The 270,842-nt window shown below is 40.9% G+C and overlaps 48 protein-coding genes and 1 long non-coding RNA gene across 83 annotated transcripts in view; 28 read left to right on the top strand and 21 right to left on the bottom strand.

The window, feature by feature from the left end:
* Positions 1 to 2,255, top strand: part of LOC128253938 (integrator complex subunit 8) — a 3,612-nt gene extending 1,357 nt beyond the window's left edge. Inside the window, exons 3-6 of the mRNA XM_052982655.1 lie at positions 1 to 427; positions 492 to 1,356; positions 1,415 to 1,877; positions 1,942 to 2,255. The exon at positions 1 to 427 is cut by the window's left edge and continues 617 nt beyond it. Of these exons, the coding sequence (XP_052838615.1) occupies positions 1 to 427; positions 492 to 1,356; positions 1,415 to 1,877; positions 1,942 to 2,061 (1,875 nt within the window). The 3' untranslated portion in view covers positions 2,062 to 2,255. The remainder of the gene's footprint in view (positions 428 to 491; positions 1,357 to 1,414; positions 1,878 to 1,941) is intronic.
* Positions 2,164 to 3,713, bottom strand: LOC128253939 (flap endonuclease 1). The gene is made up of 2 exons (XM_052982656.1): positions 3,524 to 3,713; positions 2,164 to 3,345 (listed from the first exon to the last, which is right to left on the bottom strand). The coding sequence occupies exons 1-2, from the start codon at positions 3,603 to 3,605 to the stop codon at positions 2,264 to 2,266; spliced, it is 1,164 nt and encodes a 387-aa protein (XP_052838616.1). The 5' UTR covers positions 3,606 to 3,713; the 3' UTR covers positions 2,164 to 2,263.
* A 546-nt stretch (positions 3,714 to 4,259) lies between these two features.
* LOC128254324 (protein DEK) lies at positions 4,260 to 9,368 on the top strand. 3 transcript variants are annotated; one of them, XM_052983348.1, is made up of 11 exons: positions 4,260 to 4,375; positions 4,869 to 5,112; positions 5,811 to 6,286; positions 6,348 to 6,768; positions 6,835 to 6,935; positions 7,001 to 7,177; positions 7,246 to 7,434; positions 7,494 to 7,578; positions 7,635 to 7,756; positions 7,814 to 7,966; positions 8,244 to 9,368. In XM_052983348.1, exons 1-11 carry the CDS (start codon positions 4,373 to 4,375, stop codon positions 8,256 to 8,258), a joined length of 1,986 nt encoding a protein of 661 aa, XP_052839308.1. In that variant the 5' UTR covers positions 4,260 to 4,372; the 3' UTR covers positions 8,259 to 9,368. The 3 variants fall into 3 exon arrangements, with proteins under 3 accessions (XP_052839308.1, XP_052839306.1, XP_052839307.1); XM_052983346.1 differs by lacking the exon at positions 4,260 to 4,375 and adding an exon at positions 4,655 to 4,785; XM_052983347.1 differs by lacking the exon at positions 4,260 to 4,375 and adding an exon at positions 4,656 to 4,785 and having other exon boundaries at positions 7,638 to 7,756.
* A 2,575-nt stretch (positions 9,369 to 11,943) lies between these two features.
* LOC128254323 (far upstream element-binding protein 3) lies at positions 11,944 to 18,028 on the bottom strand. Its single transcript, XM_052983345.1, is given in 9 exon segments — positions 11,944 to 13,218; positions 13,632 to 14,111; positions 14,170 to 14,334; positions 14,336 to 14,432; positions 15,036 to 15,559; positions 15,623 to 15,781; positions 16,396 to 17,526; positions 17,599 to 17,687; positions 17,884 to 18,028. Coding segments are annotated over 7 exon segments (2,517 nt in total). The 5' UTR covers positions 17,677 to 17,687; positions 17,884 to 18,028; the 3' UTR covers positions 11,944 to 13,218; positions 13,632 to 13,748.
* Positions 18,029 to 18,492: 464 nt separating this feature from the next.
* On the top strand, positions 18,493 to 19,439 carry LOC128254325 (probable elongation factor 1-beta). Its single transcript, XM_052983349.1, has 2 exons — positions 18,493 to 18,668; positions 18,790 to 19,439. Exons 1-2 carry the CDS (start codon positions 18,589 to 18,591, stop codon positions 19,382 to 19,384), a joined length of 675 nt encoding a protein of 224 aa, XP_052839309.1. The 5' UTR covers positions 18,493 to 18,588; the 3' UTR covers positions 19,385 to 19,439.
* A 365-nt stretch (positions 19,440 to 19,804) lies between these two features.
* On the top strand, positions 19,805 to 22,319 carry LOC128254326 (lysozyme). Its single transcript, XM_052983350.1, has 3 exons — positions 19,805 to 20,013; positions 21,719 to 21,889; positions 21,957 to 22,319. Exons 1-3 carry the CDS (start codon positions 19,932 to 19,934, stop codon positions 22,187 to 22,189), a joined length of 486 nt encoding a protein of 161 aa, XP_052839310.1. The 5' UTR covers positions 19,805 to 19,931; the 3' UTR covers positions 22,190 to 22,319.
* A 769-nt stretch (positions 22,320 to 23,088) lies between these two features.
* On the top strand, positions 23,089 to 23,916 carry LOC128254327 (lysozyme). Its single transcript, XM_052983351.1, has 2 exons — positions 23,089 to 23,245; positions 23,305 to 23,916. Exons 1-2 carry the CDS (start codon positions 23,176 to 23,178, stop codon positions 23,718 to 23,720), a joined length of 486 nt encoding a protein of 161 aa, XP_052839311.1. The 5' UTR covers positions 23,089 to 23,175; the 3' UTR covers positions 23,721 to 23,916.
* A 292-nt stretch (positions 23,917 to 24,208) lies between these two features.
* LOC128254153 (lysozyme) lies at positions 24,209 to 24,954 on the top strand. The gene is made up of 2 exons (XM_052983010.1): positions 24,209 to 24,529; positions 24,590 to 24,954. The coding sequence occupies exons 1-2, from the start codon at positions 24,286 to 24,288 to the stop codon at positions 24,823 to 24,825; spliced, it is 480 nt and encodes a 159-aa protein (XP_052838970.1). The 5' UTR covers positions 24,209 to 24,285; the 3' UTR covers positions 24,826 to 24,954.
* Positions 24,928 to 26,737, top strand: LOC128254015 (lysozyme 3; the record flags this gene model as incomplete). Its single annotated transcript, XM_052982779.1, has 3 exons — positions 24,928 to 25,087; positions 25,939 to 26,115; positions 26,173 to 26,737. Coding segments are annotated over 3 exons (597 nt in total), but the record flags the coding sequence as incomplete, so codon positions are not given.
* A 560-nt stretch (positions 26,738 to 27,297) lies between these two features.
* Positions 27,298 to 53,235, bottom strand: LOC128254081 (uncharacterized). Of its 5 annotated transcripts, none has more exons than XM_052982890.1 (7): positions 52,378 to 53,235; positions 51,499 to 52,216; positions 31,259 to 31,724; positions 30,152 to 30,773; positions 29,085 to 29,527; positions 28,273 to 28,364; positions 27,298 to 27,925 (listed from the first exon to the last, which is right to left on the bottom strand). In XM_052982890.1, exons 2-7 carry the CDS (start codon positions 51,646 to 51,648, stop codon positions 27,800 to 27,802), a joined length of 1,899 nt encoding a protein of 632 aa, XP_052838850.1. In that variant the 5' UTR covers positions 51,649 to 52,216; positions 52,378 to 53,235; the 3' UTR covers positions 27,298 to 27,799. The 5 variants fall into 5 exon arrangements, with proteins under 5 accessions (XP_052838850.1, XP_052838851.1, XP_052838852.1 ...); XM_052982891.1 differs by having other exon boundaries at positions 51,499 to 52,035; XM_052982892.1 differs by having other exon boundaries at positions 51,499 to 52,035; positions 52,609 to 53,235.
* On the top strand, positions 34,931 to 40,288 carry LOC128254082 (pancreatic lipase-related protein 2). Its single transcript, XM_052982895.1, has 6 exons — positions 34,931 to 35,271; positions 38,308 to 38,407; positions 38,517 to 38,671; positions 38,738 to 39,208; positions 39,601 to 39,757; positions 39,815 to 40,288. Exons 1-6 carry the CDS (start codon positions 35,220 to 35,222, stop codon positions 40,047 to 40,049), a joined length of 1,170 nt encoding a protein of 389 aa, XP_052838855.1. The 5' UTR covers positions 34,931 to 35,219; the 3' UTR covers positions 40,050 to 40,288.
* Positions 53,236 to 56,851: 3,616 nt separating the features above from the next.
* On the top strand, positions 56,852 to 60,377 carry LOC128254144 (protein kinase C, eye isozyme). Its single transcript, XM_052982975.1, has 11 exons — positions 56,852 to 57,231; positions 57,397 to 57,428; positions 57,538 to 57,732; positions 57,795 to 57,923; positions 57,979 to 58,135; positions 58,278 to 58,506; positions 58,568 to 58,965; positions 59,163 to 59,364; positions 59,627 to 59,815; positions 59,877 to 60,017; positions 60,080 to 60,377. Exons 1-11 carry the CDS (start codon positions 56,948 to 56,950, stop codon positions 60,230 to 60,232), a joined length of 2,109 nt encoding a protein of 702 aa, XP_052838935.1. The 5' UTR covers positions 56,852 to 56,947; the 3' UTR covers positions 60,233 to 60,377.
* Positions 60,378 to 85,410: 25,033 nt separating this feature from the next.
* Positions 85,411 to 113,998, top strand: LOC128253713 (protein kinase C, brain isozyme). Of its 12 annotated transcripts, none has more exons than XM_052982325.1 (15): positions 85,411 to 85,563; positions 91,985 to 92,437; positions 94,012 to 94,038; positions 97,726 to 97,757; positions 97,828 to 97,907; positions 99,167 to 99,281; positions 109,996 to 110,124; positions 110,773 to 110,929; positions 111,193 to 111,541; positions 112,188 to 112,361; positions 112,418 to 112,509; positions 112,575 to 112,776; positions 113,107 to 113,295; positions 113,353 to 113,493; positions 113,561 to 113,998. In XM_052982325.1, exons 2-15 carry the CDS (start codon positions 92,235 to 92,237, stop codon positions 113,711 to 113,713), a joined length of 2,043 nt encoding a protein of 680 aa, XP_052838285.1. In that variant the 5' UTR covers positions 85,411 to 85,563; positions 91,985 to 92,234; the 3' UTR covers positions 113,714 to 113,998. The 12 variants fall into 12 exon arrangements, with proteins under 12 accessions (XP_052838285.1, XP_052838289.1, XP_052838284.1 ...); XM_052982329.1 differs by lacking the exon at positions 85,411 to 85,563 and adding an exon at positions 85,607 to 85,624; XM_052982324.1 differs by lacking the exon at positions 85,411 to 85,563 and adding an exon at positions 88,317 to 88,952.
* LOC128253718 (uncharacterized) lies at positions 105,512 to 107,707 on the top strand. The gene is made up of 4 exons (XR_008267481.1): positions 105,512 to 105,635; positions 105,694 to 106,594; positions 106,652 to 107,388; positions 107,454 to 107,707. It is a non-coding gene; the product is annotated as an uncharacterized LOC128253718 (long non-coding RNA).
* On the top strand, positions 108,371 to 108,843 carry LOC128253717 (uncharacterized). Its single transcript, XM_052982338.1, has 2 exons — positions 108,371 to 108,608; positions 108,667 to 108,843. The coding sequence occupies exons 1-2, from the start codon at positions 108,464 to 108,466 to the stop codon at positions 108,759 to 108,761; spliced, it is 240 nt and encodes a 79-aa protein (XP_052838298.1). The 5' UTR covers positions 108,371 to 108,463; the 3' UTR covers positions 108,762 to 108,843.
* A 3,233-nt stretch (positions 113,999 to 117,231) lies between the features above and the next one.
* Positions 117,232 to 119,138, top strand: LOC128253715 (uncharacterized). Its single transcript, XM_052982336.1, has 3 exons — positions 117,232 to 117,872; positions 117,936 to 118,113; positions 118,500 to 119,138. The coding sequence occupies exons 1-3, from the start codon at positions 117,238 to 117,240 to the stop codon at positions 119,136 to 119,138; spliced, it is 1,452 nt and encodes a 483-aa protein (XP_052838296.1). The 5' UTR covers positions 117,232 to 117,237.
* Positions 119,086 to 119,507, bottom strand: LOC128253716 (uncharacterized). Its single transcript, XM_052982337.1, has one exon. It carries the CDS (start codon positions 119,487 to 119,489, stop codon positions 119,181 to 119,183), a length of 309 nt encoding a protein of 102 aa, XP_052838297.1. The 5' UTR covers positions 119,490 to 119,507; the 3' UTR covers positions 119,086 to 119,180.
* A 148-nt stretch (positions 119,508 to 119,655) lies between these two features.
* Positions 119,656 to 120,282, bottom strand: LOC128253857 (V-type proton ATPase 16 kDa proteolipid subunit c). The gene has a single exon (XM_052982549.1). The coding sequence runs from the start codon at positions 120,155 to 120,157 to the stop codon at positions 119,681 to 119,683; it is 477 nt and encodes a 158-aa protein (XP_052838509.1). The 5' UTR covers positions 120,158 to 120,282; the 3' UTR covers positions 119,656 to 119,680.
* A 12-nt stretch (positions 120,283 to 120,294) lies between these two features.
* LOC128253856 (uncharacterized) lies at positions 120,295 to 127,247 on the bottom strand. Its single transcript, XM_052982548.1, has 8 exons — positions 126,664 to 127,247; positions 126,277 to 126,607; positions 125,129 to 126,218; positions 124,604 to 125,075; positions 122,696 to 123,722; positions 122,504 to 122,637; positions 122,115 to 122,443; positions 120,295 to 122,053 (listed from the first exon to the last, which is right to left on the bottom strand). The coding sequence occupies exons 1-8, from the start codon at positions 127,162 to 127,164 to the stop codon at positions 120,667 to 120,669; spliced, it is 5,271 nt and encodes a 1,756-aa protein (XP_052838508.1). The 5' UTR covers positions 127,165 to 127,247; the 3' UTR covers positions 120,295 to 120,666.
* LOC128253858 (ubiquitin-fold modifier 1) lies at positions 123,997 to 124,582 on the top strand. The gene is made up of 2 exons (XM_052982550.1): positions 123,997 to 124,057; positions 124,156 to 124,582. Exon 2 carries the CDS (start codon positions 124,242 to 124,244, stop codon positions 124,503 to 124,505), a length of 264 nt encoding a protein of 87 aa, XP_052838510.1. The 5' UTR covers positions 123,997 to 124,057; positions 124,156 to 124,241; the 3' UTR covers positions 124,506 to 124,582.
* Positions 127,248 to 127,503: 256 nt separating the features above from the next.
* LOC128254115 (GPI mannosyltransferase 2) lies at positions 127,504 to 129,360 on the top strand. The gene is made up of 2 exons (XM_052982943.1): positions 127,504 to 127,691; positions 127,759 to 129,360. The coding sequence occupies exon 2, from the start codon at positions 127,769 to 127,771 to the stop codon at positions 129,125 to 129,127; it is 1,359 nt and encodes a 452-aa protein (XP_052838903.1). The 5' UTR covers positions 127,504 to 127,691; positions 127,759 to 127,768; the 3' UTR covers positions 129,128 to 129,360.
* A 377-nt stretch (positions 129,361 to 129,737) lies between these two features.
* LOC128253998 (protein C1orf43 homolog) lies at positions 129,738 to 131,099 on the top strand. Its single transcript, XM_052982757.1, has 2 exons — positions 129,738 to 130,473; positions 130,535 to 131,099. Exons 1-2 carry the CDS (start codon positions 129,848 to 129,850, stop codon positions 130,941 to 130,943), a joined length of 1,035 nt encoding a protein of 344 aa, XP_052838717.1. The 5' UTR covers positions 129,738 to 129,847; the 3' UTR covers positions 130,944 to 131,099.
* Positions 131,100 to 131,239: 140 nt separating this feature from the next.
* LOC128253997 (glyceraldehyde-3-phosphate dehydrogenase) lies at positions 131,240 to 132,635 on the bottom strand. Its single transcript, XM_052982756.1, has one exon. It carries the CDS (start codon positions 132,537 to 132,539, stop codon positions 131,454 to 131,456), a length of 1,086 nt encoding a protein of 361 aa, XP_052838716.1. The 5' UTR covers positions 132,540 to 132,635; the 3' UTR covers positions 131,240 to 131,453.
* A 15,855-nt stretch (positions 132,636 to 148,490) lies between these two features.
* On the top strand, positions 148,491 to 173,955 carry LOC128254401 (calbindin-32). Of its 2 annotated transcripts, XM_052983481.1 has the most exons (12): positions 148,491 to 148,686; positions 160,429 to 160,646; positions 160,948 to 161,033; positions 161,091 to 161,180; positions 162,200 to 162,286; positions 162,369 to 162,509; positions 163,040 to 163,095; positions 163,163 to 163,208; positions 168,864 to 168,875; positions 171,734 to 171,790; positions 171,870 to 171,941; positions 172,370 to 173,955. In XM_052983481.1, exons 2-12 carry the CDS (start codon positions 160,496 to 160,498, stop codon positions 172,511 to 172,513), a joined length of 942 nt encoding a protein of 313 aa, XP_052839441.1. In that variant the 5' UTR covers positions 148,491 to 148,686; positions 160,429 to 160,495; the 3' UTR covers positions 172,514 to 173,955. The 2 variants fall into 2 exon arrangements, with proteins under 2 accessions (XP_052839441.1, XP_052839442.1); XM_052983482.1 differs by lacking the exon at positions 168,864 to 168,875.
* Positions 173,881 to 175,561, bottom strand: LOC128254402 (uncharacterized). Of its 3 annotated transcripts, none has more exons than XM_052983484.1 (3): positions 175,428 to 175,561; positions 174,337 to 174,786; positions 173,881 to 174,168 (listed from the first exon to the last, which is right to left on the bottom strand). In XM_052983484.1, exons 1-3 carry the CDS (start codon positions 175,496 to 175,498, stop codon positions 173,967 to 173,969), a joined length of 723 nt encoding a protein of 240 aa, XP_052839444.1. In that variant the 5' UTR covers positions 175,499 to 175,561; the 3' UTR covers positions 173,881 to 173,966. The 3 variants fall into 3 exon arrangements, with proteins under 3 accessions (XP_052839444.1, XP_052839445.1, XP_052839443.1); XM_052983485.1 differs by having other exon boundaries at positions 174,337 to 174,763; positions 175,428 to 175,555; XM_052983483.1 differs by having other exon boundaries at positions 174,337 to 174,816; positions 175,428 to 175,551.
* Positions 175,562 to 175,567: 6 nt separating this feature from the next.
* LOC128254397 (CAAX prenyl protease 1 homolog) lies at positions 175,568 to 177,234 on the bottom strand. 2 transcript variants are annotated; one of them, XM_052983476.1, is made up of 3 exons: positions 177,102 to 177,234; positions 176,895 to 177,010; positions 175,568 to 176,833 (listed from the first exon to the last, which is right to left on the bottom strand). In XM_052983476.1, the coding sequence occupies exons 2-3, from the start codon at positions 177,003 to 177,005 to the stop codon at positions 175,568 to 175,570; spliced, it is 1,377 nt and encodes a 458-aa protein (XP_052839436.1). In that variant the 5' UTR covers positions 177,006 to 177,010; positions 177,102 to 177,234. The 2 variants fall into 2 exon arrangements, with proteins under 2 accessions (XP_052839436.1, XP_052839435.1); XM_052983475.1 differs by lacking the exon at positions 177,102 to 177,234 and having other exon boundaries at positions 176,895 to 177,036.
* On the bottom strand, positions 177,130 to 178,571 carry LOC128254399 (CAAX prenyl protease 1 homolog). Its single transcript, XM_052983479.1, has 2 exons — positions 178,432 to 178,571; positions 177,130 to 178,371 (listed from the first exon to the last, which is right to left on the bottom strand). Exons 1-2 carry the CDS (start codon positions 178,531 to 178,533, stop codon positions 177,130 to 177,132), a joined length of 1,344 nt encoding a protein of 447 aa, XP_052839439.1. The 5' UTR covers positions 178,534 to 178,571.
* A 118-nt stretch (positions 178,572 to 178,689) lies between these two features.
* Positions 178,690 to 180,339, bottom strand: LOC128254398 (CAAX prenyl protease 1 homolog). Its single transcript, XM_052983477.1, has 2 exons — positions 180,202 to 180,339; positions 178,690 to 180,046 (listed from the first exon to the last, which is right to left on the bottom strand). The coding sequence occupies exons 1-2, from the start codon at positions 180,292 to 180,294 to the stop codon at positions 178,784 to 178,786; spliced, it is 1,356 nt and encodes a 451-aa protein (XP_052839437.1). The 5' UTR covers positions 180,295 to 180,339; the 3' UTR covers positions 178,690 to 178,783.
* An 87-nt stretch (positions 180,340 to 180,426) lies between these two features.
* Positions 180,427 to 182,075, top strand: LOC128254396 (probable asparagine--tRNA ligase, mitochondrial). Its single transcript, XM_052983474.1, has 3 exons — positions 180,427 to 180,583; positions 180,645 to 180,852; positions 180,917 to 182,075. Exons 1-3 carry the CDS (start codon positions 180,494 to 180,496, stop codon positions 181,999 to 182,001), a joined length of 1,383 nt encoding a protein of 460 aa, XP_052839434.1. The 5' UTR covers positions 180,427 to 180,493; the 3' UTR covers positions 182,002 to 182,075.
* Positions 182,076 to 182,084: 9 nt separating this feature from the next.
* Positions 182,085 to 183,712, bottom strand: LOC128254400 (nuclear inhibitor of protein phosphatase 1). The gene is given in 6 exon segments (XM_052983480.1): positions 182,085 to 182,314; positions 182,385 to 182,835; positions 182,837 to 182,977; positions 183,031 to 183,245; positions 183,304 to 183,518; positions 183,580 to 183,712. Coding segments are annotated over 6 exon segments (1,173 nt in total). The 5' UTR covers positions 183,609 to 183,712; the 3' UTR covers positions 182,085 to 182,192.
* Positions 183,713 to 184,163: 451 nt separating this feature from the next.
* Positions 184,164 to 186,325, top strand: LOC128253658 (inositol polyphosphate 5-phosphatase K). Of its 2 annotated transcripts, XM_052982251.1 has the most exons (3): positions 184,164 to 185,220; positions 185,626 to 185,895; positions 185,970 to 186,325. In XM_052982251.1, the coding sequence occupies exons 1-3, from the start codon at positions 184,477 to 184,479 to the stop codon at positions 185,997 to 185,999; spliced, it is 1,044 nt and encodes a 347-aa protein (XP_052838211.1). In that variant the 5' UTR covers positions 184,164 to 184,476; the 3' UTR covers positions 186,000 to 186,325. The 2 variants fall into 2 exon arrangements, with proteins under 2 accessions (XP_052838211.1, XP_052838210.1); XM_052982250.1 differs by having other exon boundaries at positions 185,626 to 186,325.
* A 74-nt stretch (positions 186,326 to 186,399) lies between these two features.
* On the bottom strand, positions 186,400 to 194,870 carry LOC128253657 (EH domain-binding protein 1). Its single transcript, XM_052982249.1, is given in 15 exon segments — positions 186,400 to 187,281; positions 187,340 to 187,528; positions 187,600 to 187,696; positions 188,430 to 188,712; positions 188,714 to 188,776; positions 188,778 to 189,137; positions 189,206 to 189,493; positions 190,378 to 190,766; positions 190,824 to 191,026; positions 191,167 to 192,031; positions 192,561 to 192,757; positions 192,816 to 192,997; positions 193,051 to 193,258; positions 194,183 to 194,441; positions 194,693 to 194,870. Coding segments are annotated over 14 exon segments (3,510 nt in total). The 5' UTR covers positions 194,287 to 194,441; positions 194,693 to 194,870; the 3' UTR covers positions 186,400 to 187,199.
* Positions 194,871 to 195,776: 906 nt separating this feature from the next.
* On the bottom strand, positions 195,777 to 199,546 carry LOC128254464 (polyadenylate-binding protein-interacting protein 1). Of its 5 annotated transcripts, none has more exons than XM_052983596.1 (4): positions 199,401 to 199,546; positions 199,189 to 199,300; positions 197,977 to 198,920; positions 195,777 to 197,421 (listed from the first exon to the last, which is right to left on the bottom strand). In XM_052983596.1, the coding sequence occupies exons 3-4, from the start codon at positions 198,889 to 198,891 to the stop codon at positions 196,579 to 196,581; spliced, it is 1,758 nt and encodes a 585-aa protein (XP_052839556.1). In that variant the 5' UTR covers positions 198,892 to 198,920; positions 199,189 to 199,300; positions 199,401 to 199,546; the 3' UTR covers positions 195,777 to 196,578. The 5 variants fall into 5 exon arrangements, with proteins under 5 accessions (XP_052839556.1, XP_052839557.1, XP_052839559.1 ...); XM_052983597.1 differs by having other exon boundaries at positions 199,189 to 199,274; positions 199,401 to 199,545; XM_052983599.1 differs by lacking the exons at positions 199,189 to 199,300; positions 199,401 to 199,546 and adding an exon at positions 198,988 to 199,166 and having other exon boundaries at positions 197,977 to 198,195; positions 198,331 to 198,920.
* Positions 199,547 to 199,897: 351 nt separating this feature from the next.
* On the top strand, positions 199,898 to 201,091 carry LOC128254463 (protein telomere ends associated-like). The gene is made up of 3 exons (XM_052983594.1): positions 199,898 to 200,060; positions 200,112 to 200,399; positions 200,480 to 201,091. Exons 1-3 carry the CDS (start codon positions 199,924 to 199,926, stop codon positions 200,757 to 200,759), a joined length of 705 nt encoding a protein of 234 aa, XP_052839554.1. The 5' UTR covers positions 199,898 to 199,923; the 3' UTR covers positions 200,760 to 201,091.
* Positions 200,893 to 207,735, top strand: LOC128254462 (uncharacterized). 2 transcript variants are annotated; one of them, XM_052983593.1, is made up of 11 exons: positions 200,893 to 201,331; positions 202,420 to 202,839; positions 202,947 to 203,584; positions 203,644 to 203,764; positions 203,828 to 204,024; positions 204,117 to 204,361; positions 204,420 to 204,609; positions 204,668 to 206,327; positions 206,387 to 206,506; positions 206,570 to 206,716; positions 206,781 to 207,735. In XM_052983593.1, exons 2-11 carry the CDS (start codon positions 202,438 to 202,440, stop codon positions 207,489 to 207,491), a joined length of 4,431 nt encoding a protein of 1,476 aa, XP_052839553.1. In that variant the 5' UTR covers positions 200,893 to 201,331; positions 202,420 to 202,437; the 3' UTR covers positions 207,492 to 207,735. The 2 variants fall into 2 exon arrangements, with proteins under 2 accessions (XP_052839553.1, XP_052839552.1); XM_052983592.1 differs by lacking the exon at positions 200,893 to 201,331 and adding an exon at positions 202,125 to 202,143.
* A 659-nt stretch (positions 207,736 to 208,394) lies between these two features.
* On the top strand, positions 208,395 to 226,068 carry LOC128254332 (uncharacterized). Of its 6 annotated transcripts, none has more exons than XM_052983368.1 (24): positions 208,395 to 208,544; positions 209,775 to 210,069; positions 212,099 to 212,894; positions 213,303 to 213,395; positions 213,453 to 213,510; positions 215,597 to 215,736; positions 215,800 to 215,973; positions 216,278 to 217,354; positions 217,784 to 217,868; positions 218,187 to 219,000; positions 219,056 to 219,239; positions 219,308 to 219,419; positions 219,487 to 219,636; positions 219,694 to 219,744; positions 219,809 to 220,118; positions 220,177 to 220,311; positions 221,767 to 222,209; positions 222,270 to 222,861; positions 222,929 to 223,106; positions 223,176 to 223,369; positions 223,430 to 225,023; positions 225,082 to 225,288; positions 225,353 to 225,463; positions 225,527 to 226,068. In XM_052983368.1, exons 2-24 carry the CDS (start codon positions 210,044 to 210,046, stop codon positions 225,707 to 225,709), a joined length of 7,707 nt encoding a protein of 2,568 aa, XP_052839328.1. In that variant the 5' UTR covers positions 208,395 to 208,544; positions 209,775 to 210,043; the 3' UTR covers positions 225,710 to 226,068. The 6 variants fall into 6 exon arrangements, with proteins under 6 accessions (XP_052839328.1, XP_052839324.1, XP_052839326.1 ...); XM_052983364.1 differs by having other exon boundaries at positions 220,171 to 220,311; XM_052983366.1 differs by having other exon boundaries at positions 220,171 to 220,311; positions 222,929 to 223,110; positions 223,180 to 223,369.
* On the bottom strand, positions 213,428 to 214,328 carry LOC128254335 (uncharacterized). The gene has a single exon (XM_052983373.1). It carries the CDS (start codon positions 214,326 to 214,328, stop codon positions 213,603 to 213,605), a length of 726 nt encoding a protein of 241 aa, XP_052839333.1. The 3' UTR covers positions 213,428 to 213,602.
* On the bottom strand, positions 214,398 to 214,856 carry LOC128254336 (uncharacterized). The gene has a single exon (XM_052983374.1). The coding sequence runs from the start codon at positions 214,854 to 214,856 to the stop codon at positions 214,398 to 214,400; it is 459 nt and encodes a 152-aa protein (XP_052839334.1).
* LOC128254337 (uncharacterized) lies at positions 215,045 to 215,571 on the bottom strand. Its single transcript, XM_052983375.1, has one exon. It carries the CDS (start codon positions 215,490 to 215,492, stop codon positions 215,058 to 215,060), a length of 435 nt encoding a protein of 144 aa, XP_052839335.1. The 5' UTR covers positions 215,493 to 215,571; the 3' UTR covers positions 215,045 to 215,057.
* A 97-nt stretch (positions 226,069 to 226,165) lies between the features above and the next one.
* Positions 226,166 to 228,512, top strand: LOC128254334 (SET domain-containing protein SmydA-8). The gene is made up of 4 exons (XM_052983372.1): positions 226,166 to 226,289; positions 226,345 to 226,415; positions 226,482 to 227,748; positions 228,363 to 228,512. Exons 2-4 carry the CDS (start codon positions 226,363 to 226,365, stop codon positions 228,510 to 228,512), a joined length of 1,470 nt encoding a protein of 489 aa, XP_052839332.1. The 5' UTR covers positions 226,166 to 226,289; positions 226,345 to 226,362.
* A 242-nt stretch (positions 228,513 to 228,754) lies between these two features.
* LOC128254333 (SET domain-containing protein SmydA-8) lies at positions 228,755 to 230,967 on the top strand. The gene is given in 6 exon segments (XM_052983371.1): positions 228,755 to 228,869; positions 228,929 to 229,057; positions 229,608 to 229,764; positions 229,766 to 230,302; positions 230,304 to 230,732; positions 230,791 to 230,967. Coding segments are annotated over 6 exon segments (1,521 nt in total). The 5' UTR covers positions 228,755 to 228,762; the 3' UTR covers positions 230,953 to 230,967.
* A 492-nt stretch (positions 230,968 to 231,459) lies between these two features.
* LOC128253664 (uncharacterized protein KIAA0930 homolog) lies at positions 231,460 to 237,081 on the top strand. Of its 3 annotated transcripts, none has more exons than XM_052982258.1 (7): positions 231,460 to 232,053; positions 233,140 to 233,306; positions 233,373 to 233,795; positions 233,861 to 234,311; positions 234,995 to 236,362; positions 236,474 to 236,623; positions 236,685 to 237,081. In XM_052982258.1, exons 1-7 carry the CDS (start codon positions 231,936 to 231,938, stop codon positions 236,723 to 236,725), a joined length of 2,718 nt encoding a protein of 905 aa, XP_052838218.1. In that variant the 5' UTR covers positions 231,460 to 231,935; the 3' UTR covers positions 236,726 to 237,081. The 3 variants fall into 3 exon arrangements, with proteins under 3 accessions (XP_052838218.1, XP_052838217.1, XP_052838219.1); XM_052982257.1 differs by having other exon boundaries at positions 234,995 to 236,405; XM_052982259.1 differs by lacking the exon at positions 234,995 to 236,362 and having other exon boundaries at positions 231,463 to 232,053.
* A 92-nt stretch (positions 237,082 to 237,173) lies between these two features.
* Positions 237,174 to 244,136, top strand: LOC128253668 (spondin-1). The gene is made up of 5 exons (XM_052982262.1): positions 237,174 to 237,516; positions 240,660 to 241,054; positions 241,429 to 241,890; positions 242,389 to 242,614; positions 243,123 to 244,136. The coding sequence occupies exons 1-5, from the start codon at positions 237,330 to 237,332 to the stop codon at positions 243,998 to 244,000; spliced, it is 2,148 nt and encodes a 715-aa protein (XP_052838222.1). The 5' UTR covers positions 237,174 to 237,329; the 3' UTR covers positions 244,001 to 244,136.
* On the bottom strand, positions 237,695 to 239,087 carry LOC128253685 (protein teflon-like). Its single transcript, XM_052982290.1, has 2 exons — positions 238,801 to 239,087; positions 237,695 to 238,734 (listed from the first exon to the last, which is right to left on the bottom strand). The coding sequence occupies exons 1-2, from the start codon at positions 238,852 to 238,854 to the stop codon at positions 238,222 to 238,224; spliced, it is 567 nt and encodes a 188-aa protein (XP_052838250.1). The 5' UTR covers positions 238,855 to 239,087; the 3' UTR covers positions 237,695 to 238,221.
* LOC128253678 (protein teflon) lies at positions 238,856 to 240,636 on the bottom strand. Its single transcript, XM_052982280.1, is given in 3 exon segments — positions 238,856 to 240,070; positions 240,138 to 240,356; positions 240,359 to 240,636. Coding segments are annotated over 3 exon segments (1,188 nt in total). The 5' UTR covers positions 240,462 to 240,636; the 3' UTR covers positions 238,856 to 239,204.
* Positions 244,137 to 245,078: 942 nt separating the features above from the next.
* Positions 245,079 to 252,433, top strand: LOC128253665 (putative helicase MOV-10). Its single transcript, XM_052982260.1, has 5 exons — positions 245,079 to 245,169; positions 248,712 to 248,748; positions 248,806 to 248,948; positions 249,002 to 249,873; positions 250,737 to 252,433. The coding sequence occupies exons 1-5, from the start codon at positions 245,141 to 245,143 to the stop codon at positions 252,260 to 252,262; spliced, it is 2,607 nt and encodes an 868-aa protein (XP_052838220.1). The 5' UTR covers positions 245,079 to 245,140; the 3' UTR covers positions 252,263 to 252,433.
* LOC128253666 (general transcription factor 3C polypeptide 3) lies at positions 245,376 to 248,405 on the bottom strand. The gene is made up of 2 exons (XM_052982261.1): positions 246,619 to 248,405; positions 245,376 to 246,367 (listed from the first exon to the last, which is right to left on the bottom strand). The coding sequence occupies exons 1-2, from the start codon at positions 248,365 to 248,367 to the stop codon at positions 245,510 to 245,512; spliced, it is 2,607 nt and encodes an 868-aa protein (XP_052838221.1). The 5' UTR covers positions 248,368 to 248,405; the 3' UTR covers positions 245,376 to 245,509.
* LOC128254014 (putative helicase MOV-10) lies at positions 252,296 to 255,831 on the top strand (the record flags this gene model as incomplete). The annotated part of the gene is given in 3 exon segments (XM_052982778.1): positions 252,296 to 252,616; positions 252,618 to 253,191; positions 254,054 to 255,831. Coding segments are annotated over 3 exon segments (2,421 nt in total), but the record flags the coding sequence as incomplete, so codon positions are not given.
* Positions 255,832 to 255,974: 143 nt separating this feature from the next.
* LOC128253696 (uncharacterized) lies at positions 255,975 to 268,314 on the bottom strand. The gene is given in 10 exon segments (XM_052982303.1): positions 255,975 to 257,193; positions 257,627 to 259,813; positions 259,946 to 260,070; positions 260,073 to 260,722; positions 261,488 to 261,879; positions 262,073 to 262,201; positions 262,325 to 262,710; positions 263,369 to 263,775; positions 267,688 to 267,946; positions 267,949 to 268,314. Coding segments are annotated over 10 exon segments (5,271 nt in total). The 5' UTR covers positions 268,117 to 268,314; the 3' UTR covers positions 255,975 to 256,625.
* Positions 268,315 to 270,842: the final 2,528 nt, after the last annotated feature.

The raw sequence follows: 270,842 nt of genomic DNA, 5'->3' as shown, positions 1-270,842 counted from the left end.
CAATTGGAGCTGGACATCGAGGGCTCCCTGTCCACGGGTTTGCTCAAGGAAACCGTGCAGCTGCAGCTGCAGGTGGCCGCCCTGAATGTCGTGCGCAACATCTTCGAGTGGGGCAGCATATTCGGCAGCGTGGAGTACTTCGAGAAGTACAGGGAACTGGACTGCCTGTCGCCGCTGGTCGAAGCTCTGCAGGAGGTACTGCCCCACTGCAGTCCCAATGAGCAGCCGGCGCTCAAGCACTTCCTTATCGACTGCCTGCTGCATCAGGGTGGCGGGCAGTCGCGACCATTGCTGCAGACGGTGCGCGGCATTGGCCTCTTCTCGGCCGATGAACTCCAGGATCTCGACGAGCAAATGCTGCAGGCGGCGCCGCCAGTGCCCACCAACTCGCTGGCCTCGCTCTCCGACTGGATGTGCCACTCCAAAAGTAAGGAACTCTAAGTACAAACTATTGATATTTTCATAATTAAATTATGATTATCAACTTCTAGTGAACCGTGTGGATGTGGGTGCTTTGGAGCGACAACTGATTAGCTGCACCAATGCCAACACAGTGCGGATTCTGCTGGTAAAGCTGTGTGGCACTGCGCCCGGCAAACCCCTGTGGGCCATAAATCCTAGCTGGGATGTGCCGCAGCCCCTGAAAACTCTGATTATGGCTATGCCCGTGAGCTTCCTGCAGGACTTCAGCTATGTGTTGCTGGGCAAGGCGCGAGAGTTGGCCACCAGGGGCAACTACATAGATGCCGTTTCCATGCTGAGTGTGCTGAAGTCGGAAACGCAGCGCCAGGAGATGGCGGCCAATGTGCAGCTGATGTGCAAGCTGCTCACCTGGGAAATCCTGCACATCCAGATAACCCAATGCCTGGAAGAGTGGCACCAGAAGCCGCTGGATCTGCAGGCCCTGGGAGGAAGATGCAAACAGTGTTTGGGAGCGCTGCAGGCGGGTGATTCGATGGTCCCACGGCCGGACATCCTGGAGAGCTGCGCCATCATGCTGCTCAACCTCACGGAATTTCCACCGCTCCTCTACCTGGACAAGCGGGCGGGTCCGCTGGAACTGCCCCTCGCATTTGCCGCCACTTTCATCGAGATGGAGAAGATGAAGGGTACCAAGAAGGTGTGTCGCGATGCTTGGGAGCTGATGCTGAGCATGTTCCTCAACGTTCCAAAGCGGGGCACCGCGGGAGTGGGCGGGATTAGCTCGCTGCAGGCCTTTCTGCAGCGAATACGCCACCAAAGCGTCTTCGGACTGGCAATCTCCATGATTGGCAAGATCCACAATATCCTCAAGGACGACCCCAACCATGATTTAAGCTGCGAGTATATGCAGCTGTGGCCCACCAGCATTAACAAGTGAGTAGACTGAATCACGTCTTACAAGAGCCAATCACTATTTAAACCAACTTTGCAGCCCCATTAGCTACAGTTTGAGAAGCGTGTGCGAGATCCTGCAATGGCTAATATCCGAGGCCTTGTCCTACTATCCGCAGACCATTTCCTGGCTAAAGATGAAGGGAGATCTGGACCTGGCCATCGGCAACAACGAGTCCGCCATGCGCTGCTATGTAAATGCTTTGGTCACTGGCACCGACTACTGCACCATGCCGCTGCAGCGGAATGTGGCCGATGACTATGTCATCCGCAAGATGATTCGGTGTGCCGCCAATCTGGGATGCCACATGCAGGCCACTGTGCTGTGCCAGTTTCTCGAGGAGATCGACTACGGCATAGTGTTCAAAAATCTCAGCGAGAAGTCATCCAACTTCACGGATGCTATGGATGCGTATTACAGCTGTATTTGGGACACCACATTGCTGGAGTTCATTGTTAATCTGCATGCGAAACGAGGCGAACATAGTCGGAAACTTGAAGCGGTATACATAATTTAACAACTAATTTGTTATTCCTTGTTAATACATGTGTTATTCCTTAAATTAGATCTCTATGATGGGCACTTTGGAACTGAATGCGAACAACAACGAGGAGATCAAACGAGAGTGCGCCATGGTGCGAAAATCACGATTCTTACGCGCCCTCGCCAAGCAGTATTTGCTGTAGTCGCAGCAGCCCCACCCACAATTCAACCTCTTATTCGAAATCCAATATCGATAATCCATAATCCATAATCCAACTTCCCAACCACAAGCAGACCAACTAGAATTAAGCTCAAAGATGTAGTTTTTATTGTATGCATAGGCTTTAAATACGTTTAAGTTAAAATTAAAGAATTGTACGTTTTTCCAGACGACAAACGGTGTGGCTACTTGGGACGCCTGCCACGCCCACCACCTCCGCCGCTGGTCTTGGCCTTCTTGTTGTTGGCACTCTTCTTGGCCTCCTCGGCCTTCCGTTTGGCCGCATTCGTGGCATTCGGAGTGCTGGGCAGGGTCTTAAAGAAGCTATCGAGTCGCACCTGGGTCTGGGCCTGCTTGGATTTCACCAGTTTCTTGGCCCCGTTGCGAACGCGCTCCTCGCTGAACTGTCGATCGCCGCAGAGGAACTTGACCAGCCCCTCCTCGTCCGGCTCCACCCACTTGAGGTCGATGGCCTCGGCATTGGCCACCTCCGGCTCGATGAAGAGTTCCCGCGCCACCTTGTAGTTCCAGTTCTCGGGCACCGTGTACTTGCTGGTGTCCAGGTTGTCCAAAATGGTCTCTATGTCCCTGTAGTTGTTGATCAACTCGATGGCCCGCTTGGGCCCAATGCCCTTGATGCTCTCGCAGTAATCGCAGCCGAGTAGGATGCACAGGTCAATGAATTCGCGACTGTTGATGGACAGACCCTCGAGTAGCTTCTCGTAGCTGAACTCCTTGACGGGCATCTTTCGCGCCTCGCTGTAGGTGAGATATCGCAGTAGTTTGGTGGATCCAAAGGTGAGGGCATCCATATCCTCCGTGGCAGTCGCATAGACCTTGCCTGCCTTGACGAGAGCCGCACACTGGGCCTCCGCCTCGCAGGGTGCATCCACATAGGGCACACCCATCAGCGTGAGCAGCTCCTTGGCCTCCTTCGCGTGCTCCTTGGTCACCCGCACCAGACGACGGTTGAACTTCTCGATCCCCGCATCATCGCCAGCATCGGTGGCCGCCTTCAGGGCCTTCTCCGCCTCCTCCCGCCGCTCGGCGCGCTTGGCCAGCTCCCCAGACTTTAGATCCGGCGGTTTGCCATCGAACACATACACCGGCTTGATCCCATTGTCCAGCAATCGAATGGTGCGGTAGAACATGCCCATCAAATGGGATGTGGGGTCCCCGTTCACGGTGGCCAGCTGGGCGCCCTCGGAGCGCACGGCAATGAGGAACTGGTACAGGCACATACTGGCATCAATGGCCACCTTGCGACCTTTAAGAATCAGAAATAGAAATCAAATAATGTTCTATAAATAACGATATGTGCTGAACCAATAACAACACTAACAAAAATCCATCCCATAAGTGGGCATCGTCCTAACTCCAGCTTTTCTTAATATTATTATTAAGTTCCCACTTAAAACCATACATAAGAATATAGGAGCACTCACCAAAAAAGTTCTTCATTTCACTTTCGCGAATTGCTTGTGGCGCCAAATCCGCAATGAGCTTGGATAAGCCCAGAATTCCCATGACGATTACGTGTTTAATGATCAGTTTAAATTTATTATAAAGTTAAAGTCAATGCCGGGCAAATTGTTTTGTTTGCAAAAACACGCCTCGCGCGCTTTTTTTTGGCAATTAGTGTGACCGTAGTGATAACAAATAAAATACTTTAGCAATAATATCGGTATATCGACTATGAGGATTTGTTTTCGATTCCAGAGCTGCCAGGTTGACATTTTATAATGTTTCTTTTCGTGGCTACATTTTCATATAAAATTTTAACTGTCGTGTTTCAGAATCAACCAAATTGCAACATTTTAGAAAATTCAAAGAAAAATTTAAGAACTACATGAAAAACCATCCATTTTTTCGGTTCAATTTATGTGCAGATGAGCCTTACTTGTATAATTTGATAAATTTATTTGATTTAATATTTTTAGAATAACAACTAAATTTATACCAAAATGGAGATTAATACCAAATTACAGTAATTATTTAAATTTATTCGTTTATGAACACTACTGTTTACATCTGTTATGATTCAAAGTTTCAACAGCTTAGATGTTGACTTACAATCAATAAATTAAATTTTAAAGTGCTGAATTTATTTTGGGCGATTAGAAAACAACCCAGTTAAAAAGCCCGCCAAAATCGTACAACCGAAGAAGCACCCTGTTTAAAGCCTGGTATTTTTTAGTACCTGCCGCTTGCGATACTATCGATTGTGACACCTCTTCTAGTGACCAGATTGAATGTGTGTCGGCTGACGGAAAAACAGAAAAACCATTAGAAATATGGTATGTAAATAGGTGAAAAATCTGGGAAAAGGCGTTGGAATGTCTGTGCCGGCGAATCATATTGAAAACGGCGGGTTAACAAGCGTGTTTTGTGTGTAAATAGAGCGCAATAAATTCTCGGCCAACGAGCGGAGCCAAAAGTGCCCGACTATCGGTTCTCTCCCGCGTTCGTTTGTGTGTATAAACATGGCGTCGTTGTGGCTTGTGATAGCAGAATCAACGAGTGCGAGCGAGACGGCTAATGTGTGCGTTTGCCTCATAGATTTGCAATGTTGTTTTTTCTATCACCAACTCTCTTGCTTTCTCTCTCTCTCGCTCTTTCGCTGGTTCGTGGAGAAGACACGCATACACAAACTAGCCAAAGAAACGCACACAATCGAATTGCGATTAAAAACGCACCAAAATCCATGGTAGTGGCCGCCAAAAAATTAGCAAGTGTAATTCAATTGTGACTTTGTATCTTTCCATGATATCGACATTGCCGCAACGAAAGGATGCTAACAAAGCGACAGAAACGGCAGCCAAAGAAAACGCCGCCGATAAGGTAAGCGAGGTGGAAAATGCAACTGCCGCAGCGGGGGAGGTAGCGAAAGTCGAAGGGGGCCCCAAAGATGCAGCCGAACCCCCAGCCGCCGCCGCTGAAGTCGACGCCACTGCGGCCGCCACTGATGACGACGCTGATAAAAAAACCAAAGGAGACGCAGCAGCGGTTGTTTCAAATACCGAATCGGATGCAGGTAAATAAAAGCAGAAAACCTGGCCATGTGTGCGTGTGAAGAACGAGAGAGAAAAACAAAAATCATGAAATGAATTTGCGCGCGTTTCAAAAACGCGGTCTCTTTTCTCTCTCTCTTTCTCTCTGACCCCCACTTTCTTGTTGGGATTCAGCTACTTGTTGGGAGAGCTCCGATGTGGCGTTGCGGTCTAAAGCGTCGTTCTCCGTTGTTTATTATGTTATGCTATGTTGGCATGCGGTTCGATTCCCTCTCCGGTCGAGAGAAAGAAAATTTGTTTACAAAAAATATTATTTCTCGAAAACTATCAACAATTTTCTCTTTTCCTTGGCTATTGTTCATGCTAAATCCTTTAAATGGGTTCTGCGTAGTAAATGCCGAGGTACAGCAAAACTTCAATATTCATAGTTCCTTGCGCTCCCAAAACAAATTAGCATTGGACTTCCCAAGGTTGAAGATATTTTAATATTAACCTTTTTTTTTATTAGTCACATGTTATTTAACTTTTTTGTTAGTATTTTACTAATTTTCTATTTTTTGTACCTTAAATTTTTGTAAGTCTGTATGGGTATTTTTTTGTTTAATAAAATTACTAACTACCTTAAACTGTATTGATATTTAATTATTTTTACCTCCAAAAATTACAGTTAATGAAAAAAGCAATATATAAGTTTACTTTGAATTTTCATTTATGAACACAGCTGCAGCGGACAAAAAGGAGAAATCCCCCTCGCCGGCGGTGAAGAAATCCAATAGTAAGGATGCTAAAAAGGAAGAGGATTCCGAGAAGGAAGACGAGAACACGGAGGATGGCGATGAGCCGGAGGAGGACTATGAGAAGGCCAGTGATGCAGAGGGAGAGAAGAAGAAATCAAAGTCAGAAGCAGAGGACAAGAAAAAGGATGTCACAGACGAGGCCAAGCCAAAGTCCGGAGCGGAAAAGGCGAAGAAACCGGAGCCCAAGGCCAAGAATGGCAAGGTGGCCAAGGAAGAGGACGATGAGGAGGAGGATGATGATGAGGATGCCGGAGATGCTGACGGAGACGAGAACGATGGCTTGGACAAGAACAACGAGGTGGCCGAGGATGATGAGAATGTCGTGGCTCTGGCTGAGATTGATCGCATCAACGAGAACATCAACAAGACCCGAGTGGATGGCCTTCAGACCTTGCATGCAGTAAGTTCACTGAAACCTTATCCTTTACAAATATTTGACTAACTTTCCTTGTACTTTTCAGCTCTGCTTTGGTGCCCAAGGCAAGAACAATGTCGTGAAGAAGAACTTGCGCTCCTTTGCCGGCTTTGAGTTTGCAAAGGATTCAGCGGAGTACAACAAAAAACTGGAGGCCATCAAAAAGGTGGACAATAAGGGGCTGCGCAGTATCTGCGAGATCCTTACCCTTGATCGCAAGGGCAGCAAGAACGAGACTGTTTTGCGTGTGCTGAAATTCCTAATGGAACCCGACGAATCGCTCTGCTTGGAGCAAGGTGACGAGGAGGAGGAAGACCCCGAGGAAGAGGATCTGGATGAGGATGAGGAGGATCCGCCCAGCGAGGAGGACAAGAAGCGCAAGAGCGGCAAGTCGAGCGGTGCCGCTGGTGGTAGAGGCTCAGCTCGCAATTCCACCGGACGTCCCAGACGATCCACGGCAGGAAAAAGTAGGTTTATCTAAATGGTTAAGAGTACTTAGCAATATATAACCATACATGGGGCTCTACTTGCAGAAATGTCCGCATATGTAGATTTCTCCAGCTCTGAGGAGAGCGAGCAGAAAGTGGCAGTGCCCAAAAGGAAACGCAACGATGACTCGGAATCGGGCTCAGATGTAAGTATGCTTTATTGAGAAGCTAAGAACCAAGGATTGCCTGACATCTACTTTCTTTGTTTTAGTACAATCCCTCTGGCAATTCCGATTCTGATGCCGGCCGTGGTGGTGGCGGCGGTGGTGCAGCTGGTGCAGCAGGTCGCAAAGTCCCAAGTCGCGGTCGTCCGGCGCGCAAAAGTCGCCGAAGAAACTCCGATTCCGAGGAAGAAGAGGAATCTGAAGTGTCCGAAGCCGATAGTGATGTAGGTTTCACTGTTAAACAATTATTAATGACCCATGTAATCTGTATTTCAAATATCTTAACCTACAGGTCCCAAAACGCAAACGTGGTTCCGTGGGCAAACGTGGTCGACCGGCAGCTCCTCCGTCAGCTGGACGAAGGGGCAGAGGGCGGGGAGCAGCTTCACGAAAGCGCAAAGATTCCGACAGCGAAGAGGATGATGCATCCGAGGATGAAGAGGAGGAGGAGGTCTCGGAGTTTGGCAGCGATCAAAGCGAGGTAAGCTAGTGAAACATAATAAATCATAAGGTTGTTATAACCTATTTATCCGGCTTTAGGAGGAACGTCCCAAAAAGAGTAAGAAACTCACTACGCCTGCGAAAAATAGCAAAGCTAACAACAAGTCAAAGCCAGCTGGAAAAGGTACGATCAAAAACAATGTTCAAAATCCATTGAAACTTCATTAATTAAATCCTTAGCAGATAGTCGATCGAAAAAATCAAAGAAAGAATCGTCCGAAGAAGAGGATGATGTCGATGACAAAGATGAGTCCGACGAGGACGAGCCACTAACCAAAAAGGGCAAACTGGCATTCCCAACGGTTTGTAGCCAGCACTAAATATCTAGATTATAAATGCCTAATCAATTGAATTTACAGGATGAACAAATACGCGGCTATGTCAAAGAGATCTTGGATAAAGCCAATCTCGAGGAGATTACCATGAAAACAGTGTGCAAGCAGGTGTATGCGAAATATCCAGACTATGATCTAACAGACAAGAAAGATTTCATCAAGGCCACAGTCAAAGCGGTAAGTCTATATCTCTATCTACATTTGAGTGCTGCTAAACAATCGATGGCAATATCAATAATTTCGATAATGTTAATAGATACTTTCGATTGTGTTCTAAGTCTTTTGTTTGTGTTGATTTTTAATAGAATGATTTTTTTTCTGATCCAGTGTTTCCTTATTTTTTAACTACGGTTATTACTTATGCCCAAAAATATTCAATGTTAACACATTTGATAGTTTTGCAGCTCTAATATTTATTGTACTTAATTACAACCTCAATTTTCCTCTTTTTCAGTTAATTGCGACATAAAACTAAATAGCGAAGATTGCACTTTGAAGACGGGGGAGGGTCCAGGTCCTGTAGACAAACAAAATAAAACAAACCGCGACATCAAAGTCTGCAAGTTGTTTGCCAAGACAGAACAACGTTTGGCATAGTTTGCGAAAAGTAACTCTTAGCAGTTGTCCTATAAGTATATGATTTGTACTCCTTTCCTAAAAGCTATCTGCAGTTTACCTTAATTCTAACGTCAGCGGCAGTAGTCTATCCATTCTTATATATATTCATTTGTATATATAACTTTTTATTTGTCCAACCGTACGCACGCATACACATTATTTTCTATTTTCTTGAAAGTATGTGCTCTCGACAGCCTTGCAGAAAGTGTGTAAATTAAGAAAAAAAACAGAGAAACTTGTAAAAATCCGATAAAAGAAATAAACTGTAGTGCATTTTGATTTGACGTTCAACAAGAAATTATGTATTTAAAGTTAAGGCACAAGAAATAATAAACAAAAAAAGCAAAATTAAAAATTTACAAAGGCTTGGAATATATATCTAAAATTCAAACACTGTCAGCAGTACAAAAACACACGAGAATGGAAGAACAATTTAAATTTAATCGATTGCAAGCGTTTTTGGCAATAACAAAATAAAAGTGTCTTTTGGGCGAGTTATTTTAAGGCACTCTAAAGCGGAGCTAGTGGTGACCAGCACATGTTCCCGATATATAATTTATTACCCTATCTGATAATCCCATCCCCTCACTCCTGATCAACTAAGTGCTCGACTTATGGTTGATTGAGGATAGGAAGGTTTCTCAGCTAATTAACGCAACTAGAGACAAGCTCACAACAAAATGTGAGTAAAAATAAACAAACACAAGAATGAAAAACGGAATGAGAAAAAATAAAGTTAAATATTAGATATTTACAAGGTAAAAATAGATGTATGTTAATTTTAAACGAGAGAAAGGAATAGAAAAGAAAACGGTATGAACAAAACAAATTTAATTGCCAGCAAAATCAGTTTGAATATTATCACAGCCGCATCTCAATGTAAGTTTTCTTGTAGTAAACTCGTAAATAAATATCAAAACAAAACAAAAAACTCGATGTACGTTGAATTAAAAACTAAAAATGTATTTTGTGTTCTTTCTCGGGATGGATTAAAACACCTGTGCTGTAAAATTTAATACTGGGATTATTTAAAATCCTTAATTTCGGCCTCCCACATTAATAACAATATTTTTTTTTATAAATTTATAAGATTTAAATTTATTTGCGCGCATGCTGGGCATCTCAGTGTTGCAAAGGGCGCGATCAGTGATCTATTCCTAGGCTATTACTATGTGATATTTCGTGCAGCCCTTAATTCTAGGCGGTAAGCAATTTGAATTTACCCATTATTCCTGGACAAGCAAACAAACGTGAAACATTAATTTTAATATGGATAGAGCTAAAATACTAGGTGGACTCAGAATAATAATAAACAAACGGCGCGTTGGAATTTTTTTTAATAACGAGCTGGACATGAACATGGAAGTTTATCGAAAATTTGGGTCTTTTCCTAATAATTGGTAAAGGAGGTGCAGACATTTCCCCATTGTAGTTTCTTAAAAAAGTCTGGTTTTCAATTTGCATTTATTTTGTACTTTATTTATATATCTTCCTACCTCTTCGCGCTCCATTGTAAAAATTTAAATACAAATTTTTTTGAACAATGGCGTCCCGAATATAGACCTGACCGGAACACAGTGGAGCAATATCAAAACGAGAAATGCTGTGCGTTGCGAAGACTACTGCGGTGAAAAAATCCTAGTAAAACCTTAAGTGTGTCTACTTTTCTTGGTCGCGCTGGGCTTTGGGTCCAACTCGTGTTTGTAGAAAGAAAGACTGTTTTTGTTAAATAGGGAAATTTATTTTGAAAATTTAAATATTTAATAATGATGACACATAAAACCAGTTTTCTTATAATGCACTTAATTGAATTCAAGCGATTTAATATAAGTTGAAAATTAAACTAGATTCTTTCATGGTATTGACCGGGTTGATATAGGAATCTATCACGCAGACATAAGGCTGAAACACACAGATAGTCAGTTATGATTCAGTTAAAGTTCATTGGTAAAAATAAATAAAGCATCATGGTTAATATATATATAAAAAAAATTGAAAGAAAAAACAACGACAATTTCGAGACAAAAATACATATATTAATGAGAATGTGGATAATACAGGGGGAAGAATGAACTTTTCTCTCAATTGGTCCTGCAAATAGATCAAAGCACGTAATTTAAATCAAATAATGAAAATGTATGCAGAAATATAAATTTTCAAAAATATCATTTGATTGCAAAAATAAACGGCTTGACATTGGACCCAAAAGAAATGCTCAACGGAATGGGTTTTTGAATGTATAGTACTACTAATAATATATGGTTTGGTCATACTTACCTTGATTCATAAGACCACGAACACCTTGAAACCCTTGCTGTAATGAAAAGAAGAAAAGCGACTTCCCGCAACCAATTAAAATTGAGCTATGCTGCTTCAAACTGCCAAAGTGTAAAAAATGAGTTGGGCTTTGGATAGCTTGCTATACTAGACCTGAGTAACTCTTAATATACCAAATATAAATATAGAACAGGCTTGGGAGCCAATGTAAAACCGCTTATATAGCAAGCAAATGATACCTTCAAACGATATTTTATAAATATACAGCACAGAATTAATCAGTAGAGCACTGTTCGGGAAATTAAATATCGTTGCAGTCGCTAGGAAAATATTTAGAAATATATATATGTATATGTCAATTTCACAGAATAGTATATAGAATATTCAGGATAATCAAATAAGAGTATAATATATGTGCAGTTTGATATAAAAGCATACCGACTGTGGCAATCAATTGATTGGGAAAAGTTACAAGCCCGTCCCGTTCCCCAAGATCTGTTCCACGACCAAGGCCCAGAACCTCTGAAAATACGCTCAATAAACGATTTTCAAATATGGCAATAAACAATCAGCTGGCAATATATATCAAGTAGGATCGATACAGTCGAGGTCCCGACAGTGAGATACCCGCTACTTCTTTGTGTCGTGTTATATTTGTTATACAGGATTTAATTTTGGCTATATCATGTTTTAAAAATTGCACCAAAATAAAAGTCAGACCGAACAGGATTTAAAAACTGATCGAAAATATAGATATATGTAACTGTGGTTTAAATGTGGTATTCAAAAAGCAAATCTTTCCCCACAACCGAATCCTGAACACCCACTGAATAAAAGTAACAGGTATAAATGTAATCAATAGAAACGCAATAGGACATATAGCATCGTAGTGCTATATGCTGGCAGTATGTATATGGATATATAGTATACGGTATATTAAATGTTTATTCAATGCTTGTCGACTGCAGGACGGATCAGGATCTGGATCGGAGTCCCGATCTGATCCTGCCTAGCCGAACAACGGTTACAATATGGTTCATCTGCTGACGCAACAATCAGATATTTTAGGGAGACGTAAAACTTAGTTTAGATTATATGTCAAAGTTATGTTATAAATTATGGTAGACCTACATTCATTTGGGTATGTTTTCATTGTTTGATTTGCAATATGTATAATTGAATAGATAGTAATAACAACACACGATCTTACCAAGTTTGACACTTTTATAATATGTGGTTTGTATTTCTTCAAGTTTTATTTTGTTTGTGTGAAAAAGTTTTGGGGTTTGATTTCTGTTATGAACTGGTCTGAAGAGCGGCCTCTGAAAGTACATACTTTATGTTTGCATTTGGTAATAAGGATATTAACACAGGCATGATTATCCTGCTCATAAATAAGTTCTTTAAAGGTAAATATTAAGAATATATTTTTACCAAGTTTATGATTGAAAATATACAAATATAGAATAGTTTTTAAATCAATTCAGTTTTAGCTTACTGCTACGAAAATGATATCATGGGTTCTCCACAACTGAAAGGTGAAAATATTGTTATGCAAAATGTCAGATCAATTAACAAGACACCTTTAAACCAGGCCCTCAATTTTCAAAACTGTTATATACGGTTCGATTAAATATTTTAAATCTTACCAGATCAGCAGAGACAGATGATCATTTGCACACGTCTGTCATCTCTTGTTCAAATGATATTTATTATAACTATGCTAAGCTAAGTATGTGAAAATGGGTTCATGTGTAAAAAACTTCGTTATCTTGTAAATGTTATATATACGTATTGGAACTAACTAGAGCTGCAAAACTTCCGATTGGTACTAACGATAAATATAATTTTTATTCTTAGCTTACTATCAATTTTACTATCGATAGTATCGAGTAAATGTTATGAATTTATCGATAGTTTTGCAGTACTACTATTAACGATATAGCATTTCAGTTATTGCATTTCAGAATTTTCACGAAGGTTGCATTGCAAGAGTAAAACACCCGCTGAATTGACGGTGAAAGAAATTATATATGCGTGAGATATATATGCAGATGTCAAAAAAAGAACAAAACACCCAAAACGGATTCAATTGGCTTATCTTAGTGTGTCTATGCAAGTGGTGATCATGAACAGCAAGAGCATTATCTTTCGTTCGATTGCGTTTATGAATAGATATATAGATAGACTTAGGTTCTCGGGGAAATCGCTTACGAACTATTGGGGAAGTTATAGGCATTATCCAAATAATAGACAGTGTTAATCATATTAATTTACATTTATGCAAAAGTGTGACGCCACAAGCTAAACGTTCAATGTTTCACTCTCCGATTGATTGGCTGATAGATCGATCCGGTTCCTCCTCTCACCACAGACCTCCGCCTCCATTCTGCCGTGTGTTGTCTGTTTGGTGATGTTTCCGCTTCTGCTTTTGCTGCTGTTATTGCAATTAAAAATCATTTGATTTTGTTCTGTTCTGATTTGCTAGTTTTGTGGGGGATAAAAGACATAGGACATAGTAGAACAATAGATCACTGCAAAGAGTTTTACGCATGGTAAACAAGATTTGGTTAGGATATCACACGTCATGTAAAACATGGGTCAGATTATTTTCCAAATGAGCCTACGAAATTCAATTTTGGACGGCACAAATAAATATGAAATTACAATACAAATCACAACAGATGATTATCATTGACTATAAAACCCTCTTAGAAAAAACAATAAAATCCAAAATAAAAATTTCTATATGCTTAGATGGAAATTTCTGACCCTAAAATATTATTACATAAGAAAGGGTATATAAGTAGAGTATTTATACATAAAAATAGGCAAGCATTTGGTAGGCATATGGGTAAAGCAAATATACGTAAAGCATAATTCAAAGGCAATTCAATTCAAGTAACACACTCCATTATCAACTACTGTTTATAAGTCAATAACTCACCCCATGCAAGGCACCTGCACCGACCTCCGACCGCAACATCTTCCACTTTGGCGTCCGCTTCCACTCCCACATACATCTCCTCCCCACTCCCGCCATTCCCGATCCCTCCGAGCGTCCTCAGTGTTTGTCGTTCTTGTGCGATTTCTGCTGTTGCTGGCCCGGCGCACCGGGATAACCGCCGTAGCCAGCGCCGGGATAACCGCCTGGATAGCCAGCAGGCGGTCCACCGCCCTGTCCTCCGCCTCCGGGCTGAGGTGCTCCCTGCGGCTGGCCACCAGCTGCAGCCGCCGCCGCATAATACTGGGAGTACTGGGCGTACTGGCTGGGCGTCATGCTCTGTCCATATCCTCCGGCCGCCGCCGCAGCAGCCGCGGCAGCTGCTGCCGCCGCAGCGGGATTCGGCTGCTGGCCGGGATTGGGTCCACCCTGGCTGGGATTGGGCGCATTGTTCTGGCCACTCGGTGCTCCATTCTGTGGCTGCTAAGGGCAATGGAATTAATAAGTAAGCTTAAAGCGAAGGGTATATCTATAAACAAACCTTGTTCTTTAACGTTTTTTCGATGGCCTCGGCTTCTTCGATCTTGCCCACACTGCGGTAGTACTCCGCCCACTGGGCACTGTAGTCGGCTCCACCGGCACCGCCGCCGCCTCCTTGCTGCTGTTGCGACTGCTGCTGCTGCCTGCTGCTGTTGAGGCTGCTGCTGCGGTTGTTGCGGCTGCACAGGACCTGAGGAGCCGCCCGCCTGCTTGGCCTTCATTTGCTGCTCGATCATTTCAGCCTCGCGATGGCATCCCATTTGTCTGAAGGGGATAGAAAAAGGTTAATACAACCATCTAATAGTGACAATACTAAACAATATATAACGATGGCTGTGCTGTATGCAGTGTTGTCAATTTAGCATATCCAGGCTAAATCTTATAAATTGAATAATGAAAAAGCTTTTAAAATAAGCACATTCAATGGAAAACAACGATAGTGTTGAGAATTCAGCCATGCCTCAGCTCTTGTGTTTGATATAAGACGCACTTGTATCTATTTCGCTCAAAAAGAACATAAATATGTGCTTGTTTTGTTAGTTTGGATTTCATTCTACGATTTTCATCTTTTCAGTTCGCATTTAAAGATTTTAACATTTATAAACAAAACTTAATTTGCTGAAAGCCATCAGCAATATTTGTATTTAAGGGCTTTCCAAAAGTATGTTTTGCTTTTTAATGTTCATTTTAGATTTATATTGTATATTGTATATTGTATTTGTTACTGCCATTTGGTTTAAGCTGTTTTTTTTTTAAATTTTTTTTATAATTTGTAGCCTATTGTTATTCAGAACCGAACTCAACGCCTGGTAACACCAGCTGTGTTTTTCATTTAACCTAAGTTTTTCTGCACTTGCTATCACTTACTTGTAGTACTCTATCCACTGTGTAGAGTAGTCCTGTCCACCAGCTGCTCCTCCCGCTGCAGCGGCTCCTCCTTGATTGGCTGCCATGGCCATTTGCTGCTGCTGTTGCTGCTGCTGTCCGGACGGATCCCATCCCTGCTGGCCATAGGGTCCGCCCCACTGCTGCTGTTGCTGCTGGTAGGCTCCGCCCGAGTTGGGATCACCGCCCTGCATTTGATTGGGCCCACCGTAGCCGCCCTGCTGCTGGTTGTGGTGCGAGTTGTTCTGACCACCGCCAGAATTTCCGCCACCACCTCCTCCGCCGCCGCCTCCTCCACCACCGATGGGCTTGCGGGAAATGACATTCAGCTCCATGTTTATCTTCTCGGAGATCATTTGGCGGGCTGCCTCCACCTGGTCGGTGGTACCCTTGGACTTGAAGAGCTTCTCATTGGGCGGATTGCTGGCATTGCGATCCATTTCGGTGTGGGCTCCGGATTGCTGGTTGATCAGCTTGATGGTCTCGCCACCTCGACCAATTACAATCTGCCGGGAAAGGGTTTGAATTTAGAGAGCTTTGAACTGTAGAGGCCTCGTCTGTGAACCTACTCCACACTTGGAAGCGGGTACTAAGAATGTGATCTCCTCCCGTCCGCCTTGGGCGTGATTAACGCCGTATCCATAGCCGTAGTTGGAGTTTCCGGAGTCACCTCCTCCTTGGCCACCGCCGCCTCCTCCATTTCCATTACGATTCATGCCGTTGCGTTGCTATAAGACAACAAGGTTAAGGTAACGAACTAATTAGAATCTTAAAAGGTTTGTAAATTTGACTGAATGTAAAGCGGTGATTGTAAGAAAGTCAACGCTAAAGTTTGTGAACTAAATTTGTTTAATATTTTATGTATGCTATTTTCGATTATTTCAATTTGATACTATTAAACCCTTTTAAACGTCGAGTTTAATTGTATTGATTTAATCATATGATTGCATCGATTTATTTATATGATTGCAATAATTTGTTTATATGATTGAATTGATTTCTTTATGTAAATGCATTGATTTCTTTATACAATTGCATTGATTTCTTAATTTGATTGCATTGCTTTCCTTTTCGGGTTTGATTAAGTCACCGCATTGATTTTGTAATTGTAGAATATTAATCCAGCATATTCAAGGGTTATTTAACAAATCTGAATATAGGGCAATGATGGTGAGAAGTGATAGTCTGAGTTTATGAAGCTAAAGTGTTTTGTCTACGAACTATGTTATTATTTTTAAACCGAAGTCTACACAACGCAAAGGTCTCCGCATTGATATTTAAATTACACACAAACAAACGCATTTGAGAAATATTTGGCAAACCACGAACTCCCAAAACTTACCATAACATTCTCAATCAGTCCATCGATGGTGCGCTTGGCATCCTCGACTTGCTGCCGAGTGCCCTGGATGACGCACCTCCGGTCGCCCATCTCGTCGTTTTTTCCCTGGATGAACTGCAGCTTGCAGCCGCACTCGGTTTGGATCTTCCGGATCATGTCACCGCCCTTGCCAATGACCACGCCCACCGCGATCTTGGGCACAAAGACCTCGACGCTCTCGCCACCGTTGCCGTTGTTAAAGTTATTGAATCCCATACCAGGACCACCGCCGCCACCTCCTCCGCCGCCGCCTCCGCCACCCCCGCCTCGACCGCCCTGCTGCTGAGCCTGGGCATCCTTCTGGGCAATCAGGTCGAGCACCATCTGCTTGGCGTGCTCTATCTTCTGCGCCTCGCCGGAAATGCGCAGCGGCTTGATCAGCTCCTGGTTGGGCCCGTCCTGGATGATGATCATCTTGGCGCCGGTCTTCTCTTGCAGCTGTTTAATGGTGTCGCCGCCCTTGCCAATGACCAGGCCCACTTTGGCGCCCGGGATCATGATCTCCTGGTAGGGAGGATAGCCGCTGGGTCCTGGTGGCGGCATATTGATGGTTAGGAGAACCTCCACCTGTCCGCCGCCGGCCCGATTGGCCATGTTCTGGATCATCTCGCGACCCTTGGTTACGGTATCTCGCTGGCCACGCAGCATGATGACGCGATCCTGATCCTGCATGACCTGCACCTTGACACCGGACTCCGCCTGGATGTGGGTGATGGTGTCATTGCTGGCGCGGCCCATGAAAGCACCGGCCACGGAGTCGGGTAGTCGGATCTGCTCCTCGCAGCTGGTTCCTGCGGAGGCGGCCAGTCGAGCTGCCACTGCCGCCGCTTGGGCAATGGCCTGGGTAATGCTGGCTCCACTCTGGCCGCCGCCTCCTCCTCCGCCGCCTCCTCCACTGCCGCTGCTCATGTTGGAGCTGTTGTTGCCGTACTCGGGACTTCCGAAGGAGCGCTTGCAGTCGGGACCGCTGTCGCCGTCGTCGTTGTGCCGCTTGAAGCTGGGTGCTCCTCCTCCGCCGCCCCCAACCGCTGGAGGTGATGGACCCACGGGAGCGCCGCCGCCCTGCTGGCTCGGTTGGATCTTGGCCGCAATCTGCATGGATTGCACGGATAAATAATGAACATCGATATACACACCGCTTCCTCTTCCGCTTCCGGAACTCACCTGCTTGGCACGCTGGATTGCCTGCGCGAGGGCCTGCGATTGACTAATGCTCGCCTGCTGCGTCTGGAACTCGCTCATCTCGGATTGTCCTACAAGATATATAATACGGATCCTTTGCCGGATTACACTTTTTTTTTCGTTCTAATGAGCCCCGCACGAGTTGAAAATTCAATAGCCGAAAAGGGGAGAGTATTTCACACAAAAGCCGCTGTGTGCGTTTTCACGTTTTTTTCCGGCTTTCTCAAGGCTATTTTAAATTGTTATTGAAACGCCTGCGTTGCTTACTTGTTTGGCTGCCGTCTTTCGCACTTATTTAACACGTTTTCTGCACTTTCCTTTCGGCTTTGCGGTGAAAATTATGCGTCTGCAAAAAAATTGTGTAGCATTATACGGATTTGGTGGCGTTTTTTTCGCCCCCTGGATTTTCAAGGCATTCCGTGAACGGTAACACTGCGCACTGTGAGGGATTTACCCGGGATGATGTAAAATACTATCGGTGTTTTTCAAAATATTTTTACAATAAAATTTCTAATTTAACTACATTAATACCTATATTTCTCTTAAGCCGGGAAAATTTAAGTGGTAATAATAGCGCTTTTGGTTTTTTACTAGTATGTGCTTGAATACTGTTGACATGGGGTGGTAAAATATCTTATATTGCGTTATTTGCACTACTATAGAAGTTCTCATCCGCAAAGAAACATTAAAAAATTCTTATGTAAATTCATTTTTGATCGGAATAGGAAGTTGAAATAATATAAGCAACGAATATTCGAATATCTATTTGGTGCAATTTTTGTTTTAAATTAAAAAAAATTGCATTAACGGGGAATGCCTCCAATGTACCAATCGATGGTTCCAAAAACATCGATTACTCGATTGTGTGATCGATGTTTTTCCACCAATAGTTCTTCTTTCGTCGGCAACGTTGTGCAGAGCACGGCTACAGATTAGTTAAACGCGAATTTCCCCCACAAAAACGCATTTAAAATGGCTTTCGGTGATGTGAAGACCCCGCAGGGACTGAAGGAGTTGAACAACTTCCTGGCCGACAACAGCTACATCAGCGGGTGAGATTCTGCACGCGGCGGGAAAGTGAGGTTATGTCCACCCACACCACGTCTGCAAATGAGAAGATTTCACCTATGTATTTGCATAGACTAATTGCAATTACCTTTCAAACCCTTTTAGATACACTCCCAGCAAAGCCGATCTGTCCGTGTTCGAGGCTCTGGGCAAGGCCCCCGGCGCCGACAATGTGAATGTGGCCCGTTGGTACCGTCACATCGCCTCCTTCGAGGCCGCGGAGCGCGCCGCCTGGACTGGAGCTCCTCTGCCCCAGTTGGCCGGTGGAAAGCCCACCGTGGCCGCTGCTCCTGCCAAGCCAGCCGCCGCCGACGATGACGATGATGTGGATCTATTTGGATCCGATGACGAGGAGGACGCCGAGGCCGAGCGCATCAAGCAGGAGCGCGTCGCCGCCTACGCCGCCAAGAAGTCCAAGAAGCCCGCCCTCATTGCCAAGTCATCGGTGCTCCTGGACGTCAAGCCCTGGGACGACGAGACGGACATGAAGGAGATGGAAAAACATGTCCGCACCATCGAGATGGACGGTCTGCTGTGGGGCGCCTCCAAGCTCGTGCCCGTCGGCTATGGCATCAACAAGCTGCAGATCATGTGCGTCATCGAAGACGACAAGGTCTCCATCGATCTGCTGCAGGAGAAGATCGAGGAGTTCGAGGACTTCGTGCAGTCCGTCGACATTGCTGCCTTCAACAAGATCTAAGCACTGAGATTCATATATTTTCAATAAACTTGAGCAAAGCAAAGTAACATAGAAATGGAGGTACCTTTTTTTGCTTCTATAATATTAGATCATTTAAAAATGATCAAAGTCACCCAACCCTATCATTTGGTCATCGTAATAAGGTAAATTTTCAGCCAATACATTTTAGTACAGAACAATTTCTTGTTAAACTCTAGCTTTTATTGGTCTAGCTACACAATTTGTTGCAAAGTGTTATTAAAGCAGCACTCAGTACATTAACTGCTGACACCTTAAAGTATGCTTTTAAAATCAAACCAAAGAATATTATTGTATTTATCTCTTTGGTTAATAATACCACTCTCTCGAGTTCTCAGCTTAAGTCTTCTGTTTGGGAGCTTTCGGGTGAGCTTTTGTCAACAAAAAAGCGACGCTCGTAGCATTCCCAGCTCAGTTGATCGCACAGCTCGATAGATTTCGGTTTTATACACCTCTAGAGAATACTGTTTAGCGGTTCATTAAATTGCAGTTTAAAACAAATCTTTTTCGGACAAAAGTACTGCTTAAAATGGCTGCCAACAAATTGTGCTGCACATTGGCCATTGGCGCTTTATTGTGCCTGGGATTCGCTGCTCTCATTCAAGCCCAGGGTGAGTCAAATAAATCAAATATAATAAATAAATATATAGGCGAGAGCATTTCCGTTCTTGTTATTGTTCTCGAGACGAATTTGTTACGCATTTGCTGAGATTTGCTTTTAACTCGAAACACAAATAGCTGATCGTCTGCATTCATTAACATTAATTATCAATTATATAGATATTTGTTTCTTTTGTTCTGCGCCAAGGCATGTTTCGTTCTTAAACGTATTTCCCAGAAAAATTTATCCATCGTGTTTGTCAGCATTTGCATACAACAAGTATCTGCAAGTTGACAAACGTCCATTATTGCTCCGGGGTTTTGGATCGGTTTCAGATTCGATAATCGCACAACTATCATTTGAAACACGGGCCGTTGGATGCTTTGGTTTTTTAATAATTCAACATTGCCATTGAAATTACTTCCGATTTGTAAACACGCATTACATTAAGCGGAAGTTAATTGGTTGTATATTCATAAAATTATGTATTAATCATGGGCATTAATTAATACGATTTCTGTTTAATAAACTAATTGTTTAAATGGCTAATTAACACAAAGCGTTTGAAAAAAGGATGTAGTTTAAAAAAAATTCCCCGATTCCGGAATTAAATTTGTTAGTGCAATTTAGTACTCTATTGTTTAGCCTGATGAAAATCCCACCTTCGTGACAATTTGTTATGACGACGTCGGATTGTAAGCATTATCTCTGCCTGCGTGTGTGCAAGGAAAACCCATTAAGAAATGTTTATATATAAAGTAGAATCTGCTATAAGCATTTTAAAATTTAAATGAAACAATTTTAAATAACACAAATTTATTTTCGTTTGTTATTTTGGCAGCGTGATAAACCATTTTTAATCTTGACCCAATTTTGTAGTCTTTCAAGATTGTTTTGCATAGGTCAGTGAACTCAGAAACCTCCAGATTTGCGCGTGTGGGTGAGGCAGAAGGCTAGAAGACATGCTGTGCTTGATTGTCAGCCAATCTTCTCCACTTTGCAAATTGCCAATACCAATACTCGTTAAAAATACAAAATTTAATTACAAGAACAAGGTCTTGATAACGCCGATTTATTGACTCATCCCCGCCTACGGGCTGCCGGATTTGTTCTACGGAGATGCTTCAATGTTGCCATTGAAAGTTGCAAAACTAGTTCGGTAAAAAATGAGATGTGGACGTGAGGCTGTCAGATTCAACGGCGTGTATTATATTTTCAGGTTCATGGGCGTGCAGCCAGTGGAATTTTTTTTTGTTCCTTGGATTTTTATAATATTAATAAAATTTTGGAAATTTAATGAGCCAGCTTACACGGAGAAATGAAATTTATAGTTATTGATTTGTTGAATACTTATAATACTTAGAATACTTATATTGACTATATACAGATTAAAGTATTAAACTGAGGTTTATACTTGAAAATTATTAAAAATAATACTTTATTTTAATTTCAAAAATATTTTGGTGGTCTCACCACTTGATATTTAGCAATAACTTCTTAATTTTTCTCTGCGTGCTGCTGAAATTCCTAAGATATTAACTTGTTATAATTCTCAAAAATCCAAACATTACCGAAATCTCTGAATAAAGCGATGACATGATCTGGGCAAAAATGTGTGACACAATTCAAGTTTTGCTCTGGCAATATTTACGCTTGCTAATCAGCAAAGCTGAACTGAACTGATTCGATTGGAATGATCTTTTACCCCCAAACAGATAAGCCGGTGACTGATGTGTGCCTGGGCTGCATCTGCGAGGCCATCAGTGGATGCAATCAGACCCGTTACTGCGGCGGCGGAGTCTGTGGCCTGTTTCGCATTACCTGGGCCTACTGGTCCGACGGCGGCAAGCTGACCTTGGGCAACGAGAGTCCCCAGGCGGAGGACGGTAAAATCCCTTCCTTTTTTTTCATAAATTTTTCATATATCTCATGAACATTTTATTTACCGCACAGCATATGCCAACTGCGTGAACGATCCGTACTGTGCGGCCAACACGATCCAGAATTACATGACCAAGTTCGGACAGGATTGCAATGGTGATAATGCCATCGATTGCTATGATTTTGCGGCTATCCACAAGTTGGGAGGATACGGGTGCAAGGGCGAGCTGAGCTATCAGTACCAGACGCAGCTGACCAACTGCCTTAATTCGTTCCAGAAAATCGACGTTCGCACCAGCAAGTAATCCCATTATCTTGCTAAACTTATGTTCTAATTAAATTTTAATAATGTAATAATTAATAATTTATGGCAATGCATTTGAATTCGAAGAAGATTGATAATAAATGACAATACGACAAGAGAATAAATATAAATCATAGCTTTCAATTAAGTTTTTAGTTTTTTACTGACATCTCACATAGTTATAAATAACGTTTTATAACCATTAAATTGGTTGATCAACGTTAGATAAAATATACTTGTTTAAAAAAAAAGTACTGACATCTAAAATATAGATAGTTTGCAAAACTATGTTTAAAGGCAGGACTTGAAGGGTATAAGCATAATTACTGCACGAAATGGACTAAATTTTAGGAAAAATTACGTTAAGAAAAGGACATTTTACCTATTTTAACACAGGTTAATTTTTCCTAAAATGTAATTTTGGTTTTTGAGTGTGTCGATTTATTGTTTTGTAAAGTTTGCACAGTGTATAAAAATTCAATCAGCCTCTTTAACACGCTATAACATATTTTTACTCTTAAACGTTGCATAATTTTTAGCTGGAACTCTTAAGAATTGTGAGTCTGTAATAAATAACCAATTGTTTCTAAATATTTTGCTTGCTAATTATACGTTTATATTTGTTGTAAAATTTTTTTAAAGTTATTTTAGGTAAAGAAAAAATATGTTGCACGCTAAATGTATTACATTTTTTGTTGGAATGTAACGGCTATATGATCTGAGGGCTTTAATATTAACAGTTTATACTAAATTATAGGGATTTATAAAAACTGATAAAATGAAAGTTTTTCAGTTTGCGGCTTCTGTTTTAAAACATTAAGTGAGAAATAAGGGGTAGCAGCCGCTTTCGGATGCGCCCTAGAAACCGGTATTGCCCGCTAGTTTGACGGATTTACCGGGCAAGTTACCAGTTCATTGGATTCGCCAGCACCATTCGCAGGTTTATATGCAGAGGTGTTGGGTGCAATTGTTTTAACAAGCGGAAAAATGAGAGTTTTACTGGGATATTTTCTTTATATACTGCTGACGCGGTGGCCTTCTTTGGTGCAAGGTCAAGGTGAGTTTTCCAAAAATATTTTTAAAATAAGTATATATATAAACAAATTGTATTCACAGGTCATGTGCTGGACAAACCCGTGACAGAGCTTTGCCTCACCTGTATTTGTGAGGCCATCAGCGGTTGCAATGCGACGGCGATTTGCACCAGTCCGGAAAAGGGCACCTGCGGCATTTTCCGCATCACCTGGGCCTACTGGGTGGATGCTGGAAAACTGACCGTCAATGGTGAGCATCCCGACTCGGATAAGGCCTTCGTCAACTGTGCCAATGATCCGCACTGTGCCGCTGATTTGGTGCAGAATTACATGAAGAAGTTTAGTCAGGACTGCAATGATGATGGCGAGATGGATTGCCACGATTACGCCCGAATTCATAAAATGGGGGCTTATGGCTGCCAAGTGGACCCACCTTACAATTTTCAAAATGCTTTTGATGAGTGCATCGAAAAATACGAGCTTGAGGGATTTGAGTGACACAATTTGTTCGTTATTTTGAGTGAAAAAACTAATTTCATGTATTATTTTAAGAACTGCATTCTTTTTATTAAACCTTTGAAACGAAAACAAACTTTTCGACAACGAATTTTTGTCTTTTTTTTCGAATATTAAATTAATAACTTTGTTCTTTTTTATAAGCCTTTAAAATAAAACAAATCCTTTCAAAAATAGACTTGAGATATATGTAAGTGTAACAAATTGTTCGGTTTTGTAAGTATAAATTCATAATTTGCAATATAATTTTTAAAATATTAGTATTTTTCATAAACTTTTGAAGCAAACTACATCTTTTCGAAATAAATTTCGCACATGCTAATAAACTAGGCATTTTTATGGCAAATAAATAACGACCGGGAATCACCCCTAATTGAAAACTAGACTATTGCCTATTTCCTATTACTGCCATTAGTCACTTTTGATAGAGCTAATTCTCAGCGCAGTGTTTAATAAAAGTCAGTAGTCGCTGCTGAAAACGTTTCAGTGGCTGATCAATCGCAGAACTCATCGAATCGGAAGTGAATACAGATCTCGCAGCTGAACAATGCATTGTAGACATATTTTATTGTTGTTTCTGGGCCTAATAATTGGCGGGAAATGGGTGGCAGCTGAGAAAGCGAAACCCATTACAGAAACATGTCTGGTTTGCATGTGTGAGGCCTTGAGTGGGTGCAATGCCACCGCTGTGTGTGTGAATGGGGCATGTGGCATCTTTAGGATCACTTGGGATCAGTGGGTGGATTCGGGAAGATTGACAATTGCAGGCGATTCGCCCTTGACGGATAGCTGTAAGAACTGAGCGGCTAACCATTAGATAATTTAACCCCTACCTATTTATTATCCTGCAGCTTTTACCAACTGCGCCAACGATCCTTATTGTGCAGCGGACACTTTGCAGAGCTATATGGTCAAGTACGGACAAGATTGTAACAATGATGAGAAGGAGGACTGCTACGATTATGGAGCCATTCACTATATGGGTCCTTTCAATTGCAAAGCGGATATGCCCTTTACCTACGCGAATATTTTCAATCGCTGTTTGAGAAGCGCTATTCGGGATGGAAAGCCTCAGAAGTCAAACTAAACCCCTTACCTAGTAGTTGGTAACTAACTTATGAGGAAGAGTCAACGTAATTTATGTGCGAAAATTGCATTGCTAATATAGGCTTTCATTTTGATTAATAAACAAGTGGCTTTCAGCCAACTAAGATCAGTTTTGTGGTCAACACGGCGGCAACAGGTCGGGTTTTCTATTCTCGATCGGAATCAAAGCTCAGATATGCTTCGATTAATCGTCGGCTTGACTTGCTTGTGTCTACTGGTGCACAGTGGGTCCAACCAAGTGGGTATGTGCTTTTCATCTCCAAAAGCTAGATAAAAGCAAAAATTTTAATTTAGAAACCACTGTGCTATGTGAGGCTTAAAACGTAGTAGAGAGTGCTCTATAATTATGGTAATCCATTTGCGTTCGCAGTATACTTGTAGTGAACTAAAGCCAGTTTGTCGGAATGGCTTTATACTATAAAGCCGGCAGTTACATCCGCCAATTTTCACTTTTCCCGTACACTAGCTGAGTTAAGAAAGCGCAGTTGAAATACAAAATATAATATATATAATTTCATTACTTATTTATTTTTTTATTTATCCAAGAAAAAAGCCAATAACAAGGCTAATTCATCAGTATTTAGTACCAAAAGATAATTACTTACTATAGAATACGGATTTTTTATTGCCACTAGCATAAATTTATAAAATCTTGAAAACATTATTCGATTTCGTAAAATATTTGGTTCTGTGCTTTTAGTGAAAAACAAAGCCAAGACCAAAATAAGTTTAACAAACTTATAAAATTTAAGTAAAAAAAAAATATTAACTTTTTTTGAAAAGTTTGTTTTCTTTTGTGTAAATTAAAAATAAAAAACCAAGGCTAAAATATTACATTAATTATTTAAAGTACTTCAGAAGACAAGTTTTTTCTTGCCACTAGCCTAAAATTCCAAAAAAAAACTTTATTTTTCGGAGAAACAAACCCTTGAAGGAAGATTATGAAGATTATTAGATATATTGCATTAACCAAAAATTTTAAACCTCAGAATACAGATTTATATTTTTTGATGAATCTAAAAAACTTCAGAAAATTTAGAACTAACCAACTAATTCACCTATTATGTTAAATTTTTTGTTGCTGTGCATTAAGTGGAAAACAAACCGGTCACGGAAGATTGCCTGGACTGTCTGTGCGAAACAATGAGTGGCTGCAATGCATCCGCAATTTGTGTGAATGGGGCCTGCGGAATATTCCGGATTACCTGGGGCTACTGGGTGGAGGCGGGAAAACTTACTCTGCCAACCGATTCAGAACTTTCCGATGATGGTTTGTTTGTTTTTTTTTTGTCCAATTGTATATCCCAGTCATAAATCCATCATTCAGCCTTCACCAACTGCGTGAATCAGCCCCACTGCGCAGCCAACACGGTCCAGAACTATATGTTTAAGCACGGTCAGGATTGCAATGGAGATGATCACATCGATTGCCTGGACTTCGGAGCCCTCCACAAGTTGGGCAATCTACAATGTCGCGGAGAGCTGCCCAATATCTTCGGAAAGGTATTCAACCAATGCCTGAAAGCCAAGAAACGTTTGGCAGAAGGGAAAATTATCCAAGCAAAAGAAAAGTCGGCTTCAACATAATTGATTTTTTATTTAATTTCTTTGCCGCTTTTTTTTGGCGGAAATATAATTTTTTGTTTTTAAAACAATCTTGGAAACACATATACACACACATACATCAAAACATTGCTTATGTTTGCCGCTTGAACAGTTTCCAATATAGGCATGGAATCTATAGATTTAAATATATATATATATATATATAATATATATTAGAGGGGTATATGAAAACTACTTTAATATGCTCTCGTCTTTTTATAATTTGTTAGTCAACATGTTAACATACTGGTAGTACATATTCAATAATATATCCGGATTTCGACTTACGTTTGCTAAAGCTTGGCTCTAACATTGGCTTGCCTTTTTGAGTGGTCATGGTTCTATATCTCGAGATGAGGTTCTCTCTATTAGAGTGTATCTTGTTTAGTTGTCTAGTATTTGGAAACATGAAAGTAAAAAGGTCTAGTACGGATATTTCTATCAGAATCTGTTCAAATTGAAATCGTTTCAACAACCTTTAAATTGATAATGAGACAGATGTGCTGAGACTGAGGCTGAGGCAATGTCAAACGAAAAGCAGACATATCGTCTTACTCTTATCATATCTCTAGACTCTGAAGAGTTATGAAAGTGGTCAGTTAGACAAAAGAAATAAAAGATTCAGATTAATACATAAATATGAAATCAAAGCTAAGAAAAAGTGGATACAAATGTTGCTGCCAAAGGTTTATCATTTATACAAAGGTTTGGCATGAATTTATTTTGCTGTTTCGGAAAGCCTTAAAAGCTATAACTTGTAAATAACATTTCAGTTCTCGTCAATAGAATATTTGGTTTTAAAATGCTGTCTTTTGATTTTATTATTAATATTATTAATAATAATGAAATGTCCAAATATAAACTTTCTTACCAGAAATTTAAGAAAACAATATAAACAGTAAAATGAATTAAAAAATAATATGCTGGCTTTCCATAACCATCTATTCTTAAATCTTTTTTAAAATGGTAAAATCAAAAATATTATTTTTTTTTAAATGAAGAAAATCATATAGAGACTTTTTACTAAATGTTTGTATTTAAAGAGTTACATGTTGCTTGGATATTCCTTTTTTAATAATTGGTTTTGTGCTTTTCCTTTTTGGTTATTAACTTATAGAAACGATTAATGGCTAACTGACAAAATATTATTCTAAAAATACAATCAAGCTCGTTTCATGTGTGGATGTTGAGGTGTGAGAGATGGCGATCTAATTCGATCCGATCCGATCCGATCTGATATAGTAGGGGTTCGGGTACTTGGTTATGGTCTTACGGCTAGAATTGCAACTGGAAATATGCGTTTTTTCTGGCTAATTGGGTAGTGAAGTGGGGGACTTTCACATTCACTTTCACTTCTTGCTGTTTCCATCGTTGGCCAACAGCAGCTCCTTGGCCTCCTTCTTCCCCCGTTTCTTTTCCTCCTTGGCATGCAGCTTGGCCAGACGCTCCTCCTCCTTGGCCAGTCGCTTCTCCTCCTGCCAAAAGGAGAAATGCAAAATGAATAACTTTGTTTGCATGCAGCGGAAATCATAAACAAGAAAATCGGAATCACAAGCGTTTTATGAGCCTCGTAAGTTTGGAAATTTATGCTTTACGGTCACAAAAGGAGAGCACCCCGCCCCCCACTTCCCTAAGCCCTTTCGCCCGCGATTAATGAAAAACTTTTCCAAAACAGTTGGCAGAAAGAAAAAAGGGGAACGAGGCCAATTACCAACAATACTAATATGCACAGCCTGGTTGAGGGGCTCGGCGGGGAAAACAATGCATCTCCCAAACAAAGAGGAGCGTGGGGTCCACCAAAGTTCGCTACCATTTCACCTACCTTCCTGGCTTCCTTCTCGGCTTTCAGCTTGATCTTTTCCTCCTTCTTCTTGCGCTCAACGGACTCGTTCTTCTTATTGTCAGCTTTCTCTCCTGGAAGAAAATATAGCTTCTATTATAACCAAAATATGCAGAATACATAAAGTTAGAACTTCCTTAATTGTAGGGGTGCGTGCCACAACGTCTGGTGCTATAAAATCTGCAGACTCCATTGAAGTTTCAAAAGTGCAATAACGCCAATAACGCAATTACAAAATTAAAAACATAACTTTATGGTTGATTGGATAAAATATACATATGTTTTATCAGGAAAACATTGATAAAAAAATCTAAGAGTGCTTTCTATTTAAAAAAAAATGTATATCTATTTGAATTACTTTAGTTCCTTTACTTTTATACCCTTGTATTTTAATTTTTTTAATTTTAATACCCTTGTATTATAGTTTCAGTCGAACAGTTTGCAACGCAGTGAAGTCTAGTCACTAGTTTTTTTTACAAAAGTTGTCTTTCTATTTCAGGAACCAGTAGGAACAATTGGAAAAATAAATTAAATTGAATAATTCAATATTTTTCGAGGTATAAAAATACTCATTTCTGAACTTTCAAAATAGGACATTGCATAAAATAAAAATATAGGAGTTTTGGAGAACATTTATTTAATGAGCCTAAGCTTTAAACATGTTTCCTTCTTAAACTATGTGGTACATTAAATTATGAATATACAGAAAAGAAGAAATTAGTTCAATGAAGTTTAATTTCTATATAGCAAATTGTATTATGATTCCCAATATGTAAATCCAAATGAAAACTCACTCTGATTGCTGGCGGCGGAGAAAAGCGGAAAACTGCGACTGGAAGAGCTTGACGTGGGCTTGGGATTGCCATTACCGGCTGGGCCGTGTCCAGATCCACTTCCTGTTGATCCCGAACTGCCGGCAGCAGCACATCCTGCAGAGGCCCTCGAGCAGCCTGCTCCTTGTGGAGTCAACTTGGAGGCAGTGCCAGTAGTTTTCCCCTGCGGAACAGAAGCTGGCAACTTCTTATCCTTGGGCATCACGTAAGCGTTTTTGGGCAGCGAATTCTTCGAGGTCAGCGGGCAGATCTTTGCCCCGCCCGCCTTCAAGGGGGGCGGGGCCAGTGCGGAGCAGCTCAGCTGGATGTTCATGGGACTGGGCCGACGTGACGGCGGTGGCGATCCGGACTCCCTGAGCAGCGGAGCCAGCTCGTGGGCACTGGACTTTGTATAAGTGGAGTAACTGCAAGGTATAGAGTTTCTTAATCTCTGGAAAATTCTTTAGACATGCACTGCATTCAGCTCAAACAACTCATGCCTAAAATTTCTGGTCAGGCAAATATTACAGTCTTATTTTCAATCAATTTTATTAGCTTCTTTTAAATAATTAAAACATGTATTGCACACAGTGAACTTCGTTTTTTGATAGTACTTAAAAGCCGGAAAGATTGCCAATGATAACGAAACAAATTTCTCTTAAGAATACCATTAACATATGAAATTTACCAATGATTAAACAGGCTTATACATTTTTCAGAAAATCTGTCCATCAAGGACACTACTAGTCGAAGACCCTTCAATGATATGAAATATTTCAAAAACTTTTTAATTTATTTTAAATAATAATAAGGATTAGTATCCGGAATACTATTGCCTAGATTGATTTTTTAACAATTTATTTCACAGCTACCATCAAAGAAATGGCTTATTATTCCCTTTATTTCGATCAAATAGCTCATCTTTAAAATCTTTAGTCATAGGTATTTGTTTTGAAAATTTTTCAGTTTTTCAGTTTTGTTGAAGAAAGAGTCAAAGAGCTGTTCAAGTAAGTGAAGCATTTTACTAAGTAAGTAGGTTCTGAACTCACCGAAATCTGGGATTGCTCACATGCACGGGCGAGGGATGCGGCACCTTGGCCGGACTGCGGAACTCCTTGATGGGCGGCAGGCGGTTCTGGATGTCCATCAGTCGGTTCTTCACGTGCCTTCGACCCGGATACGTATGCGTTGGCGTCATCATGCCGCTGGTAACGTTTCCGTTACCGTTTCCGATTCCGATTCCGCCCGTTCCACTGTGGCCACTTCCGCTGGAGGAGGAAGCGGCGGATGCAGGCGTGGAGGAGCAGTTGGTGAGCACATGCAGTGGTTTCCTGGGCACGGCTCCAGAGCAGCCACTGGGACAGCCACCATGATGTGAGTGCGAATGCGAATGCGAGGAGTTCCCATTCTCCCTCGGCGAAAGGGAGGATCCCGATGATCCTGAGGGAGTGGGCGAGGCCAAGCCGTGTTGTGGATGATGGTGGTTGGTGGTGGGCGATGGCGGTGCCAGGTGATGGGAGCTGGAAGTGGAAGCCACGGCCGGCGAGGCCGGTGAGCAGGGACCGTTGGAAGACGTCTTGGAGTAGTGAGAGTAGCCGGAGGCCGACGAGGCCGCCGATCCCGTCGAGCTCATCGAGTACAGGCTGTCCGACTGGGAGACCCGAGCATGGGCTGATCAAAAATACAATGGATAACATTTTTTATTTATTTCATTATTTCAAATTGTCGATAAAACAAAGACAAACATAGAAACTAATAGTTCTAGCTGATGAAGCCATTTAATTTTTATAGAGCAAAAAAATCTCTAGGTTCACTAAGAAATCAAACATTCCAAATTTTTATATTATGTATTTTAATTAAATATAATATCCCAATATTATACAAAACACATATTAACTTGAATGATTTATTATTAAAATGTTCTAATTAACATGGAAAATACTGGATTTGAAGGAGTCCTGTTTGTTTAACTTGCATTATATTCAAGTTTAATATGGTTTAAATAAAACACTTAATATTTTAAATATTAAAATTAATTTCGAATACAGTTAAACAAATATTTGGCAATTAATGTGCTTTTTCCATAATAAATATTAATAAAAACAGCGATGGATTAAAAATCAAAGCGAACAATATTACAATGAGGTATTAAATACCAGTGTGGGCTGATCCTGCTCCGCGGGATGTGTAGTGGTGCGGGTGGTGTCGCCCCACCGCCGACTTGTGCAAAGTGGGCTGGTGGAACGAGTGGTGCCCGCTGTGCGCATCGTTCATCGAGTAGGAGCTGGCCGAAGGAACCACCCCGCCGGCGGCCACTCCGGCGGAGGCCCAGCTTTTGGCGCCCATCGAGTAGCTGCTGGCCGACTCCTGGATGCGCCAGGTGCCCGAGGACGAGGTCAGCCGGTTCACCCGTGCCCGGCAGATGACGCAACGCAGGGGCAGGAGCCGCTGAGCCACCGCACTCTGGATCGTCTTCACAAAGCAGCGCCGGCAGACGACGCGGTGGCCACACGGAGAGGTCTGCATGGTGGCCCGCGCGTTGATGCAGATCACACACTCATCCTCCTGTGAAGTGGGCGGATCCGGTTCACTCTCCTCCTCCAGTTTGCTCAGCAGCTTGTCCTGAAAGCAATAATTTCATTTGTACGCCCTTAAGTACGCTGCGAATCGTGTTAATAATTCATTTGTGTGTTTTCAGCCATAAAGTATGCACGTGGCAAAGCATAATCTTAACTACCACTATTATGATAAATACAGTGAAACAGTATTTTTAAATCTCCAAAGCTGCTAAGCTTATTAACAGCCTTTTTCTCATTTCTCTTTAGAGCTGAAAAAAATTAGTAAAATTTCAGGTTGAAGGAAAAAAGTACTAAAAATAGTAAGCTGAGAAAAAAAATTAAGACTTGTTTTTTAAAGCTGGTAAGATTATTAAAATTTAACTGCCATTTGCTTTTTAAAACATTACACAAATTTTGTCTGCTGATTAAAGCTGGTAAGATGATTAAAATTTAATTGGACAGAAGTAAAGACAGCACATTCCCTCATTTGGTTGCAATTGTCTAAAAGCTTGTGGTAATTAAGATATATTTGCAACAGTCAGAAATGTTGGTTTATTATGGCTTTTAGCTAAGCTGCAGCTAAATTATCAGAATTGTTTGTCATAAAAAAGGATAGCTTAAGATATATTTGCAGCAGTCCGAAATGTCGGCTTATTATAACTTTTTGTTAAACTGCATTCTAATTATGAGTACTGCTTGAAATGCTTGTCATTAAAAAAGAAATAGCTTGAGAATTAATAATTTAAGCTAAATTTAAAAAAAAAGGTATTACAATGTTTGAAAGCAAAAAGTTAAATTCGGCGGCTTTGTGTGAAGTGTTTACTACCACAAAATAAAGTTTTTATCTTTGAAAATTTATTGTGGGCTAGTTATAAATTAATTTTAACGCCTCTAATATTATTACAAATAACTAAGATCCAGTTAAAGTTATTAAGTTATTTATATTAAGCTTCTACATTAAAACGCACTTTTTTGTATTAACTACTTTTATATGTAAATCATTATTTATGACACTTTGTATTTGATTTTACTGTTTTTTAAATGCTTTTCTTGCCAGAATGGGCGGTCAATAAAAAGTTGCCTAAATATATTCAGTATTTCGTTGTAAATTCACCAGCAGCTGGGTAATATAAAATAACCAAACAGTAGGCAAGATATTGACCTATTATAACGACAGTTTGGCTTTCGGCTGCTTAGCTGTAAATGATGGCAGCAACTTTCAAGGCCTTTGCCAGAAGCCGTTTGACATGCCCATAAAGATCAGGCAAAGTGTCTTTTGCAGCCGACACTTCAAACAATAAATAATAAATTTTCAAAATGCTAAATTAGCCGGCGATTGCAATCTACGCATTGCCTAACGGTCTAAATTCGTATCGAATCACCGAGTAATTATGCAAATTCAGGAGCTGTGTTTTGCATTGTTTTTGCCCATGTTTGTATCTCAATTTAAATATCTTTTTGTCTGCATAGTCTTTATAGCCTTCTGAGGTCAGTTTGGGTGTTCGACCTCAGGCTGACAGATCAGATCGTTAAACATATGATACTCGTTATTGATTTCGAATCTTTCCACTTATAAGAACTACCCATTGTTGACCATCCCCTTTGGGTAATTAATTTTGTGAGTCAGCAGCTTTTTAAGCGCTGATTGAATGAGCTGGTTAACGATCGTATTAAGCTATTAATAGTTCAAATGGCTATTTTTGGAAACTGCTCCTTTCGTTGCAAAAAGCCAATTGTGTTTATTATTTGCGGGCCATAAATTGGGCAATGGTTGAGGAAGTATTTTCATACATACATATATATTTTGATTTTCTTTTTCGCCGGTCGACTAATGGCTTTGTTCTTGATGTAGAACCTAGAACACATGTACTCTTGGCTTTCCTTGACTGTGTGGTTTTGAAGTGGAGCCTTGCACTTGATGGTTTCCCAATGTCACTTCGTAAACCGTGCAAATTGTTCGCCAGCGAAGGCTTATGCGGTTAAATTGCATATATGTAAGGTATACATTTAATTAGTATTTGGTGGCTTATGCAAGCAATGGCAAATCAATCAAAGGTTTCATTGGCAACCGCAAATGTCCAAAGAATCTTTTTGTAATTATCTCCGGCCATCTGTAACAGCAGCTGGGGGATTTCTGGTTGAGTGGTCGTCGGTTTGGCGACCATCGTGAATGTTGACAAAATGTGGAAGGGGGTTTTTCCCTTGCATTTAGGGGTATTATTTAATTTTTCTGTTTCTTAAGTTCATGGATTAGTTTAAAAACACGCCTTGCTTCAATACAAGTTTGACTTGTATGACGTTTTGAAATGATAAGTTTATTTTGACATTAAGACCAAACATTTAAAACATGTATGCTCTGGTAATTAATTTAAATTTACATTTTTTACATTTACTATTCCATTTTTGTATCAGTGTACATTTACCGCTGATAATTTACCCACTGGAATCGACGTATTTATCGACAGCTGAAACAAAAGCGTAAAAAGCCGCGAAATCGCACGCCCGCATTGAAAATAATTTCAGAAACTGTTGAGTCGAAGTTTGAATGCCCTTACTATCTTATGATAATCAAGCTCTTCGTTTTACATTGAAACCCTGCATGTATTTAGTGTGATTAACAACTCAGCGGCATACTAATAACCTTCGAAAAAAAATGAGATCAGATCTGTAAGAGATGGGTAAAAAAGCCCCACCGACATAAGCTTAATTAATTTTTTTTATTAGGTTAGGAAATAAAGAATATACTTTCAACTTAATTTTGAAGTATGGACTATTAAAGAAGAAAGAATATTTAAATATTCTTGTCAGCTTACACTATCTATATATAACGATTAGTTTTCAATATGTATCCCCATTTGTAGCTGTCGGATGTTGGATGTTGTATACGATAGAGAGGCTACAAGTGAATTGAAACGGAAAGTAGCATCTGGTCAAGGTGAGCCGCCTGTCAGATGGATCCGGCTGAACTTTTGGCTTGTCTTTTTCCAGGCAAAGATCGCCTGGGTGGGCTGCTCATTTCGAATGCCCGACATGGGATGGGTGGTGGGTGGTGTTGGACGCGCGTCAATCAGGAAACTGAAAATCTATTTTACGATCTTGCCCGGCACTCGCATGCCTGATTAACTCATTTAAATACGCAACGCATTAAAGCTTACAGACGCGCTAAAGTTTGTTGCCTCAGTCTTTCGTTTAAGGGTCTCGCGAATTCTGTTTATCAGATTGCCAGCGACGCGGGCAACGACGTCGACTGCGGGCTAGGCAGCGGCAGAGGCAGTAAGTCTAACTTGGCGGCGGATCGGGAGTTCCGATCGTTCAGTCCGTACTCGCCGCTCGTCAAGAACAGATCGTTTTACTTATCGATCATACTATAATCGCGATTTGTGCTACCCAAGCAAACATAAAAAAAAACATATATATCAAATGCGGAAACCGATTTGAATCTTGCTTTTCGCGTACCTAAGTGAATTGGAATAGCACGCCCAAAATTGAAGGGGTTCATTGTACCAAAATCGCCGTAGTTCTCCAAACTCAATATTTAAACTAATTTATTGTGTTTGCCATGGTGTTGCCGGCCGCCTCGACATTATGCAATGTATTTACGTTTCTGCTTGGTAAGTTGAGAAACCGAAAGTGGCATCTATTAGCATTGATTCTGCCTCAATGTCAGCTGGAAAATCGTGCCCCAAGTGGGCGGTTTGGGGCGTCACTATTCACTGTACACATAAGTTCAAGGCGGAATGGCTTGTAAGCCAAACAAGCTGACGTCTTTGTTGATACGCGCGCTCAAAAGATTCAATTGTTGACCATCGGCAATGTTTGGCTTGGGGTAGGTCAGCTCAGATTGCCACTGAGCCGTGAAGGAAGGCTCATGGAAATAATGGGTGGGCTATCCACAAAAGATATTTACTGGCCAAACAAATCATCTATGTATCGCATATCCATTGTAAAGTCCCCTCTTTATCTTATTTAGATCATTAAGAGCGGCACTTTACGACATTCTTAATGGCGTAAATCACAGTATTTTCAATGTCAGTCCGGGAATCACTCGAACACTAGAAGCATAAAGCCGGTACCCGTAAAGTTCTGAGTGCAACCGAAACAATCACCATGGTTTAAAGCCGCTTATTAACTGCCAGCTATATGTACGCTTAAAGCCAGAAGCGTGATAATTAAAAAAGCAGAAATACAAATTAAATGCATGGCATGACGTCGCGAAACAAAGTGAACACAAAGCCATGCAAAGCAAAACAAAGAATACGAAAAATAAAATAAAATAAATGGCAATACCACGGAACATTCCTCATAAATAAGCGCGACAAACTCTTCCGCCCTACAGAAAAAAAATCAACGCAGCACATTTACATAAATAAAAGATTTTTAAACTACATTCATAAAATTTGGAGTAGATTAAAGCAATAAAAAGGACTGCGGAAAACGAAATATTGTAGAAATACTCTAACTTATAATTAAGCAATTAAAACTAGTTTTCATGTCTAATTAATTTGTTTTATACAAAATACAAAGATAAGCACTGGATTTATATTTCGGTTGTTTCCTGATAAAGACTATTTAGAACATTAAATGATTTTTTTGTACACCAATGGGAAAGTCGATATTTTAAAATAAACTATACGATCTCATTAAAGAAATATTATTGTATCATTTTTTTTACTTATCAAAATATTTTAATTCTTTATCAACTAATTAAATTTTATACCGAACTTAAAATTAAATAACAAATTTCACTTTTATTGCTTTTAAAAATGACTGACAAAGTGTTAGGGTTTTAATCTGTAAGGGATATTTAAATTTTTCGTTTAATTAAAAAAAATCGCTAAACGTAAAATAAAAACATCTAAGAATTTCCTGATTTCCTAATTAAAATTTAAAATTTATTCAAGATATAATATTTCTCTAGAAAACAGTAACAGTAAAAAATTGTTGTGTACTATTTAATATTTCTGGTTAATGAGAATCCTAAAAAAATTCATTTAAAATTTTTTTTATAAAAGTACCAATTTCTGGAGATAAAAAATAAGACCATTTAAAAGTTGATATGGTATTTTGCTAACTGAAACGGAAGGTGATAAGTGGAGGGAATTGCAAATGAACTGGCTAAGGCCATCGTCATTGTTAGTTGGCATCTAATCAAGTGTATTATCCGTATGCATTCGCAACTGGCGATAAAAATGTGTAGCAAAACAGAAAGAGCGAAAAAGCAGCGCCATTGACATCCCAATCCCAAAGTAGTTGACCCACTGACTTTATAGTGGTGGTGATGCCTCTGCACCACCACCCACCAATCGAACTGATTAAAGTCTTGGCCGTGTGAACATCGAAAACCTGATGGAAATGAAAACTTGTTTTTATTATTGTTTTTTTGTTGTTTTATGCTTGTGCCTCAGTGGATTCGTAACACGCGGCGTATGCGTCACGTGCTGTCTTTTCTGGCCACTGGCACTTGTACATTGGTTTTGGCCCCAGCACATACCATTCCACTTCATTTCATTTAACGTCCCTCAAGTTCACGGCCAAGTTGGGCTTCGTTAGGCCAGTTTCGTTTCGCTATCGTTTTCTTTGCCACTGTTTTTGTTTGGCTTTTGGTTGGTCTTTGTTGTTACTGTTTGTGATTGTTATGTTATGGTTATGGCTACCTGGCATTTCGGACGCGTTGCCAGCCAGTAAATGAAGCTAATGAATCAATTAGTCTTGTATTCCAAACTCTAAATAAATTTGCTCGAGTTTGCTGTTTGACAAATTTGATTTCCGCCTCAAGTTTGACCGCATGTTGTAAGAGTTATTTAATGGTTAACGATTTGTTCACAAACGCTTCACTGAAATATCAACAAGTTCATATAAGTAAATCTAAATCAATTTAAAGGAAATTGGAATAAGAATAAATAATTGCCACCAAATCTATACGAAATATATAGAAAATGTTTCTTTCTTTCTAAGAAGTTACTTAATTATATATAATTGCTTGTAAACGTTTTACTTAAATTTCAATAAATTCAAGCACATTTAATTTAATTTTATAGTGTATTGAGAAATGGCCTGGTAATTTTTCTTGCTAAATAATGGGCAAAGTAAAACACGAAATCCGAGGCATTTAATTACGATTGTTAACTTAAATTTCAAATTTCTTTGCGAACAATTCGAAGGTTGTAGAAAATTGTTTCCAGTTCTAATTCTTTAATTTGATTGAATGTTGAAAGAAGTTAGTTAATGCTTAACAATTTGTTCAGAAACGTTATATATCAATACATTCATGCAAATCTTATTGAATTTTAAAGAGAATTGAGACATGGCAAGGTTTATTAGTTCAGGATAGTTAATTGCAAAAGGAAGTTGTTTTAATGGTTAGATACGATAATAATAATTTAATATATCTTATTTAATATTTATTTTACTTAAACTTTTTTTAAATATCTATAAATTCATGTAAATCTTATTAAATTTTGAAGTAAAATAAGACTTTGCCAAGTAATTTATTATCTGAATAGTTAATTTCCAAGAAAATGGGAGTGTAAACTTTAATTTAAACTTTCGTTATGAAGGGTTGGGGCTGGGGTCTGGAAATTCTTTCTCATATTTTTGGAATTAACTTAATTTTGATGTTTTGCAATATATATTTTTTTAATCCCCAGCTGGCTCCCCAATTTTCTACAGCGCCGCTCCGCGTGGATCCTGCTCCACCTGCTGTGCGATTAGAGAACGCGAGGACATAAAGTTCATGCTGTACACGAGGTAAGCAAACAGCAAACAGCGACCTCTTCCCTTTCCCAATCCCAATCCCAGCTCATGCATATTGAGGGGCCATCAAAATTGGGTTCCATTTCATGCCATTCCATTGCAGCCGGAACCGCAACACTGCCCAAGTGCTCCACCTGAGCGACGATGCCCGGCTGGCGCAGAGCAATTTCAATTTCAATTACCCGCTGGCCATCTATCTGCACGGTTTTTCGGAATCGGCCACCGGCGAAAGGCAGAGCAGCCAGGAGCTAAAAGATGGTGAGTGTGGGGATTGTCTGCCACCTGCCACTGTGAAATTTGCCCTGACCATGCCCCATTTTGTAGCTTTCCTGAGAAGGGGCAAGTACAATGTCATCCTCATCGACTGGAGCGCGATGACAGCGGTGCCCTGGTACTCGAATGCCGTGGAGAATCTGCCGGTGACGGCTCGCTATCTGGCCAGGTTCCTGCGATTCCTGGTGGACAAGGGCTATCCCGCCAAGTACATCCACTTGATTGGCTTCAGTTTGGGCGCCGAAGTGGCCGGATTCGCAGGCAAGCAGCTGCAGGAGTGGGGCATCAAGCTAACGCGTATAACGGCCCTCGATCCGGCCCTGCCCCTTTTCGAGGGCAACAGCTCCAACCGCCGGCTGAGTCCCAGCGATGCCCGGTTCGTTGATGTCATCCACACGGATGGCGGACTTCTGGGTAACCCGGCGGCCATGGGTCATGCGGACTTTTACCCCAATGGAGGACGACCCCTGCAACCGGGCTGTGCCAGGCAAAACATTGCCAATAACTGGCTGGGCATCATTGGTGAGTACTAGCTAAGACCTAATAAAACAAAATTTTTCACCGATTGGACTACAAAATGTTTAATGTAGGTTAGCAGATACAATATTGTTTAAACAAATCGTAATTTTAAAGCAACATTTTAACGCAAATTCGAGGCAAGTTAAAACACAAACCTTTAGAGGTAAGCTTTGTTAAAAGCCTTTTCAAAATCAAGATTCTGCCAACAGGGTTAAGCCCTCGTGGTGCAAGGTGCAAAGTTACTTTTTGAAAACTTGGAATCATAAAAAGTCAAGAAAATGTACCCAAATTACAACCAAAAAACAAAATTTTTTCATAGAAAGGTATTTTATAGTTTACTTACAATTACTTTCTGTGAGTGTTCCTAACAGCTAATTTGCCAATCTCCCTTGCAGTTGGCTGCAGTCACCAGCGTGCCTGGGAGTATTTCGTGGAGAGTGTGGGCCAGCCCCGGGGATTCCCCGCCCAGCGTTGCGAGCCCTCCGAAATGTTTGGCGTCTGCCGGGAGCCAGGAAGCGGCCCCGCCCACATGGGCATGGGGGCGGATCCCAGGTGAGTTTGATAATCGCTCAATCTCCGTAAAAAACCGTCTGATAAGCCCGCTTGCAGGATTCGTGGCAAGTTCTTTCTGGATACGAACGATGCCAAGCCATTTGGAAGAAGCAGCCGGCCGAGGGCAATTGTCTCGCTGGCTCCTCGGCTGCCCATTGCCTACAAATTGCCACCTAATGCCACCAGGCAGCCATCTGTCAGTGGGTGGGCTTTGGGTCAGGACGAACAGGACGAGCAGGACGACGACAACAACGCGTTGAGCAACAACATTGACAGGTTCTCACTGACGTGACGGCATTTGCACGGTTTTCGAAGGATGCAGAGATGCGAGGACGCAGGGTGATAACCCATCTCCCAAGAGTGTCCTCCAGCATCGGTTGAGATTTATGTGGGTGCCCATTGCCCGTTGCCCATTGCCACTGCTCCATGTTGCAGTCGAAGGGAACAGTTCTTGTGATCTTTCCTTTAAGTATTTCTAGCACGTAATCAGGGCGTTTGTAAGCCGTTAAAATAAATATCCCTAAGTATGAATAGTTGAAACGGGGGAATGTTTGATAAAAAGGAAATTGGAAAGTATGCTCAAAAGGGCTTGCAATCATGACTTGGCAGTGGTTTTAAAGTGGTTAAGAAAATGGCTTACTTTAAAAACATAAATCAGATATTATTAATTGTCCTGGTTAAAAACGCAAATTAAAGTATTTAATAATTAATTTAAATAATTATTGTAAAATATTAAATTTTTGTTGAAATTTTTTGTTTGATTTTATTTTTTGAATATTAAATTTAAATTTGTATCATTAACGCATTAAACAAAAGTTCAAATATTTTAGTTATTAAATCATAGAACTTAATGTTGCATACCAATTAATATTATTTAATTTAAACATGAAGTACAAAATGTTTAATTCAATAGCAAGATATTTATTTTAGCAATTTAATTTTTTTATCAGTGTACTGCAAGGATTTTATGTCAAATAGAAGCTAAAAAGTTTTCTCTTCAAATTTTAAATCCACATTCAAGTATGTCAAACAAAAAGCCTAATATTGTTCCCTCTTTAAACATCATTGAAAATTCAGGTAGCAACGCAGAACCTTCGTCATACCCAAAAAAAAAAATTTGTAAAAAAAGGCAGAGCCAGAGGAGGCCCAATTTGCACAGTTTTAGCCGTGACTCATCATGACAATCGCTCTAAAAGGCAAGTAATTTAATTTAGTTGCCCCAAACCCTGCGACAAGAGCCGAGGGACATGCAAAGTGGATACGCCTATGACGCAAGGAGAAACCTTAGAGAAACACCACAAATATACATGTATACAACGCGAAATATTAAGTATACGCACCGAGGACAGGGCGAAAAAAGCGAAATTGGGCTATTGCCTTCGCAATTAAAAAGTAATTAACGAATAATGCGCGGCCAGGGAGGCGCCTTCCTTCAGCACAAGGAGTGCAATTGTTTATTAACTTCGGTTGCAGCCGCCGCCTGTAATTATGCAAGGACTATAAATGGAAAAAAAAATGGAAAAACAGGTCTGCAAAGGAGCAACAGAAGCCATACAGGACGTGGGCCATAATGTGCAATGAACGTCGGAGCTCATTTCACAAGCCATCGCCTAACGAGCAGCGGAAATGGCGGCAAGCTGGGAAAGTTCGGGCAGTTGGGGCAGTTTTGGGAAGTTCGGGAAATGCAAGTTGGTGGTGTGGCCAGCCGGAAGGGTAAATCGGCCTCTCGGCTCGGGAAAATGAAGCCCCATATGCCGGCTGCATTATTAATGAGCCACACTTTAGGCCAACTGAATGCAGATGCCATTTCCCCATCACTCATCGCAGCCACACCGCGTTTCGAACCGCTCAATGATTTGTGAGTTTTAGCTTTAGTTTTCCAGGTCCCCAGTCGAGTGGCTTTTTGGGTCAACTGCAGATGGCCGAGTGCCTGTCGAATTTATATTTAATGGCCAGGCCAGACCTTGATGAGCGGGCACATCTAAATGGTTTTGGTCGAATCGATAAAGAGTTGCACAATCCCTAGGGCAGGAAAAGCCCCAAAAAAAGACCGCCATGAAAGTCCCTGTCAGATTGGAGTTTAAAGTTTGAGTAATTGGTTGTTAAACTTAATCTTTTTTTACGACTCTATTATTTCCATCAAATTGGAATTCCTAGTTAAGATTGCTGGTTTAAATGGGCAGTAAATGTTTTTTGCAAATTAATTGGCTTAGAATTGGCTTAAAAGGTGCGGCTTAAGTTTTTCTAAGTATAGTTTAAATAATTAACTAAGTTTTGCTAAATATAATTTTTGAGATCCTCAAACTAAATATCATTTATTGTTTTTTGCAAATTAGTTGGTTTACAATTGGTGAAGAAGGTGCGGCTTAAGTTTTGCTAAATATAATTTAATGATCCTCAAATTAATATTAATAAATTGAGTTTTTTAATAAATTGTTTTTAATTGAGGAGAAAATGTTTCCTAACTTAATAATGTAACTAATTTTTTCTAGCTACCATTTATTGGTTTATAAATATTCCAGAAGGAAATACCCCAGTTGCCTAATGTTTATGCTCGAAGAATTTAGCAAATATTTCCAAAGAAAAATAGGGCTATAAAGTCTAGGGGATTTATATAAATACCATTCAATTTGCCTATTGAGCAATCAAATAAATTCAGTGTGATTGTGCACTCACTTATTTCCCTTAGTAATTTCCAGCGTATTTCAGTCCGACTGTCAATTATGGACATTTTCGCGGCGGGTGGCCAGGTAAAAGTAGGCCAATAATAAAAACACTCCCAACTCCTTACACTTTACGCCTTGCTTAACCCCTCTCTGCCCCCGTGCCCCAGATTTCGCCCCTCTGTATGGTTGTTAGGCATGCCATGGAAAACCAGGCGACAACTGCGCGAGACACGTGCGAACGACTCGCTGCTGACTCACAAAAATGTGCTGGCTAATGAGGTTTGGAAAGGAAACGAAAGGTGGGTTAGGTATAAGGATAAGGATAAGGATATAGGGGGATTTTACTGCGTTCGAGCAGAAATTCCTGGAGCTGTCAATGAGCGGTTGCTGATTGATCGAGGTTGGAATTGATTATTAATACCGTGACTGGTCTCTGTTCTTGTTTGCTCCAAGTTAAGCACATGTGTGTATTGAGACAGTAAGTGGAAGTGGAAGACGGTGGCACTATTCACTCGGTTAACCAAACAAAGGTAGGGTCAATGTAAGGGTCTGCACATTAATCTAACACTGATCTAAAGTAGCTTTAAACACGCCATTAACAACAGACAAAAGTGGGTGAAAGAAAAGAAATGCGAAGAAAGTTCTTGTTGAATTCAATTTTTTTAGCTGTAAAAAGCGTAAAATCATGGAACAGTTTATTTTGAATTTTGCAAAGATTATTATTTTATTATATTATTATATATTATATTATATTATATTATATTATATTATATTATATTATATTATATTATATTATATTATATTATATTATATTATATTATATTATATTATATTATATTATATTATATTATATTATATTATATTATATTATATTATATTATATTATATTATATTATATTATATTATATTATATTATATATTATTGAAATGTATTACAATGTTCTGCATGGTTTCCAAATGTTTCCAATTTTTATAATGTTGTTACACTATTTATATAAGGTTTTTAAAATTATTTTATGGTTATGGTTTATTTATAACTTTAATTTGCTTCGAGTTAAAATAAATAAAAAGTATCATTGATTGTTGTATTCTGAAAATAAACATCCTTAGTTTGATAAAACTGATTTATATCTCTTTGTTCTGTCAATCGGTAATTTTTATTTCAATAAAAAAGAAGTTGTTTACTTTTCAATGTCCCTGTAGCTCCATATATACAATTTATTATCATTTGAATTTGAAAAAAATACTTTTAAATAATAATGCATACTTTTAACATTTATTAAAAATATATTTTTGCAAGGTTTGAGCTAAATCTGTTGCCACACTTGTTTTAACCACTCTAGGCACTTGGCACCTGAAAGTAGGTGACCCCATGTAACATAATCCCCTAACAACAGCTTGCATGTACTGCAATCAATCAGTCAGTCAGTCAATCTCTCAGTTTTCGGCACCTGCTGCTGGCTTAAAAGGAATGGAAAATTAATTGAATCGATAGAGGGCTTCACCATTTTCCCTCAGCGAATCTGGCGGAAAGTGCTGGCATATGACTTTCCTGCTGATGTTACTGTTGTTCTTATTATCGCGCCGCTGCACTTTCCCTTTCATGCACCGATAATTGTGAAGTGGAGGCAACAATTCCATTAAGTTCTGCACAACGACGTACCCCATTTTCTTCATCCCCCTCCCCGACAATTTTCCCACCCAGACCTCCATTTTCCAACCCATCCCGCAGCTCGTGACTTCATTATTTAAGGCATGCTCGCCGGGAAAACATTGTTAAGAAGAGAAATCGCATTTATAACAGGCATCGTTTACGTATCAGTGAGTTTTCCTGAGTGTAAATGTATGTGTTTCTTTTCCCAAGCTGCCGCTAAGTGAATATATTGCATTTAATATGCTCTTCATGTCACATAAATCCAGCGATTTAATGGGGACATCTTTATAGCGGCTTCCAAGGATAGTATGGTGGAAATTAAATCTTTAAGAAGCTCTAGTTCCCGCTGCTCGCTGCTAATTGCCGGCCACATTAAAAACCAATTATAAACCATAAAAGTCAAATCAAACAATATGTGTGTGCGGGGAGAAATGGCTTGTCGACAACTAATTGGGGACAGGCAATCTATGTACGTCGGGGCTTGTATGGGCTTCCAGGGAGTGCTCATCCTCCGCCTGCCATCAATTGTCAGGCTCTGGGCTAATTGCAAACCTCTGGCCAACACAAACAGGCAACAGCACAACAAACCCATGAGTGCAGCTGCTGGGCCCCAGCCACAGTAACAACAAAAACCACAGGAGCACTGTACAAAGCCGAAGCACACCGGAAAAATATATATACTCAGAAGTTTGGAAAGATATGTTTGCAAATATTATAGGTATTGTTAAAAATAAACCAAAACACTTGATCCTTACCGAAAATAAAAAGTGTACTTAAATATTCCAAAAATATGTCGAATTATTTTAAAAAGCAAACGAAAATTATTTTTAAATATTAATTATTTTCACATGTGAGAATAAATTTTTAATAGAGGCAATTAAAAACTCTGCATAATAATGATTGAAAATTTAGCTTTTTAATAGTGACAGTTAAGTCTTTCGTATTTTCTTTCTCTGCTTCATAGTTGTTTGCCAGCAATACAAAATTATGAGAAAAGTGTCAAATTTAGCAACTAGACACATGTGGGCCAGGATGTGTGGGCGGTGGGTACTAGATAGGTAGGTGTATATTGTAGCTGCTGGAGTGTAATTAGGGCTTTTAACACAAAAGTGCAAAGTGAAACCGAAGCGATGCCATTTTCGGATGGAAACTCATTGAAATCAAAATGATAGGAGTGGAGGGGAGTAAAAGGGGGGTCTTATGCAGTTAAGCAGGTGAAAAGGGGAAAACCCTTTGAAAGTTTCACTTTGGTTATTTATATTTCCAGGCTGCTTTCAGGGCAGGTCATGTGTGGAGCAAGTTGTTTTCGTTTTTCCTCGTTTTTTTGTAAATGTTCATTGGCCGTGGTTGGATCCCCTTTGGCCCTTTTCAGTATATTGAGAAGAGTTCCCGGATGAAGTGTTGAGCTGTAAAGCGATTTTTCCCACGAATATGTGTATTTTGTGGAGGGTCCATGGAGTGGCGAGTATTTAGTAACAGTTAAGAACCGATTGTTTTTGAACAGAGTGGCCCACAACAACTATTGCGTTGGGCGCCATTTAAAAATAAATCTCGCATTTCAATTTATTATTTTTTTCAATTTATTTCGCTTTCGTTTTGGCACAAACAATAAATTTAATTGAAATTTGGCCTTGGGCTAAAACCGAAACGCATTGCCTGAGGCGTGAGTTTGTGTATATTTGGGTGTTGGTGGGTGTGCGTGGTCGAATGTGTGTGTGCGTGTGGTTGCAATTGTGTTGGTGCATTGGGCCCAGTTCCAATTTCGCATCCGCCGCTCAGTATTCCTCCTTTTGCTATATATATTGTACTTTTTCCTTCCACTTTTTTTTTTGCTTTCCTTGTCGTTTTTTTATTATCTTGCCTGCATTTTTATTTATTCTTTCTGGCATAAATGTCGCCCGGCAGGGGATAAAACTTTTTGCGGGCTTATCTCTGCTGGCGCGTAATGAAATGTGACAATGGTTAAAGCAAAGAGTTCGGAAAATCTATGAACGTGAGCTTGCTAGGAGGTATTGAACAAAGTGCTTTGGCCTTAACCCATGCCTAAATTTAAATCAGATTTATATGTTAAGTACAGAAGTTTGAATTTTCTTGGCTGAAAGTAGAACACATTTTAAACTTAAAGACTTCTTATTTTATATTTCTCAGCTTGAAATTATGTTGGTAGTCAGTACACTGTAACGTTTGTTTTTGAACGTTAAATTTAAACTATATTGTTTTCCCGATTATTCTAACGTTGGAAAACCAAAAATTTTTCTTATACATTTTTGGACTTTATAATTTTTAGTATGATTTTAAAACTGCTTTGGGGTTGCACCATGGATTTGAACTTTTTTTTATCATCGCCAGCAAAGATCACTCTTTTTTTTTTGTTTTCTGCACGAAATTATGGTTCTAATTCGAAAATCTTTCGAAAATAATTACATATACTTATCGTGTCGTATCGTGTTCTACATCGTCTGGCCACTCTAAATGCTCCAATCAATGCAATTAAGGTAAACGTCTGCTGACTACACTGAAAACCCCCTTATAAATATAGCATATACCCTGATTCTAGCTTGTTTTTATATATGCTGGTGTGTGCATACTGTATAGTATATTGGTGCAGACATCGCGTGACCTGCGCTAATGCATTGCCACGCCCCAAAAAGGAGGAAGGGAGGGACTGGGGACTTTTTACAACCCTTTTTTTTTCGCTGCAGCACGTGATGGCCCAAGGAAATCTGGCAACAACCGAGCGAACAACAAACCCAATGCGTAAACACTAAAGTTTAATGCACTCTAATTGCAAAGGAGGCGTTGGGGGGAAAAGAAAGAAAGGCGGAAGTTCGCAGACGACAAAGGGGAAAACACACGCTGACATTTTCGCATATAAAGTTAAATATTTCAGGAGTCGGAGGACGGAGGTCGTCGTTTGCCATTATCCTGCAGAAAGTTGCGTGTCTGCTGCGACACAAAAGTTCAATTACTTCTCGGAAAAAGGGGGAGTCGAACAAACACCCAGCGGATATCCGGCTCCTGCATTGCGTGCCAAATCCAGGGACCTTAGAGCGAACTTTAATGACCCATTCCATTTTCCATTTCCCGCTAAATGGCAATGGCTCAGCGGCCATCAAATTGACTAATGCCCGATCTTGATGATTTATTTCGAGTGTCCAAGCCATGGAAATCGTGAAAGTGGCCAGGTGGCAGTAACAGCTTCTGATTGGCGCCAGGTAAACCGATCCGAACGACACCCAAGGCGCTATGTGTCGAGCACTCAAAACGGAATTACTTTCAAATGCTTTTTGTGTCTGATTTATGGTCGGGCGATTCTGCCGGTCGGGTGGCAAAATGCAAGGGCAAATATTTGTGCTGCCTGCTGACCACAAAGGAACAGCAACAGAAAGAGCCTTAAGTTTATCGGATGCACTTTTCGTTACCCTTTAATTCTAACGGAAAGAAACTGTTGAATTGTGAAATTAGGGAGACACCGATCTAGTATCTGCTTAATTACTTAGCCAGAATACCCATATGAGTTATTTTCTACTATGTACTGTAGTACCCCATCGAATTGCGAAGAGATTGGTTTACTTTGTAATAAATATTGTATTCTTTATGGTCACAGCTTTACTTTAGAGTTCAAAAGAAGAGGAGTAAACTCAATGCTGCCACCTGGATCCCACAAAAAATTAAAGCACATTGTTTCGCTGTTTATTTAAAGGTTTTCATTTTTTTTTAAAATTGGATTTTTGGAGCCACTTGGTTTCCCCCACCACATCTGAATACACAGAATGGCCAGGAAAACAAATGTTGTCTTTAGTTTGGTTAGCGGTAACTCCATTTTGCTCAGTTAGACAACGAAAACTATTTTATATCTATCCCAAAAGTGGAACAACGCTATTGGTTATGGATATGGTCAATTTGGAAAATTAATGATCGTATGAAACAGATTTTATTTAAAATGTTATGCTTGTTTTAGGCAAAGAATAAGACTTTCCCTTGGCTCAACTTTATTTACATAAAGCGGCAAATATAACCTATCTGAGTTTTCTTCTACTATAGTAGATAGTATACTTCTGCTATAGTGCCAGTTCCCAATTTTCAACACAATTTTAAGGCCAGCCAATGCCAAGGCAACTCAAAGAAAGGAGCTCAAAAGGAATCCATAGACCAAAACCAAGCCCAAAACCAGTCCAGGCCAAAGCAAATGTTTTGGCATTTCGATGACTAAGCTGGATTTTTGTCCATTTTTTGTTTGTGTGCACGTTGCAAGTGCCAAGTCAAATTGTGCGGTCATTTATTGCTAAAGACCCAAAAGGGGCGTGGCGGAGCGAGAGGTCAAGCGAGATGGAGACAGAGGGAAAAGGGAAAGGGCATTTGACTGCAGGAACTGCAGCAGCTAATAATCGTGTACCAGCTTGCCTACATTTCAATTTAGGTTCAAATAGAAAGGGGCCGGAAAAAAAGGCCAGTCAAAGGGCAGGGCTTGACCTTTGCCGCAGACTGGGGTTTCATTAATTTGCACCTTTTTCCAATGCCGCCACGCCAGGTGACAACTTCCGTCCGCTGTCCTTTTTGCAAAGTAAATTATAAATTTTATTTCTATTGCCTGACCGAAAAAATTTCCAGTTAGAGGTCCTTCTTTGAGGTCTCGCTCGGGGCTTCCAGTTTTTATGTTTTTCTGTTTTTTCGTGCTGATGTTGGATAGTCACGCGACCTTTTTCCTTTTTTCCGGGGTGAGGTTAGTTTTGACAGCGTTTTCCTTTTATCCGCCGAAAGGATGGCCTGCTCTAGCCCATTCCCATTTTTCAGCTCTATTCCCCTTTGCGCCCAGCTAATCAGCTTGTTATATATTATGCGTATTTGCATTAATAACATATCGCGACAAGCCACCCCTTTTTTAGGCCAACTTTTTCCGGCTCTCTCAGCACGAAGTAAATGACAATTTTGTCGCTGCATACTTTTGGGGATTGCGAAACGACACCAAGTGTGCGTGTGTGCCGTCTTTGTGTGGGTGAGGTGTCATGGGTGTGGGAGTGTGTGTATGGGAGCGGGGTCCTCTTCTCGGCGGGATTACACGGTCTTAGCCTGGCTCAGCTGGAGTACTTGTGCGGTATGTGTGACATCTTCAGCGACATGTTTATGACCAGGATCTGTAGCTTACTTGGCCTAACCCATCGAATTTCGATAGGGATTGGTTTACTTCGTTATACATATAGTATTTTTCATGATCTTAGCTTTACTAAGCTCAAAAGGCGAGGCTTTGACCTTGAACAAAAAATACTTCAAAGAACTTTTCTGAAACGCTTTTCACTGTTTATTCAAAAGTTTTAACTTTTTTAATTCAAACTCCTTCGGTTCATTTAACTCATCGAATTTCTATTTTGCGTTGATTGGCATTCAGTTTACCTTAATCATATATTTTGCAGTCTTTAAAATGATATTAACTTTGCTTCGCTAAAACAATAGCAATTGAATCTAATACAATCCAATTAGAAATTTAATATATTTGGTCTATTTAGAAACTGACTTCAATTTATAATTGACTTATAAAATGTTATTTTTTGAGGCAGCTTAATCCCACACATTTAATAGCAACAATATTAGTTTTGAAATGAAATTCAAATGCCTCATGGTCAAATGAAACGTTTTGCCAGTTTCTGCTTTTAAGGAGTAAAAATTATTGCCATATTACCCTGTTCAACTATCCAAAAGTGTAAGCGAAATTACCAACCAAGGGCCATTTAATTATAAAAGCATTTTTTGAAAGGAAGTCTGGTCAGGCTTTTGTAAATTTTAATGGTGTATAAAAGCATTTTTCGTGTTTTTTAGCTAATGTATCGGTGTATTGGTGTGCGTGTGCCTGTGAGTGTTAGCTGCTTTTCAAGGTCGCCATAGAGAAATTACAGTCACGCGTCAGATTTTATGCAAAGCAGTTGAGCCCAGCTCACTACTGCCAACATTTTTTTTGTCCCTATTTGTGCACTTTGCGATTGTTGTTGCTGCTGCTGCTCTTCTTATATAAGTGCACAAGTGTGGATGTGTGTATGTTTGGCAAGTGGGCGTGGCTGTCTATGGCTTTGAAACTCATAAATTTCAAACAAGACTCGTAAAATCTCAAGTGAACTTAGCACTTTGCAGTCGGCCACGTTGCACATTTTGGTCCTGTGGCAAATGCAAATCAGCTGGGCTTTATAACTTAATGTTTTTCCACTACATGGTAGTTCATATGGCTTGTGAACTTAATTATGCTTAGGTTATGGTTATCAAATCCATTCAGAGGTTCTTTTTGGTATTAATTGTCTAACCAAAAACCACTTTTTCAGAATTGCATAAAAATGCTTTAAATCTTGTACTAAATTTCAATATCAACAATCTTGCTTATTGCTTTTGTGGCCAAGATCAAAAGTATGTATCTCATAAAAGTAGCCAAAAGTTGCGGCAAATGGCCAGAGAAATCTCGATTCTAAAACTTTTCGTTCTCTGCCTTCCTGCTTCATCATACACTTTTTATTGACCCTTAAAATGCAAATAAGTTTAGAAGCAACATACACACATGTGAACTATAGTACAAGTTATGGTGTTTTTTATTGCCTACTTTTGCGGGCCATGACAAACCGAGCTAAGCCAAGCTAAGCTAAGCTAAAGGCCTCACCTTGTTTTGATGTGTTTGATGGCCTGTGTGTGCCTTTTATTTTTATAACTATTTGCCAGCTGTAAATGTGAGAGGCCGTAGCAAAACGAAAACAAACAGAAACAGCAGGAAGAGCGGCACTTTGAAAAGACTCAAGAGCTGTGGGTTTTTTTTGTTTTGGGACTGCCGCTGCTGTTACACGCGGCTAATGATGCCCGACTTCGACCGCCTTTCGCCGGCTTTTGATAAACGTCCGCCCCTGTTTTCCCGTTTCGCTTCTTTTATTGCGTTACGTTTTATGGGTCGCAGGCGAAGGCGAAGATGCCGAAAGAACCAAACATAACAAAAAAAAAAAGAACATTTGCTAAGAACGAATTTTGTTCTACCCTAGCTATCCTATAAAAAATCCAACCAGATTGTGCAAAAAGAGTACTAGTACCTAAGTACTTCTATTTTTTGATACATTTTTTGAATTCTGCTTTTACCTTGACTCTTTGTATTTACTTGATTATTCACATTTGTAAAACATTTATTCTATTTACGGGTAGAATTAAATCTACGTTGCAATGCTTTAGCTGTAGTGCTTCTATTTTGTATTTAATTAATTTTTCCTATTTGTGTAACATCATTATCTGCTAGCAGAATTAATTATATCTACAGAAGTTACAGACATCGTAAAATTCCGTCTGTTAATGCTAATCATAAATCCTTTTTTGGGGGCTCTGGCTTTCCAAAATGAATATACCCACCCACCGCTGGCTTGTGCAAATGACTTTGTTTTCTTATGCTCGCCATTTGTACTCACGATTTTATGGTGCAGCGCGGAGAGTTCGCGCTCGGTGACCCGTCGGCTGGCGGCCTCCCGTCGGCGCTGCCGGAACTGGCTGTACTTGTAGGCGAGCATCACGCCGGGGAGGGCCAGGGCCTCCAGCGGGGACTTGCGGCCGAAGGGCATCCTCGAGCTTCCCAAGCCTTTTGAGTCTTTGGAGTCCTGCGGATGGATATGGATGGTCCTTCGTCCTTTGGGGTTCCCTCTGCTTCGACTGAGTTACTTGCGGCGCTTTGAGAGATGGCTGGCTGGCTGCTGGCTTTCATACACTTGGCACTTGGCTCGGCCACTGGGACTTCTTTCTTGCTTTGACTTTGACTTTCAGCAGCGTCTCATTATGTAATCACAACATAGGCACGAACAACGCGACACTAAAAGCATTTCGCACAGCACAATTGGCACACTAAAGTCGAGTTTGGTATTTAGCCGCATTCAATTCACATTTCTTTTTCCTTCGCATGCTGTTTTCTGTTCCCCCAATTGCTGCTGATGAGCTGCAATCAATTTTGCATTCTGGAAGTGGGACTTCGATGAGTGTACATTTTTGGTGAAAACGAGCGCTTTGATTAAGCCATATTTTATGGTACCCCAAGGGAATACAGTGTAAAAGAAATACACAAGCTAAGGGCTAACAAGTTCCAGGCTCCACTTATTTATTACAAAAACCTCGCACTTTAAAATTTTTGCCAAAAACCTTAAGAGAAAATGAAGAGAAACCAAACAAAAATTTATAAGAAAAATAAATCTTACTGAGCACCAATGTTAAATGACAAAGCAAAAATTTAAATCAAAAAATAAACATTAATTTTAAATTATATATTGGTCCCAGAATTCCCTACTCCCATCTTGTCTTACACGTATAAATAAATAAATCAGTGCCCTGGGGAGCTGCTCTCAGTTGAATCTCGCAGGAAAACATTCGCTTTCTTCCCTGGACAATATTTCACACCTGGCTGAGACACATCAATTTGTGAGATGAATTTCGTAATCTTTGAGTGATATTTTCGTCTCTAGGGTGTCAGTCACTCTGACACTTTAATAAAGAGAAGTGTCGCGATTTCTTTATAATTCAATGAAAGGCATTACATTTATTTTCCGCTGATCGAAACCGGAATTACAGAGTCAGCCGCACAGTGATCATTAATTTCAATTACACGTTAGAAAGTTGCACAAAAGCCGAATCACAGGGCTCCTCGGCGACGACACGCACTTGGGGGAATGGGAATGGGTAAATTGGCTGGCTGATTACAAGCTGCCACCCGTAAGGCAGTTATTTATGGTTTATATTCTACTATATAGTCTGCTCTTGGCACTCGGGGTGAAAATGGCACCGAAACTGAATGCTGGCCCACGTGCAACTGGGGCCAACTCAGAACGGTGAATGTCGCAGAGCAGCAACGCTAGTTTCCCACGAAACCGCCATGGAAGCTGCGTGAGCCTGACGCAATTTCCAGGCAGAGCAATAGATGTTGATTCCAGTGATTGGACACGTTTTGTTTACGCCAACTGTTTTTGCACGAAATCAAACAACTTTGACCCAAAAAACAGGTTAGTCAATGGCTTGGTGAGGGGTTATAATTGATCAGGCACTCGGCGAGGACCACACCGTTTGGTAATTTGCAGCCGTACACCTTCACTCGTTTCACGAAAGAGTCATGTTCTTTTCAACGTTACGTATACGCCGCGTATGCCGCCGTATTGAACAACCTTCCCCGTAGCGCCTGCGAGTGCGACTGTCTGCAAGGATTTTCCAGAGCCAGTTTTTGGGATAGTTTTCCCTACTGGCTGGACGGCGCAGGCGCATTTCATCCATTGCCGGCGACTTCATGGTATAACAGATTGCGTATACGACCTGTACTCCGCCTCCCTAAGCATGTTGCCAATTTGTTGTCCTGTCTATTTTATTTCCTTGCTCTCTCACGTTTCGGAGGGCCAAAGCAAAACGTCATGACACTGCTGAGAGCCGTATAAACAAATCACAAAGTTAGGGGCCCTTTTCCCAGCTCATCCCCACTGTTTAATGGATAGCGTCCAGTTTGCCGTTTTGTTGCGGTTTGTCCGCTCGCACAATTGTGTTCGTTCAACTTTATGAGGCACTGTTAATTATGGTTGGCCATTTCCCATTGTTCGACTAATTGCTGCGGTTTTTACTGTGATGTACGTATTTTCTACTATTATTGCTTTTGGGCGAATATTTGCATTGAAAAGATAGACAATAATATTCTAATAGATATTTTTAGTGACTTCATAGAACAGTTAATTAAAATGTTATATACATATTTTAATGTACCAAATTGGTTGGTAATTTTAATTAATTTATTTTTTAGAATTGCTTAGTTGCCAACAACCATTTGGAGGGCAATTTATGATTGTTTATACTATTTATTTGCATTAGTGTAAAATGCATTTAATAAGCAGTTGTATTTTTTTTTTCAAACTTTAAATAATTCGCTTGCAATTGTTTTATTCGCTATTGAAGCGGAATATATTTTAGAGGCAGTTAAATTTATCCAGAACTAAGAATCTTATTAAAATAAAGAATTTTAAATAATTAATTCGTTTATATGCAACTTATAATCTACAAGTTTTTATTTAAGCACATAATATAAATTGTTTTAATTTAAATTTTAATTGTTACTATACTATCTGATAGTCCTTTGTATTATCTTATTTATTTTTTTATTATTCGTGTAAATGTTGGACTAATTGAGCTTAAAAAAAATATTATGGATGCATGTTATTTACTCAGTATACATTGTCTTCAAAGTTGACTAATAAAGACCAATAATATTTAATTTTAAATCAAGTAAATTTAATACAATTAATTAAACAAGTAGCATGTCAATATATTTTATTAGTTTTGTTATTTTGAAAAATCTGCTCTAGAGATCATTATTGTTGTTACACTCAACCAAGCTAAGATCATGAAAGCCACGTTCTTGGGGTCATTTACGACAGGTGCGCTGCAGATCAATAGGTGTTAAGGGCGCAGGTCAAAAACAACACAAGTCGGCTAACAAGTAGCCAAGCGGAACTGCCAAATGTTTAAATGGCGAAAAGCAGAGCCTAGGCCAAAAGCAAACGAAACCAAAACCAAAGTAAAGCCAAAGTAAATAACTGGAAGTAAAGCCAAACAAATGGTGTTATACGCTGAGAGCCGACTCTCTTGGCCTGCTTATGTGAAATGGCTAAGAGAGAGGGGAAAATTGTTTGGCGACGCCATGGAAATGATGACGTAAATTGAAACCCAAAGCTGCCACGGCAACGGAATCTATTTGCAATGCCCCCCTCGATGCCCCCCCTGATACACAATCCCAAATCGCAAACCCTTTCAACCGACAGGTGTGCAGTATAGTAGTTCTGGGCAATCTCTGAGTGCATATTTGCCGACTCACCGAGTGCACTTCTGAGATACAGATACGCGTGCCGCAGCAGTTGCAGTTACATTTGCAATGGCAGTTGCACTTCCAGATATTTTGACTTGGACCCGCTCTAATGACATTTTTGCCTGACAAAGCTCTTTTCCATTTCCGCTTAAATGCATTTTCCAACCCATTTCATCTTTCTAGCATTATAGCGTTTTGTGTTATTTTGGCTTGGATTTCAGCTAACCGCTTTTAGTTTGTTTGCCTTGCCTTGCCAGCGGTGTGTGTCGTCCTTCTGTGTCCTGTGTGCACTTTGTGCTCAATTCTGCGTTTTCTATTTCTATTTTTAGCCCTGCACTACAAGCCAGCTGGGCTACACCCCAAAAAAAGAAACGTCGATGAAACTAAATTATTATTACGTGATTTTTAAGCTATTGGGAATGAAAAATCTTGATTAAGAATGAGTATTAAATTAATACCACAAAAATATCAAAATAAAACTATGGCCTTTAAAATAAAGCCTTTTTAGACTCTTCGTTACAGAAATGAACCTAAAAACTATTGAACTAATACCTTGACTTTAATCATGTCTGTAGTTTATTTTCAAGACTCACTTACTAAAACTAAACTTTCAGTTTTTTTTCCGGGTGTGATTTCAGGTGCGGCGGGCAGGGATGCCCCCAACAGCAATTGCATAAATTAATCAGAGCTGCCACAGTGAATAAATACACAATCGACAATAGTCACACAAGCTTCTGAACATCACAATTTCACCCTGCACTCCGCCCACTTTTCCACCCGTTGGGCATTGACGTCACCACTGCAGTCGGCCAAAAGCTATGCTGCTGACGATGATGATTATGTTTGTCTTCTGCTTCTGGCCAGGTAAGCACCTTCTTGACCTTCCCCAAACTGTTTACACTTATCGCTGGTGAAGGGCCCGCAGACAAGAGTTCTTGGCTCTTAGCTCTCGGCTTTCAGTTTGCATTTCTTGGGTCCACCGTTCGATTGACAGCCTGCCGTCGAGTGGGTTTTTCCTGGGAGACAATGGTGCAATGGGCATTGCTAACTGAATCAGCAAGGAACAAGGCATCACAAGTGCTGATTACCTCAAAGAGAAGGGAAGGGCTCTCAGTTTACGCAAGATCTGTGGGGATAGTTATGCACAATGGGGGTAAGGGACTACTATTAATGCAATTACTGTTCTGCAAAAGGGGTCTTAAATTTCCATTTTAAATTAATGCCTTGAACTTTATTATTCATCAAATATATTAATTCATTTAAGTTTTAAATAATGCACATTAACAAATTCGTATTTCTTTGTATATATGCATTTAATCAAAAATAATTAACTTAAGTTGTATATGTCAACCAAAATATTTGCATATTTCAATCAAAATTAATTTGTTTAAGTTTTATGTGCCAAACAAATTTTCACTTGACAAACATAATTTGCATACCATTGTATGTATGCATTTAATCAAAATGCCTCTCACCAATTTACCCAAAATGAAATTATGCTAAATTGTAATTATAAAAAATTTTAAATCAAGCTGAGTTGGTTGAAAATTTAAGTAAATGAACAAATTTACAATTACTAGTTTAATCACTTGATGATGAGGTTTAAATAATATAATTAATTTTACTCAAGTGCAGCATCAATATTTTATGGAAAATATTCACAAGGGTAATTAAGTTTTTTGGACTGCATATTTATTGTTTATTTATTTATATGCTTGTTAAATTTTTGGTAGCTGTTGAATTTATTTATGTACACATTTTATAATATTTTAGTATTTTTTTGGCAGGGTATTGTTACCTTCAGCCTTTCTGGAATGTGAAGAGTCGCTTGGCTGGCACCTTCTTAATTCCATTCCTCCCTCCATGTCATTTTCTCGTCTGCAACTTTGTATTTTTCGCACTTTGTTGGCTGCCTCTTGGCTTTTTTGGGGTCTCCGCCTGACCGACCGGGTCAGTTGTTTAACGGGCTCGAAAGAGCGCGGTCTGAGTCAGCTTTTTCAGTTCGCTTGCAATCCCTGTTTTGGGTGATTTACCTTGTGATGGCTGCCGCTGCTGTTGCCACTCCGGGGGCCACTGTGCTCCCATCCTCGACACCCGGAGGTGGAGCTCCTCCAGGAGCTGCCCCGGCAGCTGGTGTGGCGGGCAAGGGTCCGGGAAATCTTCTAGAGATCACTGGCGAGGCAAATATAGTGAACTATATGAAGAATCGATTGAGAAAGGGCGCCATGAAGCGCAAGGGTCTCGAATTGGTCAATGGCCATCGATTCGGAGTGAGATTCTTTAAGAATCCTACTTACTGCGGTCACTGCAAGGATTTCATCTGGTGAGGAATTTTGATTTCGATTTTTTGGTTGGCATTTTTACGCCCTCCGACGTTAATTTAATTAGTGCCTTCGTAGCTGACACACTTTTCGTTGTTTTTCCTTTCATTATATTTGCTGTTCTTCCATTTCGCATTGTTGCACTCGCGGATTCGTGCCGGGATTAGGGGCTTTGGCAAGCAAGGTTTTCAGTGCGAGGGTAGGTTCAATAGTTTCCCTTGAGGAATTAGCAAAAGAAGTTACAGGTCCTTTTGTGAAATATGTTATTAACTTTACTTTGAAAACATTTAAATTTGTGGCCCTTTCAGAGTGCCGCTTCAACATCCATCAGAAATGCTGCAAGTTTGTGGTGTTCAAGTGTCCTGGAAAGGACACGGATTTCGATGCGGACTGTGCAAAGGTGAAACATGGCTGGATTTCGACCACCTACACGACACCAACGTTCTGCGACGAGTGCGGCCTGCTGCTCCATGGAGTGGCCCATCAGGGCGTCAAGTGCGAGAGTGAGTTGTCAAATAAGCTCGAAGCCTCATTCCTCCCAAATTACTTACGCAACATGCTTCAGATTGCAACCTCAATGTGCACCACGCGTGCCAGGAGTCGGTGCCACCCATGTGTGGAGCGGACATAAGTGAGGTGCGTGGCAAACTACTGCTCTACGTGGAGCTCAAAGGCAACAACCTGAAAGTGGACAGTGAGTTCTTAGGGGATCTGACTTGAATATATGTTTATTTATATACCAAATGCAGTTAAGGAAGCGGCCAACCTAATTCCCATGGACACCAATGGCTTCAGCGATCCCTATATCGCTGTGCAAATGCACCCGGATCGTTCGGGACGCACCAAAAAGAAGACCAAGACCATTCAGAAGAACCTCAACCCGGTCTTTAATGAGACGTTTACTTTGTAAGTTTAAAGAGGAATTACATTATCTAAATAATATTCATATTCATATATTTTGCATTTTTTTTGGCATACTTTGCATATATATGGCATATTTTAAGCATATGTTTTGCATATTTTTGATATGATTATAATTGAATTTTAGTGAACTACAGCCGCAGGATCGTGACAAGCGTTTGCTGATCGAGGTCTGGGATTGGGATCGTACTTCTCGCAATGACTTCATGGGTTCGTTTTCGTTCAGTCTGGAGGAGTTGCAAAAGGAACCCGTCGATGGCTGGTACAAGTTCCTTTCCCAAGTGGAGGGTGAGCACTACAACATTCCCTGTGTGGATGCCTTCAATGATATTGCGCGGCTACGCGATGAGGTCAAGGTAGGTACACTAGTTATGCAAATCTTTAAGAAATCGCAGAATAAACCTCCTGAGTTCCCAGCACGATCGTCGACCGAATGAGAAGCGTCGCATGGATAACAAGGACATGCCGCATAACATGAGCAAACGGGACATGATTCGAGCTGCTGATTTTAACTTTGTCAAGACAATTGGCAAGGGGTCCTTCGGCAAGGTCCTGCTGGCCGAGCGTCGAGGCACCGACGAGCTGTATGCCGTGAAGGTCCTGCGAAAGGATGTCATCATCCAAACGGACGACATGGAGCTGCCGATGAATGAAAAGAGAATTCTAGCCCTTTCCGGTCGTCCTCCATTCCTCGTTTCCATGCACTCCTGTTTCCAGACCATGGATCGATTGTTCTTTGTAATGGAATACTGCAAAGGAGGGGACCTTATGTATCACATGCAGCAGTACGGAAGATTCAAGGAATCCGTAGCCCTGTGAGATTAAATACCAAGGTTTTCTTATTCGTATTTGTATTTATATGCTACTTAATGTTATGGCACTAGTCACAATGAGTAGAAACTTGTTAAAACTACATTTTGATTTATAATTATTATTTATTTTTGACAGTCGAACATAAGCTTAGATTGAACAATTAAATTTACATATAATTTAAAACTTATTTTGCTTTCAGTTTCTACTCTGTGGAGGTGGCTATTGCCTTGTTTTTCCTACACGAGCGTGACATTATCTATAGGGATCTGAAGCTAGATAATATTTTACTAGATGGTGAGGGACACGTAAAGTTGGTCGACTTTGGGTTGAGCAAAGAGGGCGTGACCGAGCAGCAGAATACGCGCACTTTTTGTGGCACTCCCAACTACATGGCTCCAGAAGTGAGTAACATACATAATTAATTTTAAATAAAATTCAAAGGGAAATAAATTTAAAAGTGATTTTATGAAGAAAGCCACTATTTTTGTTATCTGTGTATGCGCACTCTTTTTTAACCAACAAGTTCAAACTCTAATCTTGTCATAATCCCCAAAATTATTTTTTAATAATATTTTATAATTTTTTTGAACCTGGCCTATAATGTTAGAGGTTCCTGCTTGAAATCATTAATGTAAAAATTTTGTAATCTATTAAAAATTCCAGATTGTCAGCTATGATCCATATTCCATCGCTGCTGACTGGTGGTCCTTTGGAGTTTTGCTATTTGAATTCATGGCTGGTCAGGCTCCATTTGAAGGTGAAGATGATAATGCTGTCTTCAGAAACATCAAGGAGAAAAAGGCCGTGTTTCCCAAGCATTTTAGCCAAGAGGCCATGGACATTATTACCAGCGTTAGTAATTTTACTTTAAATATAGAGATATATGTATAATTCTAACTTAATTTATTAAAAGTTCCTTACCAAAAAGCCCAACAATCGGTTAGGCGCAGGACGTTATGCCAGGCAGGAAATAACCACGCATCCTTTCTTCCGCAACATCGACTGGGAAAAGGCAGAGGCTTGCGAAATGGAGCCACCCATTAGGCCCAAGATTGTATGCTGAATTATAAACTGACTCATAAACATTATTTCATTAAACCCTTAAATATATTTCAGAAACACCGCAAGGATATAAGCAACTTTGATGATGTCTTCACTAAGGAGAAGACGGACTTAACTCCCACGGACAAGCTTTTCATGATGAATCTGGACCAAAACGATTTTATTGGATTCTCCTTTATGAATCCAGAGTTCATTACAATTATATAAAAGTGGTCTAAAAAAGCTATGAATGCAATTCTGGAAAAACTAGAGGCTTTAAGCCAACTTTATAAAACTTGAAATGTTGTGTCCAGCGCTTAAGTCCTCATAAAGTTTATCTAAAAGCTTTAAAGCTCTGTATATCTGCATGAAAGGCTTTTCTTGTAGCTTTCTTTCTATAGAAAAGCGTTTTTCATTTCTCTCTTCAAATGTTAACGCTAACATTCCACGTGAATCCCAGATAGTAAAAGAAAACAGAGAAAGTTCCGGACCAGCAGCTGACTTTCTCCCTTTCACTCGCCATATATATATATATATGCATATGTTTTTTCCTTTCACGGAGGGGAAAATGTTTGGGAAAACTCACCACTTCAGAGCACCTGAATTAGTTACGCATACGCCGCGTGTGCACCACTCAAGAAAACCCTGACAGGAAGTTTCAAGATTGCCAGCGGGCTAACTAGCCAACTTCCGTTAAAATCTAAACTCATCAACAGGCTTGAAGGTTTCGGTTTCAGTTATGTCGAGAGCAAAAGTTACTCATAAGGCCAAAAACTTGTTGCCGTTTGATGAAATTTGCCCAAATCCATCTTGTGTGCCGAAAATTGTCTCGAAAATTGTTCAACGGCGTAAAAAGCGACCTCACGGTTTTTGCCAAATAGTTTTCCGGTGGCAGGAAAAATATGTCTTTGGCCGCATTTTAATATGAAATTCCTTGGATGCTTTTGTGATTTGGGGCGCTCATCAAATCGGCTGTCAAAAGCATTTCAAGGTGAGTGCAATTTTCCGGCGCCCTGGCTTTAAATGAATTTCCTATTTGCAGCTTCCTTTTGCGAAGGCTACATCCTGCTCAAAACTGTTTGCACTCTATTAGCGGCAATTTGCGGGTTTACGTGCACTTTTCACGGCTTTTAGACACGTTCCAATGTCTCTGGTCGAGCTGGTTGCAGAGTACAGAGTACAGAGTGCAGTCGGCGATGTCCTTGCATCCGTTCCCAATCACCACATCCTGCCTCCATCGTCACCGCAACATGTGACTGTGGCCCCAACTCCTTGGTCTGTGGTTCGTGTTGGTCCTGCCGGAGTTTGGCTTAGGCATTAGGATGTACTAAAGTGCTTAACACAATGTAAATAATGGCCCGAACGGGCAGGAGATGTATATTTTGCGGCGTAATAAAACGCAGTGAAATCCCATCGGTTCGGATAGTTCTCCGCCGGCTAATGAAGCCATGAACAGTGTCCTTGGAAGCGGCCTCAAAGAAGAGGATGTCGTTGAGTGGCTGGATTGTCAGCTTATAAATCAGCCTTCTAGCAACTCGATAAGCATGAATGAAAAGCTCTAAAAAATACCCATTCAATGGGGAAAGATTAGGAATGTGCGTGGTGGGGGTGCCAAAGTTTGTGGTTTCAACTTTTGGTGACCCCGATTCTTTTCTATAATATATAATTTAAATAGCCCCCCTAAATGTGTTCCTTAACACCAACTAAACTCTTGTCGAACTATTTAAATTGGAAAATTAGGCTAAGTGACCCTAATTCAAAGTTTCATTACTATATATGTAAGTACACTTGCTGAAAACTTTATTGTTTTTGAGTTTGTTAGTTTTTAGTTGGACTAGTATCAAAGCTAAGTTTTTCTCTGGTAAGCTATTTTAAATAAAGATATCAATTTAAATATGAAAATATACTGACAGTCCTTTAAGAAAAACCCATATTTTAACTATTTTAAATTAAAAATGTTTTTGCCAAAACATTAAGTTGGGTCTTCAACTTCTGGTGACCTCGAAATTTCCTTTTAAACTTATTCGAGCAGTCTGTCAGTGCTCGCCATTAAATGGGTTGGGCTTACAAATAGGCCAGCATTAAAGACTCAAAGACGGCCACAATTGCTACCCCAAAACAATGAACTCCTTGAGCTAAGTTATTTATGCCCCGGGTCTATGTCTATGCCAATCTGTTTGCCACACTTTGTTGGCCTTTGTGTTGCCTCAATTTCAATGCAAATTTATATATAATATATACTAAATATATACGGCTGTGCGTTGACAGTCCCAACACGATAACGATGAAATCGTTACGCTTTGGCAAGTGCGTTTCTTATTCATGTCTACTACATTTTTTGTTGCTCTTGTGCACCTAATACCTGTGGTTGGGACTGGGCCCTGCTCATCCTGCACATCCTCGCCAGGACCCTCTCGCATTACTTCGCTATCTGTCTGTGTCTGTTTCATACACTGTCACTTCCGCTTCCGCCCGAGCACCCAAACTCATTGTGCCTCCACTTTTTTTGCTGCCACTAACTGCTTTGGCACTTGGCCACTCCTCTTACCCCAAGCCCCAATCCTCCGGTTTTCTTCGGCCTTATGAGCTGATGATGGCCATTTGGGTGAGCAGGACGAACGGCAATGACATGCATATGGTTTGGGCCGTTGGCTAGGCTCATAAAAGCCACAAAAGCCGCAGAATATTGTCATGAATTAGCTGCAAGCTGGTAAACTGGATTTGTACTGGGGAAAACAATTGGCAAAAGTAGTCTTAAATGGGTGCTTTAACATATAATATAATATAAGCGTAGTATGCATTCTTTTTAAAATGTTTGATTTCAGTTTCTGCCTTATAAAGTAAATTATTAAGTACTTTATTTAGTTTCGGTATTCGCGTACTGCTTAAAAATTAAAAGTAAAATTACTTCTAATTAGTTTACTTCATTTTATTATGTTTAGCATTAGGCTTTTTTATAAAATGCTTGATTCCAAAATGAGAGAAATAAAGTGATTAAGAAAGTTTAAATAACATAAATATATAACTGTTGTTTAGTTTTCTATATTTTGTTCTTGAATTTACAGTCATGATTTTAAAAGATGTTAACATAGTATTTAAAATTTTTATTTTAACTGCAACATTTACTAAGATCAATTTTTGTTTTTTTAACGTGTCCTCATACAGATAAGAACATTTAAGTAATGGCATTTCGAAATTCCACTGATTTATTTCGCGAAGTGTTCAAATATCTCTTTTTAGAGCATTTCTAAAAAGCACAAAAATATTTAACTACTACATACTTTTCTTTATTTTAATCTTATTTTTACAGTGAAGATTTTTAAAGATGTTAACATAATATTTAAAATTTAAATTTAATATTCATATTCGATCCATTTTATCTTCTTAGTTAACTAATCCAAATACCGATAAGAATATTATTATTCATGGTTTTATCATTCCGTTATTTACTGATTTTTTTTTCGTTGTGTGAGGGGCGGATGTATTTCGCTCACGCCTAATTTCATTGTTGTCCGGATGGCGGCGTGGATTTATCAGCTAAGTGAGTCTCTCGACCGGGCTAAATATTTAAACTGACTGAGGTCCCAGGTGGAATGGTCGAAAGGTGGTCCTCCTGTTGCATTTGCTCGGCCCCCGGGCTCGGCTCATTCAAAATGCAAACACGGCCCGTGGAGCTGGTGGCAGCTGCACGTGGCGCCAGTTTCAAGCACTTAAACAAACAAACTGTGGCCCCCCGTTTCTGCCAGTGTGTGTGTTTGTGTGTGTGCAAGTCATTGTCCTGCTCGCACGTATCCTTTCGGGCTGTTGCTTTTTCACGGCTGTGTGCCATTTGGCAGGCGCCCAGATGCAAAGTGCAGGCAACAATTTAAGCCAGTTTCTGGCTTCAATGATTTGGATAGCGAACTTAGTTTGCCTCTTCACTTTCCCCCATCTGGCATTACATTCCCATTTCCGTCCATAATCAAATAAATTACGGACCAAGTCAAGCGCACAACTGAAATGAGCAAAATAAAAAAGGAAGTGCTCAGAGGCAAGCACTGAAATAAATATACATTTACATCACCCGCAATAAAATTTACCAAAATAAAAACAAATTTCAAATGAGCCACTATAAAAAATAGACTGGCGATGTGTGAAATTTTTACAGTCACATTTTCCCAGGAGAAATGATCGGTTTTATGGCTTTAGTACTCGAAAACAGAAATTTTTAAGACATGTTTTGAAAAATGGAATAAGTATTAAAACTGTTACATTTAACAAAGAGAATAAAAGTTAAATCATTTTTGGAAAATATAATTTTTTCTTAAATTTTTGGTTTCATTATTTCACTGAATTTGTCTAAGAGTCTAGAATTCATAACTACTGACTTTTTATGACCTTTCAGTTAAAGCTATGTGTTAAAATTCTTAAAGAAATTCTCTTTAGATGCAACTATGTTTAAAACATCAAAATAATTAAATATGGCTGAGAGATAAATCAAAGCTTTGAAATCATAATAAATAATTTGTTTTTTTTTTCAGTCAGAAATAAGTTGTCAATTTCTTGCTGTTAAATGTGTTTTAACAAGGGGTTATGATTGCTACTTTTTAATTAATTCCTATAAAACAATTAAGAAAGTTTTGCTTACCAACTGCTCTCAGTCGTGAACAAATCTTTTTAAAGACCTTTCCTAGCATTCAACGGTGAATTTCCATTTAAAGCGAATCCGCACGGAAAAGTCTTCTGGCACATGCCATCAATCTCTAGACACACAGGCGACTAATAAACACAAACAAAATACACAAATAGAAGGAGGGGAAACGTATGCATATATGTATATTTGCAAACACACGGCGAAAGCTGCTTTTATAGACCAAACGTGATGGTTGAGTGAGAGCCAAAGATCCAGGGGCGTAGCGGAAATGGGGGCGAATCCTGTGTGTTAAGTTCCATTAGAAGAAACTTCATAGAAGAACTTGTGCTGGTATCGTAAAAAATGAAAACTTAAAGTTTACAACTTTTTTTACAACCCCCAGCAAAAAGATTTTGCGGCCACAACGCAAAACTTTAACACATAACAGCAAATGCAGTGCACATTGGACATTTTACCGATTTCCTACCTTCACTTCCATTTGGTTCACTGGAGTTTGGCTATTCCCAATGCAAACAGCGCGCATGAAATAATTATTGCGACTTTCGTCCTCCAAATGGATTCCGCAGGTGGGGGGATTGGGAATTCAGAGGGGGCGGTGGGAGGTGAGAGTCTCCCCCTGCCCTTTCGCACATTCACCGGACATCTAGCAGGGCCATATGAGCTTTATGTATATCAGGGTATTTATTTTTAATGCTAAGTTCTGCCATCACTTCCGCACACGCACACATGGCTTTTTTTTTTAGAACTCCCTCCCCGGGAAAGAGCTCAGATACACTGGTATAAAACGTGAAGAGATGTAAAATTTCTATATCTTTACCTTTTAAAACTCAACAGTTTGCAGAAGGTTTGGAATTGTTAGAAAAATGTAAGGAAATTAGTTAGCTGTATTATCAAAATGAAAAACAACACTATTTTTCTCCAAAGGAATACGAAATAAGGAATTATATTTATACATTGGATAACTCAATAACTCCCGCTTTAACCTGAAAGTGAGCTTAGATAAATTCAACAATACGTGACTATATATAAAAATCCCTTATCCCAAAGATTTAAGTTTCAACAGCGTAAGATATGAAGAAAATTGAAACATATTAGGAAGTTGTATTTTAAAAAGGTTTGTTAACATTGTTTTAACTCTTAGCCCTTGAAAAAGTTGTCAAAAAAATTAAGTTTGGGTTGTTAAACATAGAAAAATAATTTAGTGTAGAGCAGAGGATAATTTTCTGTTAGTAATAATTTTAAAATTATGCTCCAATAATAAATCTGAGACCTTTAACCACTGTATGCGTGTGCAATGAGTAATGTGGCCAAAGGCGAGATGCGATGCGAGTGTTTTTGCTCTAATTAATAAGTGATAGAACGCGGTCCTGGAGGAAAGGGGCTTTTACGGCACAGTATTCTGCTTCTCGCCGTAAACTACAATGAAAATGGAAATAAAAATAAAGATAGAGATAAAACTGTTGCGCGTCGACGCAGGCTTTTGTCCAATAAAATAGACAAAGTAAGTCGCTTAAGTCGGTCGCTTCCTCTACACTTTCTCTACATCTTCTCCCTCCTACCTACTTTTCACCTCTCGCATCCTTCTCCTTTCCCTGCCGTTTTCATTTCAGCTTTTACTTTCTCTGCCGGTCGTTGCGCCCGTTCCGCTTCGCTGCAATTCAAAAGCGCAGTGTTTGTGCGTGGGTCCTAGTGTTCTGGTGCGGGTGTGTGCGTGAGTGTATCCTTCTGATTGTCTTCCCTCTAACGGTTAAAGTGTGCCGCTCCACTCTCATCTGCTCTGCTTCTTCATTCCCGTTATGGCATCAAAGCCAAAGTCCTTCGCCGCTCAGCTTTCATTTCGTTTTGATTTCAAGGGATCAAGGATTTGGGGTTGCTAGGGCTTAAACCACAAATACGCTGCACTTTCCTTAAATATAAAATGTTCAGAATGCGTTGTAGTAATGGCTTACGCAAATCAATTCCAGAACCATATAATTTATGAAATAAATATTTTAATATATATAATATAATAATATAATGCACTTTTTTCAAATATAAACGTTAAAAACTAATTTTAAATCCCTTGTCACAAAAACAATATAAGTATGGAAACATAATAAAAGCCAACTTCTTAAAATAACTTAACCTAATACGTTTAACAGTAACTTTTATTTATTTAGATGGTTTCTTAGTTTCTACGGTTATAAGTTTTTTTCTTTTTTTGGTATATTATTTTCTTTTTTTTTACATTTTTTTAAGTTTTGTTTTGTGTATATACTTTAATTATTTGTTTGTAAAAGTGAATATACTTTAATTCTGAATTTATATATAACATAATTAATTATACACTTTTCTTATTGTTCTATTAAAAGTTGTAAAAAGAAGTTCCAATCGGCTTATTAATGGCTCAAAAACTGAAAAACATAAACCGGCGAAATTAAAACAAAAACGATTTATTTTAAATAATCTATAACAGTTTGTTCTTTGGCAGCCGTTCATAAACCATTTAATTGATATCCTTAACTTGATAGATAAATTAAGGCTTATAAGAACTTTCTAAGGTATATAGGTATATATATTATATATATACCTAATACCTTATATTTATGTCTTGATTTATAGGTTATGTCAACGGTCCATCATGTAAATCATATCCACCGACAATAAAGTTTGATTTTAATTTTCCCCCAAATTAAGCCTAATCAGGCGCAAGAACAAGGATATTTTTGGTGGCCTGAGCCATTTAGTTGGGGCCCAAAAATGTGGAAATGCCTAACAGCAGCTACAGGCAAACATTTTGATAAAAATGCACATAAATTTTAGATCTCAAACGGTTTCCGAGGGGTTAGAACCAAAAATAAAGCCTTGAACATGGACATGGGCCTTTTATTTTGCCATTCTTGGCCTCTTAAATGGCCAGTTGTTTGGCGTTTATTGCCACTGTGACAAAGCAGCGTTGATGATGCCACATTATGCATGGCTGGTCATAAATTTCAAGGATCCGTTCGCGAAAACCGTTTATTCGCGTTATTTGCAAATTGACAGGGACAAGTACATCTAATTACTCCCTGCCGAGCACTTGAGTCCGCAACAGTTCATCCCCATCGAGCACTTCATTTAAGCCCGGCTGCCAATTTGCCGTTGACAAAAATGCCACGAAGCTAGACCATTTTTATCAATTTCGAGTACGTTTTGCCCCAGGGAAAGAATCTCTTCAGGGAGAATACCGAACCGAGTTGAGTCAGACTTTACGTGCGGTGCATACAAATGAGCGGAGGGCAAATAAATTGTTGTGGTTTACTTGTATTGGGTAGTTCTTGGGCGGGATTAACTGATAATGGTAATATAAATCAGTTTGCAGTTGGGCCAACTTAAGGGTTAGTTTGGCATCAAGAATATGTTAGTGAACAATTGAAAAAATAGAAAAATATATTATGCCTGAAGGTCTGAAATTCGGAAAGACTAAATAAACTAAAAGAGTTTAAATCTTATTTTAAGACCCTTAAAATAATATAAGTTTAGAAACTACTTTTAGGTACCTTTCTAGTGAAACTCAGAATAGGTGTCTTTTTTAACATGATAATTTTTTTTAAAGCTTTACTTAGACTTCATAAGGAACCATTTCAGAGGAATTTGGATATGATTCTGATATAATTAAATTATCAGAATAAAATCATAAATCTAAGGTTAATACAAAATCAAGAACATTCCCAGCATATTTATGCGACATATTCCAATAGACATACGCGTATGTAACCGAAATGAGTAATTTGGCAGCAGCTTTGGGGGGAAAATAAGAAATGTGGGCGTAATAAGTGAGTAGTGAGTGCAACCCAACCCACTGGCAGGCACACGTGCCGCATCTGCTGAAGCTGATTGTGTTCCTTTTGATTAAAAATTCAAGTCGTATAACGAAAGTTGTGACGGAACTAAGCCCATTGGCATTTCAGGGAAATTGTGTGTGTGTGTGTGTGTGTGTGTGTGCCCAAGTGTGTGCCGCATGGAATTAACCAAACAGCGAATTCAGATTCAAACAATTAGCCCTGACTACGTGAAAGCCCAAAGCCAAAAATCGAGAAGTGGCAAAAAGGTCAAGTGTTAAAGCAAACACAAATACTCGCTGAAAGGGAAGGGGAAATCACCGGGAAAATCGCTCTATTTGTCTGGCATAATTGCCAAAGGCTGAGATGAAAAGAGTGCCAAAGTAAATATTGAAATATTAGCAGGAGATGGCAGAAAGATTCCGAAAAAAGGACCTTTATTGACCGAAGCCCAAGGTATGCCAAAGCCAATTTCCACTCATTGCCCAAGGAATTTCCCTTTTTCCCCATTCATCGACATAATAAAAGTTTACGTCCATCAAGGATAATCTGCAATTTTCTTACATAAATCGTTTAAAGAGCAATTGCCAAGTTTCCTCTGAACAAATAGATGCCAGCAACTATAAAAACTTTTATCTGAAACCGGAATTGAATATGAATCCTGATCATTGTCGCTGTCAAAGGGAAAAGGGGAAAAAGTGAAAAAATGGGGAATGCTGCATCAGCTGCTGGTACTGTGATTGAATCTAAGACTCGGCATTTTCGGTTGTCTTTTTTCGGACGCCCTCTTTTCGCCTGCCTTTTATAAGCAGAAATTGTTCAATTGAAAGCGAAAACGACAGCGGCAGCAGCCAGCGACGACCTCTCACTGAAAAAAAGTAAAAGTTTTCTTTTCGGAAATAGAAAAGTTTTTTCTGGCTGCGCGTGTGTTTGAACTGGAGAAGCGCACGTGAGTTGCTTAAGGATGAGCAATACAGACCCTTACAGAGCTGATCATCTTTATTCAGTGTAAATTAAATATTTTTATAGCAAGGGCCATTAAAAATTAACTTAATTTAATTACCTAAAAAGCGCATTAGTTTCCATATAAATCGCTTAAAAATTCTAATTTACAAAAATAACACACAAAAAATAAACAAATATTATAAAATTTTGAACTTAAATTGGCTATAGTTTTTTGTTACAAGCCATGAATTTTTTTTATAACCGAATCTGCTATTTGATAGACTTTAAACAATTTTGTCACGCGATCATCTCCATTAAGGAGTATACGTGTGTCCTTGGCAGCGAGGAAGCAACAATTGAAGTATATGAATACGTGCTGGGATCCAAAATGAAAAACTGACAGCTACCAAATACAAAAAAAAAAAAAAAAACCGGAATAAATTTAACTTTTCCCGCACCACGGAAAAATCAATAAGGAAACTTTGGTAATCATGGCCAATGTTCGGCGCAAATATTAAAAATGCTTTGCCTGTCGAATTTGGAATATTGCAATAAATAATTGCAAGACGGGGCCCAAAACTAACTGACTTTCGAGTTAATTGAGGGAAGGCGAAAAGGGGGCGGATGTAGCAGGTGGCAGCTACCAAACGAGATACGACTTGGGCCCAAAGAGGCAACAATAACAGTTGCCAACAGCTCGGCCGAGCGGAAACGGAAATGAGTTGCGAGTAACTGGAAGGCAGGACGAAAAAGAAAGCGGAAATGGCGGAGAAAGTGAGAGGGGCATTCGACGAAGCAACAGTTCAACTGTAAAACATTAAATGAAAATGAGGCGCAGACCAGGAAACGGTTGTAGGAGTGGGTGGGTGGGTGGTTGGTTGTCCGTAACAAGGACACGTTAATTGTGTGTGTGGCTGTGGGCAAACAACGGCCAACAACGTACTACAAGCCCAGTTAGTAAGCAAAACATGTTAGCTTGTGTCAAGTCAGAATCGTAGCTGGGCAAAAATAAAAGGGAAACTGAAAGCGAAAGCGAAAAACCTCTAACGCTTCAAGGCCGAGTGAGCCCTGAGGAAAGGGGAAAACAAGGAAACCCGAACCAGAAAAAACTGGAGAGACCGCAGCTGCTAAGCCAACTTTGCCAAGGGAAAACACTTCAAAGAATGCCTGCCAGAATGAACGACTGTTTCGCAACTCGTTCTCTGAGCCCGTAAAACTAACCGAATTACAAACCAAAACCTGAGAAGAAATGAAACCAAGCCAAGTGTGAAACAATTACTAAATGTTGTTTGCTGCTGAATAAAACTAAAAGGCAATTTAATAAAAGCTAACCCAATCTAAAGTTCAGGCAATCAATATTAGTCAAATAACCTTTATCAAAACATAATCAAATTTAAATCAAGATTAAAAGAGTTTTGTATCCTAACAACTTAAATTCAGGTTCTATAAAATCAAGTTGTGTGCCAAGAAGAAAAGGTTAGAAAACACAGAAATACTGATGAAACTTGGAAATTCTTGATTAAAACGTTTGACTATTTTGTATATATAAGTTAAGAATATGGCTTAAAATAAAAAATATTTTACTTATCGTTTCACTGTTTCCCAGTTTATAAGTTTTCAAAGTCCCGGATTCATTCAACACTGATATAAAAATATAAAAGTTTATATAAATACCTGGCTATTAAATTCTAAATGTTATATTTAATATTTAAATGAAATATTAAATTATAATCTTAAGCATGGTCTTAATTAATTGGCACCAATTAATATTTAAACGTGGAAAATACAATACAATACAACAATATATTTAAGATAATACAGTTCTTTTTAAAATTATTTTTTCATATATTCATATGTATTCCGAAAATAGTGTAATAAAACATAAGAAATACATAAATATTTAATACTTAAATATTTAAAATAACTAAAAATCGCTGCTGGTAAAAATATTGTGTGTGAAATACTTTCACTTACCCATATTTTTTTCACAGCACAGACCGAAACCGAAAACAATTGCGTTGGCAGCAACAGGAGGAGCAGAAATGTCGTTGCCGATGCCAACTTTTGGCCGGCTTTCTGCCAGCATGATGTTCATTTGCGGTGCACCGCATGTGGCAAAATCATCCTTGGACTTCCCCGATCCCTGCTCGCCCATATGGACCTGCTTTTGGTCCATGGCGGAAAGAATCAGACCAATCAATGCCCAAAGGCGCTGTGACAATGAGTTCGAATGATGGTTGCCCTGATTTTTAGCACACGGAGTGGGTGAAACAATCAGTGCACAGAGGGATCCCGAGGAGCACGTGGTCAGGATGGTGACATGAAGCGTGGAGCGTGTTGCTCGACGGAAGCACCGCAGGAATTTAAGTGTTTCCGCTTTCGGCAGGCAGCATATGAAATCAATAAACGAAATAATGAGCTGGAAGCGGGCTGGAAGGATGGCGAAGAGGTGTTTGTTGTGTGTAGGGTGTGTGTGTGACAGGTCAAGGAAGTGGAGGAAACCGAGCGAACGAAGAATGCTGGCAGCCTGTCAATATCCAGATACTTATCCCGAGTTGCCCCCGTTTCCACCGGAAACACACCCTCACACATTTTACACAAAAATTTTAGCTGGGAATCGGAGAGAGAAAAATATTTTTGGCAAGAAAATCAATAAATTCATATGTGCCGCTTGAGTGGCAGCACGATGGGTTACCCGAAACTACTTTCGTGCAGCGGCTAAACAAAACTAAGATGAAAATGAAATGCTTTCAACTCAGCTTTGGTTTCACACTTTTTTTAAGCCCCAAATTCTGCACTGAGCAAAAAAGTAATTTAAACGAGGGTATTGTTTTATTTATTTAATAGTTAGATTTTATAAAATTTTTGGGAACAGATGAATTGAAATTTAAATTTCAAGAAATTCGACCCAAAAAGACAAGCAAATTCTTAGAAAATTGTACCACAAACTTTAGGAGGTAAGCCTTTTCAAAATCGGATTTCTGTAAGAAAAGTTATGATTCTTTGAAATGCTTTGAAAAGAGGAAAAGGGATTATTATTATTAAAACTTTAGAAAAAATTAAAAGCAGATTCTTAGAAAAAAAAACCACAAAATCTAATTTCGGTAAGTAAAGTTATAGTCTAAAAAGTTTTATTTTGGGGTGACTTTTCTGCAAGGCTCGATTAATTAGAAATTTAATAACATGCTTAACAAAGTTGACATTTGCCTTAAATTTTTTTAAACCTTTTTTTGGCCGAAACATTGATTTTATTTTTGGTTAAAAAGAAGTTATACGTTTTCTTTGAGTGTTAAACCAAATGAGATCTGGCTGTTGCCAAGGGAGTCTTTCGGCCGTGCCACATTTGTTAATTAGTTTTTGGCCATAGACAGTTTTGTGCTGACCTCAGCGCTAACTTGCCGACTGAGCGAGTGAGGCAGCAGCTCCGGGGCTCAGGCCTTCTCCCTCCCCTCCCTCCCCCGTAGCCTTATCTTATAAATGAACAATTAAATAATGCCAAGGCCAAAAAGAAAGCGGTGGTGGTAGTAATCAGATATGCGGCAACCTGGCCGAGGAGCGGGATGGATGTGGTTGTTGCGAATGTGGAGTGTGGAACGCGCCGTGAGTCAGCTCCGTCACAGGCCAAGAGCCATGAGCCGGGAGCCATAAGTTACCCGAGGTGGCTCGCGGGACATTGCTCAGCGCCACCATGCTCGGCATGCGTAATTATGGGCTCGTAATCAATCCCAGACTGGCGGCAATTCTGGAGAGGGAAAGGCTGTTTATATCACAGCAGGCAACTGTTGAGCCTGGAAGCCGACCCACGAAAAGAAAGCAATAAGCGGCAATCGTAAATTCAAATCAAGTGCCTGAAATTGCTAGATAAAAGCAAAGTCTGGCCCCGCACACACATATGCCAGACAGCAAGCAAGTATAGGGTATGGTAGGGTACGTCTAGCTAAAATATTTTACTGTACCCGTAGTCGAAATTATTTAATTCCTAATCACTACCAAGTTAATCTTTAGTTAATTTGTAAGATGTTTAATTAATTGATTTATAGAGGTAAGATAACATTTTACAATGCTTAATGAATTTTTAAACCTATTTGTTTTATTTGAAAATTGTTTTTTCCAAACAAAATCTAGTCTTTTAAACTATTCAAACTATTCACTACAGGAAACAATGTTATGATGTTTAACCCATTTCTACTTTACTAATAAAAGTGACTACCCCCAAAAAAAATTTCCAAGAAACTAAACTATTGCTTTAAGCTATTGGGTATGTATAATTTATTAATCAATAAATAAGGCCTTAGACTAAATTTTTAGACTCTTCGGTATATAATTGTAACTAAAAAGGTATTGAGTTAATACTTCTAATTTAATATTGTATGTATGTTCAAGATACAGTTTTTAAAACTAAAATTTCATTTTTTTTAAGATGTAATTGCCATAATGTAGAACAACTGGTGGTCGACTTCTTTTCTATCCCTATATTATCCCTATCTCTGCAGAGCTGGCAGTTAAGTTGCCAGCACATCGCACAATTTATAATGTTAATGCTGCTCCTCGGCTGTGCTCTTTGTTGCTAGCTGGTGGAGATTCCTGCTGCCCTTCATCCACCTCCTCCTTTTCCTCCACATCCTGCGTCCCGCCCACAGACCGTTCCCCGCCATAACACTTTTAGCACATAATAATAGTCCAGGCCATGCAATTACTGGGGGTCAGGAACGAAAGGGGGGGGGGGGGGCGAGCGGGGAGAAGGGATAACGAGCATGGGCGGCGGATGGACACTTAAAGTCGACAAAGTGTAAAAGGGACTCGATCGATAGATGTTTGACCCCAAGCAAAGTTTGCTTTAACTCGGACATTGGGGCTCAATCTGTTGCTGATGGGTCTAAGTTGAATAGTTTCACTGAATATGAATAGGAGCCTCCTCGAGGAGCCGTTTACTCGGATCCAGATACGGATTCGTCGCATCCAGATGGATTCACGTTCATTAGCCTCCGTTCCTCGCTACAGTGGCGGGCAATTTGATTACGGTGCGATTGCAATCAGGCGGCTAAACAAATCCCCAGTGCTCGAAGCGGTTCGATATCGAGGAAAGAACTTGAAATGGAATACTCGCTAAATGGTTGCCAAATTCAATTTCGATTCCAATCCCGTCATAATGAGCCTCGCAGGGAAATGAGATGTCGCTTGCCGTGGCATCACTCATACGCCAGGGATGCGCCCCCGATTGAGTCTTTTCGGGCCAATTACTTGGCCATTTGGAAAGTTTTTGCTTAATCTCAGAAAGTTGTTGGCCGGATGTTTGCCAAACACCTTAAATGTTTCGCCCCGACTTTTGTTGCCTACATCTCTGGCCTTGGGCCGGTTATAAATGACCCCAGGACAGTGAAGCTAAAGGGCAGGAGAGGATAGAATGATAGAAGGGCAGGTGGTAGATGGACAGGTGACAGGCCGGTATTCATTCACAGCCTGCCCCTCGTTCCCCACACTCATTTGTCTTATTGAGCGCACTCACATCTACATAAGCACTTGCCCAGGCCTTGAAGGCACTTAGCCGGCAGTTGAGATACTCTTAAGTTCAGGTGGGAAATTAAGCAATTTTAAATGGGTACCCATAGTACATCTTGTGTTTTCCCCTGCTGCATCCTTTTTGAACCTATATTTTATTATCATAACAGACTTACTTCAATGGCTTAGTGATACATTTATGCAGGGCTGATTTATTATACAAGTAAAAGTAAAGTAAATTACTAAAGAATGCATATGTCGTAAATATTTTTAAACCTCAATTGTTATGGCTTGAAATCAAATAGTATGAATGCCACAGGAATTTTTCTTGATTTTATATACAAACAACGTTGTTATACTTACTCAAATTAAAAATTTTAAATTGATACTGGGTACATAAATTATGCAGAAATTCCTTAGTTTTGCTCAAGTTCCTTCATAGGGTATTGAAAGCACTTAAGGTGAATGGCTTTCGTCATTCTGGTTTCTAATTAGCAAATGGCCAGAGCTGCGAAAAATCCCCACAAAAGCATTCTTAACGGATTTGAATAAATCAAAATGGGGGAATAGCAGGTTGCCAGCAGAAATCTCAGGAAGCGTTTACATTTCAATTCAATATGTTTGAGCAAGATTTGCTTGGCCTGCTTACCCATCCATCCATTGACTGTAAAAAGTTTTTCTCACTCCTGCAATATTTATTTAGTTTGGAACTTTCTCCGCTCATCGACCGGGGTTGAGTTCAAGTTTCTGGTGCCTTTTGTGTGGGTCGTCTGGGAAAAAATGGAAAATAAAATTGATTTATTACAACAACTAATACGAATCCATTGTCACCCCAACGGAATGCATTGACTTTTGTTTGGCTCTATCCAGTTGCATGTGCAGCCGCCGGTTTCTGTAGGAAATACTATACTATACAAAAAATGGAAAATATAACGATTTGCAAAAATTTGTTGTAAGAAAGCTTCTTTTGTGTAATCTTTTTTCTCATCCACTTTTACCGGTTTTCATCAGCAAACATTTGAATTTCCGATATGTGTTTCAGTGGCTGCTCGAAGGCATTTTAATGGATGTGTATTCTCTCACCCCAGTTTGTGTTATTAATTCTTTTTTTTTGATACAGCCTCTTTTTTTGGCTGTGTTTCAAATTGGCCGAGAGACAGAAACACGAGGGAAAACATCATTTTCGAATATTCCACCAGCACAAAATGCGTTGCCCCAGTTGGCTGTCGGTTTTCCTGCGTTTTCCTGCGTTTTCCCGGTTTGCTCTGCTTGTTGCTCCCGGCCAAATTGGCATAATAAACAATGACAATGGAGCCGCAGTCGAGTGACTGCCCTTCCCCTCTCCCTCCACCAAAATGTTTTCCCGATTTTTCCGTATTTATATCCGCATCCGTATCTGTATACGGGTTTGTGCTGCGTGGAAAGTGAGTTAGCGACACACGGGTGATGCAGGAACGAATCAGCGGGGCTGCCACACATGGCCCAACAATGTGTTTTTGGGGGGCACATTAACGAGGCAGCTCGTAAGTCCCCCACTGTTGCCAGGATATGAAATCACCTTTAAGTTCGCATTCTTTTGATAGTCTCTAAAAAATATGGAAAATGCTTGCTCAAGATCAAGCAGAATACGCAATGAAAAGTTTTGAATTTAGATTGGCTACTTAGTAAGCGATTCTAAAATCAAAGGGTAAAATAAAAACATATACAATGTAGGCATTAAAAAATCTAATTAATTATTTTTATGTTTATATTTCAAACCTTGAATCTTTAACAGTAATGTACATATCCTTTTTCGGCTCAGTGTACTCGAAGTTAGGGAGTGTTGTTTAAAAAAAAAAAAATCAAGCAGAAGATTTGGATTCAGATTGGCTATGCGTTTTTAAAATCAAAGGGTACAGTAAAAACAAATTATTTGTAAATATTACAATAATCTAAATATTTATTTGTATGTTAGCATTTTAAACCCTAAATTTAAAACAATACAGTATATAGACTTTTCCAGCTCACTGTGCACGAAATTAGACAGTTTTATTAAATTGAAATCAAGCAGAAGATGTAAATTTAGGGGAGAGTATAAACATATACACCTTACTAATTATTTGTATGTGAAAAGCTTAAGTTGTAAAGGTCAGTCCGCCTTCTATTTAATTAAAATTAGAATGTATCGTAGGGCTTTATCTAAAGCCAATTATCGGAGAACTGACAAACTTGTGGCAGGTTCGGAAAAGTGGGCTTAACCTTGGAAGAGGATGGGGTGCTTGACGAGGTAAGACAATGTCATTTCCCATTTGCCCCCGCCCCTAAAACATCTCGAACACAACAAGTACTTTCGCAACTTTTGAGGAGGTCCTTGCTCAGGGCCATTCGTCCTTGCCTCTGGAACATGGACAACCAATTGAACATCAGCCACTTCAACATCAACAGGTTTTGCCCGATGATGATGGCTGACCTAATGATGTTCCTGCGGAGCGCACAGTGAGCACAGAAGTTAGGGCCCGCCCCATGATTGATGGGAGGACACAAATTAATAGCTTTAATTAAGCGAATATTGGAGAGACGTGCATGTCTAAGCCATTCATCATCAGAAGTCGCAAAGAAGGATTAGAGGGCTTCTCCTCGATGGAAATGTCCCAGCAGCCAGCTGAACCATAATAAATTGTTTATATAGTACACACACACACGGTATATCGGCTATACAAATGCAACTGGAGTTTTCCAGCATTTTGATGTATTTTTAATGCTGTCTTTGTAGCGAATATATGATTAATGGCTTATGCTTCTAAATACGTTTGAGTGTGTCGTCAAGTGTTGGCCTGTATGGGTATTTATAAGTCATTGGGTTCGTTATTTGTCCTTTAACGATTCAATGAGCTCTAAAACGGTTTTATTGATTTTGTGTTAATACTGCAGGGCAGGCCACAGAATTAGGGTGGAGTGGGTGGCCAAAGGGAGTGGTTGAGGACCGCGACTATAAATATTGATATGCACAATTTAGACCGCGGCGGAAATGCGATACGTGCCATCTACCTATCTGGCGGTTTTGCAGTTTAATGAACTGTCCCAGTTTGCACGGCGGCATTCGTATACAGAAACTAAAGATGTTTCTGAAAGTCACCAAGGCAAGGGCATTCAACTAAATTTAACTCAAATTGTGGTTGTAATGGTACCTTCAGAATTGGGGAAATAATAGTTGAATTATACTTCAAAAATATAATTAACATTTCTAGTTTCCCTTATCTAGAAGTTAAGTTATCACAAACTAAACAAAATAACATTTTTTTAATTTCTTTTGTTGTTTTAAGAAAAATTTCAAAGTCATATTAATAGAAAATAAACAAACAAATTAACTTTGTTAGTTTAAGTATAAATAACCGTCTATAAGTTGTAGGAAAACACCAATTTGTGTTAACAATATGGTAAATATATTTAAAAATTGTTTCGGTTTTATTTAACTAGGTAAAGATGAAGCGAATGATATTTAATAATCAAAGTTTGGGTGATTAATTTGAATATTTTATTAATAGAAAACCACCTTTTTTTAGAAATGTTTAGGGACTGAAAAATTGGACTTTACGTTCGGAAATAGTTTATAGTTGATATTTAATTTTTTCCCAGTGCAACTAATGTCAAATGGGAAAACCGCAACACAGCTCCCGTTTCTCGTAACCACAACCATCAGGACAATGAGTTCGGAGAACTCATGATGTTGATATTGATTTGTCAGGTAGGAGTAGCCCCACTCCACCTTTGAGCCACTGAGACCCTCAACCAACCCACCCACTTACGCTCAGGTAACGACGTGATAAACGTTCCGCGCAACAAATATGCGCCAGCCACGCACAGTTCACCACCCAAACATCCATCCACCCGAAATTTCCCAGTACCAGAACGCACCGAAATTCCACGTCAGTCAGCTGGCAAACGAAATTGAAGACCCAGTTTGGGAGGGCATGGCAGGTCACGGGGGGCGGTCGGTGGTGGTGGATGGTAGGTGGTGTACGGATGAGTGGGCATCATCATAATCATAATTAGTCTGCTGAGAATGGCAGCCGCAACGATGTCGGTTTTGGTCTGCTAAGTGCAAAATATTGTAAAAAAAAAAGAAGAAAGGAGATTTTTGTATATAAGTATGTAAAAATATTTCAGGGCCAGGGAGCTTACTTAATTACTTTGCCATTTGCTTGTTGTTGTCCTGTTCTTTGCTTGATTTGAGCTGGATTTTTATTTATCTTAAATGTTACCGCTTTCGGGTCTTTTTCGCCCCACTCACTTTAGCTTAATTTACGGTGCTCAAACTTTGGCCAAAAAATGCTGAAGAAAAGGCGGAACTGACACAGGGATAGAAAGCTAACAAGGGAAATAACACTAGTAAACAAATATCCCAATAAAATTATATATTTAAAATAATATATATTTTTAAAAATCATTTTTCATTTTCAGTCTGTTTAAAATGGAAAATTATATATATTAAAAAAAAAAGGTTAAATAAGAATAAAGTTTAATTTAATTTTTAAAATTGTATGAGCTTATAATAGAAAGAACCACTTAAATTTCGCATATATTCTTTCCAAGCTTTGTTGTAGAGAACTGCAATTGGTAAACATGTTAAATTAAATATTGTTTGTAGGGAATAATGGGAACACTGAGCAAATATTGTGATATTATATTCGAAAAAACCACAGCAACTGTTTTTTCCAGTGTATATATGGACTGATGGGCTGACGGACAGACAAAAAGGCATGCAAACAAGGATAAGCACACAGCGGAACACAAACACCCACACTAACAGCTGTGTTGGCTGCTTTTGGGCATTAGGCATTTGTTTCAGCCTCCGCTTTCCCAGCGAAACCCCTCGCTTTTCACGCCGGAAAAGCGTCGAATGCCGTTTAACTGCCGCTTGACACAGGGCCGAGAAAGGAAAAGTGAAAGTGAAAACGGCATTAAGGAGAGGCGAATAACAACAGAGCGAAGAAAGAAAATGCCAGCGATAGACAGAAAGACAGAAAGACGTTGTCGAAGGTGAAATTGCCATGAAAACAATGCTGAGACAGCGCGGTGGTTACGCCTCTGCTTAGCCCACTTTTCGGCGCTTTTGACTTTTGTTTTTGGCCAGAATTGCGCCAGCTGTGTAAGCACAGAAAGACATTTAATTATTCATTGAAGAAACACAACCAAATGGGGGAATTATACACTTTACGTTTCCCTAAAAACTAGTTTAGGTATGGACAAAATTAACATAAAACTTATTAAAAGTTTTGTGTTAAAAAAACACAAAACACACTTAAATTAGAGCTACTTGAAAATGGATTTCTCTAACAAATTTCTTAGTTTAGAAATGGGTAAAATTAACATTAAAGTAATTAAAAGTCCAAGCTTCACTGCCAAGTTAAATACTTAGCTGAACACTGAAGTACTTGACGTTTGCACACGTATGCAATTAACGCACCTGACTGATTCGAGGCCAATTATTTCTTGGGCAGCGCGTTCAGCTGGAAGTCATTTACAAACAGAGGCTCGTTAGCCATGATATGACCACAATTAGGACAGTAATTAATTACCATTTGGCTTTCAGATAAGTAAGGGAAGTATGAAATTTGTACAAAATTTGTACTGCAAATGCTATATAAAATGTCACAATTTGTTTGATTTTTATTTAAACAGTGTTTTTATTCAATATAAACATGTTGGCAGCAATTATGCGGCAAAAATTTTAACGAAATCAAATGCTTCTGACATTATTTAATTCAAACTTAACCATAAAAGCCTCCATCAACCAAATTATGTTTGTTTCAATTATGAGGCATATACTACAACTGAAAGAAAGTGAATTACGAACAATATACTTCATAATTAATATATACAGAGCACTCACCTACTTCTAATCACTGCAAAGAGAAACGAAACTCTAGGAAACTTTTGAACCCCCTTTTTCTAATTCGTTTGGGAATTGAGGGATTCAATTATTTCACTTGCACATCCTGCAGCAAACTTTCAGTTCGTTCATTAATTTCAGTAGCGGTTGTTTTTTCAATTTTCAAAAGTAATTAAAAACCATTGAAACTTTTGACCGCTGCTGGGGAAATGGCAATGGAATTAGTGCCAGTGGGAGAGAAGGACTTTCAATCGAAGCAACTGAGTGGAATTAAAGGGATTCGAAAGTACTCTCATTTATGTCTAGGACAGCAGCAGCAGTACTGATGTCTTCGGGCCCCTCTTTCGAAATTTTTGCGTATTGACGTTGCGTATACGTGATGGGCCCTGCATATTTATATTACGTATTCGCCCCAGTGGCCCATTTAGTGCTCGGCATTTCTCATTTGTTGTCTCGTTTCGTCTCCATTTACTGCGCCTTGGCACGCGCTACAATTCCATTTTAATTACACGACCATTTGAAGTGCTTTGAGTGTAAATTAGTAGCTGACAAACGATAAATGAGGATTTCGCTTACTGCAGCAACTTTGGGGCCTGGTCCGCCACGTGTTGAATCCTTTACGACTGCCAGGAGACAGGCAGACCATAAACATGCCTAGAGATCTCCTCTGGCAGCTCCGGATATGGGAAGTTGTTGTCCGGGGCACTTTAACATTCCTCCGCTCTCTGCGCAGTCCAAATGAATATTATTTTACGTTAATTTGTTGTGCAAATCTCTGGCTTTGAGCGGAAAACTTTGCATACAAATTGCTATTTAAAAGGAGCAGCCAAATGCTCAAAGAGCAAGGCTGGCCAAAAACCAATCTGTCAGGGTAAATGTGCAGTAAACACTCGCTTGTCGGGGCACGCATAATTAATGAGGGGCGTCGTCAGGTCAAACTGGCAAAATTTATGCGTTTTGCAGCACCCAATTGACCATGGAATGCAATAAGTATGTAAATGGCCGATTCAATCGGTGTATCGATTGTTCAAGTACTGATTGTGTGTTTATTGTGTGCTTATTGTAATCGGCTTGTTGAATACGTACAAGTGTCCATATGTGTGTCCACTTATTGCAGTCACTGTTTTGTTTGTCCAACAGTGATCCTTGCTTCCATCCTTAATGCCTCTCAATTTTGACTCATCGAGACGTAATCAGGCAAAGGACATTCGATGGGGAGTTAAGGTAGATGTCAATCATTTAGCGGGGAACAGGTGAGTTATGTTTTTACGCTGAAATAAATATTTTAAGTGACACTAGGTAAGGTGCTTAAGTCTTGGAATCCAATTTGGTTTTAATAGCTACATAAGAACTTTATAAACATTTTAACCACAAACTTTTAGGGTTATACCCCATCAAATTCTGTTTTCCAAATCAACGAGACATTATTTCATGTTCACTAATTAAGCACTTTGTAAATATTTTGAAAGAATATACCAACATTTTAAGACAAACATTTAAGTGCAGATTAAAACAAAAATGAACTACAAACTTTTAGCGGCAGTCTGTGTTCAAAATCGCACTAAATTAAACCAAATTGGAGCTAACTGAGACATTATTCCATATTGACTCATTAAAAGCCTGTTGATAATGATTGATGTCAGTTGATTAGTGGGCATCACGAACTCCAGGTTTTCTGGCTTCCAATTATTTTAGGGAGTCATTGTTCCCGGATCAATGTTGACCCACATCCATTTGATAATCCTTTGTTCCAAGAACTCAAATTTTATTTTGCCCATCCCTCATTATCAGCGGCAGCAGCATCTTCTCGGGCATCTGCAGCTGTGAAAAGCACCAGGACCTGCCACATACAGCAGTCCAAAGTGTCATCCGCATAGCAACAATAGCTGCGGCACCCTTTGGTTGCCCGCAGTTCGATTGTTGCTGCTCCGCCTCCTCCTGTACCACCCACCACCCATCGCCCATCACCCACCCACTCAAAGTCCGGCCCCTTTAAGCCATTCATGCCAATGAGGCAGCTCATTGTTCTAGCCAGTTTCTGGGCGGGCCAAGTGGCCTCAACCAGTGGCTTGATCTTTGTGCCCAGATGCCTGTGAATTGTGCGAGTTGGCTGTAGAGGTTGCTGTAGGGGTAGTGAAGGACACGCGCTGGGAGAGGACACATGCCAAACTTCACCGGGGCACTATAAATCGAGCCATGCATAGAACTCTCGGCAGCTGGAGACATAAAAAATGTCAATAATCTGGAGGTAAGCCAATGATCAAAACACTCTTTAATGTTCATATATATGTCAGTGATTCTGAGGAAAGCTAATTTTTTAAAATGAGTTTGTTAATTAAATACAACTAAATAAAACTCTTTTAAATTTAAAATAAGTACCATCTTTAGAACATTACAAATACGACTTCTACCCAAGAGCACCCAACTATCATGAAAAAGTACAAATGATGAGTCGAAATTTCAAAAAGTTTGTTTTGTGTTCCTATGTACTAAATCAGGAATTTTTTGGGGTGAATTAAATTTTTATATTTGCTTTTCTTCTTTACTAAACGGTTTCATTTTCACTTTCCACCCTCAGTTTCCCCCCAAATAAATAGTTGGCCTAAAAATGTGCCCCGCCAGCGAACCAAAAGTTTTAGTCAACTTTCTGACATCTGACAAGTTTGAATTTACGAACAAGTAAAAATAAAGCGTCGAAATTTTTATTAAATTCGTATAACTTTTAATTTTAAGTTTGACTAGGCGCATAAACTTTAAAATGTAGCATATAATTAATGCAATCAAAACGCGTATGATAAATAGCTTTTGAAGTTTGTTCAGTTATTGGTTGACCAATTTCTATGTAAATATTTGTTCAACTTCTGTTAACTGTCCACTTGCTGTCGAAGCTTTTCCCCCACAGCCCCAAAAGTATGTTTGCAAAAGAGGCACACACACACAAAATTACGAGCAAAATCAAAGAACTCGGTGAAACCAATTCCCTCGATCCCCAATTCGATACACGCCAAACGCAAATCTCCCCCCAAAATGTGCGAACATGTCCCAAGGCAAATTGGGAACGCCGAATGACTTTCGTTGAATTATTTATAGCCCAATTTTTTGTTATTTACATGAGGCTGCTTTTTTAGCTGATAACTCTGCATGCGAGCTCGGCAATCTGAACAATCCGGAAAAAAAGGCCGAGCAGAAACACTTAATGTGCGCTGGGAGATAAAAAAACACACAGTGAGTAACGAAACGAGATTTCATTTGCATGTAATTTGTTTGCAAGGCAAAAGACCTTGACAATCGCCATGTGATGACGCGCCAATGTCGAATTGGGATAGGTTGTTATTTTGTCCGATGGCGATTTTTTATCCAAAACAACTTTATGGATTTTTGGCACTCTGCCAGGGGGAAAATAAAAAGGCGACGGGGCAATGCGTGCAGATGCAGATATTCATTTGCATTTGCACATCTGTTCAAGGCCGAAGACCGAAAGCAAAACAGAGAGATGGCAACGCCCAAAAAAAGGCAAACAAAAACAAGCTTTAAAATCGCTTTATTGTTATTCAGGTGCGGAAAAGGGGCCGGAACGCAATTAGCCGCGGATCCAACAGATCGCCAGCCAAATTCCCAGCGCCACTGTTTGGGTCTTGGGGACGGGAATAGCCAATTGAATGTAATAACAAAATGCAATAAATTCTCGCGAAAGGCAGGCAGAAACGGATGGGGTGCGTTCCAAGTCGAATGGAAAATACCCTTAACCAGACGTTTTTAAAATCATTTAGTTGAATCATTTAGTCATTATCATATAACCCAATGTTAGTAAATCAACGATTCGTTAGTTTACATTAAGATTATATAAAAATCAATTTTATTTTATATTATGTCATACCTATCCTACACCAGAGCCTAGAATTTTTATATCGAAACAAAATATAACAAAAAAATGTTGAGTTTTAAATCAGGAAGACTTATTTATTTGAAACTGTTCCAGATTAAAATTGTCGGCTTAATTACGGGCTATTATAGCTTAAAGACTTCTTATTTTTTCAGTTCCTTCAACATTTATATTTAGGAATCAATAATAAATTAAAAAAATAAATAAAAAAATCTTGTCATTGACATAAAAAAAGAAAAGGGTAAGTAATAATGTAATATATTAAGGTAAATATTTATTTCAAATGGTGTCAATTGATTTAGAAAATACTATATTCAACTTTTTTGAAGCTTTACATACGTTTGTGTTAATTACAAAATATTATTCAAATTAACTACTTAATGGTGACTACAGCATAAAGTTTAGTGCTGACATGGATTAAAGACAAGCCGTTCAAAATATAATTTAAATAAGCAGCAAACTATAACGCCAGTTTTATGTCTGTTGGCGAGCCGTAATTAAAAGTAATGATCGCAATTAATGGTGGATTTTCGTGATTTTTTTCTTTGTGCACCAAATACATCAGCATTTCGCATCGACCACCACCTCGCCAGCGCAATCAATTAAGACGCAAACAAAAACCGATCGCTGCTGGCTACACAGTGGGCGAGATCGGCGAAATAACAGAAGTTGCTGCGATTGCACGACCGCCAAAGAGCAGCGATTGCGACTGCGACGCGACTGCGATCGCTTTTGTGGGGCAGTCGCAGACAGAAGCGAATTGTATCTGCGAGATACGAGTGCGCAGGCAGTCCAAAAGTTCGACCGAACGGGTCGCCGGCAGTCGTGTTTTTTTTGTTTTGTTTTTTTCTGCGGCAAATGGCAAGGGGCCATCGGTTCTTGCCTACCGGTTGAAAAGTGCCGAAAAACTGAACGAGAAAAACGAATGTAAACTCTCAATGGCAATTAAATTGTTTGGACAACAGCTGGAACATTTGGATACAAAATCGTATAGAATTCAATTGGTTCTTCCGCATTCAAATAAAGCACAGCACAAGTTTTTGATTCAAATGTTAAAAAAAAATAAATTTGTTAAATAACCAAAGATTAGTTTCAACCGATAACTAATGAAACTATAATTAATTACATATGTAATTAAACCAAATGATTAATAACCAACAATAGTGAAATGTCAAATGTCACACAGATACACGTTTGCCTAAATTAAAATTAGTAAACAAATCTTTAATCACCATCAATGGTGAAATGTGAAATGCGCGATAAGATTGGCTTTGTTATTCAGATTGTTTGCTTGATTGCCACAATTTGTGTCAATTATGCGTGAGTGACACGCCCTTTGTACCACCGCCCACGTTTTTAATTGAAATTTGTCTGTTTTTTGTCGTTTCTGCCGCATTTCGTGTCTTGTCTGCGTGCGAAAAATGCTCTGTTTTCGCTGATAAAGAAAATTAAAGCTGAACAAAGCTCTTGAAAGCGGGAAATGGCGGGGAAATAAAAAAAAAGAGGCAGCCAAGCTAAGGCAATAACAAAAATGACGGCTGAGCAGCGCCCTGAGGGTAACAAAAATTAAAGCAGACCAACCGAGTGAAAGTATGGGATTCTTATTGGAAATTACCATTCGAAGATTCGAATCTCGAATCGATTTTATGATGATTTAGCAGGTTTGAGTTTACAGCCACCGCGCATGAGACTCTTACCAAGTGTTCAGATGTGGGCTAAGTGCTCTGAAGGGATTCTCAGAAATTACCCAATTTGATATAATTTATTGATCCACAGAGATGGTACTTAAGCACTTACAGGTACCCTGTCTGTTAAAAAAATATATTTTAGTATTCTTTAGAGTTTAAAAGACATTTTTATATATTTTAAAGAATCAACTAGCCTAAAAAGTGTATTCTACAAGCAACAAAACTAATTCATGAACAAATTTGTATAGTGTATATTACATATTGCTCATAAGGAATGTGTACAATTTTTATAAGTTAACAAAACAAAAAATTCTTATTGAATACAATGTATGCAAGTAATTTCCAGGCTGAAATTGTCGAGACAATTTGTGAGCAAAGTATTAAATGATAGTCCACTGTAAAATGCCCTATAATTTTCTACACTTTGAGTATTTTTCTTCAATCAAAACCATCCGCCCAATAAAGATACATCATACCCCAAATACTGTATGCTGTGCAAAATGATTTGTCGCCGAGAGAGCATTTCAATGGGTTTTAATTGCCCTGCTTGCAATTGAAATTTATTGCCTGGTGTTTGTGATATCTAAAGCAAATTATTCATACATTACTATCTACTTGGCCGAATGACGCCAACATTATCTGCTATCTACTGTGTAGTACAATATTACGTTTTTATCTATGCAACCGAATTCCGATGGCTTTCAACATGCCCATTTACATGTCGAACGGGCAAATGGTTTTCAGAGCAATTGCCAATGGGAATTTACCACAATATTTTATCTCCATTTCAGGAAGGGGTTATTTATTTGCCCGCTCAAATATTTGGTGTTTCTATTAGAGCCAAACCGCCCGCCCGACTATCCGAAGCGCAAAAGCGAAAATTTTGTGATAGTTTATGGTCAGTCCGTGTCTCTGGCAGATAAATAATTATTGCATTAGCCGCGCAAATGTTGAACCGCTCTCGAGTCGATTCGTTTCGTTTCGTAGCAACGCCCCAGCTTGATTTTGGTTTTTTAGCCGGGCCGCGAAACGTGACACTTGGCTATCAGATGTGGCACCATGGCTAAAAAGCGGGGGCATGTGGCACGAAACAGGCAAAAGGTAACAGCTAACAGGTAACCGCGGCGAAGGTTGCGGTTTGGGGAGCTGTAAGCGGAGATCCGCCCACATCGAGAATTCATCGGCTATCCTCCAGCTTGGGGCTAAGATAAGCACGCTTACAAAATTAGCAACAAGTAATGAAGTGGTAAATTACGCTGATAAATTACGTGTTTTATTTAAAGTGAGTGGTGTCTGAGAAGAAACGAAGCAGCTACAAAATTACCAACATTAAACATAAATTACTTTTGTTGCATATATTTGGTATTTTACTCAGTCAAACCTATACTTAAAAGGTGGGTCATGTGCTTTCATCACATTAAGTTGATGATATCGTGGATCAAAATACACTTGCAAAATAACAAAAAAAAAGAAACAAGCCCTTATATATGAGCAATAAATAATGAAGTTAAACAAAAAATCTAAACAGCAAATACTTGATATCTGCCAACACAAGAAAATATTCCACAAAACACAAAAATAAATATTTCCACAAAAGTTTCCTAAAAATGTTCTCAGAAAAGATTTGATAAAAATATTTTAGGTATCGAAACCATTCCTTGAGGTTTTGTACCTTTATCTTTTTCATGAGTCACAACAAAATGGTTAAGGCGCGTCAATCAGTGTTGCACAATAGTTTAATAAATACGTCAAGGCAATTAAAGCATTAAATGAAGATATAACAGCAACAATTGAATGCTCTTATCAAATCTAACATTGCGGTAATTACAAATAATTTGTACAAAAATAAAGGCTAATAGGAAACTTACTGATTTGCAAAAATATTTTTTTTTGCATAATGTCAACATTATAATCATAAGAATAGATTTTATTTTAAAACTATGATGGAGATGTGTTTTCATTTTATCTATAAGCAAAATTTAAAGTACTTTGGTATAGAATTTAGTACAATATTTATTCTTTATACAAGATTTTTATTTGGCAAATGCTAAGAAGTTAATTGACTGGTCAAAAACCCTTAGATGAAACGATATTCAAATTTATTATCACACAGTTTTCAATCAGTTGCGAGGGGATTCTATTTTCATTTCCAAATCAAATCAAATCACTTCTTGTTTGACTTTTTCACAGCATTCGAATGGATCGCCGCGAAGTGGCCCCAAAACCGGCTGGTCCGTGGCCATTTAACAAGTTTCGTTCAGCCGAATCAATTAGCGGTCGTCAAGAGCGCTGACGAACGGATCGCCAAGAGCGTCATCAAACGATTCAGATATTGGACTCGCATCGTATGGGATTTACTTATGTTAATCAGCTGATTGCGATGCAAATGAGAGGTTAACAGGGCTAACAATACTGCTGTTGGCTAACAGAGCGCCCGAAAGCTCGCTACGTTTATTTCGCTCCAGAAAAATGATAGTCAGTTGGCCAGAACGCGTTTGTGACTCGAGCGAAGCGCACGTGCCGGAAAAACGACAATTCAAGTCCGTAGAGCCAAGGCCAAAGGCGAAAGCTGGGGAAAAACTGCCCCTACATTTTCCAGCAACATCAACAACAACATCGAGTGTGTGTGTGAGTGCGTGCGAGAAGAAATCTTGTGTAACCCAGAGCAAAAGATAGAGAGAGAGAGAGAGGGAGAGCAGGAAAATTCACCACAGCCCCATGGACTTGAATTTTCCGCTCGTGTGAAAACATTCGCACGCTCACTATGTTTCGGTTCGCCCGCAAAGGCAGTTGCTGCTCCAATTCCCAATCTCGTGCGTGCAGTGTAGTCCAATAAGACCAATCAGAATAAGTCATCGGTCAAAAAAGTAAACAAATAAAATAAATGCCAAATGCTAACAATTTCTGGGCACTATTAAGCCAAAGGAATTCGAATAATACCCCCCATGACAATAAGAGAAGAAAGGCCATAAGTAAACCATCCATTAGGCATCAAACACGGTCATAAAAACGGAAAGGGGGTTACGGTCCACAAAAAACGCGAGCAAAAGTAAATCGGAAATGATAGTAACTGTTGCTTGTCGCTCACAAACAATATGGTAGTGCTGTCGCACGGAGTTTCAAATGGGTCCTTTGTGGATTTGTGTTTGCGATTCCGTCCTCGGATTGTGGTTTCAATCAATGTGAACGTTGTAGATTTTGTATGCCTATGCAGGGTAGCAAAAGAGTTGAACTAACTATACCAAAAGTAATTAAACATACATTTTAAATTATGACAAAAATATTCAAAAAACAAGAAGGAAAGCAAACTTCGGCAAGCCGAAGTTCATATACCCTTGCAGCTATTGCATTAATTAAATACTTTTGAAAACATTTAAATTATGATTTATTTGAGTATGTGCTAAAAAAAAACATCGAAACTATGATAATTTGCAGCTCAATTATTAGATAGTTATTTTTATATATTTTTATTATTTCTATGGGAGCTATATGCTATAGACGTCCGATTTTGATAAAATTTATACCATTATTCTGAAATAATTAAACATTGCTATATGTCGAAGAACTAAACAAAAAATTAAAAAACAGAAAAGTTATAATTTTTTTTCATTTATTTTTCCGATTGTTCCTATGGGAGCTATATGCTATAGTCGTCCGATTTTGATGAAATTAAAACCGTAATTCTGAAATATTAAACCATTACTATATCTCGAAGAACTAAACAAAAAATTGAAAAACAGCAAAGTTATAATTTTTTTTCATTTATTTTTCCGATTGTTCCTATGGGAGCTATATGCTATAGTCGTCCGATTTTGATGAAATTAAAACCGTAATTCTGAAATATTAAACCATTACTATATCTCGAAGAACTAAACAAAAAATTAAAAAACAGCAAAGTTATAATTTTTTTTCATTTATTTTTCCGATTGTTCCTATGGGAGCTATATGCTATAGTCGTCCGATTTTGATGAAATTTAAACCGTAAATCGGAAATATTTTACCATTACTATATGTCGAAGAACTAAACAAAAAATTAAAAAACAGCAAAGTTATAATTTTTTTTCATTTATTTTTCCGATTGTTCCTATGGGAGCTATATGCTATAGTCGTCCGATCCGGCTCGTTCCGACTTATATACTACCTGCAATAGAAAGACAACTTTTGGGAAAGTTTCATGCAGATAGCTTTAAAACTGAGAGACTAGTTTGCATATAAACGGACGGACAGACGGACAGACGGACGGACAGACGGACATGGCTAGATCGACTCTACTAGTGACGCTGATCAAGAATATATATACTTTATAGGGTCGGAAACGTCTCCTTCACTGCGTTGCAAACTTCTGACTGAAATTATAATACCCTCTGCAAGGGTATAATTAGGATTGACCAAAAACGGATTTTAATCAGCTTGTAAAAAAATAATAAATCAGCGAAGGCAACGCTACGTATGATTGATTTATATGGAGACACTCGCATATGCTTAAAAATCTCATGCTAAATAAATTATATTAGCAGACGTGCTTTGTACTTGGGATAGGTTTAACATGTTGCAATAACAGATAACATTTTCTTCATTTCTCAAAATTAAAAACAATGAGTAACAATTTACTTTTAACCCCGGATTTTTAATTAAAATCCAATAAGTCTTAATCAGCTTTTAAAGAAATATTTAATCAGCAAGGGTAACACTGCGTATGATTGATTTATATGGATACTTTTTACGAAAGAGATTCGCATATGTTTAAAAACCTCGTGTTAAATTAATTATTTCCGCAGACGTAAAACATACTTTTGATAAGTTTAACAAGTTGCAACAAAAGATAATAGTTTTAAGGCTTTATTCACAAAATAAAAAAGAAAGAGCAACTACTTCTTCAACTATGAGTAATATTCAATACAATTTGAGCCCCGCTAAATCGATTTTTAATTAATATGCAATAAATAAATAAACAAAAACCAGCTCAAGGTGTTCTGTAAAGTTTACATGTCTATAAATATGTTACTTTACTGAATGCATTTTTAAAAAGATCCATTTATCGTTTTATTTACATTCACTTTATTCAATCAATATTTAGGGTATAAACAAATCGAATCCAAAATTGAGCCACCTGCACAGGTGAGAGCAGTGGCCAGCAAGAACGTGTCTGTTGGCGAAGCACACAAAAATTGGCGTTGCAAAAATTTCAATAAAGCTGAAAAACAAAAGCAAAAAGCATTGAAATAAAAATTATTTCGTTTGCACTCCGCTTTTTTATTTGCACGCGCGGCGGGCACACTCTTCGTTTTTTTTTGCGTCTCTCATTCAAGCAGCTGGGAAAAAATTATATTATTTGCAAGTTATGATATTGCTGCTGTTCCGCCCTTAACCCTCTCGGAAATTCTTTTGTATAATTAACTGTCGGCGCATTAAATTTAATGCTAATTATGAGCTTGTTTGTCCGTCAAGCCGGTGACATTTGCTTGAGTTTTTGTTTAATTGCTGCGCTTGTTAAGACAAAAATCAATTGAAATCGATGCGGGACGCGAGTGAAAAAAAATTAAATAAACAGCGAGCATGAAGCCAGTGATTAATAAAATTATGCAAATTGCTTTGCGCAAATTAAAGCGAGATTTTTCTTATCGTTTTTTTTTCGTTCTCTCGCCCATTATTAACGTTAGATGGCATTTAAGGCCCAATAAAAACACGCCGAGAACAAAAACTGAAAATCAATAAACACAAAGCCAGCAGAAGTACGTCACAGGCGACAGCAGCAACAACAACAACACCACTCAAATGCGGCAACAACAAGTGGGCAAGTTAAAGAACCTTTGCGATTTGTAAACGCTGCGAAATACCAGTCGAGAAAGGCAGAACAAAAAAAAAAGAACATTTCAAGCAAGGCGGCAAGGGGCAGCAGCAGCAACAACAATGTCGACGGAGGGCAGCGACAACAACGGGGATCCCCAGCAGCAGGGGGCGGAGGGGGAGGCGATGGGCGAGAACAAGATGAAGTCCCGCCTCCGCAAAGGAGCCCTGAAGAAGAAGAACGTCTTCAATGTCAAGGATCACTGCTTCATCGCCCGGTTCTTCAAGCAGCCCACGTTCTGCTCCCACTGCAAGGACTTTATCTGGTGAGTAGTTTAGCTTCTTCCAAAACTGCCCCCAGCATCCTGTAGTTGCCAGGTTCCCCCTTCTTCCTACAATTATACATCGAACATATATGGACACACATCAGCGGTCAAAATATTAGCTTAAAGATATTATAAAAATAATTTACTAAGTACTAAAAAACCGACCTTAAAACTGAAATCAACCTAAAAAAAAATCAAAAAATTCTTATAATAGAACAAATTTGACCTAGATAAAAATAAAAAACACCTCCTTTTTCTCTTTGGTTCCATTGTTTGAGTTTTTGAGAGTGCAGGCCAACAAAATAAGAATTGACATACCATTGGTATCAAAGTAAATGAAAACTTTACATAATTCTTTGAAATTCTCTTAAGAACAATTGTTAACAATTGAAAAACATTTCTTAATCAATCTTTTTTCAAAACATTTTTTTGCAAGCTTCGCAAAATTATAAACAAATTATTTCAAAAGCTGCTTTCAAACAATGCTTGTTTGTTATTATCATAAGCTAAAAACTACTACTATTTTGACCGCAACGTAAGCACCCCCATCGGTGGCACTTGTGGGTCTACCAAGCATGGTCAGCATGCGTCCACATAACATCAGTCGTGGGAATCGATAAATGTATATTGACAAGGCGAAAGAACTGAGCAACACAAGAAGAAGAATAACACAAATAAATGAAGCATATAGCAACAAAAGAAAAATTCACAGTGGTCGCCATCACAAACTGATTTTTTTTTTTAATAATGGAATACATTTATGCTAAGCAAAATGTAGAGAATTTTAAAAATATTTCTTTTGAAGAAAAATTAATTTTATTGATCAATTTATGTTGTTATGTATGAAAGGCAACACAAAAAAAATTTAAAAAAATCAAACGCCTAAGAAAAACTAAGAGGAATTAAAAAAAAATATACAAAACAAACACTTAATAAAAATTACGCAATTCATTTTTTTTTTTAATATCTTATTTATTTAAACAACATTTAAGAAAATTTACATTTCTTGGAAGAGAACATTAATGGTAAATAAACCAGTGTATTAATTAAATTAACGGGCCTATCAAGGAATAGTTAAATTGATTTAAAGGTAACTTAAAGGATTTCTATTTCATACAAAATTAACCTATTTGAAATCACTTAAGTTATTAGTTTGTTGATATTTTTACAAGGCCATCGATATAAATGTCTGTTCTGAGCGCGCAATCACTGTACCACAAGTCAAGTTATTCCACCGAATTACTTGTTGTTTTAGCTGGCCCGAAAGTTCATTCTAATGCTACAGAAAGCCAGCAAGAACAAAAGCTAACCTGTGTAATATTTAATTTAGGTAAGGCTGCCAAAATCTGTCTTAATCCATTGTTGCTCCCTAAGCAAAAACAAACAGAAGAGCAAGCTAGAAAGCACTGAAATTATATGGGGTAACCTGTTTACTTTTGGCAGTCCTGGCGGTAGCATCCCCGTGGATAATAAATCAATTTCATGCGCATTAAATTCCCCGAAAAATCCAAGTTGTGCTTCCGTTGAAAACCTATTTGTTGACATGAATTTTGAACAGAATTTTGTTTTTACAGCGGTTATCAGTCGGGATATGCATGGATGTGGGTATTTTGAAGCATATACTTTAAGCCATTCGTTGAGTAATGCTAGAGAATCGTGGTAGAATTATTATTTCAAAATAAATTGTATTGATAATTGAATTTCATCAATGACAGTTGGTCTTAGAGTGTCGCGCCCACACAAATTAATTAATTCGCCACTTAATATTCATAGTTTGAGCTGCCCTCTAACCACCAGACACGTTGAAGAGCAATTCCAGTGATATTAATTCATATTTAATAAACAAACACACTCTGTCTTCCCGCAAAGTGTCATAATGCCAGAGCGTTGCGTTGACAATTTAAAGCCAGCGACTAATGAATGGATATGGAAGTCGCTTGGCATAAAACCGAGCCAATTTATTAAGTCTGTCTTGTGACTCTCTCGTCATCGCTTTGGGCTCTTTAGCTAATTGTCGGCCAAGACATTTTGGCCATAATTAAATTAATTGCTGTTTAAAATGCGCCACCAGCCGCCAGCATCATCGATCTATGCCCATATAAATCGGGTGGGGCCAAAACTGAAAACCGAAAACCGAAATTAAGGAACCCAAGCGCCCAAAAAACGAAAACGAAACGAGCCTCAAAAAAATGTAGCAAAAAGCGAAGTCGCTGTTTGCCGGCACTGCATCATTATTACACGTAATTAACGCGCTTTTGACAGCAGTACCAGTAAACAGGCTAAAAAACACGCCTCTCGTTTTTAGGGGCTGCAGCTAATTAACAACTCCAGCCACTGTTTCACTTGGTTTCGACTTTTAATTAATAGTGCGGGGACTTTGGGGGCACGCACACACCGTTCGGTGTTGCAAAAAGGCGTTGCAGGCACGTCGTATCTGAGCCACGGGGGGGTGGTTAGGTGGGTGGATCAGTGGGTGGCACAGGGGGTGGCTCAGGGGTTGCTCAGGGGGTGGCTTAGTTGCCGATGCGGCAGCAAAGTGTCACCCGCCTTCGTTTGCGGTTAGCAGGTGAAACATTTGCCATGTTTACGGCACGTCATTTGCATAATAGCGCGGAAACCGAAAAGGTCACGATGGAAATTCCAGATAGAAGCCCGAAATACCCTGAACATATCAATTTACTGTTTTCCAACGATAAGAGGGATGTACTATAATTAGATTTAATGCGATTTATACACTGCCAAATAAATGGTTAATGCATCCTTAATTACTACAATAAAAGCGATTTTTTTTAATATTTATTTGTTTGCTAAAAAAAATTAATTATTTTATTATTATTAAAGAGGTTACCAACAAAAAAAAAAAAACATTTGTGATTTTTAAAACTGTTTTTCGGATACAAATTAAAAAAATTTTTAACTATATTAAAATTGTTATGACTCTATAATTTCATAAATGAAATAAATCAGTTTTAGGATAGATATATATTTGCTTGAGATTCTAGGTTCTTTGGTACATTTTTTACAAGTGTTTCAAAATAGAGTAGTAAAGTGGCTTGAAAGGTTACAATATAGAGAATTTGCATATAACAAAGAAATAGTTAGAACTGTTGCTTTTTTATTGCCCCAAGATAAATAAGAATAAATTTTAAAAATATGTAAAATATAAAGAAAATTGTATACAACTTTAAACTAAATTGTAATATAACCCTTAAAGAAGTATAAAATTGACCATATTAATTTGTTCATAGTAATTGTAACATGAATTTTGGTAAACCGCAAACAAGAACTAATTAATTTGCACAAAGTCGGTTTATTTAGAAAACAATCTTCTCATAACAATCAACTAATTCCATTGAAATCTAATATTATAACAAAAGTTTGAATGCATTTTTTGCCGCTATGAGGGACTATGTTTTTCGTTTCATTAATTAACTTAAATTGCACACATTTTTAACTCCATCTCTCTGTGTCAGTTTTTTTTTTTTTTGGCGTTGTCGGAAAATATGCGCATAATTAAAAATGGAAATGCATAAAAAAGAATCCGTTGAATCATAATTGTGTGGGCGCAGGCGATGGGGATGAAGGCGAAACGGAATCATAGTAAAGTATAACCTGCAGGCGCGGGAAAATTGCTTTTTCACTTCATTTGATGGGCAAACAAAAACGGGAAATAGCCGAGGGAAAGTAGCGAAAAACAGTGAAAAGCCAGTAACAGACAACCTGGTCAGACAAAAGAATTAAAATTAAATCGGTAGTGGGAAATGGGGAATGGGAAATGGAAAATGGAATTCGCTGGCTGCAGCAGAGAGGCAGCAAACAGAATTATGAAACGAGCCACAATTTCGCACTCGTTAGCAGCGATAACAAATCGCCCGATTTGTGTGAATTGTCCAAGTGGTTACGACCTAATCGGATCAACTTTGCTTTGGCTTAACGGACCGAACTTTGACCGGGTTTCGGGTCCGTTCGTGCTGAAACTTATTCAACTGCAGTTGCAAAAGTTGGCCCAACAGTTTCAACTTGCTCCTTCTATAATTTCTATATATATACTATATATATGAATTCTATACTATATAAGTATGCGTCGTTTTCCCACCGTGCATGTGAATAATTTGCCTTGTCCCAAATTGCAGCCAAATGGGCACACAGAAGGGGTTAAGGGATCGGTGCGGCGGTTTGTGGTCAAGTCATTTACGGCAGAGGGTTGTATTCCGGCTGGAAGCAGCTCACGTAACCCCCAGCCTTTGGGCCACACAACAGGTTCTGGCCATTAACCAGTAGCCCGGAATGAAGCCCTGAATGGCTTCAAGTTTTTAGTTGTTATAGGCAAATATCCAGGAAAGCGTTTGACACGTTCGTGGTCTTTAGTTCTATATTCTATTATTCGTTTTACACACACATAATTTTCAATTTAGGTATATACACACTTAGTATAAACTATGCAAACACTTTATAAACCATTTTGATTATAAGTCCAGATAGTGGATAAATTAGTATTATTATTGTCATAAACATTTTTAAAAAATTGATTAGAAATGATACCCGATTCGATGAAATTCCTTATTTTATTTGGTCTTGCTACTTGGCGTATCTTCTTGATAGGTTGGAATACAAGAAAAATCAAGAGATAAAGCAAAATGTTTCTATTTTATAACATAAATTTTGCATTACTTAATGGTAAAAACAAATTTGTTGACTAAATTATCAAAAAAGTACTGAAAATTTTTTTTCTTTGTGTATACCTAAAAGGCCTAAGCCTAGAACTAAATTTATTATAATATTATATTGATTGCTATTTGTTTCGAAATTGCACATTGACTTATCGAACATCGTAGTAAAAACTTGCGAATTTTGATTGGTCTTATATTGATTTAAACAGTAGGCCATCAAATAATTAAACAATTAGTAAACAGAGTATTTAGAAAAGTCAAGATAATATTAATTATTGCTTAATCTCTTGCAAAATTTACGAATCGAAATAATGTAGGTTAAGCCTTGTAGTTATTTGGTGTTACATATAAGTAGAGTAGTCACAATAGTAGCGAAACAAACAAGTTGAGATTTGAACAGGCCTTTTGGCGTGTGACCCTTGTAAATTCTCTGCTCGGTTTTCATATTGATTTATTTTAAACGGGCCCGCGGTGCTGGCAACTGTCTCTCCTCCCCCGAGTAGCATATTGATTAATAAAGAATTAAGTATTTATGCTAATTGATGTGTAATGGCAGAAAAAACTCGTCGACTATTGCAAATTGACCGTAACCACTTGCTTTCATTGTTTTGTTTGCAGGGGCTTCGGGAAGCAAGGATTCCAGTGCCAAGGTAAGGGATCTCCACGAGAACTTCGATTTCGTGCAGCGATTTGCGAATAATCCCCTTTCTCCGCCTGCAGTTTGCTCCTACGTGGTGCACAAGCGGTGCCACGAGTATGTCACCTTCATCTGCCCGGGCAAGGATAAGGGCATCGATTCGGTAAGTGCGCACCAACACATATGCTAAACAGGGTATACTACATATAGTGCATACAGATATGCAGGATAAGGCACCGACTGCATTTCCATGTGGGAGTGGGGTGGGAATGGGATGGGGGCTTTGGGATGGGGACTTATTTGCTTTGCTTTTAGTCTTTGTGGGCTCTGTCAAATTAAACTGTCATTTGGGTTTTCGGTTGTACCCAGTCCGTCCGTCCGTCCATCCATCCGTCGGTCCCCAAAGTCCCAGCTGTCATGTCCTCTCGTCCCGACTCGCCTGTCAACTTTGCTTTTCTTGGCTAAGCAGGCTGGGGCTAGAAATGCGACCGGGGTTTTCCTTTGCTGCTGGGTTATGGAAAATGTCATTTGAATTTTTCCTCACACAGCCAGTGCTCTACACTGGATATTTATGCAGGAAAACCACAAAACACGCAGAAATGTGACAGAAATCACTTTTATTAAAACATAATCTTAACATTGAAGTTAAGTTAGTAAACGTAGCCAATACGTCTTTAAAATTAATAATAATAAAGTCTAATTAACTTTATTGCCCCCATATATGACAGGAACCACTTTCACTAAAATAAATTCTTATAAAGCATTAAAATTTAGTTAGTAAAATATGCCCATTGCTCTTTAAAATAAATAGTACCAAAAAATAAATATTTATGACATAGCTTAACAAATTTTAACTTCTTTGTTGCCCGCCAAATAAGCTACTTGAATTTGTTTTTAAGTGTAATGCTGGGCTGTCCAAGGAGAAACGTTGTGATGGGGAGACAGGAAAATATGGCAGGAATATAGAGAAAAGAGTCTCAGATGGATTGGCTTTTAGGGCGAGACAGCTATGAAATGAAGTAGTTTTTTTTTGGGCATAAATTTCAGTTCCCCCCTCCCCCTTAAACTACGCACATGGAAAATGCAGAAAATAAAATACTTTAGAATAAAAGTCGTAGCAAACTCACACTAAACTTAAGTAGAGTTTGTCCTTTGTTATGTTTTCAGTGCGATAGTTAGACGCGAATTTGTTAATTTGTCATTGTGCTCTGTTGATTTACCATGAACCAAATTTGTACTTTGTATTCTTTTCCATGTGTGCATCCACCAAAATCAAACCAAAAACTCAATTCGCTGTCCAAATCACGCTGTCACGAAACCACGCACCAAAAAAAAAAAAAAAAAAAACAAAACCAAATGAATTCGCAATCGAAATTGAAATTGAAATTGTTGCAACCACAAAAAATATATACAATAATAAAGGACTCACCAAAAACTCAACACAATTTCGAGCCATTCACATACGCAGGACCCACGTTCTGCGATCATTGTGGTTCCCTGCTGTATGGCATTTACCACCAGGGTCTCAAATGCTCAGGTAACCCCAACCCCTAAGCTAGAAGCCTTTTGAACCTCTTACTCCCCAATAAGTATATTCCCTTCAGCTTCTACCTTCTATCTCTAACCACAAAAGTTATTCGCTTCTCTCTTTCACTTAACTTTTAATCCTTTTCCAAAAAAACAAAAAACCCTACTGTCAGTGTAAATAAGGATGATAATGTATGTGTGTGTGTGTGCCTGTATCTGTGTGGGAATTAAATTTTAAACGCAATTTGACCTGGTCAACAACATGGAGAAAGTTTCTTTTACAGGCCCTAAAAGTTAATTATTTAAATTGTTTTACCTACAAATATACAGCAGCAGATATATGTATACTATAAGCAGGCCGCACCTTTGTAAATATGTCGATACACCCAGCAAAAGGCTTTCCTTTTTTCGTACATTGTTTGCTTGCTCTTCACTTTCCCGTAACCGAACCACACTGAAAGTTTTCTCTGTGCGCCACGTTTAACCCACTTTTCCACCCACTTTCCCGCCTACTTTTCCCCCTCCCCTTTCAACCAATTCATTTGCATAATTATGCACATGCCAGGGATACTCCAAAGAGGACAATGCTTGTCATTTGTTTAAAAAATTTTTGTGCATCTGCCCTGTGATATAAATATAATTTTAATGTGTGTTTCGGCCCACTAACAAATTGCGGAAGTGTTTCAGATAAAAAGTTTTTTTAGGTCCTGCCTCGAGGTTGTTACATTTTAGGAAAAAATAAATGTGCTTAGTTCTTGATCCCTTTTATATTTGTGGGTTTGACGGACACTTTTTTGCTTTTCTTGCAAAGAAACATTTGTTTAAAATTTTGTAAAGCAAATTTGGTTTAGTTAAGTTTACTAAATATTATTTTTTGATTTTAGACTACATTCGCTGTAGTGGTGGAAATTGGGTTTTTATGTTGGCTAGTAGCATTACTTAATGGTTAAGTTAAGCTTACGTTTTGAGTAACTTACAGGGAGTAAACTTTAAGTATTCAAAATTTTTTATGAATCGCCTTTTCGATACTTATTTATATAAAATTACTTCATTTTATGTTATTTTTTCAAAAGAGGATTGGCTATTTTTTTTATATCAACACTTGTATTGGTACTACAAATAAATGTTCCATTTTTATGTTCTATTTAATTTAACTTATTTTATTTTTGTATTTTATTTTGTTTATTTTATTTTTGATGATGGTATAGTTTAAGTTTTTTGCATACAGAAATAGAAGTAGTTTCCTTAAAGAAGTGATGCTACCCCTTGAGCAGCTTCCAACCGACTTCTTGGCCTGGGCCTTAAGTATTATTTTGGCTGGCTGCTTGAGGAAACTGTAACTACTATAGAGCCCCAACCATGTGGTTTGTCAGTGATTCTGGCAATTAATTCACAGCCATGGCAACTGGCTTAATTAGAGCGAGTCAAGTGTAAACACCAAATGCAGAGGCAATAAGAGAGCATTCTCCGATTCGGAAACTCAAATGTCACCTCCATCTCTGCCGTCGAGTGTGATGCCATGGCAATGGCAACCCCGAATAAAATTGGCCCCTGCAAAATGCTTAACTCACTTAGCCTTTTCTCTTGGCCCTGTGTATGTATGTGAAATACAACCTGGCCCAATACGCTTAAATGTTATTATTGTGTCAGTGTAGCGTTTGGCTCTTTGTTGCCACCAACCTGTGCAACAAATCGGATCAAATTTATTGCGACAGGTGTAGGCAATCCAATTTTTGCCAAAGCTAGGCTTCACACCTGAGCAGAGTCGATTGGGATTTCTCAAAAATTTTTTGAATTTAATTTCAATTTGAAGCGGAAATTGAAAACAAATGCAGTTTAGGGCCATAAAATGCTATCAGATGGCGATATGACCACGTTTGGGAGTTCATATCATCTGGATTGTCGGAATAAATGACATGGCAATTTATATTTACCCACCACCACCACCACCCCATTTGTTATCGGGCATCAGCTGTTAATATGCCGGCAGTTATGTGGAAGTATACGAGTATATGTGTGCTGACTGGCGTTTTATATACCAAAAATTACACTGAATGGAGTAATGGGAGCTGCCATCCAGAGCTAGATGATGATGTTGATAGCGATATGGAAAAGTGGGGGCGGCTGGACTTTTTTTTTCCGGCGATATGGAAATATGGGCGGGGCACAAATTTGTTAGGTGACAGGCAGCGACGCAAAGAATGCTGTGATAAATTCGTGCTGCAAATATTTTTTGAAATTTTTCGCTCTGGCACGTGGCAAATAAGTAGGCGTCAAATGGGGGCGTGTTAGCCAAATGAAATTCTATCTGCGTGTGCTCGTGTCTGTGTGTGTGTGAGTTTGTGCGTGGGCCAAGAGATTTATTGGGAAACGTCTGAAGGGGGCTTTTATGTGGCAGATACTCAGATTCTGTGACGTAATGATAAGAATAGAGCACACCATTTCACACAGTCGTGCTTCAGTGGCCTGAACTTTTATGTTATGTTAGGGAAAATAAATTGGCTTAGTATAAACAAATTTCATTCAAATTGGTTAACAAAGTATAAGCTTTGTTCTTTTAAAAGGCTTTTTTTAAATTGACTTAGAAAAAAACAGTTTATAATAAAAACTCTTCAATTTTTCTTAAAAAAGTATTTTTTTGTTAAAATTAAGCTGTTACTTATAAGTAAATTTTACTTTAGAAATATATTGGTGTATATCTAGAAGATATTATCTACCCACTTCCGAATAGCAATAATCTAAATAAGTAAAGTCTCACGCTATTTTGAACCATTTCACTAAAAAAATAAGCTTTATAATTAAAAAAAAAATCTTTGACTTTTCTTTACTTTAGAAATCTATCTCTCCTTTTCCGAACATCAATTATTTTAGTTACTAAATTTTCACTATTAAAATTGGTTTACAAAGTAGAAGATTTGTTCTTATTTAAATCTTTTTGATTTACAACAAAAAATTCATTTGTAATAAAAACTCTACAGAACCCATGTTCTTAAATACATATTTTTTCTGCCAAGCTAGCTGGAACTTTAAGTCCAATTTTGCTTTTGGTAAATTTGGCTTCAATTCTATAGCAATTGAATAGCAATTTTTTTGGTAGCCAAAGTAAATTGTATTTAACTTCCACTGTACGGCCGAAATTTCGCAATGTCATGGGTCTCCGGCCTCGATTCGAGTGTCCGCACCTGTGGCTATCCAGGGTCCCTCAAAAGCGAGTCCAATTGGAAGCCGCACATACTATACACACACACACACACACACACACGTGTTTACCTTCAATGCGATTGCATTTTATCCAAATAAATCCCCCGCCAGCCCCACATAGACCACCGCCTACCCTCGCGGCCTTGAGCATGCCCGCCAAAGTATGCAACAACTTTTTTTTTTTGCTGTGCCCCTGCCAAGGTCGTTTGTGTGTCTGAGTGTGCGTGTGAGCGTGTATGTGTCTGTTTGCCTTCTGCTGGTGTTTGTCTTTTGGTAGCAAAAGGATATTAATGGCTGAGCAGCTGTTGAACCTTGGCAGAGACAAACAACAAATTGCTGAAGCTCCCAAAAAAAATGGGGTATATAGGGGAACTACTCAGTGGATGCTCATGCTGGCGCATAATGCTATCAAATGTCCTTGCCTGCGGCACCACCCATCCACCCACCACCACCACCCACCGCAAACTGGCACAACAATCGACTGGGGGAAATGTTGCCATAAGAAAATAACCTCAAAGTTTTCAGCCAATGTCACGTGTGAGAGAGATTTTTTATTGTGTGAGTGTAAGAGCTCCTTGAAAAGGATTAGGCAGCAATTGTCTTTGCAACCTTCGCTGGTTACTTATGTTCAAAACCGTCCACTGGGTGTTTTATATATAATATATGTATGTATTCCTATATATGTGCAATGCATATACCCACTCATCACACTGCCACCATAAACCCTCTTCCATTTTCATTTGAATTCGCTGTTTGTGACATGTGATGGCCAACTTGCAACTCAATTAACGTCGCGTTTATTTCATTAGCACAAAAGCAAAGCTGTGTCGCTGGAAAACATCTGCATTTGGCAACCCAAAAAGATGCAGTTCGGGGTGCAAAAATGCTTTTAAAGCTTTTTCCGGGAGTTAATTAAATTAAAATTCAATCAGTATAAATAAACAAACTTTATAGTGTATTAACCCCTAAAACTAACAATTTCGAAAAATAAAAACCCATTTTATTCATTTAAAAATATGTTCTACTAAATTTGTCTTTAAACTTTTAAGTTCCATTGATCAAAACATTTGATAACCAAGTTTTTCAATAATTACTTCCAGTTTTTTAAAAACTGCTGCTATTCATTTGTATTACAATAACAACATTTTGTTATTTGATCCACAACAATTTAATCTTAAACCTTTTTAAATCCCATTTTTTCCTTTCCTTGCTATTCCTTATTTGAAAAGTTGTAGAAATTGTTGTAAATCAATTTTTATTTCCTGTAAATGGTATTTAAGTGTTAGGTTTCATTATCCCATGTTATTAAAAACAGTGTGCATACTTTCAAACCGAATAAATCATTTTCAGTAAAATCAACTTTTAGTTCCGTATTTGTGTGTCCTTTATCTCACGTTGTTTTGTAATCCTTTATGTTTATTTGCCACTGCACCTATGTAGCTATTACGAACACCTATACCTATGCCCAGCGTTAATTTTCCATTAGTTTTCTATTCCAATTCAAACTCAAATATGAAATCTGAAACCGAAATTGAAATCGTAATCGAAATCGGCGACTCAGGCGCATCAAATGCCCCACAAATGGCAGAATGTCACCTTCCTGTCGCCGACGTTCTGCGATCATTGTGGGTCTCTTTTGCACGGCATCACGCACAAGGGTCTGAAGTGTCGAGGTAAAGTCCCCCAAAAAGTACCCACCTTATTTAGTGTAGTATATAGTAAAGTGTCCCAACTCATTTGCATTTTTGGTGGCGGCGCTGCAGACTTTTTAGATTGTTGCAATTTACAATTAGCAGCGCTTTGTTCCCGCTCAAGTGTGCACTTGTCTTTGTGTTTGTGTTTGCCAGAGTGGATGTGTGTGCGTGAGTGTATGTGTGAATGTTTTGCACACTTGGGCGAGTTGTTTGTTGTTGCTTTTGTCACTGTCGCTGACAAGTTTCCGCCAGCTTTTCCCGCTTTTCCCCCCATTTTATTTGCCCTGCCAGCTGCCTCCTGCATTTGCTTTTCTTTTCAGTTTTCGTTTTCGTTGACATTCTTAAAAACTTGTTAATTTTCACGTTATTGCAAGTGCATGTCGAGTTTGCAAAGCCATTTAATAAATGTTTACTAATTTTAAAGGCCCAACAATATATTTACGTATTTGTAGACGTCATGTTTAGCGACTTAGCGTAGAACTTTCCCAGAAATTTGCCTTCGCCGAGGGGTATTAATATATAAAAATGTTTTGTGGCAAGGGTATCCCTTACCTTTTTGCCAAACAAATAATTTAATTACGCGCCATTGACCCCAACAAAAACATACAAAGACCACCAGAGCCGAAGCTAATGGAAATGTGAGAGTGTCCTTTGTGTATAAACATCCCATTGTGGTTTGTGCCTGTATTGTACTTGAAAAACATGAGAGATGAAATATTTCCAAAAAATTCAAGGTTGCAATAGCAGATAAAATTACTTGGTTAAATGTGTCACAATTGGCCATTAAATGCTATTTCAATTGGAGGATAAACTTAAATACTTTACAGTATGTAGACATTTGTCAATTAAGTTTCAGTCATTTTAAATATGTAATATATAATTGCGAATACTCTGAGTACCCTTGCAAAGAAGCTTAAACTAAGATTGCTGCCAAAGTAATTCAAAATTCCCTGATCTTGTCATGGGTTTTTATCTTTTAGCTAATCGATACTAATTTTTCATGCCTAGCAATAAAACGATATTTTGTTTAGAAAATTTCTCATTAGTTCCCTATATATGTGAATTTTTTATCGAGACTATTTGACAGAAATGGTTATTGTTACAAATAAAAGTAAATTGTAAAAAAAAAAATTAAAGACCTTGTGAAAGCTCTGCCGATATTTATATGTTATATATCGAAATGATTCGAAACTTGGCGGCAAAGGTCAAAAATAGTAATGGATGCCATTAAGTTATATTATAATACAATTATTCTTGGTCTAAATGGCTACATTCCAGTTTTTTAAAACCGCAGTTAACCAGAATAATCTAATTAGCATCATTTTGTATATATAACCCTGTTAAAAAACTGTGAATCAACTAGTCAACAATGATGATAAGTTTGTATTGGGTCTTTTTTGTCGCATTTGTTTTCGCTGAGATCGTTAGTCCCGTGCTGGGAGGGCTGCAAAAGAGAACTATTGGTGCACGTATGTAAACTACACCTCTTTGTTATATTCTACTGAAATAGTCTAATCAATATTTCAGGATGCGGAGCGGGTTGGTGTGTAACTAGGGCAAATCCTTGTCAAAATACATTTGATTACTGTTCAAACCGTAATGAGAAATGCTGCCTTTTCGCCGAATACCCCGGGAAAGTATAAAGCGGTTTGGTGAACTATATTTCAGTAGTTAATCCACGGGGCAGTTTCAGAAACTCGTTTCAAATAAGTATTGAAACTCTATTTCACAAACACTAATATTTTCTCACAATAAAAACGTTTGTCAGCCCTTTCATCAATTCCAAGTGTCTTTCAATGTATTTAGAAACCAAATATTAAAAGAGAAAAACCAATTTATTCTTTTCTGGTTTATAATCAACTTGATTGTTATTTTTCCTTTCTAAATAGCTACATTGCCATTCATTTAAAAACCACTCAAATTTAAACTGAGACTAATAAATTTGGCATTCCTCTAAATTTTTATCTATTCCAAAAAACCAATAGTCAAGTAGTTTGCAAGGGTGATTAGCTTCTTTTGGTTATTTTTGGTTTAAAGCGATCACTAACATATTATACTCAAAAATGCAGAATGCGAAACAGATCCTTGGTGTGTAGTGCATAGTCATCCCTATAAAAATAAAGGATATCATACGGGATAGCCTTAAACTCTTTTTGAAATGTATTTTGGAGTTCAATTTAATAAATGAAAGTGATTTATGTGCTTCATATTCGGCATTTTTTTTTCATAAAAAACAGCTTTCGACAGACTATTAAGATGATACGGTTATAAAGACTAATGAATTAAGAATGGTACTCAGCACACAGCCCTTTCGAAGAAGTGAAAATTAACTAGTCCCCAACTATGGTCGGTTGCTTCAAGGTCTTCTTGCTGGCAGTTTTCCTAGTCCTCAACATCGGCTTCGGCTGTTCCACTAAGTTAACTAGGAGTAAAAGCTTTACACATTTAAATTTTGATCATTTTTAAAATTAAATCAATATTTCAGCATGTGGAGAGGGAAGGTGTGTTTCTACCCTAAATGAATGCCCACAAATTCCAGGAAAATGTACAAGGAAAAGAGAAAAATGTTGCCGTGTAAGGAGGCATTTTGATTAGACAAGTGATTTAACACTTGACGAAATGACGAAAAATATTCGGCCCTATTATTTTGTTTCTTTTTTATCAAGAAATGCGTCTGCTGAGTATTGCTTTAGTACAATCAGCATTGCATTTAGTTTCCTTATTTATTAAAACTGTCAGGTCAAAATGCATTATGAGAAAGCAAGTGATAAAACACTAGACGACAAATTGTCTGCCATATTCACAGATTTAATACTGAACTAAATCAATAATTCAATTATTCAAATGCACATTAATATAAATATTAAATAACCGGAACAAGGAATTTGTATTCTTCTGTAGATTTACGGTGCTACTAATGTTGTAGCATTTTAATAACTAATTGTTTACAATTAGAAACCCAAAATATGGCAAAGAAAAGTAAACGTGGCCATAGTGTTAGAGCGATTATAGCCTGTAGATTATGGCTATATAGATAGAGATTAAATTTAATACCATGCTTTAAGCCAATTTGAACCCAAGAAAATACAATTTTCACGGCATATACAGTATAAAAGATGTCTGCACCAGCCAGTCAGTTAGCAAAGATGATCGGTTACTTGAAGCTCTTTTTGGTGGCAGCACTTCTGTCCTTGTTCCTTGATCCCACTTATGGACAAGCCCGTTAGTATAACTTGCACTTAAGCCAGGGTCCTGACGTCACTTACCTAGGTTAATCAATATTTTAGCGTGCGGTCAAGGTGGATATTGTGCCCAACTCAGCAACCCTTGCCCAATGATTCCCGGAAATTGCCCGGCTGGTCAGAAATGTTGCCGCGATAGGCGCAAGGGCCGAACTGCATAGATTCAAACTTTACACTTTGGAAAAGGAATAGAAATGTTCATAAAATGTACAAATAAATGATAGTTATTTTCCCACCAATAATGCAAATTTTAAAACAATAAGCTTTTTAATAGAATAACACAGGGAAAATCAACTTAACTTCTTTGTTTTTAAACCCTTGCAGAGGGTTATATAATTTTAGTCAGAAGCTTGCAACACAGTGTAGGATACATTTCCGACCTTATAAAGTATAAACATTCTTGATCAGCATAACTAGGAGAGTCGATCAAGCCATGTCCTTCCGTTTCTACGCAAACTAGTCTCTCAGTTTTAAAGCTATCTGCATGAAACTATCCCAAAAGTCTTCTTATTTAGGAACGAGCCGGATTGGATGACTATATCATACAGCTCCCATAGGATTAATCAAAAACATAAATGAAAAAATGATAACTTTGCTGTTTTTAATTTAAATTTTTAAGAAGTAGTAATGGTTCAATATTTCAGAACTGCGATTTTAATTTTATTAAAATAGGCCGGCTATAATATATAGTTCCCATGGGAAAAATTAAAATATATTTTTTTTTAATTTTTGCAAAAAACATTTTTGGACCTATGCTCAGAATAACGCTTAAAATTTTATCAAAACCAGAAAACGATATCATATAGCTACCATAGGATCGATTGAATTATTGAGACAAAATTCATCATAGCTTTAATATTTTTAAACATATACGCGTATAAATCTTTCTTCTTAAACATATACGCAAACAACTCAACTTATATATACATAACTTTCGGTTTTAAAAGAACTTTGACATTACTGTTTGAAGTTGTTGTGACAGTATTAATTAATACTCCATTTCTTGTGAAATTAGGCATTATACACTTGTCCATACTAAGTCAATTGCAATTATCATGCCACAAAAAGTATATGATTCTGAAGAAAATCACTTACAATCATTTTATTCATTGCATTTGTTAAGAATGGATGTCTGTTCAAAGGCTTTTCTGCTAATTACTCTACTGTCCTTGCTATATTGTGCAGGAGCCCCTAAACACCGTAAGTGTAAATTCGTTCAGAAATCGCGATCACTTATATAGACCTGAAAATTTTTTAGCGGATTGCGGTCCAGCTGGACGCTGCTACACTGTCAATGCGCTATTTGGAAGTTTTAGACAGACAAGATGTGTTCCTTGCAAAATGAAAACTTGATCTAATCATTTAACTAGTTTGGAATGCGATTTTTAACATTCGCTAAAGTAAACACCCAAAAATAAATTTTTTTTTTGCTTAATTCTTTTTCGCTTTTTAAATACAAATGGAAAATATTTTAATTAGACCAAACCAAACATGTTCATGTAGGTAGCCTAAAACAGTTTTTTAGAAGTTTGTCTATCCGAATTGGTTTTTATCTCTACCATGTATTTGACTCACACAATGTATACAAAAATAGTTTATGCAAATAAAGGAAGTGAACTTAAATACATTGGATTGAAATGATACTACACAAATTGAGGCCACATTATGAATACACACTCATATCTGTGGGTTTGTTTGCTTTTTTCCTGCAGGAAAACACATGTGTGTCTTTTTCTATGCTACGGCAAAGGAAAACCCTTTTTTAGTTTGCCTTTGTGTACACATTTTTGCACATTCTGTGCTGACCAACATGCCACAGGGCCAGCCCAACAAAACGTAACTTAAATATCACGCATACGCAGCGAGAGCTGAACATTACGTATACGCAACGTTCGCTTGAATGAAATTAAGACCTTGCCAAGGGTGGCGGGGAGGAACGAGAAAGTAATTTTACACTTCACCAAAGCGGAATGTTGCCAAGGGAAAATAGCCCCGAAAGGAAAAGTCGGGGAAAGCGGATATGTGAGAGGAAACTGAGGCAATCGGCACAAACAGGATGATGCCCATTGATGCTTGACGATGGCCGATGATGAGGGCAAAGTGCTTTAATTGAAAACAAAACGTATTTCATGAAAATGAATCGCAATTTGATTTTAGCAAATAATTTCCAATTGAACGCCACTTGCCACTTGTCAGAGTTAGAGTCACAAGTGTAGCTTCAATCGTGGAGAAGCAACAGTTTGTAAATTTCCGCTGGCAGTAAAATGGTCTGATGGGTGGTAAATTGGTTTGGGTTTTATTTACTGATTGGTTTTGCTAGGACCCATGCTACAGGGCAGATTAATCTGCTGCATTTTCATGGGAAAACCTTAGACACACGGTAAGTACATCACTCTTGTTCCGTGTGCGAGACTGTACCTCTCTGTGCGTGTGTGTGTGTGTGTGTGTGCTATGTCTCACATCAACTACCAACTCATGCCTAACAATCCCACTAACCAAACTCTATTAGCCAACCCTTACTTTTTCGCCTTCAGACTATTTAAAAGTGGAAATTAATCCTTATACTTTTTTAACATTTTTCAAAAAGCATGTGACATGAACGTACATGCACGCTGCAAGGAGAATGTGCCCAGTTTGTGCGGATGCGATCACACTGAGCGACGGGGTCGCATTTATCTGGAGATCAACGTCAAGGAGAATCTGCTTACTGTCCAGAGTAAGTGGCTACCAAGCCAAGCGGGAATACAAAATTAAGCCGCTTAAGTATTGTTACCAATTATGGCCCAGCGTTCTAAGTTTTTTATTTTGTTTCTGTGCGCAAGCCGCCTTCGGGGGCCGAAAGTGGGCGAAAAGTTTTCGGAATATATATGATAAAAAAAGGCAAGTGGAAAAGATATTATGCCTCGGGAAGCCGCAAAGTTTCCCAAGCAACGCGCTTAAAATGTTACACAGTCTTTGCGCCTTTGTATTTCTTTGCTGCCCTGCTCTGCTCTGTGTTCCGATTCGTTTCGTTTCCTGATGGAAACGAAAGTTGCAAGTCCTTTGGGCTCCTGGGAAAATTGCTTACGATTTGCATTAATTCATTATGCGCGCTTAAGGAAATTCTCTGTATATTCGTTCTCCTTCGTTAGCCGCAAGTGCCACATAATGAAGGCCAAACTAGAATGCAGTTTGCTGAACAAAGCAGCGCCACTGGATGGATGGATGGTTGCGTGTCCTCCAGGACACAATGCTTTGTTCATGCCCAGGAGCATATTTCACGTAATTTCCGTAGCTGCTTTGTGGCCGGGATGGGTTTTAATTGACTGCTTATGCCACCACAGCTGTTTAGCACCACCCCCATTGCATTGTCCTGTCTTTTTAGTCAAGGAGGGTCGCAATCTCATACCCATGGACCCAAACGGACTTAGCGATCCCTATGTGAAGGTGAAGCTAATTCCGGACGACAAGGATCAGTCCAAGAAGAAGACTCGCACCATCAAAGCTTGCCTGAATCCTGTCTGGAATGAGACACTCAGCTAGTAAGTATTTTGTTTAATATTTTATGGCAAATTAGATTAATTGAGAGGGTTTATTTTTTAATTAAGTATAAGATATTTATATGTGAGCGATTCTTTCTGAAACTTTTCTATTTTTCTTTACTTTGCTCGGAAAAAACTAAAATAAATAAAAATGCTCTTAAATTAGACAAGTAAACAAATATATACATATATCTTACCATTATGTTATAAGACCCTTTAGTTTAGATTCAGTAGTCCTTAAAATTTGAATTATGATGTTTTAGTGATCTGAAACCCGAGGACAAAGATCGACGCATCCTGATCGAGGTGTGGGACTGGGATCGCACCTCCCGCAATGACTTTATGGGCGCTCTGTCCTTTGGCATTTCGGAGATCATCAAGAACCCCACCAATGGCTGGTTTAAGCTGCTCACCCAGGACGAGGGCGAGTACTACAATGTGCCATGTGCGGATGACGAACAGGATCTACTCAAGCTCAAGCAGAAGCCGTCGCAGAAAAAACCGATGGTGATGCGCAGCGACACGAACACGCATACGTCATCCAAAAAGGACATGATCCGGGCCACGGACTTTAATTTTATCAAAGTTCTGGGCAAAGGATCGTTTGGCAAGGTGGGCACAAAAAGCAACAATTCAGTAAATTACAACTTTGTCATGTTACCTTTTGATTTTTTTATACCTGTTATTCGAAGAGATTTTTAAAATTGGTTGAGAAGTACGTAACATAAAGAATGTCATTATCTATCGACACAGCGAAAACTTATCCAAATCGAACTAATATTTTAGAAAATACATATTAGGGAAGTTTATGTCATGACGTCACATTTTTGACAAAATGAGGTGAAATATTGGAGAGAGCGGAATAGAGCAAAAGAACTGCACTCATGATTCAACTAAATAAGGTACTCTCAAGGGGGAATCTGATCTCTTCTTATTTTTGCCAGACCTTTGTCAAATCTTCGAAAGTAAAACGGTTATCTTTTTTTAGCGCTTGTCTCTCTGAGAGCAAAGAGAGAGGGCTGAAAAATGTAGAAGACCAGCTTATATAATTGCGTCATGCTCGCACTTCATTGTAGCCCCTGTTAGTTAGATGGCGCCACCTAAAACACAATTTGTTTTTATTTGTTTTGAAATTCATTCGCTGAGTACAGCATATTTTTTTCTTGCTTTTTAGCAACACTTTTAAATGAATGTACATATGTAAATCGTTTGTATTTAAACTTTATACAAAAAACATTAAATTAAACAATACTTTCAGGTCTTGTTGGCCGAACGCAAGGGCAGCGAGGAGTTGTATGCCATAAAGATACTCAAGAAGGATGTGATCATCCAGGACGACGACGTCGAGTGCACCATGATCGAGAAACGTGTCCTGGCGCTGGGTGAAAAGCCGCCCTTCCTTGTCCAACTGCACTCCTGCTTTCAGACAATGGTAAGTCAAGGCCGATATCAAGAAAAACAACAGATGCAGAACACCCCTCCTTCCAGGACCGTTTATTCTTTGTGATGGAGTACGTGAACGGTGGCGATTTGATGTTCCAAATCCAACAGTTTGGCAAGTTCAAGGAGCCGGTGGCAGTGTAAGAGTACCAAACTGTTTGACCTCGTTACCTTTGGTTATTTTTGTTTATCCGCCTTTCAATAGATTCTATGCCGCTGAAATAGCTGCCGGACTTTTCTTCCTACACACCAAGGGCATACTGTATCGGGACCTAAAGCTGGATAATGTTCTCTTGGATGCCGATGGGCATGTAAAGATTGCGGACTTTGGAATGTGCAAGGAGAACATTATGGGTGACAAGACCACAAAGACTTTTTGCGGTACCCCTGATTACATAGCTCCCGAGGTGGGTTTCAATACACTGATAAAAAAAATTGAATAGTTCAAATATATTTCACTATAGAATTCAAAATTGTATATAAAGTATTTAAATTAAATATTAAATCATAATATTAAGTACAGTGCATATTGATTTAAATGCAATATATATAATTTAAATATGGCTTAAGCTTAAATTAAATTTTCTGATAATAAAATCAATTCCCATAATAGTCAAATAACAAATTTTAATAAATTCATATTTAAAATAACTTAAGACCACAATGGATAAAAATCAAAGCGAAAATACAAATTTTAATTAAATTATTAAATCAGTTAAATATGTTTATTTTTACAGATCATTCTTTATCAACCCTATGGCAAATCGGTGGACTGGTGGGCCTATGGAGTCCTGCTCTATGAAATGTTAGTGGGTCAGCCACCCTTTGATGGCGAGGATGAGGAGGAGCTGTTCGCCGCCATAACCGATCACAATGTTTCCTATCCGAAGAGCCTGAGCAAGGAGGCCAAAGAGGCCTGCAAGGGCGTAGGTTTCTATCTTTGTTTATATGTGATCGATAATTATCTTTAAAATATTTTTTAGTTCCTAACCAAGCAGCCAAATAAGCGTTTGGGCTGTGGTTCCTCTGGCGAGGAGGATGTGCGTCTGCATCCCTTCTTTAGACGCATTGATTGGGAGAAAATAGAAAACCGCGAGGTGCAGCCACCATTTAAGCCGAAGATTGTAAGCAGAAATAAATAAATAAAATAAATATTTTAAGCAATTCTAAAAACCATTAATTACATTGCAGAAACACCGCAAGGATGTGTCCAACTTTGACAAGCAGTTCACATCAGAGAAAACAGACTTGACGCCCACGGACAAGGTGTTCATGATGAACCTGGATCAGTCGGAATTCGTTGGCTTCTCCTACATGAATCCCGAATATATTTTGAGCCCATAGATCCGATTTTATCCTATCTAGTTTCCAAGCTGCGAGTTGTGTCCCTTAAGTCTATTTTGATATTGATTACTGAAAAGACATTTTGTTAATCTTTGTTAAGTTTATCATATTCTGTTTTCGACAATTATGTGTATCTATATTTATAGAATTGTTAAGTTTTGAGTTATTTTTAAGTGCTAGCAACTGTGAAACAGAGCTTAAGTTGTGGAATATTCGAATACTGTTTAAGAGCACGTCCTCACTGGAAGCCAAAAAAGAAAGCAATAAAAATCAAATCATTTCAAATTCCTGATAGCCTATCACTCTGCGTAGAACTTTGATCAATTCTGTCCGATTTCAACAACATTTCCAAGAACATGTATTTTAGCAAGCTTTAGACATTTGCATTTTCCATTTGGAAGTTAACTTTTTAGCCAACATCTGAGTGTATTTGTAGCCAATTAATCGATTTAAGCGTTTAAAACAATATATTCCTCAGTAGAGAAGGGATGTGAGAAGCGTAGAAGTTTTGGGCCAGGTTCAAACGTCATTCGATTGTAGTGCTAGCCCCGGCATTATAATCAAATCGAAAACGCGTTTAGGTGAGTTCGCTAAAGAGAGAGAAAAAATCAAGGAGAACAACTCAAGTTCCCACTTTATTCAATACTTAAGCAGAAATATCATAGAACAAGTGTTTTTAAATTCCATTAAAATATATATATCAGTGTGCGTGTAAATTAATTTTACGTTTTATTTAAAAAGCATTGCAAACAAACGTATATATAGCACGTCTATATATATGGCTGGCATAGAGTCTCAATGTACCATAATTAACAAATTGCATAGCAATAAGTTAAGCTTAGACGATACTTAACACTAAAGCTGTAAAACTAATACTGTAAAACTGTGAAACTAAAACCTTTTGCTCCTAACCAAAGGAATAACTATGTTAGATTGTTCTTGAGTTGGAAACTTTAGTACCTTCACAGGAATCTAGCTGCTAACAACTACTGTTTAACCATGGGAAAGACAATCTACTATAAGCGTGTAAAACTATAGTCGTCGTATATAGCCTAGACCGATTTCCAAATTAGCGCCAGCCGAGCTAAGCTTTTGTGCCTCTCGTAGCTATCTTTCTCTCATAGAAGAAACCCCAAAACAATTCATGCCAAAGGAGGCTATAAGTATTTATAGGGAAAATACATAGTTATATGCGTCTGTCGAAAGGGGAACTTGTAGCCAAGCTAATTGCGTGGGGCACAGCAGAGTAATTATCATAATAATTTTACATGAATTGGTAAAGCTTAAAAGTAGTTTGAACTAGTAAATTCGATACATACTAAAATTAAATACTTATAAACTTAAATATATATATAAATAATTGTGTAACTCCGAACTTGAAGCATTTACAACGTTTAATTTAACTTTCCAATTTGAAATCAAAACGTAATCTAAGCCAAACAAGTAGATCAAATAACTCGATCCCGATGGATGATGAGTATGAGTACGATTCACAAAATGATGATTAGCACTTAACGTTCAACCCGAGAGAAAAACAAATTTGCTCGTATTTTTTAAAATTAACGTAATGCATAATTAAACATATATGTATCTATAGATGTATATGTGTGTCTGAATTACTTTAATGACTTTTATTGCAAAGGAAGCGATAAAACTTTTCAAGTCTGTTCAAAATATTGAAAATATTACAATTTGATGAAAATTAATTTTTATTATCGAACTATATACATATTGAAAATGCAAATTGGTAGGACTTTAACTTTAACTGCATACAGTTTTATTTAGAGTCGAAATTTTTACAAAACATATTTATGTAATTTTGATGATTTTCAAGGTAATTTTTTAAACCAAAGTCTCATACGTATGTATTTTAATTGCATATTAACCTAGTACAAAACAAATAGATACATTAATATATTTATAATTATGAAATATCGATGTGAATTACTTAACAGATATAATACCATACGATATCAGGCGAGAGAAAGCTGAAACTTCCAAACAAAAGTCTCGACAGAAACCCAAACTAAACTAAAGAAAACTATTTTTACGTCTGAATAATTCACCCACAACCTCTGAACAGTCGAATATATGTATACTAAATGCCTGGGCATATATGCATTCGCTATATACATTTACGAGTACACACACAACACACAGTCCCAGAACCCAACTGTATGTAATCTATAATTTATTGAGCCAATCCAAACAAAGAGACAAACTCAAATAAATCAAACAAACGGCTTTGGGCACATCACACACACAATACGAGTACCCAAAAGTAAATAAAAAATACTACTAAATATACATTTTAGTCTCTAAAAAGATGAATTCTTTGCCTATGGAATGCAGGGTACCATAGTTGACATGGTGATCCTTTTTGTGGGTTGACTGGGAATCTTACCTTGAATAAAATTTAATTGGGAAGACTTCAAAGTAAAAAAATGTAGTTAAGAAATTTGAAAAGGTTCTGTGGTAAATTTGGCCCACAACCAAAACAATGACCGCTTTGAACTTCTGATAGCCTTAGCTATCGATCACCATCATATCTTTGTAGATTAATTGTACAGTTTTGAAAAAACTGCTAACTGCCAACGACCTAAACTAACGATCCCAATCATTTTTTACTCTGAAAATCAATTTTTAACTAATGTAACCATCATTAAATTTGAAATTTTTTAGCTTGAAAAATAGTTTTAGCTTTGAATGCCAAGGAATGAAGAATTGTTCTACGAGATAACCCATTATCTTTGTAGATTAATTGTACAGTTTTGAAAAAACTGCTAACTGCCAACGACCTAAACTAACGATCCCAATCATTTTTTACTCTGAAAATCAATTTTTAACTAATGTAACCATCATTAAATTTGAAATTTTTTAGCTTGAAAAATAGTTTCAGCTTTGAATGCCAAGGAATGAAGAATTGTTCTACGAGATAACCCATTGGTGAATTGGTTTTATTTCTAGCTGAAAGCTCACAGGTTTGTTATTAAAGTTATGTTGATAATTGCAATATGTTGACCCAATCCATAAATGGCTTACAAAGTTTTTTTCCAAAACAAAAGTATTCCGTTTAAAAGGTATTTTGTGTCCAAATTTTGTATGGAGCAAAATTTTGTATTGCAGCAAACTTTTGTAAATATTTGTCTATAGACCCACAAAAGTATCCAGAATTCGATATTTATCCAAACCTGTTGATCATAAATTGCCAGCACCCGGCTAAGTATGCAACAAAAAAGAGAACGCTGGGATGTCGGGCCATATACCCTATACACAAAGAAGAGGGCCATATAGGAGTTCCGATAGAGGAGAGGGCGATCGGCTGAGCTAGAGGTCGATGTTGAGGTGGGTTTGCGTGGCGGCCTTATCATTGATTGCGTACAAATTAACATTTATGCGTCCGTTAGCGTTAGATAATCTTATCGTGAATTTGCAACAATTAGATAGACGTGTCCAGCAGTCGCCGCCAAATCCTGCTCTTCACCCAGTCAGTCACCCAGTCATTCAGCCAGTCAGCGAGCAACATGGCCAGTCATCGATTCGTTCCATCTGTCATGTACGCTGTGAATTTCACCAGGCCAGACTCCGGCTGGCCATTGGGCCAGGACCAGGAGGAGCACGAGTACTTGGAGCACAGCGACGAGTGCATCTTCCAGCGGAGTCAGCCCTCGGTGGCGCTCTTTGTGCTCTACGGACTGGCCGTTCCCACGCTATCCGCCTTTGGTCTCTGCACGAACTTCATCAATGCGATGGTCTTCATGAGGCCCAAGATGACGCCGTCGGCCTTCAGCTATTTGGCGGCCCTCTCCTGGATGGACTGCATCTCCTGCCTGCTCATCACGATGACCGCCCTGTCCAGGAGTTACTTCTACAACAGTCCCGCCTGGATCGCTTACGATTACCAGTGGCAAACGCCATTCTTCGGCATCAGTACTGGAGCAGCTAACCTAATCCTGGCCTGCCTCAGCCTGGATCGATTCACCTACCTCTCGAGCTTCAAAAGGAACAACGGTGCCCCTCGATTTTGTCGTCGCAGGGTGGCCCGCTGTATGATACTTGTGGCCATTGGCACATCCATAGTGGTCAACATGCCCTACTTCTTTGTCTTCTATGTGACCGACTCGGGAACCTGCCATGTCACCGACTTCTACTACTCCAAGTGAGTGTCAAGTGGAATTGGTTTAATCGGGAAATCTTCTCTAGTGTTATCATCAACCCACAGGTTTTACAAGGTGCAAAACTGGTTTACCTTTGCATTGCTAGCCCTTTTGCCAGCCATTTTTCTGTTCATCGGCAACACGGCCATTATAATTGCCTTCCGAAAATGGACGAAACAGAGCAGACTGTGTCAGTCCAGTGGAACCGCTGCCAATGGCCGCACCACCGCCAAGAGATATCAGGTATTTTATTCGATTTAATGGGTGCAGGTTTTTTCAGTGCGTTTAGATGTATAGTATACTTGTAGATGACCCTAATCAACAATACAAACAAAGCAGGCCATTTTTTGATTAACTAAACCTATAGCGGAGTTTAGCAAAAAAGGTATTTTTATTTTGTTCAAAATGTTAACAAATAAGTTAGTTAAAAATTCCATAACCTTACCGGTTTTGGATGTGCGTTATTAGATTTAAGTGGATAGTTTAGTATATATTGATGGCCCTAAAAACAACATGTTAACTTTCAACAAAGTAAAAAATATTATAAATATATAATATATTATATTTACACCTTGATTAACTAAAACATATGGCAGAATTTAGCAAACAATATTCCTTTTTTATTCCAGCACCAAATGAAGCTGACGATCAGCATTGTGATTGTGATAACACTGTACTTAATTGGCGAACTTCCCGCCCACATGACTTCCAGGAAGAGCTCCTTAAATCTTTTATTCGGCGGCGATGCCAACAAGGTGAATGAGTCCATCATGGAGCAGCTGGAGGTGATCTGCATTACGCTAAATGCCCTGCAATTATCCCTAAATATAGTGGTTTATGCGGTGATCAATCCTTCATTTATGCCGGAGTTTTTCCTGTGCCTCAAGGGAACCTCTGACGTGTGCTTTGGCTTGTGTTGTTTTCGGGCGCTGCGGAGGCTTTGGAGGCGATGCCAGGCAAGAAGACAGCAACAAGTGGCGGCGGAGGAACGCGTTGTCAGCAGTGTGAGTCCCCAGCATCTGCCGGTGGATGAAGCTCTGCCCTGCGGGTGCGAGAGTTGGGCCAGTGACTCCGGCTGCAGGATCAATGCCCATTGCAAAACGGCGGTGGGCACATTTACCCTGAAGGATGGCGAGCACGACGAGGAGGTTCATTGCCATCACGAGCCGGTGGTCTTCACCACCAGATCGAGCGCCTGCCTCCACACCAAAGACTCCGCTCCCGACGAGGATTCCATATTCAGCTCTAGCTTTATTATAATTACTTAAGTAACTATATTTCATAAACTTAATTAGATCTAAGCTAATAAATTATATGCGCATAGTGCTGTAGCGGTTTAAAAGACGGTTCCATATCTTGTTGGTGAATCCTCGAGCTGCCTTCTCATCGTCATTAAAAATCTTGTAGTATTGATGTCCGGGTGATATCTTGTGTATCACTATGTGCATCATTCCCTTGCCCTGCTTCTCGTCCGTATGCAGTTTTCGTCGCATTATAATTTGCTTTTTGGTGACATTCTCTAAGGTATCTGTTAAATTTGTAGTTGCGTTGTGTTGAGCATAAACTTGGATTAAAAATAAAACCATTAAAAGCAAGCAAACGAAATACTTGAGACACATCTTAGGGTAGAAGTGAATCCAAAGGAATCTCAATTCAAACTGAGAACCGCAGAGAAATTAAATTGAAGACCTTACAGTTGAGCAAATAGTTTGAAGTTTGATAAACGAAGAACAGACTTTTCGAAACCGGTTCCATTACATAAAAGACATGGAAGAAAAACGGGGATGCAACACTTTTATTGACATTTCAATCACTTGGTAAACAAGTATATGGCCACTATGAGACCGTACAGACCCAAGACCTCGGCAAATATCAATATGAGAATGACGGCCACAAAGAGTCTGGGCTGGTTGGCAGATGCCCGAACTCCAGCCTCCCCAATAACGCCAATAGCAATGCCAGCCGCCATCCCAGAGACACCCACGGCCAGTCCAGCGCTAAGGTTGAGGAATCCCTTGTAGGCGCTGTAGTGTCTGTTAAGCGATCCAGCCAGCAGGACCGCAATCACCAATCCATAAATGGCTATAATGCCGGCCATGACAACCGGAACGATCGCCTTCATAATCAGCTGCGGATGCTTGATGGCCATGGCAGATATTCCTACGGAGGCCTTAGCGGTTCCATACGCAGCTCCCAATGTGGAGAACACAATTGCCGATACAGCGCCCATCACGCAAAAGAAGGCGGCATAATGCGGTTGATCCAACGTGGGCTCAATGGTTATCATCTTTTATTCTAATGATTTAATTTTCGAAACAGAAAATTCACAGATCTAGTATTGCCGTAAAACACCTTTGAAGTTTTGAAGCAAGGCTGTTTGATTTGGGAACTATCCCAAAATTTAATGTAACAATAGTTTCCCAGTTTTCTTTTTAAACATTTAATTTTCTCATATGTACAGGTTCTAAACTAGGTGGAAAACATTTGATTTTGTTAACCAAAAAAAAATGTATATCGAGATGACCAAAAAGAGGCCTGTTTTTAAATTATAAACTTCTTAAATAATTCTTAGGGTTTGCTTATTAATAGTCAATTTGAGCTTAAAGTACATTTTAAAATTCTATAAAGTTTAATACAGAAAAAAGACATTCCAAAGACTGTTTAATAAGATGGTTTGATATTCTATTTTGTTCGTAAACCATGCGCATTATGTCTTTGCATATATACAGATTGTTTAATATTAATAACCTATTTCAGCTTGAGGTATAATACAGTGGAAATTGTTTCTTAGCAAATTTACTTGCCCTGCAATTTGGATAGAAAGTCCATGAGGAACTGATGCCTTCCACGTAGTTCGCCGATGCTGCGATGCTTAAGCTTGGCGCACATACGACGGATAAGCTGCTCTCTGTCGCGAGCCCCCATTTTCATTTCGATGAGGATGACTTTGTCCTCTTCTCGCGTCCAGGGCGCCGAGTGGGAGCTACTAGATTCAGATTGAGACGTGCTGGCAGTTGATCCAGAAGCTGCAGGTGCTGCATCCTCGGTGGGAGAACAGTTGGCCAGCGTGGCCACAACATCCAGCTTGCAGTCCTCGTCACTGTCGAATTGCGTGGTGATAATATGTTGCGGCGTATTTCCCGCACTCACTTGCAGCGGCTCCAGCTCCTCCTCCGATTGATCCAGATCCATTTTAAGGGGCATAAAAGCTGGAGGGTTCTCGGCTGTCTCCTCCAGGCTGTCCACCTCAATTTTTGCAACTACTGGTGCTGAACTACAGCTAATGGTTGGCGTTGATGCCTGCTGCTTGGCCTGGGCAATAATCCGTATACCCGCCTTTGTATCAGCCGCATCGCGGACACTTTCCTGATCGATCAACGTGCGCAATCGCTTGGCGCACTCAATGGCAGGCGAGGATGAAGGCTGTGACTCGTGGATCACGACCATGGGTTGGTTGTTGGTGCGCTGCCTACCCTGAGTTGGATTAAGAGGCGATCGCACCTTCTTGGTGGGTGACTTCCGTTTGTCCACATGTGGGGAACTATTGATTGTTCCCGACAACGGACTCAATCCCGAGTTGTTAAATGCCGATTGCCTGCGTGGTGATATTTCACCAAAATTGATGGCAGTTTTCTTGGCGTGCGGGTGATGGTGTCCATGAGAATTGCCCACATTGGGCGTACTGGTTGCGGCATTACTAAAGCTGGAGTTCGTATACAAACTGGCATTCAATCGGATTGCATGCGTTCTCAAGCCCGCCTCATCGCACATCTCGATGGATGAGCAGCTGTTCTGCTCATCGCCCGTGGTGTCAATAACCAACGCACGACTGGCATCATCCTCCTCACTCCGATCTGCAGCATCATCGCTATCTGTATTGGCAGCCATACTTAGAAGCTTCTCTCCCTGAGCACGAATCCCATGGGCACAGGTCAGGGATTCATCGGAAGCCATAGGCATTTCATGCGTTTGTTCATTGTAAATACTAGCAGCCATAAACGAAAGCTTGGCCGGCAGCAGGATCTTGGCCCCATAGAAAATTCGCCCATTAATGTACTTTAGGTGACAACCAGGTTTACTTGGCGTAGGCACATCCAAAAACTCCTGAATTGTTTCAGTATATTCTCCCGAAGTGTTGTTCTGAACATCATGCAGATTTATAGTCTCCACGGGAGACAGGATTCTAAAAAATTGAACAATTTTTAGTTGAACAGTCGGGGGCTATTTTATCTGTTTTTCCTTACCTTTTCGGGGGTTTTCCCTGAGGAAATTGCTGCACAAACCAATCGGCCAGAAACTGATTGCCCTTGAGCAAGGGCATTATCTTATTCTCGACCTTTTTCATGCTCACGTTAGGCAATTCAGCCAACTCGCTGAGGCAGGCATAGATCTTTCTAATCTGGGCGGGCTGCTTGTTAAAGTAAATGTTCAGTTTGTTGATAAAGTTGGTGGCATTGGTTATCATAAAGTGCTCAAAGAATTTGCCTATCTCAGCGGCCTCAGCAGGTAGCAAAAAGTTAAGGAACACCTCTGCCAATTCTGGGTGATCGGGTAGCAAGATTTTTTCCACTTTCTGTGGATTAAGCCAAATGATTTAGGGCAAATCAAGGGAAATTAGTCAAGATATCCTTACCAGATATAGAGATGAAACCTTCTCCTGCCTGGGATCATAATTCTGCAACAGGCTATTAAATTTTCTGCAATCATCCAGGCGGTCGGCATTCAGCAGGGCCTCTTCCACTTTGTCGTAGAAGTTAAGCGCAAAAACTGTGCATTGAAGGGGAAAATTAAAGCGAGATTAAATGGTAAACCGATTAGAACTCACTGGCATCTTTGCGATTGCGTTCTTCAGGGGAATCCGGCTGGAGCATGTGTCGGAGCATCTCCTCCTGTCGATTTGCCCTCTTGAGCTTGGCCGCCTCGTCATCGCTCCTGGATCTCTTCGGCTGCGTTGCCGTTGCAGTTTTAGCCGTGGCGGTGGTGGTGCTGCAGAACATCTTCAGATCGTCCAGCAGTTGGGTGTACAGTTCGAGGGCCACAAAACGAATGTGCACGAGCTGTACCAACTCGCAGGCTATATATTTGTCCCTGCGTCCACGCAGGTAAGATCCGTAGGTAGTGATTAGCGAATGGCAGCGCTTGCTGAGTTTATGGCGCAGACGTTCGCGCAATTTGTGGTAGCGACTGCGGGCTGGCGTTGATCCCCTTCGCGACGATTTATTGGTTGGCTTAAATATTTGATAACGCGCCCTTTTGGAGTTTCTGCCTGCAAAGGAGGAGGCACTGCTATCCGGCGCAGGCAACAGATCCGGCTGTACCGCCTCGCGGGAGTCCTCTAGTTCGCAGATTTGCAGGGTGTGCGTGGATTCGTCTACTTTGAAGTTGATGGCTGGCGGGGCATCTTCGGCCAGGGGCGGAGGAGCGGGTGGCAGGGCCAGCAGACCACTGCACTCGGCGCTGGTGTACAGGCTGCGGTTGATGTTCAGCACATTGTCCGCCAGACTTCCGCCGGACACAAGGGGCACCGATACGCCCGAGACTCCTTCGGGTGGTAAGTAGTTTCCCGCGTTCGCATCGCCGCCAAACACATAGTTCACATTGATGGTGAGCAGGGAGCGATTCTCTGCTGGGTGGGGCTTCCTCTGCGCTGGCTTTTTCCTCGCTTTGCAATCCTTGGGAGGCTCCGAGCCAGCGGCACTGCCATTGGGCACCGCCGCCTGGCCAAAACTCTCCGGCAGCAGCAAATCCTCGCCGACAGCCTCGCGCACAAACTCCAGATACGAGGCACTGGCTTCCGAGGACGCTTTTGAGGGCTTAAAATGGCGGCGGGTGCGCTTTTGGTCCCAGGTTTTCTGCAAAATAAGCGAAAATTGAAAATTTTCCGCAATTTATAAACACAAAGCGATGGCACAAGCACTGAACGGTACTATCGATAAATTGTGTAGGTGGTACCTAGCCATCGATAGAAAGTAATCGAATAGGTTAAATATTATGAACTAACAAAAGTAACTCAAAAATACATAAGCCATTTTTAAGCAATAAATAAATTAATAAATGAGATCAAAAAAGCGCAATTGTAATGATTTTCAGAACAACAAAGTACCTAATCTAGGTACAGCAATCTTAACAAGACCCATCTCTAATGATAACTTAATGCATGCCTATCGTATTTTTGACTGCACTAAAAGTAAGAGCGACAACATATTTTTTTGTTTTTTAAATAAAATAGCATATGAAATAGTCATAAAGAAACTAATTTACATATTTACAAAATATTCCCAACAGGACTCAAGGATTCTGCTTGTTAAAAAGACCGGAAGCTTGTGAAATACCGGAGAAAACTAAAACTGACCACGTCTGCACATTCCAACATGAGCAAAGTAACCTTCAAAATCACACTAACTTCGGACCCCAAGCTGCCGTTCAAGGTGCTCAGTGTTCCGGAAGGAACTCCCTTCACGGCCGTACTGAAATTCGCTTCCGAGGAGTTCAAAGTTCCCGCCGAGACGAGTGCCATCATCACGGACGATGGCATTGGCATCAGTCCACAGCAGACCGCTGGAAATGTGTTCCTGAAGCACGGATCGGAACTGCGCCTGATACCCAGAGATCGGGTGGGCCACCAACTAAGCTAGTTTTTCTACTGCGTATTTTCCCCTTGAGATTCCCCCCTTTTGAATGCTTATTAAAATGTTAAACAATGTAATCGGTAGTAACCCATTGTATTCCTTACCTCGATGTAGTATTGCCAGCCACTGGGCAGCTCCTGGTGACGTTCTCGCGGAGTTCTGACCAGTCCACCCTCGAATCCCAACAGGATATGGTCCGTGGGCGGTGCTTGCTGGCGGTCAAGGAAATATTTGACTGGATTATACTGTTTCGAGTTGCGCAGCTCAGTGATCTTCATGAAAATCCGACGGGCGGTCTTGCCATGAATCGTATCCTTGGCCATTCGCCGGCAGGCAACTCGAATGGGATCAGCACCCTTGCGAAGTGATCTCTTCGCTTTCCCAATGGCCTCCATGTGCTTCTCCAGACCAATGGCAATAAGCTGATACTCGGAGGGCGCATAGGCAGTGACTTGAGTCAGTTTCGGTTGAAAGGCCATGCGGGGCAGGTACTGAGGATACATAAACACCTGGCTATCCAGCATGAGATCCATGATGCGGGGTGCCAATCTTGGAACCTGTCGCGTGTGGCCATCCCTGAAGGAAGAAGAGATTAGTTATAAGATTGCAGTAAGTTATTTATAACTCACGTCAATTCAGTTTCCTTGTTGATGAAGTCCATCATCTTTTCGTTCTCCTCCTTGAACTCATCACTGCACAGATCGTGCTCCCACTTCCTAACCAGTTGGATAGCCTCATTTAGGTTCCAGCAATTGAAGCTGGCATCTTTGATTGCCTTTTTGTGCAGTTCCTCCAGCATTTCCCTGGGCTTATTGGCCATAGGATACAACGTGGGATGGGAGTAGGTTTGCAGATAACTCTGGCTTAGCATTTGGGTGTGAATGCGAAGCTGTTGCTGAAGCATATCATGCTGGGACTTTGTGAATCCCCTGCTCCTTGCAAGATGATTGATGTTAGCTGGCTGCACGTTACGCAGGTTTTCAAACTGATCCTCATACTCCGAGTAAATGTGCTTCTTCACCGATATGTATTCCCAAGTGAAGTTGGTGTCAAATGGTTTTTTGTAGCGGTCTTCATTGCTGTTCGGTACAATGGGTGGATGCACAGCCTCTAAGATAGAGTAATTGTGGAGCGTTTCTTCGGTCAATGGAGGATTAATATAAGAGGAGTCATTAGCGACAACTTTTGCCAGTTGGAAGCAATTTGGTTGTCCAGGTATTGGAACAGCTATAAGTTCGGGAGGTTCACTCAAAGCATCAGTTGGTATGTTCACCACCTTGCAGGGCGACCCTCCGGGTCCACTTTCCAGGATTCCCTCCTGCATCACAGCCACCGGAACGGGCATCACCATGCCCATATTGTTTCCATCACTTGGAGGGGGTATCACACTTGGTTGGAAGACCTGTAGCTCTTGCTGATGATCATTGACCATTACCTGACCTTCAAAATCGATATTTCGGGTAACCTGATCAATGGGAGCTACCGAGACATTGGCACTTTCCATGAATTTTTGAGGGGTTTCCAATTCAATTGATTCCAGAGACACACCCTCTTGCAGCAAGCCAGCAAACAGTTCAGAGACCAGGTCAGTCAACTCTTTTTTGGATATGTTGACATCGCGTAGCTCCTCTGCATTCTCGTACTCCGATTCCAAATGATCAGCGGCATCATACTCCGGATCATTGATGGGATCATCGTCATCGCCCAGAACAGTGTTGCCTGAAAGATACAGGAGTTGAGAATAGCAGTTATAAAAACCTCTAAAGAAGCTACTCACTAAGCGGCTTTGTAAAGTCATTGAGAAACTGCATCCAGTCCGCATCGGTGGCGGTCATATCGTTCTCCACCACATCGCTGGGCTCAACGTCAGGCGGCACAAATTCCGACTGCAAATCCTCGATGGTTGTCTGCTGCAGACAGAATTTGGAGCGCGTTCTGGTGGATATACGCAGGTCGTCTTTGTCGAGCAGACTCTTTTCGAATGGCACCTTGAAGCAACCGTCATCGGAGAATTTGACAGGAGATTCCTCGTTGGCAGTGAGAGGAGTTTGCGGTGTGCAGGGATTGGAATCGAAATCCGATGCTGTAGTATTGGGATCATCATCCGACTGTGGGTTAAACGGGGAGTTAAGCATCGGCCAGGGAAATTCTGTGTCATACCTACATGAAAATCTTCTTCCTTGAAAGTGTACTCCTCGTCCTCTTCATCCGAGTGCAAGTCCTCGCGAATCAAAGCCTCTATGCCATCATTGTCGACCGGAGTTTCGTTCAGCTGGGGCAGGGAAATGCCGGGAGTGCAGTTCAGCTCTCGAGCCTTGGCTCTCGTGAGTTTCGGTACGGACGGAGTGTCCGTAATGATGATGGCGCCCCGTTTCTGTTGCTCCGCCGACTCCAGCTTCTCCCGCGCCAGTTCGTCCTCCGCTTTCAGGGTGACCAGTGCCAGGACATGATCGTTGCGCACCACCTTACGCACCACCTTTTGCATATCCTCCGTGCTTAAGGAGTTATCCTTGGCCACTTTCCGCAGCCGGCGATCGATCTCCTTGACATCCTCGTCCACCTGCGAGTCCAGGCTCTGACGTTCCCCGCGACGCCGCTTTCGCGGTCTCCGTGGAGTCGAGTTATTGCTCCGCGAGGAGTCCGACTTTTTGGCACTGTTTGGCATTCCTGGGCTTCATTTATTAATGAAATTCCAACGCAAACTTTGCCGAGCCGCAAAACAAAAAGGCCATCAATTGTTTACACGAAATGCCGCCACTAGAATGTGTAAGAGCTGGAACTCTTGTCGGTGATGTATCGATAGTATCGATTACTTTACAAAATTCAAAACATATTTAATTTAAATTGAAAATATGAATCAATTTAAAATAAGGTCATAGCATTTCGATACCAATTTTGTATTAACTTGCAATTACAAGTTTTAATGTCTATAAACATTGATTATTATAACGGGGTATGCTTATCGATGCTATATCGATTGTTCACCCATCTCTAATTAATATCATCTGGTCACATCATGCTCTGTTTTTCCGGGCTCTTGCCCAAAAATATTACAAAATAGAAATTGCATCTTGAAACAAATGTCACCGAACGTGGAACTGGCTTGAATAGCACCCGTGAAGCTAAAGCCTCTTTCTCCCGCCGCAGGAGTGTCCCTACCAGGAAATCAGTCTCCGTTACCGAAGTGGTGAGGTAAGCCCGCAATTTAATATGAATCACATGCAAGCCGAATGATTAGTGACACCACCCAATGCCCTAGAAACCGAAAGATGACACAGAAGGTAACCAAGCTGGCGCTGGCCAGTCGCCTCATCGTGCTCCTTGTCCAACTGGTGGCCAATGGAGCCCTGCCGGAGCACAGGCCTGATGTATTCCGAGCGCCAATCTCAAATGAGCAGAAGGGCTGCTGCGAGTGGATAGACAAGCTGGTAAAGCGCTGCTTGGGCGGATTGAGGCACTGGGATGGCGAGTACTTCATGCACATAGCCGGAAATATGTACACCTACGAGAACACCTTGGCCTTCTACCCACTGTTTCCGGTTGTGGTGCGTCACGTGGCACAGGCACTAGAGTTTGTCGGCCTACCCTTGTCTCAGGAATCCGTCCTTCTGCTGGTGGCCGTCGCCCTGAACCTCTGGCTCTTCTGCGAGTCGGCTAACCTGCTGTACCAGCTCACCCACCGCATGTTCAACGACCTCAACAAGAGCTGGAACGCGGCTCTGATCTTTTGCTTCAATCCGGCGACCATTTTCTTCACGGCAGCCTACTCCGAGTCCTTCTTCGCCTACGCCAGCTTCCACTTAATGCTGGAGTGCCTGAAGCCAACGGATAATTTCCGGTTTCTGCGTATGGGTGCCGCTTTAACCGCCTGCGTACTGTGCCGTTCAAATGGATTGATCACCATGGGATTCCCGCTGTACTTCTTTGCCCGCCAGCTGCTGGTCAAGGGCAAGGAACCCACCTCCTGCTGGCAGCGGGGACAGATGGCTCTAACCCTTCTGGCAGCCGTGGGCATTCTGCACACCTACTATTTCTACATCTACAGACTGTACTGCCTGCCCTCGACGTCGGAAGACCATCCTCAACACATTGTTGACTACGCGGATAAGCGAAAGTACCTAATGTCTGGTCAGGGATCCGAAGGATCTCCCTGGTGCCAGTACACGCTGCCCTTCCCGTACACCTACGTGCAATCGCACTACTGGGATGTGGGTTTCCTGCGCTACTACAAGTGGAAGCAGTTCCCCAACTTCCTGCTGGCCCTGCCCATGCTGAGCTTCATGCACTGGCATTGCTACACTTACCTGCGGGACTTCATCAAGGTGTTTAGGGCGAAGGTTGCCACGCCCTCTCTCTACCGGGAACTGGTAAAGGAGCATATTGCATTCCCCTTCGTGCTGCACGCTGCCTTCCTCACCCTCGTCTGCACCGTTTACGTGCACATCCAGGTGTCCACGCGGCTCCTTGCCTCGGCCACTCCTGTGTTCTACTGGTTTGCCGCCGACCACATGCCCAAGACGCTGGCCCAGCTCAGGCTGCGCTCCAAGGCGGGAGCTCTCTTCGTATGGTGCACCACCTACAGTTTTGTGGGAACTGTGCTGTTCAGCAACAACTATCCCTGGACGTGACTTATGTAATGGAAGAGGAGCTGGAAGAGTAGCTGGTTGCCAAAGAGACTGTTCATCCGCAGGGATTGCTTTTTAGTGTGTAAATAATCGTCCAAGTTTTCTAAATTTATTTGAGACGCTCAATAGTATTGGCTATTTAAGTAAGTTTCCCATCGTCTTAACTTTAAATTTTAAAAATGGCACAACAAAAATTATTGACAATTTGGTCAATATGAATAAAGATTTAAAATTGCTAGTGTTTTCGACAAAGCTATAAGCTGTTTAATACCTTACAGCAATTCATTTATTTAGTTTTAGCCTTTTACTATGGTTGTTTTAAGGATTATTACAAAACAAGTTTTATTAAACATACGAATTGAAAATAAAAATGTATTTTTATTACGGTTTAAAAAAAAATCAAATTAACAAACAAATTTTTAGCGCTTTTCAATTTTCCTTGAACATATAAAATATGTACGCTTTTGCTTTTTATCATATAAAAATGTTTTCCCGCTTCAGTTTTTAAATTTATAACCCATATTTATGTTTTAAATAATTAATATTAGTATGAAAAAATTAACGGTAAATTTTGAAAATTTTAATTGAATTTTAGGCTCTTTTTAAAGGCTTAGTTGGTCACACTGGCAATCAGCTGTTTTGGGTGGCATATCACAACAACAAAGAAAACTTTACAGAAAATTGTTTATTATTTTGGAATCCTCGAGGAAAACCTTCATTTCCATGGAGGGCCATCTGCGTCTGCACAAGTTCGGCGACTACGCCGCCCCCAGCCTCCAGGAGAAGTCCAGCAAGGGGAGTGGCAACATGGAACAGCTCTCCGGCGTGATGATAATCATCATCATCAGTGGCGGCGTACTCACCTGCCTGATGTTGTTCATCTTCGCCAAGCGCCAGATTATGCGCTTCCAACTGCGAGGACGTCGGGGCCCCCACGTTCCGGTGGGCAACGATGCCAAGAAGGCGCTCAGGCGCGAGATTGAGCGGCGGCTGGACTGCATCCAGAAGATCACCCAGGAACCGAAGCTACTTTGGACAGATAGCGACAAGTACATTGTTCAGCCGGAACCAGAGGCTCCTCCGCCGCCGTACTACTACCGCATGAAGGCGGTGGACGACGTGAAGCTACTGGAGTCGGAGATTGCCCGGGCGGATGGCAGTTCACGGCATGCCCCCGAAAGCCTTCGAGCCTTTCTGCTGACCACCCTATCAGTCACATTGAACGGAGCCGGACAGCGGATGATTCACCAGTACTGCGACATGTACGAGCACGCCCGCCACGATCCCAATGAGTTTGGGAAGGATGAGTACGAGGCATATCACCATTTGCTGCTGAAACTCTTAGAGGCGTAGGATTACTCATATTAAGACAAGTTTCTTAGAGACATACTCAACCCCCTTGCCTTTCAGCTCCAAGCAGCTAAAGAACTACAATTCTCGGAAGGCCTCGCCCGCTCGAACCCCTCGGAAACAGACCAAGATGCACTCCCTGCTGGATCCTGCTCGGCTGCGACCGCCCACCACCTTGGAAAATGTGCAGCCCAGCAGTGAACTCACAACTGGACAGCATGCCAAGGTCAATTTGACGCTGGGTCTGCAGGGCGGCGATGGCGAAGCCGAACTGGCCACCAACCCTCTCCACCTGCAGGCGCCCTCTGATAGGGATCTTATTATACGCAATAGAATTAAAACGCCCACTCTAGATGACATTATTGTGGAGGCCGACCATCACCAGAATAGCGAGGCGACACCCATGGAGGACAACGAGATTAAGAGCATATCGTCTATGCAATTTCAGCGGAGCTCTAGCAATGTCTGAGCATGTTTCCAAAGAATGCATACCAAAGTGGGTTTACCATTGGTTACCAATTGAATAGATTACTTTCTTCAATATAAAAGAGTATAACTCTTTGAACAAATTTTGAAAAGATTTTCTAAGCAGTTAAGAAAGCAATCTATACGAATATCTTATCAATATCTTCAACGTTTTCCTAACAGCGAACAAGCTTATTTAGCCAGTTTCTGTTGCAAGCGAAGATAAGTGTTCTTTCGCAAATTATAAATGTAAATTCAAAAAATTGCTTATAATAAGGTTTAAACACTGTAATTGCAAAATTAAAACACGATAAGTCAAGTTTATTCGCTTGTCTAAATCTGGCAATTTATAAATTTAAATCATTTTTAAGGAATTTATTAAGATTGTCCTCTTGTAGGGATCGTTTTATAAAATAAATAAAAATAATTAACTTTAAATGATTAAAATGGTCATCTGGCAGCTAAATAATAAACTTCATTTCGACTTAGCTTCTTTTAAAATTTCGAATTTCTTTTACTTTTTCTTGCAAGGATCGTCCTTTTTCTTGCAGGGATCTTCTTTTTTCTCGCATGAGTTGGCCTTGTCCTTCTCGGCACACTGGTCGGCCAGTTGGGAGTAGAGGACGAGGTCCAGGAGTCGGCAGGAGTAGCCTGTCTCGTTGTCGTACCAACTGATCAGCTTCACAAAATTGTCGTTCAAGGCAATACAGGCCTTGGCATCGAAGACGGAGGCAAAGCGCGAGCCATTGAAGTCGGTGGAGACCACCTCCTCCTCCACATAGCCCAGGATGCCCCTTAAATCGCCCTCGGCCGCCTCCCTTATGCACTTCTTGATGTCATCCATTTTGCCAGGCTGGCTGAGGCGGCATGTCAAGTCCACCACCGAGACATTGGGCACTGGGACGCGAAAAGCCATACCTGTGAGCTTTCCATTCAGCTCTGGGATCACCTTGCCCACCGCCTTGGCGGCTCCCGTGGCAGCCGGAATGATGTTGCTCATCCCACTGCGTCCATCGCGCCAGAGTTTGCTGCTGGGACCATCGATGATCTTCTGGGTGGCGGTGGCCGCATGTACGGTGGTCATCAGGCCCTCGCAAATCCCAAAGTTATCATGCACCACCTTGGCCAGTGGAGCCAGGCAGTTGGTGGTGCAGGAGGCATTCGAAATGATCTTCATGTCGGGCTTGTATTTATCCAGGTTCACTCCGCACACGAACATCGGAGCATCAGAGGATGGCGCTGATATGACCACCTTCTTGGCTCCACTATCCAGGTGAGCTTGGCAAGCTTTTAGGGTGGTAAAGCGGCCGGAGCACTCTACCACAGTGTGCACGCCCAGATCGCACCACTTTACCTTCTTCAAATCCGCCTCCATCAGCAGCTGGATCTTTTTGCCACAAACTGTCAATGTATTGCCCTCCAGCGAGATCTTGTGTTCGAAAATCCCATGGGTGGAGTCGTGGCGCAGCATGTAGGCCAGGTACTTGGGATCCAGCGAGGGATCGTTGATGGCCAGGATCTGGACATCCTTGCGCACCAATGCCTGGCGGGCAAACATGCGTCCGATGCGCCCAAACCCATTGATTCCAATTGCAGACATTGTGTTTGCTTAAAACCCCTACCAGAAATTTGGAAGAATTTTGTTATATGTTACCACCTGACAAACAAACCAACCTAGCTGGTTGTAAAAGTAGACTCCCAGGTGCCTTAGATCTTACCCGGAGTTTATGATTCCCCTGCTCAAAGGAAATACATACATAATTACGCAGCTGGGTATAAATCAATCGAACTCTCGACCACCTGCCAAAGCTTCTCACGAAACAAAATTACAATAACCTTCGGGAACGCCTTGTCCAAATTGTCTGGAGCCCCAAGAAAAGGGGAGTGGCTGCCAAATTGCTGACCAACACACTCATTCACGGGAATAGAAAATCCGGCTTCAAGGGTCATTACTCACCTTTGTGCGGAATGCCTCACTCCTTCGGGAAACCCATCCTTTCATACACTTAAAAAAACTTTATTCAATTTAACATTTCAAGTAAACCTTTAAAGTTATGAAAGGTAATTTGTTGGTTAGTGTTGCCGTAAACTTTTCTGTGTGCTGCTCCTTCTTTTTGACCAGAAATAAAATTAAATCAAAAAAACCTTTATAAAATTATATTAAGCAGATCAGTTAACGTAGTAAAAAATTGTTTTTGATTTTATTTATCAGTTTATTATTAAAATTTAAAGCTTGACTCACAAAATGTTAATATAACTATTTCGTAAGCGAGACATTAAATTCGGAGAGTATGGAACATGACGTCTTCATAAAAACAGCAACTTAACAAGCACCCCTAAGCCTTTTTTTCTGTGTGGTGCTTCTTCTTTTTAAACATACCAGATGACGGTCATCAAGGCATAGAAATTTCCATGCCCGCTGGCCATCTGCCCCTTGGCCCATGACGTGGCTGGAAATATATTGAATTGAAGTTTTATTCGTTCGGCTTTTGGGGGTGGAGTCCCAAGACCCCACTCCGCTATCGACCTTTTCTTGGGTGTGGGAATTGGTTCCTCAAACCGGCTATGACAACTTAACTTTGTTGAATATTTATGATGCTGAAGCAACAGCAGGATGGCCGGCAACATGTTGCCAGCAACATTTCGACGCCCCCGCAAAAAGTTGACATTTCCAACTGAGAAAATGGACTCGCAAAGACTCTCTCTCTCGCTCCCTCTCTTACTCTCTCGCTATTTTCCGGGTCCTGTGGTGAGTTTTACTATTGGGGCCGCCGCTGATTACGAAATTGTTGCAGTAATCGCAACACCCGCAGTTGCAAGCACTGGATAACGCGAACTTCAAACTGAAACCCCGCCTCATTGTATCATTTATGTTTGAACTCGAAATTCGTAGGTGCCATAAAATGGTATATGCTGCGCCCCATCAAAACCCATCAAATTTAAGTTTATTTAATGGACTATGGACTAGGGGATCTATGTTGGGGTCCGGAACCCTTGCAACGTTGTTTGGGCGGCCAGCTTGTTTACTTTAGTGTCCCTGCTTGTCCGAGCTCTACTTGAAATTTATGCGAAAAACTTTCAAATTTGAAACTTGCCTGCTGAAAAGTGGGCCACGGGAGCAACAACAACAAAATTTAGCATACAAATCCCATTTCAAGAGCAGCTTAAACCAAAGTTCGGCATAGTGTTGAAATATAGACTATATGCAATTTAATTTCACACAAAATAGCACCGAAATTTACGAAGGTAAGCTGTAGCTTATGTTCTTATGTTGACGTTTTATCAGGTTCAGTAGATCACTAAACTAAGTTTTGACTGCCCGCCAGCAATGCTGAAACTCTTATTTATATGACTTGTACGACTTTCTTAATCTTAATCACTGTTTTTCAACACTCATCGAGCATTAAGAGAAATGTGAACCGTTTTATATTTGTTACAGTTTAACACAAAGAAAAAATATGTATTTTTTGGCTAGTATTGGTTTAAGGGTTAAGATAGTCTACATAAGAAAGCATAAAATATTTGAGACTGCCTTACAAAAAAGGAATCAAACAAATACTGTCATCGGTTAATATAGTAGATATGGCGGTGCAAAAAATGTAGTCGAAATCCAAACATTTTATTTTTAGTTTAAGTTATTGAGCAACGGACCTAAAGCTCTCTTTAAAATTACTCATACGACCTGTTATGTCATTTAAAAATAATATTTTTTGATTAATATTAGTTATATACTATGAATACAATGTTTTCTACAGAATTTCCTTTGGTCTGCCTTAAATGCAGCAAACTTGGGACACCTTAAATAATAGTTCTTGTAAAGAACTACTTATCAGTTGACAGTTAACGTATTAAATATTGAATAGTGTAATGTCCGACCTCCACCTCGATTACATTTCTTTTCGTGAACTTGCGCACATAAAGGACCAATGGCAATTGTCCCTCCAGGGCCTCTTTAACTTGTTGGCCGGGCCAAGAGCCCCCACTAAAGTTGGTCTACAAGCCGGATAAATGTATTTAAGACCGAGGCCAGCATTAAAGCAGACCAGGACCAGGCTTATTCCGACTGAACAGAAAAACAAATCGTTTGCGAAATGTTGCGGAAGTGCCAATTGTTTTCTTATATGTTTTTCAGTGGCAGAGGACGGAGTGCCTCCATAACTTCCACAGCTGTCAATGCGCTACGGAACAGCTTAGCGTTGGGATTCAAGATTTCCAAGCTCCTTAACTGCTCCTCCTCGCTTCCTAATCGCATTGAGCTTTGAATATTTTCCATCATCATTCCCCCCAGCTGAGTTGCAAGTTGCACTGGTGAAAAAACGCTGTTGATTCAAGTACTTTTTACACAATTTAAATATTTTCACTTTGCTTTAAACACTTGCGGTTCTATTTTAAATATGGAATTATTTAATTTGTTTTTAAAACTGCATTTGACTTTTTTTTTAGATTTTATTATCTGAATATTTAATTTAAATTTTAAGCATGTTAAACCTAAATATAATGTATTCAAAACCAATAGTACCGATTTTATATATACTATTTCCCACATTAGTTCGTAATATTTTAATATGCATTATATGTAATATTATGACTTTGTATTAAGTGTTGAAATCAAGATATTTATTTGTACTGTTCCATTTTTCGAACAGTGTGTATGGCGAATGGGTGCATAGAAATGTTGTTTGGCTGCTTAGCGATTATCTGGGGGATCAATATTCAGCAGAAAGCTGGTAGAACCCTCGGCTGCAATAGTTTTCAGCAGCCGGGTGGTACATCATCTCCAAATTGAATTGTCAGGCACAAGTGCGCACTGCTTTGCTGCTGCAAATTTTCGGGGGAACAAAGAGCCGTCCGGCGAACAAAGGATATGGAGAAGCTGGGCCACATTCAGCCGGTCCAAACTGCGAGTACACTCGCATTCAAACTGACAGCTAATTGTGCGCTCAAGTGCCTAAAGGGGGCGTGGCTGGGATTTGAATTCCACCCTCAACCAGACTTGTCCTCGCCAGAACTTGGAATTAAATCAAAGGGCCAATGCGGCAGATGGAAATCGTTTATTTCACTTTTCCCAGCCTTGGCCAATTTGACTTTTTTTGGCAGGTCATGAAATTCGAAACCTATAAGTAATCTGGGCAGAAAAATATATCTCTTGCCAAACAAATGGGCTGCATTACACATCCACATCCCAAATCAGAGTCAGAACATTTTCTGACTGAGAAGTCAACCCATTCAATGACTTAGATATAATTCAATTTGCATTTTTGCGGATGCGGAATGACATTTTTTCCGCTTGTGTGTTTGTGCGGCATTGAAAGTTGTCCTCGAACTTTCATGGCAACTAAGTAAATGAGTTTTCAATAACTATACTGTTGCCATTTGCAAGGAAAAAATAGGGGGGAATGCGATTTTCCTAAAATGATTTTGCACTGGGAAAATAATTTTAAGAATAGAAATATGGTGAAAAAATTATATTTATTATTTTTGTATTAATGCAATCAGTGTTAAGCAAAACATTATAAGTATTTGTTTAAAATGTACATACATATGTTTAACTTACAAAAAGACAACTTATACTTTTCAAATTGAACTACAAAATAAACTACTTATATAGAAGAACAAAATATTTACAGTTGTTTTTTAATTGACTTTAAATAAACTTATAATCTAAAGAGCTTATTTCAATTAAGTGAAGTGTACAAAACGAAAGTTATAAGTACAAAAATTCCTTTGAAATCAAAACTCAGTTGCAACAGGGGGGGAAAACTAAAGGAAATTCCCTTCAGTTCACACATTCACAACCTTTTATCAACTTAAACCGCATTTTAACCCCTTTGCTTGGGCTTCTCCACCAACTTTTGTATAAACTCTCAACTTTCAGCTCCCAGAGGCTGGTGGCTTTTGACTAATTGACCATACTGACCAAGTGAGGAATTGCCTCAAATTGAAATTCAATGGAATAACAATTAATTGAGAATACAGGGTTCAGGTGCAGTAATTACGTTGATATATGCCTGTTTGCCGGCGCGCTGGCCACTCCATAAATAAACCAACATTACGTATACGCAAAGGATGTCAGGCAGTTGTATGTGTGAGGTTTTAACCCGACTCGAACTGGGAAAGCGAGTCAAATGCCATGAAATTTCATTACCTTCGAGAGCAGCGCCAATAGCATAAAAGTTAAGCTGCTAGCTAAACCAATTACACAAGACCCGCGATGTTTCTGCTACCAAGGGAGCAACCTACCAAAAGCAGCAACAACTATTCGGCAAACTACAACAATAATGTCAACAGTGAAACCAGCAACAACAAAAGCAACGACAAATATGTGATAGTAGGGCCAAGCCGGAAAAGCGGAGAAAATTCTAGGTTTGGGGAACGACGAAAAGCAGCAACTGTTGCCTACTAAAAAGCAAGAAACATAGAAGCAGCGACATCAGTGATGCGCACTTCCTTCTTCTAAAACAAAACTAAAAGCGGTCAAACTGTACAGCTAAGTGCAGGGAAAAGCATAGTCAACAAAATTGTAACATTTTTACTATTTTATGCACATTTTTTACCACTCTTGGGATTTTTTCTGTTTTCTTAAAGAAATTATTTATAACAGTTTTCAAACTACAGTTTAAGTTATATTAAATTCCATTTATTTATATCCTTCAGTCTTGTTATTATCAAATTATTAATTCAACCTTATTATTCTCGATTTTAATTTCAGTTGAGATCAAATATTTAAATTTCATTTTGGATAAAAAAAACTATTATTTACTCTTTTTAGCAAATAAAGTATATAATATTTTAAAATTTGGTTTTATTTAAATAATATTTAATCGCGTACAAAAAAATTTTTCTTACTTGGAGCCAAAACAAATCAAAGACGAACTAAAAAGAACCCAATTTCGGTTTAAACTTTGTATTACTTTTTATTAATTAAAAAATAAATATTTTGAAATTGGCATAGTTCTACAGTAAAGATTTTTTTTAAGCCCGGAAGATTTCTGTATGTATATGAATTTAAGGAGGTCAAATATTTGACAACTCCATTTGATATCTCCATTTTGGCAGTTCTTTCCGGAAAAAGGAAGAATTGCCAGCACTATTCGGCGAGGACATTAAAGAGATTTATTTATTTCTGGCAACATAGTGTTGTGAGCGAGTATCTCAAGCGAATAAACGAAACGGAACGGATCAAGAGCAATTCCTCCACTTGTCAGCTAACACTCCCCACCCACAAAAAATAACACAAAAAAAAAAAGAAACCCCCAAATCGGCAAAAAGCAAGCTCACTTTCTCACTGCGACTGTCAAAAACTCATTTATTATTTAAATCATATGCAAAGGAGAAGGGGCCGAAGGAAACACGAATAAAATTCCGCCTGTTGTTCATTTTTATTTCGGAGGAGAGAAAGAGGAGCGGACACAGGGAAAAGCAACAAACTTTTGTGTCAAAGTTCGAGCTTATTTTTTATGATGATGATGATGAGGCCCGACAAGCGAAATTTTCCTTGTCCCCGCCCAAGGATCCAAGAATGTTTGGTGTCAGTCCGCAGACATCCGCTGTCAGTCGGTGTGGCGAAAAAGGAATCAAATTTGGCATTTCAAGTTACGAAACTCGAACAAGACAATGCAAATCAAATAGTTGATTGCACATGCATAAAACCATTCCCTCGGTTTATTTATGACCATATGGCAATGCCTACCACTAAACTTTTCCATAAACCAGGCAAAGTTGATGAATTTTTGTTTGGCTTAAATTAAATTAAGACAATTGCCGAAAATTGTAACTTCTTCGGGGTGCGATCAATCCAGAAAGAGGACACTAACATGCCGGAAATGAGCACGACCAAATTTATTTCATGACATTTACCACTTACAGTGCCTTATCATTGTCACGACCCATCTTGGCACTCACTGTGTGTGGGGGTTAATATTTTCTCCATCTCACTTTCTGCATAAATAATTGTTTATAAGCACGTGCACATGGCTTCATTGCGCTTGCTTCCACAGGGTCTTATCATTGGGCCAAAAAGTTTGTAACATTTTGACCCCATAAAGTGAATGTTTCATTTTGAATTTATCTCGACGTTTATTTCGCTAAAGGCCTCAAATAAAAGTTGGTATCATTTAATAGGCATTAAACTCATTTTTCATTTTAGAAAAGTTCTGTAAACTTAACTTTGGTATAAAAGTTAAGTTAATATTATTTAATAGTAACTATAATGATGAATGTTCTGAACGAAAGTTTAGACGTTATAGAAGAGTATTATAAAGGTAACTTTGGTTAGAAAAAGTATTCACGTTGATAATATTTTTACATTCATTAAAGCATGATTTAAAAAAAAAAAATAAAGACATTTTAGAAGGGTTTGTTGATATAACTTAATAGTCATCAAAGCCCTAATTTTTTGTGCAAAAATAAAGACATTTTAGAAGGGTTTTGTAATCTAAACTTGAATAAGATAGATAAGATAAAGCCTTGATTTTAATGAACAAATAGAAAACATTTTAGAAAAGTTTTTTAAGGTTAACTTCGGTACGAAAGAGTATTCAAGTATTAGTGTTCTACTACACATTTTCCTTACTGTTAGTTGAGTTTTCGCTTCATTTCGGCCAAAAACATGCAGGCAAAGTAAGTGGATGTGAATGGAAAAAGCCTGGGAAAAGGGAAACTCAGGGGCTTGCGTGACCCGACTGTAAGAGGTGATAAATAACTGCAAAATGTAGACATCAGAGGCGGTTCGGTTCTTTTCATGGGTGGCCAAATGGCAAACAAAATTGTTGGACAAACAAACAAACGGGAGGACGAGGACCATATATAAAGTTGGGCCATGGCAGCTAATAGGCCGACAATTGGCCAAGTTAGCGGGACTAACGAGTTTTCGGACTCTCCGAGATGAGTGAAATGCAATTTTCTGATTGCGCCCAGAGCATTCTTGCATCCCCGTATCCCTGCATCCCCGTATCCTTGGCTTGCTTTTTCCCCAGTGTCCTTGGCAGCCATGTGGAGATGTACTTTTGCAGATACTGCGGGGCAATAACAGAACGTCATGAATGCAAAATGCGCTGGATTGAGATATTTTAGAATGCAGCCAGGCTATTGTCCTTGTCTCGTCCTTGGCTAAATATAAACACAAATGTAAATATGCTGCGGGTAAGACAAAGCCAGCCACAACAACAATCGCACAGTGACAATCGCCATAATAATAACAACAGTGCGACGCAAAGTGCTTGTTAAACAATTTCACAGTAACTGCAGGATAAGAGTGCCACCGCAGACAGAAGTAACGAGCTATGCATAAGCAAATTAACTGAAAATAGGCAGGTAATAACAGTCCTTAGCACTAAATCCCTCCCTAACTCGATTTCATTGTTTGAAATAAGTTCAAGGAGACACTTTGGCTTCGGTTCTGACCCATTACGAGAGTAATTCCAAATTAATGCTTTCAAGTTGACAACTTAATTGACCCGCACCGCTGTACTTGACATCCAGGTATTGTTTTGGACAGAGCAATATATCACTAATGACCTGTGACACATGGTGACACACAATACAATTATTCACAATACGTGTTCGGAGAAGAGCACTTTTAAATTCAGGACTAAATAAGAGATATTAGTCACCAATACAGAGCATAAATTCGAACTGACTTCTCTGTTCAACTACCACTGTAAAACAAAAATAATCAAAATCGATTTTATATAAAGCGATTTGAAAGGTAATAAGTAAAGTAAATATACTACCTTAATTGTCGGATGAATTTTTAGCGAGAGAGTCGTTATAATCTTCCACAATATTAAGCAATCAGAAATTCAACAAAATGGCAAAGCGCATTACATTTAATTGAAACCAATACAAGAGGCATATTTATTCATGTGTTAATACCGCGAAACTGCGCCACACATAAATGTTTCAAAAGCAATTTATAGGGAAATTGTTAGGAATATATTTTTTGGTTGATTCTAAATTATATAAAAAAAATTGGGTAATTACTTTTCAGATTTTTTTAAATTGCTTTTATCAAAGAAATCTGATTAAAAATAGTTAAGAGACTTAAGAAATTCAATTAAAAAATAAAGAGCCGGTAGGATTTACGCAGAAATCAGAAAACTTTCCATGGAAATGCTACCATATTTCTGCTTTCGATTAGAAAGCCCCAGTTTGTTCATGTAAATGCGAACTGAAAGCGGCAAAAATTTCACATAATCCTCAAACAGGCACCAGGAAAAACAAACAATGAACTAGGAGAAAATCCTGGGCAGGCAGGAATCCAAGGATAACTGCCGCCTGTCCGTGCATATTTTATGAGCACCACAAGTGGTCAGCGGGGATTGATGGGGAAAAGGCAGGCGGAAAAGCAGCCCTAAGCTTTTAATTGGCCACTGAAAATGGGAGGCCATGTTTTCCACTGGGATTGGCAAGTGTGAAAACTCTGGAACGAACCATCCAAAAGCAAAATACGCATTTCATCAGCCAGCGACAGAGTGAAGTCATTTCCCTAGTAAAGTGCTCAATAAACTAGTAAATGAGATATTCCCGCAGCCATTTCTCAAGCCATCAATCCATCCATTCATGCAGTCATTCATCCACTTCCCACCTTTTCAATTTTCTCCGCCCACGCAGTTGATTGACTTTTCTTTTTGGGGTATGTGTGTCTATTAAATTCCAGGCACAACAAAATTAGCCCAAAAAATCATTATTTTGTTATGCCTGCACATTTAATAAATGTAAACAATATTTTGAAAGCAATTTAAGGCGAAATTAAAGAATAATGTTGACCGGAACTCGGGCAGACATATCGATAAAGTACGAATATTTATATACTCTCTGTTGGGCATTTAAATCATATTTGTATGTACTTTTAAAATTTATAAAAAAATTAATAGCTGCTGCTAAATTCAATTCAATTTATAATATAGCGCTTCGAACTAAAGTTGATAAGATAACGTATCAAGTCAAAAACAGTAATTTAGTAATTTTAATTTTTTTCAATTATTATAAAATGTATGGCTTTAATGCTCGACAGCCTCGCGGGCGGCCCAGGTTCGATTTCCGGCCGATGCATAAAGACTTTTTTCAACTTCTTCTTTCATAAAATTATTTTTTATTTTTCCTCTGTTTACTGTATTTTTAATTCTCCCCAAAAACCGAAGAACCCATAAAAATAAAGTAGTCTATCCCGGGCCATCACCATGAATTCGAATGAATATTATAGAAAATCGTTTATATTTTTTGTTTAGGTAAATGGCGCATACCAAGATCCATCAATTTTTATGTGATTTGCTACATGAAAGCTAGATTACTCATACGCCCCGAGTGCTGGTTGAGAGAAAATAGTAGAAATTGGCGGTAAAGTGCACAAATTAGCAGCGTGCTAGAGGGCGTGATTAAGTTGCTTTAAGGTTCCATTAATCATACACCATGCTGGCCATTCAACAGTTACTCACTTATCATTCTGAATTATGCTTTAAGCTGCGCGACGGGGATTAAATGTATTCATTATTCAGCAAGTGCACTCACTTAAGAGGAAAGCAAAGTAGCGAAAAAAGTATATTGCAGCATTTCCATCAAGTGGGAAAAGTTTTCATCGATTGCCCGCGAACTTGCAAATTATCGAAAACTTTGCAACCGCAAAAAATTGAATAATTATGCAGAAGGGCTTTTTCTTCAAGATGCAATGTAAAAGTTGGCACTTTCGCGCACACACATTTGCTGTCTGTAAATATTTGAGTAGGAAATTTGTGTGGCTGCCACATAAGCATCGGCATTATCAGGGTGAACAGCGGTGGAGGAGGGGGATTCCTTCGGATTCCTCTGTCATAAATATTTAGGATCCAACATCCTGGCACACGTGCATGTGATGATGAGAAACCAACTAGGGCGCCGGAAAATTCGCAAGCCAGCTGCCAAATTACACTTTACGCGGATATTACGCATACGACGTGGTGGCAACGCTTTAAGTTGCACAAATTTGCTAGCTAAAGACGTGCGAAAGAAACCATGTCCACTGAGCATCCTAATCCCTTATTTTCCCAAATTTATTCTTATTGAATTAATCCTTCAACTGTTGCTGCTTCGTTTTTGCTGCCAATTTTATTTGGCTCTCATGGCATTAGGCCAGCACTTTACCAAAACCCAGGCCCCGGACAAAATGAAATGGGGACGTTAGGGGGTGTCAGTTGTGTCAGGGGGCGTGGCACTTGCGAGGGCGAGGATGGCGCTGGATGGGCGTGATAATGAGCTGCAGTTTGTTTTGAGTCATGCTCTGGGTGGGGCCAAATAGGAAATTTGCTTCGTCTATCTAAAGTTAACGAAGCAACATTTCATTTGGCTCTTGAGCAATGACATTCGAATTGTGCCACATAGTCCACCGCTACATCAACTGGAAAAGCGAAAAAACTCTGAGTCCTATGGCCTTTTGTTGACCAATCTTAATTTACTTACCCCAAGTAAGCTATAAAGGTTTTGGAAGGGCATTTAAGGATCTTCTTTGAGTGCTTTGTCCTCTTTGATAATATAGAAATAGGTTAAGGTTGGTATTATAATAAGGTGCCAGAGCTATTTATTAATAATATGGTGAGATGGTTATGCAATTTAAGATCACGGCTCAGAAATTATTCATCCAAGACATAATATAATTATAAGCGTTTATGAACAACTAAATTGATTTCTTTTTTTAATTAATTAGTCACAAATCTAGATCTGAAATAGATTTTATTATTTGTCAACAAAATCATTTGTGAAAACTATAATTATCTATCGTTTGATAGATATAATTCAAGCTAATTCGAAGGAACACATTTTTTCTCCGATACAATGCTACTGCAATTACAAATGTAAAATCAAAACGCAAACTGAAAATTGGAAGGAGTGAAAGGAAAAGAAGTGAGATGGGCCTGTATTTCCCTGACTATGCCAATAGCCTGCAGCAGTCAAAGCAAACCAAATGGGTCGTCAGTGCCAAAAACCTCAGACAAAACATGACCAAAAGGGAATAGCAGTGAAATGCAGCAGAGCTGAACGGGGAAATTCCAGCAAAAGAAGAGGAAAAGCGAAAGGAAAAGCAGAGGAACCAACAAGGGAAATGGATCAATGTCGAATGTCTGGGATGTTGATGGTAATTTGAGAGAAGCTTATGCTTCCATTTGTAATTGTGATTGAGATTCGAAGAATCTCAGTTGAACGGAAGCAGCTTAAGGGATAGACATGATTTAATTAAAATATTTTTCTGAGGGTATGTTTTATGAAGCTAATTAGGTTGAGTGCGTCATTTAGAGAGAATACAAATATAAATTAATGAAAAGCAGTAAAAAAAAGGCATTTAATCTTTATACTAGTGTCTTACTTTAAATAAAAGTCATACAAATTTAAAAACTTTATTTAAGTAAAAGCACTCAATTGTTAACTTAGTTACACAATTATTAGTTATGCTACACACAAAATTCTCAATAAAATAAATATATTTTTTTATAGCTAGTCTTAAAATTTAAGATCTCTGAACAGATATTTTTTGGTATGTTAACCTTACAGTTAGCTACACTTTCCAAATCAGTCATTTTTTTGCAGCAATTAATAAATCCTCATAGCTGGAAACTAAACTCAAAAAAACAAATATATGGTAATTCATTTCACATCCATTGTGTCCCTCTTTTGCATCCCGTATTTCTTTACTGATTTTCCTGTTGATAAAACCCTGTGAAACGTTCACTACCCAACAAATGGCACACAAACTTTACAAAGTGACATTTTATGTACACTAATAATAAATTAAATAGTAAAAATAAATATCTGATTATTGACTAAACCAAATTAATAAATACAGTTCATATAAAATTGCATGATTTAATTTAAAAAATGTATAACTAATTTGAAAATGTTAGTTATATAATAGTTTTTATTTGATTTAAAAGCATTTTATTTAAGTTAAAAACGTTTAAAGTTAAAATTAATTTTCAGATAATTTCAGATAAAAAATGTATTGCAATTATAAAATCAATGCGAAAAATATTTAAATTGGGTATAAAATATTTGTATTTTCAACGATTTTTTACCGGTGTATGTATATATGGAAACCCAAATTCAGTTTCAAATTGCAACATATTTGCATTTACCACTTGCAACATTTACGATCGACTAAAGCACTCACTCAATCATCGCTTGGGGACAAAAACAAATACAAACATCAACCAAATATACGACAAAATTTTCCGCCGCAAAGGCGTGGGAAGTTCCGCAAAAGGGAAAGCGGTGATGAAATGGGGGAAATGCAATGGTGAAAGCCATCGATTGCGTGCAGCGTTAAATGTCAGCCCGCAGGCCAATTGCAGATGTCAACACATGAACAGGAGTACAAAAAACACGCGTACACAAATTTCGCCTAAAAGATGGCAGAAATTTTCCTGTCCGAGTGAATGAGGGAAAATGTTTTGATTTATGCACGCTTTTTCCGGTTTGTTCATGGCGTGTCAAACGCGTTCAATTACGTACTGCCAAAAATGTCCGGCAAATTCGTTTAAATTTTACAGAGCATCGCCTGCCATTAGATTCATTGTCCTGCCTGTCAATGGCATTAATTTACAATTATCGCCCATGCCACAAAGGCCAACTAATTAAGCCAGGCAATTATCTTAAGCAGCGACTAAAGCACTTGAAACAACACAATTAGGGGCGTGGCACATCCGCAATCTGTCTAATCCCATCGTCGTCGTCCAAGGTAATTTAACCAGATATCACGATTTGCCTATTACTCAGACCCCTTATACACAATTCAACCCCCCTCCACTTTTCCTAGTTGTTTGCACTTTGAATTAATTAAGCTGAATTGGATTTTAGTGATTGTGCTTCTTTTTGTCTTTTTGATTGCAAGATGTTTAATGCAATGTAAACAGAAATAAATAAAGCTTTGGGGCGGCTGCGGCACAATCTGCTTTCTCTCTCGGTGCTGCCCATCCTCTCACTCCCATACTATGTTATATAATACGCTTTCCCGATGCTGATAAGACGGCGAGTAGAATACAAAAGAATCAGTGGAGACGTAGGAGGATTTCTGTTCAGTGTAAGCCGAACTATAGAACACTGTGCTGCTGAATATCAAGTCAAAAAAATATACAAAATTAAGAAATTTTTTTTAGAACAGCCAAATACATTTAGTAAGAAACTTATTTATTAGTCTAATCAAAAGGGCTTCAAATTTATTTAATATTTTAAATACCCTTAGCTAGGGTAATAAAAACAAAACCAGACTACAGAAAGAATATTGGTAGAGACATTCTGAGGGATTTTATTGGGCCGGCATAAAAAGTTTTCAATTGCAATAAAGAAAGCGTTCCAAAAATAAAAACTTACCAAATTCTCTACCAAGAAAATACATTCAACTAAGTGAAAAGCAAAAAACTGTACAGAATATGCCAATAAATTAAAAGCCACAAAAGGAAAATCACTCTTCAGAACCACCCCAAACTTAAAAATCTCCAACTTTTTTCGCTCCTTTGCAAATATTTGCTCTTTATTTTTTGTGGCGAGCGTGTGTGCGTATGGGGCACGATAAATTTTGAAAATTTATTTAAGGCGGCCTGTGGCTGCATTTGAAGTGGTAACCATTACCAATGCCGAGTTGATTCCCCTTCGGTATACACATATTTGCATGGCAAATTTTTTGAATTTCTTTTATTTCGTTTTTACATTTTATTCGGTTAATGTTTTATTCATGACAACCCCGCAAGATCCCATTAAAAAATTTACACATTTTCAATATTTAAATTGTGCTTTATTTTCTGCATAGTAAAAACAAACAAAACAAGCTAAAAAAAAAACTAAATCTGTGAAGCAGAAAAATACTTTCAATTAAGCAATGTAAACAAAGATTTTGGGAAACACAAAAAAAAACTTAACTTGTGCACATGCTTGGGGCACTTATTTAAAATCTATTTTTAAGTTTTTTGTGGCTGCTGTTCTTTGCACACATTTATTTGCTATTTAATTATATTAATTGAACAAAATATACAAACACATGATTTCCTTTGTTTTGAATTTTTCACCGTGTGAAAGCTTCTTAGCCTTCGTCAGTTGAGTGATAATGCGGCGCATTAGTTGGGAAAATTTATGGTCAACTTTCATGAGCCGAGTTGCTAATGCTGGGATTTCACAGAGATTTCTAATGAGATTGCTTTGGCGGTTTCACAGATTGTTCTTCTTGCGTTACAACATCTTGTAATTTAGGAGGCAAAGTGTAAAAGTCACATATGTGGGAGTCAAGTGGTTTTAAATTTAGATAAATAAACCAAAGACCCTGAGAAGGAATTCCTGAAAAAGTGAAACTTGATGCTGAAATACGCTTAGGGAAATTTACGCATCATTATTAAAGTCAACTCAAATAATACAAAATACCAAAAATCTTTGAAAAACCGTACCATAATAAAAAAAAAATTAACGCAATTTTAATCCCACATTATACAAAACACTACAACGCATTTTCTTCTGCAGAAATCTCTAGCCAGCTTTAAATTTTCACATCTGAGTAAAGTCTCTGCCAGCCATCAACTTCACCTTTATTTTACCTTTCAAATTAGGCTCCCTCTCGAGAGGCCCAGTAGCAATTGCATAATGGACCGAGAGCTGTCCCTTTGATACGACCCAAAGATTAGAAAACAAACAGCTCACACACAATGGAGTACATGGGGCGTATGATTAATAAACACTTTTAGTTTCATTTCGGTCAGAGGAGAAAACCTTTTCCCAGAGTCATAACAATTAACTTTAAAGGTTTAGACATAAATCCTTGCACAATTGTAGTCCTCACAAAACATACATGTGTATAATAGAAAACGAAGAAAAGGCAGAAAGTAAAAAGTAAAAGATGAATAATGAATGAGCAGCACGCGAGCAGAAAACCAGGTGGATTTTGGGGGGAGGGGGCAGAAAAGGGGGAAAAGCTCGGCGACCATGCATGAGTAACACTTGACATTGCCTGCTCGCAGGGAAATGGGAAATGGAAAATGGGGGAAGGAAAACCCACCTAGCCCAGCCACCCACTCACACGCATTGAGCCCGAAGGGCAGCCGAAGGAAGCTCGTTTCTAGTGAATTATAATATGGCATGCAGATAAAACATTGAAAGTCAAAAGGCCCTGGGGGAACTACAATTAAGCCACCCAACCTTGCCTCCCACAAATGAGAGGGAAAACACAGCACTGGCAACATGGCCGGAAATGATTTCCATATGTATTTATATTTATGATTCTTTGTAGATAGCTGCAAAAAGCTAAGGCGAAAAGTTTTCTTTGAAATAGGCATATCGCACAAAAACAAAACCAGCATTCTGCTTTAGCCATGGAAAGCCACAGGCAAAAGAAAAGCCCAGGAAATGGCTGGCCAAAAAGAAAAACAATTCAACAGTTTGTTGCCAGCAACATGGTGCAACATATTGCAGCAACATGGGCGCCTACGCTCGATTTGGCCCCGGGTAAACGTAACTTGGCTCTCTCGCTCCCACGCTCCTCGCTCTCTCTCGCTCCGTGTTGAGTTTTCCACTTTGATAAAAGTGAAAGACCTGGCCATAACCGAAACAGTCTGCAAAGGATTCTAGGCGCTAACGGTTCTCCAACGAAATCTAACGACAAGTTCGAGTATCTGCCAACGTCAATCGTCGCGTGCGTTTTCAAACATTTTCAAAATCGAAAATCACCTTATAAAACGGTCGAGCTAAGTGAATTTAAACTTTTGGAATATCACAAATTCCAAAAGCAAGCAGCAGCTAAAAAAGTAAATATGACAAACTTATATTGAAAAACATTTTAATGCAATAAACACGTTCGGAATATATTGGTTTTTAGAAGAAGTTGAGAAGTTGAGAAATTGCGATATTTTCGTTATCTTTTGAGTATCTTTTACATTCTTCCACAAAAAATTAACAAAAAGGCTGTTTTTAAAAACATAATTGGATTGATTTTTAAAAACCGTTCATTTCACAACATAAAAACTTAGATCACTGCATACATACTTAAATGATATGTTTAACATACTACAAGTTTAAATAAGCCTTTTATATAAATGCTTGCTTTTTATTAAGCTATAACAGAAATACAAAAATTATATATTAAAATATTTGTATGGCCTTTTAAAGGAGCTGCCTTAGTTATAGCCCAAGTATTCACAAAAGCTGAATAATTTAGTGTTGCATATGCAAAAGCCACTGAACTTTTTTCATTAAATCGCTTGTATAAGCTGTTTAATATTTTCAAACGCCAATTTGGGGCTAGGACTATTTCTGTTTTTTTGACCGGATTTCCGTCATACTATTCACATTTTATAATTTATGCTAAAAGCCTTTTAAATCTGGTCAGAACGAGCCTAAGCTGGTTAAATCCAGTCCCGACAGATTCGTCGCAGATTTTTTCGACTAGAAAAAAGCCCAATTTGCGATGGCTTTTCAGAGAGGTGGAAAATTGTGTTGAAGAGCTCGGCCCTCAAAAAAAAAGAGCAACAATGAAAAAATGTGTTTGCATTTATATTCAACCCGTTGACAGCTTAAAGCATGTCAAAGAGCGGCAGTTTTTCCGGGGACTAAGGGCAAACCTTTCGGGTGATAATTTTCCGAAGGAGACGCATTCAATTAAGAGGAAAGGCTGGTCCTCATTGGTATGCCAAATGGCAACCGCAGAAGTTGACAGTGAAATGCCGTCGCCGCCATCGTTTTGTGTCCTTGACTTTGCCTATTCATACGCAAAATTAAGCACGAAGGGGCAAATAATGAGCGGGGATCGCATCGGGTTGGAATTCTGTGGTAATGGGCACTACACTGTACACTGTGGCAATGGCATCTGGGGCTGCGTGCCAACATTTACGAGTCCCCCTAATTTATGCTCATTCATAAATCTGCCCCAGTGGAAACCTCATGCATTCGCCGCCGTTGCCGTCGCCTGAATGTATGCAACACAATATAATAAAGCAAATTGAGAATTATGACAAAATCAAGGACGTGTCTTCAGGGCGCCGAAACTAAGAATACCCTTTGAATAAACTGTATTAGATTTACGAAAGTACTAAAAAATCACATAGAATTACTCATGAATGATTATTCTTTTCCTTAACCTTAGAACACTTGCCATGACCCAATTAAAAAACGAAAATGAACATCTGAAATAGATAACCATTTATATTGATTTAGTTTCGTCTTAACTTAATTCCTTATAACAAATTCATTGACTTGTTTTCAAGGCACCGAAACTGAGAATACCCTTCGAATGAGCTGCAATATATTTACGAAAATACTATTCTTTTAGACTAGAAATTCAACTTCAATAATTATTCTTTTCCATAACACAACAACACTAACCAAGACCAAAATAAAAAAAAGGTTAAAGAATAACCAAAACAGATATCCATTAATATTGGCTTAATTTCGCCTTCATTTAAAGAATTCCTTGTCAAAATTATGACGAATTATGACAAGGGCTGTAGTAATACATTTAAAAACTTGTCCACACTTTTATGTTGCATATGCATTATGTTTGTAAGAAATGATATTTAAAATAATATTTTTCAAAAAAATGATGACGAATTATGACAATTAGATAGAAAACCTTGTAAAAGCGTGAGCAACCTTTTATGTATTCAGCAGCGCAAAGGGAGGTGTCCGAAATAATTGAGAAACATCTAAAAATATTACGACCCTTTTGCTGCGTTCCCTTGAAGATGTGGCTACATGCAGATCGTCTGCCAAGTGCTAAATTGGCTAATTATATGGCATATATGACCTCCTACACTCGATTAAGTTGGCCAATTACATTCTTTGTTTCAAACAAAATGAGTCGAAAGAATTGCATGTGCGCATCATTAACATGACTAATTTCCCGTTTATGTATCAATCTGAGAGGCTGATGTTTTGGCTTGTGTTTCTCATGATTTGAAATGGGCGCATTGTGCACGCTCTCGGGCAGCGTAAATAAATAGGAATATCAGAAGCGAAGAATTATCAAAATAAATATGTTTGTCAGCCAAGAATGGAGGCCTTGTTTGCATTCAGCAGGCCGCTTTTTCAGCCGTTTAATGGCTCTGGGAAGGAAGTTGGATTTCAAGTTATAAATAGCCGACATTTCGCAAAAGGATGGGTGATTAAGCGGAAGACAAACACTGGTTAAATATGGCGACGTCATTTGACAGACGCGGAGATGAGCAATGATTGCCATTAATTTGAATTAATTTCACACTATTCAGCGGCAGCAAGATTGATGGGCTATTTGCAATTCAAATTGTGTGCGCTCTGGAATATATAAAATGAAAAAACAATGATGTAATATTTCTCTTGCCAACATAAATATGGGCTTTACTGTTGGAAAAATTCGTGAAACAAAGCTTCCGGTGATTATTTATTGGGTTTCAAAGTAATCAATTTTACTGAGTCTTATTTTTGGTATATTTTGATTTGAAACTGCGTGATTTTCATGCTTAGTAGTTTTCAGTAGCATATTAAAAAATTCTCAAAGATTTGCTTAGTAGAAATAGTTTATGTTTAAGTTATAGTTTTTTTTCCAAAAAAAATGTTAAAAATGGCAAATTTTTTTGTATAGATTTCGGAATATTTTCAGTGTTTTTATTTGGTTGAAACAAAAATTCTAGGAACCTTGACCTTTTGTTATAAGCAATCGAATTTTCTTGTTTTCCCCCAGCAAGCAAAACCGTAACATTTCCGCCAGCTAAGTGCTATTAAATTCAGCACTTAAGTCGCAGGACACACTCTTTTCTTGAACAACCTTTGGCCCCACAGGTATTGGCCGTAATTATCTTTGAACAATGTCAAAAAGTAAAAGAGCCATTAAAAAACATTTGCGCTAGCGGTAATAATAATTCTAATTACGAGGCGTTTTTGTGGAAAAGTTCTGGCGGTGCTTGAAAAACCCCCGCAGGGCCTGTCCGAGCAAACAGAAAATCCAAGAAGTGCTGGGGATCCCCTCAGCAATCAGCATAATTTTCCTCTTGTTGTTTTTCACATTTCTCCGTATTGACTCAAGTCTGAAATCTTTCCACACGCAGACTTCCAGCTGGTTAATTACAGCCGTTGACCACAAGACCACTATTATTTATTATTATTATTATTATTTCTCGATTATTATTTACGCACAAGGAGCGTAAAAAGAGGGCTCTATTAGCTATGTAAATATTTACATCATCACTTAAGGTTTTTCGGCAGCAATTACGCGTTACAGTCACCAAACTGAATAAACCTAAAGGAAGCCTTTTAAAATCGGTCAGGGGGAAATCTACATACGACTATATATGTATATCAGCACATACAAACGCAGTCTGTATTTATTGTGATCTTTTTATGTTTCTGCTTTTTCCTGAATTCCATGAAAAACAAAAGAATACATTCAAGAAAAACATATGACGCATTTTTTTGGCTGAATTTCGGGCTTTGTTTGTCCGGTTCTCATTTTACGCTTTCGTTTTGTCGGTTCTTTAATATACTTATACTTATACCTATAGGTTGTGCGCATGCAATTCCAGTAATTGGGCGAACTTTCCCTACTTAAAATTGTGATATAGGTTGCCCTGACTCCAAACTCTGTTTTGTTATTTATAGCTTTTGATTTTTGAACCCTTTCTGACCCTCACAACTGTCATGTTTTGGCTCTGTGTGACAATTTTCAAATTGAGTGACTGGCAGATCCATTACGACGTGCCCTTATACCAATTTGTTAGGCAGATAATGTTTATCCATTTGTTAAATAAAAAATAACTTTTTTGTGTATTCATTTTTTAGGGAATATTTACCTTTTGATACAAATGCACATACATTTTATAATAATCAAAAAATAACCTTTTAATGACTTTAAAATTCGTCTTAGAGCTTTCTGAATGTTTTAATCTTTTTAAACAGCTGTTTTTTTCTTTTAATGTCTTAAATAAATAAAGCTACTCGATTGTTTTGTCTATCAATTTAAATGTCACCTTGTCCTAATGTTACCATTAAAATTGTAAAAAAAATATATATTTTTACTACAAATGCCTCATATTGCCTTTTTACATGAGTTTTATAATAATTACCTAATTAATTTTAAAGTTATGCGCTAAAAATAACCATTAAACACTTTAAAATTTGTGTCCATGGACAACATCTGTTTTTTTTTCAATGGGTTAAATTAATCAAGCTATTCGATTGTTGTGTCTATCAATTTAAATGTCACCTTGTGCATATTACGCATTCGCAGTGTAGACCATCATTAAAATGGATTCCTTTGAAAGCTTATATCAGTTTTAAATGTCACATTCTAGACACCCTCAATTTTACCCATTTTATTGCTTTTTAAAAGATATTAATCATGGTAAGCATGTAAAGAATTGAAAGCTTTAATCTACAGCTGACGGGGACTAATAACAATCCATAAGAAGGACCACATGGGGACTTATCATGACACGACATCGCTTTCCGCACTGCCCATTGGGAATTTAATTAAAACTGTCTAAAGCCCGGCGGGTGGCAGTCGCCGGGAAAAGTAACAGAAAAGCGTGTTGTCATGCAAAAAACAATTATTCTTTAGATTTCCCCTATGGTAGAGTATTTTTCAATATAAATTCAACAGATTCTAATGGTTAGCCAGCGTTGGCTGGGCTAATTACGGCTCCACGGTGACCAATAAAATGTAATTAAAGTACGGGCGGCAAAAAATGGACAGAAAAACCAGTAAAACACCACCTCTACTAGGCTAAAAGCATAGGGAAGCAAGTGAAAATAGTTTCCCTCTGGCCCCGCGAATTTTCACACATTTTCTTTCGCACGCAGCGCGAGGAAAATGAAAAATAAAATACACAAAAGCTTTTGCGAGCAGCAGGCACATCAGCAACACCTCGTAAACAACTCTTGGCCAGCCCGGCATGACAAAAAAACTCGCATTTTCAAGAGTTTTCTTTTGGGCAAATATAAAGCAAGCTGAAACAGATGCAAATTCCCCCAAAAATCTTGTAATCAAGAAAATGGCTTCCCCAACACGAGTATACAAATTAGGCAGATTATCGGCAGTACATTACAAAGAAATTCTTTTCGGCGTTCTATAATTTCTATAATTGTTTACAAAGTGCTTAGTCCGGAGGAAGAGGCTTCTCCGATGCAAAGTTCATAAATCAACATCAGAAGCGCTACTACTAAATCGCTCGACGCTGCAGAGGAAGGAAAAATAAATAAAGCGATTTATTAAAATCAAAAACCATAAACCATTCAATTAAGCGAGTTCCTTGGTCATGTGAATTATAATTATTCTCGCACCCTCTGAAATGACCACTTTTGGGCAATTAAAATTTATTTTTGCACCCCATAAATTGAGGGAATTTGCTCCATAAATCAGCGACTAGTTCGATGTCTTTATTTGCACTATATATCAGCAGCATATTATGTGATTTGGCACGCAATCATCTGCTTTTGCGATGACCTAGCAAATTGGCATTTAAATTTTTAACTGCATTTTTATGATGCTTCCGCTACAGTACTTTGCCCATAAATTTCCTCGGGCTGTATAAAATAAACCGTAATGCAATAAATTAAGCTGTTTTCCTTGTCGGTCCTTTTGCAAATTGTCTACTGGACTCTGGGCCATAAATTAAACCTTTAGCAGTCCGATCTTTTGTGTCAGGCCTAAGCCGTTTGGGATAAATCTCCGGCTTTTGTGGGCGGACACGCAAATCGAAGCTGGGGCTGCAGTGCAGTGCCTGTTTAATAACCAGCTCATGAGATTAACTGATGAGCGTTTCTTTTTATAACCCATCCCTGCATAAATAAACATAGTTTCTCCGGGCATGGGGCATGCTTGGCCCAAATGTCAATGTCAAACGCCCTCGTTTTGGGCCTTGTAATGCCATTCGCTGGCCCAAAGTGGCCCAAGCCAAGGCTAAGTTTATTATGCCGCGAAAAATGCAGGCTTTCAAGGGTGAGTGCCCGTGAGTCGTAACCCTTGCACTCAAACACATAAGAAAAACAAAGAACCAAGTCAAAGTACACCCACCAGCACGTGCACACAATGCGGAGCCCCTTGTGTTTTACATTCCAAATGATAAGCACAGTGGTGCGTGTGTTTGCATTTACATAAATTTATATTTTTTCTAGGTCATTTGTTTTCTTTTTCTATTTGTATTGTTTTTTTCAATTTATATCATTAATTTAATGTATATTGTTTATTGTACTTGCAATGTTTTCTTATTTATAAAGACAATTAAATTATCGTTCTAGTATCAAGAAGTGCAATAGTTTATTAGGCTTTGTATTTTGAAATTTTCATATTTCTAATTATGTTTTTTCCACAATTACAATGCACTATTGCTTTGCGTAAATTTCAAACCTGGTCCCAATTAGTTATAAAGCACAAGTGTAGAAAAAAATTACAGCAATGTCCTTTTAAAGTTTTGACTAGATCAAAAGCCATTTATATTTTTCTATATTTGTAAAGTTAATTTAAATAGCTTTTGTTTCACGAAATGTAGTAGATTTTCTAGCCGTGTTGAAAATAATATATATATTTATAATTATATTTATTCGGCAATTAAAATTATTTCAATGCATTTCATATTTATCAGATTATTTAAAAATTTCATGAAATGAGGGAGTTTTTCTGTATTGAAAATAAAATTTGTATTTCTAATTATTGTTCCGGCAATTAAAAAGGCTCTCAACCGCATGTTAATGTTTTAGCCTTCTCTGTACAAAAAGTTGTGCAAACTTTATGTCAGTCAGTCAGTGTGTCAGTCAGTCATTCATTCAGCAATTTATTTCAATTCTGCCTGCAGTTTTGGGGCCTCAGGTCCCTTGCACTTAAATTTATTCTACAGCGGACTGTTACTGTTTGTCGGTTCGGTCCGCTCATGTTTCAATGTCAGATTTGTGAGAGTTTTCCATATTATTATTTATGAATACGACTTTGGCTGACATTTATACTTTGTGGCAGATGCCTGGGTTGTACTTCCAAAAGTATAAGGGTTTTCGGCTACTTGTGAAAGCGCTCTTCTAGTTTTACAACTGCTTAACCTTCACCGAGGGCCAAAGGCAAGGAAAGTGCATTAGGAGTGGAAAAATTATGGTCAGGTAGTAAACTTGATATTTCCTATTACACGAAAGCTAATGGAACAACGGGGGCGGAGGAAACCCCTACATTGTTGGACAACTTCTACCTAAGTGCATTTTTAGGTGCATTAGAACATTGATATGATTCTATTAGCTCACACCCTCGGGTTTTTATCACCTCCACGGGGGAGCATCAAAATAAGCATTAAAGGAAACGATAATTGATGGGGAAAGTGATGGATGCTTAAAGATAGCATTACCTTTACAATCCAGGGTAAACTACTTGGGTGAACAAAACAGAAATAAGATCCTTTAAGCTCTATAGACATGCTTAGATTCTTCTTCAGTCTTAAATGTATTCAGATTTCAATTAATTCTAGTTAAAGGACTTCATTTGTTCAAATAAATAAATAAATAAATTTAATTTAAGTTTTTAACTTCTAAGCGAAATCGAAAGTTTTCAAACTGAATTCTAATGTAATTAATGATGTCACTGCAATGTATTTTTTCCACTTTTCGACTTTATGGCTTGCCACGCCAATAGAATTGCTGACGCCACCTGCCGGAGACACACTTATTTTGTGTAACAGGTATCTAATAGTCGTGGCAATCGATCCTTTTCGTTTTAGTAGTAGTTATGATAGTAAAATTTTTACAGTTAGGTTATTATAGTTAAATATAGCCGCACTGCAGGTATCAGTCTGAATCAATGGCAAAACCCTAATGCATAATTCAGAGTTGGCAGGAAACCGCAGCCGGGCCAAAAGTGTTTAAAAATAGAAATAATAACAGACACGCCAGCAACAAGCGCAAGGCAAAATGGGAAAAGGAAAAAGGGGGAAAATGCGAAGGAAATGACAGCCCGCCGAGCGAGGAAAATAAACAGAAAAACACTTAAATTAAATTGCGAACTGAGCTTAATGCACTTAAAGTCAGGACATGCCCACCTTGGTGGGTGAAAGCAGAAGAGAATGGTGCCTTTTGTGAGCCACTGCCAATGTCAGCCAGACAGACAGAGGGATACCATTGACAGGTAAGCAGTGCGTTCTCCTTTTCCTTCATTTCCCCGGACTTTTCCTCGACTTTTCCCGGCCACTCGAACACGCGCTCGAGAAAATCCAAGAACTGAGCACTGAGCACTGAAAACTGAGCACTGAGAATCGAGTGTAAGCCGCGGCTTATGCAATGCGGCCAACGAGGCTTGACAGTTTTGGTTTGCTTATCATCGTTTTTAGCCCAAGGGGGAGCCCTTACCTTTCGATTTTGTATATGTATTTTGCCATGCAAGGCGGCCATTAGTGACGTTGAAGTCAGCCGAGAACCGAAAACATTTCCCGTTCAATAGGCCCTATTCCCAATTGATTCATCGAAGACATATTTAAATATGAAGTTGCCAAGTTGGTTTATTTCCTTGGGGACTCTTTGCCTCGGTTTTGTGGCAAGAACTTTTTATCTGCACAACTTCATTGCTTGTTTTTGCCTTATTGTTGGCTTATTGATTTAATTTGCTTGGCCCCTGGGCTAGAAAAGTATAGAATATTCAAGCAAGCATTTGGCAATGTTAGTTAAAAAGTTTTCTCATTTGCTTGAGCTGACACTTGGTAAGCATTTTTGAACAAAAAGTTTGAAAAGTAGGATTTACTCCTGACCAATTTATGTACCTACAATTGTGGTGAACATATTTCACTGAAAGTATATTTATTTCTTTTGGTTTATTCATTTCTCTGGTCATTGTTTCGGTATAATCTTTTGTTGAGAATTTATGATTATTGCATTTTCCTTATTGATTTGTTTGATTAGTCCCCCAAGCCGCAATGAATTGAAAATTCAAACTGCATTTGGCAAAATACCAATTGAAAAGTTTTCCCATTTATATAAACGATTCAATCCAAGATTTAAATAATACTTTTGACAGCTGGTTTTCTTGGTAAGCAATTGCCTTGGGATTTTCTTTGAAAATGAAGAGAATTTACGGCTGAAAAAGACAGCTGCAATTGGAGTAGCATTTTGCTAATACATTTTTTGATATTCCCTTGAAAGATTTTAGACTTATTTTTTTTTTCAATTTAGGATCGTAGTTCCCCCTTCATAATAGTCTCTATAGTTTATAGCTCTACCGCTTAGTCCACAGCTCATTACACAATTTATATTAAAGCCGTAATTTAACCTTCAGCCCCGGGGAAACATTAGCCGTTGGCAGTTGGAGCGGGGCCAAAAGTATTTGCCATATTGCACTCTGGATTGCAAAAGTTCTCGGCCAGCATTCCGCAATAATCGTATAGATACGTATACAGTTCTAGCACTTCCACTCTCTACATGAATATAAAAGAAAAAAAGGAGGAAAAACAAGGACAACAAAGGTTGTTTGTGGAGTGCAAAGCGGGAAGAAAAGCGGAAAAGGCTCGAAGGCATTGCAGTGGGTGAAATGCAATTTCCAGGCCATAAAATGGCAAGGCAGGAAAAGCGGAAAATGTCCTTTCACTCGGCCTTAACGAAAGCGTTTGCAGGTAATGACCATCATCGCAGCCGGTTAATGCGGGCCAACTTGTTCCGCGGGCAGATAACACGAGTTCCTAAAGTTCTCGCGAACAATAGGAAAAGTTTCGCTGCAAATTAAATGAAAAGTTAATATTGGCAGCGTGTTCGATAAACAAAGGGGACACAGTCAACAAGTTGGTCCTAATGCGATTATTGCACAGTGCCTAATGACTTTTGTTAAATGGCAAGCCATTTAAGTAAATGCGGTTTGATCAATGATATCAGCTATCCATATGAAATACCAAATTTGTATAAAATTATTTAATATAATTTTATTTTCGGGACTTCCGCAGGAAGTACTTTTGTAGTTTTAACTTCTCCTAAAAAATATGCATTAAAGTAATTTTTTCGATTTAATTTCCTTTAAAAAATAATATTGCTTTCTTTAGGATACGTTTAAATTGTTAAGTGCTCAGTCAACTTCATTTGAAATGCCAAGATATATATACCCCTTAGTCCCCCTTTATTTGTAAATGGATACAATATTTAATAACTCTTATCATTCAAATTAATGCCAAGTTTTTTGAGTGCCAAGAACAGTGTGCATTGCGAAACTCATTAGTGGCAACAGCTGCTGCAGATTTATGCTCACGGCTCTTCTATTGTGAGCGCTGTTTTAGCCACAGAAAAGCGACCGCAGCAAACTGTCAACGATTCCCACCGCATATATATAGTACATATATATCGGATGCCCGTAAAACGAGCAACCAAGCTGGCTAAATCCAAGGCAAACAGACACTGTTCAACGTCCACTTGAGGCGCAGTTTAGCTCTTGTTAATCAATCTTAAAACAAATTTGTTTGCTCTAACATTAATTTCGATTCTATTTCTTGGCTTAAAGATTTATGTGTGCACGTAAAACGTACAAGAAATAAAACGTTATGGGCAAATATAATAAATTAAAGCACTAAGTATACTGATTTTAAATTCAATCTTATATTAATACGGTGCATTCTTCAAGCTGCGGTAGATTGATAATATATATATAATATATATAATTTTATGTATAAGCAATTTAACATTTTTCCTTTTAAAAGTACTATACTTCAATATCAGACTTGTAGATTGGTATACACTTTTTAAGCATTTTAAAGAATACAACCAATTGGTACTTAATAACAATTATCATAATCAATTGATTTCAACATTTATAAGAAAGCTTTTAAGTTATGGGATTTGTGTTGATTTAACTGTTGATTTAAAAATTTGGTAGAAAGCTTAATGAAAAGAATACTTTGTGAAGCGTTAAAATTAATGTTTTGAATTTAAAAGAAATAAATATAAGTTTATCAACTAATTAAACATTCAATTTCAATGCTTGTTAAAAAATATACAAAATTTAAGAATTTGTGTAAATTTTTCCAACGGAAGCAGAAGAAGGCTTAACTTATTTTTTTAAGTGCTTTTCTTTCAACCGCTGCTTTCTTTTCATAGCCCAGCCGTAAGCCCAGGGCTTTCCTTTCTTATTTTTAGCGCCACCCAGCCGCAGGAAAACTGCAGACGTGGGTTGTACAGCAATTCTGTTTACAGTTCTTGTTTTTCTTCTTTCCGCTGGTGTATTTAACTCTCAGTGACTTGTGACAGGGGCGGTGTCAAGCGGGGGCCTCACAAAGGGGGTCACGAAGGGGGTTACAAGGGAGCTGCATGGGGGTGACGTCCTGTCTCATTTCAGCGGCGAAATGAGGGGAGTCCCCGTACACACGAGTGCAATGTCGGTGCTTCCTCCGCTGCAGTGGAAATCCCGCTGCGACCATTTCTCACCCACCGTACCATACACATCGTTTGTTTCTTCTGTTTTATGCTATTAATTTGACAGTTTCAGCTGCGCTGACAACTGGCTTTGTCCCCAGACACCGAGCATAGCTTTTAATGGCTGCAAATTAATTGTTCTACTCCTTCCTGCTCTCTTTTTTCCCCAGACATTTGCCCACAGCATCTACTATACTTACTCTGCGAAGACAAATAAACCCGAAAGAAAGCAAGGAAATGGATTCAGCCGCCGCTGCCGCCGCCAAACGCGTTCAAATCGAGAAGGCCCACAACTTCATGCGCCAATATCGCGATCCCGAGTCCAGGGAACTCAAGAAGCTGTCGGCCAACCAGTTCATGGATGTCTGGGCGCACTACGATAAAGATGGTAAGCAAAGATATATTTAGTCAGAAATTATGTTATATTTGATATCATATCCGGTTTAAAAAATCGATTTTAACGATTTTGAAGTTAAAACTTTACAACAAGGTTACGGCCAGTTTCAATGGCTGATGATTACGGATCGAATCTAGATCCTAAGGATTTGAGATAAATTTGGCATTTGGTAATACCAAGCCAAAGTAAAAAAATTAAACTGTTTCTAGACCTTTACCTAACTATGGGTCATTTTTTTATTGAATGAATTGAAATGTAACTTGCAATGTTACTTTGTCTTAATTAACCTTAGGAAATGGCTACATTGAGGGCACCGAGCTGGACGGCTTTCTCCGGGAGTTTGTGTCGAGTGCCAATGCCACAGACATCAGTCCAGAGGTGAGTTTTCCGTTGGGTCGACCAACTGCATCTTAATCTTGCTGCTCCAAACCACAGGCTGTCACGGACACCATGCTCGAGGAACTGAAGTCCTGCTTCATGGAAGCCTACGATGACAATCAGGATGGCAAAATCGATATCAGAGAGGTGGGTGTTATGACCAATGGCAATGTGTGGCCACCAAGACTTAAAACTGCCCGCAAATTTCGATTTGAAGTGGCCCCCGTGTCGTATGCGCAATGTTGTCTCCTATGGCTTTTTGTATTCGAAATGACATTTCCTTTAGTCGTGGTGGCGCCTTTTTTGCCTTTTTGATATTTGTTTTTAAATGTCTCGACCCACCCCAAAACCTATAAATTATTGCACGTTTCCCCCCGGAGATAAAAAAAACTTTCTGGGAAGGTCTGGACCGAAAAAAAAAGTTTTACTTTATTTTTGTGGGGGCAACATTAAATGAGTTTTTAATTGAAGTTGGACCTGGCAGCACGGACTATTGAAAGGAGATTTCTCTGTACATTTTGAATGGTGGGAATAATAAAGCACCCGGCACAATGGACTTTTGATAAACGAGCCCCGAAAAAAACGGGAAGAAAGTTTCGGTAAAGAAAAGTGAAAAGTTCAAGTAGCAGAGCCCCCATGGATTGTTGATTAAGGTGGCTCGCAATACAAAGGCTCAGGGGGCATTCATAATTCATGTGGTCCACATTATTCATACGCCACGTCGAACATCGATTGAAATAACTGTGGGTTAAACTCCGCTGTTAACTGGCCTGTCAACAAGGCTTTTTGGCCTGGAGATAAACTTTAATTGCGATAGCGACAGAAATTACCAGCGGCAAGCAAAAAATGCAAATTCCCTTCGCCACAGAGCGAATTATAAAGTTTTACACGACCACAGATGATTACAAGTGAAGGGTAAGAGCTTCAATTCGACACTTAAATTATGCCAGAAAGTTTTAACGAATGCCTGGAACGTAAACTTTTCTCAACTGTTCGCTAATGAAAGTGCAGCAAGATTCTCTCGGCTTTCGCGCAATGCACCGGAAAATGAGTGGAGTAGAGAGAGAAACCCTGTACCGAATAACACCCCCATTTATAACTAATTTCATTTTATGGTCAAGTCACGCATTGAAACAAAAGGTATTTCTTTCGCTATCCTTTCGCAGCTGGCCCAACTTTTGCCCATGGAGGAGAATTTCCTTTTGCTCTTCCGCTTCGATAACCCACTGGAATCTAGCGTTGAATTCATGAAGGTAGGTGACAATCAGGAATTTCATACCCCTCACAAATTTCTCAATTAATTTGCCATTCCTTCTCGTTTCGAAATTAAATTAGATCTGGCGTGAATACGACACCGACAACTCGGGTTACATTGAAGCAGATGAGCTCAAGAATTTCTTGCGCGACTTGCTCAAGGAGGCCAAAAAGATCAACGATGTGTCCGAGGACAAGCTCATTGAGTACACCGATACCATGGTGAGTTTACATGAACAAAGAAGTAGTACTAAGTTTTATAAGTTAAAAAATAAATGAATAAAATCCTTCCTTTTATTCAAACGTAGTAAAGATGTAATTGGAAAATATTAACTGAAGTTCTGAAAATACAAAAGTTGAATGATAAATAAAATAATTTCTTTAATTTTAGAAGTATAGAATTTTTATTTTATTTTCAAATACAAAACAAGGGAATGAAAGATCTTTAAGTTCATACTTCGAATTCATGAAGGCAATCATGAAAGTGAAAAAATAAGTAATTTAAAGTAAATACTTTTGGTTCTAGGAGTTAGGGATTTTTAATTTAATATTGACTAATAATAATAAGAATAACAAGAAAATAGCATAAATATAGTGCCCACACAATGCAAGATGATTATTTTCTAATATTCATAAGTTCAACACAGCTGTTATTATTGACAGATGCACTAATATATGCAATTGACACACAATGGTGTAAATAATTCGTAGCCAAACTATATTAATGTATGCCCAACTACTTCTCCATTCAGCTGCAAGTATTCGATGCCAACAAGGACGGACGATTGCAGCTGTCGGAAATGGCCAAGTAAGTGTCCTTGAAGTCGCATTTCCAAATGCAGACAGCAGCCAGCCAGCTAACTTATTTATTGCAGATTGCTTCCGGTTAAAGAGAACTTCCTTTGCCGCCAGGTCTTTAAGGTAAGTGACAGCAGCGATATGACAATGACTTCCAGCCAGGCCAAAGAAAACATCGTTCAATCGAGGAAATTGCCAAGTGCAGATACAATCAAGATTTCGCGGTTTTCAGAACATAACCTTAGCATTTACCAATAGTACAATTATTAAACAAACTTTCGGCTTGCCTTTAAAACAAAACACGTCTAGCACCTAGGTTAGTCTGATTTTTTGGTTTGTCACTAGCTGCAGCCTTGACTTTCTAACTTACTTAGCTTTGCAACTAACTCAATTAAGCAATGCATTTTTGTTCTTTTTTACATTTTGTTTTTCTTATTGTTTGGATGTCTGTGCCGACGGGGGAAAAAAATTTATGGTCCCTAAGGTATTTTTTTACTGAGAAAAAAGGTACTATAATTAGGAAAATTGCATAGAAAAAGGTTGGGATAATGCAGCCAGATTATAAAAGGTTTCTACTCATTGAATAGCAATCAATTACTTAATAATGCATGGCTACGTAAGTGCACTCAAACAAAAATCAACCGCCCATTCAACAAACTTTACAAATAAATAATTCGGAAGAGAAAAGTACACTGGTAGAAAAGACGTAGTAAATGCAAATATTTTGTAATTATTGTACATATATTTCAATTTGGTTTATATCTATTATGGTTTTCAGTTATTCTAAATATTAAAACCAATATATAACATTTTAAATTTGATAGTCAGATATTTATTCTTACAGTTTCATTCTATTTAAAGTGTACAAATTTTTTTTATTTCGGAACTTTTTGCATAGCTTTTTTTTGCAAAGTAACTCTAACTACTAAACCCCTTTAGAGATTTATATTCTCGTTTAACAGATCAGCGTATTCACTATTTTGAAAAAGGACAAAGCCACTATTTATTTTTCCTCTCGCCTTCCAACAAATTCGACACTGAATGCAACATTGAAAAGTTGTGGCCATAACAAAACAAAATAGTCACAACCCCTGGGTTTTCCTGAAGCCAATTCTGGTTGTGTCGCAACAAATAAAGCCATGGCTATTTCCCAAAAAAAAAAAAACAGGAGGAAAGGAGAAATGTTGTCTGCAATCGTAAAAATAAACGAAGCAAAATGGCAAAGCTCATCTAAAACGGGCAGGTGCTTTCACCCACTTTCCACGCTTTTCGAGCAAACAAAATGCGTGGGAGCTGGCGGATTGGGAATTCGAATCAATTTCCGAAAGCAGACGTTTTTTCTTATTCTCCCCCAGTTTTTGCTCGAGCGTCAACATATTTGATGTGATTCGAATTGGGTTGTAAATAGGTAAAAAAAAAAAGGAGAAGCAAAACAGCAACCGCTGCATAAACAGCACAGAAGGTGGAAAGTCCCCAAATGGCTGGCCATTAAATACTTTAATATTAGTTTGCCTCAGAGAGATACCCGAGCAATTAGCAGAAGAAAAGCCATGTGGTGCTGGCAAAACAAACTTTTTGGCCACTGACAGCAGATGTTTGAGCTTAAAATTCCCCTGGGAAATTCAACGAACCCCTTCTGACTGGGCCCACTGCTGATGATGCCAAATGCGGTTAAATTAAGCTCTGTCATTGCCTTTGACTCTGCCTCCGAATGTCACGTAACTTGCCAGAGGCCAAAAATTGCCCAAAAGTATGTGTGTTCCACTCTCGCATTTTAAGCATGTTGGCATGGAATCAGGACATACAAACAACAGAACCACTTTTTATTTGCTCACAGCAGCAGCTGTTTAAGGAAACATTCTTGGAAAATGCTCCAAATTTATGCAGGCCCAAGATTGATATAAAATGGTGCCAAATTTATATAAAATCTGCAGCAAACGGGATTTAATTAAGTATTTATTTTGGATGACTAAAAACTGTAAAAGGCACAGTTTTCTGTAAGTTAGGAAAACCTTTTTTTAACTCTTACTTAGAGCATAAACTTCATAACATATTTTTTGCATAAGAGCATACAAATGCATTCACTTAAATTATAAAATTGTAAATTTTGGAGAGGAAGGGTTTTAATTGAAAATCAAACTATAGTCGAATTTTAATCGTTTTATGCCGATTATAATAATTTTTCTGCATTTATGCATTAATCAGTTATTTCGTGAAATATTTTTTTTTTTTATGTAGAATGCTTTTGATAATATTAAAAAAAAATATATTTCAAATCTAGATCGACCAATTTAAACAATCAATAGCAGTCCCTCCCAAAAAAAAGTATTTTTTGGTAGTTTTAGGTTCTAGTAAAGACAGCTCCACTGTTCATAAAATGCTTTACTTAATAGGGGCTGGCGGAAATAAATGTTGGACCTTCTGCCTGGAAAACTCCCAATTTGCTGAGCCAGCCCTTCCAAATTTTCCGATTCGCGTTTCCCCCGCCTTGGGCAAACTCTTTTTTATCGTGTTCGTCCTCCGTGTTTGGATTTCCTTTTTGCCGTTTGCTGTTAGGCGTTTGCCACATGAACCACATCACCAAGTAGGTATTAGTACAGTCCGTGGAACAGCAAAGAAAAAGGCACCTCCACTCGTTGTTCTTGGCAATCAAGTGGGCGAGATCCACAGAACAGAAAAAATGGTCTCTAAGAGGGGAAATCGGGGGCATTGAGAGCTCTTATTGTTATTTGCTGCAAATGTACGTGCCTCAGTCGCATTGACGCTCATTGCTCATTGGCAGCGGTTGCCGAAAAGTTCGATGGGTTGGGTTTGGGTTTGAGTATTAAATTTCGGGGTGGCACAGCACCCCATTGCAGTGGTATCAAAATCAAAAGTGTTGCATTCAGCCTGCACCCACTTTGTATTGGTTTCGATTGCAATTGGATTCCCATTGCACTAAATCACTTTGTTGGCTGCTTGTTCGTTGATTCTAACGAAATTGGCATTTTCAATGCGCCACACGCCAAACAGTACATACACACTTTTATAATTCGTCTATTTCACAACTAATTTAATTGGTTATAACAAAGTTTATAAAAAGAGTTTATTGAAGCAAAGCCAAGTGAACCCAAAAATAACCGCTAAAACTAAAGTTAAATAAACACCTAATTGGGAAAAAGAATAAAGAAGTAAGTTAAACATTTAATGTGTAAGGATAAACTTAATTGTAAAATATTTTGAGTCAAGGGAAATAGCATTAAGGTCTGTGTTTTACATATTTTTGCCAGACATATAACTTGCTGTTTCCTTTATTTATTTATTTGTGTTTCTTGTTGCTAGCTTGCAAAATGTTAGAAAAATTGTAATTTTTCGGGACTTTTGGTATAGTTAATACGTTACTTTATATTTTTTTTTTTTTATCTTCGAAATAAACACATTGAAGTCAGCTTGATGTCAGCTTACATCCCTTACGCTTTCCATTTTAAAATGGTAGCTGGGAGCTGGTGTAAATTCAAATGCATCTCGCATGTTCTTTCAACGAAAAGATGTTTCTGATGTACCCCACACACAGAAAAAAGACCTAAAAGGGAAAAAATCACCTAAAAATGTAGCAAACCAGACCATTTAAGGGGAATGAACTTTTTTTTATCGCTACATGATTTAATTTAACTCTACTTAATAGATTTGATAAATTGAAATTTACAAATTTCATATCATTTCTTTTTTTTTTTTTGTTAAAGAACAAAATTTAGGAACACAATGGCAAAAAAATATATTTTTTTTAACATTTTCTAAACAGTTGGAATATGGTCAAAATTTTTCTATATTTTTAATTATAATTAAGAATCCGATTCGCCTTAAAATAGTCTACACTTAGCCTTGAAAAGTAATGTAAAAGATTACTAAAAAATGAAAATGTAGTCTATTTTAAATTGTTTAGGTCATGCATAACCACTATTTTTCTATGTGTATGTACCCTTTTTGGGTGCAGGAACATGGACAACGTGGCGATGTGGAGATATGGAGATGTACACTCAGTGGAAGTGAAGCGGCAGTCCAAGCGAAAAGCCGAAGAAGCCGCAGGATTGCACAACGAACAGTGCTCCATGCGAATGGCTGTAGTATGCATGCCGCATATTTGCTCATTGTTACAGCTCGCAGCACAAACGACATTTTATTTGGTTTTTATTGAGGACAGTAGTGAGTGAGTGCCAGTAGTGGGATGGGGATGGGGATGGGGATGGCGATGGGGAATCATGCATAACAATGTAGCGGGACAAGTTGGATTTTAATCGAAAACTCACGGCGCGGACAAGGTTGCTGTCTTTCAGTTCCGAGCCAGTGAATCCGGAGGAAAACCAGGCACCTGACCACCCCCTATATGCGTATATATTTGTACTTTGGCCATCGTAAGTCGCCCGTTATGAAGTGCCATAAAAAGCAAGCAGCTCCGAGGCTCTGGAAGCCATAAAATAGGCATTTCCAGCACATTTACCAAGGTGCAGTTATTACGTCTATATAATTTCTTAGGGACCGAGGGCGCCGGCCATAAAAACCATAAAAGCATGCATCAGCATTTTGATAAGTTATATGCAGGACCCTAAACTTCGGAAAGCTGCAACTTCTTTCGGTCTCTCGCGGCGTCCAATTATGTGGCACAGTGTATTGCTGGCTGGTGGCCAAAAGTGCCAGAAAGCGTTATGCTAATGCACATCACGTAAACGCCGCATGCACCGCAACGAGCAGTGACATAATGTGCTGCAACAGGAAAAGCCAGTGGGATTGGCAATAGGTGTGGACAAGGGACAAAAAAAAGGGGAAAAAGTGAAAAAGGGACAAGAAACAGCAGGACATTCGAGCAAAACATGCTGGCACTTTTAGCTGTTGTTAAGGGCAGAAAAATAAATGGTTAGAAAAGGAATCGTCTAAGTGAAAACGTGACCTCGCGGCACAGACAATTTTATTAAGTTGAATTTCTTTTTGGGTTTACTCGAATCTAGCAATTATTTCGAAATTAGAGCAATCAACTAGATAAGCAGAAATCGTTTGCCCTCCAATTGGTAATACATTTGCTTACTTTCTACTAAGCGGATACTTGATATTTGTCACTTTTAGTTTTGCTGCATCCAGATCTTAGATCTTTTGGCTTACTAAAAATAAGAAACTTAAACTTTAGCTTAAAAATCATGTACTCCATAATTTCAAAGATAAAAGTAATCAAAGCTGGCAATTAATATGCGCCCGCTCTGATTGCCCTTAAATAAACAGTTTAATTTTAGTTTACAACTTTTCTAACTTTCTATATATATCTTTTTCGTTTTCCCCTCCGCCTACCTCCTCTATGCCATCTGTATCTATATGAACATAACAATATACTATGTCTTTGCATATATACTTCTATAATCTTGTGCATTTTTATTTCTAAACCAAAAACCATAATTTAATCAAACTACAAATAACAATTGTCAAATCAATTATACCGTGCACGTGGTGTATAACAATCGGGGCTGTCACCTATAAACTTCCGACTTATCTCACAAATGCAATTTGAAAATCAACTCTGAAATAACTAAACAATTACCGCAAATCAAAACTTTTTGCCATCTGCTGTATATACAACAAAAATTTGCATACAACAATCTGCAACCAATTGCACTGCCAACAATGAAAACAAACAAAAATATTTCGTAAAACAATACACAAACTATTTACATTCCTGCAAACAAAACCGAAACCAATGAAATGAAATGAATAACATAACAAAAAACTTATATATATAAAAACCACACACTAAAGGAGGGCATTGATGTAAGTATTTTTCACCCCATCATCAAGCATTTAAACAACAAACAGAAATTAGTGCTTAAAAAAAATAACTCATGTGCGTATAAAAACGATTATAGACACTGGTGGCCCATTAAAACTCTCAATAAAACTTTTTTATTTTGTACTTTGGATAATACTTGTTGAAACAATCATTTTTTGTTTGACCACTTGATAAGAACTCAAGAATTTTAATTGATTGAGTTGGTCATTTTTTGTAGATAGCAGTTTTTCCATTCAGTGCAGCAAACAAAATAGTAGATAAACAAAAACCACTGAAATGCTTTGAATTGGTTTGAAACAGTCTTGCTTATGAACCGAAATGCATGAAAAAAGCATGAACATTTTAACTTTAAGTGGCTTTTATATTTTCGTTTAATAATAAAAATAAATAATTATTTAAGCTTTTGCAGTGTGTATGATAATGAAAATGTGTATTTTAATATAATATAAATACATACAAAATAAAATAGTCTTAAAAACACAGTGGCATATAGTTATTCCAGCATTCTTGAGTAAATAAATTTCATGAAAAAATTTTTGTTGCATTTTTAAGAGATTTTAAAATAATATTTAAAAATTTTTGAGAACTAGGCACCGTTTTTTAACAGTTAAGAATTTTAAATAGTTAAAGATTTCTGTGTCACCATGCATAATCTATTATTATTATTGTACTTTGATAATTTGTTCGTGCCTGAGATCTCACTAATTAATAAAAGCTTACTTAGAAACTAAACTTTGTGGCAGTAAAAGTTTGAGTAATTTGCAATTTACCCATTTTTGGGGTCCTTTAGAAATGCGACCCCAACCACAGGGCACTTTCACCAAGAGAATGATAGCTACGAGCTACTAATTAGACTTTTGATGGCATTGGTCCACCCCATTTCCCACTTAACACATCCTGAGCCCAAGTACGTGAACAGCTTTGGCCTTAACGATGTGAGGTCCACGCAAATTACACGTTGATGTGGAATTCCAGCTCCACTTCCTGCCCTCCACCATGGGAACCTTTTGCATAATTTAGTCATTGAGTTCGGGGTGCAGATGCGGAGAGCGGGGAATGGATGATATATTTTGTGGCACTGCCATATGGATAATGGCAGCCCCAGGCTGACACGCTCTTGCCACCGGCTTTTCAAAGTGTTGAAGTGTAAAATAATTACTTCATTTCATCAATGTGTGTGGGCGTGGTGGCTACATCACATCACATCACGTTCAAGGCACAATTTCACTTAAGTACGAGCAATTTGACAAAGAGCAAAGCCACAAAAAAGCAGCCACCGAAAATATATATTTTTCTTCGAGTTGGTGAAAAATTCAATTTAAGGAGCTTTTCCACCGCCAAAGTGTAAACTCGCCCGCAATTTATAATGTGGGCTAAGCACATTTTTTAAAGCTTAAGTGGAAAAAGGGTTCCCACTTAATGGGTTTCTAATCCCGTTAAGAACGCAAAAAGAATGCGCCAACTGCGTTTTCATGGCGCCAGTAAAACAAATGTTATCCGACTTTCCCAAGGATAAAGTAAACAGGACCTTAAGTTCCACCTCGCAGCTTTCTCTCGCACCTTAGATACACTGGGAAAAAGATATATAAATTTAGGAACAAAATACGGTTTATTTTTTTAAAAAGGTACCTTAACTTTTATTTCTCGTGCTATAGAAAAAAAAGAAATAAATTACATCATTGCATTGCATAGGAAACTATTTCATGTTATTCGAACGATAGCAAAATTAATCAAGTTTTGAATAATAAAAAAAAATAAGAAAATAATATTCTCCAAAAGACAAAAATTAACTACAATAATTTAGTATGCCAATAACTAAAAAAAAAAGCAATAATCTAGAAAAAAATTAATAATATCTTTGAATTCATATAATTTTTTGATTTAACTATGAACTAAAAACATTGAACTTGAGGCGCCACCTTGTCCACATTGCATAACCCCCAAAATTACGAGCTGCATGACCGTGTGGAAGTGTACAAAGTTTATGTGAAAGGGGGTTTACATATGGGGGGAAATAGTTCGTGCAATTTGCCGGGCGCAAATGGAATCGATAAATTTCGTGTTTCCCTCGTGGAAAACACATCCGGGGCAATCCCAAATGAGAGTGGCGAAGGCTAAAGACAAATCTGCTTTACCTGGGCCATAATTCATATTAATTAGCGAATGTCAACGGCAGAGAACGCATATAAATAATTGGCAGTATGTTTCATTTAGCATAATTAAGCCGTAGCCTTAAGCATAACGAATGAGAGTGAATATGGAATACCTTTTTTTATCCCTAGTATGATACTAACTAATTTCCTTCCCTGGAGACATTCCTAAATTTCTAAAAGCATGTTTTTATTGTATTTGCGTATATTTAGCATGAGTTATGCCTTTGGCGCTTTTTATATAACCAATCAAATCCGAAATCGCACCAAAAGACACGCCACGACCTGTAGTTTAGGTTATAGGGAAAAACCATTGCTAAAGCAGTATATATACTCCAGTCTGGTCAATATAAAAGTTGCAGGATCATCCAAGCAAGACTCTGAAATGTATGCTATATGATATCCAACAACATGAAATTAGATTTAGTTTTACTTCGAATTTGGATTTGGCATACTTGATGTTTATAGAATTAAAATTTAAATAATATATAACTAAAGCATTCTGGCCTATTAATAAAATATTTCTGAAACAAAAGTTTTTTAACCAATTTCCGCTTTCAAATCATTAAAAAAGTATGCCAAATCCAAACTGTACACAAAACTTATAAATAAACCTTTATGTCAGCCATGTATATGAACGAGTTTTACCTGAGAGTTTTGTAGTAATTACTTGAATTTTATATCCACAGGGCGCCACAAAATTGACCAAAGAAGATATTGAAAAAGTATTCTCGCTCTACGATCGTGTAAGTAAAACATAAATTAAGAAACATTTGGTTAAAGGAATTTACATAATTATAAACAAATTTTTTTACATAAATGCAGGACAACAGTGGCACCATTGAAAACGAGGAGCTCAAGGGCTTCCTCAAGGATCTTTTGGAGCTGGTCAAGAAGGTGGGTAATCTCTTTACACCTAGAAAAAAATAACTCCTTGATTTTAGGAAGAGTTCCTTAGTATATATAATTCTATATAGGAAATTATATTTAGGTAAAAATTACCTAAACAATTACTTTAGTCATGTTATCGTAAATCATTGTTAAAGTAATTGTTTCCTTAATATAAATGGCTGGCTCATCTTTAACGCCATATTTGGTCAAATATTTATTAAATTAATACATTTTTCATAAAATTATTTTTTTTTTTTGCATTAAAAGAACTTTAAGGTTATTGTCTACTCCCTTTTATAATAAATGAAAATAATAATAAATTTATGCCATTGTTACTTATATAGTAAATTGTTGCACAGCGATTAATAAAATCAAGCAATTTTGTTTTCTAAGTAATGGGTAAAAAGATTTTCAACATTTTTATTTGCCTCCAGGACGACTACGATGCCCAGGATCTGGCTGCTTTTGAAGAGACCATCATGCGTGGAGTTGGCACCGACAAGCATGGAAAGATCTCCCGCAAAGAACTGACCATGATCCTGCTGACACTGGCCAAAATATCGCCCGACGACGAGTAAACGGGTGAAGGCTTGAGAACATACCAAAAAGAGATTTTAGCCAACTCTATTTTTGTCACCCGAACAAGGGGAAATCCATAAGTGAGGCAATGTTTACTTTAGAGCTGCACCCAAAAGGGGCAGAAATGAGAAGGATTTTGGTATCGGGGAAGGATCCTGGGCGAACAGAGATCCAAACCGAAACGAAGCTATATTGGTAACACAAATCTAATATTAATGTTTCAATCTTAAATAAATGTTTATCGTATGTTAAGATGTTGAGAGTATATTTCCCCCAAAGTCAAAACCAAAACGGAAATTTATCCAATCAAACAATTTGCAACACTGAATCGAGCCACTTAAAGTAAACAATTAAGAAATGATAACATCAAGAGATCAGAACATCGATTTTATAATATTACATTATATGTGTATTTATATTTTCTATGTGTATTTGCATAAAGTATTTTATTTAATTACCAATTAAAACTTGAAATAAAAGTAGTTATATTTAAGGATACAAGATTTATTTGAGATTACATAAGTATAAAAAAAAATGTATGCATGGCTACAATTTGTAGATAATTGTTGTTAATAATTGTGACACAGTATCCTTTGACTCAGTATTCTTTGCCAGTAGTTCTCGGTGTACAATATGTACTCAAACTAAACTATATATATATATATATATCTCCCGCAAACATCAATCAATCAATCAATCAAGAGCCACTTGCATCAGCCCGAGGCTGGACACACCCAATGCAGGCGAATGCAAATGTGACACTGTCAAACTGAAGGGTGGAAATGGATCTAGTCAACGTTAGACACTTGCCCTTGGGCTTTCCACCCCACCCTCAGGTGGAAAGCATTTCCACTAAATTTCTCTGCTTAGTAAAATCGGAAACTAAACTTAAAGTTAACCTACAACGCTATTAACTAATGTTTTTTCAAGGTGCTATAGCTATAATTATGACTTGTCCTTAATCCTTTTTTCAAGCTGATTTCATTCTATTCTTTTAAAACCAATACAATTTGAAACTAACAATTAATAACTTAAGCTTTAAAACCAAGACAAATTGGTACAATCTTGAAACGGAGATTACCCAGGGATTCATTTTTAAAATTTAAATATGAAATGGGCGAAGTTTGAATTAATTTGAAAGCTTTAAAAATGAAGCCCTGAGTAAGACCGGTTGTACACACCCGTACATGCAACAAAATGCCAACTTAACATATAAATAAACTAATTACGATACAACTCTTTATGATACTTATGCTAAACCTAAGATATTGTTCAAAACCACATGCATGTAAAGCTTCGAAACGGACTTTCTCTATATACAAACCAGATACCAAATATCGGATAACTAAATGGATATATGTCTAAATACTACGAAAATACGACAGAAAGTTTTAATAAAATAAATCAAATCTATGCAGACATCAAGGGGTCAGCACTCCAATCGCGGTCTTTTTATATTTTAGCCAGGCATTTGTAGAGTCGGTTGCGTTTTTCCTGGAGCTCGAGAAGATCGTTCAGTTTCTGGAGCAGATCAGCGGCACTGGTCAACGCGGGAACCAAAGAAGACCTATCCATCCCTGATTCGTTCTGCTCTAGTTCCGGGTCAACCAGACTGTGGGCAATATCCATGATTTTCTTGATTCGCAGACAGAAGCTAAAAAAAGTTTTTAAAAGAAAAAGTATTAAATAACTACGATATCATTTAAAAAAAGGTGTCTAAAAGTATGCAAAAAAAAAAGTATGTCGTGTTTAGAAATTAATCACACTGACTCTCGGGCTCAATATATATTGTTGCATACTTTTAGACTCTTTATCCACCTACCAATTCGCCTCTGCTCTTTTATTGCTTACAATAAGCTGCCAGGCCATGCAGTTTTTTAAGTGCCAGGAGCAATAGGAACTCGTCAGCGTTTCGGTGAAGGGATCATTCCATTCGCTGATGACCGCGCACTGAGTTGGCGGAAACTTCACCTTTTCCACCAGCCAGGTGTGCCAAATAAGAGCATCTTCGTCGTGACAATCCATTTCACTATTGTCAGCCAAAACATGCAATTGCATCGACGCAAGACGCTGTTGAGTTGCTTTTGAAGTCCTCACTTGGGAGTTCCCTCCGAAATGTCGCTCCAGGAAGGCAGTCGCCTTCTTTGGGTAATCACTAGTTATGGGTTCCCTTATGGGGCCTAGGTCCACCATTCCATTTTGGAGGATCAACCAGGAGGGGTTCGCGTAGTAGGACCGTGTTGAAGCATCTGCATAAGTAATAAAGGTTTCGCTAGGGGATTTTTTTGGTAGAGTAAGAGTACTGAATTAAAAAGTAATAAAATTTTATAGAAAACATTATTATTATATATTCCCATTATAGTCGGGTTTATTATTCTGTTAGTACAAGTGTGATGAAAGTTGTATTAATAAAAACTCTGTTATATTATATTATAAATACACATTAAACTCGTTTATAAAATTCGATATTCGCAAATTTATAATACTTTATAAACATTAAAATCAACAAGGACCTCGGATCAAAACTCAAAAAATGATTTCATAAATAGTTTTATAGCTGTTATAAAGCTAGCTCTGAGAATGGTAAAGTATAACACTAAAAGTAAATAATCTTGAAGATCAAGCTTGTTGTTGGAAGGTAGAATTAAAGAGGTTTATTGGATAGCATAAAAGAGAAGAAAGAGCTTCTTGTTAAATATTTCGAAAATATTTTTTAAGACTTTATAGAGCTATCTCTGAATACGGTACCATAAAAAACATGTTAATAATCTTGGAGGTCTATAATACATTTGTAAGGCAGAACAAACTCACAAATAAACTTTTACAATTTTATTCACATCAAAGAGGTTAACTAGTGAGCACACAGAAGAGAAGAAAAGTGGATCCTCCACATAGCATAAGAATATAACTCACCCGCTACCGATGCTGACCACCAATTTGGAAATGGTTCCACAGCGGGGCGTGGCAATTTGTGTTCGAGTCATACGGGAAATTTTACAGGATAGGATCACGAAAAAACGTTCGAAAAAAACGGAAGTAACAGTCAGGTACTACTACGATTGGTAGGGCCCACCTCGCATGGCCTTGGCATCCAACTTCTGCTGGTAGGCCAGTCTCTGGAGGATCGTGGGATGCGTGTGATGCCAGCGGGCGTAGCAGTTGTCGTAGACCGGGAAGCTCATGTGATCGGCATAGATCTTGACCAGGGCCAATCTCAGTTGGATGGAGTAGCCCATGCGATGGGCGAAGCTATCGGCGGCATACTCAAAGCGTCGCAAATTCCACAGCATCAGGACGTTGGCCAGCGTGAGATATGGAGTGAGGGTAAACCGGAGGACGATGATGAATCCCACGATGATGGGACACAGGCCGGGTGCGAACCCCACCGCCATGTACAGCTGCGGGCAGTGGAAGAACAGGCCAAAGAGTCCCATGGTCAGGAAAAAGTGCAGCTTCATGATGATGGTAGCCTTGTAGAAATGTCCATGCTTCCAGTGACCCAGCTCGTGGCACACCACGCCCGCCACCTGAGTGTTGGTCAGTCCCCTGCCCACTTCATACGGCTGAAGCTCACTGACATCCATTCCCTTGTTCAGCAGCAGGGTATCGAAGATAACAATCCTCTTCAAACAGCAGCTGCCATAGAAGTAGGCATTGCTATACTGCATGGTCCGGGTCCTGATGATGAACACACGCTTCATGGGGAATCCAACCATGTCGCAGACCCGCTTCACCTCCGCATACAGAGCAGTGCCTTCCGGCAGAACTACCTGACGTCCAATGCACGGAATGCAGCAGTAGGGCAGCAAGAAGACCAGCATTAGGGTGAACAGGGCCCAGAAGAGCCAGAACCACAGGAAGAAATAGTAGCCGACAAAAGTCACGCTGAACACAATGGCCGCGGCCAGCGGGAGCAGCACCAACTGGCTGAGCAGGATGGCCAGGAGGCCGATGCAGCAGTACAAGTACCACGGAAACTTCCCCGACATCCCATAGCGCAGCTCCAGCAGACACTTGTCGTAGATCAGCACGGGCAGAAACCTCAGACATATGTAGATGGTCAGGTAGAAGACGAAAGTCAGGCTAATCCAGATCTCCGCTGAGGTCACCGATGCCAGGCTCTTGGTGGCCAGGCTCCAGAGGAAGGGATAGAAGCCCAAAGCCAACTCACACAGCGAGAGGATCAGATCAATTAGGTACTTCCAGAGCTGCAGTTCCGTTTTGTGCAGTTCGTAGATCCTGGCCCGGTGGTAAATCTCCGGCGGAATGATTCCTCTCAGCTCCTCCGGCACCATAATCGAGTTCAGACACACCAGTTGCTGGGGATAGACAATGGGCAATGGGGATTAGAGATCAGTGATCGAGAAAAAGCCAACTTACCTGTCTCTTGGTGAGTATCATCTCCCAGATCCGGTCAACCAACACAATCAGACATAGCACCACCAGTATTATAACAGGGTCTACCTTGGGCCAAGTATCGTAGAATGCCATCAAAACTTATCATATTCCCCCAACAAACAACAACAATTGTTGTAAGAGATATATCTATTAATACCGAATAGTCCGGATAACTCAATCAAAACCTACTGTGTTTTCAGAAAAAAAAAGCGAAAGTCTAACGTCGAAGTTCCTCCAGATGAGCCAAACGATCCAGCATGGTGGGATGCGTGTGGTTCCAGCTGGAGTAGCAGAAGTCGGAGACGGGGAAGGCCAGGTTGTCCGCATAGAGCTTGAGCAGCGCCTGGCCGAGATCTCCGGCGTATCCGAGTTGGTAGGCGAATCTATCTGCCTGATACTCGAAGCAGCGCGTCATGGACAGAATGCTGAAGTTGGCCAGCGTCATGTAAGGCGTCATCACGAAGCCAAAAATGATCAGGCATCCCACGACGATGGGCTGCAAGCCGGGAGCAAAACCCACTGCCTGGTAGATGGGTCCATGGGGGAAAAGGACCGCGAAGAGTAGTATCGTCAGTATAAGATGAACTTGGAATGCCATGATTGCCTTGTAGAAGTGGCCATGCCGCCAGTGGCCCAGTTCGTGGGCCACCACAGCCGTCACCTGCGAGTCCGTCAGTCCTTTGCCCATTTCCTCAGGAGACAGCTCCGCAAGATCTCTTTTCCCTCTATTCAGCAGCAGGGTGTCAAATATGACAATCCTCTTCAGGCAGCAACAGCCGTAGAAAAAGGCATTGCTGCCCGTATTGGGATCGTGCACCCGGATGATGTATACCTGGCGCATGGGAAAGCCCACCTGCCGCGTCAGCTGCTCCAGTTGGGTGCGCAGGTTTGAGCTCTCCAGCGGCACACGCTTGCCCATAAGGGGATCGATCAAACAAGGAATCAGCAGGAGGATGAAGAATGTCAGGATCAGAGTTTGACCGTACAGACCGAGAGGAGCATATGGTCCCAGGGACAGAAACATGAACACCAAGGCCACCACCACCACGATGGTAAAAGCAGTTCCCACGATCAGGTCAAAGACAAAGTGGCAGATGCGCATGAGCCACGATGGTTTGGCCCTGGACTGCACACTCGTGATGCACATTTTCTCGTAGATCATGGCCGGAACCATCTTGAGCCAAAGGTAGAAGCTCAGCAGGAGCACGAAGATCACGGAGACGCAAGCCTCGTGCTCCATCCACTTGGCCATGGCGCACTGGCCGGCCACTCCGTACAGCCAGGCGTAGAAGCCCAAGTACAGCTCCAGGACGCCCATTATAACCGCAGTGACCAGGGTGTTGACAATGGTAAACCAGCCCTTGTGGATCTTGTAGACCCGCATCTTGTCGTACAGCTCCTGCGGCAAATATGGACTGATCACAGTCGGAACTTTGTGCGCTTTGTAGGCCACGTTGATCTGGAAAACAAATTATTAGTATTATACCAACAGCAATTTCAAGATCTCTTCATCAATTACCTCCCGTAGCAGCAGATAAATGGCCCATAAATTGTCCAGCACTAAGAAAGCTATGATTATGTAAAGTATTGCTTTTGGATCATCCCAGAAGTACGCAGTCATGTTGGGTTACTCTGATTATAGCTAAACATTTTAGGCATATTTTTTTTTTAAATTTTGAAGCTACGTTTGAAAATCATTTTGGGCTGGGTTCTGATTGATGGATTTTAAACTACCGGTTTACATGTTTCGTTACTTCCCTTTTTGCAAAGTATGGAATATTTTCTTTGGGGTTGGTCCCCTTACTTTATTTTTTTGTACGTTAAAACAAAGGGAACAGTATAAACTTTGGTCTTGTGTGATGTGAGCGGTCTTAGTTCAGCTTCTTGTCTTCCTTCAGCTCCTTGAGGCGATTTAGTCGCTGGAGCAGGGTGGGATGCGAATGGTTCCAGGTGGAGTACAACCAGTCGTAAACGGGAAAGCCCAGGTTGTCCACATTCAGTTTGATGAGGGCCTGACCCAACTGCTCAGCAAAGCCCAGCTTGAAAGCAAACTCATCGGCCTGGTACTCGAATCGGCGCGACAGAATGGTCATGGCGAAGTTCATGAGGGCGTTGTACGGAGCCAGGACGTAGGTGAATACAATCAGCAAGCCCACAAGAATGGGACGAGTGCCGGCCTGGAACCCCATGGCCTCATAGAATGGTGGGTACTTGAAGACATTGCCAAAGACGAGGAACATTAGGAAGAGATGCACCTGCATGATAATAATGTTCTTGGTGACGTGGCCCAGTTTCCAGTGGCCCAGCTCGTGGCCCAAAACGGCCAGAACCTCCTCGTCGGTGCAGCCTTTTCCCTTTTCGTCGTCGGAGAGCTCTGAGTCGTTGGATTTACCTTTGTTCAGCAGCAACGTGTCGAAGAGCACAATTCTCTTTGAGTTCCAGAGGCCATAGAAGTAGGCGTTGCTGTGGGAGGATCGCTTGGATCCCTCCACCACGAACAGCTTAGTGAGCGGGAATTTGAGCGAGGCGGCCAGATCCTCGATGGACTGTCTCAGAGCACCCTTCTCCAGCGGCGTGTACTTGTCGAACAGCGGTGCAATGAAAATCGGATACAATGTGAGTAGGACCAGTGAGATAACGCCAGTGAAGATCCACAACCAGATGAAGAAATTGTCGCCGCCACGCTGAACAATGAAGATAATGGCCGCCGTGATGGGAATCATGAGCACCTGGGTGACCAGGAAGCCCTTGAGCTGATCCCAGGCGAAAAAACGCGCCGTTTGCTTGTTGAAGCCGTGCGTCTCCTCCAGCACGAATATCTTGTAGATCTTAAAGGGCAGACCCTTAAACGTGCCCAGCACATTCGAGATCAGCACAAAGACACAGCTGACGATGATCTCGTTCTTGGAGTCCCACTGCAGGTGCTCCACTACCTCCACGGACAACTGCCACAGCACAGCGATCAGTCCGATGTACAGCTCCAGGCAGAGCAAGCCCACGTCCATGACCACCGCCTTGAAGATGCCGAAGTTCTCCTGGTCCAGCCCATATTTCCTTGCCTTGTGGAACGTCTCCTCGCCCATGTGTGACGTCAGCTCGGCCGGCACCTTTAGTGCAGTGCGGTACACTTTCACCTGGTGGAGAGGGGGGGAAAGGGATCATATAAAACGGGCATCGCGTATTGCCAATTAACATTTGCGACTCTAAATTTATCACTTTGCATTGATAAAATTCCTTGCGAATTGTCGCTATCTCGCTTACACACCAGCCGGCATACGGAAAAACTCACCTGTCGCAGCGATATGTAAATCTCCAGGGCATTTTCGATAATAACCAGAAACAAAATGCTAAGCAGCACGGTGTCTGCGTCCAATGAAGACATATTTAAATGCTATTTCATTAAAAACTAATAAAACTGGAATTTTACAAGCGCCAGTGACGAATTGTGGGTGTAGTGTGACCGTTGCCTGGTCGTTAAAATATATCAAAAGCGAAATCGATTTTGTTATCGATTTTTTGGTGATGGGAGTTCTGATGGATGTGACAGTGTCGACTACCAAAGAATCCAAATAAAAGAAAGGATGTTGTTTTTAAGGCGATTTTACAGCAAAACTGGTCGTATAGCCCATATTTCGAAATCCCACAAGCCAGGTGACTCTTTAAGCATCCAGGTAAACCATTTATTTTTTTGTGTTGATAGCAACCCCATTCAAAACATTGCATTCGTTAAAGGGCTGGATCAAGAATGTTCGCCGGCTGAAGAATAACACATTTCTGGACGTGAATGATGGATCTACGAGCAGTAGGTTTCAGGTGGTGGTGCCCAGGACTCCGGAAAACCAGCATTTATCTCCAGGCAGCGTCATTTCGGCAGTGGGTCAAATCCAGGTGGCTCCAAATGGCAGCTTTGAGTTGCATGCACAACGCGTGGAAATGTTGGGTAACTCATTAGATCTAACCAAAAGAATTTGGTATCCTTTAAAGCAATATAATAAATTGTTCAGCTGACGGACACCTGCAGGGGGGCTATCCCTTTAGCCCCAAACAGCACCATCCACCGGAATATGTCCGTGAGCACCTGCATCTGCGTTCCCGCGTTGATTTCATAGCCGCCCAGATGAGGCTAAGACACAAGGCCCAAAAGGCCATCCATGATTACATGGATGAGCTGGATTTCGTGCAGATCAATACTCCCCTACTGACCACCAATGATTGCGAGGGAGCTGGAGAAGTGTTTCGGGTTCAGCCGGACTCTGAAGCCCTACTGAAACAGATGTCCAGATCGGGAGTTCCCGTGGAACAGAGCTACTTCGACAGCAAGGTCTTCCTCAGCGTCTCCGGACAGCTGCACCTGGAGGCCATGTCCTATGGTCTGGGCAACACGTATACCCTCTCTCCGGCCTTTAGAGCGGAAAACTCGAAGTCTCCATTGCATTTAGCTGAGTTCTACATGTTCGAAGCAGAACTGGCCCATTTGGAGGAACTGGAGAAGTTGGCTGGGTTCATTGAAGCAATGCTCAAGTCCGTGACAAATCGCTTGCTGGAAATAAGCTCTGAGGATGTGCATTTTTGTCAGAGGAACTCCAATTCCAGCTCAGATCTGCCTTGGTTGCAAGTACCGTGGCAGATAATGAGCTACGATCAAGCCCTGCAAGTGCTGCAGGACAATAAGGATAGATTAAAGACATCAATAAACCAGAGCGAAGGTTTCTCCAAGGATCAGGAACTGTTTTTAGTCAACCACTGTGCTGCTCCCGTGTTCGTTGTGGATTGGCCCACTGAGCAAAAACCTTTCTACATGAAAGTCTCGCGCACAAATCCCGATCGGGTTCATGCATTGGACCTTCTAATGCCTGCAGTTGGAGAATTATGCGGCGGAAGTCTGCGTGAAAGTGACCCAGCAATTTTGAGCTCCCATCCGCAGCTGCCAAAGGATCTCTCTTGGTATGTTGATATGCGAAAATACGGAGGGATTGCTACTGGAGGATTTGGCATGGGGTTTGAGCGATATTTGCAACTGGTCACGGGTGTCAAGAACATCCGAGATGTGATACCCTTTCCCAGGTATCCACACAGCTGCAAGATGTGATTTGTTAAAGGTGTAAAATATTGGGGTTTATTATGTTTGTTGAAAGTGTAATAAATGTATATTACTTTAGGGTATGTGTAAAATCATTAACTTTAGGAAATATTTAAGTAAGGGATCTATATAAAATTTGTTACTTTTCTACGAACATAATAGTGGGTGGTCCTCAATCTAACCGGTTGGCCAATAAGCCTTTACAGCTGCCCCAACATGGGTTTTCGGCCTGGCCAGGCCTCCTTGGCATACTTTTTCTTCTGTGGACATAGAGCATCGCCCTCGCCACTGGAGTCATGCGGATCCTCGCCATAGCGACGCACTGAAATGATGAGAGAACGGGTAATCAGAGGAAAAAAAATCAAGGGATGGGTGGTGACCTGAACCCTTACCATTTGCATTGGCGACGGCCAGCTTTTGGGCCAATGTGGAGGTGGGCTCCACTGCCTCATCAAAGACGGGCAACACCTCGGGCGCGGGATTTGGCAGCAGCAAGCCCAACTTGGAACCAATGCTCAGCGGTGAGATGGGCTCCAGGTCGCCCTTTCCGTGCGTCTCGGCCGGCAGTCCTTGATACAGAGAGTTAGTTGGCGAGTGGGGCACCGGAGCATTGGGAGCGGGCATTTCTCTGCTTCCCTGCTGCTGCTGGTGGTGGTGCTTCATGTCCGCCAGTGTTTGCTGGAACATTTGGTGCACGTGGGCAGCACTGACACTGGACAGGCTGCTGCCCGAATGGATGCCCATGTGGTTGACATCGTATCGGGCCCTCTTGGCAGGCACCACAGTGGTTTGCACCAGGTTCCTGAAGCGTCCCACATTGGGATCCACATCTTCCGGGTTGATGAACTATCTCCTCATCATTAAACGTGACATTACGGATGCGACGACCCTGTTTCAAGGCGTTTTGCTTCCGCATATTGGTGTCATCATCGATGCCCAGCATTGAGATGCGTCGGTTGTGGGCCGTATTGTACTCCGTGAGATTCTAGAGGGCAATGGTTTAGTTAGTTGGTTTAGGATTGTGTGAACTAAACCTACATCAAGCTCGGTTTGGCTTTCGGGCAGGCCCAGCAGAGTTCCGTCGCTCGTTTCGCTGAGCGGCAGGTCCTCCATGATATTGTTGTGGTGCCCCGAGGGGCGTTCCCTGAGTATGTAGTTTCTGGTGGAGGCTCCAAAGTGAAAGGTGCTGTTGATCTGCAGCTGCGTGGGCTTGTGAGCCTCCAATCTCAGTGTGCCAATAAATGTGCCATGGGCTATAATGATAACTAATTAATTAATCTACATATAGAGATCCCGGGTTTGATCACTTACTGGAACCCAAATCAACGAGGTAGGCGATGTTGAGATGCTTATGGTACACAAATGCCGAGTGGACGCGCGAGCAGGAGGCGTGGTCTATGCAGAAGTCATTCATTTGGCTGTTTCTGCCAAATAAATAGCATCTTTTCTCATCGACCATCAGTTTTTGTACAAGTTTGTCGTCCTTCAGCACATCCAGATGCAACCCAGTGGGAGGTTTGCCGGCCCTAAAAATGGCTATTATTGCTTGTTCTTGGGGAAAATCTGCTTTTGTAACTATTAACCCACCAACTGGGGATGTCGTAGCTGTTGGCCATGCGTTTAACTTAAGTTAAGTCCCGCAGAAAACCGGCTAAAAACTAATTTGTTTATTTTTACGCAAAATCCTTGGCGAACGGCCAGTGTGTACACAAAATCAATGTGGCCAATGCGATAGTATCGACTGATTGATGACAAATGGGGTATTACTTATTTAAACAATCGGGGTATTCCCAAATCGCCTGAATCTCTGAATTGCTGAAATTCCGGAGGAATATACTGAAATTCGGTCAGCTTTTCCATACAAAATTCAACTTGCTGAAATTTCAAGTTGGGGTATTATTTAAAAAATTTGTAACCATATATGCCTACAGTTTACTTAACGGCAACGTACCTTATTATTTTTAATTTTAGGCAAGCGACAAGTGTTTTCAAAGATTGAGCAATTATTACACTTAATATTAATCTTTCCGGAAACACCATGGTATTTTTAAAAACATAAACACTTTTAAATATAAACAAAAAAAAAAAAACAGAAAAGCTTAATTTTTGGAAGCCATGAATACTATCTTATATCGATCTTTCCGTAAATAGCTGCCCGCTTTTGGTGATATATTTAAAAAGTCGCGCTACGGTCACACTGGCAAACGCAACGGACAGACAACAAAAACATAAATAACGTTAGTTGAGAATTCTAAAAATAATATAAGGAAATAAGCAGTAGTTAATCCAATTAAAGTGGCTTAATTAATTAGTGCTAAAAAAAGAGAGAGTTACATAAATGAAAGTGACGTGCGCAAGTCACTCTTTCGCCTTTATTTTTGTCAAATCCGAAAACCTGTTTTGGATGCCCGTGAACTCATCTACAGCCACCTTGTGACGTCCATAGCCACAATTATTAATCATAGATAATTAGCTGTGGGAAAAATGGTCACAACGACGGCGATTGCGGATCTTTGCATCTTCCTGCTGACCTGGAACGTGGGCACCCACTCGCCGAGGACACAGGAGCTGAGTTCGCTGTTGTCCCTGAATGGGACCACCACCTGTCCGGATAACCAGCTGCCCGATATATATGTGATCGGCTTCCAGGAGGTGAGCACCACGCAGGTGCTGAAGATCTTCCAGGACGATCCGTGGGTGCTGAAGATTGCCAGCACCCTGCAGGATCACCAGTTCGTCAAGGTGGACTCGAAGCAGCTGCAGGGCATCCTCATTACGATGTTCGCCCAGCACAAGCACATTCCGCACATGAAGAACATCGAGTCGGAGGCCACGCGCACTGGATTGGGCGGCCTGTGGGGCAACAAGGGAGCCGTAAGCATCCGGCTCTCCCTCTACGGAACCGGCGTCGTCTTCGTCTGCTCCCACCTGGCCGCACACGATGATAAGCTGAAGGAGCGCATCGAGGATTACCACCAGATAGTGGACAATCACAAGTATAGTGCCCAGGGATATCGCAGCATCTTCGACCACGACTTTGTCTTCTGGTTCGGGGATCTCAACTTCCGCCTGTCAGGCGTTATGTCCGCCTGGGATGTTCGCACGGATGTGGAGAACGCGCGTTATGCCGATCTTCTCAAGCTGGACCAGTTGAACTTGCTGCGCGAGAAGGGCAACGCTTTCAGTTTGCTGGAGGAGCAGCAGCCCGATTTTCCGCCCACTTTCAAGGTTATTCTCAAATCTTTATCTTCGTTAGATAAGTAAAATGTTTTCCTTAAATTAATTTAGCGATTTAATGCCACTTATCTAAAGTACCGATCTAATTGGCTCTCTTTGTAGTTTATAGATATCTGACACGCTCTGTTTAGATTTAAAACATCTTTATATTCTTTTAGTACAAGGTAACTTAAACTTGATAATAATTATTGCTAATAAATATTAAGGTTTTAGAAATCATTTTTGTTTATTTTAAAATCTAAGCAGCTTTAAAGCTTTCACTAGAGCAACACACGTTAGAAAAAAAAACAATTAAAAGTCCTTTCCCCCCACTAAAAGTTAGACTTTAATTATGAAATCGATTTCATTCCCCCTATCTCGAGTACCAATAAAATGTCTAATTGATTCTCCTTGCAGTTCAACGAGGGCACCAACGATTACGACTTGAAGCGACGACCCGCATGGTGTGATAGGATCCTGCATCGCGTGCAGAGCAACATTTACCCGGGCATTACCCTGAGTGCCAACCAGTTGTCTTATCAGTCCCACATGGACTACATGCTCTCTGACCACAGACCCGTATCGGCCACATTCAGCTACAAGGTGGAGGCCGCCAATCAGACCTATACCGACGAGGAACTCCATGAAATGACGCACGGAGCTGCCTCCACTCCAGCCGCTCCAAATGTTAGTTTAACCTTCGCTTTTGTTGTGCTTGTAGCTGTGTCGTTTACTCAACTTTGATTTCGCTTCTTTTGTAGTTATTTAACGCTGAACTAGAGCAATGGTAGAGCCGCCGTGATGTCACTTAATTGTAAATCTTTTAAACTTGTTGCATGCTTTAAAATATCTATCTATAGAGGAGTTGTAGTGTAATTAAAAGACTTCCTTGCAGAAGGAACCAGCGAAACGTAAATAATATCAAGTACAATGTGATGGAATCTCTGCTAATTAAGCAATAAACAAGCAATTCTCAAGTAGCTTCCAAGTATATAAAAATATACATAGTATCAGTCAATTAAGATGAGATTCTATTTATTTGTTTGTGTTAAACAAATGTATTTTTGTAGAAAAACCTGTTGATCGAATAAAGAAATCTGTTACCTCTCAAAATGAATCACTTCTTGTTTATGATTACCGATCAAATCCGAGAACACCATAGGTATAGGCAAAAGATAAGAATTTGCAGAATTGGTTTTGGGTTTATTCGATGCTGATGACTCAGCATTGTTCATTCTTTATTAGCTAGGTTCCTTGGGTTGAACAGTTCTTTATACATTCGCCGGGGCAAAGTAAAATTAAAATTGGTAATATATAAGTATATAAGCCACCTTTAAATAATGATTAAAGCTCTTTGCTTAACTTAGAGCAAAAGTACGGAACTAAATTAAGTATGGTAAGATAGTAAGGTAATTTATAAATATTTATATGTTTATATGTGTATTTTTGGATGAAGCGTTTCTAGTTTATGTGGGATAAATGCTAATGTATAAACTAATGTAAAATTGCCTCCTCAATTCCTTAATTCACATATTTTCTTGCGTTCAGGATATACTTTAGGTGTGGTTCAGATGGCACAACAACAAAACGATAAACGAAAGTTAACATAATACAATTTAAATGAGTTCCCATATCGGATTATCATAAATAACTGTTAAATTGTCCCTTTCGAAGTGTGTTCTCGATTTTTGTTGCTTAGTTTACTAACGGACGTTTTGTTCTTTCTCTTTGCATTGCCTTGTCTAAATACAAAAGTAATTTTTTTTGTTTCACAGTATACCATTTTTTGTTTGTTTATAACCATGCCAAGTGGTCCAAGTATTTGTTGTTGTCGTTGGATATAACGATTGCATAAGAAGCGACACCGAACCACAAAAACCACGCGACCTTATTGCGTGCCACTGAACATAAGTTGTTATCTAGCTAGTTACATAGATAAAATTGAGTTTGTGTAAGTATAATCTCCAGTCAGGTTTGGTTAATTTCGTTTTCTATTGAAGAACACATTTGTCTTTTTCACCGCTTATGTCCACATGCTCCAGTTTTCTCGCAATCTCCTGGTCATCTTCGATCCTAAAATCAGCAATGGCTCAATTTCTGATGGTCTTGTAGGAGAAAGTGGTGAACTTACGCTATCTCCTGGTTGTGCAGATGCTGAACCAACTGGTCTCGCTTGTCGACAATCGTCATCAGCTCCTCGAGCAGCAGCCGCTCCTTTTCCCGTTGCACCTCCGTCTTGCGCCAATCCTCCACAGATTGCGCCGCCCGCAGCTCCTGATTGAGCATTGTATACTTTCGCTCCAGATCTTTCTCTTGCTCGCTGATGGGTACACCAAAAACCACATGATAAATAACAACAAAAACTGATATTAAGGAAAAAATAAAACTCACAGTATGTTCAGTTGCATTTGTCGCCGGAGGAGCGCGTTTTTCTTGTTGACCAGCGTAAACCATTGCGATAGCAGTTGCTCCTCCGTTTCCTCGGTCTCTGTGGAATGATTTAATCACTTGTTATTAAAATGCATTAATGGGGGTTTTTCTTTGTGTAATTCTAAGATTAATTACAGCTGGCTGGCCTGTTCTGAATATTTTAGTAGGATTATATTATTTAATATTTATTATATAGTATTTAAAACCAGAACAAATTATAATCTTATATTTATAAGATTTTGATTATTTAACTATGATTACTTTATAGGTTTATATCTTTAGTAATCAAAACCAGAACAGATCATGAACATATGATATGTATATAACTTTGTTAAGTTCTTAGATTTTGAGTATTTTACTATGATTAGATTACAAATTTAATTTATAATTATAAAATTAAACACCAGAACAGGCCTTTCATATTTAGTTGTGATCTAAACAGGCGTCCTTTTACGGTTTCAAAAGCTGCTGCAGAGCGTGGACTCTGTGATTAGTGAGCGTTCTTTCGTGGGGTCAGTTAGAGCCAAGTCCGAACGTGGTTAGACACAATTTGGAACGGCTGACTGGCCGACGGCCCAGTTAACAAGCAAACACAGACACAAACTAGAACAAACAAACGGCACAGGGGATGAGCGAGTAGATGCGGGCAGGCAGGCGGTTGAGTTTGAGTTTGAGATTTAGGTTGATCTGGGCGATCGGGAGGCGTGGCAGTGCAGCATTGGCAGAAGCGATTTGCAGCGCAGCTCATGGATAGCTCAGGCATGGTCATGATAGTATGGGCCACACTTTACCACAATGACTGGGGGTGTGACATAAATGGGAGCGCCGCTCCCGCCGCTGACGGTGTCGCCTGTGATGGCGGTCCTGCTGCCGCCGCAAAGAGGCCGCTCGGCCGGTGGTGGCCGCCAGGGCAAGCAGCTCGTCATCGTCGCTGCACGCGGGCAGGTTGTCGCAGGAGGACTGCTGCGAGGAGAGCGCCGACGGGGAGCTGTCTAGCATGTGTAGCTGGGTGTAGGGCACAACGTGATGCACATGATGCGGGCGCAGATGAGAGGGTGTCGTATTCATGGTCGATAGGATGGCCCTTGTTCACATTCACAAAACACGACTGGGAGCGGGGTCGGGGTCGCAGCCGCGATGTGCAACTCGTCGCCGGAGTTGCACGCATCGCTATCATCGCTGGACGTGTCCCGGTCATCGTCCTCGCTGCCACCGCCTCCACTACCAGCACCTCCACTTCCACCACCACCTCCACCGAACAGACTCTCGTCGTCCGAGTGGAGCAGCTTAATACGTATCACATCACCACCACCAATACTATTTCGGATTAGCCTAAGGAAGGAATTGCCATTTCTGGCGCCACCCCTTCGATTATTACTTGGATTGCCGCCCATCACGGCGCGCAGCTTGGCCTCCAGGCTGCTGGCCTTCTGGTCAATGGCCTCCTGTTCCCGCTCGAGGGCCTCCAGCTCGGACTCAATGTAGGACAGCTTGTCGCCCTGGAAATGTGGTAAGAAATGGGGGTTTAATTATACGTTTCCAATGGAAAGCTATGGCGACAGCTTACCCTCTTCTCCTGCTTTGGTGAGATGCGGTCCACAATAGCGTTGAACGACTGCAGGGAGCTTCCATTTAGTCCCAGGCCCTTCGGATCACTTAACCTATGACTAGGACTGCCCGACTCCTTGGCGTGCTCCGCGTAGAACTCCTCGGCTCCATTGTGGATCGGCGAGATGGTGCGCTCCAGCTTGGGTCTGGTGGGGCTGGTGGGACTCTCAATGGAGCCGCCGCTCTTCACGCGGGTCTCCAGGATGAGGCGGCGAGCCTGTTCCAGCAACCGCTGCTGCCGTTCCTCCTGCCGGAGTAATAACATCGAAATGACTGAGTAAAGATCTGCACAAGTTGGTCATTTTTTATATAACAAAAGTATACCAGATATACACAAAAACGAGGGTTTTCTTTGGAACAGCAATAGAAACTAATGTTTATAGTATTATTGAAAGGTAATGTAATGTTTAATATACACCATATGGTTTAAACACAACATTACACATGGATAACTCAACTGGTTTAATACTTGGTTAACAAAAAATTTTTTTATACTAAACAAAATTAAATAAAAAGTTAAAAAAATATGATTTTAATAAAAATTACAATTAAAAAACAATTTTTTTAATAACATTTCTTACTACAATATATGTCTTAATTTATTTGTATCGAAAATCGTGAAAATCTGAAAACGAGAATAAGAGGGTTTCTTCTAACTGACTACAACAAGGTTCTCATATACTCTCTTTTACTTTTAGGTCTTCGCAGAAAATATTACATTGTCAAGAAAGATACCGCATTTTTCACTCTTAATCAATATTAAAAAAAATAATAATAATTATAGAAACTAACAGGACATGCAAGAGATAAGCTGCGCTGCGTGCGGCCGATATCGTCTCTGGCAAAAAGCTACTTACGTCATTTGCGTCGCTGGTATTGTGAAGCTTAAGCTTTTCTATCATCAGCTTGGCTTTTTCGCTCATCAGCTTGTGGCGCGTTAAAATTCGCTACAAAACAAACCAAAAAAGTAAAGCAAAAACAAGGAAAGCAAGTATGTATAAAAACCGAAAAATTCTCGGGAATCAACTGAAAAGAGGGCTAAATAAATAATTGACGAATTCAAGCCAAAGCAACAACTCAATATGATAACTTCAACTCAACGAGGCAACTGTTACGCTGGCTTTTACTCACACTGGTCGCCGGATTGGCAATGACGGTTAGAGAGCTGTTTTCCTTGCCACCCGGTTGAGGACCTTCGTCCAGGATCTCCTCCTGCGGCGGCGGCGGAGGCGACGACTGGTTGGTGTGCTGCGAGGCATTAATCGAATTCTTGTCCTTGGTGGGCGACAGCACCTTGTCCAGTATGTTCTTCGAGTTGTACAGAATCAGGTTCTTCACATCCTTTTTGGTTGTGGGCGACAGTTGCTCTGCTTTGTTCTGCCCATTTCCATATATCTCCTCATCGAAGGAGTTCTGGTGCAGCAACAGCGTCTTGGGGTGCGAGAAATTGATGCGATTCTGTGACAAGTTGTCCGACATGTAGTTTCCAATCACATAACTCGATTCATCTGCCGTCGAGCCTGAAAATGGTATTGCTTTAAGCATTTAAATATTAAAATCATCTGTAGTTTGCTTACCAATTTGCTCGATCTTCAGCTGCTTGCCAGTGAAGTGAGCTCTCAACTGGTGCAAATAAGTCATCACGGCCAGCTTGTCTGGTACTGTCAGCAGATTCATGTCCCTCGGTTCAATCACTCTTGGTATTCCCAACGATTCCGCTGCATCAAAGGCAATGCGACAGTTGCCAACTACTTCATGGGCACTTAATTTAGACATGTCACTAAAAAAGAGGGAGACTCAATTAGTTTAAAGTCGCTTTTAGCATTGGGAAATTTGTTAGATAAATATTGAAAGATAAATAATAAAAAAGATAACAAACTGCTTATCATTTTTAACCTAATTTCGATGGTATACACTCACATGAGCTCCGGCACAAAGTGGTGAATAATAGCGCAGAAGGCCATGCCATTGCGCCAGCTGGTCGTCAGATTGGTGACCTTAACATTGGGGTAGTCTTTGGTAACTTCCTTGCACCACTCCAGCAGATCCTGGCCGGGCGTGTTCTCCTTCAGCACGATCTTCTCCACGGGCTTCAGGCTGTTGTTCATCGATCCAGAAGTACTGAAACCCACCGACTGTGATCCCATCGACTCGTTTATCACAGATGTGATCCCTGCTGCAGGTGCAGGTGTGGGTGAGGGTTCGTAGCTCTTCTTTAGGTTCAGGGGCTGCAGCTCGGGGCGCTTGGCAATCGAAGGAGTCACCATCACAGATGAGGGCGTTTCCTTATTGGAACGACTCTCCTCCTTGGGCTTTTCTTTCGAAGTGCTATTGTTGCTGGCCAAACTCTTGGTGGTATCCTCCTTGAGACTACTTTCCACCCTTAAATTATCCTCAACCGCCTTCTCGGTGAAAAGGAGAGCCCTTTTCTTCTTTGGCTTCACATCCTCCTTGCATAGCTTGGGTTCAAGTGGCGTGGAGGTTACCATTTTGGCAAAGGTCTCGCTGGTTTTCGATCTCAACGGCTCCACAGGTGTCTGTTTCGTCTGCTTTATTTCTGCTGGCGACTTAACCGGCGTACTGTCCCCCAAGGGCTGCAGTCCATTGGGAGTTTTTAGGAGTTCATCAGCACCACTGGCACCACAGGCGCCACTAGAACCACCGGATGCAGCTGTGGGCAAGTCTAGCTTGTTCGCAGCTTCCCGCTCGCCGTCGGCGTCTAGTTCAAAATGCAATTGATTAAATGACTCGGCCAACGGAGTTGGATCTTCAGATAACGAAGGTACTACATAAAATCAAACAAACGAAAACGAAAAAACAAAAGAAAGGAAAATTTACATTTAACAATTTACGCACAAGTTACAAGTTGCAGGGAATCATTCAAGATACGTGATGTGTTGTTGTTGATTTTGTGGGATATAGAAAGGAAATAATTTTTTTTTGAGTCAGATAGAAAAGTCTGTACAAAAGATATCTACAGCTATAATGCTATAATTAGAGTCCATTGGAATTGTTGATTTGTGTGGATTAGATCATGCATGATCAAGTTTACATATATGGCATCCATGAGATGCGTAGTTTGGGAACTCTGATCTATACATACAGTAAAAAACGTTTCTAGGGCTTTTACATACTTTACCAAAGTGCTTTTCATAAACGAAACAGAGCTTTAAACTTAAACTCTCATTCCGCTATTTCAGCACTCTATATACATAATATATACGCTCTAGTCCACTTTAACATACTAACAGATACGAATACTTGAATTATAGTACATAAATCATATGGTTTGGTCTTAGAAACTCCTTTCTTACCACTTTGAGGTGTGGCCACATCAATGCAGCCATTTAGGCTAGTTGTCATCTGCTCCAGTTGCTGGGTAAAGTCATATAAATGGTCTGTAATTTCACTAAAATTGTCCAGATCGGGTATGTCCTCCAGATCGTCCAGAGGGGCCACATCATTGTTGTTAACGGACATCATGGAGACCACGCTCTGCATGTCCTCATCCCTGAAATGGATATAAACCATTTACTTTCCGTGTATGTCTTAAAGTGTATTTTACTTACGTGGCCTTTCCCTCCCTTAAAAACACACAGCTAATCGTGAGTTCCAAACTGGCTGCAGTAATCTTCTTCGAGACTGGCTTTAAACTCAATGTAAAGCTCTGCTGAGTGGATTCTATGCTGGCATACTTCCTCATATTGATGCTGGCATTGGCCAGCACACGTTTCTTACCCATTGGGGTAACCTGCGGATATATAACTTGTATTATTATGTTCTTTGAACTCCTATTTAACCCACATCTTCGATGACGAACGTCCAATCCTTGTCCTCCAGCTCGTGCGTCCGGGGATCCTTGAACAGGGTGACCGATATGGTGTGATTGTCGGGCACTGGCCAGGAAATATTTCCCACTAGGGGGTTCATCATGTCCGGCTCCCATGGCAACGGAGCACTGGTCACTCGCCTAGATCTCCTGGTCCAAACGACCGATAGGTTCGACGGACGCCTGCGAAATTGTATACATTTTAATGGCCAAATGGGTTTTCCGAAAGTTCGTTCAACTCTATACGGGAAACATTCTCGACATATTAATGACATAAATATACATATAAGAATGAATAACAATTGCCGGATGCGGCACAATAATGTGGTTCTTCAGCTGATAAATGTATATGATGAATGTTTATTAAACTGTCGATATTAAACATTAAACAGGAAGAGCTGGGTCATTTGTAAATACAGAGATATGAAAAAATGTCGGGGAATACCAAAACTTCTATTTCTTATGAGATATAATATAAACGTTATAGACAGTTTATTTGCATGACAAACTGTCTGCGCTTAATTACTATAATAAGCTATATCTGTTTACTGAATCATTGATAAGATCAGAAATACTTAAAATTTGTAGGAAAACGCAGGTCGAGCCAATTAGATAGTAAGTTTAAAAGTTAAGGAACTAGTAATTAAAAATTGTATTGGTATTTTGAGGGAAGCAAAACACAACTAACTAGTTGTTAACTATCTATATACTTAAAACATTTGTTTTATGAGTTTATTATTTAAAGAAAATTAAGAATCATGAATGTATATTCATATACAAAAGGAACTAAGATATTTAAGTGTTATTATCAGGTTAAAAAATATATAAAACATTTATTTCTGCATAAGAAACTTAAAATTACAGGGGAAGAGAAATAAGGAAATGTGTAGGCTAGTATGTTTATGTTAAAAAAGACTAAATAATATTTTTTTCAATGTTATATTAATATTTAGAACTGGGGAAATAAAAGCCAAGTAAAGTTCGCATAGAAAAACCGGCTATAAACTCTTCCGTTTGGTTCTGCTCAAACTGAAAAGCACTTAAGCCAACCTGCTACTTGAATTCCCTGATGAATTATACCACTTTAATATAACTTGAAGCACTTACCACTTGGCGGTGGTTTCCAGATGCAGATCGTGGTACGACGCAGTGAACTGGAATTTGGCAGCGCGTTTGAAGTTGCGCTGCAATCTCTTCCAGACACTGGCCATTTTAGCGGGTGCAGATCGTCAGGGATTCTTTAATTTGAATATCTTCGGGGGGTGTTGAGGTTTGTATAAAAATTAGACCGTTTTTTCGATCGTCGTTGATTGGTTTTCCTAATTTATTGTGTCATGTTTATCAGTTCACTTTTGGCGCAGGCGATCTGGGTAGAGAATGAAGTAATATAATATTTCTGAGTCATATTAACTTATGTATCATTCACCAAAAAAGAGAATGCTGTATATGCTTTGGACATTCATAGAGTTTAATGAAACCGAAAGTTAAAGTCTACAAAGCGAAAAACAAATTATATATACATATACGTTAATTGTATTGTTGTCTGCAAAAATACTCAAAAAACACGCTCACAAACACACATGCGAATTGTTTTTTTTTTCTTCGCTGTTTTCTGACCTTTAGTTGTCACTTTGTCTTTGTTGTTCTTGATTTTCCCGATTTTCCTATAAATACTCTAGAGATTACAGCTCATTGCTAGTTTTGTTTTTACTTTATTTTATATATTCTATTAATGTTCTCGCGGGCGTGTGTTTGCGTCTCACTTGCAAATATTTAGCAAAATCAAAACTTTTTGTGGATACATGGACGTACATACAAATACATAAATAGCACCATTATGACGTCACTTTTGTTTTGGTCTCCTATTTCGGTTCAAGGTCTTTCAATTTTGGGACACTGCCGTACATTTGCGCGATTGTCACGAGCACTCGCAACCGTTCGACTTATTTTTTATCACATTACAGCGAATAATTTAATTCACACCGATTTTCTTTGCTTAACACTTCGACCCGATCCGACTAGAGGTGGGTAAACTTCGACGAAATCACCAGTGATGCATCATCGATGTTTTTCCATCTCCCTAATAGGCTTTGTAGACTAGTCGCATCATTGTCAAAGCGGCAAGCGGCTTCATTCAGGCGCAACTCTATGACATTACATTGAAACTGTAAAACATGTAACTAAGGTATTTTCATTTATTGCGTCTTCATGGAAAGGATTTGAAGCAACAGCGTTGCCAGACCAAAAGTGGTAGCGCACGCTTTGCCGTTGCCAGACCAAATAAGATGGTAGGTGTCTCTGCTAATGTCAATAGAAAATGCACTGTAAGAAATGTGAACGTCTAAATGCCGAATTATATACATTAAAAATGAAGCTAATGTTAAGATATACAACTAATTATTAATTATTAACATTGTGAATTATATAAGCGCCCTTATTGTATTTTACATGCATATGAAAACGAAGCTGATTTGACGTCCAAATTGTATAGCTGATTGTGTAAAATTGTTTTTCTATTCTTATAAGTTGACTACATCCTATAGCTGCCATATTTTTTAAAGAAATATTTTAATCGTACGCAAAAAATAGTTGAAAGAAATGGTAAATTGTGTAAGGAATATAATTTATGAACTAAAAAATTTCCTGAATTATCTTATTCCAAACATTTATGTCCCCATCAATTACAACTTACAACTTGAACTTGTTTTAAACGCAATTCGATAAATTTTATTTATAATTAAATCATGGTTTCGTTAACATTAATTACAATTATTTAAAAATTAGGCGTGGCTGCTGTTGTTTTTTTTTTGTTTTTCGATTTGTATGATCAAGAGAATGTTGTTTAATTGAATGTGAAATTTGCGGTTTTGTTTTTGTTTTTTTTCTGCCGTTTTATGAGTCTGCATATGTGCCATGCAAGTGTGTGGGTGCGCATATGAGTACGAGTCTTTGAGTGCAGCTGCGTGTGTGTGTGTTGGCGGATTTAATCGTATCGGATTGGCGAGGCAGTGGCTATATAATCATATATCTTTGCCGTTTACGGCTAAAAATCCTGGCTTTGTTTTGTTTCGCTTTGCTTTGCGATAATTCAAAAGTGAGAGCTAAAAAATACAAACTGATGAGTGAACTGGCTGGTTGGTTATCTGGTTGGTAATCCTGGCAGAGAGTTATTAGAGATATAAGAGATACAGATACAAAACGGGCGTATCACACGAAAAAAGCGCTCGAACAAAGTCATAAACACATGTCATAATATGTTAGGTGCATGAAACACGAAGATATCACAAACAATTTGCTATCAATAATTTAAAAGATAATCACAATCGGTTCTGAACCGCGCAACTGCAATCATCGATTCTACAACCGAGAATTTGTTGGAAATGCTCCACTCTCTACCGTTCTTCTATCCTTCTACATTCACATCCACATCCTCCTAAGCTACATCCTGCCACCGGCCACGCCACCGCGAATCCGCCCAACGCTACACAGTCGTCCACAGTCGTCTAGGTCTTCTTCTGCTTGCCCTGCTTGCAGAACTCCTTGTAGGCTCGTTCTGTCTCCTCGTCCATCTCGGCATCCATCTCCAAGTCGCCCACGTCGCCATCGAAGTCATCGCCATCGCTGCCATCGCCATCCTCGGTGGCCAGGAAGTCGGTCTCCTCGGCGGTCAGCTCGCGGCCATCGGGTCCGTAGAAAACTGGCTCATCGCTCAGGCGTAGCGGCTCCGCCACTGTGTCCTCGTCGCCGCCGAGTGCGTTGGACACCTTCCGGCCCCAGTTGTTCTGCTGCAGCGCAATCACACTGGCCGCCATTGCGTACTTGCCCGGCGACTTCAGCTCGATCGCCTGCAGGGCCGTGATGATCTCCTGCATGTCCTTGTGGCAATCCGCACTCAGATCGTACCCGGCCAGCTTGAGGGTCTGGCACAGGCAGCGCACATTCTCGTTGCTCTCGCTCAGTAGTAGCTTACTGAGCGAATAGACAATGTTCACCGCAATCAACTGGATTCGCGAGTCGTCGTCGCCGCGCAACTGCATGTAGAGTTCGGCCAGGAAGAGGGCCGTCTCGCGCACCTTCTGCTGCTCGTTGGAGCGCATGTACTTGGTCACCTCCTCCTGGTGGTAGTCCAGCTTGCACTTCAGCAGCGTGTGGAAAAGCGAGTCCGGCTTCGGATTGAGCATGTGCAGCAGGTTGTACAGCTTGGCGCCCATGTACCGGAAGTTCGGCTGCTCAATCGACTTCTCGAAGATGTCCTCCATGGCGATGGAGAGCACGTAGTGGTTGTTCTCCATGCCGTCGAAAATGGTCAGGAAGCGTGATGCAATGGTATCAAATTGGCCCGGATTCTGTAATATAAATAATCATAAGATTAAGGTTTTTGTTTATAGTTTTTTCGGTTTAAATTTTGTGTATATATTCATTAAATAATAAAATAGTTTCTCAATTTGTTTTATGTCTATCATCATATTATTAATAAAAAGTCTTCAATAAGGAAGATATTAGATAACTGATGTACCTATGCTAAGCTCCTGCTTAGCTGTTCATTTTAAAGAAATTTTTAACGTGAACTTAATTCAAACAACTTAAATGGAAAAGTCATTCACTGATTAAATACGTATTTGATCTACGACATACTAAGATGTACTAAGTGTTAGAAGCTTGGAATAAATTTCTACAAGTAATATTGAAAACATAGTCCCCATGAAAAAAAAAACATTAATACTACGAGTTGATGCTTCTTCTACACCATATTATTGCTCGGCAGGGTGATATGCCTTTATACGAGATAAGAAAACAGATGATAGATTACAAAATGTTCGAAACAGGGAAGCATCTTCCACATTTCCCACTCTAAATCCCATCATTGGCTATTATATATGTATTTTCTTTTAAATTCTCACCTGGTTAAGGCAATGTATGACTGTATCGAGATACTCCAATGCAATGGTGGCCATGTCCGGCTGCGAAGAGTTCGAGGACGAAGAGGAGGCCGCCGCGGACGAGGTGGATGGCTGCGGTTGCTGCTGCTGTTGGTTCTGGTTCTGGAAATACTGCTGCTGCTGCTGGTGGCTCTGGTGCTGCTGGTGGTGCTGCGGCTGCTGCTGGTGGTGCTGTGTCTGCTGTGCGATTTGTTGGAATGAGTTATTCAAGTGGGTATGCCGTTGAAACTTGGCGTGTTGATTGTTGTGTGGCTGATGCTGCTGCTGGTTGTGGTGTTGTTGTTGTTGGTGGTGGTGTGTGTTTTGTGGGTGTACCTGCTGCTGCTGCTGATAGTAGTTGCCAGCCGAGCCCTGCTGGCTGTTCAGGTGCAGTCGATTCTGCACGGAATTCGTTAGCTTCTGCAAGTCGTTGTTGAACTTTTGCTGATGATTGTGATTATGGTTGTAGTGCGGCTGCTGGTGATGGTGCTGCTGCTGATGGTGGTGCTTGTAGCCGTTCATATAGCGCTGCTGTTGGCCATAGGAAGCCGATCCTCCGGAGCCACCTGCTGCTCCACCAGCCTGCTGGTACTGGTGATGACGCGACTGCTGCTGTTGCTGTGGAGGAGCAACGCCACGCGGTACAAAAACGGAGGCCGTGGCCGACAGCTTGGACAAGTCGGGCTGGATGGCCTGCACCGGCATTTGCTGCTGGTAGCCAACGCCAACGCCGGATACCTGCGCCTGCCCGTAGGCCTGGCCATACTCCCCAAAGAGATGCGCTGCCTGCTGCTCCAATCCCGGCATGGCCACTCCGCCGGATCCTGCTCCGCCGACATTTGGGCGACGTAGCTGCTCATACTGGTCCTCGGGCTGGAAGGGGGCGCGGCATGACATTGCGGTGGCGGCGGCGTTGGACTCGAAAACTGAAAAAGCACGGGCATGGATTAAAAAGGGGTAAGTGCTGATAGCAATCATCTAAGGGCAAATCACATTCGCTTTGGAAATCCAGCGTGGTTACGTCTGCCAGCGTCGGGGACGCCAATTCCGTCAAAGTCGCGGACATCTTGTTTTCCCTGCGCACTGATTTTTTTCCTTTTCTTTTTTTTTATATTGCTCGCTCCTCGTTTCTTTCCCCAATGAGTCTCGTTTTGCGAACTGCCACAATAACAGTCTCGAATTTCCAATGCCTACCTTAATTCTGTCAAAGTTGAACGTATACGTCGCCGATTTTCTTTTTGTTGCTTCGTTTTGCTGCGTCGTCACTTTCACGTCTGCGTCTGCTCGGTTTTTTTTTTGTTTGATCCTGCGGAAATTGCACGATTTACTGCCCGTGGGAAATGGGAAATGCAGTGGGGGGAAAGCGGCTCTCTGACCGCCTATAACCAATAAGAAAAGCTACGCACCTTTTATTCGCGCTGCGGCAATTTGTTACAATAAATTATTTCGCCTTTTCACCTTCGGTGTGGTCGCAAGTGGCTAGCGGAAAATTACCTGGGCATATCTAAACATCGAAGGGGTACATTTTGATAGTTTGACAGCCCTACGGTGAATGAACATTATCCAACACTGCTAATTCCCGATTTCAAGCGTTAGGGCCTTTTTTTAAATTTTTTATTTAAGCCGGTACTTATTTCTTTAATTTTATCTATTTTCGAATTAAAATTTACATTTGTATTTTTATGTTTGCTGTCGGTATAATACATATCAAAAGTTTTAACAAAAAGAAAGGCAATTTCATTGACTTGTACCTTAAATAAAAAAATAATTTTTTGTCTGATGTTCCCTAAACGTCGGGAATCTCTAAATTTGCTAAAAATTCAGCAGAAGTTTACAGAGTTTCCATCACGGTCATACTGCTGCATCTAGAAACGTTGTAATTTTGTCGATTTTGAAGGTTTTTATTAGCTTTTAGGAATCTGAAGAAATATGTCTTGTCCTGTCGCCTCAACACCACTGAAAAAGCTTAAAGTCAGGCTAAAACGATTGAAACCCCTGAAAAACCCAAAAGTCAAGCTAAGGGATGTTGCACAAGACTCCCAAGGTTGGATAGTTGAAGTGGACGGGTGAGAGCATCCTTTTCCAGCTGAACGCATTACCAACGTTTCCCCTTGCAGGTGTGGCACCTTTGTCTTCCCGGTATCCTTCAACACATTCTTAAATAGCCTGGACGAAAAAAAAGTATTGTTACACCTTCTGGAAGACAAGGAGTTCAGGCTATGTGCCCTTGAAAAGTTATACAACCGCTTCTATATGTTCCCAGAGAAGCGATCTGGTTCAAACTTCTTTGCGGATGAGCCAGGGACTTCTTTGGCGCAGTTACTTGCGTTTGGCAGGCCTCAAGATGAAATGGCGACCAAGACTGTGGAGCAACATGCTGCGCAAAGTAACAAGAATTACCAAGAGTAGCGGGGAAAGCTTTTTACTTAAGATTTACTTTGTTTCTTAACCATTTTCATATTTTTCATTTGGTGCACTTTGAAAGCAATGCGATGTCCAACAATGTGACTTCCGAAATGGCCGAACGGAGGATGTCTACATCACCGTACTACGAGATCAACAAGGAGACTACCGGCGAACAGTTGTCGCAGACAACTATGAGTTCGTCAGAAGTGGATGTGGCCAAGACACCGACATCTACATCACCATCCATCACCTATGAGGACTTGCTGTACTACGATAACAACAAGTCGCCAGTACCGGATCAGTTCAATTCAGATCTTTTTGATGTCAGCAGCCAAATAGAAAAAAAAGTAGCCGAATAGACAAGGCCTAAATCACCATCGAAAAAAAGTGCCTGCTATGAAGCTTAATGTTTTAATTAAAGTATATCTAACTTTTAAAGCTTTGAAGTTAATATAGTTAATAATATCTAACTACTACAGGAAAAGCATAGATTAAAAAATATAGGTTTTGTAGATAAGAACATCTAACTATCACTGTAACAAATCTGTGCGCATGATGAGATTGATTTTGTTTTTATTTTTAAGATTGCTCAATACTCAAACTTGCGGTAAATTCAAATATGGCCACCGCTACAGCTGTTTTTGCACAGCTCAATCGATAGTATCGAATAAACATCGATTTTTGTTCCAGATCTAACAAACAAATTGTTGTTTTTAGTTAAGTGCATGTGCGCATTGTATGCAATTAATTTTTATTTCTTTAAATCGCTGGTGTTTCGCTTAGAATGTACTGGAACGAGATGTGAGCACAAAGAAGAGTGCGTTAAGTGCATCCAAGCCATTAGGATAACGTGCAATATTTACACATAAACATATATGTATATTTATAAACTAAATAATAAGGACAACGATTTGTTAAAAATAAACAAAGCGTAAGTATGCGTATAATGCATCTGTATACAAATACAGGTGGGCACGCACCTGTGTGCGTTAGTTGTTGGGCTATAAGTGCAATTGTTTAATTATTTTTGATAGTCGCGTACGAAACCCCTCGCATTTCTTTGTGTTTTTCCCCTTTTTAAACAATTTTAAATGCAAAATCCAAGGCACTGTGGCTGTGTGTATGACTCAAACAGTCAAACAATCGCACGCACACAGACAGCCGCCAAGTTCATTCACATTTATCTGTTGTTTATGCTTTACTTTTGCTAACTTACTATGTGCATATATCCGTATGTATGTATGTATATATTATCTGAACATCTTCCTCAACTTAGTGACTCATTCTGTCTCTGTCTGCGCCCGCTTATCTAACAGATAAGTTAATTCAGCGAGCAGATTGTGGTGGTCTGATCAGATCCGATCCGAGCCGACTTTGGATTGGACATTGGCGACATGTAGAATTGGCCTTGTAGAACTGCAACCAGAATTGCCTTTTTCAACGCATGCTCCGCTCACGTATTCCGAGTTATTTGGAGCTGATCTCCTTGGCGGCCAGTTGTGAAATTACCCCATTCCTCCAAGTCGGATCCTCTTATTTCACCACTCACTCGAGATCCGTTTTTTTTTATGTCACCCGATGGTGAGGTGTTCAGATAAAGTGGGTCAAGACTGCTTGGCGCCAAGAAAATCGCCATATATTTGGCGACAACAGTGCGTTTCATATCTACAAAACCCAGTTACTCTATTTTAACTACATTTAAATTTACATTGAAATGTGATGTGTTGTGATGAGGTATATGAGGTAATTAACAAATTATTTAAGATCAACGTCAAAATGTAGAGTCCCCTCATCAGCGATAAAAAAATAAAAGATAAGCTGGTAAATAAATTTAGGGTAATCCATTCTTTAATTTTTCGGAGTAAAACTTATATAAATGAATATAAAACAGATTCTTATTCTGTTGACTCTTAAAAACCAATAAGTTTGTTATTAAATAATAGTGAATTAAAAAAAGTTATTTTAAAACGAAAAATTTGAATTTCTCACATAATGTTTATTAATTTTTATATTATCCAGAGCCATTTTCAAACCAGCATGGACTTCGAGACGGGAAACCAGCAATACCACTACAAGGACATATTGTTTGTGTTCTTAGATGCATTCATCAATGATTTCGACTGCAAGGATGTCCAGGACATCCTGCCAGGAGTGTTGTCCAAAGAGGAAATCGACCACATCATCAAGTCCAGGGATGCGGAGACGGCCACACTCCGTCTGTTTTGGGCACTGCTGTCTAAACAGGAGAAAACGGTCAAGGACTTTGTCGAAGATTGTCTCAACCGGAGTGACCAGGCCAACTACGAGTTCCTTGTGGCTGTCATTAAGGAAGAGATTCAGCATCCCAAAAGGGAGACCAGGACGTACATCGAGCAAAGGGATCGCCTCTATAACGACAACCAAGTGTTTGCCAAATACAATGTTAATCGCCTGCAACCGGTAGGATTATCTTCCATTCTCATGTGCTAGACATTCCTATATGTTTAGAATCAGTAGATTTACCTCACAGAATTGTTAATTAACCAGAGATTTCCTTTCATTTGCAGTACTTAAAGCTGACACAGGATCTTCTTGAACTTCGTCCAGCCAAAAATGTTTTGATTTATGGCGTCTTAGGATCGGGAAAACACTGGCTTGCCCTGGACGTGTGTTCATCCTACAAAGTACAACTCCAGATGGACTTCAAGATCTTCTGGCTAAACTTGAAAGACTGCAACAGTCAAGAGACAGATCTCGAGATGCTTCAGACGCTGCTTCATCAAATAGACCCCAACTGGACAAGTCGTAGTGAGCAAGGCAGCAACATCAAGCACCGAACTCAGAGCATTCAGGCGGAATTGCGACGCCTATTAAAGAGCAAACCCTATGAGAATTGCCTTCTTGTCCTGCTAAATGTGCAGAATGTCAAGGCTTGGAAAGCCTTCAACCTGAGCTGCAAGATTCTGCTGACCACAAGGTTCAAGCAGGTCTCCGACTTTTTTTCAGCAGCAACCACAACTCACATTTCACTGGATCATCATTCAATGACGCTCACGCCTGATGAAGTTAAGTCTTTGTTTCTCAAATACCTCCACTGCAGACCGCAGGATTTGCCAAGGGAAGTGCTAACAACGAATCCGCGCAGACTAAGCATTATTGCGGAAAGCATTCGAGATAATTTGGCCACTTGGGATAACTGGAAGCAGTTAGTATACGACTGAAATTCCCTTATGTAATACATACTTAGTTATGTTTTTCTTTCAGTGTAAATTGCGATAAACTAACGACTATCATTGAGAACTCTTTAAATGTCCTGGAGCCTGGAGCTAGAAAAATGTTTGATAGACTGTCCATATTTCCTCCCTCTGCCCACATACCTATCCATGTAAGTGTGTGCTCATTTAACATAATATTTATTCCTAATCTTTGCCAACTGGCTGTTGTGCAGCTCCTATCGCTGATTTGGTTCGATGACAAATCCGATGGCGACGATGCGATGGTTGTGGTTAACAAGCTTCACAAATACTCGTTGGTGGAGAAGCAACACAAAGAGTCAACCATTAGTATACCCGCCATATACTTGGAGTTGAAAGTGAAGGTTAATGACGTTACCGCACTGCATCGGAGGATCGTTGATCGCTACAAGTAAGTCTATAGACGAAAATGATTTGTGATTGATGATTTGTCATCGTGAATTGTGTTTGATATCTTAATTTTATTTTATCCTTCCTTCAAAGCATCACAAAGGCCTTCGACCACGATGACTTGATACTGCCCTCCCTGGACAGATATTTCTATAGTCACATCGGGCATCACATCAAGACCATTGAGCCCACCGAGCGGGCAATTCTGTTTCGCAAGGTCTTCCTGGACTTCCGCTTTCTGGAACAAAAGATTCGCCACGACACAACGGCTTGGAATGCCAGCGGATCGATATTGAATACGCTACAGCAGCTTAAGTTCTACAAGTCTGATATTTGTGGTACGTAGAAAGATCAGAATCAAAGGAATCTGACTTACTGTATTTGTTTTTAACTTAGACAATGACGCCAAGTATGAGCGCTTGCTTAATGCCATCCTGGATTTCTTGCCAAAGATCGAGGAAAATCTTATTCGCTCCAAGTTTACGGACCTGCTCAGGATAGCCCTGATGGACGAGAATGAGGCTATTTTCGAAGAGGCTTGCCGACAAGCGCAGAGGTTTTGCGATAGGGTTTGGTTTACAGAGCAGTAAGTCTTCAAACTACTTAGGCAAACATAAAAGATTAATTTTTTCCCTTTTTTCCAGTGGCCGCTTCCACCAGCACCGCCAAATTATCAACCTGGGAGATAACGAGGTGCGCCACGCCCTTTACCTGAAAGACGACTTTTCACTGATGGCGTTGGACAACAAAGAACTGCTCCTAACCGACGTATCGCTGGAGGCAGAGGACACCTATATTCTGAGGGACGACAATGACAGCAGTGAAATCCTTCGGATGGCCGTGTTTAACAAACAGAAGCACCTAATCACCTTGCACAGCAACGGCAGCGTGAAGCTCTGGTCCCTGTGGCCGGATTGTCCAGGAAGACGCCACAGTGGTGGCAGCAAGCAGCGAGTGCGTCCTCCTGGCTCCACGCATCTTCGAAAGCCAACGGGAACGAGAAGCTACCAGCAGTTGGTTAACAGCGTGGTCAAGCGCTACATTGGTACCTATGCAGATCAGAAAATTATGGCTTTCTATTTGGACGAACAAGCCGGATTGCCGGACACCAAAATCCAACTGCACGTGGCCTTCAGCAATGGCGATGTGAGCATCTTGGCCTGGGATGAGCAAGATCAGATGTTCAGACCGTCGCACATTCCTACCTTAAAGACTCTTCAATCGGAAATTCGCAGCTTTGTTCTGGTTTTGAAGCAATATTACGTGGTGTGCAACGCTAGTTGCGATCTGACTGTTTGGGATTTGAGCAATGGTTCCGGCGAAAGACTAGAACGTGAAGACTTTAATGTGGTGAACGACACGCCTTTGGCCTTGGAGGGCTATGACGAAAGGAATCAGAAGGCCACTGTACTTCTTATTTTCAAGCATAGTGTTTGGCGGCTAAATTTCATGCCAGGCCCCTCCGTTATTTTGCAATCCGAGGCAGTGCAGCTGCCGGAGGGCAGTTTTATAACCTGCGGCAAGCGGTCGGATGACGGACACTACCTTTTGCTGGGCACCTCCGAGGGACTGATAGTTTATGATCTCCGGATCTCTAATCCCGTGCTTCGCAGCAATGTCAGCGAACACATCCAGTGTGTGGATATCTACGAGCTGTCCGATCCTGTCTATAAGTATATAGTTTTGTGTGGCGGCAAAGGCAAGAAGGTGGTCCATGTGCACACGTTGCGCTCCGTCAGCGGGATGGATGCACATCAAGATCGGGAAATCGCCTGGGTTCACAGTGCAGATGAAACGAGTGTGGTGACAAGGGCCTGCCTGGAGCCCAATGTCTACCTGCGTTCGCTGATGGACATGACCAGCGGGCGGACGCAACTCCTGGCCGTGGACTCCAAAAACCGCATCCACCAAATTGAAACTGCCACCGATCCAAGTGCCCGAAGGAGATCCAGCATTTCCGCTTGGTCAACGATCACACCCACGCATGCTGCCAGTAAAGCCAAGATAACGGCCATATCCGCTTTAAACGACGAGCAGATCTTTGTGGGCTACGCGGACGGGGTGATCATCGATGTTAACCAGGATGCGGTTTTACCTCAGCAGTTTATTACGGAGCCCATTGATTACCTCAAACAGATTAGCGCGCAAATTCTGGTGGCCTCTGCTCATGGCGTCCAGAAGACTGTGATATTCCACCTTGAGAAGACAGATGACCAATGGCCATTATACCTGGATGTGGGCACCAAGTACGCCTGTCTTCTGCGTGGACAGTTTGTCATCGTATTCTCCGACCACGAAGTCTGTGTAAGTTTTTGATTTTAAGATTAGAGGTTTAATGTAACTAATTGTGTAAATTTCGACAGCATTTAGATGTAGCCAACCCGTCCGCAATTGTAAAGACGGAAGAGTCTGAAGAATCCATTGTGGGGTTTGACCTGAAAAACAATTTTCTTTTCCTGGCCTACGAAAACCACACAATTGAGGTAATTAAGGTCCCTTAATATAACTTAACATAACATACGAATTCAATATATATTTCTCTCCAGGTATTCCAAATTATATTGAGCGGTAATCAACTGAGGCACGAACAAATCTGCGAAGAAAAGATTGTCCAGAAGTCCAAGATCAGCTACTTGGCCGCCACGGAAGATGGTAGAATGTTTGCACTGGGCTTCGAGGATGGTGTTTTAGAGGTAGGATTGGGTTATCACTCCTTTTGTTAATGTTCTTCCTCTTAATTATAATTTTGCCATACAGCTCTTTGCCTTGGAAAACAGGCAAGTGCATCTGATCTACAGCATTCACGAGGTCCATCAGCACTGCATCCGCCAACTGCGCTTCTCGCCATGCAAGCTCCTTCTAATTAGCTGCGCAGAGCAGCTGTGCTTCTGGAACGTGACGCATATGCGCAACAACCAGATGGAGCGGGCGCAGAATCAGCGGCGCAGTCGTCGCCACAAGCTTCACAGTGTGACGCAGGAAGATGCTGTAGATGCAGCGCCCATTGGGCCCGACGTGGATGTGGATCCCGTGTTTATTGCCCGCGAATTCCTTTCAGAAAGCCGAGAGGAGGCGGTGGCCCTGTGGCGGAATAAGCGTGGCAATGCCATCCGTCCGGAACTCCTGGCATGCATCAAGTTTGTGGGCAATGAAGCTCGCCAGTTCTTCACCGACGCCAAGTTCTCGCACTTCTATGCCATAGATGACGAGGGTGTCTACTACCACCTGCAGCTAATGGAGCTGAGTAGACTGCATCCTCCGCCGCAGCTAGATCCGCATCCGGTGGAGATCTCTGACCGATCGCTGGACTTGCAGTATGAGGACTTGAAGGATCTCAGGATAATCGAAAGCCCGCTTGATCAAGATGTGGATAACGAAGGTGCTGATGTGGTGGGCAATCTGGTGCTGCAAAAGGCCAGCCAAGTGGACGAGCCGCCTCCAGTTCAGGAGGAGGGGACCAGCTCATGACGCCAGTGGTGCGCCTCCATGCGGCGCACGAACCAGGAAAGCCCCAACTACAACATGGCATTTATAGGATTACTGCTGTATTACATAGTGGTATTGCTGTTCTACCTCCTAGGACCTGATTTGTCCTAGGTGGAAAATCCACCAAGTACGATATCTCAGAAGGCGGTGGGTACGTTGCCCTGCCTTTTGTTTGGCCACCCTAGTAACCGCCGCCAAATAAACGACATTTTACGAAAAATACAAATTGCGGGTTTGACTGTTCTTTGTCCTGTGTTTGTGCATGTTTGTGTGGGTGATTGTTTGTCGTTGTGCGTTTGTTTTGATTTCTGCAGGCACGCCAGATCAAGTGTTGCAAAAGTTTTGGACCGGGCCAGTGCTGTCAAGCACCGGTTGCCCACTAAATATCAGTGTTGGGGTTACGTACCTAGAAACCTATTTTGTGTACTTTGTCCCTCTACATAAATAAATCAATATATTTTCTCCCCTCCACAAATTTAACATTATACCATTTTTTAACATTAAATTAATATGTTAATTTTAGTTTAATTTACTCTAAGTTTAGCATTAACACTGGGCTGTTTAGCAATCAACAAGTGCATTTACCTTAAAATAAATATTTGTTATATACCGCCTATTCTGGATATCAAACACGAAACTGTTTTCTGAATGGTTTAAGAAACTCTTAATTTGCTTGTTATTTCAAAAAAAGTAACATATTAACATTCATGGTGGTCGAATTTTAGCTAAACATGACGCGCAAAATAATAAGTACAATTAAGTACAACTCCTATATAAAATGAAATAAGTTTGGATAACCCCCGTTGTACCTATTTTTAGGTACTTGCTTTTGTACAAAAACCCACCACCCTTTCCAACACTGCTAAATATGCCCGATTCTCTGCGCTCTTTTTCGTCATTCCAATTTTTCAAGCTGAAAAGAAAAGAACGTCGTGTGCGTGTTTTGATGGCGCGATAAGTGGAAAAAATAAAAACAATTTTTGCAGCTTTGTGAAAATACAATTGATGGCAAAACGAGTGCGTTTAAAGTTTAAAGTAAGTGCGTGGCGAAATTGGAAATGCGATGAAAGAATGATGCGCAGCTCGCTACGCGTGAGCTCACTGCAACAACAAAAGCAATAAAAAAAGAGACTTACACACCCACACACTGGCGTATAGTCGTATGGAGTACAAGTGCATTTGTGGATATTCGTCAACGACGGAAAAGTTTATTCGCGAGCTTGCAATGGCCAATTGCCAGGGAATATTATACGCAAATTTGTCTAAAAATGATCTCTAACCTATTGCACGCAGACAGACGCAGCGCGCTTATAGGGGCTAGTGTATGACGGCATATGTATTTATTTTCCAGTGAGTGGCGTGTCAGTGTGTGTGTGTGCGTCGAGTGCTGAACTCTTGAACTGCAGTACATGGCTTTAATTCGATTTTAGGGATGTGCGGCTTGGCGGATCGGGCGGCGATATAATTAATGAGTACACGATAAACACTGGACTTTTTTCGAGACTCCGATTCAGTTGTTTTTCTCTAACAAGTGGCGGCGGCAGCCATATTGTTTTGCCTTGCGTTTGCGGCGATGATCGCACTCGCACCCCCACACACACACGGATCAGTTTGTGTGTATACATATTTATTCAATTAAATATTTGCGTTTAATTAAAAAGCAGTGAAACTGCAAGATTTGATTTATTTGGGTAAACAAACAAAACAGTGAGCTTAGTGCGAATCGTTTTTTTTGGTCACGCTTATTGAACAATCAGCTGTTCAAATGAAAAATAGGCGAAACTGGAAAGGATCGTTGGAATTTTCCTGCCTGTGTGTATGTCCGCTTAGTATTTCAATAGTATTTATTTTTTCGGCCAAAACTTGTTTTCCCCCAACCCCAAGTCGTCATCCATTAAATGTTTCGTGAAAACTAGTCAGCAAAAAGCACAACAACAAAAGCAGCAACAACTGCTGCCAGAGAGCGAGGGAAAGAGCGTTCCAGAGCGCAGACGTTAACGGAAGTGAGAGAGAAAAAGAGCGCGGCGAGAGAGGGATTTTAATATGTGTGGCTTTTGCGCAAGTGTGTGTGTGCTGTTTACTTATCTGTGTGTTGGAATAAAAACAATGAAATTGCAAGGAGATCGCTGCCTGCATTTTAACCCTCCCACCGCATCCTACCTCCCCCTTAACCCTTCATCGACCCACCCACCCAAAAGCACAGAAATATTTTAATGTACATGCATTAATGGCCATCATGTCTTCAACGAATTTGTGTGTGCACAGGTTTAAGTGAATATTAGCAGTGCACAATATATATATAAATCCGATTGAAAAGTGCAAGAAAAACCATAAAAAAGAACTAAAAGCAACGGAAAAATAACTTCTGGAATAATTTCGGGCCTTTTTTATTAGCAAATTTAAAAATAGCTGCGAAAACATTCAGCTTCAACTGGTGACTGGGAACTATCCAACTTCGAGTGGCTTACGCATGCCTTTGAATTTGCATCTTCGCACCCGCACAGCAGCCAGCAAAAGCCATCGCAGAAAACCCTATGGATGACCCATCAATAAAAAAACGGTAAGTTCAACGGTTGCACAGCCTTTGATTTCGCCCGATTAACCATATTACTCAGCCTTAATTGCTCGAATAACGATAAGTCTTTATCTTTCACATTGCATTGTCCTCGGGAGTCTTAATAATTGTTATTTTCCCTCTTATTCGTACGCCACAATCGATTATACATATGAACAAGCAGTATAGATGCATTTTTAATGCAAATTTCGAAGGCAGTGTCAACTGGTTGTGACGGATACATAATTTAAATGAAATCATAGAGTTATGCGAGTAGTCTAACAAAAAACAACTAAAACTCAAAACCTTAGACTCAATCAATTATATGTTAAAAACAATGTAGTCTGACTGTTTCTATGGTAGCTAAGATATATAGTCAGCAAATTTTAATAAAATAAATTATAGCATTACAGTTTATATACATTTGTTTTGTTTTAATTTCTAAAATGTATTCTGAGGTCTTTGTTTTTAAGTAAGTTTAGTGTTTTTTTAATGCATTTCCAGCGAAACATAATTTCTGTCGTCGTATATAGCCCAGTCGAAATCATGAGATAACTTCGCATTAGATCACCCATTAATTTTTGTAACAAATTACTAATTCATTTGACCCATGATTAGTCACTTAACGTTGTTTAAAAAATGCCATTTGGCGAGGTAAAACTTTTTGCTGTCTCACAGTTCTGAAACGCACTGTTTGTTTGCTGATTGTTTTTACCAATAGTGCCCCCAAGCTTGGGGTTGTTTCTGTTTCTGTGCGATTTCGACTACCAAATGGATGACTTAATACATATATACTCGCACCAACTTAGGGAGCGGCCAGTTTTCACATTTTACCATTTATTTATTTTATTGCCACCAGGGGAAGTTTTAGCCCAAATGGATTGGCGAAACCAATGACTTTCTAAGCATGCTTGTGTGTGCATATTGTGGTGGTGTTTTAACCACGGATTGTTTAATAAGCATGCAAAATGATTTAAATCTTTTAACAGCTCGACTAGGTGTTACTCATTTGGTTTTGTCGTTAGATTTGTGGACTTTAACTGGTTTTATTTAGCCAGTCATCGGGCTGCAGCGAGATTTCCTCATAATTAATCAGCTAAATTTAGACAGAGAGAGAATTCTCTAGATCAAACAGAGAGACATGTTATTGACATGGGCCAATCAGTCAAAAAAGTTAATGTAAACATTGTCTTTTTGGAGGTCTTGTCCGGCTGCTATGGAAATATCTCATCTTATAATGATGAATTCACCAGGCGGGAAATGAGCTTCTATTATAGTCCGCTATATACATAGAGAGGTCTTGCACGTACATCGTATATCAATTCCATTCACATGCAAAATGATCAAATAAACAGCAATTAAACTGTATCTATTCTTCTGGCTGATTTAATTTTAGCTCAATTAAAAGAGACCCACCAGCGAGGACAGATCGCTTGGCTTTGGCCGTGACTTTCGTTACATGTTTGTCGCATTCACGGCGAGTTCTTGATTAGCCACTAATCTAGCTATCTGATTTAAAAAAAAAACAGCATATCGCAGTATGGGAATTGCTGCAGAAGAAGTTTCGTCATGAAATGATTTAGCATTGATAACCTTTTCTTAAATGATTGAACTGAAAATTTATTTTTTCAATTCCAAAACAATAAAAGTTGTAGGGTAAGGAAACTTAAAAAAAAATGTGTGGGTATAACCATAGAAGGGCTTATCTCAAAAGTTTACTTAGTATTTATAAATAAGCTCAATAAATAAAATGATTATAATATTAAATATATTAAATATTAGAACTCATTAAAAAAAAAAGAATAAATTGTTAGTGTAATATACAAATTTCATTAATACTCTTGGGCTATATAATAGTTATTGTATTAGTATTTAATTTATTTTTTTAATTTTATACATACTTTTGGTAGGTTCATATAAGTTTTTTTTAAGGAGTCTTTATTATGATAAAAGACTGATAATCAATTTTGTAGCTCCCTTTAAGTTCTGTAAACTGAATTGTTTATTAAATATCATGTTTCTTTCCATCTCGCAGGTTAATAGATTTGTATACTGACGAACATGAATACGATGAAGTTCAGGAGCTGCCAGAAGAGTCAAGCATTCAGCCACCGGAGTCATCAGCCAGCAATCCAAGCACGAACGGTGCCAGTAACTCAGGCCCTGCAACTGCAAGTAAATCAGGAACAGCAGCAGGAGGACCATCATCTGCGTTTGAACCTCAGTCACCAGCCATAGCCATTGTTGCGGACTCAGTTCCCGAGCTGCCAGCGCCCAAGCAGAAATCTGTAAAGAACTCCAAGAGCAAACAGAAGCAGAAGCAGTTGGCCAACAAGTCGAAGATACCGCGTTCCCCATCGCTGGCAAGCAGTCTGAGCAGTCTGGCCAGCAGTCTGAGTGGTCACAGGGATCGGGATAAAGATCGGGACAAGGATCGAGATCGGGAGAACCACAATTCCGTGCCTCCGCAGACGCCGCCCTTGCCAGCGAGCTACAAGCAGAGCCAGATGAATGGTGACTCCACAACTGCAGCCGGTGGTGGTGTTTCTGCCCCAGCCACGCCCACATCCGCCAACAATAACAATGCGAGCAACAAGAACGGCAGCATAATGGGCGGGGCATCGGACAACGCCAATTCTGTTCTCCAGGCACCAGGTGAACGGAGCAGCCTCAATCTGACACCCCTCTCCCGGGACCTGGGTGTCGGTGGACATTCCCTGGAGCCCACGACGCCAGCGACCACGCCGACGACGCCAAGCCTAGCATTACCAAAAAATTTTCAGTATTTAACCCTGACAGTGCGCAAGGATGGCAATGGATACGGCATGAAGGTGAGTGGTAATTGAGAATACATTGCTGTCTAATAAAAGGGTGAAAAACGTTTTTTCAAAAATATGCTTAACCATTTGCTAACTAAAATAATTTCCTGTTTTGGTGTATGACGACTCTATTAATTGTCACAACTTATTGGCAATACAAAGGGTTTTAAAGACTATTTGCTTAATATAAATATTGACCTTTATTGCCTTAAGAAATGTTGAAACTTTGAAAGAAAAGTGGATGCATGCAACAACGCCTAAAAAAGTGTGATAATGCCTAAAGGCATAATTGCACCAGACTTTCTTGCCTTCAGGCTACTTAAGTAAAGTCAGTTTTGTCATTAAAAAGAAAGTAAACAATGCAGCTGATGGGACTATATATAATACTTTTCGTAAACATTATCTAATTTGTTGTCGCAGGTTTCCGGGGATAATCCTGTATTTGTGGAAAGCGTTAAGCCCGGCGGAGCAGCCGAAATTGCAGGCCTGGTTGCTGGCGATATGATACTAAAGGTAAGTTATTTTTAACTTAAAAAGGGTTTCCATAATTTTAAAAATTACTTATTAAAGGTAAATGGCCATGAAGTACGCCTGGAAAAGCATCCAACTGTAGTGGGTCTTATAAAAGGTAAGTAATCACAGCCCGATAAATATGTTAACCAAATTTATAATGTCTATAGATGAGTACAACAAATTTGGCGAGATTTCTTGAGAGGGTTACTAGCCAGCGGTTTCACTAGGTGGTTTTCGGCACTGTTTGCAAGATTTTATGGGTTCCGAGCGGGCTTTTGGACGGGGCTTTTCGCTGCATGGACACCTCTTTTCGTTGCTAGGGAGTCTAGGGCATTGGCGTTCGTTGTCCTTCAAATTCTCCGCCTGCCGTTGCTTGCACTTGGAACACTCGCACGGCGGTTTCTTGGGCAACCGGGGCTCGTAGATGAAGCTATCCCTGTTACGATTGCATTCGGGTGGAATGAGAGGAGCCCTCGGGCAGTTCTTGTCCTTGCAGTGAGGCGGCACCAGTCCTTTTGGTCTGACCAGAGGCGTCTCGTCCAGCTGCCCCTTGGATATGGTGATCTCCTTCTTCTTGGACTGGCTCTCCTTGATGTACTTCTGTATGCTCCCGATAAACGCGGTCACATAGCCAGGGACCTTCTCCAAGAACGCTGCTAGTCCAGCGGGAAAGACACTGAGGACGTCAAAGACCGATTTAACAAACTGATTGTAGTAGTGGATGCCAAAGAACGTCCATTCGCCCTCTGGCGGCGGTCGTGGAGGGCAGATATTCAGCTTGCTTAGCGCCCGATCGGCATATGGTTCGATATGTTCCACAGTGTCGTCGAACACTTCCTGCGTCCTGTCAGGAGACTCCCACACGCCGTAGTTCTTGGTGGCCATGACCACTGCGTAGACAACGCCCGCCCGCAAAATCAGACCCACAACCATTTTAACTAGCGCTGCTGGAACCCCAATCTCCAAATGAGATGTTCAAATGCTTTCGAATGTTTGACAGCTCTAGGGTGACACTCTTTTGCCGCATGTAAAGTCATCCTTGATCTTGGGTGATCGCACTGGGCGCCGGGACTTTGTTGGATCGGGAATTTGCATCTCTTGAGGAATATCTTCAAAAAGTATGTCATAATGCTCCGAACGATGGTCTCCATAGTACTTGGACCGCTTTGAGTCTTTACTTTTGGAGTTCATTGTTAGTGGCTCGAATCCATGGGCTAGAATCTTCTGGGTCTGTTGCTTGAAATCCTTTGCCCAGTCTGGCATGCGAAGGGAGAAGTAGAATCCTCGCTGAAGAGCCAAGCTGCAGTTATGGGCAGCCAGGAAACTGAACTGGCCGTGGCTTTCTTCTAAAATAGGAAAACCCTTTCTGCCAAGATTCTCGGAGGCCAGCACCTTCTCTTCTTTCTGGCACATGGTAATCCCCGCGAGGGCACCCCATTGAACAATTAATTTATAGGCCATGTTTTATTATAATTTTGGTGTGTATTTTTGAATTTGTATTTATTGCCTGTGTTATATTTTAACAACTAAATTTTGAATAGTTTTTAAAAGAACATGTGTTGATTACTTCTTTTGCAAAAGTATTCAAATTCGGTTTTATGATTAACACGGTCCAGAACTTGAACTTCGATTATTTTGGCCATTTATTAACTTGTGTGGGTTCTAATCACCCTTGAAGAAACGGCAAATGGTATTGCCCAGATTTTCAGCCGCTCGACTCCAGTAGGATGGGATCTTTTTGAGAGCCAGCCAAGTGTCATAGAGCGCATCGCCCACACTTTCGCTTAAGGGCTTTGGAGGAGGCTCACAGATGCTTCCCCGGGGGCAAAACTTTTTCTCCAAGTCCTCTTTTTTGCGTTGAAGCTTTCGTTTGTCCTCATCATCGAAGAAAGTATTCTGATATTCAGTTTTCTCCTTCTTGTCTACTTTTTTCTCGCTGGAACTCTCCGTATCAACAGTTTCTTCGGTTTCAAGTCTAGGTGGTGGAATACTACCCTTAAGTTCGACTGGTTCTGGATCGTCCCAGACACCGAGTTCCTTGCCCAAGTAAAATGTCCCGGCTAAGAGCACAAGCTTTATGAATCTGTTGAGGAACATTATAAATTTGGCTAATGGAGGTTTCTTCTAAAGTTCATTATGTAGGCAATTTTCCTAAAGAAAGACAGGCTATTCAAAGCATTGTTGTTTTTGATTTATTATAGCTTCTACAACTGTGGAACTGGCAGTGAAGCGAAGTCAGAAGCTAACGCGACCCACTTCCGTGTCCGTGGTGACGCCCTCGACACCCATTCTTTCTGGACGAGATCGCACGGCTTCCATCACTGGACCACAACCAGTGGATGTGAGTATTGAAAGCTTAGATTTTACCCTTAGAACTATTTGATTAACTTATGGCCAATTGCAGAGCATCAAACGGCGGGAGATGGAGACGTACAAGATCCAGACGTTGCAGAAAATGCTGGAGCAGGAGAAACTCAATCTGGAGCGTTTGAAGAGCGATCAGAACAATCCCAGCTACAAGCTGTCGGAGGCGAACATCCGCAAACTGCGCGAGCAACTGCATCAGGTGGGAGCCGAGGTGAGTGAGGGGGTTTTCTTCATAGGGTTTATCCTCTAGGTAAGCCAGGTCAGCGAAGTCTCCATAATCCCCAGGAATCCCCTGTCCCTCGCCAAGCAGCTCTATTAACCCAGCCAATAATAAAAGTAATACAAGCTAACAACGCTCTTTGGCTGTTTGCGCGCTCAATAAAACGAGAGTGTTCCAAAGGGAATCAGCTACAGCTAAAATAAAAACCGAATGATGCTACATGATCTCTATATCTTTCTCTTCCATCTCGTGGCATTCTAACGCACAACCCATGTTAATGGAAACCCTAACCCAGGATGCACCGACTGTTAAACTTCAGGCGGCCGCCGGCAATAAGAACACAGCATTACTAACGCCCAACCAAATCCAACACTTGTCCGCGTCCGCCACTCACAGCAATCAGCAATTCCATCAACTTCACCACCACCACAATCTCAATCTCCACAATCTTCACAACAACAATTATCCGCCACAGCAGCAACAGCAGCAGCCAGCTAGCACTTCACCCGCATTCCTGTCCCTCCTGCCGCGTTCCCTTTCGTCCCTGTCGCTGGGCACGCGCAAGAACAAGATCGAGAAGGACCTAACCCCCTCCTCGTCTCCGTTCGGTCTCACCACGGACTTTCTGCAGCAGCAGCGGCAGGAGGCCATGTCGCAGTCCATGCACCAGCAGCACAGCAGCACGCCCACCTCGCAGCAGGCGTACTTCCATCAGCAGCAGCATCGAGGATTCAAGGATTCGTCTGGACCCTCGTCAAAGGGCAAGAACAAGTTCCTGATTTCGAGGAGTTTGATCGAGGAGGATGTGCCGCCGCCACTGCCGCAGCGGAATCCCCCCCGGCAGTTGAACTTGGACCTGAAAAATGGCAATGCCACGCACCTGGTGGCTCCTGTTTCGGATCTCGATCGGGCCACCAGTCCCCAGTTGAATAGGTCGCAGCAGCAACCGAGCAGCACAGACAACAGTCCGAGCAATGCCAAGTCGTCAAAGCGATCCAAGATAAAAACGAAGGCCTTGTCCGATCCCAAGATGTCCACCCAGATGTTTCTGCAAATGGAATCGGCCTGTGCAGCGGGTGGTGGGGCAGCCGGAGGAGGATCCATCGAAGTGGACGGTGGTCCGCCACCGCTGCCTCCCCGTTTGCCGGGCATGATGACGGAGGACATGAGCCGTGGCAGTTGTCAGAACCTGGCGCAGCCCAATTCCGTGGGCACAGCCTTCAACTATCCCCTGGTTTCCACCACAACGGCCGTGCAGAACGACAACCTGAACATAGCCTTTCCTTTGTCCCAGCGGCCAAACATTGTGCAGCAACTGCAGCAATATCAGCAGCAGCAGCAACATCAAATGAGCGGTGGCCAGGCCACAGGCGTAAGTAGCTAACGAATCACTCGATGATCACTCTATCTCTCTGCCAAAAAAAAAAAAAAAAAAAAATTACTGCCAAACAACCTAATACACTAATACCCTTTCCATCTCTAACATTTATCTGTTTCATGCTTCTAATTATTTAATCGACGCTATCATAAGTTGCCAATGTTAATAATATTAATTTTAATTAGCTTTTCGCTAGCTCAACTAACAGCAACCGAAAACAACACCACCTTTGATTACACATTAAACCTGAATAACATGCAGGAAATTATTATTGTTATTATTTGTGGGAGATGTAGACTTTGAAAGCTATTTGCAGGTCAAATTATAATTATTTGTTATTTATTTACGACTTCGGTTTGAATTATGTCAAAGAACCTTGACCACTGCAAACTTAATAATTTATCAACTCTTTCAAATTCTCAGGCCTTGGGACAGACACCGAATTTGGTAAAAAACAAGCATCGCCGAGTTGGCTCTTCACCAGACAATATGCATCCACGACATCCGGGTAAGAAAATTAATACAGCTTTGGTCAAAATAATGATAGTGAAACAATGTAAAGTGCTCAAAAAGATAACTTTAAGTCTCAGATAAACTTTTTTTTAACAACATGGATTAAACAAAAAATGTAATATTTTAGTTTATCAATAAAAAAGAAAACTGTTAATAGTTTTTTTAAAATCACTCTTCAATATACTGATTTTAAAAACATATTTATCTTTTTTAGTTCGCCCCACCAAAATATACAAAACTTATTATTGTTCCACACTGTTATTAATTGCTATTTCCAAAAGCCAAAAAAATTATAATACTAAATCATTTACAGATCGCTTGACAAAAACTACTTCGGGCTCGTGGGAGATTGTGGAGAAAGATGGCGAGGTCTCTCCGCCCGGAACACCGCCTCCGCCGTATTTATCCAGCTCGCACATGACTGTGCTGGAGGATCCCAACGAGAACTGTCGCGGAGCTACAGCAGGAGTCTTTATCGAGTCGCATCAGTTTACACCGATGGCAGGAGCCTCTTCGCCCATCCCGACGTCCCTACATTCCGGCCACATACAGGCGGCCCAGTCGAACGACACGCAAAGGGAGATCATTTCGATGGAGGACGAGAACTCTTCGGACATGGAGGAGCCCTTCATCGACGAGAACGGACCGTTCAACAATCTGACGCGTTTGTTGGAGGCCGAGAACGTCACCTTCCTAGCCATCTTCCTGAACTATGTGATCTCGAACTCGGATCCCGCGCCACTTCTTTTCTACCTGATCACCGAGCTGTACAAGGAGGGCACCTCCAAGGACATGCGCAAGTGGGCCTACGAGATCCACTCGACATTCCTGGTGCCACGTGCTCCCCTGTCGTGGTATCGCCAGGATGAGTCGCTGGCCCGCGAGGTGGACAACGTGCTGCAACTGGAGTTCGACAAGGTGGAGATCCTGCGCACCGTCTTCTTGCGCAGCCGCAAGCGGGCCAAGGATTTGATCACCGAGCAGCTGCGCGAGTTCCAGCAGAAGCGCACCGCTGGCCTGGGCACCATCTACGGACCCACGGACGAGAAGCTGGCCGAGGCGAAGACAGACAAGTTGAAGGAGCAAATCATCGACAAGTACTTGATGCCCAATCTGCATGCGCTGATGTGAGTGCTTTCGTTGCCATGGTTTTCACTTACCTAACAGTTTTTGCCCATCTAGTGAGGATGAGAATGGTTCGCCGCCGGAGGATGTGCGTAAGGTGGCCTTGTGCTCGGCCCTTTCCACAGTCATCTATCGAATTTTCAACACTCGTCCGCCGCCGAGCAGCATTGTCGAGCGGGTCCACCACTTTGTAAGCAGAGACAAGAGCTTCAAGTCACGTATTATGGGCAAAAATCGCAAGGTGAGCTTTATAGAATGCAACATTTCTTCTACATCGAACTCTTGAGTTACAAATCTATCACCCTGCAGATGAATGTTCGTGGTCATCCATTGGTATTGCGTCAATACTATGAAGTGACGCACTGCAATCATTGTCAGACGATTATCTGGGGTGTGAGTCCGCAAGGTTATCATTGTACAGGTGAGCGCGCCTCTCTTAAAGTTGCTTTTTAAAATCAAATACAATTCCATTGGTTTCTCTGTGGCAGACTGTAAATTGAATATACACCGCCAATGCTCGAAAGTAGTTGACGAGAGTTGTCCCGGTCCATTGCCCCAGGCGAAACGTCTAGCCCACAACGATAAAATCAGTAAATTCATGGGAAAAATTCGACCACGCACCAGCGACATTACTGGAAGTAAGTCACATTGACTAGGTATTTGTATAGACAAATATATATTATTTTCCCTTTAAGATGAGAAACGCAGTCGCCCAGATGAGGATGTGGACGTTGAGTTGACTGCAGGTACGTTGATTTAATGGCACACTGACTATACCCTTACCTATTATAAATATCTGCTCGATTTTAGATCGCGGACAGCCGTCGATAGTGCGCCAACCTTCGGATCGTCGGCCGGATGCGAACATATCGATACGCTCGAATGGAAATACATCCTGCAACACTTCGGCGCTGAACACCACCGACCTGCAGAGTTCGTTTCACGGCAGCTGTGCCAACGACAGTATTAACCCCGGTGGTGCAGCCGGATGCAACATGGATCTGTCCACGAGTGTGGCCTCTACGGCTCCGTCGAGCAGTGGATCCGTATCCGCCGGCCTGAGTGCGTTTACCGAGCTGAATGCACCGGATGCAGTGGAGAAGGATGCACGTAGGGAGCGGTAAGTAATGGTAGAAGCGTTTTATGGACAGTAAAATAATGTTCTCCCTCAGTTACAGTCAGCATCATCCGAAGCATAAAAGCGCGCCAGTCTCTGTTAATCGCTCCGAATCCTACAAGGAGCGCTTGTCCAACAAGAGGAACCGCAACAGTCGCCGCAAGACCTCTGATCCAAGTTTGTCGTCGCGTCCCAAGTAAGTTTGTGTCCTTTGGAATCGATTTCACTGTCTTTACTACCGAAGAAAATAAACGAAAAGAAAAGAAAAGAAAAGGAAAGAAAAGAAAAGAAAAGAAAGAAGGAGAAGTGCTGACTGACTGACTGACCTACTGTCTTTATTTCTTGTCCTCCTTGGCCGTCTCATCTTACCGAATAAATTCTTCCACTCCTTTGGCCTTTGCCCAGGCGGGCCACTCCCTAAATCCTCTCGGCTAAAGCATTTTCCTACTCTTTGGAGCGGTGGCCAAGTAGCAGCCGGATATTAATTCTACTAATTAATGTGAATTGCGTCGCAATATATATGCTGTCTGTCAGTGAGCAAACTTTCCACACAAACTTTCCATTGCATGTTTATTTGAAGAGATTCGCTTAAGTTTGAGTTTTTAATTAAACCATATTTGAGTTGGCAAGGCTATGATTAGCAGACACTGCATTAATACCTTCTAAATGGAATCGCCCCAGGGTATCTAGCCTTCGACTAGCCATTCTCACTGCCCACCACCACCACTTCCAATGTTTACGGTGACCATTACAGCATACGTATATGTGTCATGGGATGTGGATGGGATATGGGATAGTTGATTAGACGCCGGCATTGACATCGATTATATTCTGTCTGTCCGCCCCGCAGTCGGCACTGCGATGTGGATGTGGATGTAGGACACACCAGTCCAGTCCCGGCCAGTCCTCTCCCGGTCATGCTAGTAGTCAATGCCAGGTCGCGTCCTGGCTTCCAGCTATATCGCCGTTTCTCTGCTTCCTGTTGACAAACTGTTCGAGCCACTGGTTCCGACATATTTTCCTACCAACACCTGCCAGCTCGGTGGCCTTTTTAGTGGCACTTCACGCGTTCGAATTGACTCATCACTCGGGCAGAGGAGGAAACAACTTCAAATTTTACAAATTAATCAATCCCAGGCGAGATAATGGAAAGAAATATTCGTTTTAATCGCAGTAAAAGTTTTAAAACAACTCTTAATTTCAACAGTTTCAAGTAAATAAAATACGTTTAATACGTTTGCTCATTTGTGAATGCTCAAAGCTTAAGTTTAAGTCATTTTTTTAATCGAAATTATTCTCTAGTGCAGTTCGAAGAACTGAAAAATACTGTTTTTATGATTTGTGTATTATATAAGGGCCTTTAATTAATTAATTTAAGGGCCTTCCAATTAATTTAAAGGGCTTTAACAAAAAAAAACAGAAAATCAAGATTAAAGTTCTTTAAATTTTGTTTAACTAAATGAGTGTTATATTAATAGTGAGGGCTTGTATTTAAAATCTCTGTAAGCTCCTTGACGAAATGCATAGCTTGCGATTGATAATGTGTGATTAATTAATAAATATAAACATTGCAGTAATCTTATCTCCGCAATCTTTCCCATTGCATTACTGCAAATTCGTTCTAATTATGATTTCGATTTGTGTCTTTCAGCGATGAGCAACTGGACTTGGGTTTGGCGAATGCCAACTATGTGGCCAGTTCCAATTCTAGTCTCTCTTCAGCTGGAGGCAGCGAGAGTCCCAGCACTTCGATGGAGCACTTTGCTGCCACTGGTGCTGCCGGTGGCGTCCAGGTACCGCCGATTGGGCTGAACCACAGCCAGCATCCACACCAGCTTATCCAGCAGCATGCCCAGCTGTACTGCCAGCAGGATTCCTTTCAGGCGGGTTTGGCAGGAGCTGGAGCAGGTGCAGGAGGTAGTACGGCCAGCAACTCAAGCTTCTGGAATGCCGGCCATCCGTTGGCCAGGCAATGGAACCTGGAGAGCGACGACGAGGACGATGTCAACGAGGCCGACTGGAGTTCCATGGTGGCCGCCGAGATGCTGGCAGCTTTGACGGATGCCGAAAAGAAGCGTCAGGAGATTATCAATGGTGAGTTAACATTTCCTTTGATTAAGACATTCTACTATATTTTGTTATATTTTTTTGAAGAAATCTACCAAACTGAACGCAACCATGTGCGCACCCTCAAACTGCTGGATCGTCTGTTCTTCCTGCCACTCTACGAGAGTGGACTGCTGTCGCAGGATCATCTGCTGTTGCTGTTCCCGCCCGCACTGCTCTCGCTTCGTGAGATTCACGGCGCCTTCGAGCAGCGTCTGAAGCAGCGACGCATCGAGCAAAACCACATTGTGGAAACCTTGGGAGACCTGCTAGCCGACATGTTCGACGGCCAGTCCGGAGTTGTGCTCTGCGAGTATGCTGCGCAGTTCTGTGCCCGCCAGCAAATCGCCCTGGAGGCCCTGAAGGAGAAGCGCAACAAGGATGAGCCGCTGCAGAAGCTGTTGAGGAAGTCGGAGTCGCACAAGGCATGTCGACGGCTCGAACTGAAGGACTTGTTGCCCACTGTGCTGCAGCGTCTCACCAAGTACCCTTTGCTGTTTGAAAACCTGTACAAGGTGACGGTGCGATTGCTGCCGGAGAACACCACCGAGGCGGAGGCCATCCAGCGAGCCGTGGAATCCTCGAAAAGGATTCTCGTCGAGGTCAACCATGCCGTGAAAACAGCCGAGGATGCTCACAAGTATGTAGTACAACAAAATATATATATATTTCTATGTCAATTTACTTATTTCACCCAAATTGAATAGATTGCAAAACATTCAGCGCAAACTAGACAGATCCTCCTATGACAAGGAGGAGTTTAAGAAGTTGGACCTGACCCAGCATCACCTGATCCATGACGGAAACCTGACGATCAAGAAGAATCCTAGCGTCCAGCTGCACGGCTTGTTGTTTGAAAACATGATCGTATTGCTGACCAAGCAGGCAAGTTCACATTCCATGGCACAATACAACTAAATGTTTAATTTCCTTTTCGAATTTCTGTCTTGTTAGGAAGATAAATACTATCTAAAGAACCTGCACAACCCGGCGGGGTTGACCAATAAGCCTGTTAGTCCCATTATGAGCATCGATGCCGAGACTTTGGTGCGCCAAGAGGCGGCCGACAAGAATTCCTTTTTCCTCATCAAGACAAAGACATCACAAATGTTGGAACTGCGTGCGCCCAGCAGCTCGGAATGCAAGACGTAAGAGAGCTATCCAGAATACATTTGGTTGAAGTTAATTTTAAATACTCTCCATTGCAGATGGTTTAAGCACATCTCGGATGCTGCTGCCCGCCAGTCGAAGAATCGTTCGAAGAACGCCTCGAACAGCCATGACACGAGTACTAGTGACCCAGCGCTCACTGCTATTCCGCATTCCAGCACCAAGGAGTCGCTGGAGCTGACCACCGATTGTGCCCAGCCAATGGCGGCGACAGCCACGGTGACCACCACACCCCTGGCACCCATGCTACCGATAGCCACTGTGACGCCGGCTCCAGCTACGAACAATGTTAGCTCCCTTACCGGCGTGCAGCTGCGTAATACGCAAAAGGATGTGGTGGCAAATGAATCCGATGCAGATTATGTCAACACACCGAAGCCACAACGTTCGAGCCAGAATGAAGTTAATCGATCCATGTCCATACGGAGCACTGGGGAGCCCAGCCAAAAGTATTCCGCAACTGGATCATCAGAGGCGGCAAACGACGTCACATTGCGCCACTCTCAGTCGGCGCGCGAATCGGTTAGGCCAGGATCGAGTGGCGAGGAAAGGAACTCCACCTACGGCATGGTGGGTGGTCACTCCAAGCGCGATAGTGCCAGCATAGTCTGCTCGAACAACTCGAACAACACGCGCACGCTGCTGATGCAGAGCCCCCTGGTGGAACCCACGGCCATCCAGGTCAGCATCAGTCCAGCCCACACGGCGGAACCCGTGCTGACGCCGGGCGAGAAGCTGCGGCGCCTGGATGCCTCCATCCGGAGTGACTTGCTGGAGAAGCAGAAAATCATTTGTGATATCTTCCGTTTGCCCGTGGAGCACTACGACCAGATTGTGGACATTGCCATGATGCCGGAGGCCCCGAAAGACAGTGCAGATATTGCCCTCGCTGCCTACGATCAGATTCAAACGCTGACCAAGATGCTGAACGAGTACATGCACGTGACGCCCGAGCAGGAGGTCTCAGCGGTGTCCACTGTGGTCTGTGGCCACTGTCACGAGAAGGAGAAGCTGCGCAGGAAGGTGTTGGCGTCGGCGGCATCATCCTCATCGCCGCCACCGCTGCCGCCGCCGAACAGGCAGCATGCCCAGGCCCAGGCCCAGATACCGCCATCGCGCCTGATGCCCAAACTACAAACCCTTGATCTTGACGAAGTTGCCATACACGAGGACGATGACGGGTACTGTGAGATCGACGAACTGCGCTTGCCAGCGATACCCTCCAAGCCGGCACATGAGAGGCCCACCACGCCACTGGCTCCATTTAAAACTGAGTCGAAAACTTCACCATCTGTTGTGCTAGAGTCGACGAAACGCCAAAGCATGGAAGTTGTTCCTGAGAGTCTGCCAGTGGAGAAGGCAGAGATCGAGGCCGAGGTTGTGGCTTTGGCAGAGAAGGAAGCACAGGTTTTGGATACACGACCTACTACAAGTGAACCAAGTAGCCAAGACAATCACAATACGGAGGCGGAGAGCACCAAGGAAGTGGCTGATTTGACGATAGCTGATAATGAGCTGCCGGCAACTGCATCAACTGATGGGCTGCCAAGCCAGAGTAGCGAGATTAAAACAACAGAAAACGAAGAAAAACAAAATCTTGTGGCGGACGAACAAGTGGCCAACGACAGAGCCGTAATTATAAAATTGATCTATTATAAACACCTATTTTAATAAATGTATTTTTTTACAGATCGAACAAGTGACAGTATCCAGAGTCGATAGCTCAACGCAGACATCACCTATAGAAGCGGAAAAGCTACCAACTGGAGCTGGAGGATCGGGCAGCACCTGTGGGCCGAATCGCATCCAGCATGCCAGTGTGCTGGAGCCGAGTGTGCCTTGCCATGCACTCAGCAGCATTGTGACAGTACTGAATGAGCAGATTTCCATGCTTTTGGTAGGTTTAATAACTTATTTGAAAGTCTAAAATAGTTCTCTAAATAATACTTAAATAATAACAGCCAAAAATTAACGAGCGCGATATGGAAAGGGAGCGATTGCGAAAGGAAAATCAACACCTGCGCGAACTTCTAAGTGCGCTGCATGACAGACAGCGAGTTGATGAAGTAAAGGTATGGGATTAAAAACTAATTTTAATCCTTTTCTAGTCAACTAACATTGTTCTACTCAAAAAGGAAACTCCGTTTGATCTTACGAGGCTGATGCATGCTGAGGATGTAGAGTTTGACGATGACATTGACGCCATTTCCAACAGTTCGCTGACGCCAACGCCCACGCCGATACCCACGGCTTCACCTATTGGCCAAGTTCAGACACCGGAAGCCATTAGAGTTAACAGCACTGAGGATGAGGAATGAATAGGAAACTTGTTTAACTTTTTTTTTGTATAAAATACATATTTGTTCTGTTTTTGCCCCCCTACACGCATTTGACCAATTGAATTGGCGGCGTCTGTGTTTTACAAGTAGCCTTTCTTAGAGCATGCCTTTTACTACTGTTAATGTAGCTTCATTTGTTTTCCTAAAATATATATATGATGTATTCCACAAGAACACCGTAACACACTTTGAATTAAGCCTAACAATGTCCCCTCGTAAAACTAATTAAATACATATATATATTCATATTATCGACTTAAAGAAATATCAGCTAAATACACAATGTTTGATACATTTATAAAGAGAACAATAAACCATATAGTTATTGAGATTGAAAATTCGAGTGATATAATTGTACCCTGAAGTAAAAATTAAGCGAAAAGCAGACGCGTTAGTGCGGCATCACCTCCTCCAAACGACTGAGTCTATAAATAAGTCAGCATCTCGTTCGATCCACGCACGCAATTAGCCAAAGTACTTAGCCAAACGACAGGGCTCCTGAAAAAGAGGGAAATTCTTTTTCCTCAGAGTATATTTATAATTGCTCGGTGCGTTTGGGGTGAGTAAACGAATCAGTAGCTAACCAGAAACCAACTGAATACATCTCTCGCCAGGCAGCACATACGTAATCCATGCAAGACTTTGGCGAAAATATTCAGCAGGCTCATAATGAAAAGCTGGGCAGGTGAGTTGAACTTTCTTTTTATTGTTTAATTATTAATTTTATTAATATTTTAATATTCCAATGCAGGCATCTGGTGGCAGCGATAAACATTGAGCCAGGAGACACATTGCTGGAGGAAAGGCCCTTGTTAGTGGCTCCCCACTGGGAATGCCACCAACTTAAGTGCGCCCAATGCCTGCAGGAATCGTATGTAATGTGCCGAAGGTGTCAGGTTTTTCCGCTTTGCATGGACTGCGGCCAACACGATGACTTCGAGTGCGAGTTCTTTGCCAGCGGAGCAGGAAAAGCCATCTGCAAGGATATTCTGGTGAAGAACTATGGCATATGTGGACTGCTGAAGCTGCTCCTTCTGCTGGACAATCCGGAGACAAAAGGCGATTGTCAAGGGCTTGTGGAAACACCCATAAATCTAAGCGATTACCGGGATGGAGAAGGCATGTGGCAGGAGCACGAGGAACTGGTGGTGCGCCCACTGATGGAGAGTGGCCTTGTGGCGGTACTTCCCGCCCAGCAACTGACCTCGGATACTCTGCACGCCCACTGCATCCGCATCGACAGCAACTCCTTTGAGGTGACCGCCCGGGATGGCGATACTCTGAAGGGAGTTTTCGTGTGCGGAGCCAGCTTGCCGCACAGCTGCGTGCCCAACACGGTGGTGGCCCTGGACGAGCAGTTCAACATGAAGCTATATGCGGCTGTTTGCCTCCAGCCTGGCGACATCATCTACAACTCCTACACGAATCCATTGATGGGCACCAGCCAGAGGCAGCACCAACTACGCCTGAGTCGGAGATTGGAGTGCTCCTGCTCGCGATGTCTGGATCCCACCGAGATGGGCACTCACATGAGCAGCATGAAGTGCAGAGAGTGCGAAGGCGGATTCTCGGTTTGTGAGATAGAGCCCAATGGAAGGCTGGGCGATTGGCGTTGCCCGGACTGTGGAGCTCTGCTAACCGCCGCCGAGGTCCACGAGCTACAGGCGGAGGTGGGGGCAGCCTTGGTCGAGGCCCGGGGAGAGCTGCAGGTCTACGAATCCCTGCTGACCCAGTACGGACCACTGCTCCATCCCAATCACTTCATGTTGCTGGACATCAAGCAGAACATTGCCAGCATCCTGCGGGCGGCGGCACTGATGAACTCCATGGAGCAGCCGTGCAAGAAGCTCCTGGCTCGACGCGTCGAACTCTGCTCCGATCTGCTGCCCGTCTGCAGGGCGGTGGTTCCGGGCATTTCCAAGCTGTATGCCATCGGTCTGTTCGAGTATCTGCTTGCCTTGGTGGAGCTGGTGGAACTGCAGTTTGCCGAAAGTGATCTCAACAAAAAGGAATATGTGGTGGGTTAATCGAATGAGAGCATTTTGATATTCAGGGAAATTTTAAATCCGTTAGTAATAGAATATATTGTATTCGTTTAAAAGTGTGTAACAGGTGGTAGTAAACGTGTATATTTTATTAATCAGGAAGCAATATCTGAGCCCATCAAGACATGTCCGTCGGAACTTTAAGATTTGGGAAACTATAAAAGGCAGACATTAGGGATATAACAACCAAATCTGAGGTCAAATTAGACCAAGACCACTCCAAAGCCCACAAATCGAGAAGCTTTTTTCATGTCACGCTAAGATTATTAGAGGCCAGCTATTGAATGTATGTTATTCGTTGAATATCCAACGACTCACCAAAAATGTTTAAAATCAAACCAATATTTTAAAAGTTATTAGGAAAGGTGTAATTATAATTAAAACAAGGCTTATATATTTGGGAGAGCGGAAGAGAGCGAATGAAAGCTGTTCGCTCTTAGCTTGTAGTGTTGACCGTGTAGTTCGGCAGATGGCGCCACATAAAACCCGAATCTAAAAATTGTTTAGCTGAGTAACTGGTATTTTATAGTACACGGCAATAAATTTGTTTACTCACTAACTTTTTAAATCATAAAAATCTATTTTAGGCCCATTTAAGGACGGCCAGCTTGGTGGCCAAGGAAGCGATGGACCTACTCCGCTTTGAGCCAGAAAACTCGGCAGAAGGCTACCTTTCCGACCGGATTGCCATGGAGCTGGAGCGCATTGAGTCCGATTTGAAGAAATACGGCAGATAGTTGGACTTACATGTTGGATGCGATTCGCGGCACTGCAGCGGCGCTTTTAAATTTAAATTAAATTAGATTAGACTAGTCGAAGGGATGCGAATGCTCTCCCTTCAGATGTTGCCACTTTTACATTGTGTGTGCTGGCGACACGGTTCAACGTTTGGTTGGGTGGTGGGGGAATCATTGACCAAGAAATAAATAAAGAATTGTCGTTCAATTAAAAATAAATTGCCAGCATGTCGCCGGTTGTGTTGTCAGTATGCCAAAGGTAGCCAAAGGGAACGGGAACAGAAAACAGAATATGGCTGCAGTTACGGACGATTTTGTTAAGAAGTGCGAGGTGAAGCAGAACGAGGCGCTGGGCAGGTTAGTAACTGCCCTCTGTAATCCTCTCTAGACCTGATCCCTATGGGTTTCTCCATTAGGTTTGTGGTGGCCCAGTGCAATCTTCGAGCTGGCGAGACCGTGCTGCTGGAGCAGCCTATTGTGGTTTTGCCCCACATGGGCGATCGACGCTGCTCCAAGTGCTTTAAGTTAACCCAAAGTTTTTGCAGGTAGGTAGTTGGAGTTCCAAAAAGTTTCACATATCTCATTCTTATATAAACCTGGGATTGATTCCAATATCATTTTTTTTTGTTGTGTAATTGTTTTTTAAACGATTATTTTTTCAGTTTATTTATTTTCTGTGCTTCATTTTCTGCTCGAGAAAATAATTTTTTGAGTTTTATTTTCGCTTGAAAATAAATTTTAAAGTGTCCCCAAGTAATACATTTTTTTCGCACTTTTGCGACAATCGTTTCTATATTCAAAGGAGCTTAATTTTAAATCAAAAAACTAAAATTCAAGAATTCAGTTTTATTTTTCGAAAAAAAAAAACAAACCACCTAATAATTATTATCTGTAAAATTCAATGAGTATTCGTTTAATTTAAAACTTTATGAAACTCAAAAATTTACCTTTTTTCTTGTTTTTAATAAATTCTTAACAAATACATATTTAACCGGATTTTGTAAAAATATTTTACTTTTATAGTTTTATTAATTTAGATGCTTTAAGAAAAAACTTAAAAATTACTTTTTTTCGGCCCTTATGTAAACTCCCCAGGAAGTGCCTCCTTTTAGTTTTGTGCGAGGATTGCCCGGATCACGATAACCAAAATTGCCAGAGGCTGGCCGAAATTAAGCTGTCGGAGGAGCAGGTGAAGCTCGTCCAGGAGCACTCTGATATCCAGCCAGTTCTAAAATGTCTACTCCTAAAAGAGCCATCCAGAAACATTGCCCTTGTACGAAGAAATGACCCAAATGGAAACCCATCTCGCGGCTAGGAAAGGCACAGATATATGGAAACACTACCAAGAGCACGCCTTTGCTCCTCTGGAGGCGAGTGGAGTGCTGAGGCATTTGCAAACGGAAGCGGATGAGGATCTTGTCCAGGGTCTACTGAGCATCTTGGATGTGAATGCCTACGAAATAAGGGCTCCCGAGGCGGGCGGCTCCATGAAGGGATTGTATCGCAGGGCGGCACTCTTTGCCCACAGCTGCATTCCCAATCTGGTGACCGCCATTGATGAGGAGCGACGCATTAAGGTGTACGCCAATAGGTTTATAGCCGCCGGGGAAATCCTCTACATCTGCTACACCAATGTGCTCCTGGGCACCGAGGAGCGTCGTGAAATCCTCAAAGTGGGCAAGTACTTTCACTGCTCGTGTCCACGTTGCCAGGATCCCACCGAGCTGGGCACCCACATGAGCAGCTTCATCTGCAGCCACTGCTCCTGTCCAGATGGCTTCATAATCCGCCATGCCGGAGACGGGCACGTGGCAGTGCGTCCTCAATCCGGATCACACACTGAAGCAGGAGTTCGTTTCGAATATGCTGGAGCGAGCCAAGGAGGAGATATTCCATGCCAAAGATGATATCTACAGGCTTGAGCTTCTTCTGGCCAAATTAAGCCGGCTGCTCCATCGGAATCACTACCTAATGCTGGATCTAAAGCAGAACATTGCCTCCATACTGCGCCAAATCCTGCAGAACATAACTCATCGACCGAATAGGAAGGTATACGAGAGGAAGATTCGTTTGTGCCAAGAAATATTGTTGGTTCTGAAGGTGGTGGCCCCGGGAATCTCCAGACTAAAGGCCATCGCTTTATACGAGCTGGCCAACACACAGGCGGAGCTGGCCAGAAAGCAGTACAGTGAGCAGGAGCTGAGTGCCAGCGATTTACAGGTGGGTTGGGTTACTAAATTTATACCTAAACATCACCTTTAACTTTATTTTCCTTTAGGCGACGTTGGAGCAAGTGGAGGTCATGATACGGGAATCCCTACGAATGCTACTCTTCGAACCCCTGGCCACTCCAGAGGGTCAGCTCTCGCGCTCCCTGCTCCGGGAGCTGAAGGAACTGCAGGACGACATCAAAAATATCCAAGAATCTAATGACGATTAATAAAAACTTGCGATTTTGACAGTTAATTGTTTGCATTTGAATTTTAAAACCGACTATTGGTTTTCTTACGGGTCTACAGATTTCGAATATCACTCTTACAAGTGCTAACCACGAACTTTTAGAGGTAAGCATTTTCGAAATCCGATATCTGTCAGCAAAGTTATGTGCTTTAAAGTTTTGGCTTAAAGTAATTTTTATGCTAAAAGCCATATTTGAAAAAATAATAGGGGGTAAAATCATTCAAATTACCAACCACAGATTTTTAGAAATGTAAACATCTATAAGAAAAGCAGATTTTTAGAAATTTAACACACTCTAGTTCAAAACAGAAACTCTTAACTCAAATTTGTATTGTTTTTTCTGGAAAAAAAATAATGGAAAGGGGTGAATAAATATTATGTTTGAATTCGATTACCGATATCAAGCTCTAGTCGAACAAGAGCAAGCTTGGTGTTATCGTTTAATTTCGCGGTTTTGCAACACTTTTGGATCTATTGTTATTTACGTTTTTTTCTCCATTCTCCATTTAACAACAAAAGCTCAGCTAAACAAAACAATTAGTTAACCGTGGAATTTTTTACAAGTTACTGAAAATTAAGACAAAGAAGAAGTGACTAATATGAGAAATTGTGGGAACAGCTGATGCCTGATAACACAGATGGGGTAAACGGTGCGGATAAGGGATACAAAAAATCCACCCCCGAGTGGGAAAAAACTCGAATTTATGCTCAGTTGCAATTTGCATGCGCTGCCGTGGAGACGAGCTGTTCTCCGCCGATTGAAAAAACTAAAAGAACCAGCAGCAAGCAACAACAAATGCTGAAATATATTCCACTGTACTAGCCGCGCCCCCTCGCTACTAGCACCGCCGCCCTCCCCGCAAAAGCCGTGATGTCTTGGACAACGTTGTGAAATAGTAACCAGTCACCCATCAACTTCAGCATTCGTCATCGGAGCTGGAATCGTGGAAATCCCCCGTTAGGATGGCTCTCGCCAGTGCCGCCGCCGCCCTTTTGAAGGGATCCCAGACGCCACTGCAGCAGCTCCTGGAGGATATCAATTTTCAGAGGACCAAGGAGATGCGCCAGCTGCTTAAGGATGGTAGGTATCCCGGATTTGAGCTCCTGATTTTCCCTCTATTGCGGCGAAAATTTGTCTACATTTGCACTTTATCGATTTGTCACACTCACACATCCACAAAGGGCAACCCCAACCCCCAAGAAGGCTTGCGTGTGTATAAGTGCCTGATGCGCCTGTGTGCGTGCTTTTTCCGCCCCACTTTTCACCACCGGTTTGTTTTCTTTTATATAAGCAGCAGCAGCTTTTACTTTTATCGGGCGAGAAGGGGGCAGGTTGGGAAAACCACAAACAGCTGTTCACCTGTCGGTCGATTTGAGCATCCCCCTGCTCACCCGATTCCTCCAGACTCTAATTTAAGGGAGAGCTTGCCCTAAAATCTTAACTATGAATTCGGTTAAGGATTATTACCAATTTCTAAATTTATCTTTATACATTATACATCAATTGATTTATCTTTATACATTTTACGTCAATTTATTATTGGAGGGTTAACTAATTCCAAGTTTATTTTTATATTGTTATTATTTTTTTTTATAATTAAATAGGTTTTCTTTGAGCGAAAGTGCTAAAGTTAAAATCCTGAGCAAACCCAGTCACTGATAGCTCTTCACCAATCGGTCAATATAAGCATCCCCTAATGCTTGAAAATTCCATTAACATTTTTTTTTTAAAGAACCGAAAGGATAACAAAGAGGAAAACAATAAACCAATCACTTTTTGAATTAAAGACAAGCAACGATAATATGAAAGCATTATGTAAACTGATATAATACCTTTTAGGGACTTTAGTTATTTGCATAATAATGATTGCTGGAATATAAATAGTAATACTTTATCCTTCTCGCTTAAGTTTTATGTTCTTATTCTGAATTAGTATATGTAAATAATATATATACGGTCAGTTATTTAAATTTCGTGTAATTTGTATTATGATGATTATTAACATTTTTTGAACAGTATTGTTTTTTTTTTTGATTTTAAGAAAATAGGTTTTATAATGTAAATTAAACAGTACAAAAAAATTGCGTTTTTAAATTATAGATTTAATTTTGTTTAAATGGAGTCCAAAATTAGCAAAGCTAACTGTCCTTTGTATACCTTTTCCAGATGGCGGCTTCGTGGTGCTCCAGGGTACCACCTACTGGACGGACCTGTTCGTGCGGCACTTCCTCTTCCAGACAGAGCCCGTGCACAGCATCGACTCGGACGATTTGCTCTTCTTTGTGCGGAAAAAGCACGTGAAGAGCTCGTCGCGCCACATGCCAAAATTTGAGGTGGGTAAATGGGATTGCAGCTTGTTTACAAATGATCAAAAAAAAAAAAACGTATTTCTTCGACAGACTGAAGTGGAGGTATTCCGCAAGGACTCGCGCAAACTGCCCATCGGCGATCCCGATGTGGACTGGGAGGAGACGGTCTATCTGAACATGGTCATCCACCAGTTCGACTATACACTCACACTGGCCATTTGCACTAGGACCTCGCCCAAGGAGCTGCAGGTGCTGAGGAGGCACTCGCAGAGGGTGTACGCCAGTCCCAGTCGAAGGAAGATGGACACCAAGGGCGAGGGCGAGGAGATCACGTATCCGCACATCTGTTTTATGGTGGACAACTTTGATGAGGTGTTCAGCGACATCCTGGTGCGCGACGGGGAGATGGTGTGCGTGGAGCTGGTGGCCAATGACAAGGATGGAGCGGTCCAGGGCGTGATATTCCTGGGATCCATTCGCTACGATGCCTTAAAGAAGGTCTACGACGCCAGGGTTAGATAATAACTCCTTTCTTAAAACTAACTTTGTACTCGTTTGTTTTTTTGTTTGTTCCAAAGCAATCCAGTCTGAGTTCTAAGGTGGCGCAGCGCATGTCCTTTGGCCTATTCAGCAGTGGAGCTGGCGTCCAAACGCGCTGTGAATTTGTCCGGATGAAGGGACCGCAGGGAAAGGGCCATGCCGAGATGGCGGTGACCAAGCCAAAGGGATCTGGCGTGGAGACGCCCACCAGCGAGCCGGGATTCTGCGCCACCGACATGTGGGACGAGTGGGAGGAGGAGAATGACGACTACTGCACGTACCGCCATCAGCGACGCCTCAGCGATCCGAGCGCCAATCTGAACAACTTCTCCCGCTACGGCTGGCGCACCAAGACCAACTCGAATAACCAGGACATGGTGGGCAGTGGCACCAGCCCGAATGTGGGAGCCAAGGCGCGATCGGAGAACGAGGGACTGGACTCTCTGGCCAGCGAGGTGTCCGAGATCGAGGCTGGAGATCTGCGCGATGGTCAGTCTAAGCCACTCTCTATGTACCTATAAGTTTATCCTAGTTTCCTCTTGATTTGAGCATCCTTTAGTTGCATGAACATTTAAAATTGAACATTACATAGTTGCGTAGTTTTTAGCGTAGTTAATGCCGCTTATTCCGCTTGCTCCTTTCATTTCCGTTCATATTCCTGATTTACTTCTCGTAATGTGTTGTGGTTCCATTGATTTTCCTTTTACAACTTCCAACTATCAAATTTATATATATACTTTCTATGTGCCCCCTAAAAAACAACTCCAGAGTATATATATATATATGAAGAGAACACCAGACATTGCCGAGAAAGCAGGACAAATAATACACTAGGGTCAACAACCAAAATTATATTCCGTTTGGCTTTTGTTTTGACACTGGATGTTGGGTTAGAGGAGGAGGTCGTCGTTCATCACATCCCATAGTCCTATCCTGTTTTCCCTTTCCCTTTAGAAATTATGTTTTCCGTGGTGGTGGTGGCTTGATTGTGTATTCATTAGACATCCTCACCAGTCGCTCCCTAGCTTTTTGTGTTTCCCCATTTTGGCTTATTGTTTCCACTGCTTTCTGTTGCCAATTACCGATTAAGTTGCTTGGGCCGATCCTCGGTTGTACATGTGTGTCGATGTATATGCTTTTAAACGCAAAAACCGATCTATATCTACTTGTAGATCAGCAACGTCCTGCTTTCTCGGCCTCCACGGCAAAACTGCACCCAAATCCGCATTGCGAGACCCACCAGCTCGCGGCTGGTGATCAAGAAAAGTTGCCCCAAGAATCCACTTTCACTGCTCCATCAGCTGCGGCTGCAGCTGCAGCTGCTGTTCCGGCCGTGACTCCGCCTCCTTTGAGTGCCGCCGCGGAGGTCAAAGTGCCCGGCGACAACAACGGAGCTGGACAAACCACGGGCTGCAACTGTTTTGGTGGCAAGAAGGGAAAGAAGCGCTGGCCCTCGGCCAAGAGCACAGACACCCCGGAAATGTCCGAGGTCTACTGTCCCAGCTGCGAGGATCCGTCCAACGAGTCGCCCGCCTGTCTGGCCAAGATGCCCGACAAGCGGCCCACCCGTCTCAAGCCCAAGACCAGCATTCTCAGTGTGGAGAGCGAGCTGCTGGTGGGCAAAAGGAGCAGTTTCCGGCTGCCGTCGGAGGGCAAACGCAAGCAGCAGGGTGCCAGCATCACCAGGAGCGCCTCCCTCAGCGCCGCTGATCGCAGGACCAGTCTGCCGGTGGCCTCCAGGAAGATCATACCCCCAAGACTGCGCACTTCCAGAGTCAAGGATCAGGAGAAGGACAGAGATAAGGATAAGGATAAGGACAAGAACAAGGAGAACGACAAGAAGTCTTCGAATCAGAAGGTCAACGGTTCGGCAACCAACTTTCTGGCCAAGATGTCGCCCAAGCGGCTCAGAGGCGTTGCCGGCAAGGATAAGGAAAAGGACAAAGAAGTCGACAAGGATAAGGACAAGGGCAAAACTAAACCAAGTGCTGCTATCAAACACAAAGCCGTCAATAATAACAATCCCAGGCCTGACATGACCTCAAAAACTGAGGAGTACGAGATTGCCGATGATGCTACCTCCCTGAATGGTAGTGAGTCGGAAGGTGGCGTTGGAGCTGGAGCCGCCAAGATGGCCATCCTCAGTGAGAGCGACAGCAAGCTGATGATCAGTGTTCGAGGACGTGAGGAGCTGCCGGTGGTGGAGTCCACCAAGAATTCGCCACCCGCGAAACTCTTCGAGAAATGTGTCCGCGTGTCGGTGGAGACGGAGAAGCATCCGCTGCAGCAGAACGAGAACAATGAGAACGGGGAGGAGAGTGATATAACCAAGGTGATTTCGCCCACGGAGCTCACGCCCATGCTCGATATGGCCAATGGCAACCAGGAGGCGGCGGAGGTGGAGGCCACCAGTGCCACTCTGCCGAGAACAGCCAAGCAGGCGCATGTCAGCAAGATGCTGCATCTGGTGCCCAAGCGCCGAACTCCAGATGGCACCAACATCTACTACTGGTGCGATGTGCCCAAGAAGGCACTAAAAGGTTATTGCCTAGGATTTTCTACCTATAGTTCTTATCAAACAATGCATGTTTCTAGTTTCCTATGCTCTGGCAGCAACCATGACTTATCTAGTGTGCCTTATTTACTTTTAGAACTCGACGACGGCGCCTACAATCCCCTGTGGACCAGTCGAGGCTTCACGCAATCTTTTCACTTCTGGAAGGAGAACAGAAGACAGCAGTCCACGCCGCTCAATGCATTCCTCACCTATGTGACACTGCCCTGGTGGAGCATTGCAAAGGGTAACATATATCCTAAAAATGAACAATTATTAGTTATACTCATCTTTAAACTCCCTTACAGACCTATTGGATCACCGGGAAACGCCAATTCTGACCTTTTAGTATTAACTTAATTTGCGATTGTGATTCATATGCCACTATGCTTAATAGTTCTCACATATAATCCCCTAAAACAACCCGATCGAATGCCAACCGTGTGATCAGTCTCAGTTTGATTTATCAGTATATAATTGCTTTGTTCTCGACCAACGTTGAGTTTCCTAAAGCGCATCCTCACGGATCAAACTATGGTACTTGGTGAGCGCAGAGCCAACCTACAAATTTATAAACTAAACTAAACTAAACGAACTACGATAGTGAACACTGTTACCGATGATATGGAAATATATAATTGTAATATTATTTGTAAATTGTACGGCAACATTTATACCACGAAATATATACCAAATAGAAAACAAGACGACCAGTAGGAAAGTGACATTAATGAAGGAGCAAATATAAATTGAGAAAGTCTGTCAGTTCGTAATCATACCGAGCCCGAGGCTTCCGGCATCGGTTTCGCCGTCCGACTTAAAGATAGCGCAATCGCCGTCTCTCCGGCTCGATTAGTCTGCTGCTGAGCCTCGCCTGGAATAGTCGCATCTGCTTTGGAGCTCAGAAATCGTAAAAGTCGTCAAGTGATAACGCGCGAAACAAAGCACTGGAGATGGGGCAATCGCTGCCGCTGCTCATCCGCCTTGTCGTCGTCGTCTGGCTGACAATTAGTACGGCCACCGCCTGTCCCCGGGCGCCCACCCACTTGAACCACGGACGACGCACACGCGGCGACAATGGATACAAATTAATTGTGGCCGATGGACCCAACGGCTATGTGCCCGGCAAGACGTATAATCGTAAGTCTGGATAGATAACTTTAGATGGTTTTCGGTTTTGTAATCAGCGGGGTCACTTGAGAACTGAAAAACAAAAGCAATCGACGCGATAAGAGAATCCAGAGCAGATGGTGTCCATCCTCTCGGTTCTACAAAGTGCTTTGAATATACTATTTACTAATCAACTAATGAATAATAAACTATATTGAGTCTATAGAGGTTATTTATTCAGAACTTTGGTTCAGAAAGGCATGGCTAAAAAATATAAGTAATAAGTTATTACTAATAACGGATATAGCTTTATTTAAACATAACTAACAAGTTTATGAATTTGACTGTCAACTTTTTTTGACATTTTCTTCAGCTTTAATTGTATTCACTTTTTTGAGAACTACATAACATTGTTTAACTATTGCTTTGTCGCTAATCTTATTAATTTAGTTACTGTTTGTAACTAATCTTGAAAGAATGGGAATTAATTGAGTTATAGAGGTTGTTTATTCAGAACATGAATATGGAAAAGGATTGATACAAAATATATAATTAAAAGAGGATATAGTTTTATAATAAACAACTAGCCAGTTTATGAACTTGACAAATAAGCTATCTTTAAGCTTTTAAATCATCTGAGTTTTTAATTTTTTGACAACTACTTAACAACTTGTAGTCTTTGGTAAATAGTATGACTACAACTTAAAATCTATAAAAGGTTGTAAGCGGCACTGTTTAGAAATGAGCGTTTCGCTTATGGTTCTCGTAGAATCCCTTGTACTTGAACCATTTATTGCAAGTTGGGCAATGATACAAACATTCATGAGAAGTCAAATGCTTTATGTATGATTCTTCAATAGTGAAAGTCTCCTCGCAGCCTTCGCAAAAAAGAACAAAACTATCAGGTAAAAACGCGAATAGGTTAAAATAGTCGGTAGGCAAAATCTTGCCGTTTTTGACCACCGTAAGGTGAACTGTTTTTTGATGCCAAACTGAAATCAGATTTATGATTCGTTTTAATTCGCCTTTAGTAAGGTTGCATCCCATCGTTAAGTTGACTTCTGTAGTTAGCTCGGAAATCAGACGAGAGACAAATTCAGGGTTGGGTGATGGATTCAAAATTCTATAATTCCAAATGGAATCGTGCTTCATGTAGATTTTGCTAAACTGGGCAGCTTTTGCGCGCAACTGCACCAACTCATCCGAAGTTATTTTGTCCTCATACCTGGCATTTTGCATTGCTGGCAACTGAAAGGATGAAATAATGTATGGTAATAGGTGAATTTCGGGCAATGATTAAAATCAATTGCTCACCCCAACATTTTTCAAAAGAGTTGCGATGTGTGGGGAAGTTGATTTTGAACGCATATTTTTCTTTGGTTTGTTTGGCTCCTTTTTTATAACGAGCAGGTCTTCCTTAGGCTGTGTGGTTTGTAAACCTAGATTATTTGACTCCAATTTGTCGTCCTTGGTAGCAAAACTATTGGTATTTGTTTGATTTGTTTTGGTACTGGTTGTCTGCTTCTTTTTAACAGGTTAGATTTTTCTTTACCAGGTCGATTATTGAACATTTGGGGGTGGGTCTTTCTATATTTTTCGAATCCAACTTGACGAGTTTTGCATTGGCGTTCTTGTAAACAGGATTTTTGGTATTGTCTAGGATCTGCTTTATTTTTACGACAGGCTTTTCCTTTGTCTGTGTGATTTTTGAATTATCTTCATTTTCCGACTCCAATCTTAAAACGTTTTGTTGTGTTGTCTTTACATACCATTTGATCATTGTTTGGAATTGGGCTTAGTTTGAGAACTGAAACACCTTGGTTTGTGGGCTGATTCTCAACATGGTAGTTGCCAATTTCCTCTAGAATTCTTTTGAACGAGGGCCTTTCAGTTTGTATTGATTTAATCACACTATCTCTCAACTTAGTTGTTGGCAGTATTTCAACTTGTCTTATTTGGAAGGGCGATGATATATTCTTTGTGGCTGGTTTTGGAAACTGAGCTACTTTTTTAACCACACTTGAAGCGGAGCAAGCTGGGACTTTCTGGACTGTTGTGCTGAGTTTTGGCTTAGAGTTCAGCTCTTTATGCTGCAAAAGGGCTGTTGTGGAGATTCGAGCACTGGTTAAAGTCGATTTTCTTACACTTAAGTTATAAGAGTTAAGTTGATTGGTTGGCTTGAAAGGAGTATTAAAATTAAGTGGCTGTATATTGTCTACTTCTAAAGGTTCAGTTATAGGAAGACTACAGTTGGTATTCGGCGGTTTCACTAGAAGTTTGGTAGGCGCATCGTTTTTAATGGGTTTTAGGATGTTATCTTCTTCTAGAGATTCAGTTTTCGGCTGTTTCTTAAGAAGTTTGGTGGGCTCATCGTTTTCAATGGCTTTGAGGATGCGCTTCTTCACGCTGCTCATACGTTTTCTCGAATTCCTGGCAATGGTGTGGCTCTTTAGTTCGCAGATTTTCAAGGTGTTCCCCTTATTTTCTGCCTTGATGCGAAATCCTTTGAATCCTCGGCCTACCGGTTTGTCTTCCTGTTGGGAGAATCCCTCCTTTAATAGTATGTCCTCCACTTTATATTTCACTGTCACAGCGGGATAAATAATTAGGAATTAAAATGCTATTATTTTGCGGAATATATATTTACTTACTTGGTTTTTGGCAATTAGAATCCTTTATGCCCTCCATAATGCCGGAATCCCCGCTGCTGCTGCTGTTGTTCCCCGCCGACTGGGCATACTCCTCCTCAGATAGGAGCTCCTCCAAGCTGTACACGTTCTGCTCCTTGGTGAAATTCAGGACATCAACGTGGGCCCACTGGAGGTGCCTCAAAAATTCCGGCAAATGTGCGAAAATGTCTCGGCAGAAAGGCAGTAAATGGCCACCATGTTGTCGCTGGGCGAGACCACTACATCGCCGCACTTTTTCAGGTCCACGCACTGACTGCCGGTGAGCATGTCCATGAATGTGGACATTATTTAAACGAAATAATTATTAATAAAAAAAATTAAAGAAAGAATAAAAATTGCGCGTTGTCTTGAACGCAGGAAGATAGAGAGAGCGAGACAACTATAGATACCAAGCAGTGCTGTAAAAGTACTGCATATTTCGACAGCGATACATTTAATCGATTTTCAATTTTATCGAAATTTGAATTTGTATACATTTAACAGTGCTTCTTCTTGGATCTCGAACCCACACGAAAATCCAGCATTTTACCCACTTCACCATTGCGGCGGAAGCGCATACTGGAGCACGACGTCCCCAGGCAGCCAGTCCGCGGCGAGTGGGTCGCTTCCAGCTGTTCAGCGATTCCCTAACCAAGTTTAACGATCGCTGTGTGAATACTGTTTCCGAGGCAGACTCCTACCCTAAAACAGAGGTCCAGGTGATGTGGGTGGCTCCGGAGGCAGGTTCCGGCTGTGTTTCCTTGTCCGCTATGGTCTATGAGGGTCCTAAAGCCTGGTTTGCGGACGATGGCAACCTATCCACGGTAATCTGTGAGCGAAAACCGGATGCAGCTGCTGCCCAAAAGGAATGCTGCGCCTGCGATGAAGCCAAGTACAGCGTAAGTCGTAAAAATTAAATATTCCATAAAACTATATATTATTTCGATTGTTAAGCCTATGTGTATGAAAACAATGAAACTATGTCGATTTTCCACTGAATGTTTCGATCGTTTTCATGGCAGCTATATGATGTTTGTTAAATTTTAATAACAACTCTTAAATAGCTAACCATAACTATATTTAAAGTACCTGAAAATATACATAAAAGTTATAATTTTTTAAGCCCGTAGATTAAAAGAGCGATGCTGAACAAGAATTTAAATACTTTATATATTCCCTGCGTTGCAAACTTTTTTGTGAAATATAAATATAATACCCTTTGCAAGAGTATAAAAAATCCTGGATTATAATATATTTTTCCAAACATTTTCAGTTTGTATTCGAGGGCATCTGGTCGAACGAGACCCATCCCAAGGACTATCCCTTTGCCATCTGGTTGACCCACTTCTCCGATGTCATTGGCGCCTCACACGAGGCCAACTTTTCGTTTTGGGGCGAGAACCACATAGCCACCGCCGGATTCCGGTCTCTGGCGGAGTGGGGCTCACCGACTGCTCTGGAGGGGGAACTGCGGGCCAATGGGCCCAAGTTGCGAACTCTGATCAAGGCTGCTGGCTTGTGGTATCCGAATGTCAACCAAAACACCTCCGCCAAGTTCCGTGTGGATCGCAAGCACCCGAAGGTGTCGCTGGTTTCCATGTTTGGTCCGTCACCCGACTGGGTGGTGGGCATTAGTGGCCTGGATCTCTGCACCGAGGACTGCAGCTGGAAGGAGTCAATGACCTTTGATCTGTATCCCTGGGACGCGGGCACCGATAGTGGTATATCTTATATGGTAAGAAAAGACTGGGGTATAAGATATTTAAACACACTTTGTATAATACAAACGGGTAATTCAGTTTTAATATCAATTTGTGTTACAGAGATTCATTCAATTACAGCATAATTCGTGATTGATATAAAAAGTGTAGGTCACAAATATTTTAAGAGTCCTGTTAAAAACACTTATTGACTTAAAAAATATTTGCAACAACTTTTTATTAAATTTGTACAACAAAAATTAGTTAAAAATATGAATTTTAAACTTTTATAATAAAAGTTCATGATTAAATTTTAATAAAATTTTTATACAAAACTCTTTAATTAAAAAAGTAAAGTTTAACTCTTATTTTTAATATATTTTTTAAAAACACGGAATTATGTTTTTAATTTTGCCATGAAAACAATAAGAAAATTTTCTCTTTCCCTTTTCTTCTCAAATTATTTTTTTTTAACTTATAACTTTTATTTATGGTCCCTGATTAAAATTTTCGAATGGTATGTTCCTTGTTAGTCACCCAATTCGGAAACGCAGCCGCCGGAGAGAATGTACCGCATCACCACCATGTATCCGGAGGATCCCAGGGCACCCTTCTACAATCCTCAGAGTCGCGAGATGCCTCCTCTGGCCAGATTGCACTTGAGACGCGAAAAGATCATTTCCCGGAACTGCGATGATGACTTCCTGAAGGCTCTCCAGCTGGAGGTGTCCGACGATGCCGAGGAGCAGGACACCAGAGGTATGTAAAGTCCCCATCTAATCAGGTACCGAAAGTAATTTGGGTTTATACTAAAAAATTGTGGGTCAAATAAAGCTCCTTAAACTATAACAACAATCCAGTTTTATATATATGCATTAAAATTTCTAAATCCGTTTAATTTTTATTTATTTAATTGAAATTTATTAATTTAAATTTTAAACATATGCAAAAACTGGTATTTTTGAGTGTTTCTTTCTTCAATCTTAGTTTCCGAGTCTAGTCTTAAATAAATTTGAGTTTCCAGTTTTATTTTGAAAACTACAACCTTTTTCTTTAGTTTTAGTTTTCGATTAAAAACCAAAACTGACATTAAAACTCAAACTTAAATAATCGTTATTTTAAAAGAATTGTATAAACCCTGAAAAGTACCTGTTATTATTTGAGTAATAAGTAAAACACTTGAAACAAACTTTGAAAGGTAGTTTTTGGAATTAAACTTATATTCATTAAGGTCCGTAATTCTAATAAAAATAATTTAATTCCCTAGCCGAATGCCGGGTGAGCGACTACTCCGCCTGGAGTGCCTGTTCCGTGAGTTGTGGCAAGGGAATCCGCATGCGCAACCGTCAGTACCTGTATCCGGCGGCGGCGGATCAGAGCAAGTGCTCCCGCCAGCTGGTGTCCAAGGAGATGTGCGTGGCCTCCATTCCCGAGTGCGCTGGCGGAGATGCTGCCTCCTCGCAGCCAAGAGATCGCGGCGATGATGAGGGCGAGGACCTGGCCAACTCGCAGTCCCTGGTGGGCAGCAATGGCGAGGGAGCCGGGTTGTGCAAGACCACGCCGTGGACGGTGTGGTCCGAGTGCTCCGCCAGCTGCGGCATTGGGATCACCATGCGCACGCGCTCCTTTGTCAACTACTTGGGACGCAAGCGATGCCCCCACATCTCGGTGGTAGAGAAGAACAAGTGCATGCGGCCGGATTGCACGTACGAGCAGGTGGAGCTGCCGGATCCGCAGTGTCCCACCACGCAGTGGAGCGACTGGAGTCCCTGCATCGCCACCTGCGGCAAGGGCGTGACCATCCGCACGCGTCTCGTCCTGCTGGAGAATGGGGCGGACAAGGAGAACTGCACGCGGCGCATGGAGCTGCACCAGCAGAAGGAGTGCGACGGTCCCACGGACTGCCACATCAACGCGGAGCAGGCCAAGGACATCTGTGTCCAGGCCCCGGATGCGGGTCCCTGTCGGGGCAACTACATGCGCTATGCCTACGATCCGCAGAGCCAGCGCTGCGGCTCCTTCGTCTACGGCGGATGTCGTGGCAACCGGAACAACTTCCTCACCGAGAACGACTGCCTGAACACCTGCAACGTGGTCAGGGGATCAGCTCCTTCCAGGTCCGATCGGAGGCGGAATGGTCCGTAGGGCAAGGCTAGTGTGAAGAAGGAGTCTATGCCTGCGTGTTAGGACGGAGAAGATCCCTTAGCTCCTCCGTTGGTCACTTATAAATGTAAATGTACGTCCTTCAGAAATCTTAAATAAAGAGACATTTTAACAGAAATGGTTTTTAATTGTATTGATATTAGTTCAATTGAAATTTCCAAATTAAAATAATAGGTTAATTAAATTTAAAGTTTAAACCTCACTCTCCGTTTTATAACTGAGTATATATATATATATATATGATATAATGAGGAGATCCCTTAACTCCTCCGTTGATCACTTGTTCAAAATGTACCTTCTTCTGAGATCTTAAATAAAGAGATATTTTAACACATACTGTATTTACTAGTACTTCAATATAAATTGTTGAAAATAATGTTAATGAAAATTAATATTTAACTTTGGACACAGGACAAAAACAATTAATTTAATAAGTAAGCATGTTATATACATTGTTAACTAAAAAGGAAAATACCTATGATGATAAAACATAATAATCATTTATATTAATATATGTACAATCCTAATTATTTAAGCACATTCTTTGTGCACTTTATCTAGACACCACATAATATCTTATTGTTGTCAGAACCATTTTTTCAAATGGTCGGTCATCTCGGTTTCATTTTTATCAACATAATTATAATTGACGGCACTATTAAAATGAAAAGTTAATCCTTAACCAGCTGAATAAAAATAAAAGATTACGAAACCCTTGCTAGATTTTCGTTTTAATCTCTTAAAGCTTTCAAATAAAACCGAATACTCTTAGATCAATAACATTAGGTGACTAATTAAGTGTCATGGAAGGGCTTTCATTAGACAAAAGTAATGGCCCCTATTATGACTTGGCTACAATTGCAATAAATAGGAAATACTATTGATTAACTTGTTTTACAGAGGTCTGTTTTAACAGAGTTCTAAAAATCTTTTAGCCTGCAGCACTGCACATTAAATTTTCAACTGATAAGAGAGTGAAATAATGGTAGTCCCCTTTCTTGTTCTTCTGACGGTATAAAGGCGACTGGTAGCTGGGGCTTGATTTCAGTAGTGAATAGTTCTTCAACTGCAAAATAAAAAAGTTTTCAAACAATATAAAGTTTCTTAATTTTCAAATTTAAAATGGGATCAGTTTTGGATAAAAGCAATTGGTGAGTGATAGTGGTTTTAGAACCTATTGCTTCCTATATACACACAATGGGGAAACAGTGCATTTAAGAAAGGTTCTTATCTCTGCAGTTATAGCACAAAGAAGCTCCAGAACTTTCTTCTAAATTAGTCACTTAAAAAAAAAAATAGTATTTAATTTAGAAGTGCTTAAAAAAATGTTTAACCTAAAATTATGAGGATTTTAATAATTTGATTCCCTTAATTAGTTGTGCAAAAGCGTTTTCAATCACTTCATTTTTTATGCTTATGAATACAAAGCTATTTACACCATTTGTAATGCTCAACCTCATAGTTGAAATCGTTTTATATAGACATCACTGATTAGACCACACAGTAACGCATCAGATACTGGCGTGCCTTCCACTTGTTTCCGTTGGCTCGGTAGATCAGGTGCAGGTTGAAGGCCACCTCGTGCTGCAGTCCCAGCGTGGACTCGTGCTCGGCAATCAGCGGATGAAGGGGCACGGCCAGCGCCTTCTCATAGAACTCCACGGCCAGGTGCAGGATGTTGGCCTGATGATAGATGCGTCCTATGTTGTAGTAGATCTCCTGCTGGGCGGCGCAATCCGAGAGCTCGTGACCAGCGGACCGCAGCTCCTTGTAGCGCTGGGCAAAGGCCACCGCCTGGGCCACAGAGGCTGACTTACGCAGCACCTTCTTCTGCAGCGACAGCTGGTTGAAGGCCACTGCAATGCAGAGGGCCACCAGGGGATCGGGATTTTCGCGCAGTATGGGCATGTAGATGTTCAACGCATACTTAAAGGAGGCGCAATTCAGATGGTAGTGCCCCTGGAAGATGCGCATCGGCTTGGTGTCCACCGGATGGCGTTGCATCAGCCGCCGCATGTAGCGATAGTAGCGCACCTCGTCGCCCTTCTGGATCATCAGCGACAGCATGTTCCACAGATTCGTCTGGCTGGGCTGCTTGGCTATCAGTTCCCGCAGGTACGAGAAGGCTATGGCACAGTCGTCGTTGTAGTAGCAGGTCAGCACCATTATCCTCTCGATCTCATGGTGGTAGTAGGTAAATCTCTTTGTCGTCACCATGGCGAAACATATCTTCTCGGCGGCACTGTGCATGCCATGCTTAAAGGCCGTACGCACCAGTTCCTGGAAGAGATTGAACTCATCCTTGACGGTCAGATCGGAGGCCTCAGTGGCGGCACTTTTGCCAGGATCCTAATGAGAGAATTTTTATTATAGGATTTGCTTTTTTTTGATTTGCATTAAAGTTAAGGGGGAGAGGGCATAATGTCTCAAACACGATGTGTCTAAAATTCTATTGAGGGTAGTACAATACCAATAGTATAATTAATTTTCAAACCTTTAAGATGTTTTTGAACTGTTTCATCAATTTCAATCACAAAAATTGGGCTTTTCTTACACAAAATAACCCTACTGCCCTACTGCTTAAGCTGCTCTATAGTCACCTGTAGATCCTGCTCCGCTGAATTATCCACCGCCTTGCTGCGCATCTGGATGATGGTCTTCAGACTCTCCGAATTGTAGGCACTGCCTCCATTGGCCGCCGCCATCATCTCCTCGCGGTTGTACAGCTTGATGGAGTGACGACTGAGCAGGGCATAGCCCACGTCCAGGAACTCCTCGATGCGCCCGATCTGCTGCAGCATCACACACCGCTCGTACAGCAGGCGGGCAATGAGCGGTTGGCCCTCGGCCTCACCTGGCTGCTCCAGTGCCTGGACAGCCTCCTCGTGCCTGCCCTGCTGTTTCAGCAGGGCGGAGAGGGTAAACCGTGCATCGTAGCAAAAGGGGGCCAGCTGGACCACCTTTTCGTAGCTCTGGATGGCCTCGTTTGTGCGGTTCAGCTGACGCAGGCACTCGGCCTGGCGCAGCCACACAAACGCTGGACATTCGACGGTGTCGCCATCCGTGATAGGACTCATTAGCGCAATGGCCTCGGCGTACTTGTGCTCCTGCATCAGGGCCTCCGTGATGTCCATGTACAGCTCCACCCGATCCGCCGTCAGAGTGATGTGCTCCTGGACATTCTGGATGAGGTAGCCCAGCAGATGGTGGGCCCGCATGTGGATGATGCTGACGCACAGCTTGGCCCGCAGCTCGGGCACATAGTCGTCGGGGATCTCGCAGAAGAATATGAGTTCCAGACTCTCCTCCTGGTCGTTCTCCAGCTCGAAGTTGGTGCGCTCCCTCAGGCACCTCAAAACCTTGGCATACTGCTTGTTTAGGATCAGTAGCTCTAGGTAGATGTTGATGTCCTCCAGGGTGAAGCGGGCCCCACACACGCTGTACGCCCCCTCCATGGCCTCCAGGGCCAGGGTATGCTTCTCCAGGACGTGGAAGTAGCGGGCCACATTCTTGGCCGTGTTCAGGCACATCTTCCACTCCTCCGGCGGCATCAGGGGCAGCATTTTCAAGTACGTGAACATGGAGGCATTGGTTTCGCCCATCTTCTGCAGCAGTTGCGCCTTCCGCAGACGCAGTTGGTAGACCTTGGGCAGCATCTTGATGGCCTTGGTGTAGATGAGGCGGGCACGGGCCAGGTTGCCCTGCTGCACGAGCAGATCGGAGACTCGGATCCACATGTCCCGGTCCTGGGGATTCAAGTGGGCGGCCAGGGTGGAGAAATTGAGGAACTTGACCTCGTCGCGGTTCTCATAGATCTCGGCCAGCGTGTAGAAGGGTTCGCTGGCCAGCGGGTTCTGCCGGATGATCTCCATGCAGATGCGCTCGGCGGTTTCGAAGCGTCCGTAGACAAAGCTCAGGTTGGCCTCGCCCATCAATCCCTGGAGGGCTGTGCTTAGCTGGCTCTTGCGAAATCCACCGCCACCTGTGGAGCGCCCACTTCCTGAAGGCTGCTGCTCCTGTGACGGTGGCTTCGCCTGTGCCGCAGAAGTGCGAGGCTGCTCCACGGTAGGAGCCACCTGCTCCTCCTCCTCTTCATCTTCGTCGCTGGCTTCCAGCTTGGTGCAAAAATCAGGGAACTCCAGACATTGGACGCCTTGCACATAGCGCTTGATTAGAGCTCCCTCCTCCTCATCCGCCTCGAAACTGCGACGCTCGCCATCGGCGTCGCAGTCGATAATGTCCACCACACGCAGTGGCTCCGTTTCCTGGAACTGCTCCAGCTCGTTCTCCGGCACATCATTGCTGTCTATTTCCTCTATAAGGACCTCGTTTGATTCCGAATCGGCCATTTCAGCCGGTTTCCTTTTTTTGGTAAACAAACCTTCGAATTAGAGGTGAAACAAAATCAGTGTTGCAGGCTGTTTGTTTTATCAGTGATGCCCATCAACATCCGCATGGCTATTAATTTTGTATTAGTTGTACAATGGATTTCCCATATCAGTGATGCCCATCAGAGCACTGCTTGCACAAATAAATCGATCTTATTTATCGACGTTGCCCGCGAAGAAAGGACAAGTTTGGTCCATCTCCAAAAAAGCAACGGAACTTAAAGTTTGTTATTCTCGGAAAAGCCATTCTTTCTTAGTTATTGCCTCTTCACTAATGTGGTTTAAACTGTGACAATTATTTTTAGCAACGAAACAATGAACGGCACAGAGAACTTGGAATTGGTAAGTAATGTTTTACAGTTGATAAGTGGTACTTGGATGTAACTATGGAGTTTACAGTTGGATCTCCAGTTGTCGCAAATAGCTCGCTACGCAGATCATTGGCTTAAAGAGAACAACACTGGCTTTCTTTTGGGACCAAAAGCCGTGGCAAGTGACGATCCGAATGCCAAAAAAGATGAAACTTTGGAGAGACAGAAAAAGTGAGTTGTTTTTGGTTTCTTCCAGAACTTAGCCTCATGCCAATCCTCTCCAGACTTCTGGCACTGATGCAGAATCTACCGCATTCTCCGCCAACTAAAGAAATGCTAGAAGCCATGACCACCGAATTTACGGACACAGATTTGACCAACAACAATAAGGTATTCGAGGAGTACCTGGCCACCAGGCGGCTGGAGTTTTACAATGTGTGCACCGTGATGCAGACACTATTGAGCATCGAGGATCTGAGCACTATGCAGCTCTATGCCCAACTAATCCAACCGGATGTGTCTGTGCAGCGCGTTTCCAAGCTGAGGTACAAGATTGCCCTTAAGAACACAACAGGTGTAAACGCTGAGGACGTGGTGGCCCCCAACTTGGACGACGTGGTGCTGGTGCCCAAGTCCAGCCTGCTGGCCTCGCCACTGCCCAAGCCACTTGTGCTGGCCCTGCTGCCACATGCCCACGAGGTCCTAAAAATGAAGGATCCCAATCGCCGCCATGTGGCCAGTGTGGAGCAGGTTAGTCGCACCACAGTCCACATCCGATTCAGCCGTGGCAGCAATCCCGGCGAGGAGGTCCTTATTGGCCAGCGATTCTGTGCCATAATCCGCTCTAGGCGCACTCCCTTCCGCTACATGTACCGCGCCCTAAAGCTGCTCCAGGAGAGCCCCTTGATACGCCGCTACCTCTTCCCATTTCCCGGCTGGTTGACTCAAATGCTGGACCGATCGATGATCGAGATGCACAACTGCTCGACCCTGCCCATCTGGATGCAGGTGAGGCCACCACCGGAGCCTGCTGCATCGGCACCGGTCTCGCTGCTCAATTCCACCATCAATTCCAACGCGGAGCAGTTGCAGGCGGTGCAGAGAATTGTCGCAGGACCAAATCCCCAGGGACCCTACATCGTGTTCGGACCACCAGGTAATCAATCCGGACATATGTACAACCCCAGTTCGCTTCAGATACCTTGTTATTAATATACTATTCAGACCATAAATTTCCAATAATTTATAGGGGGGTTCCCCATAATTCTTCGCAGACAGACAAATCATCATCATCAACAGACCATATCCGTGGTATAAATTTACTACAAATTTCCATGCTCAAATTTCTTTTAGATATTGACAAACTTTTAAAAATTTTGTGGGGGTTCCCATTAATGCGTATAGACTACAAAAATTGATCTTAAGATGTATGCAAGTAAGAAACCAACAAGCTCAAAATGAATTATTGTTAGAACTCCAAAGAGATGCGTTTTGTGCATCAATACCCTTGATTTAAACATACAAAATTTGGAGGGGATAAGAGGAATTATAGATACATTTTAAACAATTTTTAACAAAGTTCAGGAAACTTGTCCAGAATTAACATCATCTACGACTGAAAGAATTTCTACTGCATTGAGTGGAAACACTCGTTTTAATTGTTTCAATTTCATAAATTTGATACATGCAAGTGCAATTTTTACGCAATATATATACCTATAAATAAAAAATCTACAAAACTCATATTCAGAGGATTACAAATTATATGAACCTTATTAAATTTACTTGAAAAACTCAAAAACATTCCAAATTTGTAATAAATTCGGATTTTTGAATTTCACTTCCTTAAAAATTTCACCAATCCAGAAATCTTTTCTACTTCAGAAGCACTAAAATTCAATCAGAGATTTACGAGTTCAATTAGGAATTTATCATACATTTACTAGAAAAACGTTTGTAAATCCTTAAAGATTTCTTAACTACTTTACCGTGTTTACTAGCTCTTCTTGTATCCCTTAGGCACTGGCAAAACCACAACCATTGTGGAGGCCATTTTACAGCTGCGCCTTCAGCAACCGCGAAGCCGCATCCTTGTAACCGCCGGTTCGAACTCGGCCTGCGACACGATCGCCTTCAAGCTGTGCGAGTACATCGCGTACAACAGCCGACTCAAGGAGCACTTTGCCCGGCAGGAGCAGCCCAAGCCGGATCACCAGTTGATCCGCGTCTTCTCGCGCTCCATCCACCACAAGGGACTGATGTCGGTGCCGGCACTGCTGCTCAAGAATTCCAACTGCTCGAAGAACATTTACGAGCACCTTGGAGTTTCGCATGTACTTGAGTACGGCATCACGGTGGCCACGCTCTGCACGGTGGGACGTCTGGTCAGCGACAACCTGGGCAAGCACAACTTCTACAGCCACATCTTCATCGACGAGGCGGGTGCGGCCACCGAGCCGGAGGCCTTGATCGGCATCATGGGGATCAAGCAGACGGCCGATTGCCATGTCATCCTGTCCGGTGATCACAAGCAGCTGGGCGCCGTCATCAAGAGCAATCGGGCGGCCTCTTTGGGTCTGAGCCAATCGCTGATGGAGCGACTCCTCCGCTCCGATTGCTACAGGCTGGACGAGAATGGAAACTACGATCGCACCCTGCAGACGCGACTGCGTCGCAACTATCGATCCCATCCGCAGATCGTGCGCATCTTCAACGATCTCTACTACAACGGAGAGCTTATCCCTCAGGCTCCGGCTGCGGAGGTTAGCTTGGCGGCCCACTGGAGCCTGCTGCCCAATCCCTCGTTCCCCATAATATTTCAGGCCACCCATGGAAGGACCGAAAGGGAGCAGCACTCCACCAGCTCGTACAATCAGCTGGAGGCGAAAGTGCTTTGCTGGTACGTCAAACGCCTGATTGACGATGGCCTGGGCAGGGGAAATAGAGTCAGCCAGGTGGACATAGGCATTGTGGCTCCGTATACCGCCCAGGGTAAGCTAATCACCAAGCTGCTCCAGAGCCAGGGGCATCCCCAGGTGGAGGTGGGCAGCGTGGAGACCTACCAGGGCCGCGAGAAGCCCATTATCATTGCCAGTCTGGTGCGATCCTTTGCCAACATGGGATTCATGCGCAATCCTCGCCGGGTGAATGTGCTCCTCTCAAGAGCCAAGTCACTGATCATCCTGGTTGGCAATCCAGTCACGCTGCGTCATCACCGGGACTTCAAGTCAATTATCAATAGTTGCAAGACGCAGGGCACATATCTGTTCAAGAAAAAGAACTCCCAGGACAGGCCCATGTTCCTGCCCGACATGGATGAAGAGGAATCCTCCGATGAGGAGTCCAGCAGTGAGCTGGAGGACGACGAGCTCACTCCCTGGTATGCCAGGATGCCAAAGGACATAGACGACGATGCTATAACTAAATTAATGGCCCAGTTGTCTATACAGAAATCCGATAAGATTGTGGTTCACTCAAATTTCCTAAAAGCTTGTGCAGCTGCTCCAAAAGAAACAAAACTGAAACTGAAGGAATTGATAGTTTAGACTTAGTTATAAGCTACGATTAGATTAAGTTAAACCAAAACAGACCAGAAAAGTTCAAAGTATTATCAAAGTATTAATCTACCGCATTCTCCGCCAACTAAAGAAATGCTAGAAGCCATGACCACCGAATTTACGGACACAGATTTGACCAACAACAATAAGGTATTCGAGGAGTACCTGGCCACCAGGCGGCTGGAGTTTTACAATGTGTGCACCGTGATGCAGACACTATTGAGCATCGAGGATCTGAGCACTATGCAGCTCTATGCCCAACTAATCCAACCGGATGTGTCTGTGCAGCGCGTTTCCAAGCTGAGGTACAAGATTGCCCTTAAGAACACAACAGGTGTAAATCGCTGAGGACGTGGTGGCCCCCAACTTGGACGACGTGGTGCTGGTGCCCAAGTCCAGCCTGCTGGCCTCGCCACTGCCCAAGCCACTTGTGCTGGCCCTGCTGCCACATGCCCACGAGGTCCTAAAAATGAAGGATCCCAATCGCCGCCATGTGGCCAGTGTGGAGCAGGTTAGTCGCACCACAGTCCACATCCGATTCAGCCGTGGCAGCAATCCCGGCGAGGAGGTCCTTATTGGCCAGCGATTCTGTGCCATAATCCGCTCTAGGCGCACTCCCTTCCGCTACATGTACCGCGCCCTAAAGCTGCTCCAGGAGAGCCCCTTGATACGCCGCTACCTCTTCCCATTTCCCGGCTGGTTGACTCAAATGCTGGACCGATCGATGATCGAGATGCACAACTGCTCGACCCTGCCCATCTGGATGCAGGTGAGGCCACCACCGGAGCCTGCTGCATCGGCATCGGTCTCGCTGCTCAATTCCACCATCAATTCCAACGCGGAGCAGTTGCAGGCGGTGCAGAGAATTGTCGCAGGACCAAATCCCCAGGGACCCTACATCGTGTTCGGACCACCAGGTAATCAATCCGGACATATGTACAACCCCAGTTCGCTTCAGATACCTTGTTATTAATATACTATTCAGACCATAAATTTCCAATAATTTATAGGGGGGTTCCCCATAATTCTTCGCAGACAGACAAATCATCATCATCAACAGACCATATCCGTGGTATAAATTTACTACAAATTTCCATGCTCAAATTTCTTTTAGATATTGACAAACTTTTAAAAATTTTGTGGGGGTTCCCATTAATGCGTATAGACTACAAAAATTGATCTTAAGATGTATGCAAGTAAGAAACCAACAAGCTCAAAATGAATTATTGTTAGAACTCCAAAGAGATGCGTTTTGTGCATCAATACCCTTGATTTAAACATACAAAATTTGGAGGGGATAAGAGGAATTATAGATACATTTTAAACAATTTTTAACAAAGTTCAGGAAACTTGTCCAGAATTAACATCATCTACGACTGAAAGAATTTCTACTGCATTGAGTGGAAACACTCGTTTTAATTGTTTCAATTTCATAAATTTGATACATGCAAGTGCAATTTTTACGCAATATATATACCTATAAATAAAAAATCTACAAAACTCATATTCAGAGATTACAAATTATATGAACCTTATTAAATTTACTTGAAAAACTCAAAAACATTCCAAATTTGTAATAAATTCGGATTTTTGAATTTCACTTCCTTAAAAATTTCACCAATCCAGAAATCTTTTCTACTTCAGAAGCACTAAAATTCAATCAGAGATTTACGAGTTCAATTAGGAATTTATCATACATTTACTAGAAAAACGTTTGTAAATCCTTAAAGATTTCTTAACTACTTTACCGTGTTTACTAGCTCTTCTTGTATCCCTTAGGCACTGGCAAAACCACAACCATTGTGGAGGCCATTTTACAGCTGCGCCTTCAGCAACCGCGAAGCCGCATCCTTGTAACCGCCGGTTCGAACTCGGCCTGCGACACGATCGCCTTCAAGCTGTGCGAGTACATCGCGTACAACAGCCGACTCAAGGAGCACTTTGCCCGGCAGGAGCAGCCCAAGCCGGATCACCAGTTGATCCGCGTCTTCTCGCGCTCCATCCACCACAAGGGACTGATGTCGGTGCCGGCACTGCTGCTCAAGAATTCCAACTGCTCGAAGAACATTTACGAGCACCTTGGAGTTTCGCATGTACTTGAGTACGGCATCACGGTGGCCACGCTCTGCACGGTGGGACGTCTGGTCAGCGACAACCTGGGCAAGCACAACTTCTACAGCCACATCTTCATCGACGAGGCGGGTGCGGCCACCGAGCCGGAGGCCTTGATCGGCATCATGGGGATCAAGCAGACGGCCGATTGCCATGTCATCCTGTCCGGTGATCACAAGCAGCTGGGCGCCGTCATCAAGAGCAATCGGGCGGCCTCTTTGGGTCTGAGCCAATCGCTGATGGAGCGACTCCTCCGCTCCGATTGCTACAGGCTGGACGAGAATGGAAACTACGATCGCACCCTGCAGACGCGACTGCGTCGCAACTATCGATCCCATCCGCAGATCGTGCGCATCTTCAACGATCTCTACTACAACGGAGAGCTTATCCCTCAGGCTCCGGCTGCGGAGGTTAGCTTGGCGGCCCACTGGAGCCTGCTGCCCAATCCCTCGTTCCCCATAATATTTCAGGCCACCCATGGAAGGACCGAAAGGGAGCAGCACTCCACCAGCTCGTACAATCAGCTGGAGGCGAAAGTGCTTTGCTGGTACGTCAAACGCCTGATTGACGATGGCCTGGGCAGGGGAAATAGAGTCAGCCAGGTGGACATAGGCATTGTGGCTCCGTATACCGCCCAGGGTAAGCTAATCACCAAGCTGCTCCAGAGCCAGGGGCATCCCCAGGTGGAGGTGGGCAGCGTGGAGACCTACCAGGGCCGCGAGAAGCCCATTATCATTGCCAGTCTGGTGCGATCCTTTGCCAACATGGGATTCATGCGCAATCCTCGCCGGGTGAATGTGCTCCTCTCAAGAGCCAAGTCACTGATCATCCTGGTTGGCAATCCAGTCACGCTGCGTCATCACCGGGACTTCAAGTCAATTATCAATAGTTGCAAGACGCAGGGCACATATCTGTTCAAGAAAAAGAACTCCCAGGACAGGCCCATGTTCCTGCCCGACATGGATGAAGAGGAATCCTCCGATGAGGAGTCCAGCAGTGAGCTGGAGGACGACGAGCTCACTCCCTGGTATGCCAGGATGCCAAAGGACATAGACGACGATGCTATAACTAAATTAATGGCCCAGTTGTCTATACAGAAATCCGATAAGATTGTGGTTCACTCAAATTTCCTAAAAGCTTGTGCAGCTGCTCCAAAAGAAACAAAACTGAAACTGAAGGAATTGATAGTTTAGACTTAGTTATAAGCTACGATTAGATTAAGTTAAACCAAAACAGACCAGAAAAGTTCAAAGTATTATCAAAGTATTATCCTCTAGAAGAGAAGTCGTGAAAGAACAAAATATTCTAAGCCGTCGCTAACAGAAGTTCTTGTATTTTTTCTTAGTATAAGTTTCTGATAACAATACTTCACATTAATGCAGTCTGAGACTACGTTACGAAGAAGAAAATACCCTTGATACTCCATTTAATGGCCTGCGAATGAAGAAAGAAAAACATTTGATTTAAGATTTATGTAAGAATTGGACCTGTTAAATCCAAACGTATGAGTTCTCATGAATGTTAAGTCAACTTCGACGTTTTAAAGTTTTTTATATTCTACCAAATCGGTGATTCAAATCGATGTGAATGCATTATCATATATATCTATATATTTATATTTTTAAGCAGTGTCTATATAATTAGTAAAACGATTACAAAATACAAGTACAATGGAGTTGCTGCGTTAGGTTTTGAAAAATGTTTAAAAATAGTTTCGCTCTTGTGTCACATTACATAATCCATAATTTTTTCAACGTTCTATATCGTTTAAATTCGTTCAGTCTTTGTTAATCAACAACTTTGTTAAAGTGTTTATATATTTGTTTACGTTGAGTTGCGTGTTTTGTTCGCTTTTTCATTTTTTTTTAAAAGCAATCGAAGATGAGAAATATGTTTACGAAAGAAATGCCAAGTTTAGTTCGATTAATTAAAGTTTGTTCGATTTAAAACCTTTGTTTTGCTTGTTTTGGTTTGTATTAAAATATATATTATTATTCTGTATATAGAGGCGGTGTTAGCGCTATCCGTAAACTGCTTTCGTTTAACATCTACATTTGGTATATTTTAGACCCCGATAAAGATCCAGCCAGGGTTCATTCAGCGAAGTTCATTGCTGGTTCATTCGTTGTTCATTCCGGGTTCATTCGGTGTTTTGGTGTTTTTAGAGTGTTGGCTTTTCTGTATTTTGTGAGTGAGTGTTTGAGTGAGCTACTGAAATCAACGGCTACGTGGGGTTAATCTAGAGTACAACCCGCTTCACTCCGCAATCCATGCAGAACTTGGCGTGCTCAATGATGAACTTGGCACCACATTCGTGGCAGAATTTCGACATCTTCATACTTAAGCTCATGGATGAATTGCTCATTAGGGAGTGCTGCGATGTGTTGGGTGTCATCGGTAGATTATTGTTGTTGTTGGTGGTGTTGTTGTTGTTGGTGTTGTAAGTTGATTGGGATTGGGCCTGCTGCTGCTGTTGCTGCTGCTGCTGTTGGTAATTGTAGTTGCTGGTCTGCTGCAGCTGCTTCTGCTGTTGTTTCGGCTGCGCGGCAAGGGAGTTATCCGATCCACTGCTGGAGGAATCGGCCCCATCTTCGTTGCCATTATTGCTGCCACATTCTGGGGCAAAGAGCCGCTGGCGAGCCTTGAGGGTTCCGTACTTGGTCTGTGCCTGAGTGGAGGCATCTGACATGGACAAGCCGGGCAACTTGGCACTGGCCGTATGCGGGCGCAGGAGTCCCAGGGATCGGGGCGTACCCGGCTGGAGTTCGGTGGAGCGCTGACGCGACAAGCTATAAGGTGAGTTGCTGCTGCAATTAATTAAAGAAACAGAAAGTATATTAATATGTATTGTTTGATACACTGGAAAAGTGTTTTATATTTTAAAACTCTAAAAAGTAAATAGTCACCAGCTAGCCACAAACTTATCTTGACCTGCCACATTTATAAACAAATTAAAATTTTTACTTGAGCATGAATGTGAGTTTAAAATACTTGATACTTTTTTAAGTTTTACAAAATAAATTCTATAAATTAAAACGTTAAAAAAGGTGCCAATGAATGCATGTTCGCTCACATTATAAACTAACATTATTGATTACTGCTAGCCTGCACCTTTTTACAAAGTCTTATTTTGTTGTTGTTTAATAAATTACTCAAAAATATTTAATTTTTAAATATTCAAACATTTTAAAATTTTTTTAGGATCAATATGTAAATTAGAATGATCCTAAATGGTCCTACCTGCCGTATGCTGAATCCGAGCTCAGCTTGGAGCTGGCTCCGGGACGCGAGTCCTGCGAGGAGGACATGGGATAGCCATCCAGGCTGCTCAGTTCATCGGAGTCGGCCGATGGCGAAGGCGTCAATGGGCCCCCTGGATTGGGATTCCTGTGATCCCGGCTAGGCTGCTGATGCTGCTCCTGATCCTCGCTCCTTGCGCCGTTGCCCACAATGAGCATGCGTCGCATGGAGGCACTGGCCTCTTCGCCCATCTGCCGGTACTCGCTGTGCATGCGCTGTATCATGTTCTTGGCATTGTTCAGCTGCACATTGGGCGCCAGGGTGGAGCCACTCGAGGATGGGGCCAGTCGGGAGCTGGGAGCTGAGAGTTGACTGGCCCGATCCCCGGGCTCATCTGGGGCCTCCTCCGTGTCGCTGATCTTGCTGAACCTGGCGTGCTCCGGCTCGTCCCCGTTCTCGATGTGCAGCACATCGATGGGCGTCTGGGCGTTGCCCACCATGTGGCGCAGCGACTCGGGCGAAATGGGCGAGCGGCCCTGGGCATTGGCCTCCGTCTCGATGCTGATGAAGATCTCCCGCTTCTGATCCCGCTGATCCTCGGCGGCCTGCTTCTCCATCTTCTCCTCCTCGCTGCTGGCATTGGACTCCGACCTGTGGGCGTGACTGTCTTTAGTTGTCTTGGCCTGGTGTTGACCATAATTGGGGGTAATTGTAGGCTGTGTGGCTGTCGTCTGGGTCGTGGAAATCGCTTTCTGGAACGAACGTTGCCTGCTCGTCGAGCGATTCAGAAGGAACTCGCGACAGTCCTTGAACAGAGGGAACTGCTCATCGTCATTCTCGTTCTCGAATGAGGAGAGGAACTCCTCGAAGTCAAAGTCATCGAAGGTGGGCATGGCGCCGTGCCCCATGGGCATGACCAGTGGCAGGGGATTGGCCAGCAGTTGCTTCTGCTGCTGCTGCCAGCACTGCTCGTCGTACTCCATGGACGAGCGATTGGCCTCGTCGTCCGCCGAGCAGCAACCCGAGGAGGCATCCTGCGCATCCTCGGGCGAGGCGTCGTACAGGAACTGGTTGCGTCCCAGTCGCATCTTGCGCTTTAGGAGATTTCTGGCCTCCCCAGAGGATTGCCTTCTCTCGTGCGTGTGGCTATGGGTGATGGTGGACTGGGAGCTGCTGCGGCTCGTGCTTTGCTGCGACAACTGCTGAGGCGTGGAGCTGGCATCCGAGGATACGCCACTATTTACATGCAGATTATCGCAGGCGTTTATCAGCTTGGGATCTATAAAGTCGCTGGCGGCCGAGCCTGACCCTGAATCTGATCTCCTGGGTCCAAAGATGCTCTCCAGTTTGATGGGTGTCAGCGCTGAAGCTGGCCTGCCGATGGGCTCCAAACGCAGAGGCGTGGCCACTGGCGGATAGCTCGGCTCCTTAGCTACAGATGCGGTCAAAGTCAGTGGTGGCAACTGGGTCGTCGGAGTACTCTGCCCCAGGCTCTTGGCCGAGTTCTGTTTGCTCAGCGTGTTGCTCTTGTCCTTCTGCTCCTTGCTGGTCAACTGATTGGCCACAGCCTGCTCCGCCGCCTTGGCATTCAGCTGCTCCAGTTCGTGTTCGTATTTTAGGAAGACGGCCAGCGAGTCTGTCTTGGCCACACTACGTCCGGTTTGGGGAGTGGCTTCATTGCTCTGAATACCAACGGGCAACTTAAGCAGCTGCTTGCGATTGGAGGCACTCTGGTCCCGACGCACCACTCGTGGACTGTGGAAATCATTGCCACAGGCCGCCCTCACTGGCATCTCATCGAACTCCTCCGGTTTCAAGAAGTTCGTGGAGATGGGACCTTCGTCGGAGAGACCCCTCTGGATGGTGGGTCGATAGTTGGTGGCGAACAGCGGACGACTGTTGAGCATGGGCGTGCGACGGGGTCCGCGCAGCGACGAAGTGCGTCGGAAATTGGACGCGGGCAGGGTCCGCTGAGTGCTTTGTGCTGGTTTGGTGGTCAATGACGTGGTCATGGCGTTACTGGGTGTGGCTGTCGGTGTGGTTGTGGCTGTGGTTAAAGGTGTCAATGTTCTGGTGGTGCTGGTAGTCACCACCTCCTCCTCGGGCGGCGGCGTGCTGGGCGAGCAGAGCTCCTCCAGCTGTCGCTTGGCCGAGAGGAAGGGATCGTACTTATCCCCCAGGAGGCCGCTGTTTCAAATAGAGATTTTTCACAGAGTTAGAAAGGTGGCTTAATAGTGTTTAGTTAGTAGATTAACCACCCAATTTGTGCTCTGTCTGGCTGTCGTCTGGAGAGGATGGGGATTTTTATGGGCTACAAACCTGGTCGAACGGCGCTTGGCACTCGGCGCTGACTTTATGTACATGGTGCCATTCTCATCCTGCTCTAGGAGCACCAAACGGCGACTCACGTTGCTGTTTTGCTTGGTCAAAGGAGGTAGTTTGAGTACCGCCTCCTTCTCTCCTCCTCCTCCTCCTCCTCCTCATCATCCTCCTCACTTTGCTCACCGGGATTGGAATCGGAACGAGCTCGTTCAATCAGCTTGGCCGCACGACTCATTAGGTCCTTCTCTTCCTCCTCCGGCTCGTCATTCAGGTCACTGGTATAGTTATCCCCATCATCTGCCTCCGGTTCGTAGTCCAACTTCAGTCTTGGCAGCACCGTCTGTCCCATCGCTTGGTTAATGGCCTCCAAACTCTGCTTCAGCCCGCTGCTGCTCATGGGCAGAGCACGCATCGAATTCGAGTTGCTCATCACCTCCTGAGCTGCTGATCTCTTCGTGGGTCGGCACACCGTGCGCATCGTTGTGGCCTCCATTTTGATCTGGATCTCCGCCCTTGGCGAGTCCTCCTCCGATCCGGAGTAGACTTTACGTTGCATTCGCAGGGGCACTAGACTGGAGTCCAGGGAGGCGAACTGCAGGTCCTTGGAGATCAGCGAACCCGGCGGCTGCTGAGCTCGTAGCTCCAGATTGGGATTCTCCCGGGTGCGAATGCGTCGTCTCGCCTGGCGCACTATCGATGTGGCTGGGCGCTGGTTGGAGGTCAAACCAGCGATCTCCTGCTCATCCATTTCTAGATTGCAAATGGGCGTGCCGCCTAAAGTGGAGCAACATGCGGATTGGGAGGTTGTGTACTGGGATTAGCCTGGATATAACTTGGGAAACGCCCTAAAATACTCATAGGATTGTAAAAGTAACTAATCTATTGATTTCACTAATTCTTTCTTCGTATATATATTATATCTATTGCAAATTCCATTGATAGATAAAGCAATTATCTTTCTTCTCAACTTATTTATGAACGTTATGTAAATTACCAAATTTGTTAATAACATCAATTAGAAAAACAGTCAATTTCATATCCTGGATAAATGAAATACCTCTCTATAAAATCTGAACAAAAATTAAACTTTTATAAATTGTATTAACATTGATTACATTACTTGACTTACATAATTATAGTTTAATTATAGTTTTATAAATACAGAGTAAAACTTATTTTTTTTGAAAACTCAATTACTGTCCAATTAATATATTTTGTCCATTAAAAAAAATTTAATTTTAAAACCCTACAATCTATCAAAACCCTGCCACTTACATTTCCTTTTGGATACCCTTGACTTCTCCTTCTTAGACTCCTAACCAAACCAAATACCCAATGGATGCACTGGCACCTGGACTAAATGCTTGGCTGACTTTCCGAAACAAAAACGCTCTGATGCGGCGCGCACTAATTAACGACCATAAAAATGGTTCCGGGTTCTTAGATCTAACAAGTTGTAGTGTCTCAAATTAATTGAAGAACTGCATGCCACGATCAGTGGAGATTGCCTAATCAAAAGGCAGCAGATCATCCCCATACCTTTGCGCTTGATCAGACCATTGAGCTCATCGAACGTCATGGTTACTTGTGGCAGATTCGGCAAACAGATCTCCTTCTCCCGTTTGGACACTCTTGCACTCTTGCGGCGACTGCTGGGCTGGAGCACTGGCGCCTCCACGCAATCCAGCTTGGCCAGCTGGAGGGCATCCTCACCGGCGACGGCGTTACGCCTCAGTCGCTCCATTGTCTCGTCGATTTCGCTGCAGGATTCCTGCTGTTTGCGCTTGGAGCGACGTTCCCTGGGCGGCGGCGGCGGTGAGGATGGGGGATCCTCATCGTTGGACATCGTGTAAAGGCTCACCTGGTTGTGGGTGATCGCTGTCATCCCACGACTTGCTGTACGTGGTCTTGCGACTTGAGCTTGCGGATTGCTGGGGATCATTTCTGGGATGAGTGAAGATCGCTGATCGAAGATTGCTAACTACAGTGTGTTGAAACTACACGACGGTGGCTATTTTATGGCTAACAAATGGTTACGAATACGGTATACGGTTTACGACGACCAGAAGAGCATCGGGTGGACTAAGACTATCTATCTGTTAGAGATCTATAAGATCTACTTACTTATCACTGTGCACGGACGAGGTCATCGAAAGGGACATCATACTTGGCTTGGCGGCCGCCATTTCACCCGCTTCCAGCAGCTCCTCGTGGTTTCCGGAGTACTTGTCCCGGGCCAGTGATCTCTTCGTCCTGGCAAACATGGCAGACAAGTGTATAATAGCAAAAAAAAAAAGGAAACAAGAACGACAAGTGAAACAATAAGTGTGTGAATAAAGGAATGTGAGTGTAAGTGCCAACTAAATCTAGGCTTACTTGAGATTCGGAGGCCTGTACTGCTTCCTCGCCTCCAGGCGTTCCTTCGCCTTGCTCGTCTCCTGGGTGTTGGTCGACTTCATGGTGGCCAGGATGGCCTTCTCCTTGCACCACTCCACATGACGGTCGAAGGCCTTGGGGTTGAAGGACCGATCGCAGTGGGGACAACGATCGCAGGCCGGCGCCTTGATCCGCTTGGCCAGCGATCGTTCACGCACGAGGGGAGCAGCCGTTGGAGGAGCAGCAGGTGGCCCAGTGGATGGCGCCTCGGCGGAAGCGGATGTGGAGGAGAGTGTGGACGCCGCCTTGCGCAATGAGGCTCGGGCGGTGGAACGAACCATTTCGGTTTGCGACTTTCGACGCACTGGCGCCGGCGACTTTACTGGCTGGAAAGGGTAGGAAAAACTCACAGTAATCGCAGAAAATCTAGAGATTAATTTACAGATAAAGTTCTACAAATTCGTTCTTCTAATATTATAAAAGTCACTTATCTTTACAATACAACGTGATAAAACACCGGTGGTAGTGAAAGCTTTATAAATCTTACTTCTTTTAGATTTGTCTGTAATTTATTTTTATTATTTATTACTTATGTTTTACAAATTATTTAACTTTAGATTACAAAGAGAAAACTTGTTTGGTTAAATATAATTTTTGCATAATGCATAAATTATTGCTGTGTTAAGTTATAAATAAATGATGGTTCCCAAAGTGGATAAAAATTAAAAATGATTTTTTAAAATATCCAGTTACCCAGTTCCTAACATTGTATTTCAATTTACTAGTCACGTGTTTATAAATTATATGTATTTTTAAACTAAGCATGAATTAATTAAGTTTCTTAAATTTTAGAGAGTTTTGATGAATGTTTCGAATCAATAGGTAAACCACTTCTAGTTGCATATAAAAGTGGTAAACTATTTAAAATACGACAGTACACAGTTACCCATACTAATATCCAAATCAATATGAAAAACTATGTTTGAATTTTAGAGTGCTTAATATTAAATATATCCTATTTATTTATTTAGTGGAAGTACTCACCTCTGAAGGTGCGGCGGCAGCAGCAGCACTCACTGCAGTGGACGTGGCCTCGCGACTGTTGGTCGGAGGATAAGGCAATCCCGCCGTGCGTTCTGCATTGGGCATGCCGAAGTTCTTGGGCAGCACGTACGTGGAGAGGGCGGTTCCAGCGCGGCGCTGGCGGAACGATTCGAAGATTTTGCGCTTCTTGGAGGACTTCTCGCAGATGACGATGTGCTTGCGCAGGGCACTGGTGATGAAGGTGCGGCTGCAGCACGGACACGGGGTCAGCTGGGTGTCCTGTTCGGGCGCGTACTCCGGCACCGGATTGGTAGAGCCGGAGGTCAGTGGCTTCGGGGGCTGCGGATCCTCATCCGCGCCCCCCTGCATCGGGTCTTCCGCCTCGGGATCCGTGGTGCCGTGGATTGCTGCTGTGTCAACGAGAAGATGGAGTCGAAAATTGAGTATCGAATTTTTGACGGGGGGTTCAGTTAGCTGCGAGCACTTTGGCTATGTTTGTTAGTCGAGATGTGAGACGTAAAAAATAAAAATATTTCTCTTAATTAACGAAACAACAACAGAACGGACAGGAGCAGCAAACTAAGAGTCGTTTCAAAATTCAAAGTGTGTGATCTCAAAAAAAAAGTATAAAGGTAAAGATACATTTAAATTGTTCATATAATTTCGCTAAGTTAATAGTGTTTTCGTACAATTTTTTTAAGTGAATATTGGTAATTTAAGATTGGTTCCCGTAACACGGTATTTGGTGGTTAAAAATTAAGCGCAGCCCAAAGAATTTTTCTGTATATATCTTTCTTTAAATTATTAAATTATTGTCTAAGCTGAAATAGTTTTTCCACTTCGTCGTATGAAGTGAGCTTCTTTTCATTGTATATTTTAATTATAATAACAAATCCAAAAAGTTAAAATTGATAGCCATATCATACCAATTTTTGTCTCTGTGTAACTGGGAAACCCTGAATTTCCTATCCAGATCAAAAGGGCTTGGTTTTAGAAGGGAAAGTTCGTCGCTTTGAAAATTCCAGTCACTTTCCAAGTGGAAATGGCTGGCAGCCAAGGGAAAATCGCTTGTTGGAAGATTCATGGTCGATTGTGTTTTTGGGCGACAAATTGTCTGGCCCCACCAACAAATTCCCCAAAAACGAAGAAACAATGGAACAGTCGCAGCTCCAAATAATTTATAGCTATTATTTCGGTTCGTCTTTGGCGATCAGCCTATAAATTGTTATTTATCCGCTGGCCGCAGACTGATGAAATGTAGTTTTGTCCAAATTGGGCAGGTGGTCTCCGCCAAACTCTCTGGTTTTTTGGCTTGTAGGCGGGAATTGTATCTCGAAGAGCGAATATATTGCATCTCACGAAAGGCAGGTGGTTCTGCCCACGTATACTTTGATCTCTTTACTTATTGTTCTTGATTTACGTTAAATTGAGCAAATTCTTCAACAATCTAAGTTTAACCGTTAGGCACCCTAAATTGGAAATAATCGATATCCTGTCAGTGTTGGTAAACGTTAGGTATTGAGGATCGGTTACAAGTGATGATTTTAGCTACTAGTTATCTGGCTATTTATCGTCAGGGGACAAAAATATAATTAAATTTAGATTTTGTGTATCATATTCTTTGATACTGCATAACAAATATATCCTCATTTTCTTTGCTCTTTTTTTATAATTGGTAGGAATTAAAAGTTAACCCTAAGGGTTGATAAAACGACTCGCATTCCTCGAAGCATTTTGCTCTGCAAAAAGATTGCAAAAAGGTGTACTCAAGTATACAAAATGTTAATAAGTTTTTTTCTGACCGACAAATTTAAGGATATTATTGTCGTTTTACAGAAGTTTAAAAAAATATAAATGATTACCAGTAGCTGATTAACACAGACTATACCAGGCTTATGCTTTGCTTCAAACTTCTCTGCTTTTTTCGAATCATACGTGAGGATGTTTCTGTGTCAATTTACAGACTGTCCCAACCTACACACACTTTCCCTTACCAAACAATACAAGGTTTTTATTACTGCAATATTATTAGGTTTCTCCAAATTAGAAGAATATAAATTTTAGCTACTTTTTCCAAGTCCTTAAATAAATTCCTTTTCCACCACTGTCAAAACGAAAAGTTGCCGGTACTTTGCCTATCGTTATCGATCTGACTGTACTTTGTAATCGTTTTTGCGCTTTAATTGTGGTGTTAAAAATGGAACTATTCTTTAACTGTGCTACATAAACCTATCTCGCGCTACATTGTGTGGGCATTGCGGAATAATAATTAGAAGCAGCGCCCATGGAGCATTTGAGGAGCAAATAAAACCATCAATGAAGGCGGCCACTAATCACAGAGACGAAGTAAATCCAATTATAATGCCGGGCGAGTAGCACCCGCAAACTGGCAGTCAGATTGCGATTACATCAATCAGCGGCACGCACAGAGCAGAATTTCCGCAATATCTTGAGACTGGGAGCCCCTGTCTCATTTCCATTCAAATCAATGCAAAGTCGTGTGTTACGCATACTGTTCATAAACAGACGTAATCATAATACCCAGCGATGAGAAGTGGGTGAGTTGTACTATCTATCCATCTGTCTTGTGCTAATGATGCTTCGAATATGAGATATATGCGCATGCATTATGTGCATCCACTTGAGATATTTAAAAATAACAACTGAACAGCGCCTCCATCAGAATCAGATCTTTAGCAGATCTCGAGATCTCATGGCCTGGGCATGGGATTTTTAAATGGTCAAGAGTTTACTAGATCAAAAGTTTAAAGCCATTCAGGCGTGTGATGAATGCCACTTTAAATCTAGTCGAATATGGCTTTCCTACTTGCCCAATCACTGTGCCATCATCCATGTATATTGTTAGTTGGTGTCTAGTCTTAAGCATTTCCATATTTTTTGTTTTTGACTTTGTGGCCAACTGTTGGGCAACCTCCATAAGCCACTTAAGTCTTCAGCGGGCCCATAAATGCCTTGCCTTGTGTGCAATATGGTAAAAGTGTATTACAAACAATTTCCCTGTTCCCAGACGAAGCGGTTTTCAGGTTCTTTGCTACGCTTTGAACTCTGAACTCTCTGACACCCGAGAAGAATGGCCATGGAAACTAAAACCGAGGACTTGGCACCTTGGAACGGGTACTGGTAAGCTGGGAACCAGACCCGTTTGCACTTGGGTTCCCCCAAGGGCTAACTGAGATTGAAAATTCAAGTTTAAGGTTTTTAATCTAGAACTAAATCATCCCAAGCAACTTTAATGCTAATAATAGCAAACTGATATATTAAAGATCCCGTCTTATTCACTTGTATTTAATTTACTTCAACATGTTAATCTTCGATTAATATTGGCAATCAACACGTCCTTCTTTAAAGTACATATCGTACATTTATATAAGAACCTCTTTACACAATTTAAAATTAGCAAATAAGGAATCGGAAATGATAATAGCATTAAATCAGTTATATGTTTGTATCTGTAAACTCATAGGCTGAAATATATACATATATATATGAATATATCGCTCCCAAAAGCTATACAAGTATCAAAAACTCAGATGAATTCTTAGTTTGTACAAATAATAATTTTTGCATTTGTCATAGAAAATTGTTTATGAACGCGAACATAATCTTTTATAATGATTCACGTAATGTATTATTCATAATACAGTTAATTAAAAATTATCGGTCGCTTAGAATACAACAACACGATCGCCTATAATTTAAAGTACTATCTCTTTCAAGGAGAATTTTAATTTTTCTTTCTATTGCCATTCAAAAACAGTTAAAATCTAAAACATTTAAGCGACTACTATAGTTATTTATTAAAGAATCTCTATTCTTTTCTAAGTAGCAAAACAACTACGCATTAATCAAAGCTCTTAATTTCGATTTCATTGAGAACTACCGAAGGTGACATCATTGGCTGGCTGGAAGTTGATAAGCAGAAGGAGTCAAATAAGAGGTCACCATTTAGACAGATTGAAATAATTGGAGCAGATGTGGACAGCAGCTGAGATTTCCCCCAACGGCTTTCACCAATGAGTAATTTGGGTGGAAACGATAACGGTTCATTTGACAGAAATTAGTTGTTAATATGCATTGAAAATTACTTGATTTAATTGCTGACGTTGCTGTAGGATTGGCATGCAAATGGTTAGTTGGACAGTTAGTGGCCACATCGATCTTATTGACAACAATCAAGACGCGTTGCAGTTGATTGCTTGGCTTATTGTTTGTTAATGTTGCTAATGTTGCCGCTGTTGCAGTTGCAGCTGTTGCATTTACAATTGTTGCTGCTGCTGATGATGTTGCATCCGACTCACTTGACTTGGCATTGGTTAGCTTTTTGCTGTTGCTGTTGTTGCTGCTGCGTCTGATGGAAAATGTGTTGCGAACGCGCGAAAACGTTGACAGCTGTTGCTGCTGTTGCTTTGGCTGATGTTGCTGCTGCTGCTGCTGCTGCTGCTGCTGTTGCGCCTCACTAAACTCCAACGAGTTGAAAGAACTTTGCAGCGGCTGCTGCTCGAAAACGTTAATGCTGCCGTTGCCATTTCCACAGGCAGGGCCTTTTTCATTTCATTTCCATTTTCATGCTCATTTTCCTTTTCGTTGCTGAAATTTAGCTGCTCTTTTTCGTTTAATTGCTGGTACTCCTCGTAGACTATGCGACTATGTCGCTTGTTGATTTTGGCCAAAGGCGGCGGCTTCTGGGCCTTGGATTTGAAAATCTTATGCCACATTTTCTTGCTCATTGTGAGGCGGTTTATTTCGGATTTACTCGTACTCGTATAAGTTTTCCAAAAGCATTTCACGCAACAACTCCCGATTTCGTGTGAACTTCTCGCGCCGGCTTCTCGTGCTCAACTGAACGCCAGCAGCAACATCGCCAGTCCAAAGCTCCCGCAGCAACATGTTGCTTGTGCGCATTTTGCATGGCATTAAAAATAGTTGCACTCCAGTTTTGGACCGAGTGTGGGTGTTGTTGCTGTTGCTGTTTCTGTTGCTGCCATCAACAAAGGCCACGATTCTGTTGCGACTCCCTCGCTTTTGCTGGATTTCTGCTGTCTTCTGGCTGTTGGTTTCCCTTCTCGTCTTGTTTGCCTTTTCTTTACGGCTGATTTATTTAAAGCCGCCGCTGGCGACGTCAAATGTTGCTGAACCCTCGACAGTGTTCTCCGCCAGAACGACTGCCAATTCCCCATTTTCAAATTGAAATCTCACCCATTCCCGACGACCATCAGTCAATCAGTTAACCTAACCGACTTCAAAGAGCGCCCATTTCTTGGCCAGTGGGGATGGCAAATGGAAATGGGAATGGCAATCGGGACCACGACGGGGTGTGTAGCCCCCACACACATGTGCAATTATGTCCACTTTTGGGGCATGAAAAACATCCACTTACTGCCACCAGCGGTAGTTGCATAAGTGTGCCAAAAAAGGTAGACGCAGTTAAAGCTGCAACAGCAACATTTGCCGACCTCAGCAACACGCGGTGTTGCAGGCGCTTCACATAAATAAACAGCTGGCCGCAGAGTTGGAGACACTTTTGGCGGACTTTATATAAATCAGGGGTATCACAGCTGGGGCAATAAGTTTGTCATTCATAGTCACTGTTACACCGAGAAAATCGGGTTTCCGTTCAAAAAGGAATATGTTCTTGAAGCCGGTAACAAATCTTTTTTTATTGTGAAAACTAAACGTACATATAAGAAGACATTCCAATGCTCCTTTTTTTTTTATTTTTTAATTTACAAATACTACTGATTATTTCCTTGAAAATACAATTTAACAAGTTTTTATAACCCAATGTATTTGAATGTTAAGCTTATTTGTTTTTACAAATTTTAAGTTGAAATACAAATATATTTGGGTGCCACAAAAATCATAAAATCATTTTGAAGTAGTGAAAAAGGTGTTTAAAAGTATAGAAAAATATACTTAAAACCTTGATATATTTCGAAATTCTGCTTTAATTTATTAAGTGCAGACTTTTGGACATCTTTTAAATTGATTTCAAAAAGCTAGTGTTCCCACCAAAATTCTGCTTTTAAATGCGGTTTTTGGTTATTAATAAATTATGTTTTAGGTGATCATGCGACTATAAAGCTTAACACTCGTTTGCAGTGCATTCCATATTCGTTTTTCGCCTACGTGAACTTTGCCATATTCGTCTCCTCTTTCCATCTCTTTTCGCTGTCTCTGTTTCTGTTTTTAATTGAAATGCGAATGCACTTTTGAGCATCGCTCTGCTCGGGCCAAACGATCCCCATTTGTTGATGCTATAAATCTCGGCGTATATATTTCAGCATCCGCTGACGTCACCAGGCCGTGGAACTCTCTTATGCAAGTTTAGTTGCGGTTGCCTTGACATAAGTCCAAAAGTTCGATTTTTGCACGTGCCAAAGGCGAAGGAGAACTTTATGATTGAGTCATGAACTTGAGTCGTAACCCATTCCCAGTTATTTATATTTATATCTTGTTTATCGAACCAACAACTTCCTTTTCCAAAGGAGGTGGGCTTGAGGAATGGGTGGTTTTTGGGGTGTAGGCGGCATCGTTTGTGGTCGCCCACGCGTCTCGACTTTGAGTCTTGGATAATCTCTTATAATTGTCACGCTTCGAGAGCGCCAACGAAAATAGAAAATCTGTTGCAGTTGCCTATGCGCATATGGCTAAGTGGATGGGGCATCTGTTGCATACACATATATCTCGCTCTGGCGATTTTCACGGTGCAGCAACAAGCCCTCAGAAATATGTTTTAAAGGGGCGCGCGTGCTTATAAATAGTCAAAGTTCTAGAACCCAGAATCTAGATGATGTGCGGATGGCGTTTTGGGGGCAAGGCGGCGACACGACCGAAAAACTATATATTTTAATAGTGAACTTAAAATTTTATGTTTCCTATGCACTGCTAAAAAAAAAGGAAAACGGAAGTGGAAGTGTCTCCGAAAATATTTTTTTTTCACGTTAATTTGCTTTTTTTATTTCTTTGAGATTACTACTAGTAAGAACGATGTGTGGGTTTTTTTCAAACAGGAATGGTAAGTGAAGAGCATTTGTACTATCATATAATACTAGAAATGGCACTAGTACTTAATGTATCTTTTTTTTAGTCTGGACAACTTCCTAAGTAAAAAACCAATCGAAAAGTTGGTAAGTTTTAAAATAATATATATTTTTGTTTTGGGATCTCTGATAAAAATGTAGTTATTTGTATTTTTTTTACTTAAAAAATTGTGTTAGTAATAAAGATATAATAAATTCTTCAAATTTAAGATTTCATTGAGATTTTCAAATCCTATTGTATTCCAAACTGAAGGCCAAGCTAAATTTACTCTTTAGATTAACTTTAGACGAACCCTATTACTCATCAGGAGTGTGCTTCTAAGATCTATAAATATGGTGCTGTAGTGTATTAGGGACTTTGTTTTTGATACAGCTCTCTGCGCGACAATTCTGTGGCCCCTGAATCCTCACGT

The sequence above is a fragment of the Drosophila gunungcola genome (assembly GCF_025200985.1).
Source record: "Drosophila gunungcola strain Sukarami chromosome 2R unlocalized genomic scaffold, Dgunungcola_SK_2 000004F, whole genome shotgun sequence".
Classification (NCBI taxonomy): Eukaryota; Metazoa; Arthropoda; class Insecta; order Diptera; family Drosophilidae; genus Drosophila; species Drosophila gunungcola.
The sequence above is the reverse complement of the archived record's forward strand: the minus strand, read 5'-3'. Positions and strand labels throughout refer to the sequence as shown.

What these genes read in the sequence shown, in the direction of transcription:
- LOC128253666 (XM_052982261.1), bottom strand. Translation starts at nt 248,367, where the DNA reads ATGGCCGATTCGGAATCAAACGAGGTCCTTATAGAGGAAATAGACAGC. An exon ending in CAGCGGAGCAGGATCTACAG is followed by an intron (nt 246,368 to 246,618) that starts GTGACTATAGAG and finishes TTCTCTCATTAG; the next exon opens with GATCCTGGCAAAAGTGCCGC.
- LOC128253658 (XM_052982250.1), top strand. Translation starts at nt 184,477, where the DNA reads ATGGTCACAACGACGGCGATTGCGGATCTTTGCATCTTCCTGCTGACC. An exon ending in ATTTTCCGCCCACTTTCAAG is followed by an intron (nt 185,221 to 185,625) that starts GTTATTCTCAAA and finishes TTCTCCTTGCAG; the next exon opens with TTCAACGAGGGCACCAACGA.
- LOC128254399 (XM_052983479.1), bottom strand. Translation starts at nt 178,533, where the DNA reads ATGACTGCGTACTTCTGGGATGATCCAAAAGCAATACTTTACATAATC. An exon ending in TTTATCTGCTGCTACGGGAG is followed by an intron (nt 178,372 to 178,431) that starts GTAATTGATGAA and finishes TTTGTTTTCCAG; the next exon opens with ATCAACGTGGCCTACAAAGC.
- LOC128254081 (XM_052982890.1), bottom strand. Translation starts at nt 51,648, where the DNA reads ATGCCCTTCGGCCGCAAGTCCCCGCTGGAGGCCCTGGCCCTCCCCGGC. An exon ending in AGCAGGATCAGCCCACACTG is followed by an intron (nt 30,774 to 31,258) that starts GTATTTAATACC and finishes ATTTTTGATCAG; the next exon opens with CCCATGCTCGGGTCTCCCAG. An exon ending in GTGAGCAATCCCAGATTTCG is followed by an intron (nt 29,528 to 30,151) that starts GTGAGTTCAGAA and finishes TATACCTTGCAG; the next exon opens with TTACTCCACTTATACAAAGT.
- LOC128253858 (XM_052982550.1), top strand. Translation starts at nt 124,242, where the DNA reads ATGAGCAAAGTAACCTTCAAAATCACACTAACTTCGGACCCCAAGCTG.
- LOC128254324 (XM_052983348.1), top strand. An exon ending in TGTCCGAAGCCGATAGTGAT is followed by an intron (nt 7,178 to 7,245) that starts GTAGGTTTCACT and finishes CTTAACCTACAG; the next exon opens with GTCCCAAAACGCAAACGTGG. An exon ending in GTCAAAGCCAGCTGGAAAAG is followed by an intron (nt 7,579 to 7,634) that starts GTACGATCAAAA and finishes TTAAATCCTTAG; the next exon opens with CAGATAGTCGATCGAAAAAA.
- LOC128253664 (XM_052982257.1), top strand. Translation starts at nt 231,936, where the DNA reads ATGGCTCTCGCCAGTGCCGCCGCCGCCCTTTTGAAGGGATCCCAGACG. An exon ending in GCCACATGCCAAAATTTGAG is followed by an intron (nt 233,307 to 233,372) that starts GTGGGTAAATGG and finishes TTTCTTCGACAG; the next exon opens with ACTGAAGTGGAGGTATTCCG. An exon ending in CTGGTGGAGCATTGCAAAGG is followed by an intron (nt 236,624 to 236,684) that starts GTAACATATATC and finishes ACTCCCTTACAG; the next exon opens with ACCTATTGGATCACCGGGAA.
- LOC128254398 (XM_052983477.1), bottom strand. Translation starts at nt 180,294, where the DNA reads ATGTCTTCATTGGACGCAGACACCGTGCTGCTTAGCATTTTGTTTCTG. An exon ending in TTTACATATCGCTGCGACAG is followed by an intron (nt 180,047 to 180,201) that starts GTGAGTTTTTCC and finishes CCTCTCCACCAG; the next exon opens with GTGAAAGTGTACCGCACTGC.
- LOC128253665 (XM_052982260.1), top strand. Translation starts at nt 245,141, where the DNA reads ATGGGATCAGTTTTGGATAAAAGCAATTG. An exon ending in GTTTTGGATAAAAGCAATTG is followed by an intron (nt 245,170 to 248,711) that starts GTGAGTGATAGT and finishes AATTATTTTTAG; the next exon opens with CAACGAAACAATGAACGGCA. An exon ending in ACTTTGGAGAGACAGAAAAA is followed by an intron (nt 248,949 to 249,001) that starts GTGAGTTGTTTT and finishes AATCCTCTCCAG; the next exon opens with ACTTCTGGCACTGATGCAGA.
- LOC128254332 (XM_052983364.1), top strand. Translation starts at nt 210,044, where the DNA reads ATGGATGACCCATCAATAAAAAAACG. An exon ending in ACAGCCGAGGATGCTCACAA is followed by an intron (nt 222,862 to 222,928) that starts GTATGTAGTACA and finishes CAAATTGAATAG; the next exon opens with ATTGCAAAACATTCAGCGCA. An exon ending in AGCGAGTTGATGAAGTAAAG is followed by an intron (nt 225,464 to 225,526) that starts GTATGGGATTAA and finishes CTACTCAAAAAG; the next exon opens with GAAACTCCGTTTGATCTTAC.
- LOC128253939 (XM_052982656.1), bottom strand. Translation starts at nt 3,605, where the DNA reads ATGGGAATTCTGGGCTTATCCAAGCTCATTGCGGATTTGGCGCCACAA. An exon ending in TGAAATGAAGAACTTTTTTG is followed by an intron (nt 3,346 to 3,523) that starts GTGAGTGCTCCT and finishes TGATTCTTAAAG; the next exon opens with GTCGCAAGGTGGCCATTGAT.
- LOC128254401 (XM_052983481.1), top strand. Translation starts at nt 160,496, where the DNA reads ATGGATTCAGCCGCCGCTGCCGCCGCCAAACGCGTTCAAATCGAGAAG. An exon ending in GCAAAATCGATATCAGAGAG is followed by an intron (nt 161,181 to 162,199) that starts GTGGGTGTTATG and finishes ATCCTTTCGCAG; the next exon opens with CTGGCCCAACTTTTGCCCAT. An exon ending in TTGAGTACACCGATACCATG is followed by an intron (nt 162,510 to 163,039) that starts GTGAGTTTACAT and finishes TTCTCCATTCAG; the next exon opens with CTGCAAGTATTCGATGCCAA.
- LOC128254396 (XM_052983474.1), top strand. Translation starts at nt 180,494, where the DNA reads ATGTTGTTTTTAAGGCGATTTTACAGCAAAACTGGTCGTATAGCCCAT. An exon ending in GTGACTCTTTAAGCATCCAG is followed by an intron (nt 180,584 to 180,644) that starts GTAAACCATTTA and finishes CATTCGTTAAAG; the next exon opens with GGCTGGATCAAGAATGTTCG. An exon ending in ACAACGCGTGGAAATGTTGG is followed by an intron (nt 180,853 to 180,916) that starts GTAACTCATTAG and finishes TAAATTGTTCAG; the next exon opens with CTGACGGACACCTGCAGGGG.
- LOC128254334 (XM_052983372.1), top strand. Translation starts at nt 226,363, where the DNA reads ATGCAAGACTTTGGCGAAAATATTCAGCAGGCTCATAATGAAAAGCTG. An exon ending in CATAATGAAAAGCTGGGCAG is followed by an intron (nt 226,416 to 226,481) that starts GTGAGTTGAACT and finishes ATTCCAATGCAG; the next exon opens with GCATCTGGTGGCAGCGATAA. An exon ending in TCAACAAAAAGGAATATGTG is followed by an intron (nt 227,749 to 228,362) that starts GTGGGTTAATCG and finishes AATCTATTTTAG; the next exon opens with GCCCATTTAAGGACGGCCAG.
- LOC128254402 (XM_052983483.1), bottom strand. Translation starts at nt 175,498, where the DNA reads ATGACTCGAACACAAATTGCCACGCCCCGCTGTGGAACCATTTCCAAA. An exon ending in GTGGTCAGCATCGGTAGCGG is followed by an intron (nt 174,817 to 175,427) that starts GTGAGTTATATT and finishes TTTTTAATTCAG; the next exon opens with TACTCTTACTCTACCAAAAA. An exon ending in AAAAGAGCAGAGGCGAATTG is followed by an intron (nt 174,169 to 174,336) that starts GTAGGTGGATAA and finishes AACTTTTTTTAG; the next exon opens with CTTCTGTCTGCGAATCAAGA.
- LOC128253715 (XM_052982336.1), top strand. Translation starts at nt 117,238, where the DNA reads ATGGCCAGTCATCGATTCGTTCCATCTGTCATGTACGCTGTGAATTTC. An exon ending in ACCGACTTCTACTACTCCAA is followed by an intron (nt 117,873 to 117,935) that starts GTGAGTGTCAAG and finishes ATCAACCCACAG; the next exon opens with GTTTTACAAGGTGCAAAACT. An exon ending in CCACCGCCAAGAGATATCAG is followed by an intron (nt 118,114 to 118,499) that starts GTATTTTATTCG and finishes TTTTTATTCCAG; the next exon opens with CACCAAATGAAGCTGACGAT.
- LOC128254153 (XM_052983010.1), top strand. Translation starts at nt 24,286, where the DNA reads ATGCATTGTAGACATATTTTATTGTTGTTTCTGGGCCTAATAATTGGC. An exon ending in TTCGCCCTTGACGGATAGCT is followed by an intron (nt 24,530 to 24,589) that starts GTAAGAACTGAG and finishes ATTATCCTGCAG; the next exon opens with CTTTTACCAACTGCGCCAAC.
- LOC128254326 (XM_052983350.1), top strand. Translation starts at nt 19,932, where the DNA reads ATGGCTGCCAACAAATTGTGCTGCACATTGGCCATTGGCGCTTTATTG. An exon ending in TGCTCTCATTCAAGCCCAGG is followed by an intron (nt 20,014 to 21,718) that starts GTGAGTCAAATA and finishes ACCCCCAAACAG; the next exon opens with ATAAGCCGGTGACTGATGTG. An exon ending in GAGTCCCCAGGCGGAGGACG is followed by an intron (nt 21,890 to 21,956) that starts GTAAAATCCCTT and finishes TTTACCGCACAG; the next exon opens with CATATGCCAACTGCGTGAAC.
- LOC128254115 (XM_052982943.1), top strand. Translation starts at nt 127,769, where the DNA reads ATGACACAGAAGGTAACCAAGCTGGCGCTGGCCAGTCGCCTCATCGTG.
- LOC128254325 (XM_052983349.1), top strand. Translation starts at nt 18,589, where the DNA reads ATGGCTTTCGGTGATGTGAAGACCCCGCAGGGACTGAAGGAGTTGAAC. An exon ending in GACAACAGCTACATCAGCGG is followed by an intron (nt 18,669 to 18,789) that starts GTGAGATTCTGC and finishes AAACCCTTTTAG; the next exon opens with ATACACTCCCAGCAAAGCCG.
- LOC128254337 (XM_052983375.1), bottom strand. Translation starts at nt 215,492, where the DNA reads ATGTTCCTCAACAGATTCATAAAGCTTGTGCTCTTAGCCGGGACATTT.
- LOC128254335 (XM_052983373.1), bottom strand. Translation starts at nt 214,328, where the DNA reads ATGGTTGTGGGTCTGATTTTGCGGGCGGGCGTTGTCTACGCAGTGGTC.
- LOC128254462 (XM_052983593.1), top strand. Translation starts at nt 202,438, where the DNA reads ATGGACTTCGAGACGGGAAACCAGCAATACCACTACAAGGACATATTG. An exon ending in CTGCCCACATACCTATCCAT is followed by an intron (nt 203,765 to 203,827) that starts GTAAGTGTGTGC and finishes GCTGTTGTGCAG; the next exon opens with CTCCTATCGCTGATTTGGTT. An exon ending in CTACAAGTCTGATATTTGTG is followed by an intron (nt 204,362 to 204,419) that starts GTACGTAGAAAG and finishes TTTTTAACTTAG; the next exon opens with ACAATGACGCCAAGTATGAG.
- LOC128253668 (XM_052982262.1), top strand. Translation starts at nt 237,330, where the DNA reads ATGGGGCAATCGCTGCCGCTGCTCATCCGCCTTGTCGTCGTCGTCTGG. An exon ending in GCCCGGCAAGACGTATAATC is followed by an intron (nt 237,517 to 240,659) that starts GTAAGTCTGGAT and finishes TACATTTAACAG; the next exon opens with TGCTTCTTCTTGGATCTCGA. An exon ending in CGAGGAGCAGGACACCAGAG is followed by an intron (nt 242,615 to 243,122) that starts GTATGTAAAGTC and finishes TTAATTCCCTAG; the next exon opens with CCGAATGCCGGGTGAGCGAC.
- LOC128254144 (XM_052982975.1), top strand. Translation starts at nt 56,948, where the DNA reads ATGGCTGCCGCTGCTGTTGCCACTCCGGGGGCCACTGTGCTCCCATCC. An exon ending in GGCTACGCGATGAGGTCAAG is followed by an intron (nt 58,507 to 58,567) that starts GTAGGTACACTA and finishes CTGAGTTCCCAG; the next exon opens with CACGATCGTCGACCGAATGA. An exon ending in TTCAAGGAATCCGTAGCCCT is followed by an intron (nt 58,966 to 59,162) that starts GTGAGATTAAAT and finishes TTTTGCTTTCAG; the next exon opens with TTTCTACTCTGTGGAGGTGG.
- LOC128254336 (XM_052983374.1), bottom strand. Translation starts at nt 214,856, where the DNA reads ATGGCCTATAAATTAATTGTTCAATGGGGTGCCCTCGCGGGGATTACC.
- LOC128253856 (XM_052982548.1), bottom strand. Translation starts at nt 127,164, where the DNA reads ATGCCAAACAGTGCCAAAAAGTCGGACTCCTCGCGGAGCAATAACTCG. An exon ending in TCAAGGAAGAAGATTTTCAT is followed by an intron (nt 126,608 to 126,663) that starts GTAGGTATGACA and finishes TTTAACCCACAG; the next exon opens with TCGGATGATGATCCCAATAC. An exon ending in AGGTTTCATCTCTATATCTG is followed by an intron (nt 122,444 to 122,503) that starts GTAAGGATATCT and finishes CTTAATCCACAG; the next exon opens with AAAGTGGAAAAAATCTTGCT.
- LOC128254327 (XM_052983351.1), top strand. Translation starts at nt 23,176, where the DNA reads ATGAGAGTTTTACTGGGATATTTTCTTTATATACTGCTGACGCGGTGG. An exon ending in TTCTTTGGTGCAAGGTCAAG is followed by an intron (nt 23,246 to 23,304) that starts GTGAGTTTTCCA and finishes TTGTATTCACAG; the next exon opens with GTCATGTGCTGGACAAACCC.
- LOC128254464 (XM_052983595.1), bottom strand. Translation starts at nt 199,060, where the DNA reads ATGTCCGCGACTTTGACGGAATTGGCGTCCCCGACGCTGGCAGACGTA. An exon ending in GCTGGATTTCCAAAGCGAAT is followed by an intron (nt 198,921 to 198,987) that starts GTGATTTGCCCT and finishes GTGCTTTTTCAG; the next exon opens with TTTTCGAGTCCAACGCCGCC. An exon ending in TCATACATTGCCTTAACCAG is followed by an intron (nt 197,422 to 197,976) that starts GTGAGAATTTAA and finishes TTTATATTACAG; the next exon opens with AATCCGGGCCAATTTGATAC.
- LOC128253717 (XM_052982338.1), top strand. Translation starts at nt 108,464, where the DNA reads ATGCCACAAAAAGTATATGATTCTGAAGAAAATCACTTACAATCATTT. An exon ending in TGCAGGAGCCCCTAAACACC is followed by an intron (nt 108,609 to 108,666) that starts GTAAGTGTAAAT and finishes AAAATTTTTTAG; the next exon opens with CGGATTGCGGTCCAGCTGGA.
- LOC128253685 (XM_052982290.1), bottom strand. Translation starts at nt 238,854, where the DNA reads ATGCGTTCAAAATCAACTTCCCCACACATCGCAACTCTTTTGAAAAAT. An exon ending in CTCTTTTGAAAAATGTTGGG is followed by an intron (nt 238,735 to 238,800) that starts GTGAGCAATTGA and finishes TCATCCTTTCAG; the next exon opens with TTGCCAGCAATGCAAAATGC.
- LOC128254463 (XM_052983594.1), top strand. Translation starts at nt 199,924, where the DNA reads ATGTCTTGTCCTGTCGCCTCAACACCACTGAAAAAGCTTAAAGTCAGG. An exon ending in TGGATAGTTGAAGTGGACGG is followed by an intron (nt 200,061 to 200,111) that starts GTGAGAGCATCC and finishes TTCCCCTTGCAG; the next exon opens with GTGTGGCACCTTTGTCTTCC. An exon ending in AGTAACAAGAATTACCAAGA is followed by an intron (nt 200,400 to 200,479) that starts GTAGCGGGGAAA and finishes GCACTTTGAAAG; the next exon opens with CAATGCGATGTCCAACAATG.
- LOC128253716 (XM_052982337.1), bottom strand. Translation starts at nt 119,489, where the DNA reads ATGTGTCTCAAGTATTTCGTTTGCTTGCTTTTAATGGTTTTATTTTTA.
- LOC128254082 (XM_052982895.1), top strand. Translation starts at nt 35,220, where the DNA reads ATGGTGTTGCCGGCCGCCTCGACATTATGCAATGTATTTACGTTTCTG. An exon ending in TGTATTTACGTTTCTGCTTG is followed by an intron (nt 35,272 to 38,307) that starts GTAAGTTGAGAA and finishes TTTAATCCCCAG; the next exon opens with CTGGCTCCCCAATTTTCTAC. An exon ending in AAGTTCATGCTGTACACGAG is followed by an intron (nt 38,408 to 38,516) that starts GTAAGCAAACAG and finishes ATTCCATTGCAG; the next exon opens with CCGGAACCGCAACACTGCCC.
- LOC128253713 (XM_052982325.1), top strand. Translation starts at nt 92,235, where the DNA reads ATGTCGACGGAGGGCAGCGACAACAACGGGGATCCCCAGCAGCAGGGG. An exon ending in CTGATTACATAGCTCCCGAG is followed by an intron (nt 112,777 to 113,106) that starts GTGGGTTTCAAT and finishes TTATTTTTACAG; the next exon opens with ATCATTCTTTATCAACCCTA. An exon ending in CCAAAGAGGCCTGCAAGGGC is followed by an intron (nt 113,296 to 113,352) that starts GTAGGTTTCTAT and finishes AATATTTTTTAG; the next exon opens with TTCCTAACCAAGCAGCCAAA.
- LOC128253998 (XM_052982757.1), top strand. Translation starts at nt 129,848, where the DNA reads ATGGAGGGCCATCTGCGTCTGCACAAGTTCGGCGACTACGCCGCCCCC. An exon ending in CTGCTGAAACTCTTAGAGGC is followed by an intron (nt 130,474 to 130,534) that starts GTAGGATTACTC and finishes CTTGCCTTTCAG; the next exon opens with CTCCAAGCAGCTAAAGAACT.
- LOC128253997 (XM_052982756.1), bottom strand. Translation starts at nt 132,539, where the DNA reads ATGTCTGCAATTGGAATCAATGGGTTTGGGCGCATCGGACGCATGTTT.
- LOC128254397 (XM_052983476.1), bottom strand. Translation starts at nt 177,005, where the DNA reads ATGGCATTCTACGATACTTGGCCCAAGGTAGACCCTGTTATAATACTG. An exon ending in TGATACTCACCAAGAGACAG is followed by an intron (nt 176,834 to 176,894) that starts GTAAGTTGGCTT and finishes GTCTATCCCCAG; the next exon opens with CAACTGGTGTGTCTGAACTC.
- LOC128253857 (XM_052982549.1), bottom strand. Translation starts at nt 120,157, where the DNA reads ATGATAACCATTGAGCCCACGTTGGATCAACCGCATTATGCCGCCTTC.